The sequence below is a fragment of the Ptychodera flava genome, chromosome 4, assembly GCF_041260155.1.
Source record: "Ptychodera flava strain L36383 chromosome 4, AS_Pfla_20210202, whole genome shotgun sequence".
NCBI classification, from domain to species: domain Eukaryota; kingdom Metazoa; phylum Hemichordata; class Enteropneusta; family Ptychoderidae; genus Ptychodera; species Ptychodera flava.
In genome coordinates this window covers 21,490,068-21,778,425 of record NC_091931.1, presented here as the reverse complement: position 1 = coordinate 21,778,425, position 288,358 = coordinate 21,490,068, and the positions used below count along the sequence as shown (strand labels likewise).

The following is a 288,358-nucleotide window of genomic DNA, read 5'->3' as shown; positions in this document are numbered from 1 at the left end:
GAATTGGCTTCACTCAAAATGCTTAATGACATTCAATTATGTTAAGTCATAGTATCTTCAATATACATACCAAGTTTCGTCAATTTTTATCTAGTCAATTCAGATATATATCCCTAATTAGGATATTTCATTCAATATGCAAATTAGCAATTATCTTTCATGTCACCCCTTAATAAATTTCACAGCTGATATATCTTGATGTGATCAACATTTGTACCAAATCTCATCAAATTGTGTGCAGTCGTTCTCAATGTATATCCGTTTTTCTAAAATCATTAATTATGCAAATTAGCAAAAAGTTAGCAAGCCACACCCACCAAAAACTAATCAGTTCTTGCCACTTGCAAACTGAATTTATGTACCGGATTTGATTCTGATCTGATGAGCCGTTTTTGAGATATCGAGCACACAGACAGACAGACAGACACACAGACACACAGACAGATAGCCAGACATCGCTGCGACATATGCTCACGTGTGTGAACACGTGAGCAAAAAATCAGGGGTCATGGTGCAAATTTTGGTACTAGAGAACAAATTACCTAACATTTACCGATATTTGAAATTCAAATGGCCTTCATCCCTATGTTAACGCTATGGGGAAAAATAAAATTTTCGATTTTCGATTTTCGAAAAACTAAGATGGTGCAAATTTTTCTTAGTCTTCAAGTGGTAGATCAGAAAATGATTGTGAAAATTTGAGAGTCCGAATATCTGTCCCCGAGGCACATTCTACCTTGCTCTTGATTTAACAAAGGGTGAAGCGTTAATGACATTTAATAATGTTCTATCATAGTATATTTAATGTACATAGCAAGTTTCATCAATTTTGGTCATGTAAATTCAAATATATATCCTTAATTTCAAAAGGTCATTAAATATTCAAATTAGGATTAGGATGAAGTAAAAATGCTTATGACTTTCAGAAATATTAAATCATAGCATCCTCAATATGCATACCAAGTTTCGTCAATTTTGATCGAGTAAATTCAGATATATATGCCTAATAGGGCCGTTCACAGTTTACGTCACTGTTCTCTCATTAATATGCAAAAATAAATATTTGTCCGCATTTTCAGATAACGCTTTTGAAAATTACGCATGCAAGAACGACGAAAATACATCTCAGTGGGTGACTGCTAGTGTAACAATGAATATTAAAAAACATATTCACGACTCAGAGTACAAGCTTCAAAAACAGCCACGCATGCAACATTGATAAAATTTGTCCGCATTTCAAGCTGCGTGTCCGATGTCGCGCGCGTACAGCTATATTTAGTAACAAACCTGTAACCGTGAACAGCGCTATTAGTAGATTTCATTAAATATGCAAATTGGTAATTATCTTTCACGTCACCCCTAATAACTTGCACAGCTGATATATCTTGATGTGATCAACATTTGTAGCAAATCTCATCAAATTGTGTGCAGTCGTTCTCAATGTATAGCCGTTTTTTCTAAAATCATTAATTATGCAAATGAGCAAAAAGTAAGCAATCAGTTCTTGCCATTTGCAAACTGAATCTATGTACCAGATTTGATTCTGATCTGATGAGCCGTTTTTGAGATATTGAGCACACAGACAGACAGACAGACACACAGACAGACAGACAGACAGACACACAGACACACAGACACACAGACATCGCTGCGACATATTCTCACGTGTGTCAACACGTGAGCAAATCAGATGTAGAGTACGACGACGTCTGTACTTGCGCGGTATTCTCTTGCTGTAGTGAGAGGCGACAGCAAGAGAATACCGCGCTAGTTCAGACGTCATCGTACTCTGCATCTGATTTTAATCAGATTGCAACATATACCAGATTGAGAAAATGTAAGCATGCCATTGTATGTCAGTTTGTCAACTCTGATGAGATGCAGTCACGCATATTTTTGCGAGGTGATTTTCAAGCAGATGATCACCATTAGGTAGGGCGGTATATTGCGACTTTTAGACTGCTGTCATTATATACGCTTTGCATTTCAATACATCATCAGAACATCTGTTTAGACGATCCAAAGAGCCTCTCCTCGCTAATCATGTCAGATGGTCGACCAGATTTTTTCGGGGTAAATATCCGTTTTCAAAATTGTGTCCATCTTTCCGTCTGAATCTGTGTGCAGTGTATGGTGTCCAATCCATGCCAAAATTACTATTTTGATTTTACAACTTGACATGCAACTCCATTTTCTATTTCACTACTCAACATGCTATTCCACTGCTCCGTAGCCTATTCCACAACTGTGTATGCTATTCCATTTTCTATTTCACAATTCAACATGCTATTCTGAATTTCATTTCACAACAAGAACATGCCTTTCCGAATTCTATTTCCGAAAAGTAGATAATCTTTTATCGTATAATATCAACCTTTTTTATCATACGATAACTGCATAACGCACAAATCAAAGCTATCTATGCATCTAATTTTATGAGTAAAACTGCATGCAGCTGAAATAAAAGTGATAGTTTACTTTGATCGTTAAAATGTCAACCTGGGTGGAGGAATTCCGCACACATCACAGTTCATTTCACCGAAAACGCATTTTGCCGACTGTTAAATTTTCATTAATTCGCAATTTACACAAAACAGCATGCATTTACTCGTGAACCTTGGATGTGCCTGAGAGAACTAATATAACCACGGATTCCGACCTTTGCATTGAGGGCCTATGATCCGACTATATCAAAATATTCCATTACATAATCACTGTGTCGGTTCTCACGGTAACCGTTGCCAAATAATATATTTTTGAATGCGTGTCTCACTACTGCTCCGAGATGAAAATTTAACCTTCTGCGCATACTTTGTTCGGGTGCTCTCTTTCAATAATAAAGATTAAAAATAAGATGTCATCTTGCGAGGTTCAGGATAGAAGACAAGATCAGTCGAAATAAATCTTCATTTGCAAAGCCATTTATATTAATTGTACCTCTATGGAGAAAATCAATTTTCACAGAAACTAAAAACATTTTTCCCATTGGATTTCACTCACCAGGAAAGAAATTATACTATGTGAGAGTCAGAAAGATTTTCTGAAATGCACAATCTTTGGTTATGTTGCAGTATGTTCGTAGTTGTTGATCAACAGAAGTTCCCTCTCTTGCATAAGCCACTTACCTTTAAAGTTTATGGCCAAGCTCCACCCTACATCAGTCTCTTTTTAGGTACATGAATTTTAGTTTTTAGAGATACTATTGTTTGAAATTAAGAGCAAGCTTTGGTGTGATAATTAATAATTTTGATTCAAGAAAAAATTATTTTAGTATACTTAAATATTTAGGTAAAGTCATCTGATTGGTATGGCTACTTGTGGCTTTTTTCAAGTTCATATTGGCTTTATCACGTGGGTACTATCTTTGGAATGGATAGTGTTCATTTGTGTTGTGATGGCAGGATATATGACATTTGTTGAAATTTAATGTGGGTTATTTATACAGTGAATAAACAAAAGTATTGAAAAAAATTTTAAATTCTTACAAATTATTGTCTTTTTTGTGTAATCTGTGCATAAACTATACAAATAAAATCTTTAGGTCAATACATGCATCTTATATCATAATTTCACAACACAAACTTAAAAAAATATGCCACATCCATTCCAAAGATAATATCCACTCTGAAAAACCAAGTAAAATTGAAAATTCTTGAATTAGCCACGTTGATCACATATTCAGATTGAACTTGATTAAATATGGTGAAATCCCTTGTCTGAGAATCTTGATGCAACATTGTGTAATAAAAAGCAATATATCCTACCCAAATATCATTTCAGAATATGAAGACTTGATTGAAATAGTGTTTGCCACTTCTGTGTCAAATCAGGATCAGTTTATCCCCTATTACCTAGGCTGCTTTCTGTGATATGTTCAAAATGTAAAGAAACAAGGCACCAAAAATTTCCCCTCTGCAAATTTACAAAGTATTGTCGATGTTAAAACACCATTATTTCACACTATAGCATTCAATCCATGACCATACTTTGAATTGTTTGCTTAAATTATTGCTTGAATAAGCTTAGGCATAGCCTTTCTGTTGACCTTTTGCTCACAAACAGGGTAACATGACCAAAACTTCTCATTGTCTACTGGAACACAGTACATTTTGTAAAACTGGATTTGCTATGAGTGCAATGGGAACATGTACAGGTATTTTCAGTTCTCTGACTACACAGGTCTATCTGGAATACAATAAAATTCAGTGAATAATGGGGTCATGCACACACATGTAGTTCTCTAGCTGAACCAGGAACACATTGTAAACATACTTTGAAATTCCCATATTTCCTCCCCATGTAGAGATTGAACTGCTCAATACATTGTGCATGACCGTATAACATTGTTGTGGAGATCAGTGTCACATTGTGTTTCCAGTATTCTCTCATTTGTCAATGTGATACATTCCAAAATTATGAATTTCACTGATATTTTGATAAATGTTGAATTATAATTCCTAAGATACAATGGCAGGCACATGTGCATTAATATAAAAGAAAACATTTGAAGAGCATTATTTATTACAATCACTCTTTAATTGAGTATAAGTGTGCTCTAGTCTATCATGAGCCACTTTGGGCATTTATTATTGGAATTATTGGAAAGATTGTTGAATCATAAAATTCCACATGTGCAGTTCAAAGCCTTGGTGGATGGGCACATATTTACTGCCTACATGATATAAGCCATTGACTTGGTGTAGCAGTAGCCTTACGAGAATGGTAAGAGTATTCAGCTATTGGCTACTCTGATTGCCTCCAACAACGGCATACTCGTCACACACAGGTGCACCCGCTGTCGCTGCGCGAAGGCCCACTATGCACCCGGTGGAGAGAGCTCTTCCGGGTAAGTAGCCTTGGACATCGCGTAGCGCTAGTGTAGCCCTGAATGCGAAGCATTGTGCACTTAACCAACCATTCATTTGTTGACAAACAAATTCTAGTCCGGACAAGATGTTAACGATAGCACGAGATGTTAGGCCTACGCACACGCAGGCTGTGTTGATAGAATGGATACCGGGAAACTTAACACTCCTGAGATCCAAGAAAAGATGAATTTTTATTGTGTCACAGTCCGTCTGTCTATAGAGGGATTGTGATTGTGTGATTGTTATGAGAAGTCAAGGTGTAGAGGGACACGGAAGTTGCTCAGTACGTGCTGGATACCGTAAGCTGGTTCTCAACCTTTCGCTTGCCAACAGCGCCGCCAATAGTGCTTTTATATATCTACCAACAATCGAACCGTGCAGTATTTGTTGTACCGATTCCATTAGTTTTTAAACGTTTGTGTTCTTGCCCGTGATTGACGAGAATACTGACTACTTCTGTTGTGATCCATCGATGTTATAACGATAAAGCCAGTGGCGGCATCGTTTTATTTGTCCTGCCCTTTAAGATTGAAGTTCATGAAATATTTACGACCCCCGAACAAAAGAACGTCCTACAACACGCACACACCCTAAAATACATAGACGAAATTAGAATTCTACCAAATTAGAAAGAAAACAAACGCCGAAAATTCGGCGAGATTCCTGCGCAAACGAAACAAAAGTAAACGACAAATGAAGCTAGTGCTCCACAGCGTCTCTGACATGATGTAAATTGGAGACAAACACAAACACCGTAACATCGCATATTTGCACAGAATTTATTTTGTTCTTAAGGTCAATGCCGTGGATGTAAACATGTCTTCAGGAGAAGAAAAACACATTTACTTGTACGTTTCCTAAGACCCCAAAAATGATGAAAACAATGGTTAACGCTATCTCATAATATATTTGGAGAGTCGACTTTTCAAGTACCGTAACCGTCGGTTTCTTAAAAGTAAAAAAAAACACCTGGGTTTACAGAAACTAACACAAAACATTTCCCAGTGAAAAAAACGGTGTAAATGCCCACAGTAATGAAAAACTCATATAAAAATTGACCCTGCATAGTGACCGTGAACTTTTAATGACATTTCTCAGCGACAGAAGCACCCGTTGGCGGCGCTATATTAAAGTAGCACCGATCACGATCAGTGCTGCCCATGACCTTTCATGCCTGAGTGCTGCCAGAAAGTCAACGCTGCACAATGCCTGTCACAGCACAGGGATTTTACAGGGTTGGTCAACATCGCGAAAGATAGGATGGTTACATCACTATCTTTCCGATGTTGACCAACCTCTGATAAGTCCACGGATTAGCATAATTAGTTGTGTTGACTAATTAATTACAGCATGTGTGTATGAGAGATATACGTCCTTGTAATGGAGTGTAAATAAATAAAGAGTCACAGAGGCTAGGTTAGGTTATATAAACCATTTATTTTATTTATTCCGATCATTCAGAGCATGAAGAAAGAAGAGAAAATGATAGAGAAAACAGTGTGAAAAACTCAGAACCTATTGGGTCGCCTGTGGTCACAGCTGTGCCGATCATGACGTGATCAGCGGAATCAGGGGTGTTCCATCATGTAAAATATGGCCCTCCAAAAATACCCCTAATCTAAAATATGATCTGCTCCATTCTCCTATTGGTAGAACATTGTCCTCCCTAAACTACGGGTCTCTGTAAAACATTAAATTTATCGACAGTAGGTTATCTCGTGTAGTGTCTACTTCATCCTCAACCCGCCGGGGAAGATTGATCGTGAATGGGTGGAAGTGAAAATATAATAAATGGGATAGAACAGAGACAGAAGGCGGGAAAGCGGCAGGACTGCAGAGTAGCGTTTTCGGAGCCGGGCGGTGTGTAGCAATGTCGGGCGGAAGTGAAATAAAACCAAGGAAAATGGGTCGGCAGTAATGTCGGGGAAAAAACAGGCAAGGCGGCGAAGGGAACGGAGGAAAATAAATGCTTGAGAGGTGGAGAAAGTGGAAGAATATGGGTGGTATAGAGACGGCAAGGCAGGCCGGTGCGGGCGGTGTAGCAATGTCGGGCGGAATTGAAATAAAAGTAAGGAAAATGAGTCGGCAAGAATGTCGGGAAAAAACAGGCAAGGCGGCGAAGGGAACGGCGGAAAATAAATGCTTGAGAGGTGGAGAAAGTGGAAGAATTGGCAGCACGGGAAACGGAGGAGAATAAATACTTGAAAAGAGGAGAAAGTATAGGGTATTGGTGGTATGGAGACGGCAGGCGGGCCGGTGCAAAAATGTCGGGCGGAATTGAATATCTGACTGTTCGGAAAATGGGCCGCTAATATAGGCCAAAATTACGGGCAAGGTGGCGAAAGGAACGGTGAAAAATAAATAAAAGGGAAAAAGGAGGGAAAAGTGATAAGTAATGGTGGTATAGAGATTTCGGAGCCAGGCGGTGTAGCAATGTCGGGCGGAATTGAAATAAAAGTAGGGAAAACGGGTCGGCAATAATGTCGGGGAAAAAACAGGCAAGGCGGCGAAGGGAACGGAGGAAAATAAATGCTTGAGAGGAGGAGAACGTGTAGGAATATGGGTGGTAAAGAGATGGCAGGTTAGGCCGGTGCGCAAATGTTGGGCGGAATTGACATAAATGTCAGGAAAATGGACAATGGAAAAAGACAGGTAAGGCGACAAAGAGGACGATCGGAAAAAAACAGTGGTGGTTGTATGGAGATTTCAGGGCCGGGCGGTGTGCAAATGTCGGGCGGAGTTGCAATAAATGATGGGGGGGGGGAAGCCAGGCAATAATGTCGGACAAAACAGGCAAGGCGTCGAGGGGAACGGAGGAGAATAAATGCTTGAAAGGAGGAGAAGGTATAGGGTATTGGTGGTATACAGTCGGCAGGGCAAGCCGGTATGGAAAATGTCGGGTGGAATCGACTATGTGGACTGTTCGGAAAATGTGCCGGCAATACAGGCCAAAGACACAGGCAAGGCGGCGAAAGGAACGGTGGAAAATAAATAAATGAAAGAAAGAAAGGAGGGAAAGTGTTAAGTTTTGGTGGTATAGAGATTTTAGAGCCGGGCGGTGTAGCAATGTCGGGCGGAATTGAAATAACAGTAAGGAAAACGGGTCGGCAGTAATGTCGGGGAAAAGCAGGCAAGCCGTCGAAGGGAACGGCAGAAAATAAATGCTTGAGAGCTGGAGAAAGTGGGAGAATTGGTAGCTAGGGAAACGGAGGAGAATAAATGCTTGAAAGGAGGAGAAAGTGTAGGGTATTGGTGGTATAGAGACGACAGGGCAGGCCGGTGCATAAATGTAGGGCGGAATTAAATATCAGACTGTTCGGAAAATGGGCCGGCAATACAGGCCAAAAATACACGCAAGGCGGCGAAGGGAACGGAGGAAAATAAATAAAAGAAAGAGAGAAAGGAGGGAAAAGTGTTAAGTTATGGTGGTATAGAGTTCGGAGCCGGGCGGTGTAGCAATGTCGGGCGGAATTGAAATAAAAGTAAGGAAAATGGACAGTGGGAAAAGACAGGCGAGGCGGCGAAGAGGACGCTTGGAAAAAATAGAGTGGTGGGGTTAGGGTTAGGGTTAGGGTTGTGCAGTTTTAATAAACTATTTAGGTAGACGAAAGAAACATCGATATTACGGAGATCCTGGGCTCAAATCACGCCGTTGTTATTGTTTTTGATATTTTCTTAATGAATTGTATAATATCATTATTTTTCCTAGAAACTAAGCACATTAGTAACCCCTCCCTTAAGCATTTTGGAATGCACAATAACCACTATGCTTACGAATGAATTCTAGTCTGACCAAGAGCTTAGTTACATATCAACAGTAATATGATGTTACACATATGCAGACACACTGAAATTACTCACGAATTACGCTGATAAACTAGACCTGCTATATTAATAAGTTTATCTTGGTGTGCTAAACTCCTCAAAACAAGATAAATACAGAAAACTGTATCTTTCCTCGTCGGGCGTTGAGTCAACACGACGGATTCTAGCTCTTATATTTTATATTAGACAGCTGGTATGAGATGCTACCGTCGTTTGTGGTGTCATAAAATGAGCCAGCAGATCAAGATGTCGACATGGACATCAAAATAATTTACTGCATGATGATACTTTCGATTTAAATAGTGACACGAAAGCAAAGCGGGATCAGGCATCGCCCGGTGTTATAAAAGCACAGGATCAAACGAACATCGTCTCAGTGCTACTGTCGGCTGAAGCACATACCAAGACATAGGTACGATGGTTCTTTGCCAGTTTTATTTCATTTGCCTCTTCGGGTATAGATGTCTGTATGGCCGTTTCAAACACTCCAAGTGTACCTTATTTTTGGAGTCTTCCTTTCTACGTAATCGTTTAATTTTCTTTCAACTCCTGGCCTAGCAGAATTTACCTGGTTCTATTGATATCATTGCGTCTGCATTATACACATATTGACTGGCCATGAGGGCAACAGCATACGTCTGTACCCCGAGGGACTGTGAGTCACCCCCAAAAAACAGACTGTTTCCCGAGGCCGTAGGCCGAGGGAAACAGTCTGTTTTTGGGGGTGACTCACAGGCCCGAGGGGTTAAAGACGTATGCTGTTGCCCTAATGGCCAGTCAATATGTGTTTTGTAACACACCTCATCCGTAGTCATACATAAGAACGTACCATACACAAAAGTTGTCGCATGTAAGCTATATGATATGTTGTTGGAGTGGTTCAGCAAGAAAAAGTTTTTGCCGACAGGGTCGCAATACTTCTGCAAAACGTTCAATGCACCTTTGATTATCGTCTTCGTTCGTTTCGAGTCCTTGTTTGAAACCAGAGCATTCAGTTCTTCTTCAGAAAGTAGGATAAACCGAGAAATTTCTCGACTCAGTCTGTCGTTTCGCTCGTCCGCAGACGGCATTTTTTGTTTACATTCCAGTTCGCGCATGCGCCAATGTTTTTTTGACGTCAGCGGGCATCATTTTTCGGAACTGATGCCTGGCAGGCAACAGTTCCGACAAATGATGCCTGATGACGTCGTTTACGTGGATCAGCACAAAAAGAACGCATCCCACGTGACTGTCAATTGGCGAATTAGAACACAGACTGCGGATGAGGTGTGTCTGCATGCATTTCTGTTGCCCGCTGTTAGTCTGACTGTGACTCCTCTCTGAATCGTTCCAAAGTTTTGTCTTTCTGCATTAACCCCTGTCTGTCTGTCTGTCCGTCTATCTATCTCCTCTGTATGTCCTTATCACTTGACCTCTTCTCCAAAACCATATAAATCTACCTTCCACTGAGAACAAACTGCAGTGTATTAATGCCCATGCCAAAATGCTTAGGAAAAAAAATCATCAAAAAAATCATCTAACACGGTCAATCTTACAATATTAATATCGTTATCATCCATAGTTCAACACAGCAATGGGAACTCTGTACACTCTCACCCTGCTATTCGTCATGATGGCTACCGTTGAATCGTTCGGTGAGTAAATTTCTCTTTTCACAGTTTATAATCAGAACGAAAACGAAAATCGATATTTGTCTATTTGAAAAAAAAAAATTGTACCTTGTGGCTTTTTACAGTAAAGTGACATTTCATACCAGACAAGTTTCTAATTTGAAAGCTGTGTAAAGGTGGTCAGATACCCGGGATACCCACCGTTTGTTCAAGGTCATCACACAGTACAATTCAACAATTTGTGTGTGTAGAACACATCAGAAAATTACCATTGTTTTAAGGGACAATAGGCGTAATCTTCGGTGATATCTTCATTACTTTGCTCCATTTGCTCTGCAAGACAAGACGATGGTGTTGTTGTTTGTCTCCGTGTAGTATGTTTAAATGCAAAAGATTAGCCTTAGCAACAGAAAAGCTTTGTTTAAAATATTTAATGCTACAGTTCACAAATTAATATTTTCGTCCGGACTAAACTCCACAGTCAACAACAACATATCACACTTGCACATATGAAGGTTGTGTTGAGAGGCTAAAGGCCATTCAAACAATGTTTCGGGAGTTGTACAGAAAACCGAACTTCACGAAGAGAACAAAGAATATTTGAAAATATATTAGAAGTTTCATGTTTCGTTTAAAGCAACAGTGGCTGTGAGTTTTGATGATTTTTTTCAAGGTTTTTATTTTGTTTGTCCATCGCAATTTCTTCCTTGATTCCCAAAGCATGTTGAGATATATACACAGTGGTCAGCTTGTCAACTCGGCCTGTACGTGGGTTGACCATGCATTGTTACTGTTGACAAGTGAAGTGAAATCCTGAATAGAATTGAAGTGTAAGTGTGCACTTTAAACGTATGTACACAAACTGTGTTGGCAAATTGAATTGTGGGTGTTTTAACATGCTTTTTTTTTGGGGGGGGGGGGTAGAACAAGACTTTTCGATTGACGTGCAATGGTGAAAAAATCATCAACAGTGAAAGCTACCGGCCATTTACAGCTTACTATTTACACACACGGATCTAGGAAGACAAATAAACCGCAAACTAGTTGTAATAGAAATATCAAGCAACTCACCTGTTTTCTTATCAGAGGCAAAATCACAAACTGTACCAACAAACTGCACTTTCGTTCCTATAATTTGATATTCTGTTTAACTTGGCCGGTATCTTGAATTTTAGACTTTTTTCGATGAAAACGGGGGAAGGTGTAAAACTGCAAAATTCCTAACCTGACAATAATATTAATTTTTTATGATAATGCAAGCTGTAGGATTGATTAAATATTGTAATTTTAAAGTCATTATCTTTTCAAAGTATAAAGTTTGTTTGACAGTTGAGAGTCAGTGTGAATCCGCATTTAAAATACGCAACAAAAAATCATATACACAAAATAACAAACAAACATTACTCTTTTACTTTTCGTATTGGCGTGTTTGAAATTTCTGTGTTAAATTTTTTGTCGTCATGAAGCACAGGTTTCTTTAGTTTACATTCTTACGTATAATCGCGAAGTGGAAACACAGCTCTGGCTAGGCTTGCGGTGTTGAAAAAAACTCGACATTATTATTGATCAAAGTTGAGGAGCCATTTATCAAATCAATCGTTTGCTTCCAAGCCTCGTTTTCAAATCGATGCCCCCGCACCACCTTATACTGCTCAATCTACCAACCTTACGAGACCCAGTTTTTGAAAAGACAAAACTTAAACCATGCACCTTTTCGTCTTCTTTCTTCCCACCAGGCAATTTCCGTGACACTCCCGTGGGCATATCAATCGATTTAGAACCAAGGAGATCTGTCGAGCAGAAACTACTAAATGGTCTAATCAGTATCGAGTTCGGCGGGCAAGGCCCCGGAGATATTTTGTGCCCGTGTGATGATTTCTACTGTTGTGTTGTCCTTGGACCCGACATATGTCTAGACCCATGTCCAGCCGAACCTTAAAGATGACATATCGCCAGCCTTGAGATGCCAAATGGTAATGGTTTTGGTTTAAAAACTATATCAAAACAATGTCGAGTAAACCGAATGCAAATTATATGTGTGGTTATTTTCCTTTAAACTAAAAAAAAGGTAAACATGAAAATAATTTGAAAGTCGTCGAAATGTCATTGTCGCTGTTATTGTGTATCTGCATTGTGAAGCCTGAAGACTTTTTCTCGAAAACCTTTACTGGTTTCATTTTGCCGAGGTCGTTACAAGTAAGACGAAAACACCAAGAGCGAAGTGTGTGAACAGCCAAACAACAGACCTCACGTTCCGTATTAGAGAGGGAGGAATTGAAACAATGTCGTCGTCGCAGTTATTTACAGACTTAAAAAATCGAGTTTTAAAATATCGCTGCTGCTGTTATTTTTTCATTTCAAAGATAGTTTGCTTTTATGATTTTTCTTTTATTTGCATGCTTTGAAAAAACATCGATGATTTATTAGTCATTTTAGTGACCTACATATTCTTTCTGACGTGACACAGCACCCCAAAACATTTCTACTCGGCAGAGTTTTCGTGACTGCGAACCTGAACAACTCTGAGACAAATCAAGTTCGTTTCTATGCTTGTAGTGTTCCTGAAAAAATATTATGAGGGCGCCGTGCATGATAATCGTGATATGGACCGTGAAAAGCGGGAAGATGGATCCAATATTCAATTCTGACACACAGCTTTTATCTTTTCTTCTACAGATATCCCAGGATGAACAGAAAGACATAGCTGGAGGAAAGAAACGCTGACGTATAATTTCATTTCTCTTGAATTTTTGATGTTCTTTTTATTCCAACAAATCATATTATCCTGCATTTTCTGCAATAAATATGTGGCATTTCAGTGAAATCTGTGCACTTATTATCAAGACTTGTCGTCTGTCTCTGTGCGCCATATTATCGGAATTTGTCAGTCGACTAAAAAATAGCATTTATTTTTAGAGCAAAACATTTTATGCCAAATCTCTCCTGATTTTTCGGAAGAGCAAACAAATGGGAAGATTTAGGTTCGATGAACTGATCGTGGTTGCTACTTTCACGATTCGCAATAATTTTCATAATTAGTTACCTTATGAACGGGACAGTTTTGAAATAGAATTATCTTTTCATATTAAGGGACCGGGTCATTTTTAACTAGCGGGGGGGACGGTGTGTTCTTTGTCTGACGAAGTCTCTGAAAATGGCCCTATAGTCTTCAACACATTTGAAGCCGTGACCTCGCAACCCTGGCAATATTTCCCAAGACCACGCCCCCACTCATGCGTCCAAAGAGACAGTATTGCAGATCAGTCAACTTGTACAGTTATCAGTGGTATGATTGGCTATGTGAATACTTATTTGCAACCAGAATCACCATATCACAACACTGTTTCTATGCATATTTTGCGTGTCAACCACTTCATAAATGAAAACAACTTTGATTATCACCATGTCAACAATCACTGTCCCACTACTGCACAAGAGAAGATGAATCAAGGGAGAGTGTGTTGAGCAACTCTTCTCCGAAATTGATTGGATTTGCTGCTTTTTTCAGTCTGTGCCACTAGCCTTTGTGAAACATCGGACAGTCGACTCTCCCTCGCGCCATCTTTCCCCAAAACACCGACGTATAGACATTGTGGCTAATGCCACGGAATCTGCTTTTCTTCACAACCAAGAGACGAAGGCCCGTAGGCAAGTGCCGAATGAAACGTTCGAGCATACATACATACATACATACATACATACATACATACATACATACGTAGGTATGTGCGCACGCACGCACGCACGCACGCACACACACACGTTCGAGCTGAAACTGACCGGGCCGCGATACACAATGGTATAAGCAGCTGTCGACAGTCCATGAAACATGTGCCTCAATTTTTCAGCGACTTGTCCTCCTTGTCCATTTTTAATACAAGTGATACTTTATTTTTAAAAACTGCCAAATTCTTGTACGCACAAATCAATGTATGGTGACCAGAAGTACAATAAAGTAAACCAGTGCTGTAACCAAGTGATTTTTATCAACTAGTCACGTTAGGCAAGGGTGAGCGTGACATATCACCAACTTTATTCAACATACTTCTGAATGACCGACAGATGTTTGGCAATCGCGTCGAAGAACCTGTAGCGTTTGCTGGTACACATTGCATCCAGTTCACAAATGATCCGGTCTCGGCGGCGGTGACTCGTATACAGCCGAAAGTTTGCAAACTGAAATGAATAAATGAGAATGGTGGTATAGAACAGTGATATAAATTTAATCAGACTGTTCTTGGATCGGGAAAGTCACGTCAGAGTTTTAGTATATAAGAAGAATTTTGAAGACTGCTCTGGTATAAAGCAGAATTGCTCGAGTAAATACAATCGGTTCAAATGACGCAAACTGCTGGAAAATTACATCGTGGATGAAAGAACGAGTCAGTGAAAATACGGAGGGGGTGGAACATATTGAAGTAATGTCTTGCCAGTTTAATGTCTGTGGTGACACTAATGATAATGTTAACTAATGAGGACAATTTTGAAACTATTATATGCTGTGGTGTAGTACAGGAATTTCAAGTGAAGAGAGAAACGAGGAAACATCAAGTGTTTGAGACTTGCTTTGGACAAGAAAGGTATCTTATTAGCCGTACAATATTTCAATATAAAAAGGGTAAAAAAGATTGATTTCAAAATTCATCCATAGTGGTCGGTAACACGGAGATTGGATTAGGCATGAGACGAAAAAGAAGGATGATTTTGCAAAAGCGCCGAATCAGTGTTGTTGAGAACTATATGCACTCTACAACTGACTGTAAATGTTCTAATTAACTGTTAGAGAAAGAGTTCTTGTCAAGATTGTAAATTGCCAAACAATGATAAAACATCACAGAAGCTATGTTTGAAGCTATCTCCGAAAGTAATCTCACCAACACATACATACATACATACATACATACATACATACATACATACATACATACATACATACATACATACATACATACATACATACATACATACATACATACATACATACATACATACATACATACATACATACATACATACATACATACATACATACATACATACATACATACATACATACATACATACATACATACATACGTACGTAGGTACGTACGCACGCACGCACGCACGCACACACACACACAGACATATATACAAACATATATACATACACATATATACTGATGTCCTCGTCGGAAGTTACAATGCTCAGTCCTAAAACACAGAGCGTGTCAAAAAACTTAAGAAATAAGAGAAAAATTGCGATTTGTTTTGAAACGTTCATCCATACTTCATTCTCATCGTTTGAATGCTTCACTATTCGTAGGAATAGTACTTCGATCTGCAATTATGTTTCAAAATGTTATTCCGACCTTAGTTGTTAATATTAATGAATAGGGTTTCCATTATTCTGTATACTGGTTGTTGCATCTCTTAAAGATCCATTAGCTGTAACTTTGGTCATTTTTTAATTTTGTTTTGTTCTGGTTTGAATCCCTGAACCATGGAGAAATTCCTTATATTAAGCTCATAAATATACCCTATATGAGTATAATCTGCATTGTTATTGTTTAAATTTTGTATTCAGGTCCGGACTAGAATACATTTATCAACAATAACAATGGTCGTTTCACACATACGCTGTGTTGGCGAGCAGGACACCGGGAATTGGTCATGATGATCGGATTATAGTAAAATTCTGTAGTTGATACATTCAAACAGAGTAGTAAAATATTACTAAAAAGTTACAGATATAATGGTGGACCTGCAACTGCTGAAGCTCAAAATCTACAATGGGAACTACGAACATACTGCAACATAACCAAAGATTGTGCCTTTGAGAAACTCTTTGCGACTCTCGCAAAGTATAATTTCTTTTCTGGTGAGTGAAATCCAATGGGAAAAAACTGTTTTTAGTTTCTGTGAAAATTGATTTTCTCCATAGAGGTACAATTGATATAAATGACTTGCGTTTTGAATTCCAAATGAATATTTATTTCGACTGATCTTGTCTTCTATCCTGAACCTCGCAAGATGACATCTAATTTTTAGTCTTTATTATTGAAAGAGAGCACTCGAACAAAGTATGCGCAAAAGGTTAAATTTTCATCTCGGAGCAGTAGTGAGACACGCATTCAAAAATATCTTATTTGGCAACGGTTACCGTAAGAACCGACACAGTGATTATGTGATGGAATATTTTGATATAGTCAGATCATAGGCCCTCAATTCAAAGGTCGGAGTCCGTGATTATATCAGTTCTCTCAGGCACGTCCAAGGTTCACGAGTAAATATTTCGTGTAAATTGCGAATTAATGAAAATTTAAAGGTGGGCAAATGAGTTGTCGGTGACATTAACTTTGATGTGAGCGAAATTCCTCCACCCTGGTTAACATTTTTGATGATCAAAATAAACTATATTATCACTTTTATTTCAGCTGCGTGCAGTTTTACTCATAAAATTACACGCATAGGTGGCTTTGATTTATGCGTTATGCAGTTGTCGTACGATAAAAAAGGTTGACAGCATACGATAAAAGATTATCTACTTTTCTGGAGAAAAACATTTCCCTCTTGCTCTTAGATATCAAAGTCAAAACTTTCATTTTCACGTCCCCTGCTTTTTGTGCTCTTTATGAGATATAATGAGGGGGCGGATGACGAGTTTCAGTGCGTCTCGTTGGAGCGGAATTCAAAACCGCCTGTGCGGACAACTTCAGCTATAGATACCATGGTTCTCGCAATCCATAATGTTTGACAGTGTAATCTTTGGTGCCAAATAGAAGTCAGATCTCCAAAACAAAATAAGATCAGTGTCAACAGTAACAACAACAACACAATCACGCCTTTCTTTGTGCATACTGTAGCCCTAATAGAGGGCGGCAATAGAATGGGATTTTGTTCGAGGCTTGCCATCGGTTTTATTAGACAGACATTCCTATCTGTATGTGACAGGGAAAGGCGAAAATGTGTACACCAAGGACTACCACAGTCTAGCCCTGCCTCTTACGTCTCCGTTGAAGTCTCGTGGAGTTACTATTTGCCTTTTCGTCACTGCAACCAGATTATATTTGTCGTCTGCGCCCACTAGAAGTGTGGATGACCTAGGGTAGTCACCTATTGACAGAAACAATGACTATTAGCGCTTAGTTAAACTGTCTTAGGCGAGTGCCGCAAACAGGAAGATGATAGGATGATACACGTAATATGCTTATTTGCTCGGCTCTGGTATATCATGACACCCCAAATCTTGACCTGCAGGTGACGATTTGGGGTACTTAAGATATAAATGCTCTGCAGTACCTCAAAATTTCTTTGGTTTATCATTGAGGAATTTATAAAAACAACAACAACAACAACAACAACAACAACAACGATAACAACAACAACAACAACAACAACAACAACAACAACAACAACGATTTCTTGCACATTATACCTGTTGTCACATGGTGTTTCTTAAGGCCGATAACAACCCTTTTCATTTCTTGTGAGGAAAGACAACAATTTTGTGTCGGTTCGCAGAATCAGAATGCTGTAATCGCTACAATGGCGACTACTGCCATTTGAACTATCTTTCCTCAGCTCATCTGTAGCGTCTAAAGCCCCACAAGTTCATCAATTTTTGCCAAATGACCTGCAAGGAAACAGCTTACATTTATTCAATAACTGTAGCTGTAGAGATATAGACATAAAGGCAGCCTTGCATTGTATCGGTCAAAGTCGAATCTGTCGTATTCGTTGAGAGAAGTGGTTTAAATTGGTGCAGTTTTCATTAATCCAACATTTGTGATGATTGATTCAAATTTGATTTAACATGGGTCAGCTTTTCATGAGTGTTTTGGAGCAACATTTTTTGTGTTTGCTATTCTCTGAGAACAGAATGTTCCGTCCCCTGGTAATTAAACATACGTACGGGGCTCACATAAGCTTATCCGTGCTCAGCGGTTTGTCGCTACCGCTGGCGGTAAATGAGAAAGGTCACGCGGTAAGCAACGGAAATAATTTACACGATAAATGTCAGGATCTACACATTATGTAGAACGAATAAAAGTACGTATAAGCTCTGAAACCAATCAGAAAACCTGCTTGTCATCTATATGAAGCATCCAAAGATTTCTCTCCCCTGTATTTTGTCAGTAAAGTCGAACTGGTGTGCACTATAAAATGATAAGAATATTTAGATTTTTTCTCATTTGCGTTCTGTAATGATTATTGTCTGGTAACTTTGTCAAACCGGCAAAGTACGTTGTAATTACCGTGGCGCATGTCAATGTATCCACACTCTGACCCGTTCCGGTTTGATTTTAGTTTGTGCTTGCTGACAGCACATATTTTGCGAGGCTTCACAAGATATTATCAGACAAATGTCACGTAAAAATAGTTCAGCGGAACAATAAACAAGTAAAACTGACGCAGATCTCGAGAAGAAAGCCTCTAAAAGCTGTAACTTCTGACGATTTTTCCCCCCTTTTTTACTTTGTATGTCTATCGCAAGTCCTTTTTTCTATTCCTGAAGTATTTTGAAACAGTAACTATTTAGCTTGTCTATGCGGTTACATGTTAAATGGTCTTTTATTGTGTACATTTGAACGTCTGGAATTCACTTGTCAAACAAAAAAAGGAAGAAGTCTTCATATGGACAGATTGGGTTGACAAACTGACTACTGCGTATTTCAATATGCCCTGGGGAGTAGAACAAGAAATGGAGTTTACATCAAAAACTAGACTGTCGATAGTCCGTTGTGCCTTTTCTTTACTATTATTGATCTAGTCTCTTGCAAATATAAGGGTTGGGAATGCCACAAGCACAACCGCGAGCTGCGAGTGCCGAGGCACGCACCTTTGGTGTTATGCTTGTGTATCCCCCACCGTCGTATATGCGAGAGACTATACCAATAAGAGACAGAAAAGACACAAGGGACTGTCGACAGCCAATGAAGAACAAAAATAGTGAAAAGTTACTTGCCCTATAAGGATCAAAATTCCAACAAAGTTCTTAAATTATATCATCAGCCGTACGATCAGAAAACAGTGTGAAAGGTGTAAATAATGTCCGATGGTGTGTTTTTTTTACAATAAAAAAGGAAAGCATAAATCTTTATGATATTTTGTTGTTACTGCTGCCACACAAGAGGCATTTAAATGTTGACTTGATTAAAGCTGACACGCATATGGAGTCTATATAACGTCAGTATTGAAGTCATCAAGATGCCACTGGAAGCCGTCGACTTGCTGCAGACCAAGTGGAGTGGCACTGAACGACTGAATTGGTAAATATACTAAATTTATGTGTTTTGGTGTCTCATTTCATGTTTGGTTGTCCTATTTCACTCATGAAGTACAATGCACCTCCGGGACGGATATTCGGGTTCTCATATTTTTTAATACGTTGAAGAAGTTTCGTTTAGGAAAGTCTGAGCAAAACTCTTTAAGTCTTTCACTTACGAGGCGAACACTGCCGTAAAGCTCCAGTATATGTTGTTGTTGGTAAGTGAATTGTGGTCAGGACTAGAATTCAAACGTAGACAATAACGGTGCATTTGACACGTGTTGGCGATATGTTGACAAGCTAAATGGTAGGTATTTCAATATGCCTTGGAAGGTGAGTAGAGGAAGAACTTGCAATGGACATACAAAACAAAATCAGTGAATAAAACCGTCAACAGTAACATCTACGGCTTCTTTAAATCCCACTTAATGTCTTACCACGGGCTGTGATGTATTTCGGACCAAAAACATATCGGACAACAAATCGACAAATACAATCAGCAAGGATAAAACAAATGGTATCCCCCGTCTTAAGTTTGATAGAAAATCTATCGATAAATAGACAGAATTTGTTGAAGTTTTAGAATGAACGGAAAGTGTACAGTATTGCCGTCACACTTTGTTTTCCGGTACTCTTAATCTGTAGTGTAAAAACGCTTGTAAATATGAGGGCCAAAAGAAATTTTGCAATGCAAGAACATAAAAGTATCGCCAAAACACCCGTTTACTTTTTTTGTTTCCAGGTGATAGTAATATCCAAAACGCATCCAAACATTTCAGACCGGACCCTGTTTGAGCTGTTGTACAACCTATGTAAGTTAATTTTCTACATCTTTTCCTTTACAGCGTTCTTACATTATACTAATATAAAACCAGTTGTCTGTGCTAACAGTGTGATCTGCTCATATCACTATAATGAACTGTATTGAATGAGACAATGCGTTCTTGGCGGATTCCAAAACAAGGGATCAAAAATGAAGTATTGAAAAACGTTCATACGGGGGTGGGGGTCATTCATGATACTTTTAGTTTTGTTTTATCAGTCCATCATCCAACGGGCATTAGCGCAATAACCGGATGAGGTGCGCATAACCGATAAACCCCCAATGGAGTACTGAGCACTTGCTCGGGGACACAACACCGTGCAGAGTCTCGAACTCACCGTCTTCCGACAGTGAGTCCATTAACTCTGGACATAACGGGTCTTGAACCGGGTCTCGAAACTCACCATCCTCTGATATTGAGTCCGTTACCCTAACCACTGGTCCACGGTGTCTCAAAAATTGTCAGATATATGTTCTTCCATGAATATTTAATAACAATCAAATTTTGGAGGAATCTTAAAATATATAAGTACCTTTTAGGGCAAGATTAGTTACACTTAATTTAACTTCAGGTCATTAATTAGCGAATTATGGATCGGGATACAGATACTGATTCAAAACAGCTCAAAAATATGGCGATCAAAAAACGGATATGATCACTCCGCAACCCTTCCATCGCCAGACTATGCTTTCTTCCTTACCGGTAACATTCAGGTCCTGACACTGAACACATAGAAAAAAGGTCAAAATACTTTATATACGTCCAGTATATTTAAGCAATAAAGCCCACCCAGCGATGGTATACCACGAGATTTTGACCAGTTCACGACATATATGCACGAGCGATAGCGAGTGCATATATGAAGTGAAATGGTCAAATCGAGTGGTATACCGTCTCTGGGTGTGATTTATTGCTATTATATCATAACAGTATATTGAAATTCTGGCGTGGAACGTCATAAAAGGAATTTTTCTCAAGCTAATATCTCAAGCTATATCGCCAATATACCACGATTCTTTTCTCGTCTCGACCAATCAGATCGCTGTATTTGCACCATCAATATACTGGTATGATATAATTAAGTATATTGAACGTATTTATCAGAATATGTACGTGTATACGTAAAGTATTTGATTAGTGCACATAATCAGTATATATGTATACAGTATATTGTTTATATCAAGCATTTTGCCCAGAGGAAGTGGGCGGAGGCGAAGCTACTAAATTTTTGTCGGTTTTTTTTCTTGCAGTTTGCAACCATGCATGTCCTTTTGCAATTGGCGGTGATACTTACAGTCGCCTCAACGGCGCAATGTTTCGGTCAGTGCTGTATTATCTCCCTTTCATCAGCGTAACCAACTTTGTGTTACTTTATGCCAATGGCTTTCACAGCGAAATGCATCTACACACACCTTTTTGTGTTTGTTTTACAGGGAATTTTCGAGACACGCCAACCCACATAAAAATCCATTTGTGGCCCAGTAGGCAGTTCCAGTTGGAATTTCTAAGGGCTATCACGTCCATCGGGGAGAGCGGGGAGATTAGCAGCGAACTGTGTCCCTGTTGTGTAACTGGATGCTGCTCAGCACACGGACCATCCTGTCCGGCTTCTTGCGACGTCTGCATTTAGACCCTCCAGGTAACGATGTACGCCACCATGTGTTGCGAAATTTCTTAAAGGCAAAAAGTCGTCGGAACTGCGCCTGTGAGAGTTTCTTGTTTACAAACAATGTTTTTCGTGCACGATATCAAGATGCACCTCATCATTATAGCTGCAACATTAAAACTATACGATGTAGAGTATGAAAGACATGTTTTAACTTTCATCAATCACCATCGTACCTTGGATACAGTGTTTACATTGGTCGTATGGGTCCATTACGACCTTTGAGCTCAGTTCCGACTGAGTTTCCCTGTAAGATAGTAGGGAAAGGGAAAGACTTCAACTTTTCCTCAAACTTTCCTCGATGAAACGTCCAACCATTTTCTTAACAAATTGAGAATATAAATCAGGGGTCACCGTGCAAAGTTTTGTACTGGAGAAACGAAATACCTGGCATTAACCAACATTTGAAATTCAAAAATGGTCGCTATCCCTGTACTAAAACAGGGATAGCGAATCTAAGATGATATGAAAGTTTTTCTTACTTCAAGAGCTTTAAACTGAACCCCACAATATGGTAGACAGAAAAGAATTTTAAGGTCCGAATATCTGTCCCGAGACGCATTCTGTACCTTAATTTCGCTTTCACGGTTAAGAGAGCTCCTTCTAATGGCAGCTAACATTCTCTTGTTTTCATTTCTAAGGGTTGAGTAGGGCGAGAAGTTCAAAGGGACAATGGTAGCTGTAAATTTTGATATTGTCATTGTTTCTGTTCAGAGAAAACGTACATTTTCTTCTCGCGACAGTTCGTTGAGACAAAACTTTGTAAACATTATAAAACATTTGTAAAACATTTGTAAACACGTGGCATTGTGTACAGCCTGTAATTTTGTTGTTAGCAGATGAACTCTAGTCCGGGCTAAATTAAGTTGTCAACAAATAACATCGGATATACAAACCTACAAAATTTTGACATAATTTGGGGAGTACAACAAGAAAATGCATTTTGCAAACTGGAAATCATGCAAAATACACAGGAAAGTTACGGCCAACGGAGCTTCGAAATAACTTACGCTCTCTTTTTTCGAGTCGCTGTAGAATAACTTGCGTAACGCAATCATCACAGTATAGGCCCCTCATCACCGGGCTCTGTGATCAGAGACAGGTTATCCATTATGGTTTAGGAGAGCTACAGCTTATTTTTTCCCGGTACGCTATAATGTACGTAGTTGTAATTGAGTGTTTATTTTACATTGTAACGTCGCGTTCGGTAACCATCGACAAGTGCAGTTTTGACAGCTCATTATAGTCGAAACACTCTGTAAACATTTGTAAATACCAGGCCCTGTGCGTCATTATTGACAAGTTAGTTGCATCACAGTCCCTGTGGTTGCATTGACCAGGAGCATGCATGGCTAACAGCGTTGGTTTCTGTGCATGCCGGGGTTCTAATGGTAAGGCTTGCGTTCACGTGCTGGAGCATGCGTGGTAGCATGACTTTGCGTTTCGTGAGTTCACGTATATTATTGATTCCCACTGTTGGAATTGTACTGAGGACGTTGGTTGTCGTCTACTACCTTTCCCAGTTCTGCATAAAGGCATCAATGTGAACTCTCAAGATATTTGATTATATACACTACGTTGAAATGCTGTAGTATAATTTCGAGGAAGCCGTTACAAGACCATCAGAGTCACATTGTGCTTGTAGTGTACTTACCTGTGGACAAACCAATATCATGTTGTTTAATAATGATGCAATGACTTTAATACTTTTCATCAGATTATTCTGTATGGCTGACAAGTGACAACACAATCAGTAGGAAATTTATTGCAATGCTGTTTCCCGTTTGTCTATGAAACATACTTTTCCAAATCATTTAAGTGGAAAATGAGAAAAAATGATCTTTGACAGGTAATTTTCACTTTTAACAACTAGTCCAAGGATTGTCTACACATAGGATACATAGTGAATTTCCAGAGTGAGCTATGATGGTATAAATCAATTTTAATTAAATTACTAGTTCGCTTCTCTATCTAGCACACTTTTCAAAATCATTTTAAATGAGAATTGAGGTACGGTGAGCTTTTCGAGGTAATTTCAACATGTGTTAACAACTAGTCCAAAGATTTCTCTACACATGAGACACATGGAAGCTCAAAATTTGCACATTATATCATCAGTGCAAGTACTTTCAACCATGGCAACCGCTTGGGCCCCGCCAACGCTGCTTGCAGCTTTAATTGTAACTGCAATTCTCTTTCTTTGTCTTCAGAAATAAATGGTAGCACGATGACGGAATTTAAACTTGGACGTGAGAACATTCCACTTGGTGTTGTCTGGTTTTCTTTGACTTGTAATGTCTTCACGTTTTAGAGACTGTACAATGCACTCTGTAGTGAACGAGAAAAAATCACAGTCTCTAATGTGTAGCTCAGTTTAGAATAAAAAAGTACATCACAAATTCTGTCTCCTTTCTCTGGCTTTTCGCTTCATTTCTAATAGGTGTATTTATTTTACCCCAGTTCACTCCAGTTCCTTAAATAAACAGGTCCACAATTACCATTTGATAATACATACGGTGGCGGTAAAAGGGTTTACAATGTAATCGTTCAATACCAAACGAGCGTAACAATGCTAAAAGCTCCATCGTCGGCTCCATTTGCCGGAGAGTGTGAAAATGTGACAAAGAAAGTAACTGGATTGAACTTTTGCAAATTGGACGTACTCCTCCGCAGGGTACTCGTTATCCCTGGGCGATGGAGTATGAAACATGTTAGATTTACAGAATTCAAATGAAACTGAAACACGGGATAAACATGGTTTGAAATACATTGCTATGTTAAAATTGCAATATTGGAAGAAGTTGACTTTAGGGAAAGCAGCAATTATTTTGCTTATGCTATATTCAACACATTCTTAGGTCAGACCTTCGACAAATAATCCAGATCGGAATTAGGAGAGCGCGCAAAATACTGCGGGTTGAAGTGAAGCAGTGTCTGTATATCAATTGTCGTGTCAGTGTTTACCGAGACTCTCTCATGTGTCCCGGACACGGACTGAACGAGTTTAGGATAATTGCACGGCGATTAAAGGTAATGAAATGAATGTCTTTACTTTTGCCTTGTTCTTTATAGTATGGAGTCTTGTGAATGTGTATTTAAAAGACAAATTCGTAATAATTTGTAAACTTCTCGGCATTCTCGACAAACTCAACTAGCATTTCAATTTTACGCAACTTCCAAAAAAATGTCCCAGTCGTGCTTCCGTTGCCTCCACCAAAGATTTGCCCATTAAGTTCACGTTTTCCACAAAGATAGGTTTGAATCCTGCTTCCCCCTCCACACGAAACTGGGCACAAGGATTGAAAAGGAGGGTCACATGGATTACACTAAACACCACGTGACTACATTCATTGACCGTGAGGGTAGCGAGGGAGAAAGTAGCACAAAGCCTATAGTATGAAGATTGATAGCGCACTCTTGTCCTCGAAAGTTCGCCTCTCCTACGAAAATTACGTCATCGTCTTCCGCTATAGTGAGTTTCACACACTGGTCGACAATTTCACATGGCAAGAGTTCACCGCCCGACGAAAAACTATTCATCACGCTTCGTTTGTTTGGTTTTCTTTTCTTTTGTTTGTTTGTTTTTTCTTGTTTTTTTCTGAAGACTTGTATACGAGGAAGCATCGGCTTGCAGGGGGAAGAGGGGGGGGGGGCGCAATGAGCCAAACAAGGAAATGGAAGTAGAATGAAATGGGAAGAGGAAATTGTGACAAACTAGTTAATTTTAGCCAAACACATGAACTTCCAAATTTGACAAGTTTTTAGATTTGCAAGCTGATTTTGTATCCTGAAATACTCAGTCTAAGTGAAAATATTATCCTTGAATTCAGATCTTTCAAGTGAGAGAGCAGGGGGCGGGGGTGTCGCTAGATTGATGCATTTTTCTCCATCATAATCAGCAACATCACTTTTTAGCTGACTACAGGTTTTCCCGTGAATTTCTTCGTCGGGGCGATTGCGAAGAAAGATGTGATATATTCGCACCGCAGGCTTTGAATTTGGCATTTGGCATCAAAAACTCATCATAACATCTCCTTCAACTCACAAAAATGTATTAATAAATTTGAGCTGTTCCAAGTAATTCTTTCCTCGGTGACAGCGCAACGATGTCTACGCTCGTTATCATGGTGTACACTCACAAACAGGGATTGGTATCAGAGGGTGAATATATATTGGAAGCAAAATTGAAACAAAAGAGCTCGAGGTCCAACCTAGTTCCTATCTTCAAAAGATCTTTACCGCAAAGTAACGTTTGCAGCAGGAGACAAATGGCCTATTCATCTCCCTCAAACAATATTTGCCTTTTCTCCGTTGCTATGCTCTTATGTATCAGATGTATGTAAACGACGATGGCAGATACAGTACTGTAATTTGCGCATGTGCTCTTATTCACATTTCGATATCATATTTCAACCCAGGAAGTATCTCTTATTAAACTGTTGTTGATGCGCTTTTGTAATTGCGAGCGAGTGAGACGTCTGTCAAGACTGCTCCGGAGAAAAATTCAGAGTTAGTGCCAAATAGAGTGACTCTCGACACAGAACTCACGGAGAAGAAGCGGTGTTGCCTCGAGACTAGATTATTATTTCATTCCATTTAGCTTTCAGAAACAAGTCAAGTTATGTGATATCATTTCTGGGGTAAAGTCCGACCATGACGCCATTGTTATTACTATTGAAATATGTAAACAAAAACCAAGAGGACCTGGTTTTTTGAAATTTAATTGTAGTCTTTTGCATGACAAGTATACACTGACAAAATGAATTCTCTTATAAGAGATACTCTTAGTGACGCTGAACTCGCTACTCTCGATCACCAATCACAGTTTGAATTTTTAAAACATAAAATTAGAGATGCCACTGTTATTTATTCTAAATAGAAAACGAAAGAAAAAAAGATAAAGAAAAAAATTCGCCAAAATTTACATAGACTAGAAGAACAAATTGATGAGAATCCTGATGAAAATGTTTTAAATACTTATGAAACTCTGAAAAGAGAGCTTGATTTTATTACAGACGAGAAAGTGCGAGGATCAGCCATACGATCCAGAGCTCAATGGTATCAAGATGGTGAAAAAAGTACAAAATATTTCCTAAACCTGGAAAAAGGGAATTATACAAAGAAAAATATAAATTTGTTAAAAGATGGGAATGGTGAAACTACAGACCAGAGGAAAATTCTAATATTACACTCATCTTTACACGTCTGCACATCCAAATTTGGAGAAGGCTGACATCTATGGTTTCTTCCAGGAAGCAAATATAACTAAGGTTAAGCAAGATAAACGGGCCCTTTGTGAGGGGTTACTAACAAAGGAAGAAATTTATCAAGCGTTAAAAAAGCACCAAAAACAAAACCCCAGGGAGCGATGGTCTACCACCTGAGTTTTATTTGTTCTTTTGGGATGAATTGGAAGATACTTTAAAAAATTCTTTAAACGGTGGATATCAAGGTGGTGTTTTATCTAACACACAAAAACAAGCTGTTATTACATTATTGCCAAAACCAGAAAAAGACCACCAGTATTTAAAAAAATTGGAGACCAGTTTCACTACTTAACTCTGATTATAAAATTGCAAGTAGGTGTACTGCGAAAAGACTTGAAGGTATTCTTCCAGATATCATACATTCTGATCAGTCAGCTTTTATACCAGGGAGGAAAATAATTGATAACATTCGTTTGATTTTAGATATGGTGGATCTATGTGAAAATACTGGAAAACCAGGAGCAATGTTATTTGTTGATTTTACCAAAACTTTTAACACTCTTGAATGAAATTTTTTATTTAAAGCATTAGATTTATATAACTTTGGTAACTCCTTTAAGAAATGGATTGCAGTATTTTACAATGATATTGAAAGTTGTGTTTTGAACAACGGTTATTCAACAGGATGGTTTAAATTAGAAAGAGGGATCAGGCAAGGCTGTCCTTTGTCTACAGCTTTATTTGTTATGGCAATAGAACTTTTAGCCATTGCTATGAGAACAAATACTCAAATTGAAGGAATTTCTCTGCCAGATGGTCACGTGCAAACTATTTGTGGGTTTGCAGACGATACTACTCTAACGCTGAGCAATCAAGATTCTGTAACACGTGCTATTGCTTTGTTGGAAGACTTTCATAGTTTCTCAGGCTTAGATATTAATTTAGAAAAGACAGAACTGCTACTATTGGGCAGCTTAAAGCGCAATTGGATAGCTATGGATTGTATTACACCAACTAGTGGACCTATTAGATACTTGGGAATTTTTTTAGGTCACGATAAAAAGAAAAACCATCTGTTCAATGTATATACCAAGATAAGAAAAATGTGTCACAAACTAGATATTTGGAGATCACGTGACTTGACAATTAGAGGGAAAGTAATACTGGCAAGGGTTTTTGGAGCCTCAAATCTGCTGTACGTTATGAATCCGTGGCACAATTCGGCCAACCAATAAACCAATTTGCATTTTCAAAAGAGAAAATCGAAATGGAGCTAATTTTCAATTTTCAAATGGTTTTGTCATCTTGATTATTAACTTTTAGGCCTATTTTTAAATTTAAAATCTTTGGGCTGAGATTGAAATATAGGAAACAGGTGTATACTGCTGTGAGGATGGCACTTTACGGCCATTCAAATTTCCCTCTGACAAACTCTATTTCCCACAATTCGTATTTCCGTTTTCTCAATTTCCAATATACCAAATGTCCGATTTTCCCATTTCATTTGGGGCGTGGCCCAGTATCTTTTCATACTATGGCGGAAATAACTGTATCGAATTGGAATTAAGGTGTAACATTTATCTCAGTGTGACCAAATGTACTAGGGCGGGGCTTGGTTACGATGATTGGCACAAGATACTTTTAAAAATTAGCGGGGATGAGGGACTGGTCAGTTTCTTCGGCCTTGGAGGCCGGTGGGTTCATAGGGGTCACCCTGTTTTTCACTTTGGTGATGGGGTCACCTATTTTGAAATGCCCAATTGGGGTCAGTGTGTTTTTAAATTTCGACACGGGCTCATACTTGCCTAGTATGCATCGTGCTAGCCATGGATTTCATCATTCAGTTTCATTTTTCGGCGCGCCTTTCGGGCGCGTAACTTTACTAATAGGCCTATATGAGGTTATTACGAAAATACCGCAAAGGATTCACGAGGACATTGGCGCAGCGTATCGCTCGACGCGAAGCGGAGGGTGATGCACGGCGCCGATGTCATAGTGCATCCTTTGCGGTATTTTCGTGATAATCTTATTATTATACATCTTACATTCTTCACTGGGACATCAAATTGTCTAGCTGTGCAGCTATCTGTTGGCGGGGTAGGTGCGTGGCTATGCAGGTCATCAAAAGGTCATCAAAGGTCAACCCTGCCTTTTGATGACCCGCATAGCGGCGCACGCTATACCCCGCCAACAATAGCTGCGTTTCCACAGCTACAAATTGTCAGAGTAGTGACCGCTTTAGTGCAATGTCAACATTTTTTCTTCCGATTTATAGTGCAAATGTAGAACGCTATCTCAGACGGCTTCTGCAAACTCTGGAGTCTGTGTACTACTACTAGTACTACACACGTACGTACAGAGCGCGCGAGGCTGAATAAACTGGCCAATCCCTAACATCGTCTCACATACTGGAAGACAAGAAAAAAAGCTGTTCTTTGGTTGGTAGAGTGCACGTGCGGGTGCGCGTTCAGCCGCAGGAAATTCAAGAAATGGGTGATCGATAAAGGAAGAAGTCACCGCGAAATAGGTGTTCATCTCCAAAACGTTTTGCCCACGGCAAGTGGTATCTCTGAACGAACTGTTAGACGATGATGTCTCAAACATGATATCAAATTAAACGCCTTTAAGGTCAAGATTTGGATCGGGTTGTAACGGGTGCAATTTATAAAGTGAGCCGACATACGGATTAAAACTATGATATGAGGAGAACATCATTGCCACAGATTGACAGCTGAATAAATTGATCAGATAAAATTAAAGGTATACGGTCACCTGCTATCTAAATATGCCCATATATGGTCAAAGGGACGTTCCTTGGTATTCAAAATGCCCATGTGAGGGCGCTATTTTTAAAAAGCGGCCACCCGCTTAAAATCTGTGATTGGTTAGATTTTCTTTTTCCATGGCAACTGTGGTAAAATTGGAACAGGTGACAGTATACCTTTAAATGTGGATGCCGCGCTCTGATTGGGCTGATGACTGTCACAATTTTACACAATGTTCCAGTTTGCGACGTTGACGGGAAGCGCGCAAAACTTCAGCAGGTCAGGTCAAACTGATTATATCGAACTTTCCTTTCCGGCGGCCGCAACACTATTGTTCCTTGTATGTTCGTTACTCGATCCATTGAACGAGTTACCCGCGCAAATAACTGTCACAATTTGATGCATTCCTAGGCCAAGATAGATACTATCAGCTGCCACGCCCCAAATGAAATGGAAAAATCGGACATTTGGTATATTGGAAATTGAAAAAACGGAAATACGAATTGTGGGAAATAGAGTTTGTCAGAGGGAAATTTGAATGGCCGTAAAGTGCCATCCTCACAGCAGTATACACCTGTTTCCTATATTTCAATCTCAGCCCAAAGATTTTAAATTTACAAATAGGCCTAAAAGTTAATAATCAAGATGATAAGACCATTTGAAAATTGAATATTAGCTCCATTTCGATTTTTTTTTTGGAAATGCAAATTGGTTTATTGGTTGGCCGAATTGTGCCACGGATTGTTATGAATTCCATTTCTATTCCAGATGATTGTATTAAGAGAGCGAGAGCGTATTTATTTTACTATTTATGGAAATGGAAAGAACATTTCATTAAAAGTAGCACTCTGATAGGCAACCTCGATGAAGGCGGTTTGAGAATGATAGATTTGGAACTTCAGAACAAAGCCTTCAAATTAGCTTGGGCAGAAAGAATTATCAAAACAAACTTACCTTAGGAACTATTGGCAAAAGCTATTTTAGTAGATTTAGGGGGCGCTACAATTTTTGTTTAGTTGTAACGGTAGTATAGACAAAATGAACATTGTTATTCCTTCATTGTATAAAGATATTCTAAAATTTTGGAAAGAGTTGTACATTTATACTTTACAAACTAATTTTCGAGAAGGTATTTCAGAAATAGTATGGAATAAGGAAACATTTTGATTAGTGGTAAAAGTGTTTGCTATAATGACTGGCTCAACAAAGGATTCAAACACATTGCTGATTTATTAGATGACATGGGTGAATTTATTTCTTATGAACGCTTTATAGATAAATATCATATAAGTACAGATTTTGTTATATATTACGGTTGCATCAATGCTATACCAAATTCATGGAAACGCATCATGCGTGGGAACAATAGTGAATGTAGAGTACCTTTGATTGAGAGAATTAGAATTGATAAAGGGAAAGGTGATACAAGGGACTTCTACAGACTTTTTGTAAAAAATAGATTTGTGCGTGCTACTTCAGAATCCAAATTTTGTAACCTAAGTGACAACGATCAACATATAAATTGGAAACAAATATGGGGACTTCCATATAAATTAACAACAGAAGAAAAGCTCAGAGTCTTCCAATTTAAAATTCTTCATCGAATCTTGCCCACAAATCTATTTTTATTTCGTAATAAAATCAAACCAAATAGCAATTGTAAATATTGTAGTCAAGAGGAGACACTTGAGCACCTTTTCCGGTATTGTAAAAATGCGCAGAATTTTTGGAAAGGCTTTGAAGCTTTATGTAATTCAAGACTAAGTAATAAGCTTACACTAACATGTTTAGACTCGTACATTGTCTTTTTTCTTGTGTTTGTTCTTCTTTTTTTCCTTTGTGATGTGTTTTTCTCTGCTTCGTTTTTTTTCCTTAATTGTAACAAAAATTATAATAAAAACCAAATTAATTTTTAAAAAGGTCATTTCAGGTAACATGAGTCAACGATTTTTGTAGTTTACCTTTGTATTTGAGAAAAAAAGACAGTGTTGATAGTTTTAAGCAGGCTTCTGTTTTAATTATTGAAAAAAACTCATCTGAATGTTATCAGTTATGATTTTATTTCCTTTTGTTGTATTTTTTAGTCTTTTTTGTCAACTTAAAGAATGTTTGTGTCTTTTTAAGTGTCCTTGATACATGTTATGTGTCTCGACCATCATGAAAAGAGGTTTTCAAAAGCTGTGAAGTTCTCGGGATTACTTAATAAAGAGCAGTAATAAAATGCTTTGACGCCCTCAGTAATAATTATCCACAACAAAACTTAAACATATCTGTAAGCCATAATGAAAGCGCCAAGGCCTGAGCTAGAAAAAGAATTTTGCCGTTTAACAGTACTGTACCTTTGTCGTCTTCAAGTTCAAGTTCCCCATCGCTTGGGTCCATGATATACACGGCAGATACCGTCAGGGCAACACCGAGACATGCAAGCAATAGAGCCGGTGTCAGAGACATCGTTCATTCTCTGTGTGGGCTGGATCAGCAAAGATGAATTATAGATAATTGTGCTTGGGCGTTATACTATTTTCGAGTAGGCGTCTGGTGACTTAAAATGCATTCTTATTCTTGACGACCCCTAATTGTCAAAAGAGTGTTTGTGCTTTGTGACCTGTCTATATCCTACCTTTGCTTCTTCAATTATTATCCTTTATTCTTTAATTTACCATGCGCCCCTTTACTTTATCTCATGCCTGTGACTACAGCGTTTTCTTTATACGTTTAACGAATAACTGCAATCAACGCTTCTCGTCTAATGTGACAGTTTACGCCAATGTGTAGAACACGCAAGCTGTTGGAATGTTATTTTCTGACAAAAACTCGGTGTGTCTGTACAGAGCACAAATTCAAATTTCGAGACAAGTACACGGAAATACCAGTAATTTAAAATTTTTCACAATGACGATCGATTACATGTAAATAATCAGTAGCTGTAACTTTTGGTGTTTTCACTATTTTTTCACTGTTACATGTAACAACGGTCCCCGTAACCACACTACGTGTAGTGAAACTATTCACACTGTGATGACCCATGTTCTCAATATCTACATGTTGCACGCGAAAACACCATGGGAAATCATTTTGTTCGCTTTTTTTACACAGTTTGACGATGTGGGGCAAAGTATTTCACGGATGCGCTTGATTCCTTTGGTTGAAGTTTGTATCTTCCAAGAACCCCAAGGACTAAGTGGTATTTTAAATATCTGCGTCGTACCACGAACGTTTTGATCAGCTCGCCTTTACTCTGTTAAAAGAATCATGATCTACACGTACTTACTTTTCCTTTACCTTCTTACTTTCTTCTTAGAGACACACTTACAGTTTCTGTGTAGTCCGTGTGTTTCGGCCAGAATACAGCAACCTCACAATGTCAGAGTTGAAGAGAAATTTACAAGTACGCCGGTGAATGGCACATTTACATGCAAACTTCACCACCTAGCGTCCAATTACCTGTATGGTTGACGACAACTTATGCTTGCCTGCAAAGCGAATACCACCACATCAGCTGATGACAGAAGGTTGTGATGCGACAGAACGTTCATGAAATATATAATAACTACTCGTTTTGAAGAATGGGTCTGTCGCCAACAGCTAATGAGAAGTCTCAGACATAGCGTTTACCGGTTTGATTGTAATTAGTGATAGAGATGGCAACATTGTCTCATTTGCTTATTTTTTGCTGTTCTTGTCAACTGCGGGCTGTAGAGGACCTAGAATGCACGTCTGTCGCCATCTTTTTATATCTCATTTTAAGTCTAGATAAAAAAATCGTGTACCCGGCCCAGCCTACCCAATCAAAAATCCTCTGACTCTGAAATCACGAGTCATTTAGCCAAACTTTGCTGATTTCAATGTGTAACACCCAAACAGAAGTAAAACATGAAAAAAAATTTCGATCGACCTACCCTATTTCCCGAGGCCAAATTAACGAAACACATATTATATATGCCTAATATCATCGAGAGTCCAAATATTAAACCGCAGTATAATTCATCAGCGCGACAGATTGCATTTCCCGAGGCGAATATACTAAGAAAAAGGCCTGCAATGATAGCAGCAACTGCCTTATGAGTGAGTTTATAAGTTTGTTTTTCACTCGCGAATTCGGAAAAGAATCAGAAAAGGTCCTCCAGGAGGGATGTAAAGTATCATCAGTATCATACGCATCAATTTTCAGAATCACCTGTCACAGGGGTTATTGGAAGGATTGCATGACGCCAGGAAATAGTACATACTCAATGAAATAGACACTTTTGCTGCTGAGTTTTACAAAGAACCAAATAGTTCCAATCGATAGACAACACGTCCTTTTAGAATGTCAGTCAGACATTGTAGCCTACAAACAATACGTGTACCACGCCCATATATCGATAGCTACTACTAGTATATCGAAAACTACCACACAGCATCGTACGCAGGGCTAGCGAGAGAGTTGTCGACATCGACGGTTACTTACGAGAAGTGAATAAAAGATTGGCATTTTTTGAAGCGATCGAGTAGCTGAGTTAGGCAGGGATACGACTTGGGCCCAAGAACGCTGAATTTCGGCAGTAATTTGGCTTTTTACGTCAAGTCCCAAAATGGATTTGAAGTCACCGACCCTACGTACGGGTCTTTGCAGGGCTGTAGTGAGCGGGGCGATTAGCTGCTAGTGTTCATAAATTTCACGTACGGGTACCAAACAGTTTTTAGTACCACACAGCCTACACCGTTATGCTATTCATAATATGGCTATCTCCAACGGGACAAAGTGAAAAACGATCGGCAAGAGGTTGTAAAATATGAAAGTCAGTAAGGGACATTTTCTGTGAAAAAAAATAATTATTTTCCCTTGTGCAAGAGATACTATCTTGTGCGCACGTGAAATTATCTCGTGCGCACCAGATCTATTTCCTGCGCAGCAGATACTTTCTCGTGGCCACCAGATAGTATCTCGTTCGCACGTGATAGTATCATGTGCGCACCAGATAGTTATTGAACCTTCTAATCCTAGCTCAGGTGTCAAATTTCTGATTGGTCATTCGTCGGCCATATTGGTTTTCTTCTATGTTTCTTAAGCATTGGCAGCAAATTTTGAAGCAAATGTTGAACTTTATGCGACCTCTTGTTTATCATCTGACTGAGCAGTTTGCTCTGCCTTTATGCTAAACAAAGTAAAGACAGTAAATAATGGGGACTGTAGAGTTCGTATTAGTTTATTTTTGCCAGAGCAAATCGAATGTTGATAATTGCATCTCATCAAGCTTGCATCTCATTCACAGTTCAATTTATTCACCTGGTTACACTTTGCCGATTTGAAGGTTAAATCTCTTTCTTGTTCTTCATTTACAATTTGTTCAATGAGTAGAAATCACCCTTGGTGCTCACCAATGATTGTACTGAAAGAATATCATCTCCTCAATCATTTTTCAATGAAAATGTGGTTTTCAAACTCTTTTTATCCATGTATTTAATTCGAAACAAAGCTATTTCATTCACGTCTGGTTTCTGAAAAATTCATCGATGTGATACATGTTGTATTTCACGATGCAACTCTCCTTTCTCACTCAGTTGACATTGTTAGCAATCCCCCTTTAACGACACAGTTGCCGACGTCGCATTTTTAAATGAAAGTATAATTCCGTCCTTTATGGCAAGATACGTTATTCATATCGAATGGGGTTAACATTGAGAGAGAAATCACCAACGTCACATTTATCTCGAAAACTCACCTTTTGACCAATATTATACCGTAGGAAGATTTGCAAGTTGCAATAAGTCTTTTATGAGCTTTTGAATCTTTTGATAAGACAATGTCAGTCTGAGGAATCATCAGTAGACTTGACTACCTAAATTTGTTCTCAAAGGCATAGTATTCTGGATCTCATCACTTAATATTTTCTCACTGGTTTCATCAATTTGCCCGGCAACATGATCCCTAAGTTAACATGGCAAATTTTTGAGGATCAGTTCAAAAGCACGTATTTCAATCAAATGCATCTGATACATGTAAAGGAGACAGTTGTGACTGCTACTGTGGCAGTTCCTATACCGATGTCGGGAGCAATATGGTGGCCGATACTGATTGACACATACGAGATACTATTTAGAGGGCACAAGACATATCTGGTGCGCACCAAAAAGTATCAGGTGCTCACTAGAAAGTATCAGGTGTTACCTGATACCAGATAGTATCCGGTGCACATCTGATAATATCTGGTGCGCACTAGATAGTATCTGGTGCGCACCTGATAGTATCTGGTGCCCACCAGATAGTATCTCGTGCGAACAAGATAGTATCTGCTGCGCACCTGATACCAGATAGTATCAGGCGAGCACCAGATAGTATCTCATGCGCATCAGGTACCATCTGGTGCACACAAGATCTGATGCACACCAGAAAGTATCAGGTGCGCACCAGATCTTGTGCGCTCAAGATAGTATCTGGTGCGCACCAGATAGTATCTAGTGCACACGAGAAAGTATCTGGTGCGCGCCAGATAGTATCTGGTGCGCACCAGATACTATAATATAGTATAGTGTGCGCAGCTGATATTTTCTGCTGCGCACCTGGTAGTATCTTGTGCGCTTGAGAAACTATCTAGTGCACACAGACAGTATCTAGTGCGCACCAGATAGTATCTAGTGCGCACAAGATAGTATCTAGTGCGCACCAGATAGTATCTAGTGCGCATCAGATAGTATTTAGTTCGCACCAGATACTTTCTAGCACAATATGTAATCTTGTGCATGAGAAATTAGTTACTATCAAACTTCTGTGAATATATTGTTATAATTGTATCTTTTGCCGTCTGAATACTTTAATGTTGTTCAGCTGACATTTTGCGCTTACAAGAAATTTGTTGTATACAAAATATACTATCTTGTGACGGCAAGATATAACTAGAAGGTAAAAGTTACAAGAGAATGTGTATCATTACATCCTTCTATCTTATAACATACTCGAAAATATATATTGTCACGTTATAATGAGACAAACTAAGCATCACAGTAAATTGTACTGACAAGCACTGGGCAGTGTCAAGTTAATAAATAGCCCATATTTAATAAAGCTTTGTAATAAGTCATATAACTCCGATATAACTGAACAAAATTTGATGAAGTCTGCTGCAGATACTGATCCGACAGATATCTGACTGTGGTGTAAAGCATCTGGTAGTGTGAAGTTAACTGAGGGTTTGTTTGCATATTTAATGAACTTTGTAATTAGGTATATAACTCTGAAATTACGGCACCCAATTCGGTGAAACCTGATACGGATATTGATCTGATAAATATCTAATTGTACTGTGAGGAGCATCGTCCAGTGCGAAGTGAATAAATAGCTCATTTGCATATTATGAAGTTTGTAATTAGGGTATACAACTCTAAAATTACAGCACCAATTTGATGAAACCAGCTAAAGACATTGATCTGATAATTATCTAATTGTGATATGAAACATTGAACTTAAGGGTTCATTTACATATTCAATGTACTTTGTAATTAGTGATATTACTCTAAAATTACAGCATTAAATTTAATGAAACGTACTACAGATGTTGATCTGATAGATATCTAATTGTACTGAGAAGCATTGAGCAGTGTCAAGTTAATAAAAATGCTCTTTTGCATATTAAATAAAGTTTTGTAATTAGTGATTTAACTCTGAGAGTACTGTGCGAAGTTGATAAAACATGCTACATATGGTGATATAGCAGATATCTTATTGTTCTGGGAAGTTAAGCGTGAGCAAATTCAGTTCACGTCTGGTTTGTTTGTTTGCTTGTTTGTTTGCTTATGCGTGTTTCTTTATTTTTAACGTATGATTATTTCCACATACAATGAAGAACCAATAAAAGTTGTATTTGTGTTCATATTTGACGCCAACTGGGACCATAGAGGTAGAAAGGTCTTTCTTTCTACCTCCATGCTGGGACCGGTCCTGGAAGCCAACTGGGACAGGTCCCAGAGTGCATCTTGAGGAGTCCCAGTTGGCCGTCCAGATGGGTGTTTGACCTATCCTTACATACCGCTCTCAATTTACAGCATGTCAGAGAGACGTTTAGACGCCAACTTCATTTGTCGTTTAACTTTTTTACATAATGGTGCTTTGCGCAGGAATCTGTCGCAATTTTCGGGTTTTTTTTTTGTTTTTTGTTTTTATCTTTCTCATTTGATAGAATTCTAAATTCGTCTGTATCTTTTACGGTGTGTGCGTGTTGTAGGAAGTCTTTTGTTCGGGGATCGTAAATATTTCATGAACTTCAATCTTACAGGGCAGAACAAATAAAACGATGCCTCCACTGGCTGTTTCGTTATAACATCGATGGATCACGATAAAAGTAGGTCAGTATTCTCTTCAATTACGGCAAGCACACATATGTTTAAAAACTAATGGAATCAGTACAAATAGCGCTTCGACTGTGAGTTGTAGATGTACTTTATGGAAAAGAACTATTGGTGGCGCTGTTGGCAAGCGAAAGGTTGAGCTGCTGAGCAACATCCTGGTCCCTTGACACCTTGACTTTTCAAGGCAACACGTAATCAAAAATTCCCTCTGGAGCTCAGTAGTGAGCCTAGCGTCGTATATATCTCTTTCGTTTTTCCAATTAGCTGCAGAATATATAATTTTCATCGTTCTTTCTTGCATACGAGGTGCATTCGACCCAAATATGAAAAAATCGCTGGTTTTCTGTATGCTTGAGCTCTATCGTCCTGAGCAATTTCTGAGAAAAGTTCTTCGGTCGTCTTGAACAGAAACCGCATTAATTGCATCTTTTTGCATTTAAAAACAAAAAATATCATGTTTTTGATTCCTGTTATTAATCCACATTGGCTCTTTGAAATTGTCAGTAAGTTGGTACTGGATTCTTCGATCAGGTGGAAATCGCGTTAGAACATTCAAGATACAGAGTAATATATGTTTATATATATTGACAAGTATTTGTTTAGGAAAGCTGTTTCGATGGAAATAGGGGTGTCACATAGAAATATGAGCACGTAAAAGTTGAGTTAAATTGTGAAATTGAAAATAGACCAGTTAAATGAGAAGACCTAATTTATTAGTCAAAGATGTCGTACAGTATAAAAATTCATCCTTCATAGGGTGTTAAAGGAACAAAGTCGGCCATTTTTCATGAATTTTGTTTGATACGAGATACTATTTATATTGTTTGACATGTTGAAAGATACTGAATAAATGGGTGACCATGCATATATTCGATCCCGGTTTTAGACAAATTAAATGAAACCATCGCGAAAATGAATTAATGGTTATGACCATTAATTCATTTTCGCGATGGTTTCATGTTTTGTGACTTTGTTCCTTTAAGGTAAAATGTGTCTTGGAGACAGATATTCAGACTCTCAAATTTTAACAATTCCTTTCTGATCTTCCACTTGTTGCAGTTTATTTTAAAGCTCTTGAAGTGAGAAAACTTTACGATGCCATAGGTTTTCGAAACTCGAAAGCTTTATTATTACCCATACACTGAGTCAACACAGGGTGTCGGCCATTTTGAATTTCAAATATCAATATGCAATTTGTTTCTCAGGTGCTTTATAACCCCTAATTTCATTCTTGATTTGGTACGATACTGATTGAAAATTTTATTGAGGGAAGTTTGAGCAAAGTTTGAGTCTTTCATTTTCGAAGCGCGTAATACCTTATAAATGAACGAGGCGTTCGATAATTTAGAATCAAAAGATGCAACTTGCTCCTCAAAGCTAGGTACTCTCTGTTTGTGACGAAACTGAGACCCAATAGGGAGTGCTGACCTTCTCTGGAAAGTTTCTCATATCGCGTTATTCGACAAGGTGTTAAGGACAATCAACTAACCATTGTGTAAGATATATCGTGGTCTTCCAGTTTTGATGAACCGGTGTCCTCGTCTTGTACCTGAGAGCCAGTCCCTTCAGCTTTGCAGCATACTGACACTTCATGACGTAATCGGTAACCTCTTCTATATGACGAGCGTGAACAGTGTTTCTTTCCCAATGTCAGGTCGACATCGACTGTGACGATGCGAAGGTCTCGAGTTTACATCGCTACGGTGGCGCTATTGTGATATCCTTTGAGCGGGAAAAGACAGAGCGAGCCACCACATCGGGAGTACTATTTCGTAGTCTAAAAACTACATTTATACAAAATTTGCAAATATAACCCTATAAAGATCCTTTCTTGACACAGATGTTTTGGATTCCTGGTAGTAAGCAATATTGTCTTTGAAAATGTCAGTATTCCAATACTTTGTGCTGGATTTCGTCAAGTAAAGTCACGCGCTTACATGCATGCATATGCGGACGCCATCATTAAAATCGTTGGTTCATTTTGGGCCACATATGAAAATTATTTAGTTTTAGTTGTTGAACTGTAAGTTGTGCGTTCGTTGCTAATATTTGAATAAAAAAGTTCTTGTTAACTCTTCGGTAAGCATTTTACCTATTAAAGTTGCATTTGATTTCAAATAATCTTATCTTGGAAAAAAATGGAAAAAGATACAGACAATGGACCTTTAACACGTATATGAGTTGTTGCATATTTGGAAGGTATATTTCACTATTCTTTTGTTTCATTTGTAAAAAAAAAGTTTCTTATTCTACTCCCAAAACCATGTTACAGTTCCCGGTATCTAATCTGTCAACACAGCATTCGTGTCCGTAACATCTCATGCTATTGTTAAGGTTGAATACGCCTCGAGGACACATATTTTGACTCTAAAACTTTTTCAGTTCTTTTCTGATCTACCGCTTTTTGGGGTTCATTTTAAGCTCTCGGTGTAAGACAACTTTTCAGTACTTAGTTTTTCGAAAATTGAAAATTTCGATAATTCAATAATAAAAGTCGTAATTTGCACCTCAAAGCTAGGTACTCTCTGTTTGTGACGAAACTGAGACCCAACACGGAGTGCTGACCTTCTCTGGAAAGTTTCTTACATCGCGTTATTCGACAAGGTGTTAAGGACAATCTACACGAGCCATTGCGAAAGATATATAGTGGTGTCTCCTAGTTGTGATGAACCGGTGTCCTGGCCTCGTACCTGACAGCAATTCCCTTCATCCTTGCAGCATTCTAACACTTCATGACGTAATCGGTAACCTCTTTTCTAAATAACCAGTGTCAACACTATTTCTTTCATGACGTCAGGTGAGGTCGACAGGAACTCTAACAACTGACGAGGCGCCGGCGAAGGAATTTAGTATACATCGCGATGGTGGCGCTACTGCGGCTGTGATGTAAACTCGCTATAGTATTCTTTCAGCAGGAAAATGTTGAGCGAGCCAACACATCGAGAGCAATATTTCCAAGTTTAACAGGTCTCACCACTAGCTTTATATGAAATTTGCAAATGTCAGCTAACTAAAAACTGTCACATACCATTTTATAAACTGACCGTAGTCAACATATGGAATTTTCACAGGCGTTTGTGGACCGGGTAGTTTGTAAAAGTGTAGTTTAAGCTTATGCTGTGAGTTAATGCTACGTTTCGACGTTCTGATACGTAGACTTACGAAACAGAAAGCGAACGTCGGAACGTAGCAATAACTCAAAGCATAATAAACTACACCTTTACAAACTACCCGGTCCACATAACGCCTGTGATTTTTTTCGTATCTTTCGTGGCCAAATTTGCACAATAATTACAGAGCATCAATTTCCGATTATTGTAACATTACACTTTTATGTATTTGTAAAAATAATTCGAGATTGCTATTGCAAGATAGGAAACTATGTTCGAAAACGCCTGCTACTAATATAACCAATCTCAAATAATGGTAACCTATTGTCATATTTACCAAAATATATTATATATGATGCATAATTAGGGACTGGTCAGTTTCTTCGGCCTGGGGGCGTTGGATTATTTTTTGCCGAAGTTAAAAAGTGGCTGACCCCCCCCCTTTCCAAATTTCGAAAACTGGGTAAACCCTCCGCGCGACAACGGGAATATATATATATATATATATATATATATATATATATATATATATATATATATATATATATATATATATATATATATATATATATATATATAGTCATTCTGTGTTTTAATGACATTGTTGACATGTTTGTTGTTAGATAGGAATTTCAAAGTGTCTATTTTAAAGTTTGAATACAGTCTTTTGAATAAACTGTGAATGTATTTCACACTTTCTAGGTCCTGAACTATTGTACAGAAATGGATGTCAATCATTAATATCAAAGAGGAAAAAGCGGTAAATTAAAACGTTGATGGGTGTTAAGACTTGCCAGCCATCCAGTTAAACCTCCTGAGAAGCCATAGAGAGCTATTATAGCTAAATCTGATGAGTGCAGTGTCTGAAGGGATCTTTTCTTTTAACATTTAAACCATAAAAGCATATCTTGTCTGCCATGTATTTTTAACGCCAGAAGTTGTTCTTCAGAAAGTAAGAACTTAAAGACAAAAATTCAAAATAAAACAGAAATTATTGACACGGTCATGGACCAGTTGGTAGAGAATTATAAAAACACGAACCAGAAGAGGGAGAGAGGTGAGAACATGAACGAAATGAATTAGAAGAAGAAATTGCAAGCTTGATGAAGAAAATTGAAAAGAGAGAAGCGGCTGAGAGATGCAAGGAATGGATCACGGAAAGAAAAGCTTGCCAGGGCGAGGATTAGGTCATTGATCGTGAAATGGCCGCGCCGAGGGAAAGATCACTCAGATGAGGGCGCGCAGCGCAAAGAAAATGGAATAACGAGCTGCCCTTTCCAAGGATAGGTCTTAAGAAGACAATTTTCCAGAACTCACAACCAAAGTTGAAATGAGCGGGGGTGTTTACACAGTGTCAGCCACGTGCACTGCCGACAACTTACAACTCATTAAAATTCGCGAAGCAAGCTGAAAGAGGCACCTCAGCTATTCCCCTCTGACCAATAAGGTCTCTCTGCTGCACGTGTTTGGTACTTATGTGTTAAGTAAGTTCTGTGTCTGTGCATGTATCTTTTTATCTCTCTCCCTGTCCCTGTCTGCCTCTGTCTCTGTCTACACCACCCACCCTCATACACACATGTATATGTATATATATATATATATATATATATATATATATATATATATATATATATATATATATATATATATTATATATGTATGTATGTATGTATGTATGTATGTATGTATGTATGTATGTATGTATGTATGTATGTATGTAAGCTTATGTATGTATATATGTATGTATGTACTTATTATACATACATATGTATGTACGTATGTATTAATTTACTAGTATGTTTGTAATGTTTATAATTTACTGAATGGTAATTTTTAAAGTATCCTTTCCCCTCAAAACATTTCCATGTTTTTTTCAATATTCCCTTAATTCCCCGCCCCGATGTATGTATGTATGCATGTAAGCTTATGTATGTATATATGTATGTATATATGTACGTATATATGTATGTATGTACTTATTATACATACATATGTATGTACGTATGTATTAATTTATGTTTGTAATGTTTATAATTTACTGAATGGTAATTTTTAAAGTTTCCTTTCCCCTCAAAACATTTCCATGTTTTTTTCAATATTCCCTTAGTTCCCCGCCCCGATTCTCCTGCCGCTTCAAGCTTTCCACTAAAGGTATGTATTTCCTAACAACCCATTCATTCATAAACCCTAAACCAACACCTTAATTGCAACCGGGCATCTCTCGACCACACACACTGCTGTCAGTCCAAAAACACCAGGACCGTAGTCTGCGGGGTAGAGGGGGGGAACAGCTGCGCCCCCTCCCGGAATTTTCTACACTGTCAGTATGTAAATTTATGTAAATTACCGAAATCCTAGCTAAGCTAGGTTCTGCCCCCTTGGCAATTCGGTCAGGCTTCGGCTCTGAATACTGCCTAATGAGCTAAGGTGTTGGTAACAGGTAAATAAATCAGTCACTCAACATCTCGCGATCATTCATACACGTCGATCTTTTCACGTGTCTGACGATACCTATTGTATTTCAAATTTCAAATTTCGGTGATACATTTTCAAACAGACACAACCACAGTCAGTGTCTCACATTAATGCCAAACTGTCTCGCAATGTTCATAAATTTATCAAACAGCGTATTAGAAACACTTTTAAGATTATTGCTCTGACTGAAGTCTGGCAAACCCATCAAAAGGACATGTACAATTTGCAAGATTATAATTTAGAATTCAGATGCAGAGAACACGGTAGAAGGGTGGGATTGGGTTTTTCATGTCCATTCTTCGTTACAGTTTAATATTGTTAATAATATTACGATGCTCAATGTCGAGCCATTGTGGTTGACATTTACACAAGGTAGAGAACAATACATTCTTAGTGTCGCCCATAGATGGTGATGTAATTTTTTTCACAGAAGGTCTGGAAAAGATTTTGTCTCAATGCTAAGGTTGTGTTTTAGTCGATGATTTGTCGACATTGATTTACATCAATTCTCCAGTACTGCTAATAGGCTCTTAGGCACTCTTTCATGTTTAAACTATGAAAAATCTAACTCATGTTACTACAACTTCTGAAACAATAATTGTAAATACTTACACAAATATTTATGATAGACGTGTTGATGGTTGTGCGATCTTTGCTGACATTTCTGACCCTTTCCCAGTATTTTGATTTCTTCAAAACATGAATACACAGTCTTCTGAATCAAGTCATACCCCTACACGGGAGTTTTCACATTATAAAAACGATGACTTCAGAAGCGATCTTAAATTATAAAGACGGGAAGACGCTCTTAAGTGTCAGTCAAGTGGATGTCAAAAGTGCATATCAGATTTTCTGTATAGAGTTTCTTGGCATCATCTCAAAACATGAACCACTAAAAAGATTGCTTGTAAAAATAGGAAAATGAAAAATTAACCTTGGATTACGAGGGAAATTCGTGAATCAATACTTTTGAAATAGTTGTGATATGATACGGTGATTAAGAATCATTTTGTGGAACCATTTTTGAGTACTTATAAAACTTGTATATATGCCTTGACAAAAACTTTAAAGAGAGGCGAAAAGAGTTATTACGACCGTTTTACGACCAATAAGAGTAACACAAAAGAAATGTGGGGGTTATTAATGATATTTTAGGTAGACAGCTTGTAAGAAATTCAAAACACGGAATCAAATCACTGCTTTTTCTGAAGGTCATATGATAATGGTAACATTCATTCAGTTTCATGATATGGCTGAGCATTTCACCAATTTTGTTGTCCACAATTGTAAAAACCTAACTGAAGACATACATGTTACTTCTGACAAAAAAATTCTAAATTTACTTGCACAGGCCAGTCAAACATTATTTTCTACGCCCTGTATTAAAGGGAAACAGTCGTCTGAACTGTGCCTGTGCGAGTTTCTTTCTTACAAACAATGTATTTCGAGCACGATATCTAGATGCACCTCATCATCATAGCTGCAACATTTGAATCATACACTAAATTACACGATGTAGATTATGACAGACATGTTTTAACTTTCATCAATCACCGTCGTACCTTGGATACAGTGTTGCCATTGGTCGTATGGGTCCCATACGACCTTTGAGCGCAGTTCTGACGAATGCATCCCTTTTAACTGAAAGTGATGTCGTAAACACCATCGCATCTTAAGATACTGGTAAAAGAAACGGGTCATGACTATATCAAGATTTGTAAAAGACATCTAAGCCACTCTGTCATATTCTGAATTTAATATTTTCAATGGGGGAATTTCCTAAAGACTTAAATGTAGCAAGGACTATACCAATTTACAAAAAAAAGGGTGATGCAGATGATGTATCTACAGACCAGTTTCAATATTACCAGTGTTCAGCAAAATATTTGAAAAAAAAAATGTTATTTAAGCAAAGCACACCAGGCGATGGTATACCACGAGACGTTGACCAGTTCACGACATATTGCACGAGCGATAGCGAGTGCATAATCATATGAAGTGAATTGGTCAAAATCGAATGGTATACCTTCGCTGGGTGTGATTTATTGCTATTATATCATAAGAGTATATTGAAATTCTGGCGTGCAACGTCATAAACGGATTTTTGCTCAAGTTGAGAGCTCGCGCGTATGCCAGCCGTGGTATATCGCCAATATACCACGGTTCTTTTCGCGTCTCGACCAATCAGAATGCCGTATTTGCACCATCAATATACTGGTATGATATAATATTTATTATTGCACGAATTCGATGGTAATTAAACAGTACTTTTTGGAAGAAATACGATACGATAGGTTTATCTACAGACTTTTCCAAAGTCTCTGACTAAATCGCAATATTTTGTTAGAGTAGTTAGAGTGATATGGTGTCAGAGGCTTGCCTCGACGGTGGATATAAGACTACCTGTCTTCTAGAAGTCAGGTTGTCAGCGTCTATGGTGAAGAATCTCATAAGAAGCTCCTTTCTCAAGTTGTAGCGTTCCCAAGCGATCAGTTCTAGCGCCAACATTGTTTCTTGTTTATATCCATGATCTCTCTTGTTCCTCTGATGTGTTTGATTTCAGATTGTACACCGATGATTCAAATTTATTCCACTCTGCAACGTGTTGGCGATATTGCCCTGAATGCATGTAGTTTCAAGCTATTGATCAGATGTGATACCAACAAACTGACCACTGACAACTATGCAATCGTAAAAAGTAGCAGAAAAAAACGTGTATGTTACGGGTCGCTCCGAGTGAAGAAGGAAATACTGTACAAAGTACATTGTAGACTGCATGTCTATTGTTTGGGCGACCAGAGACTGTAATTTGCCCCAGAAACAAGTAATTAAAATAAGCAAGTTAACGAGTGTTTATTTTTTTTAATACGTCATGAAGTACCACCTTTCACACTTGTACTATAATACAATTCCTATGTCCTGTCCCACATAATGTGTGGCTTCTAAGTCTGGGGAAATACGTATCCTTCACATTTGAACGAAATTTTACTAATGATGTATCTACAGACCAGTTTCAAAATACCAGTGTTCAGCAAAATATTTGAAAACAAACGAATGTTATTTAAGCAATAAAGCACACCAGGCGATGGTATACCACGAGACGTTGACCAGTTCACGACATATTGCACACATATATGCACATAAGTGCACAATCATATGAAGTGAATTGGTCAAAATCGAATGGTATACCTTCGCTGGGTGTGATTTATTGCTATTATATCATAAGAGTATATTGAAATTCTGGCGTGCAACGTCATAAAAGGGATTTTTGCTCAAGGTGAGAGCTCGCGTGTATGCCAGCCGTAGTATATCGTCAATATAACACGGTTCTTTTCGCGTCTCGACCAATCAGAATGCCGTATTTGCACCATCAATATACTGGTATGATATAATATTTATTATTGCACGAATTCGATGGTAATTAAACAGTACTTTTTGGAAGAAATACGATACGATAGGTTTATCTACAGACTTTTCCAAAGTCTCTGACTAAATCGCAATATTTTGTTAGAGTAGTTAGAGTGATATGGTGTCAGAGGCTTGCCTCGACGGTGGATATAAGACTACCTGTCTTCTAGAAGTCAGGTTGTCAGCGTCTATGGTGAAGAATCTCATAAGAAGCTCCTTTCTCAAGTTGTAGCGTTCCCAAGCGATCAGTTCTAGCGCCAACATTGTTTCTTGTTTATATCCATGATCTCTCTTGTTCCTCTGATGTGTTTGATTTCAGATTGTACACCGATGATTCAAATTTAATCCACTGTACAACGTGTTGGCGATATTGCCCTGAATGTAGTTTCAAGCTATTGATCAGATGTGATACCAACAAACTGACCAACTATGCAATCGTAAAAAGTAGCAGAAAGAACCGTGTATGTTACGGGTCACTCCGAGTGAAGAGGGAAATACTGTACAAAGTACATTGTAGACTGTATGTCTGTTGTTTGGACGACCATAGACTGTAATTTGCCCCAGAAACAAGTTAAGAAATAAGCAAGTTAACGAGTGTTTATTTTTGTTAATATGTCATGAAGTACCACCTTTCACACTTGTACTATAATACAGTTCCTTTGTCCTGTCCCAATTAATGTGTGCCTTCGAAGTCTGGGGAAATACGTATCCTTCACATTTGAACGAAATTTTACTAATTCAAAACAAAGCTGGTTCGTACAATGACTTTCAGTGATTATAGGGCAAACTCGGCACCACTTGGTATTTCAGATATTTTGAAGTTACAGAAGTTACAACCTGCAGTATATGTGTACATGATACCCCGAATCGTAGACTACCAGCAACCGCTGTCGTACCTCTAGCATGTAAGTGTGATACAAGGAAAAGCGTTCGAAACGATTTACCAATACCGAAAACTAAACATGCAGCAGGTCAGTTTACACTAAAATGTGCTGCAACAAAGGTCTGGAATTATATTCCTACGCAGCAACATATTAACTTAATATATATAATTTAACGAGATATAACCACCAGATACCGCTTTGAAGGGACAAAGTCGGCCATTTTTCATGAATTTTGTTTGATGCAAGATACTAATATTGTTTGACAAGTTGAAAGATAGTGAATGAATGAATGACCAACAGGGTACTCAGGAAACAAACAAACAAACAAACAAACAAATAAACAAACAAACAAAATATTGACAATCAGTCCGATTTAGATAATTTTTTTTGTTTCTTATAAATTGTACATTCTCTTTTATTTCCAACATTTTTAGGGCATTTCCAATTGTACTTATTAATAAAACAGGCAGACAAGTCTGAATTTCAGGGTAAAACAATGGTACACACACACACTTCAACTTCCAATCAATACTGGTCTAATTTTGCAAGATGCTAACGTATATGGTGTGAAATATATAAATAAAATTGAAAGCAATCTCAGTATAACTAATACAGAATATGCATCCATTTGTTTTTGGTTGTTAATTTGCCAATGAACTATTCCCTATTTCACATTAAAAGCCACCGGCTGAACTTACGCATTGTTTAGAACATTCGTCATATAAAAAGTGGGCGGTTTATTCATATCAAACAAAGTTAACCTGTTTGAAGTCTAGTTATATCTAGTGTGGTTATATTGTGTTACCAGGGTACACTGTTGTCACCACAGTTGTGAAACTCAAAATGGGGTTCAATACTAGCTGGTAATTTTAAAATTACTAGCTTCCCAAGTGCTGATGATTTTACCCCAAATTGTAGATATACAGCCGCGCCTGAATTGACAGGGTGTGCCAGCGCGGGAGAGCCGAGCCAAGGAAGATGGGGTTTAAAGTCTCCTTGAAGGTGTACAGATCACACGGGAATTAAATAGTATTGGCAGTAAAGGGAAAGCAACTCCACACATCGTTCATATTTGGGTTGTTTGCGTTTTGTGTATGATATATGTGCATAATATAAGTGTATATCATGTTTGGCTGTTTTATGTAAAATGTTGCTTAGCTATGACGAGACGTACCCGTAATCTACGTGTCTTGTGTATATCCGCACTGGGGCGGAGAGATTGCTGTGACACTACGATCCTTAGGCGCTACATTTCGAAAACAGAGTTTTCTTCATCAGTCGCTTAAAATTCATTTTTGATTGGTGAGACGTGTTGAATGGTTGATTGTTTTTATTTGGTAATATGTTGTTCCACTTACGTTTGTTGTTCAAGTAGGGAAGCTAGAATGTCTACTGTTTGTCTCGTTGTGTTTGTGTAGGTTCGTGTGAACCTGACTTTGAGCTATTGTAGTTTTTGTGAAGTCTGGCGTTGGCGCTTATAAGTGTGTCGCCTTTATTTATGTTCCTTCTATATGCGATTATTGGTTGGTTTTGGAACAGTTTTTTTAGTGTTTCGTCTTTTTCAAGTTCACTCCAGTTTTCTGTCAGGGCTTGCTTGATTTTTGTCGTTTCTATGTACGGGCTATTGCTGTATGAAGACTATTGTATTGTTGGTGGCGTTATTTCTTTCTTTTTGTTGTTCAAGCAGTCTTTTTCTGCTTTTATGATCTGTCTCTCTGATAATGCGTTCTATTTAATTTTTTTGTATTGTCGGTCTTGTAATTTTTCACTAAATTGTGTGACTTTCTGTGTAAAATAGTTTCGTTGTTACAATGTTCTAATGTATCGTAATGTTCACCTTTGATCAGACCTTTGGATGTTGCTGCCGGATTGCATGAGTTTCTTTGTAAGAATTGGAATGTATCTGTTGGCTTTGTGTATGTCTTGATGTCGAGAATATTCTCTTTGTTGTATTGACGACCTTTGTAGTTAGTCCACATTACAATAAATTACCCACAATGCTGTTTATTTGTACCAACAACGTTAGTTTTCTTATAACTTTTTCAGTTCTTCATAAAATCAATAATGTGAAGTCTCAAGATAATATGTTTAATTATATTTATTAAAAGTACATTGAAATATTGTGGTATAAATTTCAAAGAAACCATTAAATAACCATAAAGGTCACATTCTGCATGTACTACAAATGTCAGAGTTTTGGGAAGTAAGTTATGACCACTGAAGGGGTCATTCTCTGAAAAAAAGTAGGCATGTAAATTTCTTTTGTCTTTCCTATTTGGGAAAAAATCAATATCCTTTTGTTTCATAAACAGGTGCAACTAGTCTCCCTACTTTTCATCACTTTATTCTGTATGGCTGAGGACACAACCAGTGGAAAATTAAAAAAATCCTTTCTCTTCTCTCAATTAAGCACAATTTTCTTAATCCTTTAAAATGGAAATTGAGAAGAAAGGTGTCCTTAAAGTACGTTTTCAGATTTTTACGACTAGTCCAGTAATTTTGTCTACACATGGAGACATGGTAGACTTCACAGTGGAATCTGTGTTGGTACAAATCATGATGTATCATGGGAAATCTCTGTACTGTGTAGTCGGGTCTAAATATGTGATTTCTTGAGAGGAGCTTTCGACGAAAATTGAACGTAGGTGCATTTTGTTGATGTTTAATATGAATTCATTGAGTTCGTGTTGTGTTCCAATGAAAATCAGAAAACATCGTCCCCGAGTCTCAGCCAGTCGATATTTGCTGTTTGTGTTTCTGTATTATTCTCGTTTCTGTCTCGTGCAAGGTAATATCTGCTATTTCTGGAGAAACAGGGGCCCATCGAGCATCCTCATATTTACCGGTAGAATTCATCGTTGAATTCAAATGTGTTGTTTTTTAAGATTATTTCTAGCAGAGCTATCATGTGTTTCGTTGGTGGTTGCTTGATTATGTAATTGTTTGATGATCTTTCCTGATTTAATGCTCTGCCGACTGATTCAATTGCCTCATCATGTGGTGTATTCGTGTACATGGAAATTACATCCAGTGTTACTAGTGTCGCTTTGGCCGGAACTTTGATTGTCTCAATTTTCCGTATAAAGTCTGTTGTCTTTGATGTATGTTGGTTGTTTCTTGACGATTTGTTTGAGAAAATGGTCAATGAATTCTGATATGTGAAATGTTGGACTGGAGCATCCACTTATGATTGGCCGTCCTACGAACATAGCTCCTGGTGGCGGCATTTTGTGTATTTTCGGTAGAAGGTACCAAAGTGGTGTTCTTATTTTTCTATTGACTGGATTCAAATATTCATATGTGTGATGGTCAATGTGTTTTTCATTGTACATTTCTGTTATGAGATTGTGTATGTCTTCTATTGTATTTTTTGTGTCATCTGTTGCCAATTTTGTGTAGTATTGTTGATCGTTAAGTTGACGTTGGCATTCTCTAATGTAATCATCAGTGTTTAAAATTGCTGTCCCCCGTCCTTTATCAAACGGTTTGATGGTTATCTTCTTGTTTTTTGATAGCGTTTTCAACGCTATTTGTTCTGCACGTGTCATGTTGTTTTTTGTGTTTCGAATAGGTGTGTTAACAATAGCCAATTTTGTCGCTTCCAAATAATTTTCTAGTTTTGTGTTCTCGGTTGTATGTGGGATCCATTTCGAGTTCATTTTGAATGGGTGTTGTACGGTCTGTTTGTGTCTCATGATATATCGGAGTCTCATTTTCCGAATGTATTTTTTATGTCCCCTAACAGGTGGATTCTGTTAGGACGATTTGGTGTGGGAATGAATTTTAAGCCTTTGCTAAGTACGTTGATTTCAATGTTGGTGAGTTCGTGTGTCGATAGGTTCTTAATGAATCTGAGATTGTTGTTTGATACAGTGCTCAATTTTGTTCTATTGCGACGTTTCGTTATTTTTGTCATACTATGATTCTTGTTTCTGTGTTTCCTTTTTTAGCTTTGAACTTGGTCATACTAAGACACAATACAAAGCTGTCTCCGGCCATTCTGTCTCTCTCTAACCCGAACCTATCTCCAAGTGTGTACCCCAGAAAACTCTGTTTTCGAAACGTAGCGCCAAAGTATCGTAGTGTCACAGCAATCTCTCCGCTCCAGTGCGGATTAACACAAGACACGTAGATTACGGGTACGTCTCGCCATGGCTAAGCAACATTTTACATAAAACAGCCAAACATGATATACACTTATATTATACACAATATCATACACAAAAGGCAAACAACCCAAATATGAACGATGTGTGGAGTTGCTTTCCCTTTACTACCAAAGACGAAGCAACAACTGATGAATAATTTTGTCTTTCTTGTCTTTCTTTCTTTCTTTTTTTCTTATTTATTTATTTATTTATTTATTTATTTATTTATTTATTTATTTATTTATTTATTTATTTATTTATTTCACATTACAGACATTTGTATCGTATAAAATGAAACAAGTATTGATTACAAGACATAGTGTGTGAGAATACCATTGTTTTACCTTAAAATTCAGACTTATGTTCCTGTTTTGTAAATAATAACAATGGAATTATCGTAAACATGTCTAAAATATGAAGGGAATGTACAAGGTATATGTACAAGGTACATGAAATAAATAAATTATCAAAATCGGACCAATATTGAGCAGTAAGTGGCCAAAAAACTTGGACCTATAATACCGGGGCGGCCATTTTGGATTCATGCAAACTAGGCGGTTTTCCACTCCTTAAATTTTGGAAGACTTTTGATATGTTTTTATATGGGCTTTTCTTAGATGAATGGTGAAAAAATAAATTTTGTTGCAATTTGTGGTTGGTTACCCCCTTTTTTGGCAAAAAATGACTGGACTATATTTTCTGCTGCGCACCTGGTAGTATCTATTGCGCACCAGATACTTTCTAGCACAAAATGTAATCTTGTGCATGGGAAATTACTGAGTTACTATCAAACTTCTGTGAAGATAATGTTATGATTGTATCTTTTGCCGTCTGAATAGTTTAATCTTGTTCAGCTAACATTTTGCGCTTACAAGAAATTTGTTGTATACAAAATATACTATCTTGTGACGGCAAGATATAACTAGAAAGTAAAAGTTACAAGAGAATGTGTATCATTACATAGCGTCTATCTTATAACATACTCGGAAATATATATTATCACTTTATAATGAGACACCTGCTACAGATATTGACCTGATAAATATCTAATTGTACTGAGAAGCACTGGGCAGTGTCAAGTTAATAAATAGCCCATTTGCATATTTAATAAAGTTTTGTAATTAGTCATATAACTCCGATATAACTGCACCAAATTTGATAAAGTCTGCTGCAGATACTGATTCGACAGATATCTTACTGTGGTGTAAAGCATTTAGTAGTGTGAAAGTTAACTAAGAGTTTATTTGCATATTTAATGAACTTTGTAATTAGGTATATAACTCTGAAATTACTGCAAACACGATTGGAACTAATTTGGGAAAATTGGATTTCCATAATCTTTACATTTCTCAAATGTTTTTGGTGCCAGATAGTTTGATGTTGCAATGATACAAATTACTCATAAAAACAACTGTGTCATGTAAAAAGAAAAGCAGATGAGATCACATTTGTAGATTAAATCGACATTACTTCACCATCAAATTATCCCAAATTAGTTCCAATCGTGTTGGCACAAAATTTGATGAAGTCTGCAGCAGATACTGATCGACAGATATCTAACTGTGGTGTAAAACATTTAGTAGTGTGAAGTTAATTAAGGGTTTACTTGCATATTTAATGAACTTTGTAATTAGGCATTTAACTCTGAAATTACGGCACCCAATTCGGTGAAACCTGATACAGATATTGATCTGATAAATATCTAATCGTACTGAGGAGCATTGTCCAGTGCCAAGTTAATAAGTAACTCATTTGCATATTCATGAAGTTTGTAATTAGGGTATACAACTCTGAAATTACTGCACAAAATTTGATGAAACCTTCTAAAGACATTGATCTGATAATTATCTAATTGTGCTTTGAAACATTGAACTTAAGGGTTCATTTACATATTTAATGTACTTTGTAATTAGTGATATTACTCTAAAATTATAGCATTATATTTAATGAAACGTACTACAGATGTTGATCTGATGGATATCTAATTGTACTGAGAAGCATTGAGCAGTGTCAAGTTAATAAAAAGCTCTTTTACATATTAAATAAAGTTTTGTAATTAGTGATTTAACTCTGAGAGTACTGTGCGAAAGTTGATGAAACCTGCTATATATAGTGATATAGCAGATATCTTATTGTTCTGTGAAGCGTACTTCTAATGAACCGGTTGTAAAACACGTGAGCAAATTCAGTTCACGTCTGGTTTGTTTGTTTGTTTGCTTGTTTGTTTATGCGTGTTTCTTTATTTTTAACGTATGAATATTTTCACATACAATGAAGAACCAATAAAAGTTGTGTTTGTGTTCATATTTGACGCCAACTGGGACCATGGAGGTAGAAAGGTCTTTCTCTCTACCTCCATGCTTGGACCGGTCCTGGAAGCCAACTGAGACCGGTCCCAGAGTGCATTTTGAAGCCGACTGAGACCGGTTCTGGAAGCCAACTGGGACAGGTCCCAGAGTGCATTTTGAGCCAACTGGGAGTCCGTCCCAGTTTGGGGTTTGACCTACCCTTATATACCGCTCTCAATTTACATCATGTCAAAGGATTTTGTCGTTTACCTTTTTTACATAATGATGGTTTGCGCAGGAATCTGGCGCAGTTTTCGTTTTTTTTATCCTTCTTATTTGATGGAATTCTAATTTCGTCTGTATCTTTTAAGGTGTGTGCGTGTTGTAGGAAGTCTTTTGTTCGGGGGTCGTAAATATTTCATGAACTTCAATCTTACAGGGTCGAACAATTAAAACGATGCCTCCACTGGCTGTTTCTTTATAACATCGATGGATCACAACAGAAGTAGGTCAGTATTCTCGTCAATGACGGCAAGAACACAAATGTTTAAAAACTAATGGAATCGGTACAAATAGCGCTTCGACTGTGAGTTGGTAGATGTACTTTATTGAAAAGAACTATTGGTGGCGCTGTTGGCAAGCGAAAGGTTGAGCTGCTGAGCAACATCCTGGTCCATTGACACCTTGACTTTTCATGGCAATCACATAATCAAAAATTCCTTCTGGAGCTCAGGAGTGAGCCTAACGTCATATATACCTCTTTCGTTTTTCCAATTAGCTGCAGAATATATAGTTTCTATCGTTCTTTCTTGCATACGAGGTGCATTCGACCCAAATATGAAAAAATCGCTGGTGTTGTGTATGCTTGAGCTCTATCGTCCTGAGCAATTTCTGAGAAAAGTTCTTCGGTCTTGAACAGAAACCGCATTGACTGCATCGTTTTGCATTACTTACAAAAAAATATCATGATTTTGATTCCTGTCTATTAAGCCACATTGGCTCTTTGAAATTGTCAGTAAGTTGGTACTGGATTCATCGATCAGGTGGAAATCGCGTTTGAACATTCAAGATACAGAGTGGCATATATTTATATATATTTTGGCAAGTAATTGTTTAGGAAAGCTGTTTCGATGGAAATAGGGGTGTCACATAGAATATGAACACGTAAAAGTTGAGTTTAAATTGTGAAATTGAAAATAGACCAGTTAAATGAGAAGAAGTAATTTATTAGTCAAAGATGCCGTACAGTATAAACAATTCATCCTTCATAGGGTGTTAAAGGAACAAAGTCGGCCATTTTTCATGAATTTTGTTTGATACGAGATACTATTTATATTGTTTGACATGTTGAAAGATACTGAATAAATGAGTGACCATGCATATATTCGACCCCGGTTTTAAACAAATTAAATGAAACCATCGCAAAAATGAATTAATGGTTATGACCATTAATTCATTTTCGCGATGGTTTCATGTATCATGTATTCATACCATCATTTGTTATCAAACAAAATTCATGAAAAATGGTTGACTTTGTCTCTTTAAGGTAAAATGAGTCTTGGAGACAGATATTCGGACTCTCAAATTTTAACAATTCCTTTCTGATCTTCCACTTGTTGGAGCTTATTTTAAAGCTCTTGGAGTGAGAAAACTTTACGATGCCTTGGGTTTTCGAAACTCGAAAATTTTATTTTTACCCATAGAGTCAACACAAGGTGTCGGCCATTTTGAATTTCAAATATCGGTATGCAATTTGTTTATCAGGTGCTAAACTTTATAACCCCTTATTTCTTTCTTGATTTGGTATGATACTAATTGAAAATTTGATTTAAGGAAGTTTGAGCAAAGTTTAAGTCTTTCATTTTCAAATCGCGTAGTACCTTATAAATGAACGAGGCGTTCGACAATTTAGAAATAAAAGATGCAACTTGCGCCTCAAGGTTCCGTACTCTCTGTTTGTGACGAAACTGAGACCCAACACAGAGTGCTGACCTTCTCTGGAAAGTTTCTCATATCGTGTTATTCGACAAGGTGTTAAGGACAATCAACTAGCCATTGTGTAAGATATATCGTGGTCTTCCAGTTTTGATGAACCGTTGTCCTCGCCTTGTACCTGAGAGCCAGTCCCTTCAGCTTTGCAGCATACTGACACTTCATGACGTAATCGGTAACCTCTTCTATATGACGAGCTTGAACAGTGTTTCTTTCCTAATGTCAGGTCGACATCAACTGTGACGATGCGAAGGTCTCGAGTTTACATCGCTATGGTGGCGCTATTGTGATATCCTTTGAGCGGGAAAAGACAGAGCGAGCCACCACATCGGGAGTACTATTTCTTAGTCTAAATACTACATTTATACAAAATTTGCAAATATAACCCCATAAAGATCCTTTCTTGACACAGATGTTTTGGATTCCTGGTAGTAAGCAATATTGTCTTTGAAAATGTCAGTATTCCAATACTTTGTGCTGGATTTCGTCAAGTAAAGTCACGCGCTTACATTCATGCATATGCGGACGCCATCATTAAAATCGTTGGTTCATTTTGGGCCACATATGAAAATTATTTAGTATTTAGTTGTTGAACTGTAAGTTGTGCGTTCGTTGCTAATATTTGAATAAAAAAGTTCTTGTTAACTCTTCAGTAAGCATTTTACCTATTAAAGTTGCATTTGATTTCAAATAATCTTATCTTGGCAAAAATGGAAAAAGATGTAGACCATGGACCTTTAACACGTATATGAGTTGTTGCATATTTGGAAGGTATATTTCACTATTCTTTTGTTTCATTTGTAAAAAAAGTTTCTTATTCTACTCCCAAAACCATGTTACTGTTCCCGGTATCTAATCTGTCAACACAGCATTCGTGTCCGTAACATAACATGCTATTAAAGGTTGAATACGCCTCGAGGACACATATTGTGACTCTAAAACTTTTCACTTCTTTCCTGATCTATCACTTTTTGGGCTTCATTTTAAAGCTGTCGGTGTAAGACAACTTTTCAGTACTTAGTTTTTCTAAAATGGAAAATTTAAAGTCTTTCACTTTCTAGGCGCGTAATACATTTAATGAACGAGGCGTTCGATAATTCAGTAATAAAAGTCATAATTTGCGCCTCAAAGCTAGGTACTCTCTGTTTGTGACGAAACTGAGACCCAACAGGGAGTGCTGACCTTCTCTGAAAAGTTTCTTACATCGCGTTATTCGACAAGGTGCTAAGGACAATCTACAAGAGCCATTGCGCACGATATATAGTGGTGTCTCCTAGTTGTGATGAACCAGTGTCCTGGCCTCGTACCTGACAGCAATTCCCTTCATCCTTGCAGCGTTCTAACACTTCATGACGTAATCGGTAACGTCTTTTCTAAATAAGGAGAGAATCATTTGATTTCTGGGAGGGTATGGAGGATTTTCAGATTTTGTCACCAGGTGAGATAGAAGAGAAAAAAAATTGATCCTGTCATGGCCTGAGAAAAAAAATTGTCATAACAGATAGAAGTGAAAAAAAAATTGTCACAATGCACCAGAAATTACCAAAATTTGGAAACCTTATTCTCATGTATTCTTTGCAGGTGCGCCGCTATAGGCGGCGAAAATGTTTTTACCATAAGCAATTCTTATGTTTTTTCCCCAGCGCTTATGATATAAGCATGCACTACATAGGTCGACTTTACACCTCAGTACACTAAATGTTTTACTTCCCTTTTCTAACCCAAGAAATCATATTTCAGGATTTCTGTCGCAATATCTCAATGGCATAGGCACTATCTAAAGGGGACTATTTGACTTCTATAAATTGTGAAAATTTAAAACACAAGACAGGAGTCAATAAACTAGTGTTAAAACCAATATATTATTCTGTCAACATGAATATCTTAGAAAAATGTACAAGTTGACAATTCTGACCTCAAAAGATAACATCTTCCCTGAGAACTTACTTCGATGCTTGGTCATGTCAATTATAATATGACACCAAACACCGGATCGCTCACTATAGAGTCCGTCAATAGTGGCGAACTCTCTCAAAACTAATCTGGCTTCTCCTCTTTGAGGACGAAGATGACTTAATAATCACACAATCAAGCGGAGTGGATACAAATCAAGAGAGCGACTGATGAAGGAACCCCATTTTTGGTTCTTAAACACCGTTAAGACGAATCACTCAATCAACAACCGGTTTACCGGGGACTGAGATCACATGACTAGGGTCAAAGCACTATCGAATCACCGGTGTCTCGCCATGTATTCGGAGGAATGTGAGGAGGGAGGGGTCACTAAAAAAATTGAAAACTTCAAAATGTAGAGAGGAAGAAGGGGGCGGGATTACTTAATTTTTTTATGCGAGATAAATTGAAACACATCTCAGATTGCACCATTGCACACATCCATTTCTCAAAATTTTCAATGCGAGAGGGGGGCACCCCTCTCGTGCTCTCCCCCTTGGGTCTTCTAACAGTTTTACTGGTAAAAGACAAATTGAAAATACCTCTCGGATTGCACTACACTGCACCGTGGCGCACATCAATTTCTCAAAATTTTCACAGGGTCTAGGACAAAACTGAACTGTTGTGAATTCATCCTTTATTATCACAGAAACATGTTTTAATTTACCTCAGTTCAATGACCATTTTGACAGTTAAACATACCATATTCATGCTTTTCATTAGAAGCTGGCAACTGGAGAAATGACACAAGGTCACAGATTTTCCGTTCCTGTATATTCATTTGTCTTCAGTCTCTTGCAAACAGAACTGTTTTTCACAAATTGTATCGTCATTGTTTGGTTAATTGTGACTCAAACACTGATCATGCAAAAAATGTAAAACATATCAGTGTCCAATGTCATTTTCAAACAGTTTTACCGAGTGCAAAATAAACTGAAACTCATCTCAGATTGCACCATTAAACACATCAATTTCTCAAAACTTTCAGTACCAGAGGGGAGCCCCCCTCTCGTGCTCTACCCCTTGTGTAATTCTAACAGTTTCACTTAGTAAAAAATTAAAAACACCTCTCAGATTGCACCAGACTGCCCATTGCACACATCAATATCTTAAAAATTTCCATGCAAGATAGGGGAAAGCCGCTGTGACACTTCCCCCTAAGCCTCTCGCGTGTACTCGCCCTGTACTTTAAAATTCTGCCCGGTCAGATATCCTAGTGAAAACCCTGTCATAATACCCATGGTTAGATACTGCGTGAGCTTTTATATCTTTATTTTATTGTGACTTTGAATTTCATTTTGATGGGTTCACCTTTTTTGAACCATCATGAGATAACTGATGATAGTCTAGCAGGGTACATCAGGATTTGAAAGGTCTTTACTGTTGCTGTATTTTGTAAATTTTACAATTAGGCCTACATGTATTGGTATTTAACATTTCTAAGTGGGGGATCAGTCAAATTTCAGACTTAGAGAGGGAGGTTACTCAAATTCATCATGGTTGGCGAGGGGGGGCTACTCGAAATTTCGGAGTTTCAGGCCGTAAATAATGACGACTCCCTTATGTACAACGCATTACAAACTTGATGACCAATAAAAAAATTTGCACTGCTACTCTATTTGCAGACTCTCCACAGTCGCCGTGCCTTGTTTTATGCGCGCCGCGATGGGCCTTCATTCGAAGGCTAGGCTGTGCAGCTGTGAGCACGCGCTGCCAGACACAGTGACTGTCGGTTCTTGCAAGTATATGAATATTCATAAAGGTAGTGACGTCAAAAAAAAAAAACTATCTAACTGGGCGGAGAGAATATATACTAGTAGCTGTAGACTTATATACGCGGTATGTTTTTATTTTTCATTTTTAATTTTATTTGGCTATGCTACCTGTCATTTTTGTTTTGAGTTCTATAAAGTACCCGGATCAGGCAGAAATCCGACCGGTTGCTTGCAAGAACGTCCAGACCCTGGGATTCGCGTTGGCTGGTCCCCGCCTCATGAGCTCAGTGACAAGCTGCGTCTAGACACGTGAGACGCAGTTATCAGCGAAGGATTCGCGTCGCGTCTCTGAAGGGCGCGCGCGTGTTCCAACAGGGAAGAACGCGAATCGCAGGGTCTCTGCCAGACTACTCTGTTTGGAAAATAAACTGGTGCAGGTCTGACAGTAGAAAAAAAAATTCTGTCACTCTGACAGGAAAAAAAATTTGCTCCCATACCCACTTCCTCCATACCCCCCCAGAAATCAAATGGTTTCCCCTAACCAGTGTGAACACCATTTCTTTCATGATGTAAGGCACAGTCCCTCTATCCACATAGAGGGACTGTGTGTAAGGTGAGGTCGACAGAATGAATCTGTAACAACTGACGAGGCGCGGGCGAAGGCATTTAGTATACATCGCGGGATGGCGATACTGTAGTAAGCTTGCTTGTATTAATTCTTTCAGCAGGAAAATGTTGAGCGAGCCAACACATCAAGAGCAATATTTCCAAGTTTAGCAGGTCTCACCACGACATTTATATGAAATTTGCAAATATCAACCAGCAAAAACTGTCACATCCCACTTTATAATGACCGTAGTCAACATATGGATTTTTTCATATCTATCGTGGCTAAATTTGCACTACAATTACAGAGCATTAATATCGGATTATTGTTACATTACACTTTTAAGTATTTGTAAAAATAATTCGGGATTGCTATTTTGCTATTGCAAGATAGGAAACTATGTTCGAAAACGCCTGCTACTAATATAAACAATATCAAATAACGGTAACCTATTGTCATATTGTCACAATATATTGTATATGATGCATATTAAATTATATTATGTTAAACTTTACTGAGCATCACACAAGAGAAATTAGCTGAGCGAAATTTCATTCGAGGCTGTTTGCTTAGCTGTTTTACAATCACGTGCTAGCGATTTTTTGTGAGTTTTTTTCCTCTGGAACTGTTGAGCAAAATATCCAACATCTTTGATATTTTTGCCTCGAGAGACAAATTCCTTACCGTGTGCGCAGGAGAAAGTGATTTTCATCACGTCTTATTGACTATAGCGCGCATGTGCAAATGACTGCCCGTTGCTGCCCTAGCATCGAAAACGTCGCTAGTGGTTCGAAACCCAGCGAAGGCCGCTGCACGCAATCTATCTTCAAGTTGTCAGTCTATCTTGTCTGCCATGTATCTTTAACGGCAGAAGCTGTTCTTCAGAAAGAAAGTAATTTAAAAACTTCAAAATAATACAGAAATTATTGACACGGTCATCGACCGGTTGGTAGAGAATGATAAAAACACGAATCAGGAGAAGAAGGAGAGAGATGAGAACATGAATGAAAGGAATGAGACGAAAAAATTGCAAGCTTGAAGAAGAAAATTAAATAGAGAGAAGCGGCTGAGAGATGCAAGGAATGGATCAAGGAAAGAAAAGCTTGTCAGGGAGAGGATGAGGTCATTGAACGTGAAATGGCCGCGCGGAGGGAAAGATCACTCAGATCAGGGGTGCACAGCGCAAAGAAAATGGAAGAACGAGCTGCCCTTTCAAAGGACAGGTCTTAAAGAGGACAGTTTTGCCGAACTCAAGACCAAAGCTAAAATGAGCGGGGTGTTTACACAGTGTCGCCCACGTGCACTGCCGACAGCTTACAACTCATTAAAACTGCTAAAACTCTGTTAAAACTTGCGAAGCAAGCTGAAAGAAGCATCTCAGCTATTCCCCCTCTGACCAATAAGGTCTCTCTGTTGCACGTGTTCTAATCGATAGTGTTAGGTACTCACGTGTTAAGCAAGTTCTGTGTCTCTGTGTGTATCTTTCTATCTAACTCCCTGTTCCTATCTCTGTCTATGTCTGTCTTTCTACACCTACACCCACCCACCCCCATACACACATGTATATGTATGTATGTGTATATATGTATATGTATATATATATTATATATATATATATATATTATATATATATATATATATATATATATATATATATATATATATGAAGTACTAGAAATGTTTTGTAATGTGACAGGTGTATATATATATATATATATATATATATATATATATATATATATATATATATATATAGATGTATCTATGTACTTATTATATACATACATACGTGTGTACATATGTATTAATTTATGTTTGTAATGTTTATAACTGGTGAATGGTAATTTTTAAAGTTTCCTTCCCCTCGAAACATTTCCATGTTTTTTTTTTTTTCAATATTCCCTTAATCCCCGTCCCCGATTCTCCTGGCGCTTCAAGCTTTCACTAAACGTTGCAAACGACCTCAAAAGAGGGATAAAACTGCAGCAAGTGAAAATGAATACAGTAAATATCGGCCGACCACCGGGAAATAAAATACTTGTTAAAAGACAGAGGTTAAACACTGCAGCAAGTTATAATAAAACAAATACATTAAAATACTTGAGAATTGCAAGTGTTTTATTTCCCGCTGGTCGGTCAGTATTTTACTGTATTTGTTTTAACTTGATGCAGTTTTTATCCTCTGCCTTTTAACAAGTATTATATCTCCCCCTGGTCGGCCAGTGTTTTACTCTTTCCACTATGAAAAGGCATGTATTTCTATCAACGGCCCGTTCATTCATAGACCCTAAACCAACACTTAATTGCAACTGGCATTGCAACCTAGGATCACTCGACCTCACACTGCTGTCAGTCCACAAACACCAGGACCGTAGTCTACGGGGTAGAGGGGGACAGCTGCCTCCCCCCCCCCACCTTCCCCAGAATTTTCCACAGTCAGTATGTAAATTTATGCAAATTACCAAAATCATAGCTATTAGCAAGGTTCTGCCCCCTTAGCGATTTGGTCAGGCTCAGGCTTCGGCCCTGAATACTGTCTAATGAGCTACCGTGTTGCTCTCAGGTAATTAAATCAGTCGCTCAACAACTCGCGATCATACACGTCGATCTTTTCACGTATCTGGCGATACCTATTGTATTTGAAACTTCAAATTTCGATGATACATTTTCAAGCAGACATAATCCACATTCAGCGTAACACATTAACGCCAAAATGTCTCGCAATGTTCACGAATATATCAAACGTATTTCAACAGCGTATTAGAAACACTTTTAAGATTATTGCTCTGACTGAAGTCTGGCAAACTCATCACAAGGACATGTACAATTTGCAAGATTATAATTTACAATTCAGATGCGGAGAACACGGTGGAGGGATGGGATTGGATTTTTTTGTCTATTCTTCGTTACAGTTTAATATTGTTAATGATATTACCGTGCTCAATGCAGAGCCATTGTGGTTGACATTTACACAAGGTGGAAACAATGGATTTCAGTGTTGTCCATAGATGGTGATGCAATTTTTTTTCACAGAAGGTTTTGAAAAGATTTTGTCTAAAATCAATCGAAAATGCCAAGGTTGTGTTTTAGTCGATGATTTTTCGACATTGATTTAAATCAATTCTCCTGTACTGCTCATAGGCTCTTAGGCACTCTTTAATGCTTAACCCTTTGAGCGCCAAAGTCAACTTTTGTCACCTTTAGAAAATATGCTCCGGTCAAATTTTTTTAGATTTTTGCCGAAATTTTGATGACAAACTGTAGCCAATGAAATGTGATATCTGTTTGGTCCAAAATTATCAAAAAATACAGAAAAATAAAAAAAATTAGTAAAATGTTTCATTAAAATTTTGTTGGGAACAATTGCGGCACTCAAAGGGTTAAACTATATACAAGTAATTAAAAATCCAACTGAGCCGTGTTACTACAACTTCTAAAACCATATTTGTAAATACACAAATATTAATGATAGACGTGTTGATGGTTGTGTGATCTTTGCCACTCTCGCGAGCCAGAGCAATAATTGCGTTCCGCTGACCTACGCAAAAATCAACCTCTTAACGGGTAACGATAAGATGTTGCCGTAAAGAGGCACGTGGTTTACGACGATGGATCTTTGCTGACATTTCCGACCCTTTCCCAGTATTTTGAATCCTTCAAAATATGAATGCTCAGTCTTCTGAATCAAGTCGTACCCCTACACGGGAATTTCACATAAAAACGATGACTTCAGAAGCGATCTTAAAATATAAACACGGGAAGACGCTCTTCAGTGTCAAGAGGATGTCAATAGCGCATATCAGATTTTCTGTGAAAAGTTTCTTGGCATCATCCGAAAACAGAAACCACTAGTAAAAAGATTGCTTGTGAAAATAGGAAAATGAAGAATTAAGCTTGGATTACGAGGGAAATTCGTAAGTCTATACTTATGAATTAGTTGTGATATGATAAGGTGATAAAGAATCATTTTATGGAACCATTTTTGAGTACTTATAAAACTTGTAGATATGTCTTGACAAATACTTTAAAAAGAGGCGAAAAGCGTCATTACGACCGTTTTACGACCATACGAGAAACACAGAAGAAATGTGTGGGTTATTAATGATATTTTACTTAGACAGACTTGTAAAAAATGCAAACACCGAATCAAAATCACTTAGGCGTACAAGACCAAGACAAATAGAAACAGAACGGGCAACGGGTATTGTTCAAGACATGAAGCCGGTTACGTAAGTCATCCATGTTCGCCTCGCCTCAGGTAGCTCTCGCCTCGTTTTTCCGAAGAGTGCCGACCATGCACCCTTCGGTAGTTTCCGGATTTTCGCCAATTTTTAAGCGAAAGTATGTTCGGCAAAGTTTGTGTTGTTGTTGTCATGTGGTGCTGAGTGGAATCGTCGTGCTGGCGATAACGGGAAAGTTTTGAGCTTCGGGAAAGTGAGTTTTACCATTTTAAAAATTCCTCTCACATTTTTATGAATATATAATGAGTGTGTTTCAACCAAATTTGAAAATCTTCTATCGATACTGTCTGGTTTCACTCAATGGTTTACGGTCAGTCATATCGTCTATTAAAAGTTGGTCATTGAAGGACGTGTTTATGAAACTGCGGGCGTGTTATGTTTTGATTGGCGTGAAGCAGTGTTTCTGCCCTGAGAGCTCACAAAGTAAGTATGGTTGCTACGCGACTGGCAGCACGATGCCATCTCGTCGTACTTTTGCATAATCTCGTGCAATTATCAACCACGAACAAAGGTCTCAAACAAATCTAACACCTGTGAAGCTCATTTTAATATGAAAAGGCCATAGTCTACCGAGACGACCATGGAACAAAAGCCATGCCGCGTTGCTAGTCTGTTTCTTCTATTTGTCTGTGCATAGTACAATGAACTTGAACTAAACAAGTGTATATATATATATATATATATATATATATATATATATATATATATATATATATATATATATATATATATATTTCTTTTTTTATGTGGAGGAGTTGGTATATACTGTCGAAGATTGCCGAAACTCAATTGATGGTCTCTGACATGCGCAGTCGAGTACATCTCAAATTCTTGTGATTTGTCGCATTTAAGGTAACTTTGACGTGTTCTAGATTTCAATCACTTAAGTTCGTTTCTGATTGCATTCTGAACATTTAAATTATTCTCGCTGTAAACTAAGCGCAAAAAGTCATCAAAACAGATTGTGTATAACATGTCGCAAATACAATATCGAACTAGTCTTTCGAACTGACTGTCGTACCATTGTTTTTAAGGTCTATGGTCTGTGACAAGACACAAGGGACTACGATTTGATGTGCGCATGCGTTCATTCAGTTTCAGATCACAACGATCTCGTGAAATTTCATAAATGTAACAAGCATTAAAAATAAGCACTATCGTGACTCTAGATGTCTATTGCAAAACCTTGATTTGTCTGTATTGATTTCTTGTCATCTTCTTGTGATCATGGTATGAATCGGTTTTTGTCAACGACCGTCACTGTGTTGCTCTCACTGGGGGATGTCCCCGCTCCTTGAAATATTGGGGATTTCGTTCTGATTGAGGTAGAACCGTCAAAATTATGCAAATTAAATAATACAACTTCATATTTATCAAGGTTGAAGAGTGGATCAAATATTATATAAAAAACAGTCTCGTACATCGCGGGCAATATAATCACGGTGCAGAATGCTACTATCAAATACTCTGTGTAATTTCAAGATTTCATTGATGAGATTACACTGCGATTTTGTGATTGTTTTAAGGCGGATTTAGATTCGATAAGTGGGGAATCGCACAAGAGCGAGTTCTGGGCGAAGACACTGCCATCATGGTCGTCAAAAGTGTTTTCGTGCATTAAAGAGAAAGTTCTTGAGAGAAGGAAGAGTCGCTCTCTAACACATTACACACAAGAAGGATTTTTATGAGTTGAACTCCAGACATTTCGACGTGATTGGGGTGATTAGAACAAGACACTGTAGTTTCTAAACAGATGAAAAAGGAATGGGTTGTACATAAAAAATTATAACCGATGTACCGATGAAGCTTGTACAGAGGTCGGCGATGGCGGAGTCTCTTTCTCAATAGGCGGGGGGGGGGGTACTCCCATAGAAAGGTGTATGGGTAGAGTATATGCCGCTTGAATTGGTAACTTTTTCACGAGAAAACATGGGTCGATGTTACATCCGAAAAAGAAACCTATAACAAAGAAAATATCCCATGCTTTGGGGAAATCTTCACATTCAAGGTAAAATTCCCCAAATTTGTCAAGCAAATTCCTAACAATGGGTCATATTTTTGGAATATACATGGATAGATGTTTTCAACTTGGGCGTCACAGTGTATGAAAATATCAGGAGTAGCCCCTCCCCCGGGCTCTATCTGTATATCACGCTTAGTTCATGATTAATCTGGTCAGACCAATGAAGGTGCTATGTAAGGTTTTAAAAAAATAGAATGTTGTAACGCATTTGCATCGTGCCTTCATAAATTTTAATTACACCGTCCCTTGTAATAACGTCTTTGGCAAGTTTTTTTTCCAAATTTATCTAATTTGAGATGTTTTAAGCTTCCTCAAATGTCACCTTCTACGTATTGCCCTATAAATTGAATTTAATTGAAGGACGAAGACGATGCAATGCGTTCTGAAATATTATTTCCACCACTGAGCAAACGTTAATTCAACGACTTTCAAAATGTTGATGTGGGCGTACACAATTGGTCTCAATGGACACAAGGCTGTGTACGCCTGCTCCTGGACTAGACTCTCGTGGTCGTCATTGACACTCCTCCAAAACATCAACACATTCTGTTAGCAACCGAAAGCATCTGTATACTGATAAATAAAGATCCTCCTTTGTCTGCCTGCCTGTCTGTCTGTCTGTCACTGTCTGTCTGTCTCTGTCTGTCTGTCCTCTCTCTCTCTCTCTCTCTCTCTCTCTCTCTCTCTCTCTCTCTCTCTCTCTCTCTCCTCTCTCTCTCGTAAAAGAGCATTTCTGCTATAGTTCATATGTCTTATTTTCAACGTGGTAGTCTAGTATGTCCTTGTTTGTTTGCTTAGTTGTTTATCTTGTTTAAGTCCATTCTTTTTGCTTCTCATTAGATTCCATATAGTCTTGTTCGTATACAAGCAGCTGTGGACACGTTATTCTGGACGAAAACGAGAAAAAAAATGATGACGTCTTTTTACGACCGCAGTTTGAAGCCGACTAACTGGAATGATTCCCAGTGAGCCTATTAGGCACGGTTTGAAATTCCCCAGTCACTGCTGAACGATGCCACCTCCAAGACGCGGCAAGATTTTGGTCACGCCGTGCACGCTGCAACTCACTGGCATCAGCGACATGTAAGCTATTCAAACTGCAGATTATAATATGAGCAGTTCTGTCCTCAATCTGTCAGGATGTACTTTAGCATGTCACAAAATTTGTTGTTTCAACCAATCGTGTCATTTGTACAACCCTTGGTAGAGTCGGTTTTGTCCTTGTACACGCAGAATTTCTGACTGCATCAAATGGGATTTATCAACACTCAGATGGCCAGAGGTATACATCATACCGCTCCACTGTTTGTGACAACATTTAATATATCGTTATCTTGTATTTTCATAAATGGGGAATTTTATGTACTATGAAAGTTTCAGCAAAATTAATACAAAAAAAGTCAAATACTGAACAGACAAACATTAAATTCGTCATCCAACGATCATATTTCGTTGACAAAAATGCAGGTATAGGAAAAATGTCGCTTATGTCAGCAAGGATGATACAAAAGCACTGGGTCCACTTCCCTGACACTGAAAATTTAGGTGTTGAACAAAACTGAAAAATGACACCATAGGCATGCATATATACTTAGGCGTAGGAACCGGGGGGCAGGCGGCCACACCCCCCCCCCCATGCTGAAGTTGGGGGAGGGGGGGGCAAAGGTATACTTTTGCGCCCCCCCCCCCAACTTTTACAAATACACATTGACTACGGCTAGCTGTCCCAACTATTGCTGAGTGCTATGTCGGGAGCTGGAGTTAAACAAACAACAGGTGCAGCCAACAGAGCTATTCATAGAAAAAGCTATTCCGGGAGCAGTTTTTGAGGGCAGGGTAAATTTTAATTTTGCTTGGGCAGGGGACATATCTTTAGGTGGCAGGGGAGCAAATTTTAGTTTTGTTTTTTTTTGTCGGGCAGGGCAGATATCGGTTGATTGTCCCGGGGACAGGGCTTAGCAAAAAATGAGGAGAGAGGGGAAGCTACTTTTAAAACGGGGACAGGGGAAGTTGAGCCATGGTGTTTCAGGTAGAAGGCCACTGCAGTATGTGTCTGCATGGGAATGTTAATATTCAGGGGATTTTTTTTCACAGGGCAAGGGAAAATCGACAGGTTTTTTCATCTCAGGGTAGGGTAGCTTCATGTCTGCAGGGGAAATGGAATGACAAATATTGAGGGGAATTATTCCAGGGCAGGGGAAATCGGCAAGTTTTTTTCGCAACAGGACAGGCGAGCTTCAAAATTCGACAGAGGGGAGGGTAAACAGGCAAAAATAAGAGGGGAGTGGGTAAAAATGAAGATTGAGTGTGGGAGGGTATAAGTCGAAAAATTTTCAGTGGGAGGGCACATTATGAACAGCTAATTAATTACCCTCATGACTTAAAATTAGTCAGTTCACATTACTTGTCATGCACAATATAACTTATCATAGTAAAAACCCCTTTAAAAGTGCATTGTTCGTTGGCTGCACCTGAAACAACTGGAGTTAACACGCCGTAAAATAAATTCCTTGTTTGCAGTCCGCGTGCGGGTAGGTTTTTGGACGAAATCTGAAAAACAAACACAGATCGTATGATCGAAAATACGGCGGGATGTGCTCTCCTTTGTTCGCGATGTCGCAGTAATTTACTTTAATGTCGCAAAAACGCAAATGTCGTACGATCGTTTCCATACAAATCAGATTACCTATTACCCTCAACCGCTGTACGTAAAGTGTACATGTGCACCTCCTGTTGTAGCGGACTGCAGTGTACCGTAAGTGAAGATCAATCGACCGTTTCACAAGTTGATTTCTCCCTCAAAGTTTTCAAATCGGCGGAAGTGCGTAAAATCTCTTTGGTCTCCGTACAAGACGGATCAAAAACAATTCTTGACTGGTTTAGCTTCGAATAAACATGGATGTAAAGGAACGGAACTGAATTTCCATCAGCTTTTTCACGATCCGCGATTGATCACGATGTTGGATCTGTACCGTGGCAAGCAGGTACCGCCGGTGAAATCACGGTCCCTCCACAAAAGGACCGTGGTGAAATGTTCCGAGTCGTTGTTGAATGCTCCAAATAGTTCGTACGCGGTGGAAGTTACCCTTACTTTGAACATTTTTTCTGCTAAAAAACGATTTGGACATTTCATAAGTCCGGATTAGAATTCAGTTTTCAAAATAACAATGGCCATTCGGCATTGCTGTCTTGACAAGCAGAATATTTAGCATTTTAGTATGCAATAGCGTCAGTTTTCTGTCATTAATATGAAAAAATAACTATTAGTCCGCATTTTCGGAAAGAACGATGATATCAAACCTGCTAGTGTATAATGAATACAAAAACTCACACTAATTCCTATAAATTTATGGCTCAGACCACAGTCGCTCGAGAGCTATTCAGCTCTGGGACTATTTCGCCCCATAGACGAGTATACAGAAGCGAGAATACTCGTCTATGGGGCGAATAGTCCTAGAGCTGAATAGCTCTCGAGCGACTGTGCTCAGACTACAACTGAGCTGCAACAACGACCGCGCATGAAAAGTGTTGTCCGAATTTCAGGCAGCGGTGTCTGATGTCGCGCGTGCAGCTATATTTAGTAACAAACCTGACATCGCGATTAGCACTATTGGAATTCGGTTAAAATTAGTTGATACACAAAATTCAGAATAAATAGCCTTTAAAGTTACAGCTAATGGAGCATTTAACTCAACAGAAACAGTGATCAGGACTAGTATTTATTTGACACTTAAAAAGGAGGATTTGTACTCGAGGCTGTTATGATTTGTTCAGCTACCCACTCTTCTTACTGTAAAAATTGTAATTTTATGGAAGAGATAGTAGTTTCACCTTTTACCAAGATGTTTAGCATTTGTTTCTGAGTGACAACTACATACTTTGTTATACTCAGTAACTTTTGCAGTTTTATATTTGGAATTTTCAGGTTTTGCAAGAACACCTTTTTGTTCTATTAAGCTTACCCCAACATGTTGAAATACATAGTGTACAGTTGTCAAAACAACTGGTACTCGTTTTCTCCTATTATCTCATTACCTCATCTTGGCCTGCTTTTACTCATGGACTCGTCTTAGCTTGCTGAGAGGTACTGGTAATCTTCGATTGACTACACGAGATGTTCAGAGTTCGTTGGTACTACATAGACTTTGTTTCTCGGTTGACAAGCTTGACAGCTGTCATCGCCCAAGATACGCTTCTCCAATTGTCTGTCCTCCTGCCCTGTCTGTTGTATTTTTCTCTCTTGTCCTTTGTATTCCCTTTCCCGTATTATTTTCGAATGGGATTTTAAACGTTATGTTTAAGGCTTGGTTTGGATCATATGATAGATATAATTAAAGATAGAAATATACGTCCAATCGTAAACATCAATACATATCTCGATCTTAAATGTACATGTCATAATTAATATACAAATGTCACTTGTTATTTAAGTTAAGAAACATTGTACCAAAACATATTTTACTTTTACTTTATAAGGCTTTTCTTCAACCAAACATAATGTATGGATTAGAAGTGTGGGGGAGTACATACTCGACATATTTGCAATCTATTTTGAAAACTCAGAAAATGTGTTTACGGTGTATAACCTACTCTGGATTCAGAGAGCCGTCTGCACCACTATTCAAAGAACTAGGTCTTCTTGATATCTTTAAACTTTATAAACTTGGTATAGGAAATTTCATCTTTGATCTGTACAATTATAATCTTCCCCATCATATTAGTGACTATTTCAATATGGTCGACCATGGCCGACATACAAGGTTTAAACTTCAGCAAAACTTAGCTATTCCGAAGATATACACAGATGCCGGTAAATTTGCGGTTAAATATTCAGGCGCTAAACTGTGGAATAGTTTACCCATTCACATGAAATCACTCACATCACAACATCTGTTTAGAAAAGCATTAAAACAACACCTCATCGATGAATCGTAAAGTACTCACTGTCATGTAAATTCTTACATTTTAAGCTCGTTGTATTTACTGGATTTTCTTTCTTTCTAGCCCTTTAACAGTGATGCACATGTAGTTTGAGGTGGGGCCAAACCAGATTAGCGAAAAGCTACTTTTTGGCTCCTAAATTGCCATTTCTTTCCTTTTTCAGTAATATGTAAAACGTTTATAGTAGTTGTTATTGTTATTTCTTTATGGCAATAAATAAATGAATGAATGAATGAATGAATGAAAGAATGAACTTAGACACATTGCAAAATTGAAGATATTGCGTAAACGGTGAAGTTCTTATGTTCCTTCATTAGGTGTTAATTCAAATATATTTTGTTTTCTTCAAACTTCGTAAACATCGTCGTAATACGTAATTGCATCTTTTACATTTGTCGCAAATATGCTTTTATTCATAATTGAGATCTTGTTATTTAATAGTTTTACTCTTGCCTGTGACTACCTAGTGCATAAACCTCCGTCAGAGACAAACTATAGATCTGCGTAACACAACCAGTTGATTACTATCACACTATACATGTGGTACACTAGGGCCTATGCACTGGTATAGTGTTTATTGCCATTGTTTATTATGGAATTTTGTTCAGACTCACAGTCACCTAACTCTAAGTATGCTTGTTGTACTTATACAAATATAACCTGTGTTTCCAAGCATTGCTTTCAAAGAGCATAAAAAACAATGCATTGTAAATGTAACAGATGATTTTCATACTTGTGACCCATACACCAATGGGAAAGTTAAAGTTTATGCGATTGATCTATGTTGTGTGTTTGTTTCGTTTGTTTTTTTTTTGCTAGCTGGCTGGTAGGTTTTTCAAAATCCAAGGACGGCAAACAAAGGGAATGGATTAAGGGTCTTTACAGAGGGTTTGTGTGAAAGTTGAGGACTGCACTTCTTTAAAAACACCCAAGTCCACTTTTGCTAAACTCCCACAAACTGAATGTACCAAAATCTGCTCAGATGAATGCCAAAAATTGATAAATGTGGTCCACTGAAAGCACAAACGGTGATCAAGTTTGACATATCAAAGCAATCGCATTCCATCCATACTAACTATAATGCTCTTACACTGCAGCCAATTACGGGATACAAATACACAACGCAAGAGGTCTTTTATTCCAACTTCATACGGGATTTTTTTTATTATTTTTTAACTTATATGACATATATATATATACATTACTTTGAAAAACAAGAGTAAATATCATAGTTCTGTGGGATTACAAATTTGACCACTGTTTTTGTTTACATTTGAACAGTGAAAAAAACAGATATTGACTCACAAGTTGACAGTGAACTTGAAAGGGAGACAAGTCAACATTAAAGTCATTTCTGGTTTTCAGATGTCAAAATGCTGAAAAAAATAAATGATGTAAGATTTCAGCACTCCTCAACTGATATTACTGCATGACAAAAGCACTGCAGTATTACATCTTTAAAGTAACACTCTCACGGATAAAAATAATGTCTGAAAAGTTCATGGGCGAAAAAGATCCATAAAATAAATATTGTATTTCTCGCTGTAGAAAATAAATATGTTATTAATTATGATTTCTTAAAATTCTTTGGTCTCTATATGTGAATATCAGCCAACCGGGGCCAACATTATGGATCACTCACTTAAAACATCTCAGAACATCTGATGAGTGTTCTATGCATCTACCATATTCTACCCCTACTGAATCTTTAAGCACAGGTGCGAGAAACTAAAAACACATTTTTTATACAGTCGGCAAGATACAGTCGTAGTACTCCTGCCACTATGCACACGGTGGTCAAAGTAAGAGAAGTCCCAAGATACTTGTGGAAAGTTCTTAGCAGAGACAGTGAAACATGGAGAGAAAAACAAAAATATATAAAACAATACAAAAAATGCAGGGGCACACTGCTTGTGTGAATGTCCTGAAGACGCAATGGAACGGACAGTGCGCCTGGAGTGATTGAGTCAATAAGGGTTACTGGTGATGTTACAGCAATAAGCAACAAGTTGGATTCGTACCTCCACCACAATCACCCTCAAAAAATAAAACCTACCCAAAACCCATCATGTTACAACCAACGTTAAATTTGTCAGTTTTGTCAATCAACTAACGCTCCTAACAACAACCCTTGCCCTGTGACTTGTGCAAACTAAATAAAGAAAAACTAAAAAACAGCGAAACTTGATAGTTTTTACACTGAATATACAACTGAAAAAATTGTCAAACTGCCCGTGTCGCTCACAGGAAATGCAACATTTTATGGTTCTCTCAAGCAGTTCCGTTCACTTGTCTGACTTCAGTAAAATTATCCCTGATATGTCAACTTAAATAAATATGATTATATTTTAACGAATGATAATGCTGTCCTGGGCCAAGTCTCGGCTAAAGCTGGCTACTTTCAAATAAACAACATGAAATTTAGCCCTGTCCCGAGCAAGCTATATAAATAAGAATATGGAGCCCTGTTCATAATACTTGTTAGGGGGTGTAACATAGGTATAGATACTGACTTCGATTTCTGAGCTTTTACTCCTTGGCAAAAGCAAATTACTTTCCTTGGTACAAAAATAGTCCAGATAACCTGGTTGTAAAAAGCTTCAATTTCTGCTCCCGTTTCGCTGATGTCTAAAGGGAGAGTTGTAAAACGACAAAATTACAAAATAGGTACAGTTCTTGGTTTGTTTTGTCATTGTTCACATGGGTAAAATGAACAAACACACAGTGTATGCACTGTACTGGTACTGGCTCTGTAAAGAACGTTGATTCTGATTGGCTTATCTGGCCTTCCAGCAGCTGCACAACCAATAAGCAGCTGGCTTCTTACCAAAATGCACCTCACGATGCAGAGTCACTGAGTGTGTAGCTTCTTTCGTTTTTTAATAAAAAAGGTCAAGAAAGTTGTAAATAAATGTTTTGGCTAGATGTTTGATTGAGTTCCTTTTCCACAGTGCCCTGGGTTGGTAGTTCATCTTACATTTCAGCAAGTACGTCTTCACTGTGAGGTGACAAACAGATGGAGACAACTCCATCGTGTAGGCACTTCACCCCATACTGAGCAAATACCATCCTGCCCGGCAGTTTCATCTCTGTACGAGTGACACAATGACCAGCACATATCACCAGTGACAAACCAGCCTTCCTCCCATCATAGGGATCTGACCTGGGATATTATTTTGATGGGGAAGAAAGCCTTGTTCACACCTTTGTTTCGGGTCCCTCAGCGCTGGAATGTTTAAACGAGTCTCGAAGTCTGCCGATCATGTTTGCCGACATCTGACCGAAGGCTTTATTGTACCACTCAACACTTCGGCCCCTGCAAAAATCAAACAGACAAAAAAGTGTGCAATTAATCAAAATGCACCGCTACATTTTCAACAGTTTGTAAAAGCATTTGTGAAATATGTAATTTATCTGAAACTGAGACCAGCATCAGTTCATAACTTCTTGCACAATTTCAACATGTGCTTAGGCCTTATGATTTTAGGCTAATATTTTCCATTCAAAATGTGCCACAAATATGTTTTGGGCAAGACTGAAGATTAATGGATTAATGGTGTGAATTGTTAGTAACCTAGGGAGTTCACTCTCATATCATCACTTATATTCAGAGCCCCTAAGACAATCCCTTTATGCAACCTCAGGTGTGTCTACTGATTGTCAGTCATCCCATGTTTGGCATACATAAATACATTTAATGGGAGTATCAGTGTGACTGCAAAATGTTTCACACTTTGCTCAATATCTACAGAAAAATCACTACTCCTATGAACTTGATGTGAAGAAATAAGAAAACTTGGTAGATGGCTCACCTTGAGTCAATACGGCAGATGTATGTCAGCCTTGATTTTCCAGCTCCACACGGCTCAATCAGATACCTGGATGCGAGGACTGTGCCCCTGATGCCGCCGATCAACGCTGCGTCGGGATGCTCCACAGACGTGGAAACTAACACACACGCTCCTCTCGGTAAGTCTGTTTTCCACTTCCGCACCACACAGTAATCCCTGCTAGGGTGGGGAGCCATGGAGTTACGCACATACTGGAACACTTCAGTCTCACTGTCCAATTTCTCAACTATTCTCCACTTGGCATAGTCCTCATCCCATGAATGCCTGCCACAGACAACATCAACAAAAAAAAAAATCTTCAATTATACACGCCATTTGTTGCTTCCATCTTAACCGCTTCACTACAATGGATCAGCCCTAAACTCAGAGTTTTCCAATGATGAAGTTGGACTTGTCCACAGGTGGGGACAGGATCGAGTTCATTTCTTTATGTACCCTTTCTGTAGGGCAGTCAATTATTACATTAAAATAGACTGGCATATTTTTGCTAAAGACACTTGGTCATACTTAAATGTTTGCAAGTTCAATTTCTACACAACAAATACACAGTCATGACTATGATAATAAATACTGAATTTCGGTTTCTTAAACTTTCTTAACGGTCACAGAGATGGATGTCAGTTTTGAAATGAGAAACAATTCAAAACATTTCTAGACTCTTGGTGACGACAGAAACAGTGTTATCAGACTCACCTATCACGCAAAAGCCGATTAAGCAACTCTGTTGGGGGTGCCTCAATTTCTGCTGAACATTTCCACAGTCTCAGTGGATGACCGTCTCCAACCTTTTTGTAGGCAAGCTCGGTTCCTTCCTCCGACGGACAAGAAACCCACCCTTTGAATTTGTCCCTGGCTTCCTGCAACGCAAAAGGAATGACACACGTTTCAGAACATGTAAAAACATGGTACTGCACAAAAAGGCTGTGAGGGAGCAATGACGGAAGCACAATGTTGGGTCTAACATTAGCCACAAAGGAATCACAGTCATTTCAGAATATGTCTTCAAAACATGTTGTCATAACAAAAAGGCTTTGGTGGAACATGGATAGAAGCAAAATGTTTGCCTAATATTAGCACTGATCTCCATTTAAAGCTTCTTCCTGGTTACTGATTGCAACCCCTATGACACAGGGCTTCCTCAACAACAGTCCTAATTACTTACTTTGAGAACTCCCTGTATGCACTCTTCTAGATAGTTCTGGTAGCCGGGATTGTCATCCCCGGAGTTGCGTCCCAGCTCATTCAGAGCGGCCGGCTCTCCAAGTTCCATGTAGGAGAAGTGACATTTCATCATGGTGTCTTCTGGTATCTGTGGCACGGGAAGAGAAAGGTTAGTTCAACCTTTTTGATAAAATAAACACGGATAAGTATGAACTCTTTTTTCCCAAGACTGAAACATGATTATGTTATACAGCCATGCACCCACTCATCACACAGCGTGAATTCTCACACATTTATTTACGATATAAGAGTATGTAATTTGGTAAATTCTAGTGGTATTGTGGGGGTATAACAGACTAACTTGGTAAATAGCACTGAAACACTATCCTGACAATTTTCTTTACTTTCGATTTGTCAAAGGATGAAAATACGATACTTTTAAAAACAAGCATTAAATAGTGGAATTCATGAAAGAAACAGAATGTGATCCAACACAACTCACCACAAACAGTTTTTTGACTTCTCTGATCATGAGAGCGAGGCATTCATGGGCAGCAATGTTGTCACTCAGCTCCTTCTGATCTGGCTTGCCGAGCTGAGCCCGTCGTCGCCTCTGCGGACTTGTCCCTCCGCGGGGCCCACTCATGTGAAAGAGTGAGGGGGCGAAGCACACAGCTAAATTATGGGCGGTCATCTGCCGGAGGAGAAAAAAATATCCGAGGAATAAGAAGAAATCGCTTAAAAATTATGAATTTCGGTGGAAGCAACTGGCATATTGTAAACTACGGTTCAAAGGTTTAAAATTTTTAAAACAGGATATTGCAGAATGATATGTCTGCTTTATGGCATGAAGGAGGCAAAACAACAAGCACAGATGGCGGAGGACTCTAAAATCAAGAAATAATTCTGCTAGATAGACCAGCTTTGTGAGTTTATTACCCTCCTATCTATCCAGATTTTTTTTCCAACTGGCAGCACTTAGTCGATAAAAGACAACACACAAAGAGAACATCAAGGCCTGTGAAGATCTGTCAACAAAATTTGCAAAAAAGCCAAACTTTCTCAAACAGGTTTACAGTCTCCGACTGACAAGGCCACTGTTGGCTGACGTTCAAATTAATTCTTTGATGAAGAAGCAACAGAAGGTAAGAAACAACAGACAGACACAGAGGCAGGCAGACACATCCTGAAGAATGACAAATGCCAAGGACAATTAAGATTTCTAGCCATCAAGTCACGTCTTACTGGCCATGAATTACCCAGAAAATGGAGAAAAAGTTGAAAGTTGACAACATCATGATGTAGCATTAGAGAAAATCTTCATGGGAGTTCAGCTTACAATTAAGTATAAGTCAAAGGGTAATACTGTAGCGTGGGGAAATTTTAAATGTTTCACAATTACATGTGGGGGGAGGTCTATGAATCATCATGTTAAAATACTTGAAATTATGTCCTGTCAGTTGTTTTCTTTCCTTGATGTCTTGATATCTCAAAGGAAAGTTTAAAATTTTGATTTTTTTTAGAAATGACAAGACAACACCAATACATAATTCAACTTTACTTGGCCCACTGAATTCATTGAAGAAAACATTCAAATATTCTGACCCACACAGAGAGAAAGCACGCTCCTCCAGACTTGCTCACGCAAAACGTACAATGACATTCTACACAGTTTTTTTGAGCACGCTCACCTGGTTGGTGTCTGAATGCTGGGCGATATCACTGAGAAACAGCAACAGCGACTGCAGCACCTCACGGTTTTCGTCCGGCATCAGCATTATGGTGGCCTGCAGTGCCTGAAGGCGTAGGTCTTTCGGCATGGCTGTGTTGAACAATCAAGAAAAGGACAGAACATTTGTGAGATACAGGTCACAGATATTTGATGAATGTTCTGAAAAGTGAACACCACAAACAGGCAAAAGTATGCTTTTTTTAAAAAGAAATATCAAATATCAAATTAATACCAGTATGAAATTGCCATGTCTATGCTTATAAATGAAAAGTTTTGATACTCTGACGGTTGTTGGGAAAATTTATAAAAAAACATCTACACACATAGGCACACAGCCATGGTGTATCTATGGCAACACTGATAGAGACCACTTATTGATGTTGGTGGTGATAGAACCTTGTTAACTAACACAGGCTTATCAAAGTCAAGAAGTAGAGATTTCTAGAGGAAGGAAAATGCCAAATTTTACTTACATGTGTGGATATTCAGGAATGTTTCTGACAGCTTGGTTGTCAGGAGAGGCTCGGGTAGTTCTCGGAAATACTGCTTCAGCATGTCAGCGACATCGTAGGCCATCATTCCCTCGTAATCAGCATGATCTGAAAGTGGGTGCACAAAAAAAACAAAGTTATTATGTGTGAAGTGAGTTGATGACAGCAGAAATGTAACGTAGGGTTGTTACAGAGGTCAAAAAATAATCCAAGCCAAGAAATGGAATTTTTTTGCTGTAGAGCTGCTGTGAGTGTGAATAACAAGGGGTGAATGTCTTACAGATGTGAATAACCTACGAAGAGTGACTCCCTCTGAGTGCAGAGTCTATCTACGCGTGATGAGAAATATTAAATACCAAATGTTACTTCAATGCGGTGGGAATCCGCTTTTAAATGTCAGAAGTTGACTTTTTTGCAAAATCACAGTAATAAATATCATTGACTTTTGAAAAGAGGGTTTCCTCCTCATACGTTGTCATAGCACAAACATACCACTTTGTAAACAGTATCTTACCTGGTTTCATCTCGCAGTTTTTCTTCAGCTGTTGGATCCTGGTCCTGACGCCCGGCTTGCGGAATATCCCCACCGCATCGGGGGCCGTGTTTCTGAGGTATCTCATCGCAAAGAGTATGGTCTGGGGCAGTGGCTGGCCGGTACGCTGGAGCGTGACATGCAGCGGCACACCGAATACGTTTTTGTCCTTATAATCGGGCATCTTTGGCCTGCGCATAAAACGGGGCATCACCCTGTGCACAAAACAAGAAAAAAGCAGAAGCTATGTGATTACAGTGTGAATTTAATTTGGTTCAGCACGTCGCATTCATCTCACTACAAATTTTGGAAACAGATCATTTCTTTTACTCTATTAGTGATGACACAGCTTCACAATTTCTGGATTAGCAAAAAATTCTTTTCACGTTGTTACAGGTTAAGTTATGTGTTGCAGAAATCATAAAAGATATCACAAAATCGTCCCTATTACTGTTACTGCTTTTCATAAACTCATCTGGTTCATGAAAACTAACTTATCCGGACGTAAGCACTTTTGCACAGCGCACCCAAGAGATTTGCACTTTGTCGCAGTTTGTTGCTGAGAGCAATATTTGTTTTCCATGAGTATATTTTCGTATCAACCCAACAAGACAAATTTAGATTCGTTACTTGATACTTCTCTGACCCAATTTGGCAAAGGGCCTTCACGAAACGTTCTATTTTTAGCGAACGCTTGTGTAATTTGACAGCAATTTGACATTGTGCCATTGTGGCATGTTGATTGTTCTCAGAATGCCTATAGGACTTTAAGGTGATTTGAATGATGGTACAAAGCATTACCATAGCCTAGCCTGAGGAGTTCTCTTTTTATCAAAAAAATGCATGCAAATACATATATGAATAGATATATGCAATGAGAGCAGAAAAATATTTAAAAAATTCCGTATGATTAGAACATATGTTGTTTTTTGTTTCAAATTTGTGATCACGACACATATTTGAATAATTTCACCATTTTCACTTCCTTGGTGAACTGCCTGCTGTAGTTGATGTTCAAAAATCCAAATTAATATGTATTAAAATTCAGAAAAAGAATCGTAAAACAAACTTTCTAGCCGTTTCCTTTTTTCATTGCTTTAAACTACCCTAAAAAATTTCAGAAAATTTTGAAAAAAGATATAATTGAAGAAACAGTGAATAAATGTTCATATTTCTGTGGCTCAACCACTCAATATGCTACAGCCCGGTGCTACCCTGCTTCATATGTTTGCCTCAAAAACACGCAGCAAGAAACAACTGATGACACCAGTTTTCCACAGCAAAACAGTGTCAGCTCCAGACGCCTAACTCATTCACAGTGTTAGCTTCAGACGCCTAACTCCTCAACAGTGTTACGATTCTGATGCCTAACTCCTTCACAGGTGATGCTTTCAATCTGAAAAATGTCCTATAAATCAAGCCTGCCTGTTTTGCTGCCATACACAAATCGGTAAATAGCCAGCGCGACATCAAAGATTTATGTAGAAGGGGAACCACCTGCCCTCCCCACCAGCCTAAACATCTCTCGCTAACACGATACTACTATCACCACAGGTCCTAAATATTAACGCTGTCATTAACAAATAAAGAATTCAGGTCTATGACCCGTAATGCTGTGATCAAAATCTTCTGGTTTGTGTCAATAGCCGAGAGTACTCGATGGTTGCCATGGCTATGCCGTTCTCATCCGCTCTGTTCTGATGTCAGCTACTAGGCTCTCAAGATGTTAAATATATGAGGCACACAGGGGTGATTAAAATCTTTCAGCAACCATCTGTCTGTCTTTCACATAATATTTAGAATATTGCTTTTCTTTGGCAGGGTAAATTTTTTTAAAAATTAATAAAAGGCTGAGTAAAAAAATTAGAAAAAAATTTTTTTAAAAATCTGGGTTTTTTGGCAATTTGTGCAAAAACGTATATATTTCATTTAGATACCTACAGGGTTAAGTCTTAAATATGATTATTTTTGATTTGATTAATTAATGGATAAAAGGTAATATCATAGAAAAGAGCTTGTTTGTTACATGCGAATGCTGGTTAGGAATTGTAAAATATAAAAGGTTGTTACTCACTTGATCCAGCCCGACCATGATCTGTTCGACACAGAGTGCCGTTCCATCATGGCTGTAAGCTTCAGCAGTGCTAGTTTGCGCAGAACCATGATCTGGCCAGCAGACAAATTATGAATTTGGAACGGCCTGTAATGTGTAGAAGAAATATGAAAAAAAAACACATCATGAGTGAACACGAGTGTGTCAACATCCCTAATTTTTTTTTCTTTTGCATACGCTGTGATCGGCATGATGAGAAAGAGCAACGTAACATAAGTCGACATTATTCCGATAATTTTGTCAGAGAAAACAATTCTGAAAATGCAATGTGGGAACAAAAATCGTACAAAATGTATCGAAAAGAAAACATGCTCTTGAATGGGGCGATAAGAAATAAAAAATTCTCTGAAATATCTTGTAAAATTTAAGACACACAAAGGACGCTGAAAAGTGGCTTGAATGTGAAATAAGATGTTTTTGTTTTGAAATGTACACAGAGGTAGTGGCTGCAATTTTGTACATCTCAAAGAGCTGAAAAGACAACCTGCCGAAGCTGGGGATGTAAAAACACATCCCTCCGATGGAGAGAACAAAGAGAAACAGACAGCTGAATTGCTGAGAGCATTAATACATACATGAGCACATTCACCGACTCTGATTTTGAAGGCACCATTGTAGATGAAGACAGGGAACAAGAAGCTACTGTCATGGTAATTCGAAGGAGTGAGCTGAGATGCGTGAGCTAGGATGATCACGCCGCAACTGATCTCACTCCGTGTGCACACTGATGATTTCAATTGCCAAATGAGGTTCTATTTTTAGCAACACCCTGCGTGGGAGGAAGTTGTGCGAGAGCAGCCACCATACAAGGAGAATGTTAAATTATGGTTGAATTAATCCACTCAGATGCACACTGTTCAAATCCCAAAATGGTTTTCCATTTTAAAAGAATAAAACAAAATAAAGCTTCTTGTGATGTAAAATTTGTTGAAAAATATGTGGTAAAAATTGAAGTGATTTCAGTATGAACAAAGAAAAATTTGCATACTCTGCCTGAAAGAGGCTGTTTTCGTTAAATTAAAATTTGTCGATCACTTCAAAGAGACCTTATTTTAGAAGAAAATAAAAATATTAAATTTTGATTGAAATCCTTTTTCTCATCTACCTCTGCGATGCTTTGCCATAGACACATCAGACATGTTGATAAAAAGCAGGATTTTTCTCTCCTTTTTTGCCTAAGAGCATACAAATATCCATATATGGAGGCAGGTGATCTGTGACGTAGCTCATTAGCATAAAATATGCAGGGAGTCCACTGGGGCTACAGAACACAGACTCGTGTATTGTATCGTGATGCTCATGTACTCTACCTCGAAAAAACCCAAATCCACTGCGTTCTTCCTTACCTTGAATTAAGACTTGGTCGGTGAGATTTGGAGAAGCTGTGCCATCTGATGCGTGGACGCCTGTGAAGTGAAATAAGAAAGCAATGGAAATTTGTTACGGCAAAACACCAAAACTGCAGCGGATTTAGATTCAAACAATGAACGCGGATTTTACCATCAGTAATTTACATAAATCAGAGCTTTCCTTTTGAGATAATGTCCGTCTGTCTTTTTTGTTTGCCAGTCTACAGATTGACTTTCACTGAAAGGAAAGGTTAGTTGCATTTCCATTGTTCTGTCACAGAAGTATATCATTGCACACTCACACACTGCCCGTGAGTATGTTCGCCCATACAGTAGTGGATTTAACAAGCTCTATCCAAGCCATTTTGGAGGACACAACTGTCGTCCTCATTGTAAAGAAACATACATTGCGTGAAATATTGCATAGCTACAATAAATTCTCCCTACATTTGCAGGTCTTAAAGGGATTATTTGAATGGTCAGAAATCACCTGACATAATGTAATTACACAGTAGTAAAATCTAACTTGAATTTCTTTGTATCAACCCTTTGAATGTCAAAGTCAATTTTTGTCACCTTCCTAAAATATACTGAAGTCAATTTTTTCTGAGTTTTTACAAAATTTTGATAAGAAACTTAAGCCAATGAAATGTGATATCCTTTTGGTCCAAAATAATCAAAATAATTAGAGAAAAACTCATAAAATTGGCAAAATGTTGCACTTAATTTTTGGAAGGACAAAATTACAGCACTCAAAGGGTTAAGACCCTAAACAATCATGAAACGTTTCATTGTTTTCAGCACACACCATCAGTCATTCTAGGAATCTTCATATCTTGGATCGAGCCTTGTATTTTTTAACCTCTATGATATTTCATCAAAAACCACTTATTTCAAGGCCAGCAGTTAGTTGGTTTCATACTCCAGAGCACGATGCGCCCACCCAAAACACTCGTAAGCGTGCGATGGAACCCCTAGCTAATCACGTTTTCTCGTAATGAACGGTAAAACCTCACGTTCCATTTAAAAAAAAAACTGCACTGGTTTTCAGGTACCAATTTTTGCTGATTTTCTGTCTGTACAGCACAAATGCCTTCACCTACTCACGCATTCTTCTGACATAAATAGCTGATGCAAAGCTTCAAATGTAACTGCCTACCCATAACAGCTAATTTCACGCTACAGTTTTAGTTTGACACTTCCCTCCCATTTCTCTGTAAATGGTTCCACCCGTCCCTTTGGAAGTAGAGGGCATGTACCAAAGTCTGCAGAAGGAAGGGTTTATCACCAGACTTCCATGATCTGGGTCACCCGGATTCAAACAATACTATTCCAGAATGAACAGAAAAATCAAGTCTGACTATGATAGACAGCAATGATGCATGCCCAGTGTCATGTACTTTTAATGTGGTTACTCGATTTCATTCCTTGTGGGCACTACACAGAGAAAATTATTGTGTAATGTTGGTATTAAAGGCTAAGATGCAATCCAAGATCCTTCCTTCATTGTGACTTATTCTTGCAGTCTGATGTTATCTGTAACATCTTGGTCACAATCACGGAGTCTCGGCAACAGCGCTCAAAGAGAGATCCCAGTTGGACATTCGTAATATTCAACTTTGCACACTGTTCACATAAATGCCTGTAATTGGCTGGCATTGTACATGATGATACTCATTTGGAAAATACTGGTCTATGTATGGAAGAAATATTTCGAGGCACACATTTCTGTTTAATCAAATTATCTTCCCTACCCCACATGGCTTACTTTATGCTGGGGGGTTTCCTTGTCCTTGTATTTCTTGATGGGGATCAAATCGGCTGCACGACCCCGTCGTGTGTTCCTATTAATATGCTGGATATTACAGGAATAGTCTACATCTTACGGCTTTGATGAGTAAGTAAGTACGCAACTAATTCATTGCTAGGTGAAGGTAAAATGTGTTTTGAAGAAAGGAAATCCCACCATTGGCACTCACAGGATGAAACTTTTTCCCAAGACATAAAGATGAAAACATACGACGTACAGCCCTGTGAATCAAATTCAAAACAACAACATACCTCATTGATCGTGACAGTGAGCTACCCACTCCAGAGTCCCGACGTTCTCTGATTTGCATGATTCCATGGATGTCTTCGGTAGAGCCGGCTGTGTCCACTTCACTGGTGTCCTGGCAGGAAGATGTGGCACTCAGTCCTCCATCCATATCGCTCACCACGTGACCCTTCTTGGGTTCCATTTCTGGGGTAGTGTGTGTTGGCGATGGTATCGGAGATGTCACTGACAAATCATCTGTACCTGCACATCCAACCCAAACAAACAGACAACCCGTAAGCTGTACGCTCAAGCGTTTTCTTCTCCACTTATTAAAACTTATTCATTATCTGCATTTTCAAAACAGAGCATTCATTCAATTTCCGCTAAGGATGTTATTTATCGACAAAGAATGGTATAGTTTGCAATGCATAATACACTTTATGAATACATACACAACATTCTCTTCGAATACATCCCTCATGCACGCTCATTTCTGAACATCCTTTTCTCTGAATGGTCAAATCCATGTATGTACAACATGCAAATCTATGGAAATTAATCTCAGGAACATGCCCTGTCCTTTTTTCCTTTCACTGTAATATTTTTTTTCATCAGAAGATTCATGTTAAGTCTACCAGGTTCACAAAATTGAAAAAAAAGAAAGAATATTTTGGAAGTACCGTTTTACTCAAACTTACCACTGTAGTTGTCATGGACACTATTTGACTCTTCAAGCTGATTAATTTGGTTCAGATTTTCATTAATTCCATTCAACAGTTTTTCAACTTCAGCACTGATTGCACTGATATCGTCCATGTCGATTTCAGAATCTTCCTCTTGCCAGGTGTCGTAGGATTTCTGCGACACAGAGTCGCTTTTCTCCTTGGTGGAGTCCTTAGCCTCAAAGACGATGTGTTCATCGTTGAAGTTGTCTGTCATCAGCAACTGGTTGATATTGTTAAGGATATCCTGTTTCTCGGATTCGATCTCAGCAGAAGACATGCTGGTGGAGCTCATATTCCTGTGTAACCTAAACGGATCCTCGGCCGATACGAATGATGATTCCAGTTCCGACATGGCAGGCACACTGCTGGACCTGCAGTGATCCAAGTTGGAAAGATTACAGATTTCTCGTCTCAACTGCTCTTCCAGGTCATCCAGGCTGCCATCTGTAAACGGCATGCGATCCAAGCTGGCGTGCAATGTTGCTGGCACATTGTCATAAATACTACCACGGTTATACGCACCCTTGTCATCGGAATTGCGTCGTCGTTTGTTAGGGCTTGCCCGAGGTACGTGAACATTGTCATGGCAAGAATCGCTACCGAAGTTGAAGCTACCCGTACGTGTGTTGATTCTGCCGCCGGTTCCTGTCTGGATGTAACCATTCGAAAGTAGTCGCGGGAATGTCTGACTTGAAAACACTTCGTCGTCTTCATCGCAGCTGCGTACTACAGAACGTGTACGGGTAACCTTCGTAGGACTCTGTTGAGGAGTTGTCAAAGGACTCTCCAGGTCAGAGGTTTCTGAAGAGTGAATGATGCCCTCTATTGACTGGTCCTGATTAAAAATCATTCCACCTCTCTTGCTTTTGTTGGACGAAAGGGATTCTGATTTCGCCCGCCTTGTAACAGAGGGTGACGTCAACTGCTTCTCCCTCTCATTTTCCTGTGCAGTATTCAAATCTACACAGTTGTAGAGTTCAATTTTCTCCTGCAAATTGCTGGAGCTGGTCACAATCGGACCGCTAATGCTGATACCATCTTTGGTGTTCAGGGAAGGCCTTTTCTTCAGACTGGAATATTTTTTCCCCTTCAAGCTGTCCAGTCGTTTCAGCAGACTCTTGGCCCCCTTCATGCGTTCGTGGGTATTTGTTGGAAATTCCTTGTGTGTAGTCTTTTCCACGAGAATGGGGGAGGAGATTTCAATGATTGCTTCCCGGGGGGCGGGGCCCCTGCTCTTTTGTGAAGGCATTTTGAGGCTGCCGGTTTTGACGTTGTTGCCCTTCACGGCGTTGTAATCGACGTCCGGGCCAGAAATCTGACACAGTTTCTGTTCCCTTGTCAAATTATGCAAACTACTCACAGTGGACACCGTTGGATCAATTTGCATGCTCTCGTTAAATTCCTTCTCCCTTCTCTCACCCGATCCGAAACTGTCGGACTTACTCTCCTGATTGTATGTTTCCAGCGGGTTCAGTCTCCGTGACCAGCGCCTACTACTCCGTTGGAACTTCCATTTGCGACTCAGGGCACACTGATCGTCTTCATCGGATTCTTCTCCCTGCGTGTGGAACAAAAATATTTCAATAACTACCAGCGACTCTCATAATTTTTCCCTCTCTCTTTCGTCATAAGTTAATCCTCTTCGGCATACAACCTATGCACAAATACATCCGTTTCCGGCACAGCGGGAAACACAAAACACATTCTAAAATCTACCATGTACACAGCTACTGGCACCAGCCTGTCATGGAATCAGTATTTACCATAATTTTTAAGTAGACAACAGATGGGCATGGTCACGACAAACATTGATTTAATTCACTGATGTTAAACCTGTTTCAATATTTCACATTTCAACATCCACTCTTGCATTCTATTTTTTTCTTTTGAAATCGAGTCATTGCCAATTAGAGGACCACCTCTTGGCTACTGCCCTCCTCACAACTACCCCTACAAAATTGACAGTGTTGTATTTTGCTATAATTCTCATTTGTACAGCGCTGCTCTCTCAGCTGTATTTGCTCACACACTCACTTTTACATTTTAAAATACTATATCTGATTCACCAACGGCATGGCCAAACAGAGCTAAAAATCAAATCTGTTTATTATTAGCAGCGTTCAGCCATTCAATACACCTACACTGTGTTACATCTCATTATGGGGATATGAAACTTCTATTTTCATGCAAAAACCAAAATTATCTGCGCAAGCTGTGCGATCGTGCTTCACGAGGTGTTGACTGCGTCTCATTGCCCGGGTTACAGGTAAACATCTTGTTAGAAGGTTAAAACTGTGGCTTTTGTAACCTAACAGTACTTGTAGCTGTTAACAGATGTTCAAATCAGCAGACCCTAATTCTTAACATTGAACAAAAGATTGCCTTCACTGAAAAATATTCTTTAGTTTGTCGTAAACATGTTTTCAAACTGTTTCACAATGGTTCACTGGTGATTAATTATAAGATGAACCTGAGTAAAATTTAGCATTTTCGTCAAATGCTAATGAGGGTATGGGATACATTACAATTACCGCTGTGATGAATCAACCTGACCTTAGGTAATCAACCAGACATGATATACGCAAGACACTAAAATTAGTCTTTGAATACACTGTCTTCTGGTGACATGAAACTTGTATAATCTCGTCTTTAAATGTTTGGCAACACAATTTCAGAAACTAACAGGTCCAGTCTGAGTTTGTTGGAACACATTTAGACCCTTGGACCACAAAACTTTGGTGGAGCTCTACTGTTTGAAATGGAGCGTGCTGATTAGGATACCTTGATAGAGGGGCATGGAACGGTTCATCCATTACATGCTTGACATTTGTCAGATGTTTGGCTGTATGTGTGAGTGTAGGAAAGTCACTGTCTACTTACTGTTCTTTTAGCAGTGGTCTCAATCTTCAAAGAAGCACATTTGTTGAGAATATTCAGTCGTCTGTAGGAGCGAAAAACAATAGAAACTCACATCAGAAGTTGATTAAAACTATCAAAGTGAATATAAACTGACCATTACTCTTAAAAAATCACAAATATTTGCATAGTAAAATCAATATGTAAACCACAAAACCTGCTTTCATTTTGTAGTCACATTACATGTAGTTGTTTTCAACAAACTATGCATGTCATTATTTTTACCATCTATGTGTGTAAGTTGCTTTTTTCACTGTCAGACGGGAAATCTAAATGGCTTGATCTTTCTACGAAGGTGTATACAAATGCCACAATTCTAACTAAGGACATTTCTCTGAATTGCAAGTTAATTGAAAGAAGGTCACTGCACGTTATACAATCAAGGCTGGCTGAGGTTGCTGAGTTCATCGTCGTCATACTGACTTACGTTTCTGTAATATTGTGGCTTCTATTTTGATCCTTATTAACCTGTAATTCCCCCCTACATGCCCTGTTAACAAGTCCACATTCACCATTGATAACAATGGGTTTGGGCTTAACCATTGAGGTGAAAGGTAAAATCATATAACATCATATTGTATAACTGCTTTCTTCTTGTCATTTTGTCATGTCATCTTCATGTTTGATTTTTCAGCATTGCCAACTTCAGGGTTACCAAACAGTTCCTCTGTGTCAGTTCCAACAGCAATATTTTGAAAGTGACAACAAAAACTCCCAAACTTTTCCCAGTGTCTCTAAACATTCCTTTGTCATCTGAGGAAATTTACAAAAACTTTTCCACAGCATCTGTTCTTATCTCTTTTGACCTTCTCACCCCCATTGCCCTTTCTAGAGGTCCAACTTTACAATAGAAAACAATAGGATCGGTTCAAACCACGGTGGTGATAGGGTTTAGCTGCAGCAGTTGTAGAATTACACATGGTAGATAAAAACACTGTCAAGAAATATATTTGCAGAGCTTCCTTCCTAACCCATATTGAGCCCTTCTGGTGCAAGACTCCAACCTAATACCAGTAACTAACACATAACATTGACTGTGGTCGAACCTGGCATGAAAATAGCGGTTTCAGGAGCAAAAGGTTTAGGACGAATGTTATACATGGAGGGAATAGATGAATTCAGTATCAGACTCCACTTCTCAGATGTGTACTTACCTGAAAAGTGATTGTATGGAATCCCTGTCTAAGAAATCATGATCCTTCGCCACAGAGTGTATGTCTATAGGGAACTGAAAATCTGAAATACAAACGGAAAAAGTTGTAAAAAAATAACACACACACAAGCATTCTTCTTCACTGGTTATTTACAGGTAGGGTTTTAAAATGGGAATTTCCGTATCTTTTATAGACACTCCCACCTACTGGGGTTAAATTTCAAGTCAGTTGGGGCCAACACCTACAGGTAAATCTATCCATGTAATGAGTGATGGCACAACAACCTACCTTCAAACATCTGAGCATACTGTGGAAATCCGGCCGCTCTCAACCATTCACAGGCCTCTGCGGCTTCTATTTCTGCAAGGAAACAGAAGAAAGAGATAAAACATTGTAAAACTTTATTATTTTATAAATTTTTTTAAACATATTTTTTCATTGCTTTAGTCGCACACATGGCTTACAGGTGCATAGAGGGGGGTATGCACATTTCATTTATCTCATTCCATGGCAGCCTGGCAATACTGATATTTAGAGGGTCAATGTCATTACTCTCTTATCATTCTCAACTCACTCTGCTTGTTTCACATGCCCAACATTGCCTCTTTTTTTCTCATCGTCTGTATCTGCTGTCAATCAAAATGAGACAAACAAAGTCCTTTCGTTTATCTGAATGTGCATGGATGAAAATTTAAAAGAGCCAGCCGCCATAACTTTGGATGATTTTTTTTTTTTCACTACTTTTGATTTGTGTGTGACTCAAGAGCAACTTCTTGTTTTACAAAAGGTTGTTCATAAGCCTCCTATTTAGCTTGTAAACACAATGCATACAGGTTTACAATGCACTGTTACAGTTTACACTTGAATTTTAGTCCAGACCAAATCACTTGTCATCAATGACAATGCAGTTTACATGTGCATACAGGCTGAGTTGATAAGCTGAACACTGTGTAGCTCACACAATGTGCTGTGGGAGTAAAACAAGAAATTGCAGATGGCATTAATGACAAAAATAGTGAAAAAGATCGCCAAAAATTATAGCCACTAGCCCTTTAAGTTCAAAGAAACCATTCAGTAATAAACACATTTTCTCCATCACTTTCCCAGTTTCCCCATGCAATCTCATTGACACTTACAGACACTTGGGATTATCATCTGAGTTTATCAGAGAAGCTAGAAGTACAGATCTGACTGAAAAAATTGCTCGTACTGGAGATTCCACCTCCAGAGAGGTCAAACAACAAGTCCATATTACACATTAAGCTGTGACCACAAAGACAAAGCACTAGGGGGTATACATACAGCTAGTCTTGTACAAGCAAACCATTTCCCCATACAGTGAAATGGCTTTTGAGGCAGTTGCCCTCAATTTCAGCAAATGACACCATTGACCGACCTTTAAAAAACTAAAATATTATCTACTTCAGTGGTATATATGTTCTGCCATTAAAAACCTTGTCTAAATGGGGCAAAATCTCATTTGCTTCACTGAATCCAATCTGTCTACGGCAGAAGCTATTCCCTGAGTATCGTCTAAATGCTGATATAATTGATGGCTGGGCTCCGTAATAGGCTGAAGGAGAAGTAATGGAGCACAGGCGGAGCATATACCTTTTCCCTGTGCTTCACCTGGATGCTTTACCAAAAACCTGGCAATACGGGACCTACTCTGAGTTGCTCAGGATAAAACCGTACTCTTCACGTATACCTACACACATGGAGAGATATCAGCTCCATCTAAACACTCACAAAAGTGTAGATTCTCATTTCCTTGTTATTTTCCAGCGTCATGGAAACGCGTAGAAACAATCCCTCCATGGGAAAAACAACACAAAATTGGCACGGAAGCCCCTAAGCTAACAAAACAACCTAATGCCAAAAATATACATCTCTGCCTAAAAAAAGGCAGTTAACATTAGCCAGGTAGGTTTTCTCTTTGTGTTCAAGATTACAGTGAGCTAAAACTATGTAGTAGAAAATCTAAACAGAACAAAAGTCAGTAAACAGGCTACAGGGAACTTATTTACCGACTGCGTTCACCCATTTGACAGACCTTGTTTTCTCATCTTTCAATGTTTGCCCTTAGAAGCTAACTATAGATAGAACTAATATTATGATGAACTGACACAGGTTCTTTCTCTCTCTTGCTGAAAGCTTTTTTTATTGGGAGGAAGGGAGGCTCAGGAGAAAATATTTCAGGGTATTCTTCTGTGAAAGGGCGAGTGAAATATCATGTATCTGGCAGACATGTGTAAAGGTCACTGATTACAGAAATAAATGGATACGGAGACTCAAGTGGAATGATTCTGTAACTTTCTGTGAACAAGTGGAAAATGTACACCGTGAAGAGAAGAAAATTTGATTGTGGTAAATCAGTGAGTTTTAGTTTCCTGCCCTGTATAAAAATAACACTTCCTGGAATTCTAATGAGTTTGGAGAATAATACTGAAGCTGAAAGAAAAGTTTGCTCAAGATCTGCATGACTTCATTAATGTCTAATTCACTGGCATGCCAATACCAAATGTATTGTATGTTCATGATAGAACTTTGAAAGTGACAGCTTAAATATTGTTTCTAATCGGATATACCAATACATACTGCAAAGTGTAGCATACACTGTAGCCGAAGGAAAATAACTGCTTATTGATGTCAGAATCTATCACTCATTCCCACTCGGTCCAATGCCTTTTAACGATCATGTCAAATGATCACAAAATGTCCTATTAAAAGTGAGAGAAGTCTTTTGGCGCCCAACAGGCATCAAAAGCATGGGTTACAATGACACCAATCGACGCTGCATTGTTTGCTTGTATGCTTTTCTGATTGCCTGCATTGTAACTTCCCCTCCCTGAAAGTCAATGCATAAGAATGGAACCTCAGTTTGGATAGTGCAGTTCCGAGGTCTAACACACATCCTTATAGAACCACACGGGGACAGAGCAGGGTCTGTTGGCAAACAAAGAATTCAGCAACATAGGTGGAAAAAGATTTTAAAAAATGTGATGCAAATGGAGACAATTTACCAGTGGTCTGAAACTGAAATTTACTTGAGAAATATTTTTCTTTTGTGTGAAGCTCAAATAAATGGAATGTACAATCTTCTCAGAATGAGCACAGATTGGGCACTCGACTTTTGACAGGAAAGGTCAATGAGTTTTGACTGATCACGGGACGAATGTTACCAACTGTCGGTGGCGTACGTGCTAGTCACATCGTACAAAAGCGGTGCGGGAATCCGGTTGGGTACTCCACATTACTCATAAACCAAGTCAGGTGGTTTGTTTTCTTTGGAGGGGGATTTGACACAGTGAAGTACATCAAATGGGAGCAAAGGTCACTCGGCCGTCCTCTCTCTGATTCATGAGTGAGAGACCTCTGTGTCTGCCTGCCTACCGATCTGATCAACGCTGGAATGGTGTGACGCAATGCAGACATCAGATGACGCTGGCACATGCTACACAGAAGTGAACAAAACTATAGGTAAGTACCCAGCAGTCACAGTGATAGCGGGCAACTTTAAAACAATGTCAACAATCAGAAGTACGAGTAAAAATACCTTAAAAAGGTTCTTTCAGAACTTCACCACAAAGAAAAGTTGTTCCCGCTGACCTTAAATGAGACAACTTTCAGTTTTCCACAGACTTGATATCTATACACACATACATGTAGGGATATCCAACAGGTGGGTTATGCTTTCACACATTTCCACGTGAGCACTTGCACATATCTTAGCAAAGTCACTTGGTACTGGCCCCTTCATCTGAAAGGTCACAACTGTGCATATCAACGGCCGTTCCACTTTCTCTCTGAAAGATCCCGCCTTCTATACTGGATTAGGCCCCCCTGCTCCAACTTGTATTGTCAATTATGTAAGACAACACCTTTCAATTAGCTGTCTATTGTTAGCTGCACTCACTGGTTCAAAACAATACACACAGCTGTACAGTCATGCTGGGCTTTTTCTCAACAACCCTGTCCTGTTATATTGAAAACAGCAGAGGGTAAAACAAAATTCAGCTAATGATTCCCCGTTTGTTATTTCAAACGCACCAGGAACTCACTATGTGACAAGACCTCCAATGTCGGAATTTTCATGCATTCTGATTCAAAATGACACAGCATATGGTTTGTTTGTTCCTTGTCCTGTGCACAGTCCGGACCGTGTCCTGTGCAATCATATACGCAATCCACCTCTTGTGTATACTCTCAGCTTCACCATTACTATAGGCATGCTGTAAATAAACTTACTGCCTTACCTGAATAATTAGACTTATTTGGAATTTCACTAGAACACTTTGCTGACTGACAACCTGAGATGAACAACCGTACATACATGCTCTAACGAACCTGATATGAAGCTTGTTAAAGTGAAGAACCAGCTTTTACCATCAGGTATTCAAAGAATCAGGTACATTATGTATATAGAAAGATTAAAAAAATATACAGAGACATTTTTTGTTGTTGTGGGATACCACAACAGCACAAGATGCCCGTGTGTCAAGTAATTTTTCACAAAACCTAAACGGACATTCCAACACAAATACCTCCCCTATTCAAAACCTGGTAAAATCACATACAACAGATACAAAAATGTTACAGCTTGTGAAAGTAGACACAATTCGCCTCATATTGTAGTTTTTATGAATATACAAACCATACAACGGTATATACAGACTTACTACAGAACACGCACTGGCAAAATTCTGATGACTAAAGTATTTCAGAGTTGAAAACAACAGAAATAAATCCATATCAAAGCTTTGACTTTTTCTGTTTCGTATTATCAAGTCTGCTGTGAATTCAGAATAATATTTCAGGGTATTCTTTTGATGCTGTGAGCAAGCCATATGTCGAAAAGCCACATGTTTTCTTGACAAACCATATGACATACCGTCATTGGTTAGTTTGAATGTAAACCAACACTCCCTAAGTAACCATTCCTCATTGTCCACTATGTTTCCAAAGGATTTCCTTAATGCGTTCTGACAAAATGTACCCTCGGAAAACTGTTAAATTTCCACTTCTACATAGATAGTTGGAAACTTTCATACCTTCTGAACCGTACAAACTGCCACCTCCCATCTTAATAACGCCTTCAGGTTTCCCTTGGAAATATCTCCACTCAAATCAACTATGTGCTCTCCAACCAGTGTCAATGACAGTCTAACGTGGCCTAACGTGGTGCAGTCATTCTGCTATGTTTATTGGCCCTCAGAGGACAAGCCCACCAACAGCCGGGTCACGTGGTGGGACTTCATTGCCCGGCGCACTGCCAGCAGATTGAACACTGAATCTATGTTCAGTACGCCTGATATGACGTCATCTGTTGTCCAATATTTACAAACGTTAAGATGTCATTGTATACGGTGTAAAGTTCCTTCTTTCGCTGAAGAGACAGTTCAGTTATTTTGATAAACTTTGGCATGAATGACGCGCACATGCATCCTACTTATTGGGAACTCATCCTAGTTTTTCGTAGCCCACAGAATCAGGTATGAGAGTAAACCAACACTTTTCAAGCTTGGCCCCCACTTACAAACAGGTAGAGGGAAAGAGAAATAACAGAGTTTAAATCGGCAAAGTACATACAACGACATTATGATTGAACCTTCGCTTTTCCACTTGTGACAGAGATATTTGATCACCTTTGTAAAAATACTCTATCTGGGGGGAAAATATGTGAGATCCCTGTAAGAATAGCCTAGAATCCTATTCCGTCCGCTTGGGTAGTGGGTCGGAGGTACGGAGGCAAGCGGACGGAATAGGATTCTAGGCTACTGTAAGAATGACTCCATCTTTTACACTAACATCTTATATAACACTGTGAACTGTACACCATGTTTTGTTCAGAAAGTTTGGCCTTGTAAACCGTCAGCTTCTTGGGTCTCACACTTCTGATAACAATACTGTCGAGACAAGACAAGGGCAATGAAATTCTTGCAACTTTTCATGAAGGTTAGAAATTTTCACCAATGGAAAACATAAATTTTGGCCATTTACCTGATGGCAAGTGCCAATATCTTGTAATTTGCCTCACAGCATTGGCTGGAAAGCTTATGAAATTTAACACATTTCCTTTACTTACGGACACATTTCATTAATAGTATCACACAAGAAGCTGAGAAACTCTGGAACCTTTGAAGTACAGTAAAGAGAAACACATTTTCTTTCTGGAAAGCTCTCCTGAACTGTCATATTTCTGAGACTGTCCGTTAAAACTTTGAAAAGAAAAGATTCATTTTGTGGTACGTGTCCTACATGTTGGTATGTTGAAACTGAGTATTATTTATAAAGCTTATCTACAATATCGGTGTATCAAGCATCTCTGCCAGTGTTACGTTCATGCAACGCTATCAGCTAAGAAGCAGAGACGCACTACCTGCAGACTTCCTGGCGCTCAAAGACACACAGGTGCGCTGATATGATCTTGTACGAGTGATTGCTGAGATAGTCAAGATCTACAGTTAATAACAAACTAGGGATTCTTGATTTGAACAGACGTACCTGTAACCAGATTTGATAATACTCCGCCCAAATCAGCAGCGTGATAAAAAACGTGAGGCACAATTATTTTCGACACATAGAATGGATAACGAGCTAGGGCTTTTGTGAAAACCTAAATGCACACTGCAGTCTCAGGTTTTACAGAACGATCTGTACTTGAATTTAACTGGTTATTAGCATGACATGTTCAAAGGTTGGCTTTCGGCATTATTGTTTAAAACTGCAAGCTTTTCAAACGCAGAAATCAGGCATGACAGCGACAACAACAGAAAGAGCAGCAAGTTAGCCCTGGTAGAGCTGTGCAAAGTTGCTTTCATTTTCACAGGCAAATTAGTTTGAGAGACAAGTATTGTGAGTGAAATACTGCCAGGGGGATGTTATGCATCGGCACTTCTTTGAAGGAGACTTGTCATTGTTATGGTGGAAACTGGCAAGAAAACGTGACAAGACAGGAAGCCCACCATGATCTGCAAATCAAAAAGCAGAACTTGGACTCACTTTTGTCTTTGCCTCAATTGAAACGAGAATCACCAAGCGTCTTCGAAAATGAGCAATCACGCACAGAAATAACATAAAAGGACCAAACTTGCCTGATCCATTTGCACTTGAAAACCAAAGGAAATGTCTTGATTCCACGCCACACAAATACTCAGCGTTGGTGGAAGTTACAAGGACACTTATACAATGATAAGATCAAAATCAATCAGCTTCAAGATCTGGCGAGATACGTTTGTAGTGGTGGTAATTCCAAGCTCTTCAAGCCCTTTGACAGGCATTCTTGTAATCCAAACCATATATTAGGCAAATGTCAATTGTGTGAAACGAGGGGAAAGGCATTGAGGAGGTAGCCCCCCCACAAGCTGCTCAGGTTTTCACTGAAATGTGAGTGACATCTTAGAGCCTTTACAACAACCTGATATGTCACAGTATAATACTTGAGAAGTTGGACTGACTGACCTGTGATGCCATGAGTGAAATGTCCTGGTCAGATAATATTTCGAAACTCTACCATCTTGTCAGCAATGCACAGGAATCAATTTACACAACAATCTTTATTAAAATTTTATACTTTCTCTGATCTCATCGTTTTTTTAATCATATTATTATTGTTATCAAAAGCAACACCAATGGATGATAAAATGTGAATGTACATGTATGTATATATGTATGTATGTATGTATGTATGTACGGATATATTTATCAGTGGGTATATAATATATACGTGTGTGTGTGTGTGTGTGTGTGTGTGTGTGTGCCTGTATGGTACAGTATGGTATGTATGTGTAGCGTTTCATGTTGACGTGTTCTACATAAAACACAGCAAGTCATTACGTTTGGGTGAATGAATTGATGGATGGGTAGGAAATAGTACACTTCTGTGTTTACATATATGAGAAACTCATGACAGGCACTTGAATATGCATGTTTGTCAACCTGTACAATCCAATGCATAAGTGATATACAGATGGCTGGGTTTATACTGCACGTCTACACTCTACACTTCAAATTTGTGACTGCTTACTATCGTGTATGATAATAGAATTTTCATATCATTTTTGTGTGATCCATTGTGACAAAAACACTTGTGCAGTGAATGCCGTGCACTGCGCAAGGAATTCAAAAATTCAGCCAGTTCGTACTTGCAAGGAATACAGCCTTGTGAATTACCATCGCAGTCTGTCAGTAAACAGTCACCACACTTGTTGATGGTACCGTCTGCTTGAAAAACATACCAACGTACAGCTTTAGAGTGACAAATACCATTGACACACTTGACAGACAGACTGAGTAATGCCTGTCTACCTCTGAAAGTCTGACTCCAAGGCATTGTTTTGATGGTCCCTTGCCAGGCAAAACTTAGTTTCAATCACAAACTCATGGTCACTGGCTGAGACAGCCTTAGTGTTCACGGGGGAATACTTCCTTTGTAGTTATCAACACAAACACCTAGTTTTTATATGCTTGTAAAGCGGTGAAATTCTCTAATCTTTATAGCCCTTTTTTGCATTTTTTTTGCAAAACCTATTCAATTGTTTCGATAAATCTCCTGGCTAATTACGTCACAAACTGTCAAGATTCAGTCTCGGACCGAAAAACACTTGCGCATCAAGCTCTATAGACATGGTTTTGCAATCGTGTTTTTCGTAGGAGAGATCCACAACAATCATATTATACCCCCTATAGTGTACAATATGAAAGCCTCTTTGTAATTGTGTCGGAACACCAAACTATTATTAACTGTCTCATAGTATGATATCAATCCATTAGGTTTAAATGCATGTTGTTAGCTACATATTATACATGTATCTGAATTTTCTTTGAGAACATTTTAAAGTTCAGAATGAACACAGGAAATTACGCAATGAAATTATCATGAACAAACGATGATGCAAAGTTCACGTTCAATGCCATGGCTACTTTATACTGACGTTGATACAAACTGAAGTTATTTCAATGCAAAGTTCACGTTCAATGCCATGGCTACTTTATACTGACGTTGATACAAACTGAAGTTATTTCATACAATGACAACCAAGTCAAGACGTGTTGCACTGGTCACATGACATCTATTTCTTCATGTTAAAAATATCTGTAAAGGCCCTATAATTCATTACTACGCATGTTTTTATAGATTTGATAGGATAATATGCCCACCTTGCTTGCCTGTGAAACTTCTCCTTGACCTGAGTGGCCTATTGGAGGCCATAGTAATACCAAGTCCTGGCCATGATCTACAATTACCCATGTGACTTCGAACTTGAAAGCCAGATTTCAAGCTGATATGGAATAACAGGAGTTTGACGGACTTGACCTTGGTATTTTGCTTTTGCATCAATTGTCTTTGTTGCACAACTGAAAACACCAGTGATCATAATTTCCAACATACAAAACTGAGTGTATACCCTTCCTGCCCTATGCGGCAATATTGAAGTCCAATTTTGCGGCTGACAACAATGGGACTGTTCTATGGTTTGGTGCTGAATGGGCTAAAACTGAAGTAAAAAGTCGATCTCAAGAATCTTAGCAAAGTATACTAACTACCAATCTTTATCTTGTCCATGTAGTCAATTCACATTTGTATAAACTTGAAAAATCTCATTTGGTTTATTTGAAATTGAAAAATGTATATATCAACGACTTTACATGCTGCAAACATTGACTTAACCAAGCAATACTTGCTTCATCCAGTCTCACCTGGCTTGTGTCACCTGGCTTTTGACCTTTGCCACCTCCCTCTTTTAACAGAAGCAGGTAGAAACTAAAGCAAACTTCCTGCCATAAAGACAGACAGGTTTCTTGGTAGCTGCCGGGTAGAGGAAAATTTCTGACACACACCACTGAACCATTGGCGGAACCTTACCCTTTCCTTTTCCTGGAAAGTCAAACACTTCAAAGTCAATGATGACAATTAGGGGGGCAACACGGGGTCAAAGCTTGGTTACTCTGGGAGGGAAGCCCACTGTGTCACAGGTCATTGACCGGGTAGTGATTCCACAAGTCGTCAAAACTGACCTTGTACTTCTGCATTTTTCGTCATGAGTTTAGGAAGCCCCATACATTTCCTGGCAGTTAACGGTGAACTTGGGCAAGAAATGACCTCTACTTGGCTTTCCAATCCCAGTCAGAGACCTTTCTGTGTCATACACACACATGCAGTATAGATATCCTAAGACTTGACAATGAAGAGTACGAAAGGTATCTAAATCGGCAAATGCAAGCCTATGCTAATTAACATGTACACCATACATCCAACTACTTGAGACTCCATCTCAAAACTGTATGCTTATGAACTGTATGTGGCATGTTAAGTTCATATTATGAGCTGGCATTCATCCTTGATCTAGTAATAACACGACATGAACAAAACACACTAGGCCCTGACCTTCACAGCCATCCACACCTACGGTATATCTCTATGCTCGGAATAACAAACCATGCAGAATTCACAGAAACAGCGCGCCCTTGACTCAAGGTTTTCTCAAGCAAAGTCATTCATCTTAGGAATGTCTACCTGTAACCTTATCCACCAAAAGGCCGTATACATCAGAGCAGAAAGCTGTAAAATGCGGCACTTTTTACATTTCATTGGCCGACCTTGGCTGCTTGGTATGACAGGACAATTTCTGTCCATGACAGAACAAGAATATGGCTACCAAATTCTCTTTACAAAAGCTCTGGTCAATCTATTCCAAAACGTTTGTGTTTTGTTGCTCAGTGTAACTTTGGTAACCTCAGTCTCCTTTCAATGCACATATGCCATTCAAACAATAAAATGCAATCTTTACTCACATATCTTGTCCTCAACCTTGAACGCGCTGAGTGTAAGTCTGACATAACTCCTAAGATATAATTCCAGCTACCTCACAACACCTGTACAGTTGAAGGCATCACTGAATCTGACATTGTACTGATTGCCATATTTGTACAGCCAGAATATCCAACAGAGTTTGACAAAGGCTCGCTGGAAATCCTGCAGTAAACCTTGTTCATGTACATACCAACGCCATGACAATTCTTAGTCGGTCACCTACGGACGAAATATCAATAGAATGCCGGAACAGTCTGTGAGTGAGTCCCGGTTCCTGTGGTTTCTATAAGTGCGACTGGACTAATCACAAACACTGCCGCGAATCACCAACAGGGTCTTCTATCCAGAATGAAAACACAGCACGTAACTTTAATCTTCGCATAGAGCCCTGATTTACAATGTTGTTCAATAAAGATTCAGGTATAAAAGCAAAGTAACTGCCCTATTACAGTGGCTCCTTTGTGGGTCACTACAGCTGACCTAGATTCATCTATCTGGATGGTGATTGAAAAACCACTAAAACCAACAATCCTTTTGTCAAACTGGGGATTTAATAAGATTTAACAACTGCCATCAGAAAGAAGATCCTTGGAAGCCCCATAAAATGTGCTCCAAGCTTTGTGTCCTCAATAATGTGCCCAACACCTCTGCTTACTTTGCCTTTTAATCGACGGCGTTTTTCTCAAGGCTGTAGGCACTGCATAGGCCAGTTCAATACTGGTAGTCCAACATCTTTGTAGAGATGCAACGCAGAAAACCTCTGACAGATCAAAACTTTCGCTTCCCAATCATATTTCAATGTCTCCATCTCAAGCTGAGCCAAAGTTTGCATTCCCTGCTGTGCTCATGGTGGGATATAAAACAAGATACACCATTTCATTGGCTTTTTACCGTTTCCATTTTAGCATGCATTTCAAATGGGTAACTGGCACCTGTACCGTCCGTTGCTAGATCTGTGCTCAGTGGGTTTCATTCACTGTTCTGAAACCCAATAGAAACTAGTCCATTAAAATTAATGGTGACAAATTTCAAAATGACAAAAAATACTTGCAGAGGTGAGAGCATTGTGTTTACGATTAATGTAACTGAGGCAAGCAAACTATGCATTGTGGACAAGTACAATCATGTTCCTTGAACAACACATTACCTGTACTCTTACACTTGGGGATTTTCAGACAACAGCATTCACTTCATGCTCACGTTGCTGGATACTTTCTTTGTGCAAACAACAAATTTAAGATTCTTTCCATGCACTGATAATCACATCGTCAGAGACTGGCGTTCCACGTTCATTTTTTTGTTCCATCTCTCTGAATATTGGGGCCACTTCGACCGATGTGGCCTGACCTGTCAATACTTTGGAGTTTTACGACCAACGCCCAATGCTAGGGATCTATTTTTATCACTGTAACGGCAGAGCATACAGAGCAGGGGTAACTTTCCTGAAGTAGGTCAACGGGCTCAGAGGGAAAAATTCCAGTTGTAATACCATCCATATCACAACATTATTTATTACCAATGCATACTCTGTTGTTTTCATTTCTCGGTCAAATTATAAGAATAGCCTCTGTGTTTTATGAGAGGGCAGTCAGCAGAGATTATACATGAGTTCTTATTCGCTGTCAATGGTCCACACCTGCTGGACGCAGTTACAAGTTGCCCAGTCAAAGTTCACCACTCTTGCAATACATTTTACACCGATCAAAGACCAATCATGTCGGAGTAAATAATACACACGCTCATAAAGCCACTCAGAGTGTAACACTGTAACAGCTGCTGTTCCATCAAAAAAAAAAATTCCATGAGTTCAGAGACCATCATTAGAAAGAAATATTATTGGCAAAGTATCACTACTCACATCAAGAAAATAGTGATGGAGAAACGATGAATCTGAAGGGATACCACAAATTGATTTAGCTTACACTCTAGATTTCGCATGTTGGATCTTTGATGTCAAATGCTGTATTCACACGCAGCTGCGAATGCCAAACTGACACTAGCTAGCAATACACCCGTTCTGACCAACTAACGTTACAGTACAGCGCACAGGATTACGTGAAAAATCACAGTAAAATTCATTTCAAGTGGAGTTTAAAAGGGAACTTGATATCATTCTCTGATCCAGTGTGATCGGTTTCAGTGTTATTCAATGCTTAACACCTACAGGATGTGGGCGATCCTTTCATTTTTTAAATATAAAGGACTTTGATTTGAATGGGAATACTATGATGTAACACCACTAATCATCTTTTATGCTATCATTCTTTGGATCAATTCTTTACTTCTTCTCTTTGGCTTTAATATTTCACATTGGCAGGGCATTCAATATACACTATAACGTAACATGAAGGCCAACGGCAAACTCTAAATTCAAGCACTCACGTTTCTTTTTTAATCTCCAGTAAATGAAAGCCACACACACACAGGTTTTTGTTCTATTTTGTGATGACTCATCACTTCTAAGGCTTTAACACTGCACCTTTCTACAAAACGCTCAGAATAGCAATTTCAGCCGGAAGGCAAGACGTGGATTATGGTGAAATAGGAAACTTTTTTGATATAATTGTCAACCACCTACGACTGAAACCCCTCACTCACGAAGTGAGGGGTAGATTTAGATTAATTTGTGACATTTTCTGACCGAAAGGTGAAATCACAGTTCCTGACAAAACAGAATAGCTGTTGAATGATTGGAGAATTGTCTCTCATCTTTTCCTCCCTTTGTTTAGAGCTTTTTACAGACAGGAATTCCTGTGGACACCACTCGTGTGTTTCAAAACGAAGTCTTGGTGCATGTCTGGAAAAAAAAATCTCTCGTAAAGAAATGCAGGTACCAATCAATGGAGCATTTGTACTCAACTTGTTCAAACAACTTCCTTGGGGATTTTCTCTCTTACTTTTGAAATCATAGACAGTAGTGGGAAGGGCCAGATTCCAGGATGAAGTATGTAAGACAGAAATATTTGAAACTACAGGCATTGGTTTCAAAATGAAATATTATAAATAATTATATAAATATAAATTTTATATAGCCTGTGTGGCATAATCCCAAAGTAACAATGTGTGATCTGAGCAAGAATACGTTGATTGATGTCGTGTAACTTTCATGAATGGAACGAGATCCGGCGAAGTTGTAAGGTGAACGCTGAAAACTTTGCGGGTGAGCTGCATCTGAGATGTTGTAGTTTGTGCAGTCGTTGGGGAACCAATGTGATTCATACCCATACCGCATCCTTTGTCTTACATTGAAAGCCAACAATATCAGTGTAATTAGCTGGCCAATGAACTCTCAAAGCTATCCTGATTACTTCCATGATGTGCAAGGTAATAAGTTCAAATTCAAAAACGTTTCACAAAGGGGGGTATGGAAACGCCAAGGAGGTGATTTATTGTTTCTCAGTGAAGCAAAAGAAAACCTGCCGCTGCCACTTCCTCAGGTGAGAAAATAAAGCACAGGAAACAGCCGTGGTCTGGTGTATCCCACTACCTGAGTACCACGGGGGATGTGAACTTAAATGCTACCTCTTTATCTGAAATCACGACAACTCTTGCTACATTTTTCTATAACACTACATCCTGGTCTAGTATCCACTTATTTGAGCCTCAGTGGTCCACTGAAGATATCCCCTGTACTGTGTTACTAGCTTTGGTGCCAATATTAAACGTTCCCACAGGAATGGGTTTCCTCACCGAGCATGAAACTTGGGATTTGATATCCGTAATAGTAAATGAAGCCGGGCCAATCTAAGAGGATGGAGAGTACCTCCTCTGGCCGGACACAATGTCACTTGTCTGAAAGACCCTGAGAAGCAATTTTCTGATTTCTCCTCCCGTGTAAGGTGACTTCATTCCCATACGAAATATTTCAATGTCGTCGTCTCAGTTTACGCATCAGGAAACCGTATAGATTACTAGACAAATCTCACTTTGCAAATCACAAAACAGTATACGTCACTGCATTGATCTCACTGTAAAACGACTCAGCGGTTATGGCAATATTGGAACATTGATTATACTACACCAATTTAAAATGACCAACGCGGCTTGCTGAAGACGATAATGAGGCCATTTATATTGTCACAATTCAACATGGTATCCTCAATGGTTCAGGCAACTGAGAGTACTTCTTTAGCTCCGTAATGAAGCAACTGGGGACTCTAGCAAACTTGCAGAACTGAGACAGATCTTGCATGTGCAATTATCAATGCATTCTGGATTTCCAAGTCATAAAATATTTTTTCCCTGAGCTGATATTTCGATGGAAATTTTGTCCTTTATGCAATCACATGCTAATAATCAAACGAGAAAAAATATTTGTGGCTGATTACTCAATGGTAAAAGAATGTCCCCTTGGATATCATTAAATATTCATGAGAATCCAGAAATAAAATTAATTCACATGGAGAATTAATTTTTCTGAAAATACTATTTAAATGAAACCTGTGAAGTTCCAATGACAATGTCACTGAAAATAAGTTTTTGCTTCTATCTATGAATATTCACACCAAATTCATACATTTCAATGAACAATCAACTCCTATTTCTACATCAGTAGGTACAACCATCTTGTTGAAAACAATGGGGTGTAACAAATCCTTGGGGGAGACAGTTCAACACACACAAAATGTATGTATCAGAAAGCCATAAATTTGACGAAGTGGATGTTTCTTGACTTCACATCTCATTTTTGTAGCACTGGCAAAGATCAAACCCCTCTAGTTACTCTGAATAGAAAAGTTCATCAACTTACTGAAAAGCAGTAACTTCCTGTGGACGTCTTCGGTGAATTCTGGCATGGTTGATACATGTGTGTACGAGTTGAAGGAACAGTCACACACTAAAGGGTCCATACCTTGCTAAACAAGTCTACATGCACGCCTTTCGGACAGCGTCAGAAAGTGAGCCACGCTTTACACAACGTAACTAGACAATGGAAAAGCAAACTGACACAGGACATAAAGCTAGACTTGTCAGCTGGATCAAGTTACACTTTTTTCCTGGAGCTGCAGCTCACTCCCACCACGTTTCAAATCTGGGTAACCCGTATGGCACACACTCCCTTACAGTATCCTGACTGGCGCCATACCATAGCCACAGCCCCAAATGCTGGTAGATACCATTTAAGATGCAACTCCGACCAAACAGGGGACAGTGTGTCATTCGGTCTCGGGTGATCTCATTCATACACTGGCCAAGCCATGCACAGACAACTGCCATAGGTGAAATATACCAACAGTCCCATTGAAGAAAAAAGGCCACGCCCCCTACCCAGTCATGCTTTGGGGAAAAGAAAGAGAAAGCATACGCGCGGTTGGTGTACACTTTGAGTAATTATTCCACATGACTTCCTTTGGGTACAAGTAGAGACCAATGCCTTCATTCACGGATCAAGCTGCTTTAGCCTATTTCCTTTCTAGTAAGAAGAACTGCAATCATGCAAACTTTTCATGAATGGTTTTGTCAAGTACTTGTCAAGTTTGTTTTATCCAAAATCTTGCATTTCCCCTTAAGACAAACATTTATTTTGTGCCATTTCTCAATAATTATCGTGTTCTTTTGTTTGTTGCAATGATACTTCTGAGAACAATTCATTTTTCAGCAGAGGGGTGATTTTGTGAGGAAGGACTGAGATACATAGATGTGAAGTACTGTGGACTCAACCAACAGTAATTACAATGACTGTCCTACATAGTAGGAAAGTTTGAAAATTTTCCCCAACAAAACTTAACGAAATTCTAAAATTTTCATAATTCTTTTTCTGGTCTACTGCTGTTGGGGGCTCATTTTGAAGCTCTTGAACTGATTAAGTATTCACTTTCTTAGTTTTGTGAAAAATTGAAAATATGGTTGAAACAATCGCCATACCATGCATGCACGCATACAACAGTATGGCTCTACTAGTACATGCAAGGTAGGTCAGGGGACAGCATCACCAACAGACGTACTGATTGACAACACACTTTGTTTACCAGACAAACCAACCCAAAAGTCCTGGCACTGAGCCTTTATGTGAGATAGAATTTGGACATCTTGAAAAGTTGTACTATCCCCCTGTGGTGATATAGATCCACCAAAGTACACGTGTATATTTTACAAGCACAGCAAATCACCTTCAGAGATGACTAACCATGCATCACAAAACTATTCATGATAAGAGTTAAAAGAGATTGTTTGCTGGACGTGCTTTCCTCCAATGTATTTTTAAAATCTACGGCAGGACCTGAGGCCTATAGGCTGACTCAGTTCTAAAAATTTACGTAAATGGCATATACCGTGGGAGAATCGAGCACATGGCCAAGTCCAAGGTATAAATACAAGAACACAGATAGGTCTTGAGATGTAAATGGGAATAATTTGAGTGTGTCATTATGGAGCGGCTTAGGTCAAGAAAACAGGGAAAGACACTGGAGGTTAACACTGCCCCATTTATCGCTGTAATCATGAGCAGAGTTCACAGAATGGGGAACATGACTGGGTATGACCAATGACTTCCACTATATCAACAGTTCTCCAAGGAATGAATTATTGCCATGGGTGAAATTAGCCCTAGTTTGAACCCTTAATTGTACAAAATTGTCACTCTGTACTGTCCTCTGTTGATTGAACACTTCCACTATGTGACCCATATGGTCAATATTTTTAGTGCCATACATAGGATTGCAATCACAGCGCTGAGTACCAAAAGCATTAAATGTCCTTTGATGGCTGGCAAAGGTAAAAGTAATTTTCTTCCAAGCGCACGTTTATAAGACCTACAGCATGGTACATGGCCTGCAGGCTGACTAATTTCTTACATTTTCAGTAAATGGCACTGTTGTGGGAGTATCGTGCACATGGCCAAGTCCAAGGTGCGTAAACCAAAAGGAGAATGATCTTGAGATATGAATGGAAATACAAAGAGCATACAATTATAGAGAAGCTTTGGTCACGAAATACGCACAACAACCATGAGAACAGTTCAAAGAAACGGGAACATGACGGAGAACGACCACGACTGACATTGTGCTCACTTTTCCCCAGGAATAAATCATCACAAAGAGGAGCAATTATCCCCTATTTTAGTTTCCTCACACAAAACTCATCTCCTTTGTGTTGTTTTTTCCCAGCTGAACACTGGAGAGATCTGACTTTAGACGTAAACAGTTAGGCAGGTCGGCATATCACAGCACAACTTATAAAAACCAAGGGAGAATCATCCTTGGATAGCGAAGCAAATGTTAAAATAGCGGCATTTAGCATTCCGATCCTATCCATAGGTAAAGTGAAGAAGTCGACTAATTGATGTCATGCTATGCATCGCAAAAAACATTCCATAAAACCTTTTGTCACGTACTCTGACAGTCACTTTGGTATCGGCTTTTTGGACATTTTATACTGTTATAATAATAGTACACCATTTTAAACTCTGATGTTGCTATAACATTTGAGATACCTACATCCGAGGTAGGTATTAGGAAACACCTTGGTGATAAACAGTCTCCTGTTCATCAGTGGTTTTTCCATGCTCCTAGGAAGATGTATCTTTACAACTATGTTAATGTTGTCTGTTTCAGGGACCTCTACAGATGCTGAACTGGAGACTTTGTTGTTTGTCTGAATGGAGCATCTTTCAGTCTTGATAAAACAGTACCTGACAGACTTCTGCTAGCATCCTGAATGTGGTATCTGTTACCAAGGTAGTTACTAGTGAGTGGCAACATGTCCATGGTTCTCCCATCCACACCATGTTCAACCTGATCGACCGTTTCTCTTGCGTACCACTGCTACCCTTCCAGAAGCAGCAAACCAACTGTGGACTATCTCAGTGGTACTCCCAGGGTGGTACTCTCGTACGTCCCACTGTGCTGTTCTATAAAATCTTTCAACCCCGTTTCCTTTCCTGACTTACGCAGAAACTTCTCAAGGACATACAGTCAAAAAAACAAACTAATCAGAGCCAAATGCACATGCCCGTGACTTTGGCTTCTACGAAAGAGGCCATTAACAAGTTACGTAAGCGATGATAGGAAATGAGCAGATCCACTGATCATGCTGCATTGAAGTTGAATTCTTTGCCGGTTGATTATATATCAAGCTCATTCTCATTTGCTCAATTCAATTCTTTTTTCAATCCTTGACAATTCACACCTAGGTGCTGATGGTTTTCTTCCGGTCAAAATCACATGTGTACCTCGGCCATGCAGCATTCACACATAAGCTGATCAAGTTTACTCAGACTCGCCCATCTAAATTTCTGTACTACATGCAACCTTTGTACAGACAACTGGGTTGCACACCCCTACATATTTCCCAGTAGTGGAATGATCCAGTACTGCCGTGCTTATCTGTTCAGAACATCCCATGCAGGAAACGGAGGTGAACAACACACATCTGCATTACAAACAGCATCAAGTTACTTTGCGGTTTGCTGGGGTAGGAAGAGCATTTTTTTTCTGAGCCACAAAGGACGTTTTCCTCTGATTCTGTTTTCTAAAATGAAGTCATAAAATACTTTGCACTACACTACTTGCTTCCAATAACACATAACGAAGTACTTGACAGTATTTTCTAGAGGTTTTCTTGCTCAAGAATAGAGAAAACGTCAGTAACATAATCTGGCTGAATAAAATATGCCTATTAAAGGGTCTTGGATAGAGAACGCCCAAATTTGCGGCTTTCGCTTGTGCTGGTTTTTTTTTTTTTCAAACCTTTTCAAATTCAATACTGACAAGTCTTGTAGGTTATGCAAATACAATGAGATGTGAATATTAGTGACTGGCAACCTTCCAAAGCCAGTATCATGAGTGGAGTCACACTATGTCTATGTACAGTACATAGACACGGAGATGTTTGCACTTCTTACATACTGGGGGACCTTCCAAAGAAAGTAAAAACACACTTACTTTTTCACTTTTACAGTTGTAGTAATCCAAAGAAATTAATTTGGTTCAACCGGTGCCTGCAACTTGTCCCTGTAATGTCTAGCACTACAAGCTTGATGGCAAGCACACTGACTAGAGATCCTATTCTTCAGCACACTAAACGTTTATGCGGCGGCAACGAGGTTGTCTTCAATAGCAATCCACACTGAGCAGACTTTTTGTAAACTTGTAATAGTGCCAAGTTGGTCCATGCGCAGGCCTGAATGCCACTAATCTGAATATCAAATCTTGAAACACAATGAGCGGTATATATCTGTTGCTATTTCTGTGTATCTCCGTTGTCCTGATCACAGAGGACCATTTTACCCTGGAGGGGGGGATAGCTCTTTGCTTGGCACTGGAGCTGAAGTACCAGCAACCGAGGCAGCAGCACCCACAGACAATGCTAAACTGCCACATGAGAAACACATCTGCTCAACAGGACTGTGGTATCAGTAGCTAAGATTAGATTTGACAAAGTTCAAAGGGTGTTTATTTCTATCACACCCTTTGCTCTGTCTTTAATCTCCCTTTGCCATGTTTGCAGTCTTTCCCTTATCATAATTTCATTGACATAAACCATTTGGCAAACAGCTACCTGCTTGTATGAGTATGCATGGCTTGGATTGCTCACACAAATGCATGGCTTCAGCGAATGCTCAGGCCAGCCTTGCTTGTGCTCCTTTTGAAAATTTGCTTTTGAGAATGAAAACACAGCAACAGTGAACAAAATGAAATACTGGTAGTTCCATTGATACCAACCATTTAAGTCTTTTGTGCAAAGCACAACACCGGATTTCTACATTACGTAACAGACTGTTTACGTAAAATTATGAGAGAAAAGAGCATGGTCTTGCAAGCTGAAGACCGATAAGCATAAGAAAACAAGAAAACGGTAGCTAATGCACACTTATCAGCCTTCTGATACCTAGACAACCATGAACTAGCAAAAGTATCACCACGGTGATGCCGCCTGATTGCGCTATTATTTTACAACTTTAGGATCAGGGTCACACAACAAATGAATAGTCATCAGTCATTGGTTGAATATTATATACATATCTGTCACATGACCAATTCTGAATTATCACCAACATTCCAACACATCATTTTCATCTCATTAATAAGTAATACCCTGACACTACATCAATTGGAACAAATCTTATTTACAATCAGTAACAAGGTCCTTTCAAAGAATGATCATTCATCTCTGAAAGATGAGGACTCAAACAAGACGTGATGGAGAGTTTATACTTTCAAGAACCAAACGTCAACAATACGCTCACTGTTGATCCCAGTGAGTCAAATATTTGCATTGAAATTTTAAATACATCAGCTGAATGTTTCCTTTAGATAGTTGAATACCCATGCATCCACTTTATGATGGATGTAAAAAGTGCAAAGGCCTGGTTAAAATGCATACAGGCAGTCCTTTTTTTCACATCTATGAAATTTCAGAATCAAAACACTGACATTTCATCCAATATTATCACCTTTCAAGTTTGCAAGCTTTTTGATGCAATTGTTCAGCACATGATACTTATATTCCTTATTTAAATTCAGGCTATAGGATTTTTACTTTTAAAAAACTTGCGGAAGAACCAACGCCTTATATAAGAGAGCTGAGGAAAAACATTCAGAGAATAAGCAACACGCAAATAAGTTTATATCAAGATCAAACTATTTTAAGATAGTTTTACAACAAAAGTGATGTGACACTTTTTAATACAGACAGCATGAATTTCTTTCAAGTTTTGTACTTCGACATAAATCCCAGATCCCCCTTTTTATGCAGAAATAAATGAAACATTGCTAATTATTTGTCTATTAAATCCAGAGAGAGGCATTGACAGGTAACATAATAATTTTTTTTTGAAATCTAGGGTGTCATATCTTGGGGAAAGACTAATGTGTTGAGGTTGAGAAGTTGACTGTTCCTGATCTGATACACTGAAATTTGCCCAAGTGTTGGCTTTATTTGCTCTGTCCAAAATGTTGTCACGAACATCTGCAGTTCGGGTTGAGACTTACTTGTCAGATCCAGATTTCAGGGAAACATGGATATACAGGCTGGGGGTGGAGATGAGATAATATTCTTACAGATAAATTTGGTAAAGTTATGTTGGGCAATTGCACAGTTTGTGTGAGAATTTCATTTGTTACCATGGTCCTGCCGGAGACAGTGGAAAGGTGGAAAGGTGGGCGTGAAGTAATACTTTCGACCGGTGAATTACAATTTACACTTTCATGATCTGGCTACCTCACTCACGCTATGGCCTCTAGACATGAATTTGTCTCACTGCACTGGCATAAAGCTATACAATACCGCATACCCAGGGGACAGGATTGTCAGCAAATCTTATCCTTTGTTGCCTCTCTTTTTTTCTCTCCCTTTCAGATATGGCGGACAATACCCTCCCACAGAAACACTGCTTAAATTAACAAGTAACTGTCCAAGTCCCGAGAGCACTGCACCACACACAAAGACGGTGCAGAATTCAGTTTTGTGCAACTACTGTACTTTTCTAAGAGTGGTGTCTATGTCAGTGCCATATAGTGACCCACATCAACGGCACAGGATGGAAATCGAGCCTCGGACGCACCATTGGAGGCTTAATTGGAGCAATTCTATTAATTATTAAAGCGTCTGAAAGACCAGGCAAAATAAATCGGGGTGTAATTGTCAGATAATTGCTATGAAAGGCAAGCAACGTCACGTGAAAAGACCCCGGACCTATTATCCGGTTATACAGCCATTGAATCATGCACAAAGCTCAATCCAAGCTTTCAAATCTTATGACACCCTGTGATTAAAACTTCCGAGGCCTGTCTGTGGAAGCTGCAGATTGAAAGAAGCTATTCAGCTTTGACAATATCTATTGTATCTTCAAGCAGCCATTGCACATAGACAGACAGACAGACAGACACACACACACACACAAAGTTTGCCTTTTAAAAATACATCACCATATCAATATACACAAGGGGAGAGGGTATGAAATTTTTGCAGCTCTAGCAAAGTCTGATATGTTCGTCATCGGAAACTGACATGAAGCACCTGTGACTATATAACCATGTCCTGATGAGAGAACAAACTTCCCAGAAGTGAAATCTGTTGACTGCTTTTTTCCACTAACACAACACAGCTATCTACTCCATGGCCACTGCAAAGTAATAAGACTTCTTTTCATTGCCAAGAGGCAAAGTGCCTTTTCACGGTGCAATGGTGATGGATCTCACCCCCACGTTGAATGCCACAAAAGGGGGGAGACACAGAGGAAAAGAAAGAAAAGCCTCTTCAAATGAGGTGATCCTGGAGATGCCAGCCATGGTCCGGTGACTCTGTCAGGACTTGATAAGTATCACAAACACCACACACCAACACAGGCATGTATGCGTAGTGCGCATGCATACACATCAATGTCAACTTTGAGTCCCTGTGCCTTCTACCCTGGGCAAGCCACTACCTTTTGATGAATATGGGCAAAAACAGATATCATAGTTTTCTCAGTGGGCCAACAGTACATGCACATGCAGGGCACACATGTACACAAATGCACACATACATCTTCATGACATTTGTTATCACACTCCCAATACCTTGGATCTACCGCTATGTTCACTTACAGTAGCACAAAGTCAGATATAAAGACGGCCCTTCTAGGCAAACAACATCATCTGAAACAAAATGAAAACAGAAAAAACCTCTGCCACCGGCAATTTTGGAAATGACCTTGTTAATCCTGACTGACTGACTGACAGGATATCAGACTTGGTACTTAGTTGCATCTCCCTCCCTCTCTAGATCTGTCTTCTGTTTTATATGCGCAGATTCTCTGACATAAACACTGAGGCCTAAACTCTGTTTTCTTGTCAAAAGTGAAGGAAATGAGTCACAGAAAAGTGGGAAGATCTGTTAAGAGATTAAACGACAATAAGTGCTTGTTTTCAAAGCGATCTGTTTGGAGATTAACCGTGAAGGGGGTAGGTTGCAAAAATCTGGGTTTTTTTTTATTTTTTTGATGATAAACAAAATCATGACCTAGTTATTGTCACATGCCTGGAGGGAACGCCATTGAACATTTGATGCAATTCATTGCAACTTCATTGTACTAAAATAGCAGAGTGGCTGTGATTGATGGGCTAAGCTGCCTAAATCCAACATGATGGGCTTTCATGGCTGACATAAAGGGGAAAAGAAAGCAGGCCAGGGGCCAATTGGCAATTTGAAGAGGGCAAATACTGATTGCTATTATTGTCATAAGTTTCTGCTTTGTCAATTGAATGACGAGTTGTGACATCACCTTCGCTTAATCAGGCTGTAGACAAAGAGGTGCTAGCAGTAGCCCCCTCGTCACACTCAACAGTAACCCCCTACTCACACTCAACAGTAGCCCCCTCATCATACTATCTGGGACTACCATGCAAGTATGGCTGAAACACTTCAATGGTCAAGCTACCACCAACATGCCATCTGCCTGAATAATATTGAACGCTACTGCAAAAAGGTTGATTTCATGAAGGTATACATTCCATAGGCTACTACCAGTCTCACTTTTTTTCTTGACTGGACTCGTCTTTTTAAATGTGACCCTATCCTTGAATTGGGCCACAGTGGTAGATCCCGCTGCACAGAACCAGAGCTGACTACTTAAATTAAACGACAGAACTGAATTATTTCACAAAAATTCACTTTCTACTTCATCCCAGAGATAGGGCCTTGAATTCAAAACTGGTCTAAGTATCAACATGCTTAGCATGAAATCTGATTTATCGACGGCCTATCAAACCTTTTCAAATAACAACATATTGCTTTGTGACTGCTGGTGACAATTAACCCTTAGATAAGTGGAAGGGGGTGGGGGTGGCAACATTACTGGTCGAGAATCAGGAACCACACGGTCTGTGACCTAAAGGTGATGACCCCCACAGGGAGTCAAGATCTGCAGAGGTTCCAGCTGGTTGCCAAGAGTGTGGGATATGGGACAGGAAATGGCTTCAGTGAGTTAAATGACCCAATATACATGTATGTATATACTGGTAGATTTCTCCATTAGCTGTAATGTTCCAATGCATCTTCTACTGTATCTTTGTATGATTCGGTTTCTTCTCCTGGTGCTGAAATGCCTTGCATACACTTTGTCAACAAGGTTTGTATGTGCGTGTGATTGTCAAAGTCAGTGTGGACTTATGAGTATTTGGTCTACCAGATTGGACTAGAATTTGCACACACTGAAAGTAGAATTGCATCTTGCGAGCAACGTGTTGGCACAGTTTACCCTCTGTGTTTCAATGTGCTTTACAGAGGACGGAAAGGAGAAAAACGCATTTTACAGAACAAAAGCTATAAAATGGAAATATCATCAATAGTTATGACAATTGTTCCACTAACAGTGTCACCCCATTTCTATGTACATAAAGTCAACAAATCTTGCTTGAATTGAAACAATGGAGCAGTCTCAATCTCGAGGTGAACCAGTTCAGTAGATCTAGGCGTGCAAACAGTTGACAGCTTTGACACAAGATTCTGAGAAAGATGGGGTGCAGGGGTCCAACGATGCAAAGGCTCTGGTGTATGTTAACCTTTTAATGAAATGTCACACCTAATCACGTCAGATCACTCTTGAGATATGGCCCATATTCATTTGACAGTATGTGACATTTAAATACGGCAATTTACAATTAAGATGACATACTGTAAATGCCTTTGTCATTATGATATTTACACTGAAAAAAATTCTGCATCAGTATAAATTGGCGTGATAGAATGGAAAATCCATGATGAGAGATTGCTTGACCATCGTAAAGACATGTTAAAAGATGAAACGATGGGCAAAATGAAGTTGTACCCCTTCTTTCCGCTCAATCCAACAGACAAATGCTTTTCTGAAACTGACCATAGGTGGCGCTCTCTCTGAAGGACACTGGTTTGGCTTCAAGATGTTCTCATTGATTCAATACTCTCAACACCTACATCTCATTTGTTTTCTTTTCGAAGTATCATCTGGCAGCGAGGTCAAGACAAAAATAAACCATATCTTTTCATGTGAGAGAACAATTAGTCTGTTTGGCTAGTTTCGTTACACATGTCCCCCAACCTGGAGGAACAGTGAAGCCATATCTTTCGCATCAAATGGCTACATGATATTGATATGCTAACCATGTTGAACAGAAGGATGATGATGTTACAGGAATTTTCAACCTGCAAAAGATTTGATTTCTGGGTCAAGCCTGTAACTTGACTGTTAAAGCTGAGGTTAAGTACATCAATGGTACGGACTCTGCGTATCTGCATTTTTTAACAGTACGGTTACTGCCTCTGATATTATCTTTATACGAAGGTCGCTAGAGGGCGTTCGAATTGAACCTGGCTGCAATTTCGTGTCCCGATTTCTTGGTGTTTTTTCATGATAGACGGACGTTTGGTCATAGTGTATCATACTGTTGAATAGCTAAAGTGTTACTGGTCAGCCTGGAAGTTCAGTTCTGGAAATGGGAGTCTCTATAGAACAGTGGAGAATGAGAATTGGTACGTTCGAGCATCCACCGAGTGGTACAGGTGTTCGCGGCCATTTTGATGTCAATGGTAATACCGTTTGTTTGGCTATTCGTCTTGCGTTGATATCTTTGTTGCTGTTGTCTGGAGATATTGAAAGTAACCCTGGTCCTAACCAAAGTAGCCAACAATCCTCCGAGAAACGACGTACAAGGCAAACTACGCTTTTTTCATCAAATCCTGCTGCAAACAACGAAAGTGTTGAACTCGGAGATGTTATGCAGGAGTTACGTAACATGAAACTTGACCTGGGTAGGAAAATGGATAGAATGGCCAATGAATTGAACAAAAAGATTGACAGGTCTGGTGAAGACATCCAAGACGTAAAACAGGAGCTTCTCGAAGCTCGAGAAGAAACAGCGCGATTGACCGAAGAAAACAAGAATCTGAACGACCAAGTCAACGATTTGACAAACGATCTAGATTCCCTTAGAGGCCAAATGAAACGGGATAATTTATTATTCAAAGGCATTATTCAGGACGATGATGAAACGTGGGATCAGTCCGAGTCAAAGGTGAAATCATCATAACGGGACAAATTAGGCATAAATGGTGACAATATCGAGTTCGACAGAGTCCATCGGCTTTCAAGTTCTCGAGTTCGGCCACAACCAATAATAGCGAAATTCGCCCGCTATCAACAACGAAAGCAGGTATACGAGGCAGCTAAAAGAGTTAGAGATAAAAGAAGAAAACTTGGTCACCATCTAGCATCAGCAAGAGCACAAGGAAAAAGGGCATTTTTATCGTACGATAAATTGAAAATAGACGGTGTTACATACGTCTACGATAGCGTTCGCGACGACATACGTCCGTTGTCGGATAGAAGATAGGGTAAAGGCCAAGGCCAAGATAACCTTCCATAAATACCACAACTTTAAGAAAACTAGGAAACTACATTTTTTCTGCCACTCAGCTTCGTGATGATGTTTTAAATAATCAAAGATTCAACTTGTAAACCTGTTTGCTTATCATATGGACTGTAAAACTACTTTGTCAATTGCTAGCGATCCGTATCTTATGTACTGCTCTTGTTTTTGTACTTTTTGGCGAGGCCGGTAGTACTGAAATAAATCTATCTATCTATTATCTTTATACCTCTGATATTATCTTATGCACAAGTGTTATTTCATACAAAGGTTATTCAATCAAAGAGAGATATCAATGACACCCTCTAAACTACAAAGTACACTGATGAGTGAGGCAAGTGTCAAGAGTCAGGAAGTAGTGCAAAAAGCCAGTTCTGGAAAGGAATTTGCATGATTATGAATTTATCAATGTTCTCCATGGCCGTGAAAAACAGTACGGCAGGCAATTTATATACCGATGGACAATTACCATATTCTATTGTTGTGAAAATTTTTTTGTATTCTTTTGTATTGTTATTAACATATGAATAAATTGCTTCAGAAGCAGGGGGTTGGCCACCCCTCAAAATCCCCTTGTGGAGAACTTGTGCAGGCTTAAAAACGGGTGGCAGTTTTACTCAATCTTATCTCATTTTGAAAGCATTGAGATGTGTAGTGGACTAATCTACTAAAAGGTTACGTGCAATTTCTTGGTTCCTAGGATGAGTACATGCAAGGATGTTTTCTGTTGATGTTTTGATATGACGTCAATGGATATCACGTAGACAGTGGTGTCATACACTGCAAATAAACGCTGAAACGTGAATGACGTTGAAGCTGACAGGGATGACGGGAAAAGAATATACAGCCGAGTGCCTGACCTAGCGTACTTTGGGCCTAATCACAGACAGCCAGACTCTATAATGATGCTCTCTGTGTACATGTTTGTAAAATTATACTAAAACAATTTGTGTGTGGTATATCCATTGAACGTTGGAAAAGCTCAATATCTGCCACGACCTGTTTTCACACCACCATCTGATTGACTATGGAAAACTGCTACCAGTGACAACACCTATGCTATACGGCAAAACACAGTTCTTGAAGGAAATTCCTAGATGTACAAAGGGCTGGGCCTGGGCTGGGGCCTCAATCAGCATGAAGAACTCTGGCACAGTGACCTTTTGGAGCAAACTTGACAAACGCACACAAAATGCACAACACAGGAAATTTATGCTCGATTAAGTTCAATGTAAATTCGACTTACTTTCGGTAAACACAGAAAGAAACTCTATGAATATAGAGACAATAGCGGTGGGCCATATTCATTCATATATTATTATGGAAGTGAAATTGTCATCAGCTGTTATTAAAGCTACAGTTTCAATGTACATTATCCACGCTTTCTGAACATCCTCACAGTTCGGCAGTCTTCTAATCTCACAAAGGAAAGGAAAAAACAAATCTTTGTTTTTCTGGTCACAGGTAATTTACTTGTCGAAATGGCTCAGAAACAAAGAAAGGGATACTTTTTGTATAACCACTCTGTTTATATAGGTCTGGTATAACCACTCTGTTTATATAGGTCTGTAATATGTCTGCCATGTTCAATAGTATGCATAGTTATGGATAGAACACTGTGTTCTTTGACGTCACTAGCATTGATATAGTATCTATACAACACTTTGTAATATAAACAATTTATCAGCTTCACAAGCAAAATTCACAGACATTCCATTTTCACATTTTATGACTATCTCTATCTGGTGGGATAAAACAATTTACCTAGACAATTCTTATCTCAGAAGCACAGCAGCTTCTGCAAGTGCAATGAACTGTGAACTTGACCTTTGAACTAAAGCCACATGACAATGGACGTTACCAGTGGGCGGAGGGAAGTCCAAGTGATCTAAATTCCATGAGCCCACTAAAGCTGCAAGAACACAAAGCGCACCACAAAACCAAGCAGAATGCCTTTGCGTTTTCCTGACATACTCTCGGCACAATTTCCAAGAGCTGTATTAAACTTTTGGTGATATCTTTTCACCATTTTTGTTTTCAATGTAAAGTTCTACTCCTACAAACATGTTGTTGAAATACAGAGTATTCAGCTTGTAAACGCAGCCTTTTAATGTGTGAAGTGTATAGTTATTGTCAACATGTGAATTCTGGTCCGGACTAGACTTCAAATGTGTACAATAACAGGGCATCCAACATTGAATAGATGCAATGTTGACAAGCTACATAGTTGTTGTTTGAACAAGTTTTAGGGAGTAGAACATGAACTTACAATTGACATATAAGATAAAAATAGCGAAAAAATCATAAAAAGGTACAGCTTGGCAAAATGCATATCTGCTTGTTAAAAATGTTGCAGAGCTCATGCATGATGACTGATAACTGTATTGGCTCCATATAGCATTTATCGGACCAGTGTTCAAACTTCAAACATTTCAGCTCTATAATAAAAGTTACCAAAATCCACACAGTACACAGAGTAACCACTGTTCCTGGTCTCGTTATAATAACTCCGCAGCCAATGCACAATTACAATTTCTGTTTTTGAGCCTATCAGCAACATCAACGACATGTACTTGAAATTGACTGTATCTGTTACATGTCAGTTTCCTCTACCTGTCTTTAGGACACTGTGACAATCAGTAACATCCTGTTGTTAGTGACTCTCTCATTATCATGCTATCAGTACAGACAATACCAGGATCTGGTGGTGGAAGTTTATCTAAGGTCTCATTATTTTCCTGCCTGGCACATGATTTGGTAATTATTTTTGTTTGGCCAGTCATAGTGATGAGCACCTGTTGTTTTTTCTGGCACACACAAAAATTGCCCTTTTCAGTGAAAATGGCAGAGGTCGATGCATTTTGTAGACTGCACAGACTCTCTCAACTATTATTCAATGATATCCTGCTTGAGAGAGAGATGCCTAGTTAGGTCTGATCTGGCAGTGAAATCACCACGATAATACTAGTACACAATACTATGCAACCAAACTTCCATACATTTGTTTATCATTCTTATATAATTATGCTCAACGTTGATCTGAAGTTCGCTTAGCTCCAAAAATTGACTTATCAGCGAAAAAGAACAATTCACGGCAAGCTACATTGTACACTCATTATCACAACACATTTGAGCTGTATAACAGGAGACAACCTCTCCAGACAGAACAGTTCATAAATTTCCCAGAGGGCACCTTTCACACGAAGCAATATTTGACTTTATCATGAAAACACTGGTGGTTACTCAGGGTAAGAATTAAGTAATTCACAACAATGCCAGATTCAATCGATGTGCCATCTCCCTATTTCACAAGTTGCCATGGTTACAGCGGTACAGAAACCAGGGGGAAAATGTTCTGAGATACACGCTGATGACCCCATTTAACAGTTGTATTGTTAAGAGCAAGATGTGTTAGAGACCAGCACACAATGGTGTTTTGACAATACGTCTTAGAAATCCAGTACCCAGTCATCAAATGCACTTCACAGGTCAATTTATTGCTCACCACCATCAAAAAAAGAAAGAGCGAGAAAGAAAGAAAGCAAGTAAAGAGAGTAGAAAAGGAAAGTCACACAATTGTTGTATTGTGAAAGCATGAGCTGAATCTGAATTCAGTTGGATGACCAGTGAGAAGTCAAACACTACTGTGGAGTACCCAGGTAACTGGCAATAAGGTTGCATACATACACTATAATAGCAGAATGCAACATTTGCTCAGTATGTGTATGTGCGTGTGTGTGTTCAGGGTGAGGGGAGCAGAGGGGTAGTGATAGACAGTTTGTACAACACCAACAGGCCATGTTATGAATGCAGGCACTGAAATGGTTAATATGTACATGACCAATATTATAGATTGTTGAACAAGGTCTTGAGCAGTTTGGTTTGTTTTTTTTGGGGGGGGGGGGGGCAAGATTGGAGATGTCGCAATTTTGGATAAAATGAGGCCAACTAACTTGTTTAACCACTTCTTGATTAATGCTCACAGCAGAAATTCATTTTTCTCACTGTTGTTACTCATTTCTTGAGCAGAATGTAAAGCATTTGGGTCACCTTTAATACATTACCTTTACAGATACCGAAGTCTCTAATGCCATTAGGCGTTCAAATTATCATCTATTTTTTGTCAATCTTTCCTAGCTTATCGGTCACTGAACAGCCTTTTAACAAAGATTCCAATCACCGATTGACAGCTTCGGTATACTTGATTGAGTCTATTAGGACCCAATTTTTGACCACTTAGAGCAGTCGGTATCACATAAATTGTTTTGTGAAGCCTGTACAACTTCTGAATTCTGACCAAGCAAAAATTCCTATGTGACTAACTGACCCTACAAATGACGTTTCCAGGGTACAAATAACTGCGTGTCCAAAACCTATATACCCTTGAAATGCAAAGGTACCAATCAGTGATAGTGGTTGCTAGCTATGTACAAAATGCTCTCCTTGGCTTGTGTTGACTTACTCTGGCTACTTGACCATAGCGGCACAAGCTGTTCAGGCAGAAGGTGATGAAACATGGGCATTGATACTGATGACTTGGCATTACAAAAGACAGACACGGAGACATCCCTACTTGACAAAAAGGGGCCCGGGCCTGTCAGTAGCTACCGTGGAATACACTGAAGTCATTAGCCAAGCTCTGCTTATTTTGAAAAATTGCTTGGTATACTCCCCTTTTAACCTGTTTGGGAGATGGACACAATACACATCCCGGCACTTGCTGATACCCCTGGGTGAGTGAATACAAAACAAACTCTAAATGGGCTGTCAGACTTTCCAGAAATTTGCCACTTTGTGTATACTGACTACCCGTATCACTTGTAGAAGGGAGGCAGCAAATGGGGATGTTGAATGTTGGATCTGAGAGAGCGGCTGTAGATGTGATAGGGGAGATGGCCGGGACTCAAAATTCTGATCAGAATCATTGCCAACCAAAACCTGTTGACGGCATTATTCCAATGTAAAAAGTTCAGAATATCACAAATTTATACTATAATGGGACACATTTAATGTATTATTGTAGAACTGTGGTGCAGTTCCTAGCATAGGTATCGACAGTGGAATACCGATAACACACTCTTTCCTCTTCACGCCGAGAACGCCAAGAACAAATAGAAACTTTGTTCTCAGCTAACACACCCAATATTCTCATTAAAGGTCATGTGAAATTGCCCTGAAATCACAACTTTCAGACTGCCTCTTCCCATCCAGCTTTATTTTAACACAAAAAACACCACCACTCGAAAAGTGCTGCTGGCTTGGCAGGACTCAATACAATATTTTCACATTTGCAGATAACGATAATACAGCCGCTTGTCAAAATATTTTCATTCCATTAGGGCTGTTGACACTAATTTATGAAGTTTGGACACAACACCAACACCAATACGTGATTCCCACGATTCTTGATTCCAAGCAACATGTAGAGTAGCACTCCGCTACATGTACTTGGTTACCTAGCTGACATTGATTGTATTCCATATGGAGAAATTACAGCTTCAAACTTTCAAAGACTGGCTGGTGCATTGAAATGGACATTGAAAAAAAGGCATGCCAGTAGGGCCATTGAAATCAAATTCAAGGATGCTTAAGTATGTGAAGAAAATTGGACTAGGCAAACGTTTACCATCCCACCTTTTTTGGAACACTTAAATTAATTAAAAGTTAAGGTTCTTTAAAATTGTTCCTTTTCATGTCAATAAATGATAATGTCCGGCATTAGGCAACGCCAAGGTTAAAATGTCTGGCCTTCGATGATCTCACAGATAAATAGAATGTCCCACCAAGGACGGAATTCAACAGACTGCAGCGACGTCAGAACAAATCTAGTCTACAGCACTGCACAAAGTACACCAGTACTTTGTTATTGGCGCACTTCATCAGTGATCACCCCTAATTTTCCGAGCATTTCGCGAGGACGCGCTGCCGAAATGGTATCATTTTCAGCAAAGCCACAGATTAAGCTTTGTGTATTGGTAAGCTGCAAAGTATCTCAAAACAATCCATGCAACACAACTTACAGCTAAGCTGATTGAATATGTATGGACATGACTTTTTTTTGTGTAAATCAATTGACTGTGAGCACTGAACTGATGCAAAGAACCATAAGTATGATGACCCGTGGTTTTTTAATCTGCCCTCTGGCGGAATGTCTACGTGTGGTTCTGTAGAATACGGAAAAAAATGTTATATCTTTTCACTGACCCAGAAACCCACCAGCAGAGACAAGCTGCTTTGATAGTTGCCTCCAGTTTCAAAACTAATAGAATATTCAATACCCACAATTTTGTGTATATAACCATATCAATTTTCAATGTATATATAGAAGTGTTATCTAGTACATGAATATTAAACTACCTAAGATTTCCCACAATGCAACATTCAAGCAACAAAGGGCCTTGACAAGTACAACCTACTATGGGTCCGTGTAGGCTATCATATTTTCTTCAGTAATTTAAGCTTTTTTTATGAGGTTCGTTTCCACTTCTCCATGGTTGTTGATCAAACACGGAACGTTCAAACCTACATACAATGTACACTTCAGAACACTTATTCGTACTGCTTTTTCAGTCGGATGCTTTACATTTACAGAGAAATAATCAAGAGTTGAGCTACTGGTGTTCCACGGCATTGTCACATACAGGTGTGTATTGTTGTGGCAAGTCTACAAGTGTGGACATTCAATTGCGGTTGTACTACCTCTGATGACAAACTGCAATAACCAATCACAGTTCTGCCTGTTTTGATGTTCGCCTAAACATTGTATCATTATCTTTACACAAATTAACAAATTAAATTTAATTTTCTTATCATATCTGTTTTCCCATGTCATTTTCAAAGGAAAACCAGTGTCACTGCAACCCTGCTCTGACTGTAAAACTCAAACACAGGATTGAAAATAAAAAGACTTTCAAGCAGTATATATATTCTTATAATAAAATTCAACTCAGTAAACAATTTCAAGAAATGTTCTTGAAACATAACAAAAACGAAAGAATTCGGGGAGTGCAATAGGTAGGTTCAACTCGAGGATCAACAGGTACATGGTTCTGTAAAACTCTTCAATCAAAAAATTGTGCTTGATTGTACATGAGCACATTAAAACGGACAAAGTAAAATTAAGCCTTAGCTTGTAGTCCAATCGGACCAATAATAGAAAACTGAGGAACCAATCTGCGATGGCCTACCTTTAGGGCTTCAAGACTTTCCTATTTAGACGAAAGTGATGCTTCTTGTTCTAAAAGAATTTCAAAGTGCCACAAACATTACCGATATCGTGGTGGTCCTGTTTACAGCAGGCGCCTTCTGCTCTGATCACATCACGGACTGGTGTGTGGTATTTGTACGTAATTGCCAATGTTCAGGTTTTTGTACTTTTCTGTAATTTGCAAATCTCATTTCCCCCAGATCCTAACGTTAGTGATGGGTCTTAGTCTCACAGGAATGCACCGTGCAGACGCCTGATTAGCAAAGTGACAACATCTGAGACAAGACAAGGACATGAACATGATTTCTAAGGGTGCCGTCACTTACCCAGAATAATGGAACTTGAACTGGCGGTATTGCACACAATCTTTCCCTCTAACGCATCAGTGCCAGTTCTCACTTCCGATGACACTGCTTAAATGATATTTGCCAGAGACAATTATTTCCTAACAGCCTCGATTTTTTCTTCTAATTTGTTCAGATTCAAGGAGTGGCCCAACAGACCTACACTTTCTCAAGGTGGAACAGGACTTACACACACCAGACCAGTTTAAAGGCTTTATTCCTCGGGCCTGAAACATGAGCCGTATGCAAACTAGAGGTAAAAGAAAACAACAACAGGCCGGGCCTATCAACACTCTCAGACGGTTGTTTGAGTATCAACTTAGCAAGGGAATGGTGTGGAGGTGTCCGATGTCCACAAGTACAAAGGAGAAAGGCATACCTGGGATTCCTGGGGCTTTACAGATGTCACTGCTGTTTGTTGGTAGGACAATGCCTGAAACGCAAGGTGCTATGTGCCCAAAGACTTCAACCATTGGAAACCTGCATCGGCGGTTGTACTTGGAGACTGCTCGCAAGGTACACAGATGACTTGTGAAAAGACTCTCTCATTCATTGAGAAGTACTTTCCCTAATATACAGGGCAGGGAAATTTGCACTCTGAGACATGAATGGACAGGGAGCTTGCATTTTCAACTCTGCAAATACAGAATCCAATACCTTTCAAAAAAGTCTACTTTGACAATGACAAAATTCCTGACACAGGTTAAAGCCATCACTACCCGCATCCCCTATAAAATGTACAGTGCAACAGGGTCATCGAGGTTTAACCTACCAGCTCATCAAATTCTCAAACTTGAAATCTCTCACTGTCAATGCACATTACCAGTCCGTTGCATGCAACTTGGACAATTTTCAAGAAATTAGCTACCTGGAATGCATTGTTTAAAAGCACTTTTGACTTTTTGCCATGGTCAAATGACTTCAATAAAGGCATTGAGAGCTCACACACTCAGACTCTAATGAGCGACAGAGAGATTCCACTAGAAGTTGTACTTTCGCGATTCTTTCCTTTTTAATACCGGAAGGGGAACCCTCTTGTCAAAGATCAAGCGGTGATTACACCTTGGTGCAACTTTCACTTGATGAATACACATCTCAGTTCTGGTAGACAGTATTACAGTTTTGAAAGGCTGGTCTGATTTTAAAAAGGTTTGGAGTTGTTTTGATTTGCTGGGTCTATATATAGGGTGAACCTGACACCCATTCAGGTAATGGTAGTTCATGTTGCCACCTTCCCATGGGTGTTATGGAGCTGTTTGGATTTTAAATTTCAACAAAGGATAAAAAACACTTTTTATGCCCATCTTCTGACAAAGTACAATGACAAAGTACAAGTATTCCTGATATTCTGATAAATGTAATATCTGAATGGCTGGTTTGGAATATTAGGAGGCAAAGACACGTAGTACTCAGCCATGTGAATTTCAAACTCGCTTAGCACACTAATATTGAAATTGTAAAATGATAATACATTGGACTCTGAGTAAGTAGTAAATTTCAAACAAACTTACAATGATTACAATCAAAGTATTGCAGATGATTTTTGTATCGGGCTCTAAATTTGATGCCACAACAGTCTGTAGTTTCGACCTCGAAACGTGGGCTATGCAAGAGATTCCTGACCTGGGAAGTAAAGGTGGCTGGTCTGAGATGTGTTCACGCTCTAAATGACACAGATGATATTGGTCCTGTAGAATTATACCACTCAGTGAAATCAAGGGCCAACTTCCTCTTAATAATTCAAATGGTTCAATTAGCCCATTTGTACTACTAGAACAATATCACTTGCTACTGCACATATATTGAGCCTTCTGGCAACTTCAGGTCATTCAAACTATCTACTACTTTGAGTTATTCAGGATTCGGACCTGAAAACACTACGGGAGCTAGATATCCGAGACATTTTTGAGGCTTAAACAGTTCAAGTGCATCAGACCTGGTTTTTTTAAATGGTCAAAACAGTCATTATGAACTAGCAAGAGTTGAATTCTTGAAACACTAAATTTTGACTATCGTGCTAAATATCTACCGAAAGAAGATCAAATGCAATTCAGACGGGAATGACCTGAGCATTTCAAGTTCATATCAGAAACAAATCAAGCCGATAACCGAAATGACAGCGGAATTCTAATTTCATCTCTTTTCCCAGTAACAAAACACTGTTTATGCACAACTTTTGAACAATGCTGCCAATTGACATAGGCCGTATTGAATGATTTTGCGGAATTTCTCAATGTGTAGGAAATTTGTTTGTGCAGTCACTGCTTAAATGCCTCTTTTGTGCGATCCAAACTGGATACATTCTACACCTAACACCGGCAATCTTCCGTGATCTCTTTGTTCTGTTTGTTCTGGAAACTGATGCAGTCCAGTCCACAGTTCAACATCCGCGGTACGCAAACCACAGACTGGCAAGTCAAACTGGAGGACCAATCATGTCAGAATATTCCACGGAATTTGCACCGCCACGAAAATATCTATTTTTTCTGTACAACACAAAAAGCAAAATAGTGAGAGATGGCAAGACCTATCTGTTGACTGTCTCACATCATACAGAATTTGTGATCTTTTTTGAGCCTGGTAATAAACATCCCAAGATACACTTCCAAATTGACTTTGAAATAGTTTTGTGTATCATCTGGTGAACATTCAACTCAAAGACTTCTTTCAGCGCTGAAAATGCCTTGAAAATTGATTTACCCCTTTCCTGCCAAGTTGGTTTTTCACCACAAGGTCAAGTTCGTTAAACTAGTGAAGCACAATATGTCCCTTTGGTGCATTTTATCAAAAAACAAGTCATCGTTGATGACACAGTCCCCACTTGTTAATAATGGGTACTTTGATTACATGTCCTCAGAGAGGATAGAGTCCTCTTCATTAATTAGGTCTGTGATAAAAATACTTTGATACAGATGGCGCTCAATGGCCAAGAATGAGTTCCATGGTGATGAAAACATAAAACCAATGTAGGCCACCATCGTAAAGTTCATAAAATGAGTCAACTAGGAATTAATCAACAGGATGTTGCAAAACATTTTTGCATACAATTCTAACACTTAACAGATTATCACTGGTACCATATTTCATAAAGTTTGATGCAGTATTTACAACACTATGAGATCAACATCTGTATCAAGTTTCATCACATTTGACGTTGTATTAATTTGTGGCTATATCACCCTAATTAGGAAAGTTCATTACTTATGCAATTACAAATTAATTAAAATGACACTGATAAATGTCTTTTTCAATGTTAAAGCAATGTGAGCTTAACATCGGTTAACATCTGTATAAAGTTTCATGAATTTGATGCAGTACATATTTCTTGACATATCAGCCTACTTACGAAACTTCATAATTGACATGTTACTGCTACATGACGTGAAACAAATTGACGAGCATATGTATGAAATAGGTCAATGTCAACTTTGAATGATACTTTGGAAATATGTCTGAGTTATGGCTCTGTACATGAAAACATCGTAATAAAATGGCTGCCTACAACCATATTGGATCGTATCACATAAAAAATCGTGTACATATGTATGACATAGGTCAATGTCCTTGTACCAACTTTGAATAAAATCAGTTGAGATATGCCTGAGTTATGCCTCTGTATATGAAAAAATCGTAACAAAATGACCACACAGCAGCCATATTGGATCGTATCACAAACAAATTGACGTGCATATCTATGACATTGGTCAATGTCCTTGTACCAACTTTGAATAAAATCGGTTGAGATATGCCTGAGTTATGCCTCTGTATATGAAAAAATTGTAAAAATGGCCGCCTAGCGGCCATATTGGATTGTATCACAAAACAAATCGACGTGCATATCTATGAAATTGGTCAATGTCCTTGTAGCAATGTTGAATAAAATCGGTTGAAACATGTCTGAGTTGTGGCTCTGTACATGAAAAAATCATAATAAAATGGCCGCCTGGCAGCCATATTGGATCGTATCACAAAAAAAATTGACGTGCATATCTATGACATTGGTCAATGTCCTTGTACCACTTTGAAAAAAATTGGTTGAAACATGTCTGAGTTATGACTCTGTACATGAAAAAATCGTAATAAAATGGCCGCCTGGCAGCCATATTGGATCGTATCCCAAAACAAATCGACGTGCATCTGTATGACATATGAAGTAATCCTTGTACCAAGTTTGAATGAAATCGCTTCTTGCATCTCTGAGATATCTGTGTGAACGGACGACGACGGACGCACGCACGCACGCACGCACGCACGGACATGACCAACCTATAAGTCCCCCCCCCCCCCCCCCCCCGACGGTGTCCGTGGGACTAATTGAACATTCGAAGGCCCCTGAAATCACAGATCCTGTAAACATGATTTTTCTGGGCTAAAGCTGTTGGAACAGACCAAGCCAAATGGATGGAAATACATATGGTTTTGGCTCAATGCCACTTTTCACTGAGTTGGCTGATGGGGAAATGATGCTGTGTGGCAGGGAATGGGATAACAATGATCAGGTGGAAATTAATCTACAAAATTTCTTGTTAAAGGATTAAATACTGTATTTTGTGTCCATCATTGATAACCGTTTTCACATTTATATGAACAGGCCTTTTATTTACAGCTTTGCAACTTCCCTAAGATCAATGAAGTAGGATAGTCCAGTGTTCTCCATGGATTTCAATCCTGAGCCTGCATGTTTCCAATCAAGTAGTGTCAAGGAACATTTCCTCTGGATGATTATTACAAGAGGAAATCGGAAAAATTCCGATGCCACTCGAAAGCTGTCGCGGGGCCTATTGAGAGTAACACCTCACCTCAGTGTGTCCACTCACTACATACTATAAACATTTTGAGCAAAAACACTTCCACGAATCAGACAAAGACACATCTGTTGAATTTTGTACAAAACCACATGCAAACACACCTACACACTCACGTACAGAGAACCTCAAACCCAAATGTCAGGGTGAAACATTGGACAGATTACCCATAATCCACTGTTTACAGTAGGCATTTTGGACGAGATTACACTTGATCAGTTCAAGTCAGTCTGGCGCCATTTGTTTGTTCATATACTGTAATACCAAACACACATGATTCTCTGCTATTATTCTGCTGCTACACCAGACAAATCTTAGTATTTCTAACCCCTCTTGTAGCGTGTATGTGCTGCAGTTTTTGCATTTTCCTAGCCACAAAGGCTTCATCTCTCCTAATACGGATAGAGATTTTTAGCTACAGAAATAGCTGTACAGTCAGCATCTGTGATTTTTAGCCAAATTTATACACATGTAGTTCCACTACGAAGTAATAGACTATCCAGTACTTTATTGAACTTTCCAATTTTGCTACCACTTGAAAGGTATTGAAACCAGCCATTTGGGGGAAATGTAAAGAATGGCATATGACTTTTAACTGTTACACATACCCATTGAATTTAAGTTTAGGGCAAAAATCTGCACGTGTTGATCAACGGGATGAAAATGTACCTATATAAGAGGAACTTGTAAGATTATATAATGTCAGGCAGGGTGGATGTGGCAACTTTATGTACAAGTATATATCATTATATGCATTGTGTTTGTGCATCTGATCATTAGTTGTTCTATAACAATGGTGGACAATTTGACATGTCTGTACAAATCTCACCAAACACTGTTATAAAACAAATAGCTTCAATTAGATGACATCATCCCTTACTCATCACTAATTATCTCACATTATGTTAAACGGAAATGTGATCTCCGGTCCATCTTGTACTATTGTTGGTTTGTCTATTTCCTATGACAAAACATAACTGGATTTGTTGTGCAATCACTAGCAATGCCTCCTGAATACGCTGTAGCTGAATCCTCATATTCACAAGTACATGTATTCTCAAATGTCAAATTTCGCAACTGCACAATATTATTAATTAATCTCTCTCGGTACATCTGTAAATTCAGTATCATAGTCACTACGCTGGACTCTGAGTGGACAAGAAATTATCAGTCAGCACAAGAAATGCAAGTTGAGGTTCTACACCGACACTGAGGAACTTTTTGCTCTGTTTATATGTCCACATTCATTTAGTGATGGATGCAAGCTCCTTGTGGATAAGTGTGAATGCAGTCTAAACAGGAAGCAATGCAGGCTCCTATGATGGAATAGCGGTCTCAGTAGCACGGACTGTGAACACAGGTCCACTGACTGAAGCTGAAGCCCTAATGGGTTGAGACAGACCCACTCCCGGAACGTTCCTTTTCTACTCTATACAGCCAGGATTGGCAGTCTGCCACTTTTGCGATAGTCACAACAAAGGATGAACAGGACTCCATGCAAATTGCAATTATGTAGCGTACACTGGCGTATACCACAGATGTAGCAAATGGCACCCAAATGATTATAATATACATACTGGTACACTATACGCTAAGTGAGTCACAGGTACATTTTTCACCCCGGATTACTCTACTCGGTGTGGCCTTCATTTACTTCATTATAGCTTTTTAGCTGCCTGCAGGCAGATTCTTATGATATCCCCAAAAGCCGTACAAAACCCATGTGTTTGAAATGCAATCCACACAACACGATCGGAGATTAAATCGAAGCCCACTCTTCGCCTTTCAAATCAGGTTAGACCTTTATAATAAGCTTTCTTTTATCAACCTCAGAGAGGAAATGGATCCAGCCACCATTATTTTTTGAGCATGTACCAATTGATTTTTAGCACCACCTACTGTACAGCCATAAATTCCTCACATTGCTGGTTATTGGGAAGACAATATGAACAAAGTTCTGCCTTGTTGCTCACTATTGTTATTGTAATTCGCATGAGAGGAGAAGTGGGCATTGTTGTTAGAGAGCATGCAGTAGCATGTAGGAGTCCTAAAATATCTAATACACTCTGCTTCATTTCATTCAAGGGATCAACCATTACATCTCAGGTGGGGTGGTAACATAAGGGATCAACCATTATATTTAGGGGGGTAAGATCTGACAGACTGTAAGTTTTTGTTTTCTTGTTCAACATTTACATCGTGGGATAGTAGAAACTCTGTTCCTGGTTATGCAGTGTAATATGAATGTGTTCACCGACAGAGTTGTATTGGGAATACAAAATTTTCCTGCACGATTTTTGCCTATTACAAGGATTTTGCTGGTGTATCACTAACATTGAAATCAGTTCAACCTGTGTATCAGCACTGCATGTGTCAGATTATAACCTTTAAAATGTAAAATGTCGCGATGGTTAATGCCTGAGTAAAAATTTTATCTGGTATCGAACATAAAAAGCCCTACCTGTCTCACCCAGTCATTCTTTTCGAGTCCATTTAAGCCTGCTGAAAAATTCTATAATGGGCTTTACTGAAAATTAATAACAGTTCACAAAATGTTCATATCATGGCACTGAATATGATTATAGGTATGTTACTAAGATATGACATCATGTACACAACATTGGCATCTGCCAACAGAACTTTGGACAGAGATGGCAGTCTTTAATCTTAGGCTGATAGTGATACTGGATAGAAGGCTGTTGGCTTCCAAATTCAGATTTGCGTACGTGCTGTACATGATTTCGGGTGGCAGAAAAGTATTAACAGTTGTAACAGGGGTACAATCAACCCTGGACAGACACTTTTTTGATAAACACATCTATGCAGTTTATGTGACTCATCCATCTTGCTGTGTGGGTGTAGTTATCAGAGGATACATATGATGGTCATTTCTGATATACATGACCACAGCCAACTGAAGTGTTCCCTCTACAACTTGTCTAGACTTAACAATAATAGCAATGGCATTTCTGGTGCCAACAGGTTCCATTTTGGTGATTTTATTAACAAACGCAGAGTACTTAAAATCTTTGTGTGTGTATATATTTTGTTTTCTTGATCATTTCCAAGGGCAGTTACTTGTAACAGTTGGAGGAGACTCACTGGCAGGCTGGGCTCACAATGCTTGGCATTGATACAAGCCATATGGCATTGTGTTGTTTTAGGGTATATGTACTCCAAATATACTTACCAATTTCACCATTATGAACAGCGTTCTACCAATGTCCATGTATAAGTCGGCTATCACACAAACACATTCACGCTCAGTAAAGTCAGCTTTATCACTAATGCATACATATATACATGTATATATATATACAAGTCAACTGTCACACAAATATGCACATTTGCTAGTCGCTTATCACTAATACGTATCCAGTATGCTGAGTGCCACAAAATAATTGGCATAAAAGACTGTGCCAGACGATATGTCCAATGCATGAAGAAAGTCCAGCAGGGCAACCCACTGAGATCTTGACAGGTTTACAAAACTGAGTCATGATTGACATTGACAGTGCCCCTGACGTGCTGTTCACAACTTATGACTGATTCACGAGCATCTCTGTGAACCAGTACCAATACACCATCTGACTAGGGAACTACAGTACGTTCTAAGCTAAAGATTTCATATACAGTAGCACTCATAGTGTATGACTATTTGTCTGCTTTCTCTCTCTAGGGCAAACTTCCATACCTCCGTAAACCTGTGACATAAATGCTACATTGGAAACCAACTTCCAGGCTGTTACATGCAGTACATTTTAAAATATCGATGGCTGCATTTTCAATATTCCATTTTCAAAGGAATCTCTTGCGGTATCAGCCACACCCAAACTGATAAGGTGAACAAACCATCCCCTCACGCAGTGTAGCGTTCCCTCACGCAATTTAGTGCTCTCACATCATGAGTCCACGTGGCAGTCAAGCCATGCCTGTTCTATCTACGTGTTTGTATGTCCTCTCTCCAAGGAACGTACATATCTATAGTTTGGCTGGGCAATATATAACTATGTCAGGTCAACTGGTTTTATGAGAGCCGAGTCTAGTATGCCTAAAATTTGAAACTTAATCCAAATCAAGCTACACAGCAGTATGCATGACTGTGGCATGTGAGAAGTAGGTCATAATATCTCCGAGTCGGTACAACTGGGACTACAGATTTATAATATTTTTTTTAATCTGAAGAATTGTCCACAGTACGATATGTCAGCATCATCAGATAAAATGCAACACCTTACAAAATTATCTTTAGGATGCTCTCCTCCAATTTCAGACCTGTAGAGGCATATGCCAATCTGGAAATCTGACTAAAATGAATCCCAGATCTGTTTCTGAGATAAGATCGTCAAATCGTCTTTCCCATGCAATGGCCTTTCAGTGGAATATGTTTCAGATCTAGAATTACCTTGATGAAAAGACCTAGCTTAAAACCACTTGGAGAAATTATTCCAAATTTCTTGAGTCCACTTCAATTATTGTTAGATGACAAGGTCATTATTTTTAGGAATGCACCCCCAAAGTGGTTTAACCGTACACAGGTGACGGCTCTTGAAACAAATTACCGCCAGTGAAAATTCCGCTATCATACTGACACAACTGCTTACAGGGCTGAATGTACTGTAATCAGTTGCTGGCTGCAGATATTGTGCTATTTCCTTTGTACAAAGGCCATCACACCATGAGTTTGTCAATTACAAAAAGCAAAACTGCATCGTGGTGAATATAATTTGCTGACTTGAGCAAAAACAAAAGCACTACTTCGACATGATACCCGCAAATTTCTTAATCAAAAACTCTGCAACTGGGACCTTGTTCCAATGCAAAAACCTTAACTGACCATATTTTCTATGGTAACTTCCCAGCCAGCCACTCCTGTAATGTATAGTAGATAAGAACATTATCAGAACGATAGAGGCCTGGTTTCAACTGTGAAAGATACACAAGCAAACATAGCTGACTTGAACATCAACAAATCAACTTGAAAACACTATGTATTTAATTGTTATCTTCCTGGACAGAATGCATATTAAGAACTTACCAAACTCCGCCTCTGAACGTTAACGCTTATAATATGATATCCAGCACAGTAAGCTCATAAATGCCTTGCTCAACTTGCACGATTATCTAGGTTCAAAATCATAAGTATGCTCCTGACCATAATAAATTACCCATGTTCAAACATCCTAGCGACACGTTGGCATTTTGAACATGTTATATTTTACTGAGCAGTATTGGACGGGAAATGCTGGAAAAGACGGCGACATATAAATTGTCTAACTCGTATAAGGTAGTCAGTCAAGGATTTTTGCACTAAATTACACAACGAAAATAAAGTACGTCTTTATTTTAAGTTTGGGGCAAAATAGTTTTCTGCGTAATTAACCTTTCAGCACTAGAATGTCTAAATTTAGTTCTTAATCTCCGCTTCACAATCAATCAAGCGTACAAGAACAAACACCGTATGTGTTATTTACATCAACAAGTTATGTTAATTGGTACTGGAGAGCACGGGAGCAAGGCCAGATTACAGCCCGTTTTCAATTTAACAGTATTCTTCATGAGATTGGAAAGTATAAGATTCCTTGTTAGCAACGCAGAAAACATGATCAAACAGACAGTGCGAGATTTGACATCGCCCTCATGGCTTCACTTAAATAGCAGGTCCCGTTTATAGAAGCCGTATACACTGCAACCTTAACAAAGTGCATGACATTGTCGAAGATAGTTTCCTAGTTTGGGTGGTATTCAGTGACAATATGGGTGTTTATAATGAACAGATAATATGTGTAGCTACTTGTATGGTGAGGCTACTGGGTTCGTGTTCAATACACACATGGTGAAAACCAAGGCCTTGTTTTCTACTGGCTCCTGGGCAACTCTATCAAAATCCAGTCACAGTCATAACCAGCGAGGGTCCTTCGATCTCTTTCATTCTCTCACAAAACTATTCTAACATGGCTTCATATAACTTTCAATCAATGATCGAAACTTGTGTTCTTTACAAGTGAAAATTCTCATACAACAAGTGGATAAGTCTCTGATGAGAAAGTAACAACTTATGTAAATGATAAATGAACATTTGTATTGCTTTACTGTAAAAGGAGGATCTAACTGTAAATATCATGCTTTGTGGCCTCATTTTGGAGCTTGAGGAATAAAGTCATTGTTTTCACTATTGGTCTACACTGTAGGTGAGAATTAAAACCTCATTGTTTCCCCATAGAGTTAACACAGGAACTTTGAATTCATTTATCAGTAAAATTCATGTATTATGTTCTCTAATCCTAATATTTTCAGTATTATTGATTTCTGAAGTGGACAGTGAATCTGTTGGACGAACGTTTGTGCAAAAGATATAAACTTTCTGTTTTGAAGCACACAAATGCCGTAAGTTCGGCTTTAGACAACACGTGAGGTTCTCAACCCTGTTGTTACACACCATAGAAACAAATCCTTGATCAAAGTTTGTCACCTAATAAATTTCCCTGCGCCTGTCACATGATTGGACAAACTGATGCATTCTCCCTACCGCAACATTTATCTTGTCAGAAAGCTGGTGCGTGGGGTCTGACCAACACATTGGAATCTTTTACCAGCAAGCAGACCATCCCTTCAAACGGAAATGCTCTAACCTAACTTCTTTGTAAGTCTGAGGACACACTTCCTGGCGAATTACACCAACTTATGAATGGCTTACAATAATACTACACTAGGGACTCACAATTACAGTAAAGATACCTTGATTTTCTACAGTAAACATCACTGATGTCCTCAACCACAGACTGTGTGGCTGTGATGGACATCTTTTATGAACTTGAAATAGCACAATTCACTACAGGCTGAAGACCTATCCAATTTCGTAACTTGACATTGACCGCAAAATGAAAGCATCAGTGGAGTAGAGAAATACTCCACTTCTGTGACAAGACTATGTATGTCATGAGCACTTTTTTCAAGCCTAACCTAATATACTTGCCAATATTATAATATCGCACTGTTACAAGAACTCTGTAAACACAGGCAACATGAATTGGCTGTTCCACAAACAGGGCAGTATTAAGTATTATTTGACAGGAAACTTGCCAGCGGGTAAAGTAAAGATGGTAAAGCCGGTCAAGTGGCTTGGGTTATCAGTAACACTGACAACCACAAATCAAAGAGACCTTTTTTTTCCATGCAAGATAGACATTATGCCGATCGTTTCGCTCGCATACCAATAGGTAGCCCACCACTTGCTTTGGCTTCCTATCTGGCTTCTGCTTCATGTACAAGTAGGGGCTGAGGTTTAAAAAACAAAGTTGGCTTTGGAAAGTCCAGGCTGTACTGACTGATACGAGTATACATCAATATTTCCATCGCATTACATAAATGCACTCTTTTTTTACCGGCATGATTTTTCTGTACTATGAAAAGTGTTAAGAAATGTTTTGGAGTCTGTATTATAGTGGCATATCAGAAATCAAACTACACCCTGTACTTCTCACCATCTTTTTTTACATTCATCATCATGTTCTCACTAAGGTTTCGGTCCTGGGGCCACTTCGCTGATGAGGAGACGGGCGTATATTTTCACAAGTATACACTACTTTTATGTCCCAGGGTTCTACTGCAGAAGAAAGGCTACCGCTCCGCCAACAACGACAATCGTAAACGGTTGTGAGTACAATCGAGTGAACAATGAAAAACCATAAGTCGATTAATGCGTCCGTAACACTCCGATTGTCATCTGGTACAAGGCACGTGTGAGATGCTTTTGTGTTCTCATCACCGCCACAGAATATACAACCAAAACTCCCCGACCGCCCATTGTTTGCATTCCACTGCGGGGCGAGTACACTAGTTCCCCAACCGTGGCTTTTCAATGTTGTTAGTGATTGACCCAATTTTACTTGTTGCAGGCTCACGGAAATTTGACTGAAAAATTAACAATTTTGGTCACGCAAAGACACCTTATCAGGTCTGTCCAACATTTGACTGCAAATTGTGCTGGTCTGATACTGAAAAAAATACCAAAACAAATCACGACTCAATTTTCAGGTGGACCATGTGTCCGACTTCTCTGAAACTCGCGGCGAAAGCGCTCGGCGCAAAAGTACAAAGTTGCGAATTTTAGCTTCACATTAGTGAACTGCCATACCTGCTAGTTTCCTTCGTCTACTTTTGTAAACAAAGCGGTCCCAGGCCCGTTGCTTGGTGGATCTATCCCTTGCACTCAGCGACCGTATCAGTTTCGCCATTATCAGGAATTTCTCCGACGATAGATAATCAAGCGCATGTATAAAGGTCTAGGCGGACTCTTCAACGATCACGACGACCCCGTTCACTCTTGGCGAACAGCAGGAGAAAGAGAGTATTCCGAAACCTTTCTTGGCACACCAAACTTCCTCTCATGCATTTGCTATGCACTCCACTGGCATGTTCTGCAGAAATATCACGAAAGGCTGTCAACGGAGACGTTTATGTCAACTTCTCCGTCCGGTGCACGGTGCAGAATTCTCGCCCCGGACCTACACTGCCAATTTTGAACTTGGGGCAATGTGGGCGGAACGCCCATCACGGAGACTTCAATGATTGGTCAGCGAAGTACAGTTTAGGTCGTGTCACTTTTTTAGGGGAGGGCAGGATCCACTTGAGCGTTACGCGGTTTCCTCTCTCAGTGCAAGCCGAACCGTCACACAACTTTTTTTTACGACCGAACATGGTGTAAATAAACAAATTAAGACGATCTAGCACGCAATTGCCCCGCCAGTACAAATTTTTACTGTCTTTCAAAGCCCTTTCGAGTAGAAAAATGCTAACTTCGAAAATGGCCGGCATTCTTCAGCTTCATGCATGGTTAACTTCCCTGAACGATACCGATGAAAACATGATGAGGCATACCTGACGGATGTAGGACACATGCACATAAGATAATTTGCCCTACATGTAAAACAACAGATATTCACTTCCATACGTAACTTGTAGATCTCAATATCGTTCGAACAATATGTAATTTTTACATGTCATTGAACTGTACGTATTTTGTTTTTTTGGAGAATCTACCTTGTCCAAATAAAGAACGTCCAAAGATGAGAAACCGCCAGCGTGAACAAACACGCGCGGTTTACTTTTGCCCTTCTGTTGATGCTGGACTTCTGTGTGTCGACACTACTGTACAGTGTATTGTGCATGGAAACATTATATGCAGTAATCGGGTTATATAAGACTCCTTTCTATCTCGATGAAAGAACCGACAACAGACAGCTTCCTGTATCGGACCGTTGAGAGGAGGGGGGGGGGGCTTCTACTGTCTATGATCAGACACCACCTCGGGCAGGTGAATATAAATACCGGGTGACAATAATTGAAGTCAACATGACAACAAGCACCAAACAGACAGTGATAGTGAATTCAGACCGCTTTGTGGGTCTGAGAATAGATACACTAGTATAGTAGAAAGTCATCGAAGACCAGTCCCTCAATCACCATGACGTGATAGCACGACCACGATACTAGTATCATTGGGGAGATATTGCACGGAGGTGGGGGCTACAACCCCATTTTGCCGCATTCTGGGAAAAACAGTTGATAACGACTAAACTAAAAGGGGATTCTTTATATAAAGGAGAAATCGTGGTAATTTAATTAATAAACACAGCACCCAAGAAAACTATGGACGGGCGTGCGCACTCGACTCTTACATGTATGTTGATCGAAAAAAATCATCTCCCCGTGTTTCAACCAAACATCAAAAGTCGCAATATCGTCTCTCAATTTGCCAACGGGATCACGCTACTTTTGACTTCAATAAGAGTTTTCCGAGTAGCCTGGAGCGTTTCCTGTCGGTTATATGTCGGTCAAATGATAAAAACCGCAACTACCGCAAACAAATTTTATTTTCTCGTGTGCACAGTAGATTAGTACTACGTTCGAATCTTTTCAATTTCTTTGCAGAGACTTGGAATTTGAAAAACTTCGGAAGTATAGAAAACCATGTAATTTTTCAAGCTTCACTGTGTATTACGACAAGTTTGTGCAAAAGCGAGTTGCTCTGATCAGAATCGCCAGCCCTGCGTCAACGTGACCGTGCGTTTACATGCGATTTTCCTCTTTTCATCGGACCATTGTCGTGTCGCAGTGTTACGTGAACACAACGATTTTGCCGCCGGGACAAGACTCTGTCTTTCGCTTTATTTGACAAGCGCCTTGACAAGGTCATTTTAGTTGCAAGAAGTATCTTCCTGGCTCAAGACAATTTTATTGTTTACAGTAGATATGATCATGCAATGTCAACTTTTACGAAAACTGGTCACCTTTCCAACGACTAAAATGTTAGCGCTTCTACTTGTGAGCTCAGTTTTGTTTATTTATCATTTATCGACAAAGATTTAGTTTAGTATTTCGAAATTATAAATATGTCGTCGATGTACATTTTATTTTATGTCTGTAGCTTCCAAGGCCAGTGCCACTGATGACGTAATACAGTCCTTTTGCTGCCTGATTGGGGGATGGGACATGAATGAAAAGGTGGAGTGAGAGCGCTCAGTAATAAAACACAATAGGGATGACGCATGCCATGTTTATGGACTCACGTGCGGTCTATTATGACAAACAAAATATGAAAGCAGACTGTCCCTGAATAATAAACCAGTCAAGCTATACAATAGATCGAATGTGGACATTTTTATGAAACACGACTCTCATCTGACTTTTCAGTGAAAATAGGGGGGATAAAACAAAGGAAGTTATTTCTACGTAAGTACGCACAAAACTTTGTATTTACATAATTTTTACAGGATACAAGGTGCACTTCGGGAAATACCGTCATGGCTACACTTTGAGAACAAATGTAACAACTACTTGAGAAAGTTGGGTTTGACCTACTCTGAGAGGTCACTAGCTTTTGTTATGCAGATTTCATTAAGAAAACGGCAAGTGATGACATCATTTCTGTAGAGGCTGGCTGAAGTCTTAGGCTGCGTGAAGTTCAGTGATTTCCTCTCATCTGTAAAAGGATTTCCTTTACGTGGTTTAATTGTCCCCGGTTTTCCTCCATTATCACTTGAACAGGTTTTTGGTGTTAAGAGTACCATTAAACAAGGCAAAGCCAGCCATGATGAGTCAACGTAAAAGCTCACCCACAAATTTTGCAAAAGCACTCTCTCTCACACGTTTCGGTTTGTAACTATGTCACCGAATGAAAGCGATATACCATACCATGGCCTCGTTTGTTGTCGTCATTAAATTTGCACTTTATATCTTTTGTAACTCGACCATCCTACACCCATTCTCCCCTCTTTTTTGAGTACGCATTTCCCCACTCTACGATGAACATGTTGGGATATTAAAACCAATAGAGCAAAAAGAAGGGACGGGGAGTTAGCAGGTATTTTCTTCTCCTGCATCTTCATTTGCTTGGCAAGAACTCACACCTGTACCTCATTACAGGTATAGCATACATAATGTGCCCATAAAAGCCACTCATTTTTAATCACACATTGGATGCCCACTCCTGAATCTTTTTCCTGATTAGGGTCATTTCCTCAATATTCCTGTGGAACATCCCCCCCCCCCCCCCCCCCCCATCTTATGCAGCTTGTCTGAGCTCTGACCTTACACAGACTGAGCAATAAAATAAGACGGGCACCTAACATACCACATGTTTACCATCAGCAGTATGTGTTCTGCACACAACACAAGAGAACATGAAGCACAACATGTCTTGTATTACTTTTGGATGTAATTCAGTATTTCTTCACAGGTAACACATTTCCTGAAGCACATTATTTTAATGAAAGGACAAGTGTAGAAAATGACGACCAAATAAAACGAAAATACAAACAAATTTTTTAAACCATGATTATATCAGACACTTCAATGTTCACTACTGAATATGAACACCGCTATCATTCATAGTGTCTCTATTCCACTATCATCGCCAGCCTGCCTACGCACATGCAGGTATCTCTTAATGATACGATGTGGTTAAGGCATTACAGCCATGACTCAATTTTTTGGTTACATTCCAAGTGCAATTGAGACAAACAAATGCTGGCTTCAATTTGATTAATGGGCACCATAGCTTTACTTGGGAAATTTTTGTCGAAAAAAACAAAAAGAAATTGACAGGATATTTTGGAGACATGTGCTTGTAGCGAGACAGTCTACTTTGATAAAAAAAACCTGAGCAGTAAATTTTTGTAATCTCTGTGGGACAGAAATGTCTCATATCTTTTAACTGAAGCAAGAACTGAAAAGCTATGGTGGGGCGAAGCACTTTCAATAGTGAAAACAACTTTTCCGGCATGTGTAAAAGCAATCGGAGGGGTGATAGATAAAATCAGTCAGGAAAGGATGCCAAACAGCCTCTCTGGACATAACGGACAGGAAACGACCGGAATTTTGCAAATCAGACCGTTGCTGAAAGAAAAAGGAAAGAAAAAAGTTTGCCGTCCTGCATCCCCTCAAAAGAAATTACATTCTTCGTGTGTACAGTAACAGAGAGATTTATTGCCGTCTTCGGTATGTAAAGTGTGTAGAAAATACTGAGTTTCCTCGGTGGGAACGGTGCCTGTATGCGAATCCTCCCGTGTGTACAGCATACCAGATGTGTTTTGAGAATACTAGGATATTGTGGCATGGAGAAAACATTCCACTCTGTCTACCATGTCAAGAATGTAGCATTAAATATCTGACGACTTCAGTTAGAAAATAAAGGACTTTTGATATTTTGTTATTGAAAGGGAAAGAGAACGTAGGAAATTTTTCATCAACACTTTCATCCCCCCATTCCTATGTATATGGGTTGTCCCTTTCTGTTGAAAACAATAGGACTTTACCAAGGTGAAGTGGTAAATGGGTTAATCAAGTTAGAGCAAATAACTGTTTGTTGAGCCTGGTAGTCTTCCAAAGCACAGGGACGCGTAATATCTTGTGTTGTGTCATGCACACCCTGCAACCTCTGGCGAATTTGGGTACTATGAATAGTTACACACACACTCTTACTCATTAAAAAGTTTTATAAAAGAACAGCGGCCAATACACTTAATCTTGAAAATACTATTTTTACAATCAGATGGAAATATGAATACTTATTAATAATTAATATGTTGTTATGAACAAGCAAACGCGGAAAACAACAGCTGCAAAAGATCGAGTCATAGTTTTTGAAAATGGGTACTCATAGTACTAACACATCATAATTCATGTAGCGCAAAATCCAGGGGGGGGGTTCATCATAATTTTGGAATCCAAGAAGGGGGGGGGGTTCATCACTTTTTCAATGGTAGGAAAGGGGGGGTCATTACATTTTCAAAAACATAATACCTACAATAAAGTCCACTTTATGCCATGGCCATGATTGACCCTCTTTACTGGCGGCCGCCTTCGGCGGCCAATACAATAGATATACTTTATGTATTACCCATGACCCTCTTAACGGCAGACGCCTTTGGCGGCCCACTCCAATTAGGTTTACTTCATGCAATGGCCATGATCGACCCTCTTTACCGGCGGGCCGCCTGCGGCGGCCCACTACAATAAATTGACTTTATTGTAATACCCCATGACCATCTTAACGGCCGGACGCCTTCAGCGGCCCTGTTCAGTAAAGTTTACTTCATGCAATGGCCATGATCGACCCTCTTTTTACCAGTGGGCCACCTTTGGTTGCCCACTAGAATAAAGTTGACTTTACGTAATGGCCCATGACCCTCTTAACCAGAGGGCTGCCTTTGGCAAACCACTCCAATAAAGTTTACTTTATACAATGTCCATGGACATAAGTTGTCTATGGAAATGAAGTTAAAATTGCCCTACAGTCGTCCTAATTAACAGACGTTTGCATGGATGTGGCTGAGAAGTTTGTACACTGGCATCTCTGCTACACGAATAAAGTGCGCCGCTTACCGGAGTTCAAATCCAAACCGTGCGGGTAAATTTGACATATGGGTTTTGGTTATTTTTCAGGGGGGGGGGGGGCCATCAAATTTTTTCGTCTGCCAAAGGGGGGGTCTTCTTTTTTCGCGAAAAATGCAGGGGGGGGGGGTTCATCATTTTTTTGAACACCGGCGACAAGATTTTGCCGCCCCCCCCCCCCCCCCCGGCCGTAAAAACTGGACGGTCCCTAACTGGCGTCGTCTGTAAGGTTTATAGACAAAACACATGCCCCAGTGAACCACAAAATGAAATATGATGATGCTGTACACTCTACGAGGATACAGCCATCTTGCAAGGATGGTTGGGATGTGGGACTCACCGCTGTCACTCCAAAGTTGGTCAAGGTTAAAGAGTTCGCTAGATGCTTCAATAGCGGATATCTGAGGATACCGGTAGGTGTGAGGCAGACTACAGAAAAGGGTTTTATTGGGGGAGGGAGGAGTGGGTACTCTGTGCAGTCATATCCATTGGGAGTATAATTATTGTACAATGTTAGAAAACATCAATAGAAACGACTCAAATTGCATGGAAAGAATAACAAACTTGTTCACTTTCACCCTTTGAGTGCAAAATGTCAATTTTTGTCGCCCTTATAAAATATACTTGTCAATTTTTGCCAGATTTTTGCTAAAATTTTGATAAAAAACTGTGGCCAATGAAATGTTGTGTCCATTTGATCTAAAATTATCAGAAAAATTATTATAATTGATAAAATTTTGCACTATAATTTTGGTGGGAAAAAACACAGTACTCAAAGGGTTAAGATGAAAAGCCTCTTTTCTATGAGCAGATGGAACTTTCACGTACAAAGCACTTTGAAAACCCACACGATTTGAAGTGGATTGCAAACTGGCCTAATACAAATGTCACACCGGTTTTATGGCTGCGATAGTCATGATAATAAGACACATTCCATTCACTTTATTTTTAGCACTTTAATAGTTAAGGTAAAATGTGTTTGGGGAGAGAGATCATTCCAACTCAAATTTTTACAAGACTTTGCTGTAAGGCTTGCATAGACTCACTGTGAAGCTTGGGTAGTTTCTCATCAGCTTGTTTTTAATATATGAAAATCAAAAATTTCAATTTTTCCCAACGGACTTAACACAGGGATAGTGGTGTATTTGAATTTTGAAAATCAATACATTTTAGATGATACATGTATATTTCCCACCAAAGTTTGTAGCCTGAACAAATTTTAATTCCTGTTTTTGTAATGGTTTAAAGATTCTCAGGCAAAAAGTTTGAAACTTTGTTCTGAAATGTATACTATCTTAATGCTGTTCTCCTTGAACAGCATCATTGTTACATGGAAATTCCCTCATCTTCTTCCTTTCATTATTTTGCTCATCCGACTTAACTTTCCAACCGACATAAACTCCACTGACGCAGACCCCACTTCAACACCCCACGGGAGTAACTATCTTCACAGTCCATGTGACACAATCAAATCTCATTCTATCCCACATTGGAACTCACGCCCACATTTGCAGTTCAACAAGGAGCCTACTTTTCATAGTACATTCATAACGCTGAGTTCTAAAACGAGGACAAGAATACAACTAGACGATAGCATAGGAATTTTAAAGTATTTACAGAGCACTTCAAATCATCTTACAGCTCAGTTACCTGTGTCTTTTTATGTCTTTCCCAGTATTTTTGACCTGCTTGTAAAATACAGTTTTTGTTTCTACTCTTAAAAATCATGCCATATGTTTAACTTTTCAGTGTAGCTTGTATGCGTGTGATGTGCAGTATAATTGTGGACAGCAGAATTTCTGTCCTGACCCAATTTCAGCTGTTATACATTGTACATTATACATAATACATCACGTTTGTGAGGATAATACTCATATTTCAACAAGCACAAAAGAAAATGAACATATTGTCCATAACAGCAGTCATGAAAACATAATCAAAGATATAGTTTCTTTAATGGTTGTGATAAAATTATTCCATCTTCCTAGGACTTTTCACAATTTTTTCTAATGCTTTCTCTCTCAGTTTTGAGGAAAGTACACACAAATCATTGATGAGAGCCTGTTCATGTCGGTCAACACAAAGTAATTACACTAAATCTTCGATGACTGTTGCATTGGGTGTGTTACTTTATCTCAAAACACGGTCACCCAATGATTAAATGGGGGCAACTTTCATCCTGTCATGGATATGTGAACACAAACTACATTTGTATGTCATCAACACCAGATGGAAAAAGTTTAGAGTAACCAAGTCTAGGTCTGTGTAAACGGGGTTCGTATCCAAGCCTACTCCGTGGCACGACTCCTGATAAGCTGGCCAAATCTTGTGTAATCAAATCTTGAGGAAATATTTCTCATTTTGCTATTTGATCTTAATTCCAGTTGTTGTTGTGCCGTAAATTCCAGTTGCAACATGAATGTCACAGAATCTCCTCATCCCAATATTTATGTTGCTTTCAGCCTTTTTTAAACATTCACGTGTGCGAACTGGAATCAGTTGACGGGGAAAAACAGCAAGGATTTGTCCGTGGTGGTCACACCTATACTTCATAATATGATTTTAACTGCATTTTTAGGTTAGAACCTGCAGCAATTAAATTCAAAGTTATTTCATGTATTTGGACCTTCAGTTATCCGGTATACCAACATATTGTAAGCTTAAAGGGGCAGGTTGTTTATCGGCTATATATCTGAGCAAATCAACTAACTGCAAAAATTTACAAGCGACCTAGCGGCCGATATAGCTCCGCTGTGTTTATGTAGAGAATAACTATTTTTGATACATGTTGATGAAGAAGGTGGAAATCTTTGATAGCTCAATGCAGTGGCCAGAAAAAAGTGGCTAAAATAGCTGCAAAAATACACAATTGAAGATTTCATCATACTTTGAATATATCACATCAGATCATCCCTAAGAACATTTCAACCAAAGCTATCTGATGAGTGGTTTTTTGAGAGTAAAACTTTTTGACCAAAAATGGCAACAATTGCCCCCCAAAACAAAAATTGCAGATTTCATCATAATTTCAAAAGATTAAATTTGGTTCATCTATAGAAACCTGTATACCATATTTCAAAGCTGTTAGACCAGTACTTTTTGAGAAACACATTTTTTGACCAAAAATGGAAAAAATTGCCCCAAAAATTCAAAATTGCAGGTTTCATCATAATTTCAATAAATACTTTTAAGTTCATCTATAGAAACCTGTATACCAAATTTTAAAGCTATCAGATGAGTAGTTTTGGAAATACACATTTTTTGACCAAAAATGGCAAAAATTGCCCCAAAATTACAAAATTGCAGATTTCATCATAATTTCAATAAATATTATTAAGGTGATCTGTAGGAACCTGTATACCGAATTGCAGTGCTATCAGATGACAAGTTTTGGAAATACACATTTTTTGACCAAAAATGGCAAAAATTGCCCCAAAAATACAAAATTGCAGATTTCATCATAATTTCAATAAATATCATTCAGTTTATCTGCAGGAATCTGTATACCAAATTTCAAAGCTATCAGATGAGTAGTTTTGAAAATACACATTTTTTGACCAAAAATGGCAAAAATTGCCCCAAAATTACAAATTACAGATTTCATCAGAGATTCAATATATTACTTAGTTCATCTGTAGAAACCTGTATACCAATTTCAAAACTATCAGACCAGTACTTTTGAGAAATACATTTTTTGACTAAAATGGCAAAAATTGCCTTAAAAATGCAAATTTGCATATTTCTCCACAATTTGAACAAATCTGAAAAAGATCATCCCTAGGGACACATGTACCAAATATCAAAGCTATCTGACTGGTAGTTTTGAAGAAGAAGATTTTTAAAGATCTTTTTACCAAAATGACAAAAATTGCCTTAATCATACAAATATGCAAATTTCACCACGATTTGAACAAATCTGACTGAAGTCACCCTAAGTCAACTGCATATCAAATTTCAAAGCAATTAGACAAGCGGTTTCAGAGAAGAAGATTTTTTTACCAAATACACCAAAAAATGCCCCAAAAATACAAATATGCAAATTTCACCACGATTTGAACAAACTCAAGTGAGGTCACCCCAAGTGAACTGCACATAAAATTTCAAAGCAATCGGACTTGCGGTTTTAGAGGAGAAGGCAATTGTTGACGGACGACGACGGACGACGACGACGGACGACGACGGAAAATCAACCTATTTGATAAGCTCCGCGTCGCTGACAGCGGAGCTAATAAAATGAGAACAAAGGATTAAAATCACATAAACAGTCAATGTCGATAGCCATGGTGCGAGAGAACTGCGGATTGAAGACATGCCCCTTTAAACAAAATCGTTACTATGTACCAAGACTAAATTTTGAGTATACTTAGATTACAGAAAGCGCAGCCAATCCACCAGATTGAAGCCTATACAAAGTTTTGTATCCACTTTTGGGCACACATTCTAAAAATTAGCCCCAACTTGAGAAACTTACCTGATGTAACCACTTCTGTTCATCTCCTATACCGGTTACATGTAAATGTACACCACTTGTCTATTTACAACATCGATTCTGTTCTTATTGACAACCAGTCTTACTATCACTGATGACGAAGCCTATGCTAGCCGTAAAATTTATGTATTGTAATAAATTTAACAGAACACGTTGGCTGATGCAATCAGAGAGAGGCTACTACGATGTTGTGATAAACATTAGCATATAACTGTATGATGAAATAAAAATGTCAACAAACCTGGTCTGTATGTATGTATTTTGTGGGTAGGAATATGGACGTACATGAATCTCAAACCATTACACCCAGTACGACTTGTAAGGTTATCTTCTTTTAAATTGACACTCATAATGTCATGTCTTATGTTCACTGTAGGGTTCAATCACACAAGCGTTATATTACACACCCTCATACCACATGCTTGGTTCGCCTTCAATTACAGACATGAAAATGGCATACAGACAGAAAAGACGACTATCGCCATGTTTTTCAACTGAGTTTTTCACACAAAATAATGAGATTTGTTTTGTGTTTTTTTTATGTAATTTTATATTGAGTCTGACAGGTCTAACAACAGACACCAAAATAACAACAACAGGAACATTGTCATGTAGAGGTCATTCCTACATAGAGAAAGCTGACCACTAGAAATTCACTGTTCAGGGTGTACAGCACATATACACAACTCTACAAATATCAACATTTTCTGTCGTTCTTAGTGCAGTTTCATCATTATACTTTTTTCAGTCAACCTGAAGAAAATAACTGCTGGTCTTGATTCTTGATTCACAAAGGCTAGGATGAGACACAAAAAAATGTTTATTTTTTTTTTTGGGGGGGGGGGGGGGGCAGGGCTGAATTTGCTTTCAGTTCTGAAATCTTTAACACTGGAGCAAACTGCATAACCTTTTGATTATTATTGCTAGTGATACAAAGAGACCGGGTACAAGTTATTCAGTCTCCTTTATTTTCAATTGTATTTGGACATTAATGGTTGCGGCTATTCCGGCAAGATACATTGATGCCGTTCACAACATAAGATGGACTCTGGTTCTCCTCCAAGTAATAGCCAACAACTTATCATGAAATGGTTAGTTGATCACTTACTTTAACATGTAGTTTTGTATCGGATGATAATTTTGCTCACCCAAAAGAAAACTCCAACAAGATTCTATGAAGAATTAATTTTTTTTGTCCTTCCCGAAAATCTACAGTCATATAAAATAGTGTTGATTGCGATTTCAGGTTTAAATATAGTTACTCGCATGCAATATTGGAAATACTGCTGAAATTCGGCTGTTCTTGCACCTTGTAGTCTGAGCCATAATTCATACGAATTAGTGTGACTTTCAGTAGCCACTGTAACAGTAGCAGGTTTTATTTTCATTGTTAAGTCGGAAAATACAGACAAATATTTATTTATGAATATTAATGAGAGAAAAAATGGCGTCATTTGCGATCAGCACTATAATTGCCTTTACAAAATCATGCATCCAGCTTTCAATTTAATCATCTCTCTCATATTGGCAGTATGGTACACTGTGTAAATCACCATACAGAAAGCAAAGGACATGAAACCATGCTGTTTTGGTGAAATGTGCACACACCATTTGAAAAAATTTCTTCATTTTTAACATTTGACAACTTGGAAGAAACTCACCTGCATGTTCCCTGGATGATCTGATTTGATCAAAAGCCTGAAATTTGAACAAACAATAATACCATAAATTTCACTTCAAAAAAATTGTACTTGCAACTTGTAATCTAGACTTGGTTCAAGTCTGTGATTTGTGAATGTTTGAGTGGAGTGAACGAAATGATGTGTATTTTGCTTTCATGTGAAACGCGCGCGTGAGTGGAGTGGACGCGATGAGTCGGGTGAACGCTATACAGGGGAGTTTCACCCGGAATCACAGACTTGGCTTTCTTGCAGGGTTTGCGTTGCTATAAATTATTCATGAATGACATTTTTATTTACTTATATATTATTCATAAGATGACATCTCTGTATTGGGAGGAGTTACCTCTTGACCCCAAGCGAGACGTGCATAAAACTCACATGGCGTTGTTGACAAAATGTCGAGTGCGATCACTCCCACAAACATCAGCACGACCTTTGTTGTATCACCGAAAACGCCTGAAAATATCTGTGTTGTTTGTGGGGCCCATGTTCCAAAATGCGATAATCGTCGCCGGTTATTCAAGGATGGAAAGAAGAAGTTGTCAAGCGGCTTGTTCCGTGCGAAAATCAAAGGGTCCTATTAGACGCCACTAACACTAAGTTCATGCGTTCTCCTTATTGGCCAGAATAATGGCTGGAGCTGTCAATCATTTTGTATTTGCTTGACGTCACTGTGTACACAGTCCGTCTGGCCGCCGGTACTTTACAAGAAGTCCAAGTCGGTGAATCCGGCAGAAACTAACTCACTATACTGCGCAGACTCAAAGGTAACGCATTAAATCGCTGGGAAAACCTGGTCAGGGCTACCAAATTCGGAATAGATTTGTACGAAAAAGGAGAGACACAAGAGAAACTATTATAAATGATTTTATTTTTTAAAAATTCACCGACTTGAACCAAGGCTACTTGTAATCACTTGGCTTTTTACAAGAATGTTCGTTAAACAACTGGTGTTTGTACGACACCGGGACATCTGACAACTGGTGAGGAATGACAATCCGGGCAAAACCAATGATGGCTACGGAAAGTGAAGGAGTCATCACCGAGTACCGCCTAATTACCAACACAACCTCTGGAGATAAAACTTTTGTTGAGTTTGTAAATGAAACGTGGAGCTCAAGCATCCCATGAAAGCTGGGAGCTGAGAATTTAGAATAGGTCGAAGGACCTGATTCATTTATGATGTATACGCAAGAACATAGGCTTGCTTACCTGTGTGGTTTCTCAGGTTACAATCAACACACAGTCTAACACAGGGAATGTCTATTTAAAATATCTCCCACACACATATTGATTTGTGAAGTGATGCTATACTGCTCTGCTGCATCAGATGGTTTCTATGGTTACCACCACCCTGCAGTCTCCCCTGGTTACAATCAGTTGCATCATGCTGGTTTTTTTTGGCTTTAATGGCATTAGCGCCTGGAGTATTGAGAAGACCACTTCTTTTAATTGCATGGCAGTATATCAATAAGGCCCTTGGGGACAAAATGTCAAACTTGCTAATCATCTTTGATTTACGACTGACGCAAGCAACAGACGTCCGTCAGCCAGGCAAATCTGGACATGACGAACTGTTGCACTCTGGAATTGAGACACGACTTCTGAGCATGCACCAAGGACATACTGAACGGCATGGGTAAAAATATGTCCCATTGCTATAATCGATTGGACAAGAGTTGACTTCTTTTCATACATCAACGTCCCCTAGCAGTTGCGGTTGATTCTGCTGGCAAAACGCAGCTGTTGCCAACCAATCTCCAAAAGTGAACTTTTCATCACTCATGCTGACAGTAAGGCATAAGTGAATATTTCATCGCTCATGTTGACTTTATAAAAGCACAGATTACGTGCGGTTTCCCATGTATTTTGCTACTGACAGAAATCTGAACCAGGTGCCTTCACAAGATGTATCCCAATGATCAACTTGAAAACAAACAACCCACATTTCAGAGAATTTTTTCAGCAATGCCACGTCATGTCATTTTCCAATGAGTGAATACATTTGATCACTGCATGAGCAGTTAGACATAACAATGACATGGAGGTTGCCAGAGACACTATAGTTCATCTGCAGCGATCGATGCACAAAGTGAAGTGAATAGAAACAAGTGGTTGGACAATGCATGCAGTAACTTGCAAAACCACACGGTTCACTTTAGGATACATGCCACAATATTCACTCTTTGAACTCAACTGAAAGAGAAAATTACCCACACTATTTCAATTGCTCCAGTTTATTTCTTGTTCCATTCTTCAATTACACATTGTCAATGGGCACTGATCTAAGGGTTCTTGGTTGTTGCTACTGGATGGTTTAAACTTACTTCAAAATTGGTATTTGAGTGTTGAGTACAAAAGCACGTACTAGTTTGGGATAAAGTCGAGAACCCTCCTCCAGAGCTACAGAACAAGGAAATTTTTACCTGTTTTCTAGTACATGTCAACACTCAACTAGATGTTTTTGATTTTTTTTTCCAGTAATTTCATTCTGTATACAATTAATTTTTCTTGTTGTACTCTACATCATACAGAAATGTGTAGCGTTCACTTTACAAGCTATGCATTCAGCTTCTACTAGCTGTTATTGGTGGCAGCTGAATTTTTGTCAAAATTCATTTGTCAATGATAAGCATCGCATACAATACGTCAACAAGGCTAATATTGTATACAGTATTTCGACATATTTAAGGGAGAATGATTCAAAAATCCGTTTGTTCTACAGAACAAAAGTTATGAAATACATTTATTCATCAAGGTACAGCCATTTGTCCTTGAAAACCAGATGTGAACTGAAGATGCTCCGGGTGTTTCATTGCATTGCAGTTTTGTCAGTTCAATTTTTTGCTGCAGGTTTGGAACTTTACCAAAACTGTTATGATCAACATCATGAACAATATTCACCATAGATTAATTATTAACTAAACATCTACTACAGCTCATTAAATATGCAAATGTAGACTAAGCGATGTAAAAATGCAAAGTGTCTTTCGCTACTGGTGTATAGCTTTATCATCAAGTTACATAGCATGTTCATCAATTTTGGTCAAGTCCCTCAAGTTATTATTTTGAAAAGTACACACTATCAATTAGCTGACATGGCAACTTTCGCCAGCGTTGGTCAAGTCCTTCCAGTTCAATGTGCCCAGTGTGGTTCATTTAAAGTACAAATTATCAAGTTACCTAACATGAAAATGCAAAATGTCTTTCACTAATACAATATCATTGTCTTGTCAATGTACATTGTAAGTCTCATATACTTTGGAAAAGTTCTTCTAAGACCTATGTCCCTCCTTGACGGAGTTCATTAAATATGGAAATTTATAACAAGGTGATGCAAAAATGCGAAACAGTTTTATCATGATAGTATCTTCATTATTCATTGCAAGGTTCGTAGACTTTGATCAAGTCCATCCAACTATATGTCCCTACTTTCAAAAGTTTATTAAATATGCACATTAGGAATTAGCAGAAGTAAAAATGCTAATTTAAAATCACCTTCAAGAATGTTACATCATAGGTAGTATCTGCGATGTGCAGAGTGATTTATTTTATCAACTTTGATTCAGTCAATTCAGCTATATTTCCCTATTAAATCAGGGAAGTTCATCAAATATGCAAATTAGTAATTATCTTTCATGTCATTCTTTTATATCTTCATGACTAATATATCTTGGAGTGAACAACAGGTGTAGCAAACTTCATCAAATTTTGTACAGCCAATTTCTGATTGTATATGTATATCTATTTTTCAAAAATGATTAATTATGCAAAAGAGCATAAAATATGCAAACCAAGCCCACCAAACTCCAATAAGTTTTTCCAATTTTCAAACCGAAATCTATGTACTGGATTTGATTCTGATCTGATCACCAATTCTTGAGATATCGCGCCAACAGACAGATAAACATTGGTGTGACACTCACACATGAGCTGATATCATAGAATCACAATATGATGATAGTCACATGGACAGCACACGTGTTATTGTGATGATATTTCAGTGTGAAAAAATAGCGTCAATGACACTGTAGCTCCAGTCCTGGACTATTTAGTGTTTGTTCTCTGGTCAGATATTTGAACATGTGTGAAAGGGATAAAGTGCATGAAGTGAAAATACTTAAATGAAATGTACTGGAGACAGTGAAATATGTTTAATGTAATTATTCAGAATATAAAATGGAAAAAATACAGAATTAGATATATCGAATACTGTGATACAACCATTAACTCAACAAGTCATTTAAATGACATAGTCCCCACTTGTAATAGGAGTATTAGTCTTGATGGGGCAGGAAAATGTGGTCATTAAGAAGTATCACTTGAGTGTATATGTTGAGATCTATGGGCACATAGGTCTATGTCGTTGTTCCCAATTTGAAACACATGAGGCATGTCTAAGTTATGGTTCTAAATCGGGAAAAAGATCAGACCTCTAGCAGTATTGGCCAGCCAAGAAATACATATGCGCATAATAAATGAGGTACAAGATGTGACATCTCAAGGTCTAATATCCTATCAGAATTGGAGGGTATAGAACTTGTGGTTACTGAATATGCATATATATGTATAATCAAGGTCAAAGGTCATCGAGGTCACATGACATTTTGAAAAAAAAAATTATATTGCTAATTAATCCCTATATGCCAAAAAATCAGATCTCTAGCTCTATTCGCTTGCCCAGAATTAGATGTGTACATAATTAATGAGGTAAAGCGTGTGTTGTCATAAGGTCTCCCATCCTACTAAATACAAAGGACATAGCACTTGTGGTTACTTATTTATTGACATAAACATATATTTTAGGTAAAGGTCATCAAGTCACATGACATTTGGTCAAAAAATTTCTCTCCTATAGTTATCCCTATATACCAAAAATCAGACATCCAGCTCTATTGGCTCGCTCAGAATGAGATATGTGCATAATTAATGAGGTACAATATGTGGCGTCATAAGGTGTCCCATCATACCATACATGAAGGCTGTAGCACTTGTGGTTACTGAGTTATGGACAAATATGTATATTTGAGGTCAAAGGTCACCGAGGTCACGAGACATTTTGTCAAAAAAATTGTATTGCTAAGTTATCCCTATATACCAAAAATCAGACCTCTAGCTCTATTGGCTCGCTCAAAATTAGATATGTGCATAATTAATGAGGTACAATATGTGGCGTCATAAGGGGTGACGTCAAAAGATCGATGTTTGAAAAAAAACTTAATTGCTTAAGTTTGGGGGTGGGGGGCTTTTGGCCAAATTAATTTCTGTGCAGTCAAAAACGATTTAACGTTTTTAACGTAATTTTGGCAAATTTTACGATTTCAAGGCTGTTTTTTGTACGCTAAAACCGATCCAGTCACCCGTATTTTTGTTACTTTATAATGGTTTTCAATTTTTATTCAATTCAACGGTACATTGGTACGTCGTTTGAAAGAATTAGTACAGGGTATGAGTCCGCAATGTTTTTCAATTTTAGGTCAGTTAAGTTAGAAGGGGGTGGGGGGGGTCTGAGGCCAAACTTAAGCAATTAAGTTAGATTTATTATATTGAACTTTTGATGTTGCCCCTAAGGTGTCCCATCATACCATACATGAAGGCTGTAGCACTTGTGGTTACTGAGTTATGGACAAATATGTATATTTGAGGTCAAAGGTCACCGAGGTCACGTGACATTTTGTCAAAAAAATTGTTTTGCTAAGTTATCCCTATATACCAAAAATCAGACCTCTAGCTCTATTGGCTCGCTCAAAATTAGATATGTGCATAATTAATGAGGTACAATATGTGGCGTCATAAGCTGTCCCATCATACCATATATGAAGGGTGGTAGCACTTGTGGTTACTGAGTTATGGACAAATATGTATATTTGAGATCAAAGGTCATCAAGGTCACATGACATTTTGTCAAAATATCCGAGATATCTGCGTGAACGGATGGGCTCACGGATGGACAAACAGACGGACATGACCCAATCTATAAGCTCACTGGACTTCATCCGTGGGGACTAAAAATTGTGTCACTGCATCCTTTTTGCAATATGAATACGATGAGAAACTAAATTTTTATTTTTTGTGGCCTTATACATGGGAGTCTATGGAAATCTGCCTTATACATGGGAGTCTATGGACGTGTAAACTAAAAATATGCAATTTCACCATGATTTGCCCAAAGTTGGGAAAGGTCACTCCTATGCACTTCCATACCAAGTTTCAAATCAATCGGACTTGTGGTTTCAGAGCAGGAGATTTTTTGACCAAAAATGGGAGAAAATTACAAAAAAATTCGTGAAAAATAGCAAGTCCAAGATACTGACCCAACATGCGCACAATCATTTCATGTCAGCCCAAAGTACTTACATGCTAATTTTTCATGTAATCTGCTCAGTGGTTATTGAGTTTTTTTCAATTTTGACTGTTTTTACATTTTTTCACTTAATTTGCATATTTTTGGCAATGACAACTTCATTTGAACAAAATCTCATCTACAGCCCATCATCCATGTACACACCAAATATCAAGATGAAATGTGCAGCGGTTTTGGAGTTTTTGATGTTGACGGACAGACATACAGACATACAGACATACAGACATACAGACATACATACATACAGACATTTTCCTAGCCTATAAGAATAGCTTCCATTGCCATATATACATATGGCTATGGGAGCTAAAAAACATTTTCCTAAAGGAAGGAAACTATTTTGACACACTGACGTGGAAAAGAGTTGGAGAAGTCAATAGGGAACTCATTACATACAACCTTGACAAGGCTATGTAACATAAACGCCTTCTGAATTTGTACACATCTCAATTATTCCATCTTACCTTGTTGGTGAGTATAATTGAATCTCTAACATACTCTTTACAACGATAACATAACGTTAAATGTGAAAGGGAAAAGAAAGAAGGTGCTTATATTGATTCTGAATAGAATATTTTGGTATATGGGTCTGCTTTAACGCTGGCAACATTTACACCCACAGCTTGGTTCTAGTGTGTCTTAAAATACACAATGGATGTCTCCCTTGGTAAAATGCATAAACAAAATGCATTGATTTTACATCTTATGTATATGGCTATATGGCTCTCTGTCTATCTACCTGTAAATATACATACATACATACATATATATATATATATATATATATATATATATATATATATATATAATATATATATATATATATATATATATATATATATATATATCATATGCATATATATGATATCTCATATATATATATATATATATATATATATATATATATATATATATATATATATATATATATATATATATCAAAGTATACAGATGTCCTCGTGGGAAATTACAGTGCTTGATGCTAAAGCAGAGCGTTTTATATATATATATATATATATATATATATATATATATATAAATATACAGATAAGCTGATATACCTGCAGATTGATAAAACTGCATGTCTAATATTGCTTGTTTTGACATTGAACAAAGATATACTTTCTCTACTCAGTTTATAAAAAGACACTATGTATAGTTTGCACAGACACTAAGCATTGATTCTTGAGAACTTTTTTCTTTGCTGATCTCATACTGACTGTGGTAGAGTGTGCAATATTTGCATAGCAGCTGTCAGATCCACAAACAGTGAACTATTTCATGCTTTCTTTATCCATCTGGACAACTTCTGTATTAGCCAAGCAAATACAGAGAACAGGCAGCTTTTTGGGGTTTTTTTAAACAAACATTTTCTAACGCTGCTGCTGATTGGCTTAAACTTGAAGAATAATCTCCAACTGGCTAGCTTAGAACCAATCAGTGTCATTAAATTTGGTCAATATTGGTTCCAATTACTCTCAAAGTCTTTTCAGCAAGTTAAAATATTAAGGCAACCGATAGCCATGAGAAATATCTATATTACCAGGAAGTGGGAAGTAAAAGAGAATTTGAGATGTACATCTCTCCGCAGTCCATTGTTGAGCACTGTGTTTGGATATGCACTGATCCAATCAATGTAATAGGACATTAGTGACTGGGCAAATTGTCCAGAACAGAGTCAGATATCAACAAGCATGACAAGAGTCTTGCATGCAGGAGTTCAGTGACCAACTGCACAGTGACTTTCAAAATATGTACTCTGAAATACGCTATATACAAAGATAACACATTTTTCTTTTCATGAACTGAAAGAAGAGTATAAACACATAAATACTGAACTGTGTCCACAGGGAATTCAGGCTGCTAGTTATTGGTTTAATAAAAAATATTAAATTATTATTATAATTATTATTATTATTATTAATTTGACAACTATATGAAAATAATTATTATTATCATCGTCATTATCATTATCATCATCATCATCATTATGCAGCAAAAATTTAAACCAAGGTTCGCCAACCATTACGTACAGTACTCCAAGTACTCGTTCCTATATACACACTGTGCCCATGCCCAGCGTGTACAGTATATAGGGAAGTGTACTTTATGTAAGGGTGGGGAACCTTGGTTTGAATTTTTGCTGCTTGATGATGATGATGATAATAATGATGATGATGGTGATAATAATAATTTTCATATATTTTATCAAAATCAACAACTGAAAGCTTGGGTTCCTTGTGCTGTGTCTGCTGCTTTTCCCAGTAATTCAACAGAAATTACCAAGGACACAGATGAGTGCTCCCTTTTCAACATTTCATTTTTTGCAACTTGTGGGAAAGTTCTAGTCACCTATGTACATGTAATGATTGACAGTTCTTCGTCTTGTGTCTGGTTGAAGAAAAAAAATCAATATACATCACTTATCACTAGATCTGGAGGTTTTACATTTGCACAAGGGCCTCAAAGTGTATTTTTCCACAGGATGTAGGACTTTGTCCGCAGACCGACCATGTCCATTTCTCGACATGACGTGTTATTTCTACAGATTTCACTAACACCCTAGATAATGTTCACCGAAATCTCGGTTTAATGGTGTGCCAGAGTTCAGATAGGTGTGAAGTTTTTGTACAAACAACTTTGATCATTTGTGCGGAAACCCGGCAGAAATTTCAAAGGAAAGACCGCACAGTCATTTGATATCAACGCAGAAGCGGCGAGGCACTTGGGATTCTGGGCTGAGCTGGTGTAAATCCGCAAGGACAGGTTTCCTGTGTTCTCACCTGCTTTTGGTAAAATAACAACAACAGGAAATCTTCATCAACATTTTCACCCGAAGATAGCACTTATCGGTGACCCATGTCAGCTATTGCACCTGTGAACTGCTTCTTGAATGTGTAACACTACACTTCAAGTGTCCAGTGGTTTGTTCCTGACTGTACTTTTTCTTCTGAAATAACGCGTTCAATGATTAAAACCAAACCGCAAACAGCCTCCTTTTGAAAACAGTCAATTGCCGTCATATGACTGTTTAAACACCCGCTTTCTCGGTGTTTGCTATTGTGTTGACAGATTGACTTCCAAGGTTTACCGACTCCTTTTAATGGGTTCTGATGAAAAGTGTTGAAAGAATTTACGCAACAGCTACACTATTAAAGATTTTACATTAAGTTTAGTCATAATACTAGGTTTGTTTTCCAACTAAATACATTCTTAAAAACACAATTTGGAGAGAGAGAGAGAGAGAGAGAGAGAGAGAGAGAGAGAGAGAGAGAGAGAGATATGGGGGGGGGGCAGAGAGAAAACATAATCTTTGCTAACGGTGTATATTTTTCACAAGCTTTGATCACACGGGTCGACCAGTCGCACTTTTGTGATGATTCAGCATATATTAAACGTTCACTGTATGTTCCAATACGATGATAACGTACACTGATATTTTCTTCAAAAACTTGGAAAAAATTTTGGTTTTGCCGTTTACTCTGAAATAATTTCAGAACTACAGCCTGTTTTGCCCCCTTAAAACGGAGCACACTTTACATAGTAATGGTAGTTACAAACACATGTACATAAATTTCCCTGTAAATAAAACACCACCAATACACGCAAAATTGCTCAATTTCAATCATTTTGTAAAATTTAACATCGTGCATCAGCTCAATTTTATTGCAGTGATTTACATAAGGTTAAATAAAGACTTTTATTTGGTGTAAAGGTCAAAACTCTATTTGTTTATGTACAAAGGTCAGGATGATTTTGTTACATTTCCGTATGGAGGTTAATTTGGCGATATTTATATTTGGCAACATGATTTTTTAAGTCATACATGGTTAAACCATAGTGGAAACATCTCTTTCATCAATGAATTCTCTAAGATTTTATGCTTGTTGACTCAGGGAATGCGGCAAAGTTTATTGAAAGAATTTTAGTGTCGCAGAATCAGACTGACTAATGGTACACTGAGAGCGCTTGCTTAGAATTCCATCTTGATGCTTCATCTATAGATATTGTAGAGTAACTGTATCTGTTTTTAAATCAAAACAACCGACAGAGGCCCAAATAACTGTAACCGTACAACAACTAGACCACTAGACTGGTATCTTGGCTGGCGTTCCAGTTTCACAAGTAGTAACGAGAACCTTGGACAAGAATACTGCAGGTAGTAACGGCATTTTAATGGTCCTCTGATTGATAATGGCAATTTGTAACCCGGTCAAGTAGAACCCGTGATTGCAGTATGACATGCTACTAAAACTGCTCTGTCACGTTCTTTTGCTTATGGCTGCCTTGACTACCCTCTCAATTCTGTCACAGTCCCTTGGAATCAGGTGATTCTGTCTAGCCTACTTCTGCCAAATCCTAAAGTTTATGTCAGTCAATGCACTTCAAATTTAAAGAGGAAGATCTCAAGCCAGGAGATTAAACGTAACCCTGTACATACTTGTCTTCTGTTGTCCAACACTGACAAAAGACAGTGAAATAAATTCCTTTTGTTTTTTTCATCATGTAGTTAGATGTTGACAGTACTTCAAATAATTCTCGAGAGATCGTTATCAGCAAGACCTTAGGCTATATGTGATATCTACTACCACAACCATGATTTATTTGAACGTGGACAGACATCAAATTTTCAAATTTTCCCGAAAAATAGACATTTGGCCATACACATTCAAGATATTATCATCGGTGAGATATGCCTTACCGAAAATTATTTCTACTGCAAATTTGCCGTAAGTTTGCTGCAAATATGCAGCAAGCATATAGCTTGCAGGAAGGAGTTGCAGAAGTTTGCAGGTAGATGTGACCCTCCTGCAAACCCTTAAGTCAGTTTGCAGCAAATTTGCGGTAAACGACTAAGTTGCTGCAAATTTGCGGCAAACCAGATTATTGCTGCAAATATGCAGCAACACATGATTGACATATTTCCCACTATTTCATTACCAGGGAGTACACACTACACACTGAGTACTGTTGCACTTCGTGACCAGTCATGTGTAAGCAACATAAAATTGATCTTTCATTTATATTTTATGTTCCTTTATTTCATAACAGACAATCCACTTTTTAAATTATAATAACTGGTAATGCTAGATAATGAACAGCTTCAGTTATGCTGGTGAAGCATCGCATGGATATAGAGTGCATCTATAGTATATACTGTAGTGACATGATGTAATAAAAGTGCCCTTTGACAATCTGGTTGGGTAAATTATGGTTGGATCGAAAACTGAATTTTTAGGGAAACAAATTTTTGAAACAGGGATTTGTCTGTCTTGCAAGTTACACCCTGTATTTTCTGCGAATGATACCAAAATGCAAACAGTTTCGAACGAAATGTGCGTTTGATGATGGTCTGTAAGGACACGTCGTAGACTTTTGTTACTGCAAATCTGTACAGTAATGTTTCCGCTACTACCTCCAAGCAGAGTAGTGGCTGTGCTCCAAGCTATTCATCCCATCAATATAGTACACGGTACGTACAATGCACTGCAGCTTACAGTCTGTCCCATCGATGCCGCTGATAAAATCTCGCCTTCTGATAACATGGGTCGAGGTAAAAGGCTTTTGTCCATGTTTTCAGCGTTAGAGTTGTATTGCCGAGCACAAATTTGAGATTTAGGATTACACTCCATCCCGAGTCGCTGTACGAAAATTCAAAGCGCCGCTTCACCAACGTCCAACACGTCCTGTGTATCAGCTGCGAGCAGCCGACATGTTTACACTCTCCGGTCACGGTTCATCAAGGTCAGTTCGCGCATTGATATTGATTCTTCGTGCTGAAAGAATTTTTACTCTCTTTTTAGTCTTTCTATGATAAAAATAACCATTTTCATTAAACTAATAAATTAGATACTATATTAAGTATGACATATAACGGATTGGTGCAGATGTAGAGTCTATTCCAGCGTTTAAAAACGGGACTACATTATCAATCGCGTAATGATTTATAGATCGCACTTCCGTTATCGTCATGAGGCTTGATCGGCGCGAAGTTAGATTTTAGTACCATCGGCCAGTGTCGGCTGCGTACTTGTGAGCAGGGAGTTTTCTAGTGGACAATTTCGTGATCTTTCTATGGAATCGCCAGCCAAATGATATCACATAGTTGCAAAAACGTGTATACAGTACCAGGGACAGGCGGAGTTCTAAATTTGTGAACGCGAGCGGCAGTAAAGATGCCGACTATATTTTCTGAGTACGGTATTTACACACAGCACGGTGAGACCTGCAACCGGACCGGGAATCTTCCAGCGTCTGCGAGCCGTTCAGAAATGTAAGTCAATGTACCGTTCGTCTGTACATCGATCGCTATAATTATGTTCTGTAACCGTTGTATTGCAATCTTTACCTAAAGATAAATTTTCGTTGAGTACTGATTCATACTGAATTCACTTTCGTTTCACAACAGTTACTTTAAGTACAGTAAGTGCTGAGATTTTTGCAGATTGTCGCCGTCGTGTATGTAAACAACATACGGCGAGTTGTCCGCTGTCGGACATTTTAATCATTATTAATTTAATTTCGATCATGAATATTTATGCATTTTCTGCTTCAATTTTTCAACTTGATTTTGTCTCATTTTCAAATAATTATGGATTTCTTTCATGAAATTTACAATGTTTGGTCAAACGGTAAAGACTTACACTCTTCCCTGAACGATTTATATTTTTCAGAATCCATTGCTGGTACACTAAGGGACAAGAAATTCAGAGAACAGAAAGCCAAATCGCAGCCTTTGACAGTAATGTAAATGTTACATGAAACTTCTAAGGTCAAAAGAAAATCTTGACATGATCATGACACTTATGTGGCATGAAATGAACATGGCATATAAAATAAATTGTACCACAATTGAATTTAACCTTTTTTTCTCTGTCATCTTTTTGTTTATAATAACTTTATTTGCGCTGACCATTGTTTCTCGTGAAACTGGTATTTCAGAGTTAAGTTGGATAAATAATATTTATATATTGGCCGACTGTGGACAGCACAAGATGTGTTTTATCCAACTAAACTCTGAAATACCACTTTCACGAGAAACAATGGTCAGCGCAAATAAAATAATTTGCTGTATGGAGTTTGCGGCAAATTTTCAGTAACATTCAAATTAATTTGCCGCAAGTTTGCTGCAAGGATTATGCCGCAAATTTGCTGCAAAGAGTTTGCAGCAACGTTGCGCAGGGAGTTTGCTGCATATTTGCAGCAAGTTCACAAGAAACCTAATTTGCATCTGAAAAATGAACCACCCGCATATTTGCGGCAAATAGTTTGCTGCAAATTTACTGCAAAGCTTGCGGCAAATTTGCAGTAACAGTTTGCGGGAGGCCTAAAATTTTATCATCGGTAAGATATGCCAGACTGTGATAACTTGAAGTCCATTGTAACACTATACAAAACTGAAAATTTCACAGGTCTGCCAAGCATAGCTCCACTTGTGAAATGCTGATGCCATGATGTCTTCTTGCTAGTGAATGTGATAAGTGGAAAACGGACATTCTGGATACTGTGTCGGAGATCACTGACAGCGACAACTCTGAAGGACATAACATCAAAGATGATGTTCAACCTTTGTGCCACTCAAGTGCACAGGGGCATCATGGGTATTATTATGTGGGTCATGTCTAGTTTGTTTGTTTTGACTTGTCATCACTTGAACCAGAAGCCTTTTATTACACCAGATAGGCCATTTCAGCGGATTACCTGACTGTGGTATGCAATACAATGAAACTGGCACAATTGCGACTCTTAAAAAGTACAATGATTAAAATAAAATCATTTCAAGATGATTCCCCAAGGCAATGCGTGAAAAAATGTCTGGAATTTTCCTTTCATGTTCCAATGGTCTTTGAAAAATATAAAAAAGCATTCTTATTAAAACCTTTTTTTTTATCAAAATGGAAACTTTTCTGAAGAGATGAATTGCAAAGCACGTCAAAAACTAGGCATTTGAGAAAATATTTATTCCTTTTTTCCACACAGTAGTGCCTGATCTGGAACGACAATCACATAAATCAACTCTTGTCCACACCTGAGAGGACGGAAAGCGATACAACTTGATTGACTTTTTCATCATGTGCTTCAGTAGAATACCTTGCCGAATAGTGCAATGCATAATTTATAAATTCATGATGATCACCATTCAAATATGAATCCAAAACTTGCCAGTCTAATCATAGACAAGTACACAGGTGCTGCCAGTTTTCAAATCACAATGATCAAATTATAGTTCAGAATAACTGGTAAGGCTGCCTTTCCCTCATGAAATAATAATTTATAAATTCATGATGATCACCATTCAAATATGAATCCAAAACTTGCCAGTCTAATCATAGACAAGTACACAGGTGCTGCCAGTTTTCAAATCACAATGATCAAATTATAGTTCAGAATAACTGGTAAGGCTGCCTTTCCCTCATGAAACATTATAATGGTTGAAATATGGAAGGTTTCACAGCCCTTTGCAACTCAGTAACATACATTTTGAAGCATTATTCTGGTAATTCATGAAGTGCGTGTGGGAGTGGATAGCAACGCCCACACATAATGACCTATAGGTACCTATAGTATGTAACACACAAGACAAATCGATAAACATGTTTGTTATGAAACACATAATTTAGAATTTGCGGCTAATGAGTCATTTTGCACGAGTGAAAGTACACTCTTTGTGTCAAAGCTGCGTGTGTTGGCACATATGCAGAAGAGTTTTTGAAATTCTCCGCGCTCTGGAGGTGGTTATCTTTTTTACTTTCGGTTGCCCGACATTCATTCATCCATCCATCCATCCATCCATTTACTAACTCATCATCCATAATAGATGGAGAAAAAACAACAACATAAATAAATATTCATATACCCTGGGTGACAACGAATTTAATGCAGCTCTTTTGAACTCGGCACTATGTCTGGCTCTGCTGTTGAAATTTGCATATATGTTTTTTTCTTTTGAAAGACAAGTCAAACCAAAGACCCTCGTTCCCGAGGGTCTATGGTCAAAAGTGTTTTCAACAGTCAAGGTTCAGTACGTTTTTAAACATGTCTCTCTGTACATGACTGAACAAATCAAAACTTCGCCTGATCTACCTGAATTTTGAATATTGTCAAGTCGTCAAAACTTGTATGATGAAAGCCACCACACCATGCATCATTTCACATAGACTAATAATGCAAGGACTGTGAAAATCACGATAGATTCTGAACTTTGAAAAATATTTGACTCCCTAGGTTCTTAATCATCAAATACCCTCAATCTTGATGAAACAAACACTACCTGTCCTTGAGATATGATGAAATGTGCTACCCTGGAAATGAAAAACAAAGAAGTTCCCCCGGGGAGTAATGACAACCAAGTAAACAAGCACTTCAAATCTTCTCTTCAGTACGATTCAGTTGAGGGGATCATGTACGGCGTCCACTGTCCTGAATAAAATGAATTTCTTTAAAGGGAGGGGGTCATCCCGTCTGCAGCTGTGTGTGTATGGGACCCATACAATAGGTCTGTTGCTATGCATAACATATCCACAATTTATAAAATGGTGGCTGTACCGAAACTGGTGATCGTGGCCATGCAAAGCATCTTCATAAAAGTTCAGTTGACAAAGTCTTGCAGGGATAGAAAAACTATGAAACCGGTGAACTGTGAACACACATCAAATGCTGAATTTGCTTTGCATTTGTTCAACATTCATCGCAAGTTACTGGGAAGAGGCAATGTATATCATCAAAAAAGTTGTGCAGCCACAGACTGAAGGAGCTCCATTGGATGTAACTACATTTTTCTTTTCAGCATGAGATACCATTTATCATTCTGATACCCAATCATGTCAATATGTCCATTTATGAAAGTGTCTAATTGCCTTGAACACAGCATTTTTTCAAAACATGAATTCTTTACTTGATAAGAATTCGTTTGCCAACAATGATATCTCAAAGTATAAACTATGTGTTAGATTGGCAAGGCTAGTATTTTGTATTTAGGAATACTTCTGGGAGAAGAATAACAAATATATTTATTTTATATGAAAATATAATGAAATATACAGCCTTTGTCCCTTTAAAGTAGAATGCGTCTAGGGACTGATATGCACACTCATATTTTAATATTCCCCATACACCTACCACAAGGATGGCGGCCATTTTGAATTTGAAATAAAATGTTAGCAATTTGGTTCTGTAATGCCAACTTTGCATGGTGACCCCCTGATTTTTATTCTCGATATAATAAGAGAAAGGTTGAAAATTTAATTGAGGAAAGTTTGAGCAAAAATTTAAGTCTTTCACTGTTGATGCACAAACTACCTTAATAAGGAGTTGACTTTGGTTCTGATGGTGATGGCATGCACAGATCATTACTATAACCCCTGTCCTACCTCATCTCAGTTTAGGCTAACCCTATTGTTTGTTTAATGATGTGTGTGGACATGTAGATGTGTGGTGGGAGGTATGGTAGGGCTTCAGGAGGTGTAGACGTTAAAAGATGCACAGCTGAACAGACAGTTGGATGATTACTCTCATAGTGACAGCCACAACACAGGCAACATTTTGTTGTGGAAGGCAAAAATCGAGAGAGATCACGGTCTGGTAATTCTTTTCATTCTAAAGAAGCGCCGGTATTTTTCTTTTATCTCTGAGCAAACAAGGTACAAATTTCCTTACATTGTGAGGAGATGCCCCCTAGGACTAGATGGCACTGCACCGGATATGGTTATGAACGTGCGGCCAGTGAACTGCTTGCTTCTAATGCGTCAAGTAGTGTGTGGTGTAACAGCAACCTTACATTGCCAGGGGCAGCAACACTGTCTCAAGGTCCATTTTTTTATCTAATGCTGTCTTAAAAATGCTTTTCTTTATTTCCCTGTCTCGTATTTTCTTTCAAAGCAATTAATCCTGTGTTCTGTTTATTGTGACTTCAGCCGAGCCCCCTGGCGGACTAGCGTGTCTCTTGTCACCTCCGCATGACGAGAACGTCATTGGACGTTGGACCAGAACAAGGCCAGTGGATCAACATCCAGGGTCCAGTGTACATGGTGGCCCGTGCACAGATACACGTTCAACTTGACAGATAACCAAGTCATGTGAGCTCAACTCTGAGGACGCACACCTAATAAAGCGGTGTCTTCATGTTATCCGCCATATGTCATGTGAGTTGCAAAGTCACGGCAACTTTTCCACTTGGTTCAGACCAAATGACCAGCCTCTACCAACTTTGTGAGGGGATGGCATATTAATAACACTGTCACTGACGGGCTGTTGTTATCTATTACTGTCATGTTTGATAGCATTTGTTTTAATATATCTTATTAATCAGACTGAAAACTTGGTAATACTGCTTGCCAAAGAATGATTGATAACCTGGTCTGTAATCGCTGAATAACAATCACATGGATACGTATGGATCAGTACATTGTCAAAAAAATTCAAAATCTATTAAAGTTTGTTTGTTGACGTTAAAAAACCTACACACAGGCACTGTTGGTAAACAGCACCATATAGTCACCAAGGAGTCTTGTAGTTGATACTGACAACATCATGTAGCCCCCCCCCCCCCCCCCCCCCCCCCCCCCCCCCCCCCCCTATGATAAAGCATTGATGTCTTATGTTTTAGATTTGGCATTTACAGCCTACCGGATTACAGATACCAGACCTTCGATCAAGGAAAAGATAGAGTGTGGAATGATAGCAATATCACTATCAAAGCAAAAGGGATTGATGATGGTGATAATGGTGAGAGACTGCCATGCTGTGTATGCTACGCTCAAAACAATACAATGATTTTTGAAATCTATAATGAAGTATTAGGTTATTATTAAGAAAGCCATAGCTCTAGGATTATGTAATCTAATACAAGCACAACACGGAAAGTTCTGCACTGGCTGTTTTCTAATCTAAATCACTCATGGTTACTGCTTCCTGTAACTATGCTGTGCTGTGCCCACAAAATTGCTTGGAATGTTGCTTTAAAGTAGTTTTACCTGATTTGTGATGATTTCATTATCTTTTCGGATGTCCCATAATCTCACATTCATTCAAATGTAAATAAAACACATGTAAACCATGTCTTCCAATTACATTGTATCAACTCTGAAAATTGATTTCTTCAGATTTGGTGACTGACGAGCAAGAAAAGTGAATATCTGAGAACTCATAACTTTCTCTTCCAATATTTGTTGAAATCAGCCAGTGGACTGGTTATATATGCTATTCCCAGTGAACTGCTGAACGTGTGCAGTTATCTACAATCATATGGAATCTGAAGAATTCCACACTTCAATTTTATCCAGATCCCATAGTGTCACTTTAAGAGTCTGCCTTTTAGCTTTAAGACATTGACTAACATATTTGGTATCACACTTTCCCCTGTCTGGAAGTGAAATGTTGAATTTGGAAAATTATCTGTGCGGAATATGAACATCTGAAAGATAGTGGATTTTATGCAACGACATCAGTTGGCAAGAATGGGTGGGTTCCATGGCTTTTGCTTTTTGGTATTTCATTATTCACCCTACGTGATACGTAAATGAGTTATATTTTGCTACAGTATGTCTTACGTTATACAAGTATTTGCTGGAAAAAAGTGTATAAAAATGCACAGTGGCTGTAAAAGTTATGAAATAAAGAACACAACGGCACAAAAGACATTTAGTTTTCACGGTTTTCCATGGCATAAATTTGATTCAGATGTTTTCCTGCTTGCAATTTAGACACTAGCATACGACATCTCCCTCTGTGCTAGCCAGAGTCTTGATATGAAATGACATTAATAGCTCTAAATGACCTGACACTCTGACTGCATAGATGATTGATGTAGGTCAGTGCTGGCTTGCCTTTAAAATTCCATACAAATCAGAGCAGCTGGACGGCTGATTTCAGTTAAAAGTTGGTTGAATCTTAATTTATGGCCTCAGAAAAGAGAACGGCTGGCTTGTAACTTTCTAATATTTTAAACTTAATTTCAAAAATGTGGTTTATACCGTACAGCTGTTAGCGAGATATCTGCTGGTGTAAACTGTCTTTGTTTCAGACGCATGTTGTAGTCAACGTTTTCATGAGATACTCATGGACAATCAATGGGCCACAACAGAGCCGAAAACTTTCTCGCAAATCAGACAGGCAGAGGCAAGGAAGGAGAAAGTAGAAAATGGTCCATCACAAGCTGCCTTTTTTGAGTGGTAGATATAAACCAATAACTCAATTGGATGCATGGACTCCGAAGGTCTGGGCTAAAATAAAATTGATACTGCAGTGGCTTACAATGTTAAGTCACTTACATACCTAGCAACTTACCACTGCAAATCAAAATAGAACATGCTGGAACAAACGTATCATTACGCTGAGCCTCCCGACATGTCAAATATGAGAGGCCGAATCTAGAAATGAAAACATTAACTTACTTACGTGAGTGTTGTATGTCCCTTGGTAAAGTGAGACTTTCCCTGCAAAACTGATCAAATGGTAAAACAAGAGTCCCACTGTACAGTTCTAGCTGGGAGACATTACTATCAACTCAGAAGAGACATAAAGCAGACCAAATGCCAGTTTTAAGAGGCCATTAAAATCTACATAGATATTGAGGCCTAGCCTTCTCAATAATCTCTGAAAGGGGATAAAAAGAGAGAAATCTTGCAGGGGACTGCACTTGACCTATTTGCCTATCTCGGATTATTTCATTAAATCTAAGGGGGTGTAGGGTAGACCTTTGGGGAGGTTTATATAGACCTCCCCCAAGGGTAAGCTTCAACATGGATAAGCCTAACATCCCATCCAAGGATTGTCTCTGATATCAAGAGGTTCCTGCTCAACATTGAAAACTGATTCTTTTGCCAGGCGTTTTCAATTCACCTTGATAAAATGATACAAACAACTTTTATAAACTCTAAAACATTTTTTTTTTGCATTCCCATGGCCGGTCTCCCTCCTGTCCACAGATTTCCAAGCTCTGCTTATCTTTCCAGCTGTGTGTTTATGTTTATCAAACATGTACACGAGACCAGCAGCTCCATCGCCAGCAAATTGACATACCCCTCCAAACCTACACATTCCTGGCACTTCAAAAATTTTTACACCAGCAAAGCACACCGCAAAGTTTATTTGTACATTGCGGGAGATTACATGAAAGTATTAAACAGTTAATGATCTTGTCCAGAAATGTAAGCCTGTCTTCTGTTAACCTTCATACGACAAACCCACAAGTCCAAGAAAAGTTTGATATTGATAATCTTGTGCTCAGAAACTTTCCCGTTTACAGTAGCACCAAGTCTCATGAAGCTTTGACCATGCAAGTTTTCAAGGTCACATTTTTTTCAAGTATTACATCATGTAAGTTCATCTTAAGTCAGTGGACTTGTGATGACATTGAATGAAGTCTTGAACTTTGACAAAATGTGGATTAATCATCGTGTTCAGATTTCAGTGTTTTCAAGAATACACCCAGCTGTCCCTGTCATGTGCAAGTAAGTTTTCACGTCAAACACTAAAAGAACAGGATAGGAATGCTGATAGTACGACAGCTGCATTCACATTTGTACCTTATATATTGTTGATTTCCTGATCTATTGTTTATTACTTTTACCTCTGAGAATGCTGATACAGATTTCATATTTGGAACAGTCCTCGCAGAGTAAAACTGGGACGCTAGCCGTCCTTCCTTGTTACATGTAAAATAGCTATAGATGATGAAAGTAGGCTTAAATTTGCCTGCATTACCCAAACATCACGCTACACACCACCTGTATATTCTGTAGGTGCAGTTATCATGTGCGTATAATGGCCAATGGTGTGTACACGATGCATGTTGGAAAATACCACTGAACAGCTTGCAAATATGCTTTGGCAAAAAAAAAAAATGACAGGAGATGATCTGTGACAGAGCGATGAATACTGTCAAAAACTATTAAACTTTATGACTGGCTCCAGCCATCTAGATGGATTGAACAACTGGGAAATGGCCCAACTGCCCAGTTCAACGCTTTGAGGTCCACAACCATCTGGAGTGAAACTGATTTGAAGTTGCAATTCATATGCAAATCTTTGAACAGTGATTCCGCTCTGTGATTTTGCCTGATAACTCCTCATCCAGAGCAAGAACTATCAACACACCCAGAAAATGTTTTTTTTTCCTTTGGTAGGAAACAAGAATTTTATCAATTCGACAGTATGTAACAACTAGACTTTGATTCTCATGACCATCTAACATTTGTACATTTACATTATACGTTTGTTTAATGTCTGAGTTGGACGTAGTTTGCAAATATATTGTGTCGTCAGTAACAACTCACATGAGTATCAGAGAAAGGAGCTGTGCTACCATCAACCTGAAAGATTCATATCTCTTTTTTTGGGTGATTTTGAGATTTTTCACATTGAATTCTCATAACTGATACACAACCTGAGAATCCTTGAATTGTGAATTGACAATATGTATGAAAGACACAACTTAGCTCACTGGGAAAATCCAAATGCCAGCTTACCAATTTTGTTTTGAAAAGTTAATCACAGTATAAGTAGCTTAAACAGTAATTTTTCTTTTAAAGAAATATGAGTTTCACCATATCATTGGCAAAACAGCAGGATGTATGAAATAATAGGGTAGCGACATTTCCGCCACCATTGTAAATATTTGGATACAGTGCATAAGTTGCACCTTGGGATGAGCAGGCGAAGATGACAGTCAAAGGTATCCTTGGATGTTTGATAAGATATGTCACCAAGTGGAAAGGGAACGACATATATACTAACATTATCAAAAAGAATGCCAGATACCTTAGTTGGTAGGCAAAGACAAGGGCTCGTGATTTATTTACACATGAGCTGTGGCCATTGACCCTACAGCGCAGATCACACCTTGAAAATGTTCTTCCCTCCCCAAGGAATTTGAATAATCCTTAGTGAGGTAATGTTGATCAGAGACAAGGTTTCCTCCATCTATCACCCACCGTACCAAAGCTGATCTGCCTCCTCCTCTTCAGGCAATTGCCCCCCCCCCCCCAATGAAAATCCATTGAAGATTTAGCAGCAGCAGGTGTTCTCGTTTAGCCAAAATTCCTAAAAGAGTTCACCATTCAGGGTGGTAAAATGTTGACATTAATTTTCAAGGATGTTTTGCCACCGCAACACAGTGACCTGGAAGCTGATAACTAATTACGAAGGAATTCAGCAAGTACAAGATCAAGTCCATCCTGGGGTTGGAGTTTTGTTTTTGACTTCCTTGGGGGGTGGGTGACCTCCCTTGAAAGAGCCGGTCGGTCATTGACCTCTGAGAAATACGAGACTTCCTGACGTTGTGGTATTCATCACCAGGTACTCACTGTTCAAATGTCAAATAAAGCTGAATGGCAAATTCTTTGTAAATCAAGAAGGATGAGTTTCTTGCTATTAGAATTGGAATAATTACGTAGAATTTCCTCTTATGCTACATTATCTATTTTCACTGAACCTTTTCACATTTCTTAAAATTGATACACAAATTATAATATAAATTTACCTATATCTCCTTCATATTGAATTACATAGTGTGGTCAAAATTTGAAGAATTTTTCCTGTTGAAATGGATGTGTTTTCTTAAGACTAAGAGCACGTAGTACCATAGGTGGAAAGAAACCCAAAAGGTATATTGATTCTCATTTGGGAGTATTGTTTAAAGGGCCACTGTCCAGTACTGTAACTTTTGATTTTTTTTCACTGTTTTTGTTTGTTTTATATGTCAATTGCAAATTCTTGTTCTACTCCAGGAGAATGTTGACTGTACAGGTAAAATGCATGGCTACTGTTTACATATTAATTCGAGTCCAGAATGGAATTCACTTGTCCAACAATGACAACACAGTCTACATTGTACAGACTGAGTTGACGAGCTGAGTACTGTGTATCTCAACATGCTATGGGGAGTAGAACGAGACACATTAGTTGACATTAAAAACAAAAATCGTGAAAAAAATCAACAAAAGTTACATCACTAGGCCAGTCTACTATTTATTTTGTTTATTTGGAGCTCTTGCAAACACTGCAGGTTTTTGAGATCAAAACTGACATAACAGCTACTGGTTTGCCCTGCTGTATGGTGCATGATCCTGGCCTGGTACACAGATGAGCACCATTGAAAACGAGATATCATCATCAGATATACATACATAGGGTAGATCAGCCCTCAGTGGACAGACAATTGACTCTCAAATTTTTAATATCATGCATTTCTGGTCTACTTCTTATTTGAAGCTCATGGAATGAATGCAGTTGTCTTATTTTTGTGCAAGTCAAAAATTTAATTTTTCTCTGTAGAGTTAAAACGGGCTACGATGAACTTAAAATATTGGTAAGTGTAATATTATCTGTTTCTCTGATATCAAACTTTGCATGGTAAACCCGGACTTTAAATTTTAGTTTGCAAGAATAGTACAAAAAATAGTAAAAAGCTTCCTTGAAGAAAGTGTGAGCATAGACTCTCGTTTTCCTTGAGGGTCTATGGTGTGAGCAAGAATTTCAATCTTTCAGTTTTGAAGGCTACACACTACCACCTTAAAAGCAACACTCACCAGCACACCAATTTGCATAAACGGATAAAAAAAATGTTGTGCTCCAGGCACTGAATGCACTGGGCTGTCTACACTGAGGGACCAGGTCGAGCATACTTGGTACATTCGCCACTGACAACCAAACTGGCATCGCCTCAGAAAACCTTATGCTTCATGATAGCTGTGCCTTCCAGTTTGGTCTGTATTTTTTGTTTTGTACTGTGTGTAGATTTATCGTGTCTTGTTCCAATCTCCAAATCATGTCAAATGCCTGCTTTTCAAACTTGTCGACACAACCTGTGTGTGCATGTTGTGTCAAGTATTATTGTTGACAACCGAATTCAAGCCAGTATTAGAATTACTGTGTCAACAACAAGCTAACTTATTATCATATACTGCCAACACATTGAGTTTGCCTTGTTGATATTTTGTATGTCTACATATACTTTGAGAAGGCCTTATTGTGTGAAGACAGTAAATGTATTATGTAAGCTCCCTTCTATTACAAACGTTAAACCTGAATTTGCACAATTCAGCTCCTTTGCCTCTGTAGAGGGCGCTATCCGTCCAATCTTTGGACTAAGTTGTATGGCATATTTGTGAATAAATTTTACTTTCTATTCAAAAATAAAAGTTGTATGGTATAGGGTGTTTGCATGTGAAAGTTCCATATTATGATACCACAGAAAATTATCAAAGGATGAGGAAAACATTACCTTTCTAACGTTCTGGTAAATTACTTTCTGTGGTCAACTCGACATGAACTTTTATCTATTTATGGTGAATCTTGTGACAGAAAACAGTTTCCTGAAACTCTATACCGTAGAGTATACAGGTTGAAATGTTCTCACTCAATTTTTGTGTTTCTTACCAGATTCAAGAACAAAATTACACGCTGTTTTTTTGACATGAGACCTGAGGTACTTTTGTACAGTGTAGGAAATTTTTGCAAAACATTGTCCAGGAATCTGGACAAGTTTGGAAAGTTGCCCACATGAGACAAGAAAGAATATTATTGTGCTTCACACACTTTATTTTAAGCTTAGTAAGCCTCACCTCTGATCTTAGCAAACAAATAATCAGCTACATATGGGGCAGGTAATTGCAAAACTCCACCTGGAATTTATAAAATGTGACTTATATAGTATAAGAGTAATTCACCTTATTTTTTTATCTGTTACGTACTTTTATAAATTTTTAGTGCATCAATGAAAAACTGTCACTACACCAGCTCCATAGCAAGGTTGATGGGATTCCAATAAAGAATAAGTGGTTTCAACCTCCATCAGGCAGTGGAACCCCATAACATTTCTGCTGTCCCGTTAATCTGATTGCATTGATGTACCAAGGGAAACCCTGGTAACATTTACCTATTTACAGCCCATAACAACAACACTGAATGAATATCAGAATACTGGCAGCCTAAAATTTAGTTGCCCAAGGCCATTGGTTATCTCCTACTCTGCCTAAACAACAGAAGTGACAACATTCTCACCTTTTCTTTTGGTCGAGCTCCGCTGTCTTGGGGGACTTCAAGGAGAGCTGTACTTGGTAGTGTTCTTGACAATGTACCCATCATAGGAGATGAACTTGGGGACACTCCCGGAGACAAGTTTGGTGAATATCTGGCTGTTGTGTTTTTCATGGGCCCTGATATCCCGACTGGAGGTGTTTCTCTCGGAGAGGCAACTTTCCTCCTCAGAATCACGGATGAGGGGCTATTATCTCCTGAGTGAACGGATGAATAGATGGTTCCTGCATTGGTGATCAGCGTGTCAGGACCCTGGGAGCTTGGCAGTACGTTAGGTGAGGCAGCTCTCTGGGGCGTGACATGTGGTGGGGTACGACTCATGCTGTGACTTGGCAAGTGTGACCTGTTGGGCATTGAAGGTATCTCGGACATGCATTGTGGGAGGGTTGATGACCCTGAGGGGACTCTTCTAGCAATCACTGGTGATGCAGTACAGGTCGGCGAAGAGGACATCACACCTGGGGAGGTTGATCTAGGACTTGCTAAAGGTGATGTCTCCGAGGTTGAAGAGAAGGAATCGAGGGGCTGTCTTCTGAGCAGAGATGGGGAATTGGTGTGATTTATGAGGTGAATATCTGTTAGTTTTCTGGATGCTAGTGGTGAATACATGCAATTTCCAACACTTGCTTGGTTAATTTGCCTCCTTGAGGTCGCTGGTGAAGCTAAACTGTAATAATGTTCAATAAGTGACCCTTCAGGGTGTCTCTTCAAGTGTCTTGGTTGGGATGTACCATTGACAATATCTGTTTCATCAACTTTGCTTTTTGGTGTCCCCTGCGTAGATGCACATGCCACGTTGTCCCAAACGTGAGCCGTGGCTGTTTTTGAACTCCTGGAAGGGCACAAGGGGTCAGTGTATTCCTGACGCAAATCCTGACCAGACCGTTCGGGGAATCTTGGCGACCACACAGGCGCCTTTGTTTGAGAAGGACTACATCTCCCCGGTGACATCTGGGGATATGGTATGGTATTTTCAACGGTCTTCTCCAGCCCAGACTGGACAATGGAGGCTGTTGATCTTCGGGTCTGGGGTGACAGACTTGGCGATAAAGATGATCCATTTGAACTTGGCCAATTATAGCTCTGTTGAGAGGTTTTACCGTGGTATGGACTCACGTGCGATTTATCACCGACAGCGTCCCTGTAATGATCTGCAAACTGAAAACAAAGAAGTCTGCTTAGACATAAAAAATACCAAATATAGTCTCTTCACTAAAATAGGCATCAGACCCAGATTTTGTGTATAATTTCTTGTCTCAGAGCAGAATAGATCAGATGTACTCTCTCCTATAGAGGTATGAGGTGTAAAAGTCTGTGTTCTACCATAGAGTGAGGGCTTTACTCCTGACTTTCTACATGTGGAACTTGTGATCAACAATGTGAAAACAGAGCTCTGTATGTGGGTGTACAATTAAATCACCCTCAGACTTACAGAAAACTAAGATCATGGATACTGAGTGAGTGGTTTTGTATGAAAAATTTTTAATCACAAAAGATTTAAATCTGAAGAAACATTTAACAACTGCAATTATTTTCTGTCATTGTAAGGATTCGCTACCCTTCTATAAATCACCCCTATAATGTTTCAACTCAAAATGCATTGTACTTGCTTGCTTATGCAGACCAAACAACCACCAAATTGACCTTGGAATTGGGAATTGTTCTGAACAGAGTACTATTTTTGGTTTACTATAAGATGGAGCTTTAAAATTTTTTTATGCTGTGGCCAGCACATTCTTTTACATCTTATGATGGACATCTACCCAGAAGTTGAGAGAATAGAAGTGGTGCATGTGTGGGAGGGAAGGGGGTGGGGGGTGCAATGGATGAGGGGAGAAGGTAAGTTGCAATGCATATTAATTACATTTACATCATATGTATTACTATACGTATGATTTGCTAAATATGGCACTCAATGTGATGAGCAGTATCAATCTCGAAACTTCTTTCTCGTCAAATTAGCTTAGTCGCTTTCCGAAGAATTTTCAGAACAGTTACTAGTAACTTATGTGCAGTGTCCCTGAACTAAATAAATTTCCTCTTGTGGCTATTGACTAAAAATACTTGACGGAAGAAATACCACTGCTGAAAGTTATATGACTCAAGATTGCAAAAGAGGAGCCATTACGGTGCAAATAAATGCAATGTCAAGAGCTACCAGCTGTCAGATGCCAACAATAAATTCCACATTTCTCTACTTCAAGAGTTTGACTGCTTTCAGACCTGTTTATTTATAGGAAAACAATCCAAGATATTTTCATGTTAACTGGGGTAACCCGACCTTGGTGTGGTCTATCCATTTCAATCACTACTGACTTGTGCACTACAAGAAAGTGACACTTTTCACTTGTTCAATGCACCTCTGTGCGAATTCCCACGTACTGGGCAGCTACTGTCACTGGAAATGATCATGAACAACAAAAAATGATACATTTGAGATATAGTATTTGCCACTAGAGGGCGCCAGCACACAAATAATACCTTTATTCTCCATTTGATTGACTTGAATAAAGATCTTTTGCAGAAACCACATCCTGCTGAAGTCTAGGAGTGGTGACATACCTTCAGGACAAGAAGGGAAGTTCTGTCAAAGTAGGTCAGTATGGGTCATGCCTGTGGTATTGTAACCTTCAGATCAATTCTGATGTAGACACACAGATACTGATTTATGGAGAACACTTTAAGCACTCCTCACAGAACAAGCCAATACACAAAGAAGAGTCATAAACTTTTATTTGAACAAGTTTCTGGACAAAAGATATGATTGCTGTGTCTTTCTTAATGTTGCACACAAACTACTGACATACAATATTTACACTGGAGTGCCACAGCTTTTGATAGGATGATAGTCTGTCCTACTGAATGTCATTTGACCCACACACAAATTTAAGGACTGCTATTAAATATTGAACTGCCTGAGAGCCTGCCTGGGGCAGGTAAATTTTTGGCAGGCCTGGTGAAATTTTACAGTTTTTGTCTGATGGACAAGTGGAAATAATTGTTGATTTTTGGTTTTTGAAATCACAGCTGAGATACATGAGATTTAATTATAATGTATACAACACCTAAGGCAGGTGTTTGCTAAGGTAGACTGCTCAAATTTGTACCTGCCTCCACAATGATGCCTTGAGTAATTTTTTCAAATTTTCCTTTATGGCCACATCACTACTGTTAATGCCACAAATATACCTTACTGACTCCATGAGGTTGGAAGATTATCGAAATTCATAATATTGCAGTGTTTCCTCACATTTTATGCCAATCTGATTAAAATCAGATGTAGAGTGCGGCAACGTCTCTGTACTTGCGCGGTTTTCCCTTGCTGTTGCCTCAGCAAGAGAAAACAGCAAGAGAAAACCGCGCAAGTACAGAGACGTCGCCGTACTCTACATCTGATCTTAATCAGATTGATTTTATGCAGTCTTGTTTAACCCTTTCACCATCGTGGCCTGAAATACTGTCCCCGGGACCATTCTTCCTTAACAGTTGGACATCTCCAGAAATATCAAGGCAATCTTCTGCTCCACTGTCACCCCATCTGACTGTGATTTCTACCGCTTTCAAATTTTCAAAAATTTCTGATGATTTTTAAGATTTATTTTTGCTTGAATATTATTGGCATTGGCGTGTTCATTTGAATTAAAACTGTACCTTCAGTGTCACTGTCTGACTGTACAAACGACATTACTAATCTGTAAAAGCTTTTTTTTTATCCCTTGAAGGAGATAAGTTACAAAGAGATTAGTGGAACTGGCTTTGTGTACCTTACATACCATAAAAAGTAAAAACTAATCCCTGTTGGTCAGTTCACTATCATATTCTTGGGCTTGGCAGGATGTGAAAAACGTAAATACAAGTTGAAGAGACAATCAATGCTTGTATGTAGGTGAGGTAATTTAATCAACCAAACCCCATTCTTTCCCAGTGGGATTGCCCCCTTTACCTATACCTACTTGACAAGACATTAAACACCCCTTTCACCTCAAGAGGTATTTAAATGATTTTTTTTTTCCTTTTTCTTTCTCCTCTCAATGAGGAGCTGAGGGCAGCTTGAACCACATATTCACTTTCTCATGACTCTGCGTGTGCATGCCACGGCGCAGCAGAAAGACGTTTGTATGTGAGTGGACCTGTTTAAAATTGCCAGGAATTTGTCAACAAGACTGATGTTCCATCAAATTTCTGTAATCTATTATAAATATATGACTACAAATATAGCATAGCAAACACACTTTGACCAAAATACATCATGCCATTTAAAGTCCATCAGTGTTATTTAACCATGCATGAAAAAAATAAAAAATACTTTTATTTTTTGCCAATAGGGCACTGTGCCTGTCATGTCTACCGGTATATGATACATTGCTGTAATAATGCACTCACAATTTTTTTTAAATCAGGTAGTTTTTTCACATTACATGCATTGACAAAAAGTTGATGAACAGATGTAAAAATTTTACATTTAAGGGAAAGGTTTGTTAACAGCATTATCTTTAAACTGGCTGCAATTTCAAAGGACAGCTAAGGACTACTAACATCTACGTCAACAAGAGCAAATGCAAGAACCAAGGATTGAGGACTGCCCCTTTAATACTGACTGAGATACAATACTGGTATGTGGTTTCCTGAGTACTGGTGCCAATGTTCTTGAAGTCATAAATTATCATTACAATCATCATGTAATTATCCTTTTTAATACTGTGTGCTATGATAATGAAGCATTGTGTGATCAAATTCTTCACGTGCTTGGATATTCTGATCATCAAGACTGGCACCAGAAACATAAATTATCTTTGACATAATTTTTATCAAGAAAATCAATTTTGCCCAATTAATCATGAGTGTTACATTTAGATACAGGCGCAGGGTTTTTATCAGCTTTGTCTTAAAAAGATTGAATGACCTGACAAGCTAGCTTTTCAACAGGGAAAACAAAGGACCGTAATAAATTGAAATACTTGTAGTTGATGTAAACAGGAACCAATTTGAGAACCTAAATTGGGTTGAGGGTTGTAACTTTCAATGTTTTTGTTGATACTGCTAATAACTGCAATTCAGATGTAAACCAGTATACAATATGTGTACATCTTTGTGCATTAAGGTAGTATGCACCTCGAAAGTGAAAGACTTAAACTTTTGCTCTAACTGTCCTCAAGGAATCTTTTAATCATTCTCTTTCACCAGGAGCTTTAAAATGAACCCCACATGTGGTATATCAGAAGAGAATTATAAAAGTTGAGAGTCCGAATGTCTGTCCTCGAGGTGCGTTCTACCTTAAATCACACTGTGATTCAATGGTCCATAATATCCAAGAGTACTGGTATTTACTGGCAGCCTCTCATGATAAAACATCACTTCCTGGTACAACTCTCACTTTTTGTAAAGTTCACATTTCACAAGTTCATCACACTTTCATACATCCCGGTACAGAATTTGATTCTGAAGCAATACTTACAATTTTCATATCCCGTCTTGTTGAATAAGGTGACATAGTTAAAGCTGAGGTAGACAATGCTGATGTATCACTGTGTGTTCCGTGATTTCTCCTACCATAGTCTTGCCACGTAGTTTGATTATTGTGCAGTTCCTCATACTGGTCCATTGCGCGGCCCTGGAAGGAGATTGCACAAACAATCAAACACAGATGATTCATAAACATTTTTTTTTCCATTCTATCACAGGCTAATTCAATTTTCTTCAAACACTTTTGCTCAATTTATTAATTTGATTAACAACGTGCACATTGTTTAGGTAACAGCTCAGGTTCACATCCAGTTATTAAAATGAATATGACTAAGCTACTATGTTTTTTGATATTGCAATAATAATTCCTGTCAAGACTTGCTTGTCACCTGTGAGGGTAAAGTACGTGTAGACCAGGATTTCAGAATGACAGAGATCTCAATAGAGAGAATTTCAAGTGATTGTAGAGATGCCGACATAAGTTGATAAAAGCTAAAGGGTACTTGGGCAGTTGTCCAAAAAAAAGCCAGACTGAGCATACTCAGATAACATACACAAATATAGAACCCGTGTGTTATAAGAGTTATTTTTGATAACATTTTAAAAGATGAATTTCTTTGTAATTACTCTTTTGCTAAAGAGTGTTGAAATAAAAGTATTATAATATACATCTACCATTTAGAACGTTAAAATTTTGCTTGCACCAAAAATCACATTGGATGCACCTGTTCCATAATGTTTTCAATTTCCAGGTGCCAAAGGGCACGCTGCCATTTGTGGGTGCCTCTGTGTATTCATTTTTGTACCTGTTGGACAATTGTCTTACACTCTGTGCATATAGTAGTTGCAAAAGGATGTCAGAAGGCCATTCTGGATAGCAAATTCCATATTGGCAGTGGAAATCTGGTGAAAAATTGTTACAACATCGCATGAAAAAGGTTGCTAGGGTCCATACACTCAAAGTCACTTCATTCAAAGACTTTCGAGGACTTTTCAGGAGCATACAGACTCTGGGTTTATGTTAATTTAGCCCATACCATGCTCTAGTCACAAATGTAAGATGTCAAATGTTAGGGTTAATATGAAAATACCTGTATTAATATCCAATTTCATACTGTACTACAAAATGCAATCAGATATATGCCATGCCACTCCCCCCTTAGCATCAGGCCAAGTGCTGCACCAATTACAGTAAAAGAGCACACACTGCAGTTTTCTCCTCTTAAGGTAGAACGCACCTTGGGGACAGATATTCAGACTCAAAACATTCACAATTCTTTTCTGATCTACCACTTTTGGGGGCTCATTTTAAAGCTCTCAGTTCACCTTCTTAGTTTTTTGAAAATCAAAAATTTTATTTTTCCCCATAGATTTAACAAACAGATGGCAGCCATTTTAACTTCAAATATAAGTAAATATCAGGTAATTTGTTTCTCCAGTACCAAACTTTGCACGGTGACCTCCCCCCCCTCTCCCCCCTCCCCCAATTTTTATTCTTGATTTGGTAAGAAAATAGTTGAAAGTTTCATTTAGGAAAGTTTGAGCAAAACTTTAATTCATTCACTTTCAAGGTACACACTACCTTAACTTCAATAGTAGCCTACTGAACTCAGCACATTGTGAACTTTATGTAATATTTAGTGTTGACTAATGAATTCTGAATTCTAGATTTCAATTTTCAAAGACAGTACTTCACATCACACCCACATTCAGATAGTGTTGACAAGCTAAACACCTGTAGGCATTTTGACACGATTCTGGGAGAAGAAAAGACAGTGTATTTTGACAGACAGAACAAAAAATACCAGAACATACATTACATACAGTTACTGGAGTTAATCCTTTGAGTGCTGTAATTTTTCCCACCAAAATTCCAGTGCAACATTTTACCGTTTTTATGAATTTTTCTGTAATTTTTTGGATAATTTTGGATCAAATGGACATCACATACAGTTTTTGACCAGAATTTTGGCAAAATTCTGAAAAAAAATTTGACTTGGGCACATTTTATAAAGGTGAAAAAAATTGACTTTGGCGCTCAAAGGTTAATTAAATATCCTGTTGCTCATTGCTTCACAGAGGATCACTCGTAGTTTGGAGATAAATGCTCACATTTTTTATAACGAGAGCTCACACAGCTGACAAACAGGTGATAGGTTTTAACTTTCCGCCCTTTCACTAACAATAAATGGTTTTTATACCAGCATTAAAAACAAAGACGATTATTTAAACCAAGCTGGTTGACCGACTGGGAGGTTTTTTCTACATTTAAGGTCACAAGGTACGGGCAAAGGGCAATTACGCTTTTGACCTGACTGAATGGCAAAAACCCACACAGTTTTATGCCCCACTAAATTCAACTCCCACAGTGGTTTTTATTCTTCTTCTCCGGTGAATTCATTTATGAAGAATGTGGATTGTGTGCTTCAACATTGGCTTTATGGCGTTTCAGGTACATGGAAGAATGCACCGATTAAACTATTATGACAACACACCTGTGTATGTGTGTGTGAAGAACATGTGGTCACCTTCAGTTAAACTATCTTATGTCTTTTGTTGTAAAACATGATGCCAACATGATATGGTAAAATATCCCTTGCAACAGTGCTCTGTCTTATATATCTATGGAAAATAATAGATAGTGATGAACAACCTATTATATTGCTAATTTTCCTATCATAAGTCCTTATTTAAGGTAGAATGCACCTCAGGGACAGATATCAGAACTCTGAAAGTTTTACGATACGTTTTTGATTTACCACTCGTGGGCTCTTATTTGAAAGCTCTTAGAGTAAGAAAAATTTTTCAATGTCTTAGTTTTTCGAGAATCAAAAATTTAATATTTTCCCATAGAAGTAACACAGGGATGGCAGCCATTTTGAATTTCAAGTGTAGGGAAATGCTGGGTAAGTTGTGTCTCTGTGGTCAAATTTTGCATGACGAACATGAATTTTTATTCTTGATTTTGAAAGGGAATGGTTTTAAAAGTTTCTTCACGAAAAGTTTGAGTAAAATTTTAAGTTTTACAATTTTGAGGCATGTATCACCTTTACACCACTATTACACTGAAACACCTGTAGCAAACTTAGCAGGAACAGCGATTACAATTGTCACAAAACTGAAAAAAGGTTTGGAGAAAGAATATATTATTTGCAACAGGATTTCCTTTGAGGAATTGTGATTGAAAGAGCAATGAGCTCATTGCCTTGATAACTAAATGGACAACACAATGGCTGCAAGGGAAGTTTGAAACTAATATAGCCAGGCCACACCCTGACCACCGTATTATGCAGAGCACGGCCCCTCCTCGAGAGACCCGCCATGGGCAGAGCTATGGACATGTACGAATTACATGTATATCCATGGTGACAGTTTTGATCACAAAATATGCACATTATGTCTTCCACGTGTTCATTAAAATTTTTTCCTCCATTTCCAAAGTCAACAACAGTCCAAGCCAAGTCCCACCACAAAACTGGACAACACTGGGTCTGACCATACCTGTATCCACGTGTATAAAGGTGTGACAAAAATTTGCCTATGAAACACTGGTTAGCTATGGCTACCACATTGCACTACAGGTTTCACATGTGATTCTTTCAGTGAACTCATGGTTCTAAAGGTGTACATGCCACAATTGAAATATAGTTATGGTGCATATCGGCTTTCTTTAACAAATATAAGCAATTTTTGGTATGTAAGTACAAGTTATCAGAGGTGTAAAGACAAAAACAGAGATTTCACCTCCACACAACACTCATCAGGCATGTGTGTAATTGGTAATCAATGACCTTAACTGACACACTAAACCATAATGTCAATGTCACTGGCATGCTGTTTGTGAAACTGACAATATCACATCTATTCTTGTACGGAAAAATTAAAATTTGCTGTAAAAGACACAGAAATACAGATTTGTCACTCACTTTATGAATGATATAAAAAGGACTTTGCCACTATAGTTGAGTAGGTATTGTATCGTTTGCTTGATGAAATATTGTTTTTGTATCGCACTTTACAACTCACAGAAAGTTCCGACATGTCGTCAGAGATGAGATAACTTTCTTGTCAGCGACATAACATGACATGAAGTCGCACACTTACCCCGATAAGCGCACACATCACCTGTCAACCAGGGCCTCCTCACAGGTTACAAGTGTGAGTTCTAAGTGCTTAATCCTACGTAAGTTTATTGAACTCTGCCGCCTCATGCGTCAAACAGATAACATTCGTGTGCATGAGAGACACGACATAAAGAGAAATATTGCTGTGGACCGCCAAAGCAAATATATTATTCCTGTAGCATACCGCCTGAAAGTGTACGGTACACGGTAACCTTGTCATCGCGTCAGGTGAAGGGTTCTCATTGCTGGTTGTGCATTTCATTATATAAATAGAGAGGCAGAGGGCTTGAAAATTTGAACAGCCCACTCTGAGTGAAAAATGTTTCATCTGTACTTTGTTCCGAAAATGCTTTGACGTCTAAGCAGCCCAAACCTGCTTGAAAGTATATATGACAAAAACTTTTACTCTCGTTAGAAATGGTTGAATGGTTCAAATCTTACGACTGCAATTCATAACCATGTGGGCTGATCTCCATGTCAGATTCTTTAGTGGATCAAGCTAAATGTGTATGGGAACTTCATTAAAGTTATCAAGTTCAGATATTTCATTTTTGCTTGTTTGAACACAAGGATACCATGTTGATTTTAGCAATCAATCGTATTCCAGAAAGAGTTTTACTCATTTAAGGTAGTATGCACCACGAAAATGAAAGTCTTAAACTTTTGCTCAAACTTTCCTTAATGAAGCTTCGACAATTTCCTTACCAAATTAAAAATAAAAATCAGGGGTCGACATGCAAAATTTAGTACCAGAGAGACAAATAACTTGAGATTTCTTGATATTTGAAATTCAAAATGGCGCCATTCCTGTGTTAACTATATGGGGTAAAATATAAAAAAATTTTGATTTTTGAAAAACTAAGATGTTAAAAAGTTTTCTCACACCAAGAGCTTTAAAATGAACCCTCACAAATGGTATATCAGAAAAGAATTGTAAAAGTTTGAGAGTCTGAATATCTGTCCCCAAAGCGTGTTCTACCTAAATGTTGTTTATGGTATCATGAACACATGGCACAGATCAATACAAAGTACAGATGTAAAAACAAAGGTAGGAATCCACTATAATACAAAGTGGACTGGCGCTGAACATAGTTCTGACTAAAGAGATGGGTTCCTGTTGGCTTTTTTATTGTTCTGCCACTGAGGAAAAGATATCGTAATTATTCAAAATTCTTTGAAGATTGGGAAAAAGTACTCAACATTGACACACATGATCTCGATGAACTTTGCGTTACATCATCCCACTCACATAAATGCACTGACAAATATTGCAACTGCAATCTGAGCTTCTAATATAGTCAGTTACCATGAACTTGACACCTGCAGGGCACTCTATACTACTTAGCAGGGTGCAGACCATGGAGTCTTGTGATAAGACATGCAAGGGATATGGCCATTTCCAGAGTCTACGGCTTGTATTTCATTTTATCTACTATCCCAGCATTCAACAGGTGTGAGATCTATGCTCTACGCTCTATGTAATGTAGCTGCTTTATGAAGTAAAATACACATCATTTACAACAGATTTTGGTCGTAACAAGTTGGGTGATATATTATTACTTCACACACCATGAAAATATTGCCACTTGTAAAACTGATTTTGTGAACAGATATAGGATTAATCTGGCGTCTTTTTTTAATAGCTGAAAAGACGCCGCATGCATTGTGCACAATTATCTGATAGGCCTCCAAGATAAGTATAAAAGGCGCCATTGAAATACCGCTAATCTGAGAAAAATCATCCGGTAGGTGTAAACATGCCACCAATGACGTGTCAACAACCACCAATTGCTGTCAAGCTTTTTCAAAAATCATTAAATGCAAAAACATTTCAATAGGTTTAAGTAAACATGCCAAGATTGACAATGTACGCTCACAATCAAACACAGGGTATGTATTTTTCAAAATGGCCCCAGCTTTTGCACTTCCAGTTTTGCAGCAACAGCAATTGAGATATGCAATGAAATCTCATTGACAGCTTGTACTGTTAGCAGCAGACAAACCGGCGCTTTGTCCAAAGATTGTTCTTAAGTTAATTTTCGCTGAATTGAAAAATTTTTGAAAAAATGTTTGTGATGACTATGCCTATAGGTATTACGCAGACAATAGGGAATGAACCGTGTATTGTACAGAGATGACTATGACAATGATGATGATAATAGGACCATAATTATAAATTACGTATGTAAAAATATCATTGAATATCTGTTGCTAGAGTATGCATGGAATTACGAGAATGCCAACCTCAGTGGAGAGGACAAATGAAATTACAGATTCAAACCTAATAGGATTCTACTCATACCGGTAGCTACTATTTACTTCTAAAGGCACATTCCCTCCCTTGCAGTGAAGCATTTATCAAAACATCCGTGTACATTTTCCTGCTTTCTATCTGTGTATACAGCTAGCTATATTGATAGTTTTATTCCATTTCAGCCGAAATTGAATGTTACAATGTAGTTACCAGTTTCTTTCTGCACAAAATATTTGATGAGTTTGATGAGGGCCGGTTGCTATAACTTTTGAAGATCACTATTTTTGTTTCTAATGTCAACGATAGTTTCTTATTCTACATCCCAACGCGTGTTGATATACACAGTATTCAGCTTAGTTGTCAGCTTAGCCTGTACATGTGTAGAGTTCTTCATTACTGTTTGACGAGTGAATTCTGGTCCGGACTAGATTCAAATGTAATCAATAACAGTGCATTTTACAGGCGTCGACAAGTTAGTAGGTGATAGTAGTTGATTCAACATTCTTGTGGGATTGGAACATATAAAACAAGAACTTAAAATTGACAGAAAACAACAAAAGTGCAAAAAATCATCAAAAGTTCCAGCTACTGGCCCTGACAGTATAATTATCAAGAAACTTATCGCGGAGTTTGAAAAGCGATCTACAGTGTACAAATTCAAAACTCACCAAGATCAAGTACTGAGATAAGATAACAAGTAACCATCACAGGAAGACATATTTTTGCAACTTTTTGAGAAAGGACAGTACCGATACATGCCTTTTACCCAGTTATACAATTGGTTGATGGATACATTGCTCATTATTACTATGATTTTTTGTTTATGTGCCTTTGGTTTGGGTTTCGTTCACTCCTCTGAATTCTTCTTTGTGCCATAAGTTCACTATTTCTGAGATAATCTCAATACTAAATTAATATACGATACCAAGATATGATATATGCCTAATACGGCCAAAAAATTAAAACTTGCCTTACATACATACAAGTAGTTGGGTAACTTTTTTTGAATAAAATTATTATGAAGACATTTACAATCTGATAAAGGGCACTTGACTTCATCACTATGGCAGATTAATATCGGCGGAAAATTTCCAACGATGTAAACAAGCAATGACCTTTAACATCTGTCTGGCCTTTATAATCCACGACACAATTAAAATCAATAGTTTTTCTATGATTGTCTAGGTTTTACTGCAGTGAGGGGGTGGTATGGATTTAAGGTAGCCGACTACCACGGGTGGCCAGAGCAATCATGTCAGCTAATGCTCCATCACAGAGGGACTGTGGCTCCATTGACTTGTATGGAGAAATAAATGTAAGAAAAGGCAGCTGGAATGCTGTCATGGTTTCAGAATTACCTCGAAAGACTTTTCTAAAAAATCTATTTTAAAACCGATCGATAATTGAAGTGTTTTCAAAACTGCTCAAATGGCAAAATAGAGATTGGCAATAACAATGCTGTCAGCTGAATTTTTCTGAATTCATACTTACACAGTCTTTCCTGTCTCTACTGTCATTCACGAACTAACCAAATTTTGTTTTGGCATATGACATCTTGCCACAAATGACAGCTTTGACGGTGTATTAAAGGGCTAGTACCTGTAGTTTTTGATTATTGTTTTGCTGTTTTTGTTTTGATTGTCAAAATGATTTCTTGCAGTGCTCCCAAAAAATTGTTGAAGTACCCAGTATTCAGCTTGTCAACACATTGTCTATACCGTAAAAATCCTATCAATTCAATCAGAAAAAAATTAAATTTTTTAAAATGATTAAATTATTATTAGCAAATTAACGAAGTCAAAATAATTTTAGTGGTTGACTTATTAGGGATTTCGACTTGTTTGACAGTTCATAAGTGATATGTTTACCATCTTGGATGCTTGAAACATGTAAGTCCTAAAGTCCCGACTTAGACATTCTGTGCTGTACATTGTATTGTTCTGTGTATTTTTTCAAAAATAAAACGTTCAAAATAGCTTGATCATCATTGGTTGGTCAAATTATTCAAGATTGAGAAAGTCCTAATTTCAATCGGTGGTCAAACTGATAAAGGTAAAGTAAAATTATGTTTTGAGAAAAAATAGCGTGGTCGAATTAATAGAGTGGTAGAATAAATAGGGTTTTACGGTATATGTAAAATGTGAAATTTATTGCTAACATTTGAATTTTAGCCCGGACCAGAATTCACTCATTGATTGTAACAAATTGAGTCTACACATGTACAGACTGAACTGCAAAGCATGTACCTCAACATGCTTTGGGAAACAGAACAAGAAACTTGTAATTTCCCTTAAAAATAGTGGAAAAAATGAGAAGTAGAAACAGCTACAGGCCCCTTTAAAGTGGCATATTTCTCAACGTGGGTGTACTGGTACACTGAGTGCTCTTTGTCTGTACCAATGTCTAATTAACACTTTTTGCTTGTGTTTTTCATTAAATTTTCGATTAGTACAAATAATCATTTTGCTTTTTCTTGAGCAGCAAGTATCTTTTTAAAGTATCTTCTGTATTCTATAAAACGGCTATGACAGACTCCACACACATGGATAATGAGCTTTTAATGTAGATGGCCGGAGATATTGATTTTTGAATCGATCACAGTTCACATCAAAGCTAACACAAAGCGGTGTGGATTGTCAATATTTGGTTAATCCACAGTCCCTCTATCACTACACCTATAGAAGGGACCGGCAGTTAACCCCAGATGGTAAGACACGACCTTTCCCCGCTGAGGTCAATAAACATCAACTTGACAATTGAAAAATATTCTCCAAAGAGCTACAGACTGAGGCAGTAAACCAACCCACTACTTGTTATGAGTTGGTCTAAAATTTAGCAAGCTTTCCTTCTATATCTTGCTCAGGTGTACTGTACATACAATGGGTCCATGTGCTAGTTCCATGTAGTCAAACTTAAGCATATTCTGTAACTGTCCGGCATAATTTTTCATTCTCATTAGAGATAATTTACTTTGAAGTATCAGTCTAATAACGAATATCACTGACATCAGAATTTAGCGGTAAGAGATATGTCTCACAGATGACCTACAATGGACCGAGTACCATGGACTCATTTTGAAGATATGCAGAACTCACAGACTACATGAATAATAGGGTTAATTACCTTCAGCAATGCCATACCAGAATTCACCATTGCACTGTACTGTTCTTCACTGAACCAACGCAACAGTTTATATTTTACATGATTCATGCACTATGAGTTCATATTTCTCACTTCACTTAGATCCTCCTAACATTATCCTAAACTGGATAATTTGTAGAAATATTATGTTGGTCTATTAATGTAGTTGGCATATATACAGGAAGCAGTGTACACTGTATATACAATGTAATTAATATCTAAACCTCTACTTAGCTAGTTTATATTTCCTGGTCACTGTTCGAAAACAACTTTATTCAGGAAATGACCATTTTTAACTATCACAGGTGATAGTGTGTATATATATATATATATATATATATATATATATATATATATATATATATATATATATATTATATATATATATATATATATATATATATATATATATATATATATATTATATATATATATATATATGATAATAATAATAAAACGTAATTTAAACAAAATGCCTTGCACATAACAGAACATCTCACGGCACTGGACAATACCGGCACAAATTTATGATAAAATAGCACTATGTGTTTTCTGGTATGTTCAAACTATTTGCCTTTGAACTTCCACATATTGTTCGTCTCATTTCATCTAACCAGTAACCAAAGTGATCTTCCATCAATAATTGAGTTACTGATGACATTGTGAATCACAGGCAAACTTTGGAACTAGGCGCTGGAAGTACGGATACCAGAATGTGCTCAAAGATTTTTACAAATATGTGATGAATGGTGATGGATATGCAGTCGGTCAGCACATAGGGTTTGTTTTTACAGGTGTATCCCTATCTTCATGAATGAAAAGAAAAAAAGTTTTGTTGCAAAACTGCTTGCCGAAATCAGTGAATTGCCTGTACATTTGTCCATGGATCTAAAAAAAATACATCCATGATTTGTCCAGGGAATGGCTAAAAGACAAGTTAACTGTGACAGTGCTGCAGTAGTAAAATTCAGTCTGAGTAAGTGAGTGGATAATTGGATAAAGTGTAGCTATATCATCTGCCTGCACTTTCAGAAGACACCAATTCAATGTAAAACTATTATTAAACCTGAACAAACCTGAACAAGGGTGTAAATTTCACAGGTTTTCTTCACAGATGGCCATCCAAGAGACCTTGTAACAATCACAGCAACGTTTTACAGGGCAGTCTGGCTGGCTTTAACAAGGCAATTCTGTTTGCCTAGCCTATATTGTTAGGCTACACAACCTGAGTCTAATCCCTGTAAAGTGGTTTTTGGTTGACAGACCTTGTAAGAGTCTGTGCGCTCGGAATTCAAGGCAGGTGTGTGACGGTTTTGTTTGCTGAAATATGGTCAGGTAAAGCCGCCAATTTAACCTGGCTGGGTGTCAACCATACATGTAGGCCACTGGAGGCCTTTAATAGCTACGAAACCTCAAACAGAGGCCATTCAGCGCTAAAAATTTATCTGTCTGAATGGAGATAATATGACTGTACAAGGTTCTATATCATGACACTGGTGATTTTGCTCCAATAGTGTTCTTGCCACCCAATGCATGAATACTGGAAAACTGTATGAATGATCAGGTTCAATTGTCTATGCTTCAAGAAAAAATAAACTCTAGCTCTCTAGCTATTTACAGTCTTCTTGACTCTTAGCTAGTACCGGTATTATTGACTTTAGAGTATAGTCAATGATATTAAACTTGTTGTAAACCTCGTGACAATGGAGATGTTTCAGAGGCCAATTTCTCTCCCAGTATATATTGAACCAATAGCAACCAAAGCGCTATTCACCACAATGGTCAATAGTGCAATTTAATTTGCAACTTTGAAAGCAGATATACTTGAAATGATATAATAGCTGAACACATTGTTGAACATGCATCGTTGCTAACCTCAACTTGGTAATATAATTTAGGAAGTTAATGGTGAAACTTGCAGTAGGGATAAACAGAGTGATGCTATACATGGCTGTGGATGCACACTTCCATGAACCAATCATTTCAGTTGCGCCATACAAGTTTGGGGATGCTTTGACATGAAAAATGCTTACTATGAGGGAAAACATTTGCAGTATTATGCAGAATAAAAAGAGCAAAATTCAATGCTTTGAGTAAGCAACAGTGGTCAATTCCGTAACACAATGCAACTCGCATCAACACATCACGTATATGTGGTTATATCCATAGACAATAGAATTATGCTACATCCGTGTCAAACTAGCAACATGGTTTTGTGTAATTGCAACTTCTTCGATAATACAAAAGTGATTCAAAAATAGAGAAATTTATGCTTATTTGAAATGATAAAATTACAGTCTCTATGAAAATAGTACTCGATGAATGAGACCAGCCTAAAATTACCTTTCTGTGCCGACGGGGTGACCTGTGACAACAGTAGTTATTCATGTCCCTGAGAATTCAGTTTTGTCCGTATACCTTGGCGTGTTCCCTGCGTTACTGTGTTGACATAACATCAACTCTTGGTCAGCTGGGTTAGGTCAGGCAGTGTGATCAATTCACACTGTAGGTACAGGACCTCCACTGGCCACTATTCCACACTTGTGGTCAATTTCAACTCATCAAACTATTCCCTCCTATTCAGAATGTATCTTTGAGAAAAAATGCCAGCATTCTTCCGTGGCCGAGTTCTCAGCACCAAGCCTATCTGAACGATGCCATGCTAAAAACATAATCCTCCCAAAGAAAAAATGTGGGTGTTACGATGTATATTTAAGATTTGCATACATTTCATATTGAATCAAAATTTTTTTCAAAGGACAGGGCCAATCATAACCTTTGAATTTCTCACATGATCAAAACTGACCAATTATATAAATGAACTCAAATACATCCATAGGCTGCAAATTACAAATGACTAGATTAGATTTTTCTGTCAAATATAACTTTTGTCCTCATGGCTTTGTTTCTATTTGTTTGCCTGATGTCTTATACAAATGCAGTATCTAAGCCCTATTTGTTATGCTAATACCGTGATTACATAATCATTTGGGGTAAAAACAAAAGAATTCTTGTCTAGGCCACGCAATAATCAAATAATCAGTTCAACAAGCAATGTCTGTTTGCTTATTGCTAGTACTTGCTTATCTTTAGATATCTTATTCGAATATTGAACTCTGATAGGAACATAAGTACAGTTAGTGACTAGGAATCTACCACTGCATGTCATATGCAAAATCTTTTATTCCATACATTTTATTCCTTATTATGGGAAAATTACAAAATTCTAGCAATTCAAGTACGACAATCAACTTTAAGTATTGTTATCAAGGAAGTTTGGGTTTTTTTGGCAGTGTTACACATTTTCCCATGATACAGTTCTCCAGATTACATATTTTACTTTACATATACGCATTAAGTGATCAGCGTATCTGCCCAATAAAATATGCAAGTGTATTTCAACTACGAGCTTGCATTTTTCTTGATATTGAACTTGATGATGTTTAAATATGCATACATTTGTTGCCTGTCATAATTTTATCAAATGTTTCAAATGAGTGATTGACATGAAATGAGACAATTTATTTCATATATTGAAAAATCCAACACAGTCTCAAAATCCAACCTGTAACAACTTTAGTCTACATAAGTAGCAAAATTTTTACCAGTATATTGAGGGCATGAATACAGTGATCTGATTGATCGAGACGTGAAAAGAACCATGGTATATTCACAATATACCACAGCAGGTACACGCGCGAGCTCTTGGCTTGAGCAAAAATCCTTTTTGACGTTCCATACCAGAATTTTAATATACTGTTATGGTATAATAGCAATAAATCACACCCAGCGATGGTATACCACTTGATTTTGACCAGTTCACTTCATATATGCACTCGCTATGGCTCGTGCATATATGTCATGAACTGGTCAAAATCTTGTAGTATACTATTGCTGGGTGTCGTTTATTGCTTAAATATTGCATAAACAGCATGAATTATTAACTTTTTCAGACTTAAGGTTACATATTCATGTACTTTGGAAACATTTGACAGCAAAATCACAGAATTTGAAGAGAAGTGCAAGGTCACGGTGAAATATGGCTGTTCAAATCAGCAACCACACCTGTTTCAGATTGAAAATTACTTTGTATGTACAGATTTTCAACTTGTGACAGGTTTAGTTTACTCATGCACAGATGTTAAGGAGCAGCTACAAAGATTTTTCTGTGATTACTTTTTCATGAAGGATGGACTGAACCATGTACAAATATTGTATCTCTCATTTTACTCAAAACTGAACTCCTCTGTTAGAATCCATGGTTACAGTGTAACACCAAAGTTTCCAACAGGTGCCATAAAGACCAACGCAGTCTGGATGAAATTACACTCTTTGTAACCATGGAGAATAGAGGGGACCCCTCTACTGTCTGTTTGAACTAATAAAAATATGACATGTCCAAGTAACTTTCATAGAGTATCAATGATATCAAACTACTGAATAAGTGACCGAAGTGGTTCACAATCTTCTAAACTAATTTGAACAAAGTGAGATGGTTGACTAAAATAGATACTGATTAGAGTACAGTGTCCTTACCTTCTTCATAATCTGTACAGGTAGATACTAGATAGATGTCCTGCATTACAATATACCACTCTACAGACTAGAGTGGACCTGACCCTTGACCTCCAAAGTTATTTGTCAACATCTCATTAAGAATGTACTGTCTACTTATCATGTTGACTCACAGCCACCATAAAACTCTACAGGTGTACACTTCACACCAGGTTGCAGTCTTGTTTTTCTTAACACCTTTCTATTATCAGATTTATCTAATATCAATATTAGTTACTTGATGAAATATTCAATGGAAAACAAAAGAATGACAAACTGTTAATGGGCTATTGACACATTTGCTAATGCGAGAACCTGGGATTGAGAAGGGCGCCTTTAACACCTTTGTATTTTCATAGTCGCTCTGACACCTTTGCAGTTTTTATTCAAATTTATACATCACTCAAGCTTTTGTAACCACTTGTCACTTATAATTGTCCTTTATGAGCCAGGTGTTGAGTTTTTTTATTTCAAGAAAGAAAGCTTGCCACAAATGTATATGGTATAAATGTATATTTATGCAGTGATTTCAGACATCTGTCTGGACTGTTCTATTTTGAAAACGGGGACAAGAGCATCATCAATGTTGCATGTCTAATGAGCTGAATACAACAAGTGTTACCATGTCACTCCACAAAACTCACTTTTTAAACTGAGAGTTCTAGTCAGAGGTTGAAGGACATCAAGAATTCTGTCCACACCTTTTTATTCTGAGACAAAAAACAATTTCCCATTCTTCCCTACAGCTGTGATGTTTTAGGTCAGTGTCTACTGAAAAAAGGCCCAGTTTGCGCATCACTGAAATTTCCATAAAGCCATGTTACTTGTAGGACAACATGTGCCAAACTTTGTTAGAGCTGGCATATTTTGAAAACTAGCTCTGCCCTTTCAAGAATCAGGTGACAGACCACTGAGACCCTATCAGCTGACAGTCACAGATACAGCGTTCACGTAGCTATATTGGAAAGCATTCACTTGGGGATATTACAGAAAAATGCAAGCTCTTCAAAACCCAGTTTCCAGGTTTATTAGTCGGAGCACACTTCCTTCAACCTTTGCTTTTCAAGGAGGAACGTTTGACATTTAAATTGCTGAAACTGAAAGACTTTGAAAGGAAGATTCAAAGTATTACTCTGAAAGAAGTCTAGCCGAAACTAGACAGGGAAAAAAAAGAAAGTTGTTTTTCGTTACCAAGAGGACAACAGAGGTAAAAATTAACAGTGATATTCCACCACTACTATTGAAGCAATTATTCTGGAAGTTGAAAAAGTAAAGTCACTGATCAAGTTCTAGAACCATAAAAATATCAGGTGGCCCTCTATAATATTTTCCTACAACAGAAAATATTTTGATAACTTGATATCAATGAGCAAACAACGTATTTTACATCACAGATGCACTTCAGGCATCATTTTAAAAGTGCTGCAAGTAAACAACATTAAAACCCTTTGAGTGCCATAGTCTATTTTTGTCACCTTTATAAAATATACCACAGTCAATTTTTTTCTGAATTTTGTCAAATTTTTTGATAAAAAACTGAAGGTGATGAAATGTAATATCCATTTGGTCCAAAATATTAAAAAATATTACAGAAAAGTTCACAAAAATTGGTAAATATTACATGAAAATTTTGGTGTGAAAAATTACAGCAGTCAGAGGGTTAACCACACACCTGGTATTTTAATGTGAATCTATATAGGAATGCCTTCTTGATTTACTTAGTGTTATAATAAGGTGTGGCATTATTTCAAAAACCTAAAAATGTTGAATAACTTCACTCATACACTCACCTTTTCTTCTACTTCTTCGTCCATCAGGAACAATCCCGCATCTTCACCGGCAGAACTGGTGTCATCAGCTGATGTCATGGTGACTTTAGCTGTTCTCCTCGAATGACTGTGATTTCAACGTGATATTCAACCTTGGAACTTCATTAGGTCATTATCTGCCAAAAACAAATGAGAACTCAAAGAGTTGGTATGATTACTGTTGAGTATTTCTCCTACTGTTGAGTATTTCCCCTAAGTCCAAAAATTGAGGAGTGGCACAAAAACGTGTCGAATTTATTTTCAGCTGGTGACCATAGAGGGCGCCACCATATGTAAAGTTGGTTGGTACATTCCCCACAATCCATAACCACGCAAATTTTCAGGTCGAATGTTAGGAGCAGAGAATTCAAATTTTTCTGACACCATATGTGTAATTTTACAATCAAATGATGCTACCCACAGCTTCAACCATTTCACATATGCGATCATGTAATTTTTGGTGGTGCTCATTCACCGTCCTTTTAAACTTTCATCATTAGCCATATCATGATGATGGTATTACTCCCTATTACAAGTTCAACTATGCATGGAATTTTAACAATTTTCTCGGGGAAAAGCAAGTACACTGACCGTGAAATTACTTTACAAGATAACAGGCAAATCTTTAACATGCTGGTCTTGGGTCGTGTGATTCAGGTTTTACTTTCAGGAGGTAAAGAGCCATGTAGTTGGAGAGAGAGAAAATTTCCCTTAAAAAATTTTTAATTTTGGATAATTTTTTGTGTTTATGTACACGTTCTTGTTCCTCTGTGACAATAGTGGTATGTCCAACACATGTTCGTGGGTTAGAATAACAACTCAAATCAAACTCCAGGAACCAATAGATATGCACTACACCATGGCAATGAAATTCTGTACAATACATTCAAAAATTGGCTGACATGTCAAGTTATTATAGTGATTTAACTATGCCATTGGAATCCAGTGCTTTTGAATGTCAAGGCTTTTTCATCCGCACAAAACAATTGTCAATTAAATTTTATATTTTACAACAGCAAAGTTTCAAGTTCAAGATCACCAGTATGTTTTTTAGTGATGTATAGTGGTATGTGAAGGACATTGCCAGCAAAAGTTTGTAAAAGCGTCGGGTGGGGGTGACAAAGATCCCACAGCATAGAATTGCTGGACAAAAACTGCACACATTTATCTATATTTTGAGTTTATTGGTGACAAAATTGCCGATTGACAATTGAAATTGAAGACTATTTTCCACTTGTCTGCTTTGTCTTTCTGGAGCTAGTTGACTAAATTATGAAAGAACAAATTGCCCTTTTTCAAGAGATATGAACAAAATGTGTCCTTTGAAACAATTTTCATTTTTAGCAACAATCTAATCCTCAAGAATGTCCTTGAAAACATAAAACATACATCTTGGTGATATAAAAACTGATAAATTCCAAAAGAATTTCAAGAATTCAGTTTGTAAGGGTTTGGCTTTACCTTTATTTTCACTATAAAAAATTTCAAACCCTTTGCCGTGGTTTATGAACCACACATGTCTGACGTGTGACACTAAAAACCATACGACATCCTGCACCCAGCTTTGAAGTCATGTTATGGTTTCTGATCTGGGTAAACAAACTCTGCCAGTTGATGTTTGATAGCTTTGTGGCTTTATCTTTGAATTTCTTTCACCCACTGTTCAAGATGAGGTCATGGTCATGGTTTATTGGTTAGACTTTTGCTCTGACAGGGAACACCGAACAGTGGACAGTCAATTTGACACTCTATTGCAACCAGGATATGCTCCAGTCAGTGTAATTTACCAGAAACACATGTTGTATTCAAGTTCATTTTCTGGACCTGTGCTTTTTAACAATAATGTACTGACTCAAAAGATACATCTATCTTAGAAATACATTTAACCTTTCACCCCCATATCATTTCCCTCTCTAAAGATCCAAATTTATCATAGAAAACAGTGGGATTGACTTAAACTACAGTAATGAAAGGGTTAAAATAGCTTAATCTTTACCCCTTTGCTCAATTTCACTGATTACATGTCCTATTTTTAGCACCGACAGCAACATGATTGCACCAAACTGTTGTTGAGTAAGTGGGGAACTCAGGATATCTTTGTAATTGCTATATTGACAGTGCTCATTTCATACACTTATTGGATATTACAAACGGATAATTTGACCATTGATTGAAAACATGATCACTTCCGCCCAGAGGTACGTACTTTGCTTTGCCCTGTATGAACTTGGTCCTTCAAAGTGAAATACAACTCTGTTCATGACATTGTCACCTTTAAAGAATTTCTTGTCAAACATCGTTGACTTTACCAAAGTAATCATTTTCTTTACCCATTATATTGCCATCATGGGAAAAAGATAGATATACACACACTTGTACCTTTCTATCACAAATTAATCTCCCTTTACAAACTTTTCAAATATAAGGAAGTCTGTTGAAGGGAACCCATATGCTGCAAAAACATCCGTGCAGCACCGTTTTTTTGGATTTACTAATACTGCTGCCAGCAGCTAGTGACTAAGTATGATGGAAATCCATCAGGTTCAAACACACAGATTTGATAATATAACAGGTGGAAAACTTTTGATGTTTAAACCAAGGCTTCTGAAATCCCATTCAGAAGACAAATAATTAAATTTGCATATTTCTGTTGAAGAAGCAAAAAGTTTGCACCATCCATAATCCGATAAAACTTGGTCAAAATTTGTAATACATTATCAATTGTTATGAACATAGACACAAAACAGCACAGAACAGATAGTAAAGCACCGTTACACACAACAAAGTCAAATTCATGAAAGAAGATATATGGACTTTTGGTCAAAAGACTGAGAAGTGATGTCAGATGTTTCGAAAATAGTAAGCGCATCCTGCCCCACATGTGGCACCTGCCATATATCAATCTGTAAGTCAAATCGTTGAACTGTTCCTAGGAAGAGTATTTGGAAATTTCACAGAAACGAGCAATACATCCACACATAGCGTACGTGGACAAATATTCAATTCAGCATTCCATTGTCTGGTATCAATTTGGATGCCAGCTTTAAAGTTCTGACACTTTCCGTCTTTCTTAGAATCAGTGATGCATTGTCAACGCGTCTATCATTACACTAAAATTTTCTTCTGACTTTACTCATAAATCAAAAAACACTGTCAGTGCCCACACATCTCACACATGTGGGATGACTCTCTACGGTATATACACTCAGTAAGAAAGTTATATATTTCCTCAGTTTGTTTATTGACATATTTCAGTAAAGTTTACTGTTTTTAACGTTTGTGTATTCAGTCTGATTTATTTACTTTCCCAAAACGGAACCCTACTGACGTACAAAGATAGTTCACTGTCACTGTCTAGCCTCTTATCCTGACAAATGCTGTAAGAATTAGAATAGCCGTATTGTTTACATGTAAACGTTCTACCACATGTATTTGCATTGATATTGAGGGGAAAAAGAGTCAAAACTGTATTAATGTCCCTGGTTTTTTGTATCTAATGTACGACTTTTTCTATGAGAGTTAAACACAAAACCTACAATCTGAAAAACATGTTAACTGTAATCTTCTTTTGACCACAATCAAATTCATAGGCCCCCAAAAAATTGATTTGTTTCTGGTCACCGCCCGCATCACTTCAGAGTGTGCGCGTCAACTCTTTTTTTCCCTGTTTTTCATTTGCCCCTACGGAAAAAAGGGAAAATGTATCAAATTCCACCAAAAAAAATAAAATTGAAAAAAAATTGTGTCGCCGCATCATTTTTGCAACATGTCAATGACCAGAAACAAAACTATTATTTTTTTGGGCCTTAAGAAAGACTCATCAAGGCATGCTAGGTCATATGATAGTCTATGACTATCTATATTTTTCATTTGGGAATCAGTAGTTGTGGGTTTTAAACTGATTGATAATTATCACACCAGTCCGATGATTTCAGTAGCTGCAGTTTGTAGCCAACAGCTCCCCCAACCCCCCAAAATTATTTTGTATAGAGCCTACAGCCCTTCTCTTCACCACCCCTCCCCTAGCCTAGAATCCTATTCCGTCCGCTTGCCTCCGTAACTCCGACCCACTACCAGGTCGGAGGTACGGAGGCAAGCGGACGGAATAGGATTCTAGGCTACCCCTCCCCCCCTCTCAAAACAGATGGGAGACAGCCGAGCACCCATACATGACTGGATCTTTCAGGCTATTACAGTAAACATACATATATGTACCATGCCTTGAGCACCTCTTCTTCTTTCAGTGTTCTGTGATGTTTCAGCTGCAGGGTGCCTATGTTGCTACACCATATTGCATGTATTGGAGATCTCACACGGGACTGTAATTCCGATCCTTTTGCCCAAACATAGTGTAATTGGTTTCATAAACGTGAACAAAGCCAATTACATGGGCACAGAAAAATGCACCATGTGCTTGAGATAGGGTTAAAATATCAAGGACAGCTGTTTCTGCTTTCACAGAGAGATTGGACACAGGATGCACGCTCCTGATTGTGCAAAAGTTGACAAATTACAGACATGAAGTATTCTAACAAGTCAGTTTAAGGATATAGTTGCATGATTGAAGCTTCCTAACATTGGGTTGAACCTGACAATGAAATGGCAATATTGTACACTGTGGAAGACGAGCTCTACTCTCGGAATATGATCTCATGACTTGTGGTTAAAAAAGCTGCATGAACTCAGCATGAGATAACTTGGTTGCTTAAAGGATTGTGTCATATTGCATGAGGGCTTGGCCCTATCTAGCCTGTGTAGAAATGAGACAATTACACAGGGGCTGAAAAATACTGACTCCCTCCTGCAGATTTTAATACACTAAACTGAGCTTGGCTCGGTCGGTATGGTGCAATCATCACAACCAAGCCATGTGTGATAACCCTTCAGTTTCATGTACAACATTTTGCCTTCGAAATCAAAATTGTGCAAACCAATCAGGAATGGTGATAACATGTAAATTATTTTCACTGTCTTCATGGGTTCGGTAAAGTGAAGGGATTGCCATTTCCAGTTCTGCTTGATAATATCAAGGCATTGCTGCAGTTGAAAATAAAGTTTTAGACTGCTTGCCTTTGAATGTCAGTCACACTCTTGATGGAAAAGGTTCACGAAACATTCCTTGAGTTGCCTGATGGAGCTTATCAACCAATCAATTTAAGGGCCTATCCTACCATGGGCTATTTACAGAGAGCGTCCCTGCCTGAAGAACCAACTCTTGACTAGCAAATTAAGATAATCTTCGAATTTTAAACAGGCGAGGATGTTCAGAAACACAATCATTTTCAAAGCATCAGTTTGTTGAGATGGTCCCTAAATATGTCTTGTTCAACCTACTCAATGTGTTGAGATATTCCTAAATAGGTCTTGCTCAACCTGCTCAATGTGTTGAGATGGTCCCTAAATAGGTCTTGCTCAACCTACTCAATGTGTTGAGATGGTCCCTAAATAGGTCTTGCTCAACCTGCTCAATGTGTTGAGATGGTCCCTGAATGGATCTCACTCAACCTATCAGTGTTAGCCCACAGCCTGCCTGCATTCTATTCTAGGTATAATTGTTTTACAATGAAGATCAACTGACAGCCACTCACAGTATGACATGAACTATTTCCAGTAACACCGACATTCCAGAACAAATGTGAAAATTCCACCCTCTGTTCTGTGTACATTCCAGGACATCATCACGTAAATGCAAAACTGGAAAATATGTAGGAAGTTTTAAACCCACTATGGAAAATGAAGGGTATTTTTTTTTCTACGAAACAGGTGCATCACCACTGTTGCTGACTAGGAGCAAATGACTGAAGACAAATACTGAGGAATTTTTTCCACAAACTGGAGACTGGAGGCCAATGTGAGCTAAGAAAAATAAACAACCATTGATAATTAATATGGTTGGTTTGTTTACAAAAACTGCCAACTCTGAATTGCTTGGTAGGGTAGAGGGAAGGAAATATTTTCGATATCATTATGAATTCAAATCTTTAACTCAAATTCAGTCAAGCCAGCTCACAATGATATTCCACAAAAGTAGAACACAAGAAAGCGCAGCAAAAGCCACTTTCAAACAATTTTTCTCCTGTGATCAGCGAAAAAAATATAGCCAATAAGAGAAGTAGAGGTCAAAACATCAATCTGAAAGGAGCAAAGAAGCATTTTTTTTGGTAAAAATTATCATATCTAAAATTATCCTATCATTACCTTAAACAAGACTTATCACCACTGAAGGACAGAAATGAATGATGACATAGTGCTGAAGTACAGTAACCGACACATCTGAGGAATTTACAACAAACACGTAGTCCTACTGGTGTGTAGAAAAATCTGCCGATTAAAGCTGTCTTTTCAATCGGTTTAAAATTAATAAGAAACTTTTTAAAATTTGAATGTGGATACTAGCTGTCATAAAAAAAACAATTCAGTATTAAAAAATTATTCAATTAGGAAAGACGGTGGCCTAAAAAGGAACTGGCGAGTCTAACAGTACTGACTGAAGACCATTTACAGTATTTGGTAATGAATACCTCACAGTAGTGGCTTGGGAAAGCACATGTGCCATGTGTGTACATTGCTGTACACTGGGGAATCACATGTGTTGACTGAAGTCTAAATCCACTACCAACACGAACCATGTGACGGATATTTACACTATTTAACAAGCCGATTGATGGATGAGTTTACGGACTGGTGAGGCACAAGAACTAATTTACCAATTTCACACTTTGCTGCAGTTTAATTGCAGTTCTGTTCAGTTGAATACAGCACATTTAGTATCTTGCTGGAGCGTTTCAAATCCAAGTTTGTTAGATGTGATCATAGGCTTTTCATCTACAACATACTCTTAATATCCAATCTTCATCCATTACTTCGATACAATTAAAAATATCATCAGATGTAGAAACACACTTTGGAACAGATTTCATAGTATTCTAGTTTTTCAATTCTTTTGAAGACAAAAAAAATTCCATGATATTAGCATTTGTGTAATTATATGAATAGTTTAACTTCACATTCAATGACAAAAGTAAATGCAGGTTTATGTTTGTCATCGTATTTCCAATTTTGAAAGCAGGAATTTATCTTGGGAATTCAAAAGAATCTCTGAAAAACACAATTCAAGGAATTTCACTTCGTAATTCATGATCTAGGTCTTCCTCTGACCAGATGGTATCTCCACAATGCCACATACTACAAAACAGAAAGTAAACTATTTTCTAACATACAGTGTCACTCCAAAAGCACATCCTCAATATGTCATAAAAATTTCTCTGTGGTGAAACTGAACTCTTCTTTTAACTCGGGACGGAAGTTTGATATACTTGTAAAATCACTGACTATCTGGTCATCAACCCTTCCCGACAATATATCAAGTTTTTCATCAGTATTCATAAAACCAAGTATGTTCTATATAACTGTTCCTTTTCTGAATTAAGTCTGACTGGAGACCAGTTAGATATGTTATTAACATCTGACCCCTACTGGGCTGACAGTACGGACTGGAAGTCAGCAAAAGATTACTAGCCAATAAAATACTTTTCCATTAAAAATAAAAGAATATTAACTTCTAGGTAGTCTTGAAACAGCAGTTTATCTGTTTTTCTAATTTGATAGTTTTTTGTTGACATGGTGGGAGAGAACACAAGAAACCACTGTTCTTTGTGCCCTAAGGGTGTAATCTTCACTGAAACTATGTGAGATAGAGCCAAGACTTGTATCCTAAAAAGTTTGATGCAGTTCACATGACTTTGCGAATTCCAACCTACCTGGGTATAAGATGTTGAAATCACGTAGAACTCTCGTTGTACGGTAGAGTGACAGATAACTTGAAAAATTACACTCTTCTCAATCCAAAAATAATTGAGAGAGGATTAGTTCTGTAACAGATGCCTGACTTGACTGATAGCATGTGAGAAATGTCTCCACCTTCTTCAAATGGCAACTCTTGATGAGGTGTGCAAAACACAGGGTTAAAAACACAAGCCTTTTGAGAAGCTGTACTGACAAGCTTCCCTTGTACAAACTTGAACTGGAGTGAATCACCCTCTTCAATCACGACCAGTCCACTTTTCTTATAGGGAGGTACTGCATTCTGAAACCTTTGTCCATATTTGTAACCACTGCACTTAAGCAAGTTGATGCTATTATAAATTCACGCTCTTCCAAAGTGAAAATTGTGATGCAACTGCCCTTCCAATTTTGTACCGATGAGAAAAAACAAACTCAAGGTCCCATTGAAGAGACCAGTGTATGCTCTCCCCTGCCACCCCATTTTAATAAATGGAATGACCCCCATCCTGAATAACCATATTATTGACTCTGTTCTATTGGTTTATTGATATTTTATCACCTATTAGAGGTTTTCATGCCTAGAATTGACACAAGATTGCTCCAATCAGATTGATAACATGTGTAATTATTTTTTGGACCATTGTCAGTTAGTTTAACCTTGACTTGGACCCATGATACACACAGGTTCTGTTGACATACTTTTGGTATCTGTCCTTTGGTTACAGAATGTACACACCGTACTGGCGCTACCATTGAATATAAGTGTGTGTTTTGAAGTCTATTGCAAAGTAATTAGCTCTATAATTTCCTCCAATGATGTGTAAAATTGCGATTTAACACATCCAAATTTTTCAATAACGTGTACTTTACGTCTGTATTCCATTGTTGGGCCAGTGTGACAAAGTTGCCAATTTTCAATACTACAGCATTTTATTTCACATAAGATTAATAATTCTGTTTTGCTAAGTAAAATATACAATGTGACAAACAATTGTAAACACTTTCAAATTGTTACATGTAATTCCTGAGTATGAATATTATTAATTTTACCATATACTCTGATAACAAAATTCCTTGCTGATGTGCAGCTGGCTCGAAAGGTTATATAGGCTTGGTCGATTGTCACTATTCACAGAAACTTAGGGAGTCTATTGTGTATAATTTAATGATAACAGTAAGATTCAACCAACCAGTTGGATTACAGCTTCTGAGATGCTGCACATTTGCCCAAAAACGCCTGGTGGATTCTCAATACCCAAACAGAGTGTTCAAATGTGATGCTGATAAGAAGGGCTGGTATAAGATATGTTTGACAAATCCTAGTGAATAGAATATAAAGAAAGACTTGGCAAGACTGAAGAAAACTGGGCCCACAAAATTTCAAAATCAACGTAATTCCAGGGGGTCCCATATTGACTGATTATGAGAAGACTCCCTAAGTGAAAGCTGATTATTTTCTTAGGAAGATGAGCTCTTGTATTATTATGGTGCAAACAAAGTTTTGCACCATGAAAAATAAATGTCAAAAATATCATCAAAGGGAGAGTCTTCTCATTGACCACAAAAATTTGACCTTCAGTGGATCAAAAACAATCTTTTCTTATGACATTGAACGCTCTCTCACAGCTACGCTTGTTCAATCACAGGGAATACAGTAATCTTGTTGTTGTTGTTGTTGTTGTTGTTATTGTTGTTGTTGATGGTGATGATGATGATGATGATGATGATGACGATAATACAAAATATTAAAAAACAATGTGTCATTCCTTGCTGCCGTTGTCGATGTTGTAGAAAATTGTAAAAGAAAACTGTAATTGTGACAAAAAAACGACGTAGGTCGCCCAACGTCACTCCCGTCCTATTATACAACCATAGGACGGGAGTGACGTTGGGCGACCTACATCGTTTTTTTGTCACGATTACAGTTTTCTTTTACAATTTTCTACAACATCGACAAACAACAGCAAGGAATGACACATTGTTTTTAATATTTTGTATTATCGTCATCATGATCATCATCATCACTGTCAACAACAACAATAACAACAACAACAACAGCAACAACAACATTACTCTATTCCCTCTGGTTCAATCCAATGCTGTGTGTGTTCCATATACACTGCTAGACTTACACTGGGTAGAATAGAAGAGCAGGCGTAGCGGCAACACCTGGCCATGTCTGTGCCCACTTTTTAAGAACTGAGCTATGTTTATGGCTCTGTCATTGAGGGTGCATGTGAATGTCAGACACAGACAGGTTTCCTCAATGTATCTGTTACTTCAGTCAACTGGAATTCTTACATGTACTTTCATCTTCAATTTTGCCATCATTTACACCAGTTGCCTGCTATGAAATGGTTTGAATTCCCCCTGTGACCTTTGCAAACATTCCATTTCTTTTTTTTTTAATGTTGCCACTTCTGATTGATGACATTGAGCATGGGCTTTCATATCAGCTTTTGAATGGAAAGTTTCAATGATGACCTTTGATTTGTGGTTTCAAGAAATCATCCAGCCCTAAATTCCACAGTTCCCCGAGGGGCAAACAATTTTGATTATAAAATACCGGAACTTCAGAATTTTGATTTCCTAAATTTTCATAAAAAATCCACTGAAAATTTTGATGACAACTGGTGCATTCAAGGTGCAACTCCTCAAGTATTTCAATTAGCAAGGCCAATGTATCTATAATACTCAATACCTCCAAGATCTCGATGAAATATGCGCAAGCTTTATCAGGGCTCCCATAGAGAGCTAAGCCGAGCATGTGAACACCCTACATGAGCAAAAAAAACATTAGGCTGAGCGTGAAAACGCCCTACATGAGAGAAAAAAACATTGGGCTGAGCATGAAAACACCCTACATGAGTAAAAAACATGATGCATTGTGGGTATTTTCAAGATGGCAGCCGCCATGACAGCCTGCACTGAAAGCTCTGGTGAGTACATATTTTGGTCGATTTTACCGTTGAGAAGCATTATTTGGGAAAAATGAAAACATCAGAGTATGCAGCAGTGTTTCAAGTGTCTATGCACATAGTTCATTACATAGCAGAAGCTCAAACTACAAAGATTACTTCAACACAAAATCACTTAGTGGGTTAGGATAACACATGCATTGCCTTAGCTCTGCATGGCAGGGCTGTGTTACCGGCGATATACGGTATATGGTGGGAGGCCGTATAACGCTGGTAACACACAGCCCTGCCATGCAGAGCTAGCATTGCCTCTGAACATAGAGCTACCAATGCTCTGAAGCACTGCAAGAACTTTCTTACCCTGCACAGCCGACAAGCGATGCATGTAGTCTCTTGTACACTGTACAGCTCAAATGTTCATTCACCTACTTCGAGTTTTAGTGCTGAAGTAATCATTACAGTTTGAGCATCTGAGATGTAATGAACTGTGCATAGACACTTGAATGCATAATCCTGAGTCAGATTGTGTCCTACATATACATTAATATGATTTAAAATATGTCACTTTTCATTCAAGATAAGGATTATTGAAAAAAGTCTCCAAAATATCGATGTGCTTGCTATTTGTCGTGCATCATGTGCATGTTTGTGTGAGCTTTACTATTTAGCAGAGAATTAGAGAGCCATTAAAAGGCAGTGAACACTATATTAGAGAAAATACATGTATCATTGTGCTAATGATGGTAACCTTCACCCACCAATGTTAAGAATAGCTACAGGTCAGAGAGATCATCAGCTTTATTAATGCTGTGAATATTTGGAATTCCATTGCCCATCTATTCGAAACAGTCAAACTTGTCGACTTTTAAATCAAAATTAAATGAATATCTTTTCATGATGTACTGTATGAAGGTTCAGATCTGGAAGAGCCTGTCATAGTCTTTGACATTTTCTTTTTTACTCTCTCTGCTCCTGTATTTTTCTAGAGGTCCACATTTTAAATTAAAGTACAGGTAACCATAGCTAGCTGTTGTGATGTAACTGTCTTGTTAGCAGAAACTAATCAAATTTGTACTCAGTAACTTCACAGCAATCTACAGCTGAACTTGACATATATCATCAAAATTAAAATATTTTATAACTCATGACAGCTTCTCGTTTGTTTTCCAGAACTACTTGTTTGAGAGAAAAAAACAGAAGATGAGCAAGACACAAACCAGTTGGGATGTCTCACTTAGATGAGGCAGCAAAAAAGGGGGGGGGGGAGTTTTGACACAGGGTGTTTTACATTACCACAATCTCAATGGGAAATTTAATTTGTTGATTAGAATTGGAAAAAGTTTGAAAAAATTAAGGTCAGAGGATAATTTCACCATCAGAACAGCCAGTATGGCCCAGTTTTGCTAGCTTTCAGCACATGCATTTTACATGTAAGAAGATACAGTGCTTGACTCGTCACATTCATTTATTATTTTGGAATAATTGATGAATCAATACAGTTTTTGTTTTCTAGTAATTGCATGTATGCTATATTAGTAGTTGAAGACCCTGGGTTATTGGCACAGATAGTTTTTGGCACTGATCAAAATGGCAAAACTTGTAAAACTTGATAATAAAATCATATTTGTGGACAGTGTGTAACACATTAATCAAGTATGTCCTCAGTCTTTTTTATGTTGTCAAACACAGATTCTAGCATTTTGTGTAATTCCAAACCTAATGCCAGAGCAAGCATGCTGAGGAGAATGTAAGAGGACTTGCCATGGAAGTCAACAAAAGTTAATGTGTTTCTACTCATTGTAACCAGTAATGATTTGATCACTGAGGTGTAACTCTGATAAACATAATTAGTTATTGGTAACCCCTGCCTGCACTATCATCGTAAATCCAATCAACAGAGGGTCATATTCTCTGATTGACTTCCAGGGTAAGCCAGTTGCATATTGTCTACGGTTGGTTATCTAGTACCAGGTTGGAAGCAATAGTGCAAAACTAAACTTGGGTAACGTTAAGAAATCCAAAGATGATACTAGACTAGGTACCAGTACTATATATATGATGAAATGAAAGTAAAGTAAAAAATAGTGACTTTCCCTTCAATTCATCAGCACTCTCACATTTTATGAAATACCAGAAACTAATAATATTTTATGGAAAAGATTTATTTTTCACTTATTTATTCAAATATATTTACTTCTTGCAAAGTAAATGAAATCATGTTATTGAAACTAAATAATATGAAATAAACAGAATATAATAATATAGAACTGTATGAAACAGCAAGTGTAGCCCTTTTCTTGAAAGAACACATCTCCATAAATATGCCAATAAAACTCACTGACCGAAGCAGACTTTGGTGCTGCAGAATACAAAACAAGACCATGTTGGCTTTTACTCTACTGGGATAAATACAGCTGACAGAAAAGCTAACAGATTCCTTTTCTGCCTATTATTCTGCTTTTCTATTTATAGAAAACAGATGATCTACATGCCTTATCGAGCGAAAAACTTGTAGAACAATATACAAAACTGTCTTTTGTTAAATAATTTAGAGATATTATAGTGTTTACTGAAATGTTAGAATCCCTTCGTTGTCATCAGTACCATTCACTTCATCAGCTGTTACAGTTTCATTGTTATTGTTTAGTTTTGCTTCCACAGTATCACAATTCCCATTCATTCTGGTGTATCATTTCTGAAAAATACACTCATCAAAAAATAATACCATCAAACAATTTTAGGATCCAATTTTCTGGCTTGATCATATTTACAGAGGTATGTAAATATGAATGGTAAAGCTGAGCACACTTGTTTCTTCTGCAGTATTTTGGACATGTCCCTGAGGCAACAGATTTTCTGACTAAAGAGGGCGCTATACAATGTCACTTCTTCTGACAGTTTTTCATGATCAATGAGTGAATGCTCTTACTTTAAAATTTGTTGCATGTTAATGAATCTCCAAGGATTGCTTATACAGAATAGTATCTGAATCGTTTGAAGTTAAAAAATTCATTTAGGACACAGTAATGTAAATATTTCACACTTGATTACAGATCTCACCATCTGTACTCAGTACCCCTCTCCCCTCTCCAACTGACAAGGATATATATCAATGCAATGCTAATTTGTTTACTTGTAGCACATCTTGGACAAAATCAAGTCACAGATCCTCTCATAGGCATGTTTTTCTCTCGCAATATATTCTTAAACGGCTAGTAGCTGTAACTTTATTCACTACTTTTGTTTTCTGTTTCAACTTCAGTTTCTTGTTCTACTCCCTAAAACATGATGAAATACACAGTATTCATCTTGTCAACTCAGCCTGTACAATGTACATGTGTAAACTACTGTTGAAAAGTGAATTCTGATCTCGACCATATTTCAAACATAAACAATTGTAATTTACAATTATAAATGTACAGCTACTGTGTCAATTGACAAACTAGACACTCGGTGTTTATCACATGCTGGAGTCGAGAGCAGAACAGGGAACTGTTGCTTACATTTTACGAGAAAATAGTGAGGAAAAAATTATCAACATCATTCTGTTTGCATCATGTTACTTTCTGGTGATTTAATTTTACTTGCCAACTTTCCATGACTGAACTTATCTTAGAATGCTTGAACAGTTAGACAGAAACAGACATCTATATATAGTCTAGGATTAGACACAAGCATAACAAGTGGGTTTGTTTGAGACCTTTTCTTGGACACTGTGAGCCATATACATATTTAATATGCCTCATTGATGTTCAACAAACAGCAACTCTGACTTTATGACTTGCTTACGTCACAGTAAGGTACACCTCTTCCGTCCATTCACACTGTGGCAACCCTGATATTTGTTGGTCCCCGAAAACTACAAATAGTGGTAATTTAAGAGATTTTCACGCGTAGCCTGAGTTCTACACATACTTTCATACCATTCAAAATCATTCAATGGCTGCGGTATTTAACTACATCCCTGTGAGTGTTGAATGGCAATTGCTGGCAGAAGCAAAGGTAATAAATATCCCCTGATGCGTGACTTCTGGAAAAACACTCCCCTGAAAAAAGTAGCAGGCAGAATTTCAACCTTCTTTTTGGTCTGCTGCACATTAGCATATGACCACTGCATAAATTACACCTGTGTTGTCCCAGCTAGCACCTGGTATAGCTGCTTCAGGCTGTCACATCCACAACGGAGGGGACAATTTATTCGACACCAAACCAGCCTCCAGGATAATGCCTACCACATCGTTTCTGGTGATTTTTTTCTTCTCTCTGGTCAGTCTATTTGCTCTCAAAATGTTCCTGAACACTCTACCGTATAACGAAGACCACTATGAGATTGTGATCGGCAACTACTGGGCAGTGGTAGTTCCACAGTTGGTTTCTGTGCAGGAGGTGAATACTGTTCTACCACAGGTGAGCTTTTCCCCCCAAGTACTGCTCCAGAGAGCTTAGTCTAAAAATCAGTGGAGCCCATAAAAGCTTATCTGACCCTTTTTCTAATCAGGCTAAGCCATTCCAATCCGGTAGAGTTAATTGGTAACAAAAACTGGAAGGGCATATCAAATATATCAGATATGTGAAAAGATTTTATTAATATTCGACAATACCAAAAAAACTTACATGCACGTTTTTTGACTTGCTTGTTCTCCCAAGACATGTACTTTCCACAACTTGACCTAGAAAGCATAGCACATTAATCTTCTGCCCTAAAAAGATTTTTACGCTTATTTTGGAGGACTAAGTATTCTGAATGGGTTCAAAGGTCAGCAACTGTAACTTTCACTCTTTTCTCGGTACTGGTGTTTTGTTATGGATATTAATTTTCAGTTTGTCTGTCTACTCCAAACAGGACCAATTCACTTGTCAAAAGTGACAATTAATGCATGCTCCTCTGTTAATATGCTATCTGTGTTGATATGCTAAAACATGCCAAGGTATTTCATTATGCTATACGGTATGTAGTGAGTACAAATGTTGTCGGTACACATAACCAACCCACAAGCAATATGGTCAGTGACTGACGCTATAAAAGTACATTATTATACCACTACCATTGAGAATGATGGATTTTTTGCATGCGCTAAAATGGTCGTATGGCACGGGCGTTCATAACGTTGACCGTTTCCACGTGCCAAAACGCAGCGCATTCTGTGGGTGCCTCTGCGCATTCACTTTTGGATGGTTTCAAAGGACCCTTTTGAGTGACAGTCCCACATACCTGCGCTGTGAACCCGGAAGAAAAAACTGCGGCCATTTCATGAAAACTGGTCACTACCTGGCCAATTTGCCGTCCCATTAGTGAATGTAAGATGAAAAATAGTAAGGTTCAATACAAAAATACCATAACAGATGCACTTAGACATTATCTCCACGCATCACCCACTGCTTTGCGTTGGGGATATGCTGCACGAATGCACTTGTGCATTGTTTCCAGTATTTTGGCAATAAACCTCATGCTCTGCAATCTACACTTGTTACTTCTCAATTGTTTCATGTAAGGGACCGTCTAAGATTGTAACATAAGTTCAAAAAGCAAAATTTATTCATTTACAGGGGAGGGGGTTTGACTACCATTCACTTTTAGTGAACTTCACTTTCGCACTTTTTTTTTTTGACTACAAGTTCTCTTTACAGCGTGTAAAAATTAACAAAAACTGCACACTCGTACGAGCAAATTATTTTGCTGTAACTATTTCCAACTCATTTGTGTCATACTGATGGCAGTCAGTACTCACATTTGATCGATTACTTAATGATATAATGTCATATTCTTCAGTACCTATAGCAAAATGCTACTTTGTACTCTCAGGCAGACATCAAGTTCTTTTGCACTTTTGAACTTTCATTTAGGGGAGGGGGAGGGGTTTTGATGTAAACGAAAGAATTTCGTTTCATGAACTTATGTGACAATCTGAGATGAGGCCATTTATTGACTTAACCATTGACAACTCTGATACCACTGGATACACTGAAAGAGTTGTAACAAAATTGTTGTGAAAGGTCCACTGACTGTTTTGAAATCAGCACTTTTGAAAGAGCAAGGTTATTTGGACACAAAATCTGAGACTGAACGCACATACAACACATTGACAGCCCACTGTTATTTTTTGAGGCTGTACATACCAGTTCTACATCATTGACATAATTGCCAGAACCTGGCTGATCCAAGCGGCGAAGACACTGTGCATTGCATTTGATAGCGATTCAGTTCACGTTTGCAGATGAACCATTAGATGATGTTGCCTTGGGTGATTACACTAGCCCCTGCTGGCTCATTTGCTTCTGAATGATTTCACCAATTATCTCAAATACGAGTCGTTTTTTTTCAGCAACTTGGGTGGTTACAACTTACAAGCAGGACCAATTATTACATTTTGGTAATTCTTGAAGTGAACTCAATTTCAGAAAAAATTTAGTCGTACATTTCACACACAATAAAAGAATAACTTTACATGTGTTGGCCAGAATTACTTGACTCTTTCAAAGTATTTATATAACAATTAAACCGTAGTTCATTCTATGAAACAAATTTGGATACTATTGGCTATAAGAAGCAAGAACTATCAACTTTCAAAAGTATACACTGATAGAAGTTTCCAAACTGCATCTATTAGAACTCTAACTTTTAATTGAATGTTTTTGCTGCTGATTAGCTGACCCTGGCATGCACTCCAAATTTTCAAAACACCCAAAGAACTGGTGTAGCGCAGAGTTGGAGTAGACACAGTGGCGTCATGAATCTTGGATAAAAAATTGACAATACAGTCTGTTTTTGATCCAATTAATTATGATACACTCTGTCTTTTCTGTGGTTATAAAAACCACTATTCATTGGCAATTATATGTCCTGTTTTTGATGTTTTCAGCTACTATTTATTTGTTACCTGCACCGTACAACTCATGTGACAGAGGAAGCCGGTTATGTTACAATTGGTCTTTTAGCCTCTTTTTTGTCCCTCTGTTTTCTATTTGTTTTTCCACTGTTTCTGTCCACTGTTACGGCAGCGAGCAAGTCTCCACAGAGTCTACACTGTCCATTGGGATGAAGTTTGACTAAAGCAATGTACACATTGGAAGCAACAATAATGAATGAGTCGTGCACAATGTATTCTCAGAAAAAATAACACCTCACTGTCGACAAACCGGGGTTGATTTTTCCATTGGCATCGCAGCATTCAGAGTATGTTTTCCTTGCACCAACGTTGGGCTGTTTGATCCCAGTGACTGTGAGAGTCGCTGTTTAGACCAAACTGAGTTGGATAACATGATGCATGGCACATCATTTCTGGCGATTTTTTTCTTTTCTCTGGTCAGTCTATTTGCTCTCAAAATATTCCTGGACACACTACCGTATAATGAAGACCACTATGAGATTGTAATCGGCAACTACCGGGCGGTGGTAGTCCCACAGTTGGTTTCTGTGCAGGAGGTGAAATCTGTTCTACCACAGGTGGGTTTTTCCCCCGAGCACTAGCTGTTCCATGGAGCCTGAACAAGAATAATTAAGCCAATGGGTGCATGCACAATCACGGAACACTTAGAGTGATGCTGCATCTCATAATCAAAGATCTTGTCCAAAGTGTTTCATTTTTCACAATCTATTTCTTTATTAGTCAGCAATTAAAATCTCTGACCATGATGAAGATTCTTACATTCCTAATCACTGAACAGAAAAACCCCAACTTGTTGATCTTTACATGGTCCCTCCACCCTGTGATCTTTAATATAAAGGTACAATAAGCCTTGGAGACGCATTTTCGAACTCTCAAATTTTTATAACATTCTTTTCGCCTCTCCCTTTTGGCAACTTTTAGTCTTCCAGTTGTGGGGGCTCATTTATGGCTTAAATAAAGTTATTACCATCTTTGTTTTGTCAAAATCTGTAATTACTGGTATATTTCCCCATAGAGATAACACAGGGATGGCGGCCATTTTGAATTTCAAATATCGGTAAATATTAGGTTATCTGCTTCTCTCGTACCAAAGTTTGCATGGTGACACTTATGACTTTTATTCTTGACTTTAAAGATAGTGGTTAAAAGTTTGCTTGAAGAAAGTCGGAGCAAAAGTTAAAGTCTTTCATTTTCAAGGCGCCAACTGCCATAAGTTTGCAAACAGTACCGGTATATGTAACCAAGAACATTGGTAAAAGCCAGTGTTCATTACAAGTGTCCAGCATTTCTAAAAACTGTTCATTTCCCTCTTCAAGGTACTGAGGTAGCTTAATCTTGGATGTCTCTGTCATTTTTGTACCAAAAACTACACTTTTATTGTTTCAGGATTATTAGTGTAATATTTAGACCTGTACTGTATAACAGTGCAGAGATGTGATCTGGCCGCTAAATTAAAACAAACTAAATCATTTTGTGGTTCTTGGGAGCTTATTTGTCCCAATGTTTACTGGAACGTATGTTGGTTGTGGGCTGTTTTTCATTTATACATGTATGTGTAACTATAAATTTTTGACATCTATATATACTATCCACATGGAAAGTGTGTACTTGTTCATAAGTAATGAGAACACCAAGGTTTAATTTCAAAACAAAATATAGCTGATGAATGCCATTTATATAATTCATGGGTTACGGCTGGAAACTTGAGAGCATCACTGGGCTGTCCATGGTCAGGATTTACAAATGACTTATTTGCTATGCATAATGATCTACACACAGCCCTGAATAGCCATGTGGCTCAAAAGATGACAGAGACAATATTCAAACTATTTATAGTATCCTGTCAAGATCATACGTCACCATGTAAGGTCAAGTTGGTCAAAACAAGCAACCTAGCGGCCGATATAGCTCCGCTGTGTTTATGTAGAGAATAACTATTTTTGACACATGTTAATGAAGAAGGGTGGAAATCTTTGATAGCTCAATGCAGTGGCCAGAAAAAAAGTGGCTAAAATAAGCTGCAAAAATACGCAATTGAAGATTTCATCATACTTTGAATGTATCACATAGGATCATCCCTAAGAAATGTCAACCAAAGCTATCTGATGAAGAGTTTTTGAGAATAAATTTTTGACCAAAATGGCAACAATTGCCCCCAAAAGTAAAAATTGCAGATTTCATCATAATTTCAAAAGATCAAAATTAGTTCATCTATAGAAACCTGTATACCAAATTTCAAAGCTGTTAGACAAGTACTTTTTGAGAAACGCATTTTTTGACCAAAAATAGGAAAAATTGCCCCAAAAATTCAAAATTGCAGATTTCATCATAATTTCAATAAATATCATTTAGTTCATCTATGGAAACCTGTATACCAAATTTCAAAGCTATCAGATGAGTAGTTTTGAATATACACATTTTTTGACCAAAAATGGCAAAAATTGCCCCAAAAATACAAAATTACAGATTTCATCAGATATTCAATATATATTACTTAGCTCATCTGTAGAAACCTGCATACCAAATTTCAAAGCTATCAGACCAGTACTTTTTGAGAAACACATGCTTTGACCAAAAATGGCAAAAATTGCCCCAAAATTACAAAATTGCAGATTTCATCATAATTTCAATAATTATCATTTAGTTCATCTGTAGGAACCTGTACACCAATTTCAAAGCTATCGAATGAGTAGTTTTGGAAATACACATTTTTTGACCAAAACTGGTAAAAATTGCCCTAAAATTACAAAATTGTAGGTTTCATCATAATTTCAATAACTATCATTTAGTTAATCTGTAGGAACCTGTATACCAAATTTCAAAGCTATCGGATGAGTAGTTTTGGAAATACACATTTTTTGACCAAAAATGGCAAAAATTGCCCCAAAAATACAAAATTACAGATTTCATCAGAAATTCAATACATATTACTTAGTTCATCAATAGAAAGCTGTATACCAAATTTCAAAACTATCAGACTAGTACTTTTTGAGAAATAAATTTTTTGACCAAAAATGGCAAAAATTACCTTAAAAATGCAAATTTGCATAATTTTGCACAATTTGAACAAATCTGAAATAGATCATCCCTAGAGACCTATGTACCAAATATCAAAGCTATCTGACTGACAGTTTTGAAGAAGAAGATTTTTAAAGATTTTTTTACCAAAAATGAAAAAATTGCCTTAAAAATACAAATATGCAAATTTCGCCACAATTTGAACAAATCTGACTGAAGTCACCCTAAGCAAACTGCATATCAAATTTCAAAGCAATCGGACAAGCGGTTTTAGAGAAGAAGATTTTTTTACCAAAAACACCAAAAAATGCCCCAAAAATACAAATATGCAAATTTCACCATGATTTGAACAAACTGAAGTGAGGTCACCTTAAGTCAACTGCATATAAAATTTCAAAGCAATTGGACTTGCGGTTTCAGAGGAGAAGGCAATTGTTGACGGACGACGACGGACGACGGACGACGGACGACGACGACGACGGACGACGACGGACGACGACGGAAAATCAACCTATTTGATAAGCTCCGCGTCGCTGACAGCGGAGCTAAAAAGTGAGGCGTAAAATATTAATTGTCTCACATGTTGCATTTTAACAAAGACTTGAACATGTGAAGGCCCCCTGAAAACATAGATGCTGTTAACATGAATTTGACTGACTAAACCTACAATAATACACCATGCCAAGTGGGTCAAAAATACTATGGGTTTAATTGTGGCGCAGTACTGTGTTTGATTGACTCAGCAGATGGCGAAGTGAAAGGCCTGGCACAATAGGGACTAATTTACCATATTTTATCATACTGATAATCAGATACATGAGTTAAATTTTCTTCAAACCTTCAGCAGAAAAATTGTCCAATTCGTATTGATAGCACACTTGCCACCTCTGAATCCAAATAATAAGACGTGTTGGATAGATACGGTATGTTCATCCCTATACCTGATATCTTGTGAGTAATAGAAGTCTATCACTTTCACACAAGTGAACAAAATCACGACAACCCATGGAAAGAAAGTTAAATGCTCAACGCAAAATTTACTTCAAACTTAAGTTTCACACTTGTATGATACTTATACATATATTACTTATAGTTTTATTCTCCTGAAAATATTTCAGGACTTAGAATTGATTGAGGACAGAATACAGAATGGCAGCTACATGGTTCTGTACACCTTTGGTTACCAAAACAAAGTTCAACCCGTCTTTGGAGGAATCAGTCTGCATTATTTGGAGTCTATTGTCGCTGGTAAGTTCAACCTTTTTGCTGTATTTAAGTTTACGGACTTTCCCTGATATTGTCGTCATTTGCAGTCAACTGTGGCAATGTACATCTAGATGTTGTAGATGAAGATATTGGTAGCTGTTCATAGCAAAGACATGAGCAAAAGTCAATAAAAATACATGTACATACATGTGTAATCATCATCATCCAAATATAACCGATACAAAATTTAACTGAACAATGGGAGGAAAAGTGTAATAGGTAACAACACGGACAACACGGAAAAGAAGCTGGCATCCATTTAGATTCTGGAACACACATTTTTTTGCCTAACTGAGCCAGCATACGCATGTGCAAAACAATTACTTTTTTTACCTAACTTTGCCAAAAATTCACTAATTATGGATAAAAAAATCGTTTAAAAATATCACAGGACATTCATTGCCAAAAAATGAACAGTTCAACCTCAACTTCAAGTCAAGGAACACACGTGCCAAACTCAAAGCGATAAAACGGTGGTTTTGAGGAAAAGTTGATGGTATCAATTTTCACCCAAATCCTTTAAAAGTGATTTTTAAACCAAAAAAATGAAAACACCATCTGGAGATATTGGCCCAAAGGACCATCATACTAATTTAAGAAAAAATAACTGAATGGTTTTGAGATATCTCTGTCTAATGGCATATACAGCTTATGGAAAGCCATGGCAATAGTCCATTGAACTATGGTCTAAAGGACTAAAAATTTTCTGTATGGTTGACATTGAATGACTTTTGTCTGATCTCAATCATTTCAGTACCATATGTCAAATTCACACCTGAACTTGAAGAGAAGTATGGAGTCAACGCATCATTCACATTTTTACCAAGACTTTATCTCAATGACACCTGGGGTATATGGCTAGGCAGAATGTATGGCATGGCTAAGGTCAAAGGTCACATGGTCAGGTATGTCCATTGAAATTTTCTGTGAGAAGACTTACAAAAATGTTTCTCCATGGTTAGTGCATGCAATGTGGGTTTCTCTAGTTCAAACAATTTTCAAGACGTGACAATATGAGCAACATTGAGCCCAATATGACAAAAATGAAAAAGCATAATTTTCAAAGGACTTTCTGAAAAAATCAGAAGGGAAAAAATCAACCATAAACCTTTCTGGTCAAGAATTTCTGTTAAACATGTCATACCCACTAGTTCTGGAGCAGTTCATTAATTAATATAAATCTTGAGTATATGGCAATTCTCATTGGGAAGGAAAAATACTCTGATATCTCTGGAATAAAATCCAAAACTATATGTTGGAATTTTGCTTTGGTTATTAACAACATTAAAATGTACAAACATGCTTTTGTAGTGATGAAAATGCTGGCTCCTACAAGGTATCTGAGTACGACAGTCACGATGATATTGTGCAGCTTTCTTGGAAACCGTCCACAACATGGAAAGCCTCAGAGAATTTCCCTTACTCCCGCCAGTACATAGAGGGCAGTATTGTCCTGCCACTTGTTGCTGAGACCAGGCTTGGAGTCTACCTGTCCTGCATATTTGATTGGAAATTTCCACAGTCTTCTGTTCGAGGTGAACATATCACTTTTGTACATGCGTTGAGAAAGTTATAAATTCTGCTCATTTCATAAAAAATCCCTTTGGAATTTTTGAAAGTGAAAAAAGTGCATTGTCAAAATTAAATCATGGATAAAGAAAGCAAGTTGTTGGAATAAATGTAGTCTCTTTCAGAAAAAACCCACAACTTTTGAAATTATAAGTTTCTCCTTAAGGGAAAAAGTGCAATCAAACGTTTCCACACTTCCACCCGTCCTATACTGTTCAGCAAATTTTTACCTTTCTGGACTACTTATTTATTATATATATATATATATATATATATATATATATATATATATATATATATATATATATATATATATATATATATATATATATATATATATATATATATATATATATAATATATATATATATATATATATATATATATATATATATGAGAGGCTGTTTATATTTATCGAATTTATTAACTTGTTTATTCATTTTTCATTTTTCATGCATTAATTTACTTATCTTCATAACAGTTTCATCAAAATTTTATGTATGGCACTATTTATAGGGAGGGGTTGTAGGAATATAAACGCCTGTGCAATCTACTTGTTTACAAGCAGGTACTTTCATGCACAATATCTAGATACACCACATCAACATAAGTTGGAGCATTTAAATTTCACAAGATGCATTTTGATACGCACGTACCTTGGGTTTAATGTTTACATTGGTCATATGGGTCCCATACAACCTTTGTGCACAGTTCCGAAGACCCCCTCCCTTTAATGTTTTTGTTACTCTGGAAATAACCTCTCCATGCATGGGTTACATAAAAATATGACCTGAACAATAAGAAAGATCACCAGAGCTTCTGTACGACTTTCTTTCTAAGAATGTCAACATATTTCACATGAACCAATTTCATTGTATGACAGCTCTACTATCAATGTGAGCTTTTTAATCTTTCAGTGTGTTACCACAGCATAGAGACATGAGAAATTTGGCGACTGATGCTCTAATTTTTTTTTCTACCACAGGTGTTCAAGGGAAGATGGAATTTCACAAGGGCTTCATGGAGGGACTTCCATCCGGAAGTTTTTCATTTACTGGACTTGAAAAGGGACCACTTGGGGCTTATGAAATCAACACAAACTGGACACTGTCTTTTCCTTTTCTCAGCTTACATACTTGGTACAAATAGTTTATTGAAATCTTAGGATTAGATATTTTTCCCTTTGAATAACATTAATGAATGGTACAGTACTGATGCATAGAAAGTAATCTGGGATACATATGCCTGGAAGCTGTTACATGGAGACATCCATTCTCAACCATCAAGAGGATTACCTGGATAAATATCTGGTATTATCCATATTACAAATCTAACATCAAGTGAATCCATCACAGCTGGTCATTCCATCGGCTTGCAGTGTCTTTCTTTGAAACTTCAATCTGTACAGTTGCAGTTCATTTGAATATCACCTGTTAGTTTTGATGCGACCTTTTTTTTTGCTGTGTGGAAAAGATGGGCCTTTAAGTTGTTCACCCCAAATTTCCGGTGAACAGGTCCCTTGAGTCACCATTGAACATGATAGGTTTAGGCCAAACATTAAGTGAGGCTACCCACAATTCTCCATGATCTGTACACACGGAGATCCACTCACTGAGATGAAGCAAATTTCTTCTGTACACCGAACAACTCGGTCCATTTTTCAAATTCTGGCAACATAGTTCTGATAATCATAATTTTCTGATTTCACACTGTGAATAATGAGAAGATCAGTCCCTTTTCCCGCGAGGAGATAGCAATTTTGTAATTTTGTCGACATAGATTTTTGACAGCCATACACAATATTTTCAAGGAAACTAAGGGAATAAGTTGCATCTGTGTTGGCAAAAAAAAGGGTATTGATTTTTTTTAATGTTTGTAACAAAGGATATTTGCATGTCTGACAGGTGGTACGATGAGACCATCTTAGTTGCTGATAACTTTATCTTGACAAGTGTGCAATTTTTAGCATATCCAAACATCGACTTCTCATTCAATTTACTATTGAATTTTAAACATAATCAATAATTTTGGAACATAGTTTTGACAAATAATCCTGAACTTAAATTATAAGTTAAAGATTGTTAGGAAACTTATAAAATTGAAAAAGCCTTTAGCGAAAAATGCCAGAGTGAACAAATCAAGGGGAATTGTGGGTAGCCTCACTTACTGTGGGCCAAACCATTGTTGTGAAAGGGTTACAGGCATTCCAAATGTAGTCATTCTAAAGTGGATGTGTTGAGATATTGCAAATACAAAAAATTTGATTTAGCCCATTGCTCTTTAGTTTGGAAGTTTATCTTCATTCAAGGCTTATATTTGAATTGGTTCACAGTGACTTTTCCTTCTGTTTTTTTCACCCTGGGACTCCAAAAAACAAAATCACATACCACACTGTGAATTAAATTGCCAACTTTTAAAGTTTGCTGACATCAAGACTATGATCTGGTTTATTTTGCAGTATCGAAGAGTGAAACATTAATGGTCAATCTGCAAACTGATATAAAACAAACTTTCATTGTCTGCCTTGTTATGGTTGGTTGAATACAAGTCACATAATTTGTAATTGTTGATCACTACAAAATACCATGTATTTCAATTCATAACTTTTTAAATCTTCACATAATTGTCATTATCTTAAGTGTTGAACACAATTTTATTCACATACTGTCAAATTTTACTGAACATCTTACCAGTAAAAACTTGTCAAACCAAATTTTCTCATCCAGAACTCTTACATCACTGACATTTGTATATATTGCTTGTATTGTGCATGACAAATTCATGTATACTGTCCATATTCAGAACAAATTTATGAAAAGTATACGTGTAATAAAACCGGATGCAACTCATTATATTCAAGTTTTTGAAGTTCTACTTTACATAAAACTGTAATGAGCATTTCCTTAGAAATGCTCTTCAAGATGATGCTTGCGAAAAAAATGAGAATAGAAAACACACCAGTAGCTGGTAACTTGCTTTTGTTATGTGATGATAAAATAATACAGAGGAAAATTAGGCTAATAGGTAGACCCTGGTAAACTTCATAAACTACATTTGTACAGACAACAATATTAAACACACCACACCTTTGTTGGGTACTGAGACTGGCAATTAAATTGTCTCAGTGCTTAGGCTATGTTCTCTTCTTGAATGAGCCAAAGTAAAAGTAAATTACATTCACTGTAAGCACAATATTAATGCGTCAAAAGTTGTAAGGCAGAGGATGTCATTTCCTGAGCTGATCTTATGAAACTCACAAAAGTGATTCTCTTTAAGATGATTCCCGTATCTGGAAAGGAGATCCTTTGGGATACTGTCGTCATCATGGAAAATTCTTTCAGGAATTAATTGCCACGTTGCTCTTGATGTCAAATTCACGGTACAGATTCACCAGTTATGGTGTCTGCTGATATTTGTAACTCTTTGTATATAAGTCTCTGTGTTTTAAATATGATATCAGAAACTGTTACAGAATGGCTGGCACAAGTGACATCAAAAGCAGTATATGTCAGCCTCCAGAGGAAGAGCTATAACCAATGCGCCTCAGGGACAGGTACTGGGACTCTCAAACATTTATAAAATACTTTGTCATTCTACCATTTGTCAGGAGTTCATTTTGAAGCTCATGGAGTGAATCAAGTTTTTAACCAGCTTATTTTTGTGAAAAATCGAAAATATAATTTTTGCTCATGGATGTTCACACAGATGCAGTGGCCATTTCGAATTTCAAAAGTCAGTAAATATTGGGCAATGTTTCTCTAGTACCAAATTTGTAAAGTGGCCCCTGATTTTTATTCTTTATTTCAAAAGAGGATGGTTTAAAGCTTGGATCCTTGAGGAAAGTTTGATGAAAATTTTTAAGTTTTTCAGGTGCAAACTTCTTTAGGATATTTTACTCTGACAATTTTTCAGCTTGGCGAAACATCTGCGGAAAAGGAAGCCCTTATACTATAGTACTGCAGTTCAACGAAAAGAAGAAAGGTGAGAGGGTGAGAGGGTGAGAGGAGGGCTGTTACGGAGACCAATATTACAATTATCATGAGATCCTGGTGGCATGAAAGTATACATTTTTTTGTAGGATTATGAATAAAATTATGAGTAAATGTTGACAAATTCATACATGGATTAGTTTATAAAGTACCTGTGATTTCAAAGTCTCGGCAGTATGAAAATTGATGCATTTTGAGTTGCTGGCATCCAGCTGACAGCCTCTTCAGATGAGATCTGTCTGACATTTAGAAAAGATCATAAAGATATTATGAACTGTCTGAAGTCTGGCTATAAACCAATCCTCATGACAATGTTGACATTTTGCCATACTTGATGCGGGCACTCCACAAAAAACAAACTTCCCTCAAGTGGTTACTTCACGGTTGTGATTTGATTGACAGCCCATTCTGATGATTGATTGACATCCACAAAGTGCACTGAAGTCAGCCAACATGACCTTTTGTTTGTCAATAAATTGAAATCTGTTGAGTTATAGTACCCGTATAACAATACACTTCAATGAAGGCGCATTGACCAATCATCAGATATGGACAAAAACTGACCAACATTAAGACCTAGATAACTGATATATACATTTATATATATATATATATATATATATATATATATATATATATATATATATATATATATATATATATATATATATATATATATATATATATATATATATATATATATATATATATATATATATATAAAACACACTAATTGGAATAATTGGATCTTCATATTTTTCAAATTTTTTAAAAGTGTTAGGTGCCATATAGCTGAATGCTGCAATATTACAAATTTCTCATAAAGACAAGTGTTGAACTTAAAAAGAAAAGCAGATGAGCTTACATTTGCAGATTAAAATGACCTTACTTCACCATCCAATTATCCCAAATTAGTTAAAATGGTGTTTTATAAATATATATATATATATATATATATATATATATATATATATATATATATATATATATATATTGACAGACATATAATTATATTTAAAAAGGTTTGACTAAAATTTCTGTACAGTTACAGCATTTAGAAAGCAGCTATGTTTTCTTTTGAAACTTTTTTATGGAAGATTTTTCATGAACCTGTGCAACATGCTCTCATCAAGTGATTAATTTTATTGTAACATAAAAAAAATTGTCTTTGAAAGCTTAGGAGGGAAAACCAAATTTAAGGAAGTTTGATAATATTTTGAAGTGTTTGTAGTGTCCTGTTTGTTCGTCTTTCATAATCAGTCAGAAATAGACAACATGGACACCTTTTCTGTATTAATTTCCTGTTCATAGAAACTGTGGTAGCATTATGTTAATAAGACGGATTCTAGTTTATGGCTACGCTGTGTGGGTTGTGTGTCTTTTGCTCTGATCAAAAGTGCACTAAAACACAACAACTGTCTGTTCCATGGACTTTACCGGTTTTCCCTGGAAACTGCAGCTTTACATCGATGATACTTTCACCAACACTGATGATCAACCTCCATTAAACCTTGACACAGAAATCACCTGTTCAATGATCACTTCAGATCCTTTTAATCTTCCGAAGAGCAACAACAAAAAACAGCAAAAACCGCAGCCATATACAGACTTGTGGTTAACTGCTTAGAAATAAGACTGTGAATCAACCGGCCTTGACCAAGATTCACAGATAGTATACAAACATGTTTACAGATGGGCAAAAACAGCCGGAAAGAATTGCCCACTGAATACACTTGCATGTTCAAAAGATGGAGGGATTATCTACAGCAACAAAGTTTAGTTTCATCATGTTGAAAAAATTCACAATACCCATTCCTAACTCAAACAACAGGATTAAGCAATTTCTCATCATCAAATGCTTTTTCAAACATTTAAACTTCTGTACTGTTGGGCAATTACTCTCATTTGCTTCATAGAAACTTCATTAGGTGTTAACAATTTTGCTCGAAGGCAGACCCAGGTTTGTTTGAACACGAACGCTCTTTTCTGAACTGCCTGATAATATAACAGTGTTGGGAATTACAGTTAAAAATCTAAAATGGAATTACATTGACTACTCTATACTTGTTTCATAAAAGACGAGGAATCTCTCTTAAAGAGGAAAATCGCTAACACAGTAAAGACAAAATGGACCAATAGGCAGCCTTAGAGTCTAGCCATTCAGTTGTACATGAAATTCAAATGACATTGTGGTGAGGCGTTTACATTGTCGGAGGGCAAAGTACAGAAATAACACCATGACAATTCAGACATCTCCTGTGCGAGGAAAGTTGAATTGCTTCAGGGAACAGGACATCTTGAATCCTTGATAAGCACTGAAATTATCAGTTAAAAGCACGTGGGTAAAAAATCAGTAGGTGACAGGTATAATTTTCCTTTCATGACAATACAGAGTCTCAATTTTTTTTATAAATTTGCTGGGGAGGAAGATGCAAATTCAGGAAGTTGCTATGGCTACCATTTTATCTACAAATTGACCATTTGATCGACACACTCACCTGTTTTGATGTCACCTTCATTTGGGATACCAAGAAAAAGATCATGGAACTTGAACTTGGAGATTCTGAAATTTTGATGTCCGGATAGGAAGCCTTCGAGGTGAGTCTTCAAAGGAGAGAGTACGGGATGGGCAATCGATGCCTTGTACACATGTACACCGTCAAGTGGGCTCTACCAGTGTCTATTGAGGAGAGGATCAGAAAAGGAGAGATAATTAGTCATTAGCATGTTTAAAGATTACAACAATGGCACTTTGGCTAAAGGAAGTGCCATGTCCTCAAAGGAGTTTTGCTCTCTACAATGAAAAGAGACTCAACCGGTCCTTAATGAAGCCGTCACTTGCCATCATTAGCTGACTTAAAAGCTAATAAAGCTGTAAGCCTTAGGGCAGGGAAGATTGCCTGAAGTGATCAGTATCCAGTGTGGCTATTGTGCTAAATCAGGATTCAGTCTGGATGATTATTCACTCACATCCGCGATGCATTGATTTTTTTCCTTTATTTTGGTCAGGAATAATTCACTTCTTTGTGGCTATTGCGGAATGTTGAGAGAAAACAAATTATTGATTCGACATCAGAGTTAATTAGGATGTATGGGGATTATACTTTAGGGATCACTTTGCCCACCAGCTAACGACCCTTTGCATGCTTTGTGTTTTGTGTTGTCAAGGTCAAAGGTTATCATTAAGAAAGTGATTTGCAGGACAAGCTGAATGCATTTAATTTTTTGTGGTTTTGAAGTTTTTGTTGTACAAGGTCAAAGGCTGCAGGAACTGGAATGGTTTCAACAACTATACCGAGATGCTTCTATAGCGATCTGACAGCCAACTTACAGCATTATTCATTCCATCCCATTGCAGGGCTCCACACAAGTAGCATGCTGATCCTAGGACAACCAAATCTTGCCTTAGGACTACTAATTTGTGGAAATGGTTGTCTAATGGGACTACAAGTTATTCATATGTAATGAAATGAAACTATAGTGTATAGCTGAATGGAGTTTACTACCATCTTTAGCCATTTAGGATGATCCAAATAGATATTGAGAATGGTGTACCTTTTCGTCTTGTATCTATTTGTTTTACTCTGTTTGATTAGCTTATAAAGAGAAAATTAATAATTTTGTGGGATAGGTTTCTACAACATTTTAGTTTCAAAGAGCTTTTTATTATTTATGGTCACTGTGCTGCCAGGCTGACATGAATTAAACTACATGAGAGATGATGTAAGGGTATGATATTCACGTGTTCATTTTGGAACTTCTCAACTCTCGTTTTTAAGTTTTCACATCAGTAAATATTTTACAAATGACGAAAGAAGGAAAACCTCCATTTTTGCATGGATACAGGTTGCTGGTAAAATGATACGATAGCCACAAGTAATCAAAAAGATAATTATACGGTATGTAGCAATCAGTTCCACATAAAATGATGATTCGACATCTACATGTAAAATACTCATTTCTGTTCCATAAATGCTTTTGTTCTCTTAATTGAAAATTCGGTAGATGTGAAATCTATGAATGTGTTTGATATAAACCTTTAAAGATATCAATTCAGACATAAAAAATTTTGACAATTTCCAGCAGCTCACAGAAGATTCCCATTAGCTCTATTGAAAATCTTTGACACCACATATAATTATTCCTTTGTCATCGATAGTATGACAAATTAAAACCACATCATGATAGTTGACAGCAAATTGGCAAACTGGTGTTTACCAGGAGGCTTTGCATAATTATTATTACATAGACAGTGTTCTGCATACCATGAGGAAGATTTTTTGCTGTGTGTTTACGTTACACATGTGTTGGCTTCATCCTCACCAGAATGATGATGTATCCAAGGTTACTATTGCAACGTGAGGTCATAAATGATGAGAATAAATTTACAAGTAGCTCAAAGGGTGTCTGGCATTAAGCTGAGCAATGTGATATATACTGCTTGATTTTTATCAAAAATTATGTAATTTGGTAATCACTAAATTTACAAATCAACAGTGAATATGACTGAACTCGAAGTAGATAATGTGTTTTTTTAATTTCTGATTCTCAATCTGGCATTTCTGAACTTCTGAGATGGCATTCTGTTCAATTTCTTCGGGGAAATCAATTTTGAATACCGAGGTCCCTGGTACATGAACCACATAAAAATATAGTGGTCTGTCAGCTTCAATTTACTTGATGATTAAAATTCCATTCTGTACTGGTCAATCCAACCATAGAAATAAGAGAGATCCGGAAAATTCTCAAATCAAAACAAAAAGATTTTGCAGTCATATGTATTAAAGACCAACCGCAATCCCTCCACCCATACAGGTACCCATATGATATTCTCAAGTCAAAAACACAAAGATTTTGCAGTCCCATAGCTAATACTAGCCACAATCCCTCCGTCCCTGTAGGTAGAGGGACTGTGGACCAACAGATTTGCCTAAACCACTGGTAACACATTATTTTATGCAGAGGAAAATTCATATTTCAATTTGGAAGAACATTAACCCTTTGAGTGCTGTAATTTTTTCCCTCCAAAATTTTAGTGCAACATTTTACCAATTTTTATGATTTTTTTCTGTACTTTTTTTATAATTTTTGATTCAATGGACATCAATTTTCATTGGCTACAGTTTTTGATCAAAATTTTTGGGAAAACTTTGAAAAAAATTCACTGGGTTATATTTTATAAAGGCTTCAAAAATTGACTTTGGCGCTCAAAGGGTTAACTTTAGCATTCAGTTGGTTACAAATTCTAGAAATTTACAATCCAGGGATCGTTTGAGAACAAAAGAAACCTATTCCAGTTCCCTAAGGTTATTTTGTACATTAAAGTATACCCTTTCAACAACTTTGTGACACAATGACATGATGGATAACATAATTCTACTTCAACTCATTACTCATGTCATGATATTCATTCCAGCTGAACTTTTGTAATATCTGGCTGACCCCAAAATACTTAATTATGCAGTCGGGTCACAATGTCTCCACATTTCACCGAACACACTGATTTGAATGTAAACTCGGCAAAGTTTATGGATCTGAGTCGGTGATTTACGTATGCCACATATTTGGTTTATTGCTCTGTGCTAGCGATTTCGGAAACGCCGAAATATTTAAAAATTTGGTGGCAACTCCAAAATGAGTGCAATTGCACTTATATAACCTTGGAAGATATACAAAGCATGTCGAAATAATAATTTCATTCTTGCACATCGCAGTTCAGACGAGCTTACATCTTTTAAGTGTTCCACTTACACATTAATCATATTTCACACTGTCAGAGCGATTGACGAGCCTTTGTTCTAAAAGTCTGAAGGGGACCGGAAAGTCTACTGATGCAAAGATGGCGCTGTGAACTCGTCTGTGATTGGAATGCTGCTGAGATGTGATCCACATATCATTGAGTGTCATCTCAACCTGTGCACTCCAAATTCCCTGTAAACAAGTCCACAATCATCCTCAATAACAATGGTTTTGGACTGAACCATTGTGGTCAAAGGGTCAAAAATGTCCTAGCTGGGTTACATTTCAGAGGCAGTCCGGCTGCGTGATGGTCATGCAAGATACCTCTAAACTATGCTAAGTGGTATGACACATGAATTCTTCGAAATGTGTAAACAACTATTAGCCACGTACAAGTTTACGTGTGTGTATGTATTTAAATGTCTGATATACAATTAAATAAACACATGCGGTAATATAAGCAGTATCAAGCTGATAAAGGAATATGTATGATTTTTCTATACTGAAAACTATTTCATTGTTGACAATTTAAATTATGGTAGAATATTCTACAAATACTGTTCAACATCCTCTTTTGTTGTCATACCAGTTTAGAAGCAGCGTGCAGTCAATGACCAATAAAAACACATTTTCTGGATTCACTCTGTGCCCGACACTGAAGACCGACATTCTCTGGCCACAGTCAAGTAAAATTCCCTGCCTGAGAGTGTCGCTTGCACTTTGTTGAAAAAACTGACAATTTAAAAAAATAGGGTCAATGACACTTTGCTCACATTTGGTTACATGTGGCAAGCCGGAATGAGTGTATACACGATATTTAATAGCTTCTATGCACCTTAGCTTGTGATAATCATAGTCAAATTTTGATGCACTGTCCATGAAATGGTTGGCAAAATGCAACTGTTGATCACACACACTTACACAATACCATTCAACCTAGTACATCATAACTAGTGATAAAATCAGCCATACCAAACTAAAGGTGTCCCTTATAAGATTGTAATGCATAAAATTAATGTAGACAATATTTGGTCTCTCTACGGTCTATTGTTGCACAAATCGAAGACTAATGTAAGATGTAATAATGGGCATTCTTCAGAGCTTCCACTGTTAATGCTGCTGCCATACCTACATTATAATTGTATGTCCCAAACTGCAACCAAGTTAAACAAGCATTGCAGTGACATAGACAAATAGAGAAATTTCCAAACACAAACACACACACACACACACACACACACACACACACACACACACACACACACACACACACACACACACACACACACATATATATATATGTGTGTGTGTGTGTGTTTGCTTTTGGAAATTTCCCTATTTGTCCATTATCTAACACATATTCCGAACTAATTTCGGAAAATTCGACCAAATTTCGGAATTTCCTTTTAATTTCAAATTTTCTTACTAGATATTAATGTTACTATAATACTGAATATAATTGTACCATAACTTTCCACATAAGATATTTCGTATCCAAAAAAATGCCTTTTTAAAATTCATATTCGCTAAAAAATTCAGCTGAATTTTTGGATGAACAGGTTGTTCAGTAAAAAATTCAGCTGAATTTTTTGGATGAACACCTTGTTCAGTAAAAAATTCAGCAGAATTTTCAGACCGGCACATTGTTCAGTAAAAAAATCAGCTGAATTTTTAAAAATCGGCTGAAATTTTCAGCTGAATGGAATTTTCTAACAATTTCTAAAAAATCAGCTAATTTTTTGTCTAAAAATAAGATATGCAGCTGATTTTTCAGATAATGTCTAAAAATCCACCTGATTATTTTGTTAACAAAGAAATATTCACCAGAATTTTTCAGCTGTGGAAAATCAGCTGAAAAATTCAGCTGAATTTTTGACAGATTAATGTGATCCCAGAAAATTCAGCTGAATTTTTCGCTGATCACATACTTTAGGAACGGTGTGGTACAAATTCCAGTGTTACAAATTTAAATCTAAGTAGTAGTTTTTGAGTAATACATTTTTTAACCAAAATTGACAAAAATTGCCTGAAAATACAAAATTGAAAATTTCACAAGAATTTTAATACATCACATTTTGATCAACCTTATGAACCTGAATACAAAATATCAAAGCCACAAGATGAGTAGTTTTTGGAGAAAATATATTTTGACAAATAATTGGGAAAATTGTCCCAAAATTACAAATACAAAAATTTCACAACAATTTTTACAAACTTGACTGAGGTCATCCCGAGGAACATGGATACCAACTTTTAAAGCAATCAGAGAAGCCATTTCAGAGAAGGAGATTTTTTGACTAAAAACTGAAAAAATTACCCCAAACATACAAACATGCAAAATTTATCCAAAATTGTACACACCTAATTTAGAATACCTAAAGGAACCTACATACCAAGTTTCAACCAAATCTGATCAATGGTTACTGAGTTTTAGCAATTTGCAGGATTTTCCTTTTTTTCCCTCATTTGCATATTTTTGACACTGACATGTTAATTTGAACAAATTCACATCTCCACCCCTGGGTGCACCTGTCCACCAAATACTAAGATGGTAGCTGTTGCGGTTTTGGAGTTTTGAATCTGGACGGACTACATACATACTTACACACATACACGCAGATAACATGTAAATGAGATGCAAATGAATGATTCCAAATGAGAGCTGAAAATCAAATTTGATGATATTAATACTTTTTAGACCATAAAAATATAATAAATTGTTTACCTACGATGAAAGTTGATGTTTAATGCATAATATGCTGGTTCTTTCAGACTAAATGTACTTTTCAAAGGCAGTTAAATCTTAATTTGTAATAAGTGTCCCATAGTAGGGGGCTATATAGTTTCTGATATGTAATTTGGGGTAGACTGTATAGCCCCTATTCAGCTACGTGACATATTTGGTGGCAGCTGTGGGATCTGAATCAAAACCATCAAAATGGTTGGTGCAACTGGGCATCATTTATGAAAATTCAAAAGCAACTCTGAAACTCTTCTGATTTTCAAGGTTCAACACAAAATTCAGGTCATAAAACCAATTATCACTCAGTAAAATGGTTTAGATTTTGCTCTGAAAAAACTTGTACCAATTTCATTGACTGACCCGATTTCAATAATTCATTCAACTGCTTTGAAGACTGGCAGACATACTGATGTAGCTGATATTTGATAACACGGTATGTCCAAATCAAGCGCATGCACAGACTTGAAAACAAATAAGTAAACAAACAAACAAATAGAAAACCAACAACATATCAAAAATAAACAACTAATCTAATAAAACACAAAAAACACCAAACATTTTACAAATGACAAACATTTTACTCACTGATAAAATATATGCAACAAATGTAATCACCTTGCCAGGGAGTGGCATTTGTAATTTTTTTTAATCTACCATTTTTGTTTTACATTACGAGAAAGCTCCATTAACTTAGGAATACCCTACTTCCCTACTTAGTTATCAGAGGATCAATTTCACAGACCTGCCTTTCCTACAATGGCACTACAATGGCACCAGCTGGATTAGATAAACATAACAATGGAACATTCACACCTTGGGGATTAAAAGTCTTCTGTTTGTCACCCGAGTTGGTCAGGCAAGGACCCGGGTTTCAGGTACCATGCAAGTTAATGCAGTCTTTCCCTAATGATTTGTTTTTGTTTCTTTCATATGTTGTCCTTTTGCCTTGTTTTGTTTTTCCTTTTGTCTGCATGTTGTTTGTTTGTTTCTTACTTGTTTGTTCCAGTACTGTTACTGCACTGACAAGGCTAATGTCCAGTGTCTCAGAAGCTTTTAACGATTTGGTCGGCCGAAACTCATTGTCAATAGCCAATCAGGAAGGGAATAGCCATAGTTGCAGACTCCTTAAGTCGCTGTAAATAATGACAATCTATAACAAATCAGATATAACCTTGTCAGCTGCAGCATATTGCCAGTACTCACATTTGACTGTAGGTATTATTTTGCCAGGTGCAACATCCATAGAGTGCCCTCTACCAAGACCGCAGTGAACTCTGGAAAAATTACTGTGCCTTAAAGGAACTGTGTTGAAGAGGTCGCTGAACCTACGTCTCGTTACGTTCTCACGTACTTGTTGCAAAAAAAGATACTGCCATTTGCATAATGAAGGCATGACCATTTGTTTGTTTAATGCAAGCCTGCGCATTTTATGTTGCCATGTGAATATGTACACAAAGAAGATGTTTGCCCTTGTTGATCATACTTTGCTTCCTGGAGACACATTTGAAACGCTTATTAACCTTTAACAATCTTTCACACTCTCACCTCTGCCACAAAGCAACACCTTCAAAAATAAAGTGACAAATTCTTAACTTTCGAAAATAATAAAATAAGTAAATTTGTAGTCTCCTCAAAATATACATCCCAGAATAGATTTTCCAAAGTTATCTGCAAAGGACACGATAATTGGTTGCCTGTTTTGACCAGACAGGAATCCATGAAAACACATTTAGCACTGTGGTTGCTATTCTGTTGAAACGTAACTACAACAAAACAACAAACCAGCCCTGGGAGAGTTATATAGCTTTCAAAAATCTTTACTATAATAGTAACATTGTGCAACTTATCACCTCAAAACACTCTCCTTTTAGATACATTAATTACTTGAAGGTTCCCAGACAAGTGTTGGACACTTCCAATTAATGAACTCTCAGCAGAAAACTGAGCTCGTAACCCAATTATGAAGCTATATATATATATCGATTGTAGGCAGAGAGTATGTGTTGCCTTATTTCATTGGTCAAGCTATTTACAGAAGACCTGTCTGTTTTTTTATAAGCTGGTTTGACAATCCTACTTGTTTTCGTTGAGAAGAAAAGTGACGAAAACAGCTTACGGCTTTCTAAATGAAAATATTACACTTTTTATTTTTAGTGATGCTGAAATTTATAGTGCATGCTATGTGTTGCCTTAATTCATTGGCCAAGCTATTTGCAGAAGCCATGTCTGTATTAATGAGCTAGTTTGACAATCATACTTGTTTTCGTCGAGAAGAAAAGCGACAAAAACCACTTGTTTCTAAATGGAAATATTACACTTTTTATTTTTAGTGATACTGAAATTTATAGTGCATGCTATGGATATACTCACAACCAAAATGAATCTTTCTTTAATAGTATTTGCAAAGTTTGAAACCCCATCGATCAATACATTTTACACATAAAATGAATACTCTGCTAATAGTATTTTTGCATAGGTTTGGGTGTATGTATTATACATTGTGAAGGAACCCTGGTACGTATAATTTCTATTGTTCCTAGTACAAATACTATGATTTAATGAGGGGATTGGGGGTGGAGGCAACATCATTGGATTTCCTCAAAGCGTACGACCTGTCACGAAATTACGCTGACCATCTCATCATGCTCCAAGCACTGGTTTGATATATAGAAGACTTTGCACAAGTCAATGGTATTTATTCATCAACGGAGGTACTCTAAATATGGAATTAATGCTTCTACACGGTGTTTAAAAAGGCAGGGCATTTTATATCAGCTTTCACTCAAAACAAAGTGATTAACTTGATAAAACTTCCGAAGAAATAAAATACTGAATAATAATAATAATAATAAAGAAGATTTCATAATTTGCTCAGAGGTGCTGCTCAAATGAACTTACAACAACATGAAAAGTACTAGTGGTAAATGATCACACAGAATGCAAATCTAAACAAAACGTAATAAAAAATAAGGATAAACAGACCGATGAAATACTCAAAACTTTAAAAAAGAATAATTATCACGACGACATAAATCAACTGATAAAAATATCAAAACCAAAATTGTGCACATGCCTTCTCAAAAAGGTGTATCTTGAACATGGTTGAACACTAACTTTCAGCATTTGATGAGAATGAAAACAGCTCACACATGTAATATCAAATGAAAATATTCAATTCATAATAAAATCAGCTCAATATAGTACAAAATGAAAATATTAAACTGATTACTTTCACAATTGATGTGGCAGTGAGAATACTCGGCTGGGTGCCATGAGGTACTTTAAAATCATTGACTTTTTCACGGAGAGGTGAGAGATATTTGAACTCTGAATCATGGATTTATGTGCGCATTAATTCTCATCATGAAATAAATCATGGCAAATACTCATATATATCATGTCAAACCATTGGCCATACAATATCAGCTATTGTTCACTGTACAATTAAACCTACTTTATGAAGTCCATATAAAACAATAAACAATTTGAAAAATTAAATAAAAAAATGTTGTCACACCAAAAGACTTCAATCAGAAAAAGCGACAGATCCTGTGCATTGAAATGAGCAAGGCCCGTTCGGCAGAAAGTTGCCCTTTTTTGCAGCTTTGTCAGACAGTACACCCACATCTCCTTCAGTTTCAATTGAGTTATCTTGAAATGCTATGAAAGCTTACAAGAGAATAATTGCAACCTGTTACAACGATAATTAACTCAGAAATGCAATTATACATCTGTAATTATCCAGAATTACTCACCTGTCAAATAAACAAAGGCGACTGATGTGATTGAATGACATTGCTGATGACAAGATTAGACGCGACGTACGCCGAGTAACAAATGTTATAATTATCTCATGGACACTTACATCTATTTGCTACAAAGTACTCTCTGTCAGGTATAATACAGTACCTTGGTTGTTTGCTTGGAAGAGAGGGAGATGTTTGATCGTAATGAGCAGATTTTATTTCCTCTTAAACTTGTGTAATATTTTGAGATGGTCCCTTACCATTAGTATGTCGTTCACACAAAAACATGCACAGTATATTTCTGGTTGTATGTACTTATTCCAGAACAATTTATCATATACCTACCACAATATATCTCCTCCCAACCCAAGAAACGTGACATCGTTGCCATATATGAGGTTCGCGTTTACAAACAGGCAAATTTAATCCTAAACCCAGTGCTATTCTAGGTCCTTCCTAAATTGGTATCAGGGGCAGCTGCCAAAGCTGTTTGCGTGAAAAGGTTGCATTTGCAGGTGTGGTTTCTTGACGGGCAGGTGGGCATCTTTTCTCCATATCAGCTGGCAGCACAAGGGAAAGCAGCTAATTTTTTTACTATCAGCAAGAGCAAAAGTGTTATTCTTTTGCTTAAGCATAGCAGCCAGCTTGAAGGAGCCCAGCATGCAGACAGGGAAGCAGGATACAGTTGTTTGCGGTAGGTTTGTCCTGGGGGATAGAGCAAAATCATATGGTAGGGCAGGGTGGATGGGGCAAGGGGAGTTTCCGTAATAGAAAGCGTACCAGCAAGGAGTACTTTTGCTTGAGAATAGTTGAAAGAGCAAATATTTGCCGACTTTAAGGGAAAATCTGCAAAATTTGAGAGTGCTGGAAAATGTTTCGGAAACAGTTTCAAAATATCTTATCCCTGTGGTATATTTCATGTACCACATCAGTTATGTACAGGTCAAGTTACTCAGAACAAAATATGCTGTATATCATATTGATACTAATCTAGAATAGATACATATAAAATAGTTAAAATAGTTGTGACTAAGCATAATTTGGAAATATGCATAAAACAAATCACTACACTTACAAGTTAATTATTACAGCCAACCATAGGTAACTCAGGTACTATGCAATACAATTTGCACTGACTGAACTATTACTAAAGCATCAAATAAAGACAAATACTTGGATGCATTGCTGTTAACAATTTTGCACAAAATATGCCTCTCAGTTTCTCAAATGATGAAACCCTCACCATTTTTTAACCTGTTCACCCCTAATTTTTTGTAAACAGGTCCACAGCAACCATTGATGACAGTGAGTTTTGGTCGAACCATGATGGTGAAAGGGTACGCATCATTTCAGATTACATGACACACATAGATAGAATACCAGAATATATCATATTGTACAGAATATTAATATGTGACTGAAGCTCAAGAATTAATATGCAGTTTAACCCTTTGAGCACCAAAATCTATTTTTGTCCCCTTTATAAAATAAACCCCAGCCACTTATTTCCCAGATTTTTGCCAAAATTTTGAGAAAAAACTGTAGTGAATGAAATAAAATCTCCATTTGGTCCAAAATTATCAAAAAATTACAGAAAACTTCATAAAAATAGGTAAAATGTTGCACTAAAATTTTGGCGGGAAAAAATTACAGCTCTCAAAGGGTTCATCTTGTGGTGGACAGGGAAGATCTCCCACCATATTCTCTAATGAAGTCAGATGCTTCAGTTTTAGGTGCATTAAAGAAAATGAATTGTTTTGAAGGATGAACTACATATAGTGCAGCTGAAAATCTTTCACAAGAAAGCTTTTTAGAGGCATTCTGGCTACTTCAAAATGCTCGCGTTTCCTGATGTTACACTATATTAATTATTATTTTCAAAGTTAATATTCTTTACATGTTATCTCAAAATCTTCACTTGCTCTGTTTGCTCAGACAATGCTGCAACCTCATTCATTTCAAAAGCCCAGACGATAATTTGCCTGTCTCATACATTTTCTCATCACAAGTACACTGCATTGTAGGCATAGATCGGAAATGGCAGCTGAATTCACAGTCAGCTAGACAAATGAATAAATTGTGAAACCACTGCAGTCACCGTACATGGACCTCAACCCATCAAGTCACGCGCAAATCATGTATTTAAGTGAAAATCAAGATAAACATGGTTACAGTCTTTACCTGATCGTTCCCACTGTGGTTTCTTTCACTCAAGAAGCGAAAAAAATTTAATGACTTACTTCGCACATGCAGCGAGTTATATACCGATACATACCTCTTGTTAATATATATATAAGATGGCAGTAATTTATGGAAAACCCTGAACCCAAACAATTCCAGATTTTCTCTCCGGTTTTCCAACAGCGCATGCATGCATATTTATCAAACATTACTTCCGTAGTAATGAAATCCCCCGGTCAAAGATTCAATGATACTCACTTCTGATTGAGACAAAGCAATCTGACTTTCTCACCTCAAACAAATGTCATAGACAGCCAGCCTTGTTTGGACTTCCTTGTATGGGCGCAGATTCATGAACTAAAAGGTGTGTATATTAAGTCACAACTTTGCTCAAACATACATGTAGCGTGTGTGTCAAATTTAACATGCAGCTGTTGAGACAGAGCCAGGCAGAGCAACGCTAGCCTAATTCGATGATGTAATGATGCGTCTCAAAATGTCAACATAATCAAGTAGACTAGGGGCGTGATGTTGCCATGGAGATCAAGCACAGTTTGAGCGATACCTGATAGCCGGAACCAGATAATGCCAGGTTTTCAAATATTCAATTTTCAGCAAAGAGGGATGACCGGTAATTTTTCCATTGCACTTTTTGAAATTACCAATGACGTGGAGTGCATTGTTTCAGTGAATCAGCAGATATCCACGTTCAGTCCTTTTGACACAGGGGCCAATTGTAATTATCCTTTGACATCTATCTCAAGCTGGTTCGCACAACATTCAGAAATTCCCTGAAGGAAAACATTAAGCGCTGTTGGGAATGTCATGCATGCTAGTTTTTTTTTAGTGTCATAAATCTTTAGTCTAAGATTAAAATTTCAATGTTTGCAGACCAGATCTTTAATGAAACAGAGATGGGCTGCGATGACTTGACAAGTTTTCAACAGATGACAGTTTGAGAGTTGCTGGTTATCACGTACAGCAGCAGCTGCTGAACGTGATCATCACTTGACAATTTTGACACTTTGATTTCAGATGAAATTAAGAGACATGGATTTAAACATTGAGATCTTCCTTTCACATCAAGTTGGAAAGGTGCAGACTAAACAACGTCATTTTATGATTTCACATGAAATTAAACAGCATGACTTTTAATATTTTTGATTTCATGTGAAATTTAAAGATGATTTCAACAGTGCAGTCTTCACCAACTTCTCTTACCGTAGACAACTCAAAAATTAATTGCAGAGATGTGATATTTTGGTACTACTGTTTGTGTGACGTTTGCTTTATGAGAAAGTTGATCACTTATCATTTCAAAAGTTATTCTGATATGAACACTGATATGCTGTCTTGGAATGTTGGTTACCACAGACCTACTTTTGCCTGCTTGATGACATAAAAGATATGATATGACGCTTCTGGAGCCCCTATAAATTTGCCCTTAATTAAAATTAAATTAAAATTTTTGATCAGTATTTTGATAAACAGCATCGATTAAGATCAGTTTCATGACTATATTCTCACATGGCCTCAATAAAAACCAGACCATATCTATACAAAGCTGAATAAGCTGACTATTTACACATTTGTAGCTTCTTCATAATTTATAAACATGTCTTTGTTAAAAGAATGATAAGTTACACATACTGGACTCACTGGAAAGATTATAGATCTGGATTTATGTAAAAACTCTCACTTTGGTATGCTGTATACGGGGTATATTGAGAGTCTCAGTTCTTTGATCGTTAGTGTACATGATAAAAATAAACTGACCTGAAAAAAGCTGGAATTACCAGTGTTTGGGTGGTACCTTAGGATATGACACAAGATTCAATTAATAAATATTCCAGTTTTATGTGTCTGCTGTATAGAATTCCACATCACGTACCTTGCTAGGCTGTTCTGTAGATTCTGCCATAGTAAACTGATCAATGCTGTAAGTAATACACCGACAGTGATCACTTATTGGGCTTCTCAAGAGGGCCTTGTGTATAAATAATTCAGACCAAATTCCTAAGGAAAATGTTTGAGTATATATAAGGATGTTGCCCTGTGAAGCATGCAATGCCCAGCACAGAGCTAATCAAGCCAAGCTATTCACTGCCTGTCTGATTGCATTTAACTATAAGCCATGCATTCACTTTTTCCACTCAGGTCTGGGATTCAAGGACAATAAAAACTGCAGTACATGAAGTCGCATATTTGTGTCTGGATGGATATATATATATATATATATATATATATATATATATATATATATATATATATATATATATATATATATATATATATATATATATATATATATATATATATATATATATATATATATATATATCCACAATTTTATTGAGTTAACCAAACGGGGAAGTCGATGACTACTTTTTTACCAACTACACAAATAAAATTTAGATTTTCAGATTTTCTTTTCTTATTAATGCGCCCACGTGGCACGATTTTCCACGCGAGTTAATTCATCATTCTATTAAAATAAAACACATTTTTTTAATCCTGTTGCACTGCACTGGGAGAGGTGGCTAATCTTCTTCCACTTTAAGAAATTATTTGGGTTTGTTTCAATCATGTTATCCCTGATAAACTCCCAAATCCAGTATCAAAACAAGGGGTTGTCTCTTCGGACAGATTTATCACCTAACACAGACTATTTATAGGCATAAGTGACAGTACACATGATTATTCATTACTGTTTAAATAGGATCCCACAGTCATCTTTGACTTCATTCTAAAAAAAAAACACAACCAGCTGTGCACTAGGGGGCCCTATCACTGCAGTTGCCATGGCAACATCTAATTTGGCTATAATGTATATCATACTACTCAAGAGATATGTGGTTGCTATGAAAACACAAGTAAAATAAATCATGCTTCAATTCAAAATGATTACATCTAAATTTTGTGGAGAAGTGTGTAAATATCATAGATTCATAAACCTTTTCATAAATCTTTTCAGTGTTATTCTGATGTTTGACACAATCATGCAAATAAAAACAAGCTGTTATAAAAAACAGGTTTTGAAAGCAAATTCATCTTGACTTTCTATCAATAGTACCATGTACAGACACATTTCAAAATTTTTAACTAAACTATCGCTGATAAAACTTCACAGAGTTCTGTATATATTTTATTAACGACAAAATGATTGCATAGATCAGATAAGCTACATAAGTAAATATCTCACAACAGAGGAGAATGCAATTTCGTTTATTTACCCGATTTAATTACCCTTGACAACAACAAAAGGTTTGTGCCATCCGGAAATCCTGATTTTTAAACACTTGACTCGATATTTTTTTAATTCAACAATTGAAAATAAACTGATTTTTTCTTCCTTCAAATGTGACAATTAGGTCTTCTTTGATAAGGATGACAGAGGTCCACCAAGACAGGATTGACTTTAAGTTTGATAAATCTTATAAGGTCATGTTCTGCTTATGCTCAAGATAGAATGCGCCTTGGGGGACAAATATTCGGACCCTCACACTTCTACAATTCTTTTCTAATATACCACTTTTGGGTGTTCATTTTAAAGCTCTTGGTGTAGGAAAACTTTTCAGTGGCTAAGTTTTCCGAAATTCGAAAATTTCATTTTTCTCCGTAGAGTTAACACAGGGATGGCAGCCATTTTGAATTTTAAATATTGGTAAATCTTTGGTTATTTGTTTCTCTAGTTTCAAAATTTGCACGGTGACCCCTGATTTTTATTCTTGATTTTGAAAGAGAATGGTTAAAAGATTCCTTATGGGAAGTTTTAGCAAAAGTTTAAGTCCTCCACTTTCAAGTCGCATATTACCTTAAACAGACATGAATGTATTATTCAAAACATGTATCAGTTTTTTATATCGAAAAATGTTTCACAATCTAAAACTTAATTGGTCGCACAGGTGCACTTCTAAGAAACTCTAATGTAGCTGACAAATAAAACTGTGGTATTGCTGAAAAATGATGGCACCACCGTAAAGCCACGGATCATCACATCCCTCTTCCTGCAGACTCCACAACTCGACAGAGAAGTGATCCATTAGGAATCACTTTAGTCAGACCTTAACAATCTTGTGTGCTATTTGGATCTAAATTTGCACTAAACTTACCCGACAGTTACTGATTTCCTTCCATTTGCGCAGAGCCGTCTTGTGTGTCATTATGGTTCTAAATTTACATGCACCCGGTATTTTCCGATTTCCTTCCATTTGCACAAAGCAGACATCAGGAAGACCAACCATTAAAGTAAACTAAAAGGTTCATTTCCTTCTTGCAAACACATTAAAGACCTAGCCATCCATATACATTGATAAACTAATTCACCTCTAATATACACCTATCTATACATTTCATATTATAAGAAAACAACCATTTATATATACACTGATCTATGTATTTCACATTGTTTACTATAAAATAAATATTTGCAGGTACACTTATCTTTACCTTTCACATTGTTTCTTTAAAAGCTTGGTGTGATTTATTGCTATTATCATAAAAGTATATTGAAATTATGGTATGGAACGTCACAAAAGGATTTTTGCTCCAGCCAAGAGCTTGCGCGTGTACCAGCTGTGGTATATCGCGAATATACCACGGTTCTTTTCACGTCTTGACACATCAGATCACTGTATTTTTGTGCCATCAATATATTGGTATGATATGATAGAAAATAACCATTTGGTAATCACTAAATATCGTGCTCAATTTTGGGCCAATGGATATTCTCCTTTGATATAGCCACTCATTGTAAGTCGATTTGCATTCTCAAACAATACTCCTTAACACAACCTTGTAATTCTCCACACCAGGCAACATTACAGAATTAAAACTCAAAGACCAATGGCTGTCCACCATCAGCAGTAAGTCATTATCATATTGAATATGCAATAATAATCAGTCACGATCAAAGATTTGCATACTAAACCAATTAACATATCGCTTAGCATATTTTCACCCTGTCAAGTCAAGTTTCCGGTACTATTGACAGGCAACATAGCTTAAGTTAAACTGAAGTAAAATTGTGCAAATCTGAATATGAAAACAAATCATGCAAGAGACACTGAGCAGCTTTAATGCCACTTTGATATCATCTAATAATATGCAAGGCACCAAAGCAATTCATCTGTGATCACACGACACAACCTGGAAGGTCAAATTCAAGATTAGTGATCTTCTGAATTTCAATCCAACCCTGAGGCAGGATGGAAGAGCCGTATCAGCATCAGGGGAGCCCGTTTCCAGGACAACATAATTTGCGGCAATCAGCTTATCCAAATGGCCTCCAGCCGGATTTCTGTAGCATGTACTCAACTAATCATGGCATTACATGCTTCTGTTGACAGCGAATATCCATCACATATGCTCTAGCGAAATTGGAACAGAATCCACTGCCGACACTTTTAATGTTCTAATTCCCGTTCACTTTTGATGATGATGTAAATTACACAAGAGTCATAAAATATTATTCCATTTTCACAAAGGTCATATCATAAATTAATTCAACTGATTCAGCATTGGAAACATAGCACTTATCAAGAAATTTGGCAAGTAGCTTAAATATTATTCCATTTTCACAAAGGTCATATCATAAATTAATTCAACTGATTTAGCATTGGAAACATAGCACTTATCAAGAAATTTGGCAAGTAGCTTAAAGTGTTTCAAACAGCTCATTCGACAAACCTCTTCAAATCATATTGTCTGTAAACCATGCAGGATTTGACTTATGATAAACTACATACATACGCTGATTAAACGCACAATGCTGTAGAATTCAATTCAGTTCAAGACAAAATCTTGACAGTTCCCAGTCTCCATTTGCAATTATGCTGTTTATTCGTCTAATATCGGTAAATCAAATACTTTACGGTCCATTGAAAAGTATTGTCAATAATTACACATTGAATAATTGAATGAAATTACGCATGAGCAAAGATCAGCATAGATCGTGTATGATTTTAGGCTGGTGAATATTGTCTATCGTAATGGAGATACAAATGTACGTGGTCCTGAGTACTGAACAAGGGATCGATACTACTGAACAAGGCTAGACAAACGTTAAATAGTTATAACATAGCATTTCTGGCTTTTTTGAGAGAAAAAAATACAACATAAAGTGACTTTATCCTTTACAACCTAGAAACTTTTTTAATTTAAGAAAGCTAGAAGAGGGAAATTCTAGCATCTCATGGCTAAAAGATCCTTTGAAGGGAATTACTGTTTGGTGCGTAAATACCATGCATTTTTCTCCAGAACGCAAGATTGCCGAGATTGCGTGATTCCCCCCTTATCTAATCTAAATCGCTGAACATGCACAATATGTCATCCCAAACCATTAGATCTTGAGATATGAATCCCACAGAGTATTGATGGTGGCATTCTGCACCGTGACTAGTGTCCACCATGTAACATCACAGACTTTGCCTCCAGATTACAAAACTGTGTCAGAACTTAAATATGAATAATGTGTGAATGATCGGTGTGAGCTTCTAATATATTGCTGTATAGCTATGTGAACATTTCCTACACAGACAAGAAGAAATAACAGGAGTGAGACTGTTTTTAGTTTAATATTTGACCCACACTTTAACCTTACTGTGTCAATACCTTGATAAACCTTAATTTGCATAATTTAATTTGCATAATTTATGGTCTCCCCCCCTCAATCAGAAGAAAATCTCCCCTCCAAATTTTTCAAGGAGAGGGGGCATTCCCCACCTTGTGTAAGAAACCTGGAGAAAACACTACAACAGATAGACACATTTAATGTCATACTAGTCTTTATTGTTTAACAGTATCACCTTTTCAATCATGGAATCCCAATTGCCAGATTCATGCTGTACAGCAGACTTGGTTGAATAATTGTCTTCATCGTTTGATAGTGCCTGCCCCGTAGATCCTTGTATTTCATTTAAAAAAATATTCGAGTTTCATGAGCGCAAATATTGCAATTAGTCTCAGGTGAACTGATCAGGGCAAGGAGCTATACCCAGTAAGGCTGAACATTATGTAACTAGCTAGTCACGACTTCACGTGAGTGTAAGTACCCTGTACTGCGTTCGACTTCCTCAGACATTTTCACCCCAATTGTTACACAATACAAATGCAAGCACATTATGAAACATTACTGAAGGGTTGTGTGTGACTTGAAATTGAAAAACTTTTTTGCTCAAATCTTCCATGAGAGAAACTCTAAATTCTTCCCTTTCAAAATCAAGAATAAAAATCAGAGGTCACCCCACAAAATTTTATACTTTAGAAACAAATTACGCAATATTTACCGATGGTTGAAATTCAAAACTGCCATCATCATTCCAGTGTCTACTCTAATAGAAAAGAAAATTAAAATTTTGGATTTTCACAAAAAAAAAATTATGGTGGAAACTTCACTTCAACAAGCTTCAAAATGAGCCCCCACAAATAGTATGACTCAATGGGAATTTTAAAAGTTTATTTAGAGAGTCTGTCTAACTGTCCTGGAAGCACACTCTCCTGAATAACAGACAATGAGCCAAGTCTAGCCTAACACCTTCATGCAGCCTTTATAGGTAATTTGAATCAAAAGGTAATAACCGGTATCACTGGAATGTTCAGTTTTTACAGCATAAAAATATAAACCATACAAGCTTAAGCAAGGTGTACTACTTTAATTCAGGCGTAAGGTTACAAGTTCATTGGAAATGTGAAGTAAATTTACCAAAGTGGAAATTGGCTTTATAGGCGATCACGGCATGCCTCTGTGGTGGAGCATTCACTGACTCCCTAATATTGTTAAAATGATGGATGCAACAATTTGCATGAAAATCAAATAAAAAATTCCTCTGCTAGAGACAGGGAACTAAGAGAAGAGAGATGATCAAAATTAGATTATGGTAAGATGATTTTCTGTCGTGTCAATTATGAACAATACAAGATACCTTTGTAGCTGATAATTGACTAATTACTGGCTCATTTTTTTTTTAAATGCTCATTTAATGAGATCTATAAGCCCTTTTATCAGAGAAATTTCTTCCAGCCCTAATGTTTTCAATGACAAAAACTGACTATGTGCTGTTTCAAAGCAGCACTGTCAAGCCCTAACAAAGTAAAACTTAAAAGTATTTCAGACTTGCCACGCAAGCACAAAACTCTTTTGACTTTATAATTTCATTAAAACAGCGCCCTCATATCATACAGAAGGGAGAATGAACAGGAATTCAGTGAAACATTTATCAATGCATCAGACATGATTTTTGAGACATGGTGAGATGGAATGTGATAGGCTTCCAAGAGTCCTATCCGTATTGTCTACATTATAGTCAGGCAGATTGAGATTCTCATTGATCTCATTTTATATAATAAGGTAGTATGCACCTCGAAAGTGAAAGATTAAAACTTTCGCTCAAACTTTCCTCAATGAAACTTTGAACCACTCTGTTTCCAAATCACAAATAAAAATCAGTGGTCACTGTACAAAGTTTGGAAACACAGACACAAATTACCTGACGTTTACTGCCATTTGAAATTCAAATTGGCCACCATCCCTATCTTATCTGTATGGAGAAAATACAAATTTCAAAACATTCACCACCATTCGAAATTCAAAATGGCTACCATCCCTGTCTTTAATATATGTATGGAGAATTTTCAATATTCAAAAAAAAAATAAGACGACAAAATGTTTTCTTATTCCAAAGAACTTCAAAATGAGCCCCTACAAGTAGTAGATCAGAAAATTATTTTGAAAATTTTGGATTCCAAATATCTGTCCCTAAGGTCACAATTCTACCTTAACAAATTACACAGTCAATACGTGGATTAAAGGTATACAGTCACCTGTAATCTATATATGCCCATATATGGCCAAAGGGGCGTTCCTTGGTATTCAAAATGGCTGTATTAGGGTGCTGTTTTTAAAAAGCGGCCACCCGCTTAAAACCTGTGATTGGTTAGATTTTCTCTTTCCATGATAACTGTGGCAAAATTGGAACAGGTGACTGTATACCTTTAAATGAACCTTACCAGGTGGAACTCATAACCTGAAGCAAATCTGCAGTACATCTGTTAACGTTGGTTTAATGTGTGCTATTTAACCGAGAGGAGCAGGCACGCAAAACCCACTCACAGGGGAAGTGAATGCAAAAGCTTCCTCACAACTGTTGACAGACAATATCACTCTCTTTGAACAAATTTGAGGTGAGATTTCAACCACGCATCCCACACTTGTGGCAAACAGCACAAAGTGGAAAGCTGGCAGGCAGCAAATCTGAAGCACTCATCTCAATAAGCCTCAGAAAAGACGTAAAAATTGTCACGTTGACAGAACTGTCAAAGCTTCACGATGTATCAACTTTACACAACGCCCAGCATAAAAAACAGGAATATGACGAAACATGGGCAGAGGTTCTTGAAAGATATTTCATGCAGATTTTCAGTTTCAATCAACACAGGGCAGGAGCTACCAACATGCCTTAAAAACGTTATAATTACATTGTACATACCTCACTCAGATGATGCATGTTTCAATGTAGACAGGATGAAAAAGTAGAGCAAATAGATTAAAATAGTTTTCCAGAACCAGACATGACTGTAATGAGTACAATTCTAGGTGTACTGTAAAATGAAATGATACGCCAAGTAACTAACCCTGGAATCAGTGTTGGTGCGTGTCTACACTTTTATATTTCATAATTGACATCCCAGTGACTGGCCATGCATAATTAAGTGAAGTATCAGTTGCCATTGGTTGTCTCCAGGCAACAGGGAGCACTTACTGCTCAACTTTACCCGGGCTCTCATATGCCAACGTAATGGATTTCTGATGGCCCAGGAAATTGGAAAAATCCATCTAAAACAAACAGACCATATGCGTGAGGAAATACATCATCCCCGGAATACATTGTTATGTCTGGGTAAATATCAGCCTCAATCGGAAGAAACACCACTCAAAAGTTTGACCTTGACACATGGCAAAATCAATTTGTCATTGTGACCCTGTTTTTCTTTCACACGAGTAATAACTTAGAGATGACAAAATGCACATACAGTATTGCACTGAAGAACCAGATGTCATTCCCAGATTTGTTTCCCATGGCTGAAGTTAAAGGAACGGAATTCACTGCAGCTATGGATACTCCACATCAGTCGATTATTAATTGATTTCCATGAATTAAAACGTGAATAGTTTGACATCTCTATTTCACATATTAGTGTCACCAAATGTAAAGCTACCTCAATCAGACTGTGAACACTGACCACTGCATCCCGCTGCAGAAAGTTCCAAAAGCATTAGGCTTTGACTTCCAGATAATGACGATTTCTCAGAATTTAAATATATGTTATAACATTTTGGCCCTGTATCATTACGGAATCCACAACATTTGGATTGAATTGTTTTCACTGTTTTTTTTCTACGTTAAACACACCTGACATAATATGCACCCCACTTCTTATAACACTCTCTCCCTTCGAAGAATTTTCATAGTTAAAGCTTAACCTTTTGACCTCTGACCCAAAACTTTTGATTGATAACCCATGCTTGACCTCCTCTCTTATCTGAACTGTTTATAGAAGCATCTCCACCTTTTTTGCAAGTCAAAGTAATCATGACAGGCAGTGCACAAACAATTACCCAGCAACCTGTGAAATGTGCCCGGAAAGTGGATCAGGCAGTCTTTACATTTCCAAATTAGTGTCCTAAACATGACAGTACCTACTATAAAAATTATTGGGCAGAAATTTGAAATATGAAACTGGAATTTGAAATATGAAACTGGAACAAAATCAGTTCCTTCCAAAAATTTTCAGGCAAACAACATATCCCGTATATGTAAATTCAACAGAAATTTCATAGGCAATCAACAGTAAATATTTCTGTAAATGCATGATAAGTGACTGCTAGATTGACAACACAGTTCACATTGCTACAATATGACAAACACACAAATAGGTATAATATGGTATAATATGTGGCAAGCGCATTGAATATTCATAATAATAATAATAATATTTTTATTGCTTGCTTGTAAATATAGGATTTACATCACATTTGTGGCAATAAAAGTGTGATACAAAAATAAGTTAAAATTTTCTTCAATAAATATATTAGAGTATAATAATAGTAGCTAATAATAAATATAACTAGGTATTTCTTTGTTTATATAAAGTAAAAATATAATCAGCAAGTTGTTCATTAAAAGATAACTCTTGTTTTGTTAGTAGAGAAATAAGCTGATTTTCAGTATCGTCGTTTGGGAAATTGATTTTACTGAAAAAGTACTTTCTTTGGACTTTGTATTTCTGACAGACTAATAATCAAAGTGAGACTTGAGTGGACACCGTGGGTCATCAGTATGTATTAAGGAGATGGTGCAGTGGCAAAGAATGTGAAATTTTCAGAAGAGTTACTTTCAGAATGTGCTTAGGAATACAATTCAGAATAACATTCAGACACTCACTATGTGAGATAATATTCTGTATATTCCAGAAGAGTCCTTTCAGAATGTGCTTTGGAATACAATTCAGAATAATATTCAGACACTCACTATGTGAGATAATATTCTGTATATTCTAGAAGTAACAAGTCATTGACATTGACATAGTCCCCACTTGTAATAGGAGTATTAGTCTTGATGGGGCAGGGAAATGAGGTCATTAAGAAGTATCACTGGAGTGTATATGTTCAGATCTATGGACACATAGGTCTATGTCATTGTTCCCATTTTGAAACAAGAGGCATGTCTAAGTTATGGTTCTAAATCGGGAAAAAAGATCAGACCTCTACCTGTATTGGCCTGCCAAGAAATACATATGTGCATAATAAATGAGGTACAAGATGTGACATCTTAAGGTCTACTATCCTATCTAAATTGAAGCGTAAAGAACTTGTGGTTACTGAGTTATGCATATATATGCATATTCAAGGTCAAAGGTCATCAAGGTCACGTGACATTTTGAAAAAAAAAAACCCATTGTATTGCTAATTAATCCATATATGCCAAAATTCAGACCTCTAGCTCTATTGGCTTGCCCACAATTATATATGGGCATAATTAACGAGGTAAAGCATGTGTTGTCATAAGGTCTCCCATCCTACTAAATATAAAGGACATAGCACTTGTGGTTACTTATTTATTGACATAATCGTGTATTTTAGGTAAAAGGTTATCGAGGTCACATGACATTTTGTCAAAAAATTTCTATCCTATAGTCTGTCCCTATATACTAAAAATCATACATTTACCTCTATTGGCTTGCTCAAAATTAGATATGCACATAATTAATGAGGTACAATATGTGGCGTCATAAGGTGTCCCATCATACCAAATATGAAGGGTGTAGCACTTGTGGTTCCTGAGTTATGGACAAATATGTATATTTGAGGTCAAAGGTCATTGAGGTCACGTGACATTTTGTCAAAATAATTGTATTGCTAAGTTATCCCTATATACCAAAAATCAGACCTCTAGCTCTATTGGCTCGCTCAAAATTAGATATGTGCATAATTAATGAGGAACAATATGTGGCGTCATAAGGTGTCCCAACATACCAAATATGAAGGGTGTAGCACTTGTGGTTACTGAGTTATGGACAAATATGTATATTTGAGGTCAAAGGTCACCGAGGTCACGTGACATTTTGTCAAAAAAATTGTATTGCTAAGTTATCCCTATATACCCAAAATCAGACCTCTAGCTCTATTGGCTCGCTCAAAATTAGATATGTGCATAATTAATGAGGTACAATATGTGGCGTCATAAGGTGTCCCATCATACCAAATATGAAGGGTGTAGCACTTGTGGTTACTGAGTTTTGGACAAATATGTATATTTGAGGTCAAAGGTCACCGAGGTCACGTGACATTTTGTCAAAATAATTGTATTGCTAAGTTATCCCTATATACCAAAAATCAGACCTCTAGCTCTATTGGCTCGCTCAAAATTAGATATGCACATAATTAATGAGGTACAATATGTGGCGTCATAAGGTGTCCCATCAGACCAAATATGAAGGGTGTAGCACTTGTGGTTACTGAGTTATGGCCAAATATGTATATTTGAGGTCAAAGGTCACCGAGGTCACATGACATTTTGTCAAAAAAATTGTATTGCTAAGTTATCCCTATATACCAAAAATCAGACCTCTAGCTCTATTGGCTCGCTCAAAATTAGATATGTGCATAATTAATGAGGTACAATATGTGGCGTCATAAGGTGTCCCATCATACCAAATATGAAGAGTGTAGCACTTGTGGTTACTGAGTTATGCACAAATATGTATATTTGAGGTCAAAGGTAATTGAGGTCACGTGACATTTTGTCAAAAAAATAGCATTGCTAAGTTATCTGTACATACCAAAAATCAGACCTCTGGCTCTATTGGCTCGCTCAAAATTAGATATGCACATAATTAATGAGGTACAAGGTAATATGTGGCGTCATAAGGTGTCCCATCATACCAAATATGAAGGGTGTAGCATTAGTGATTACTGAGTTATGGACAAATATGTATATTTGAGGTCAAAGGTCACCAAGGTCACATGACATTTTGTCAAAAAAATTGTATTGCTAAGTTATCCCTATATACCAAAAATCAGACCTCTAGCTCTATTGGCTTGCTCAAAATTAGATATGCACATAATTAATGAGGTACAATATGTGGCATCATAGGGTGTCCCATCATACCATATATGAAAGGTTTAGCACTTGTGGTTACCGAGTTATGGACAAATATGTATATTTGAGGTCAAAGGTCACGTGACATATTTTGTCAAAGCGTCTGAGATATCTGCGTGAACGGATGGACTCACATGGATGGACTAACGGACTGACATGACCCAATCTATGAGCCCCCTGGACTTTATCTGTGGGGACTAAAAACTGTGTCACTGCATCCTTTTTGCAATATGAATACGATGAGAAACTAAATTTTTATTTTTCTTGGCCTTATACATGGGAGTCTATGGACTGCCTTATACATGGTAGTCTATGGACTGCCTTATACATGGGAGTCTATGGACTGCCTTATACATGGGAGTCTATGGACTGCCTTATACATGGGAGTCTATGGACTTCCTTATACAGTCTGAAAGGAGCCTATGAAATTTGCATAAAAGTTCGTGTTGTAGAGCCTCGTTTTCGTTACGCTGACCGCCACTGCAGTGAGGGATAAAATACGGCGAAAGGGCGGGCTTTAAATATCGACGTGCAGCAAAACGTACAATAGCTAGAACTATAATTTTTGCTTTCAGTTGTAGCATACATACTAATGATCTGTTTTCCTCGGGTAAACTCACAAAAGTTGAGAAGATTTTATTTAAATCGCTACAAAGTGGGTGGCGAGGTCGACCCGCCAAATGCGGAAGTAAACTTCACCTTTTTCGTAAAACAGCTCGATAATGACCTTAGAGGTCTTAAGCCAAGCCGAAAATTTCAGAAAATATTCATTTAACTATTATCAACATTTGGTGAAATTTTCATGACCGTGCGACCATGGACATGTATTTGCGGCAGTGTTGAATGTTGGCATGCAGTTACCGTATCGCTGTATATCTCGAGGGTCTATGAGTATACGAACGCCCGTTACGCTACGTACACTCCACGCTGTTTATTTACTTGTGGTTCTCACGGCGCGGGCGTTACACGATTAATCTTTCATTTTTTTTAAAGTTTACTCCTATAATCGGGTCACTGATGTTATATATAAATAAAGTATTTAATTAATGTCACATTATGACCATCAATACTTTAAAAAAAACCGAAATTTTTGCTAGTTAGGGCCTACATTAGTTATAAAATGTACCATCTAATTCGAGCACGCACGACAATGCTAGGACGGTCGCAGCGCGCAGCTGTTTACCAGCTATCATTCTAGCCGCATCTTTATATTCAGGTACTCGTGTGCGGGATACAGGGTAGCCGTATTTATCCACGGAGATTTTTGCGGTCGATGTTATTTCCTACAGTTTTTGTATGCTTGCTAGCTACTAGAATGCGAAAACGGAAAAAATCACTCATAAACGAAACAGCACTGCTAAGTCAGTACGACGGGTGTCTACCACTATACTAAGTGTACGGCCGCAGACACACGTAGCCCTTCTGTCACCGTAGTGTTTTTTTCCATTTGCGCTGTCCACGACTTTACCGAGAAGCCAGCCAGGCAGATTGTGTTGGCCAGTGAGGTAACACAAGCTTGCAGTCTGGCTTCCTCATCACAATCATTGAAAACATAAATAGAACCGAAAAAATCTACCAAGTTAGCCGGTGAGGACCGAGAAAGAGCTGAAAGAGTCTACGTGTACACTCACGCTGCGCTGTACGCTGGTCGCCATGTTAGATTTAACACATGAACGGCGCTGCATAGTCAACTTCAACGAGACGTGTTTCAAAAACGGAGGCTTAAGCCACTGAGATTTTTTCAGATCGTATGGACCTACTCAAGGTACGTCCCCTCCCTACTTCTCATGGAAATTTGACTTTGGATATGCTTTTGCGGCAGTGTTTTATGAACGGCATTTTCGGTCGCTCGAAAACCATGAAAATAAGGCTAACGCAAAAACGAATCCATAAAACCCCCAAAAAAATCATCGGCGAACACTAACTAAGAGTACAATTCAGCCGCTAACTGGAAACAGGACGGATGCTAAACGAAGGCTGAGATATCTGCGGATAAAATTCTGGCGAAAAATGCCATAACCGTCACTCACTGGCTAGAGGGCGCTGTTCGAATTTGAACTAAATCCCTAATTATGCATGCAAATGAAGTACCCTCCTTTCAGACTGTATACATGGGAGTCTATGGACTGCCTTAAACATGGGAGTCTATGGAGGTGAAAACTAAAAAGTCCTCTAACACGGCCAAATTTGATCGCATTGTGAAACAAATCAACATGCATCTGTATGAGGTAGAGTACTATCCTTTTACCAAGTTTGAACGAAATCGCTCCAGGCGTCTCTGAGATATCTGCGTGAACGAAAAAAGTCATAAAATATGCAAATGAGCAATTAATTAATAAGCCACACCCACCAAAATCTAATCAGATCTAAGTCTCATCATGATAATACCAAATACCAAATTGCATGACATTGGACCTAAGGGTTCTTAAGTTATGAGTGGAACAAAATCTGTCTACGGACGGACGGACAGACGGACAGACGGACGGACAGACGGACACACACACAGACATTGTGGCGACATAGGACACCTTTGGTGCTTCGCACCACGGTGTCCAAAAAGTGTGTTTCATCTTCAATACTGTTGGTGTTACACTGATTGCAGTATCTTTCAGTAATTGGGGTTTTTGGAACAGTGTATCTCCCTTTTTCAATTGCTAGATCATGATTGCTAATGCGCAGTTTGGTGAGCAATTTTCTTTTCTCACCTTGCAACTGTGTTAAGTAGGGTTCTAATCTAAAATTACGTTTTATTTTGGCATACATTCTCAGTTTACTATTTTCATCAGTGATCAACTTTTTCCAAAAGACTTCATAATTGTTTGTTAAATTTGTTTTCATTAAACCAGTTATAACTTTGTGGTGTTTAAGTGATGGAGCTTTATCAAGGAGAAAGTCCATTCCATTTTCTTTAATTAAAGCACTTAAACAGTTAAACCAGGATCTATTGTTAGTGTTGTTTACCATTTGCTCCAGAAAAGCTTCTTTAGCAAGATTACAATGTGGCAGTTGTACAATATGAAGCCAGTGTTTAACAATATTAAGTTTGATCTCAAGTAGAAGTGGGAATTGTCCTAGTTCACCCCTCACAGCGGCATTACAAGCTTGTCTATTACACTGTAAAATGTTCTTACAAAATTTGAGGTGAGTTTTTTCAATTGCTGATTTATCCCACTTCTTGTAATCCATGAAATCTTGTCCCCAAATCTCTGAGCCATACAGTAAAACAGGTTTAATGAAAACATTGAATAGATGTAGGGAAAATTTTATCTTTTTGTTGTGCAATAAAACCCTTTTTAAACTATACAAAGATTTTGCTGCGGACATATGTTTCATTGGCAGAGAAGTCATACATTGAATATTTGTAATTTGGTAATTCTGACAATGTTGTTACCATACATGTAAGACATGCAAGGTGTACAACAGGGTGATATTTATTTATTTCAGAGCAATATTTTCCACTTTTCTGTTGTGACATACTTAACAGAACTATGCAAAACTTACGACTGTGGCAGGTGAAAGCTGCAGCTTTCACTGTGATGAGTCGGTGATCACACATGGTTCCTCATCATATAAACTATGGTCTCATTTTTCTTTGCAAGGAATGTTGACTGCAACTTTGCAAACTCCGAAAGTCCTTTGTCTAAAAATTAATTCACAGAATACTTTATTTCACAATAAACCATAGTGACTGACTAATAGGGGGTCATAACGTGTACCACGTCCATGCTCTGCCATGGGTAATATGATATGATGATGTACGTTCTGCATTGAAGGAATTCTAGCCACATCAGTTGTGATCTACTGACACTGAACATGTCAACAAGGTTTGTCCGGCAGTATTTGACTTTATGTTGAAATCATGTGCACAAGTGAACACAGGGATAGATACACTGCCTACCAATAGAGCCACAACTTTCATCAATTAATGTGTCAATGGTTTGATAATCACGTCAACCCCCACCTTCGGCATTTAAACCTCCAATAATATTTATCTTTGAATGTTGGTCAAATTCAAGTCATCGTTGATGACACAGTCCCCACTTGTTAATGGGTATTTTGATTACAGGTCCTCAGAGAGGATAGAGTCCTCTTCATTAGGTCTGTGATAAAAAATACTTTTGAATGAATTCGCTTGATACCTGTCTGAGTTATGGTTCAGGACATGAAAAAAATTGTCAAAATGGTCGCACAGTGGCCATATTGGATCGCATCACAAAACAAATTGATTGCATAGCTATGACATTGGTCGATGTCCTTGTACCAACTTTGAATAAAATTGGTCGAAACATGCGGATATGCCTGAGAAATGGCTCTGTACATGAAAAAATCGTAATAAAATGGCCGCCTGGCGGCCATTTTGGATCGTATCACAAAACAAATTGCCGTGCACAGCTATGACATTTGTCAATAAGCTTGTACCAACTTTGAATAAAATCGGTTGAAACGTGCCTGAGTAATAGCTCTGTACATGAAAAAATCGTAAATAAAATGGCCGCCTGGCGGCCATATTGGATCGTATCACAAAACAAATTGACGTGCATATCTATGACATTGATCAATGTCCTTGTACCAACTCTGAATAAAATCGGTCAAAACATGCCTGAGTAATGGCTCTGTACATGAAAAAATCGTAATAAAATGGCCGCCTGGCGGCCATATTGGATCGTATCACAAAACAAATTGACGTGCATATGTATGACATTGATCAATGTCCTTGTACCAACTCTGAATAAAATCGGTCAAAACATGCCTGAGTAATGGCTCTGTACATGAAAAAATCGTAATAAAATGGCCGCCTGGCGGCCATATTGGATCGTATCACAAAACAGATTGACGTGCATATGTATGACATTGGTCAATGTCCTTGTACCAACTCTGAATAAAATCGGTCAAAACATGCCTGAGTTATGGCTCTGTACATGAAAAAATCGTAATAATTGGCCGCCTGGCGGCCATATTGGATCGTATCACAAAACAAATTGACGTGCATATCTATGACATTGATCAATGTCCTTGTACCAACTCTGAATAAAATCGGTCAAAACATGCCTGAGTAATGGCTCTGTACATGAAAAAAATCGTAATAAATGGCCGCCTGGCGGCCATATTGGATCGTATCACAAAACAAATTGATGTGCATATCTATGACATTGGTCAATGTCCTTGTACCAACTCTGAATAAAATCGGTCGAAACATGCCTGAGTTAGGCTCTGTACATGAAAAATCGTAATAAAATGGCCGCCTGGCGGCCATATTGGATCGTATCACAAAACAAATTGACGTGCATATCTATGACATTGGTCAATGTCCTTGTACCAACTTTGAATAAAATCGGTTGGAACATGCCTGAGTTATGGCTCTGTACATGAAAAAATCGTAATAAAATGGCCGCCTGGCGGCCATATTGGATCGTATCACAAAACAAATTGACGTGCATCTGTATGACATATGAAGTAATCCTTGTACCAAGTTTGAATGAAATCGCTCCAGGCATCTCAGAGATATCTGCGTGAACGGACGGACGCACGGACGGACGCACGCACGCACGGACATGACCAAACCTATAAGTCCCCCCGGACGGTGTCCGTGGGGACTAATTCATTGCAGTCATTTTGAATAGATTAGACTGCCCAATGTTATAATTGTGACTTTTTGCTATTTATTCAAATTAGTTAATAATTAGCATATCATCTTCAGTGTAGGCAAACATTTATTATACCATTGACCCTTTTATTTGTGATGTCATCATGTATGTTACAAGTTAGCACAGTAAATTCAAATGACAATGCAAGGCAAAATTACTTTACCCGTACGAATGATAATCAATTAGCATACTACATCCACCAAACCTTCAGCATAACAAACTCCACTTGAGATTAACATATCTCTTTGTTCTGATCAAATTCAGTGTGGTCAGTTTTGATGTTTGGCTTAATTGCAATAATTTGCTACAGATGCAAACGAGTTAATCATTAGCATGTCACACATACCAAACATTCGGCAATTACAATTTAAATAGCCTGATAGAAATGCAATGTCTCATAACAGTTGGTTGTCAGTAGATAATTATTGAGATATTTCAAATCCACCAAAAGCACTAATTATGCAAATGAATCATGATTATGCAAGCCACACCTAAAAGATTTAAAACTTGATATAGATTTTCTCATGAAAATATGGTGTACAAAATAAGAAAATAACATGACATTGTCCTTCCACTTTTTCTTGTGGAAGAAATTTGTATTTGGATATCAGCCCAAGGATGCACAGATGGCTGTTTTATAGGATACAGTTTGTGCCTCCAGCCAGCACAATTTTAAGGTGTCCAAAAATTGTGAGAACTTAACAACATGAGACAGACTTACTACCGCTGTAGCAGCAAGGATGTAAGTATGAAAGGGTAATGCTTGGATAGCCCATGACATAATTCATGATTCCTGTATTGTTATCTGCTCCCTTGGCACAGTTTCAGTGATCATTTAATTGTTGAGATTTCAATAATTTTTTGAGAAGAAACAGTCCAAAATTTTCATTGCAGTACTATATCCAGAGTCAATGACACACGTTTCTCAAATTTCCTGACATTCATACCAATAAAACTCACTGTTCATCCCAATGAGATTCTGACTTACAAAAACAGCAACAACAACAAATAATATTTTTGGTGCCACTCAATACGGAGATTTATTTCTCATATGACCCATTGCCATAGCCCTGAGCAATATTTGTTGCTTTAATACATGTATCAGTCTCATGATCTTATCCGAGCCAGAACTGACTAAATTCAAAATGAAACATCGTGTGAACCATGGAAAGATTATTCCACGGATGAAGAATCTCAAAGGGAAGATGGAATCAGAAAGGTTTGACTTAGTCCCTTGATGTCATTTCCATCAACACAGCAGAAACATGATTCCAGCTGTGAAAGAGGATTACTTAGCTATGAAGCAACATCAGAACCGGCTAAGCTGAAACTGACAGACAGGCAACACTGATCCAGAAAGCAACCTACAAATAACCGAAAAGGTTTTCAAAGGGAAGAGAATGGAAAAATATGAGACTCTTTCAAGTTTATGCAGGCTGCTCTCTACGCATCGGAGTGCATTTCTCCCAGTTCCTGAAAACCCCTCTGGGGCAGTATGAGTTTTTTAAGCGTGAAATTCTGATAGATCTCACAGATGATCCATTCATTGTCACTTGGCTATATTGCACTGAGTAAGGGAACAGATTCATTTCAGTTTGCACATGAACAGTTCTGAGAATGACTACAGCAAACGAACATGCAGCAGCACTCACCTAAAGCATGTGAAATCTTCAAAATCCGCTCTCTCCTCGCTGTCACAGACTCTCGCGAAAGAAAGCAGCTGCAGCACTCACACCGGATTTCCTCAAAATCCCCCGAAACAGCTCTCACTTAATAACTTAACAATGCAACTTGTCATATTTCATTTGGAGCTGTCCGTTACCATAATTAATGTTTTTATATTCCCTCCATGCATTCAGAAAGAGTTTATTCTCCTGGCTACTGGATGAATAATTACATTATGTTTGATTCCGTATGGCCTTGGATAAAAAGTAAAACAATGAATGTGGAATGAGAGAGGTGGCCCATCAGGGAATAGAGGGTGGAATAAGTGATAGTGCGTGAGCAGAGTTTAGAGATTACTGAACTGATTTTATGGTGTGCTCTAAACCCGAAACCAATATTGTATCATATGATGAAGGACACCCCTCCTCCAGAAAATGCTACGGTCCACATCTCACCATCACCAATCTGTAGCCCACTTCAAAGTTGGAACAATCAATTTACAACCTAGTCTCAGTTACCCAGACTGCTCTACAGGCTTTCATCCAGCGGTGTGTAGGGGTGGCTGGATGAGAACCCTGCAAAGCGGTCTTGGTAACCAAGACAACTTGACCATGCACAGATATATAAAACCATAAACAACACACCATGAATGAAGTACTTTATATATACTTTTGCATTCAGTCATTTCATATACCCTAGGGTCTGGGTCTATGGTAATTTAAGCAGCAACTGAAGGGAGCTTCTGAATATGTAATTCACATTTTATCCAAAAGATCCCATTCATCCAAACATTTTTTCCTCATTACTTCAATCTGAGACACAAAGAATCACATTAATTCAATCATGCGATAGGATTGTGCCGTTAATGTAGCAGATGACTATTTTAAGTTAAACAGACTTCATTTTATTCTCTTGGGGATAAAAATACAAAAGCTGGTTCAGATTTTAAGTAGATCCATTATCCAAACGTACAATGAAAATCTAACATTTACGATACACTCTCAAACAAGATCTCATGTTCGTGAGAGTTGGATAAAAACAAGCCAGGCAAATATGTACAGAGAAGAGGTTTCCGATTCTTGACTCGCACTCACGATTGTTATTCTCGGCTTTCTCAAATTCCAATGAACTGATAGCCACTTTGCCAACACACACTAAGGGGTGGACCATTTGATATCCTGGGGGTGGGGAAGATTGATGAAGTAGCATTATTTGTTTTACCTAATCCACTGTACATTTTTTCCATTCTCCCAACTTTTTTCTTGCCTGGCAGATTTTATTTTTCATAAACATTTGCTGGGAATCTTTTTTTCCCCAAAATCTTCCCGACCCCCCCCCCTCACAATATCATTGTTTGGCCCAGCCCTAAGTGTGAATTTTGTTTGTTTTTTCTCATAACATGATTCACGGCAAGGTATTCATATGATCAAGAGGCAGCAAACAACATTTTAGACAGAATAAAAGAAAAGACTTTAAGTTATCTTTGCATCAATGAATGAAACTTTAATGACTAAAGTTCTATCGTCAGAGATTATAAACACAGACAACCAATTTTTAAAAATGCTATAAATAATGAATAAGTTTGTGGTGAAAAAATCTCCACCTGTTTAATCTGCCTGACTTGATCAATTTGGTTGGATATTGATTACAACTCAATCTAGAACATTGTATACCCCAAGGATGAATTTTCAGACGGCAGACAATTATGCAGAAAGGTCACAGAAAGGTCACAACAAAGTGGGATGAATGACCTGTGCAAATATTAATCACTGCTTTCTATCAAGCGAAAAAATTCAGTGTGGGGGAGCAGGGCAGCTCTTCATAGGCTCTTTGCAGTCAAAGGGATGTGTGGTCAAATTTGCTCAATCTAATCGCAAGATTAGACTGAAATGTACAGGTAGATGACAGGAGCGCATGCGTTATCCCTGCCAATCTTTGATACCGGTACTATTTCAATGTAGGAATTCAACATAAAATCAATATGTTTTCAGAGCAATATAGAACACAGAATATGCAAGCATCAAGTCCTGCTGTAGGAGGGCTAACTTTTCATTCATTGTGTTTTACAACATTCATCTCAAGTCAGGCACAAAGCTGGGTCCAGTAAATCCATACAATAGAAAACAAGTTCAAGTGCTTGCAACAGTGATAAGGTTAAATCATACATGTTACGAGTTGAAGAGATCAAGGGACCGTTATTGAAAGGAGGGACACGTCTATCCTTTGTTGCTGCTCCAGTGACCAGACCTAGCATTAATCTTCATGACCAAGGCTGCAATACTGCATTTAAGATTCGAATATCGAAAGATTGTTGTGCATATGAACGAGTTTCCCTGGCCTGTCACTTATCCTCAAGGTCACACTGTCCTTTGTCTATCATTCAATCTAAGGTGGGTAGTCAAAATGCCAGGACCGGATGAAAAATTCAACACCGTGTTATGAAATTTCACATATTGCACAATGCATTATTTTTGGTAACCTGTTTTGTTTTGTTGGTGTTCTTTTCGTTCGTATCTGCACAGTTGAGATGTACAGCTGAAAGTGAATTTTTTCAACAATATGTCAAGTCGGAAACAACGGGAACCGATAGAACATGTCACTTCTGATGACAATACTCAATCTTCCAACACTGCAGATGTTAAATGTTTGAACTCTTACCGAGCACAGCGATGAAAATTCTCAAAGGTTTCAAACCGTTTTCATTCATTTGCAGGAATGATACAAAAAAGGAACGGTGAACGAATTGTCAATTTGTCGTTATCTCTGTTGTAGCAGGTGACACAAGCAAAAACCACTCATGCAAGCACACATCAATCTCTCCAAACCATCTCTCCCAACAGATGACAACGACTCCATTTCTTCTGATGGAATGACATACAAGCAAAATATGTCACCATTTTCAGTTTTTCCTCCTCAGCAACGCAACATCTGATTAACTTGGCATTCACAATGATATGGAAATCACTTAAGAGAATTTACCGTACGACTGATTAGGTTAAATCAGTCTTAAAAAGAATGAAAATTGTTACATGGTATTCTCTTTAATAAATCATTTGATAAGGAAAATCTGGCATTGAAGTACAATTGCTGCATATTAAAGAAATTGATCTATAAAGAAAATGTTAGTTTGTAATTGAACAGCACCTCACGTCAAGTGATACAGGCATATATTGATTCACAGACCAATTCCCAGAGGATGAAAGGGCAACGACCTGCTGATGACTGGCATTCAAATTAATTTTATGTCTCTGGAGATGCTTTGAGATGAAAAAAAATGGAAAAGTAGACACTCATTCCAAATTCAATATCAGAAAAGAAACAAACGCCAACAGTAATTAACCTTGAGTCAGGTATGACATATTATATACACATTTAAATTACTTCTGAGTGAATGGATATCATTTGGGATGTGAAAAAATGGAAAAGTGGGATGTGAAAAAATGGAAAAGGAGGCACTTATATTCAATATCGGAATACATAACAAATGTCCACAGTATGTAACCGTGAGTCAGGTATGACCTATCGTATGCATTGATACCATGGCAACTATAACACGTATTCCTTTCTATCAAGCCTAGTTTTTGCCACTTTATCATTATTTCTTGACACAACTTAAAATCGCCCCAAATTCTCCCTTTCGCTTATCAAGAAATTCATCCCCCCACACTGTGACCAACATAGTACAATGACCAATGGGGTTAAAATGTCATGCTTTGCCCATCTTTGCAAAGGGCAAAGGTCAAGAGAAGTCACTTTACTACTACCGGAGTAACTTGGACATTCTGCATGTCATTAAATTCTGCACATTAAAGTAGAATGCGCCTCAGGGACAGTTCTTCAGATTCTGAAATTCTCACAATACTTTTCTGGTCTACTGCTTGTATAGACTCATTTTGAAGATGGTGGAGTAAACCAAAGTTTTCAAGCTCTTGTTCTTGTCTAAATCAAAAACTGGAATTTTTTTAGGTCATACATGCCTCGAAAGTGAAACACTTAAACTTTGGTCAAATTGTGCTGAAGAATCTTTCAACCATTCTCTTTCAAAATCAAAAAAAAAAATTGGGGACAGTCACTTTGCACGTTTTGGTACTTGAGAAACAAATTTCTAAAGATTTACTCATATTTAAAATTCAAAATGGCGGCCATCCCTGTGTTAACTCTATGGAGAAAGATAAGATTTTCAATTTTCAAAAAACCAAGACGAAAAATTTGCAAGTACTGCTTTACTTAAAGGGACAAAGTCGCCATCTTTTCAAATCATTTCTGCTAGTTTTGTTTCATGTGAACAACTGTCCATGTTGTTCCGCTCACTGGAACATGCTAAACTGTCAGTCATTTGACCTCTCCTCCTCCCTTGCTAGTAGATACATGTACAACAAAAAATGATTCAATGACATAATTTATAGTAAATACCGGAAATTATGTCATCAGCATATTTACATGTTATGTGTATGTGCAAAGGTGTGCGTAGAGCTCCGATGATTGATAATTCAACATGTGTCAGTAAGCAGAACAACATAAATAATTCACACAAACAAAATTAAGCAAAGTAATTAGAAGAGATAGCAACTGTGTCTCTTTAAGTTTTAATAAGTTTCTGGAAAAAAGTTCCTCAACAAATGTATGTACACTTTTCATTGAACAACTTCTCAAGTTTCCATAAATTGTCCACTGACAATAAGTGTTCATAAATCATCACTGATGCTAGAAGGTAGCATTCTTGGTTTTCCATGTCCTGTGGTTTGTCTGCTTGTTTGTTTGTTTGTTTCAAGAAAAATAATCTACATAAAGAATCTTCCACACTTTAATTAATGATATCATTAAAGAGACCTATTGTTTTCAACAGTTGGGTTAAAACCTAAATATTGAGAAAAAGGAAGACCACCTCACTATGAGCAAGTATATTACCTGACAAGTACAAGTTAATTATCACCACAACATTTGTTGAAGAAAAGTATGTGGTAAAGCGCACATGTCATAAATACCTTAATTCCTGGGTTGACAGACTTTATCTTCAAGCAATGTACTGACTTTATCTCCAAGCGATGTACACTCCCTACATGGAGGAATAGCACATCAGAACACAAAATCAACACCCATCCACAGTTTCTCTCGAACAAGCTGTCTAAGACTCTTCTCGGCTGAAAAAGACAAAGTCATGAAATATTTCATCACACTCTTCCGAGAGTTTCTTTGCGGAAAGCTTTTAAAATTCCTTCTCAGCAATGCCTGATACACTCCATCCTGCCAAGAGGGAGAACTATGCCGCGCACAGCTCAAGCGTGGAGAGCCCTTTTTGTGATGGTAATGAAATCCAGCTACGGCTGAGGTGTTATGACTACCTGAGGGGTTGTTGAAAACTTGACTTGTCTTACAAATAGCCAAACACTCCCGGGTTATTGGACACTGCATAGCTTAATACACATCCTGTTTATTGAAAATTCACTTATCCATGACTCGTTCACCAAACTGTAATTCTCCGTGGTACAGCTTCCAAATCAATGCCCATGCTGCCTCTATAATCACATCCATGCAGCATGCACTGACCTGAGTACCCCAGCTATATCAACATCTATTAACCTTTGAATTGATTACTTAAACTTGCTATTGTACCTAAACTCCTCTAAAATCCCTGCCTATGATATCTGGTTGACCTTTAACCTTCCCCTCCTCTTCCCCCCGCCCACACTGAGTGCACACCATCCCCAATTGAGAACAACGAGGGTGAACTGATATCAGGTGATGAAAGGATAATGGAAGCTGAAACCACTTAATGACTGGCAGGAAATATGATGGTAGATTCAATTGAATGTGTGGTTTTTGTCAGACAATAAAATGAAAATCAGACTCTTGTGTATTGACAAGGGACTGATTAAATGGAGCATCAATTGTGAAAAGTTAGACATAGAGGGGACAAAGATTATATGCATTACACAGTAAAAACAGAAAAAGTTATCATATCACCTCTCAAACTTTTATTGACCAAGTCACTAAATATTCCCTTCAATATTTTTCATATCTGACCTGTTTATCAATTTTCAAAAGAAAATTCCAATACACATAAAATACCACCATTGCTCCTTTGCTCTCAACGGTCGGTAGTATAGTGTATTCTATACAACTCCATTTTTCTCATCAAACACAGAGTTACACAATTTTGACATATACTACAGCAACTTTCTCTGGACTCATACATTATATGCCCGGTTATATGACAAACATCAACTATATATGACCATGTAAAAATCTGTAATTCTGTTTATCATGGCATTTTACAGCATCACTTCAGCAAGCATTCCGGAAATTTTGGAAATTTTTGACATGATAGAAGACACAAACTACTGCCCATCAACATTGAACAATCGGTAAAATTTCAGCAATTTGCCAACAAATCAATTGGCCCGTGATATGCCCCTAGCCCTGAAAGGATTTAAAAATATAAACATGTAGGGGAAAATGGAGACGTATGGGCCACAAACTTAGTTTATAAGAAGTTGTGCGGATGTTAGCCCTGCGTACCGTGATGTGTGTTCCCGGCGTTATACGGCCTCCCTCTGGTGGGAGGCCGAATATAACGCCGGGAACACACAGCACGGTACGCAGGGCTATGCGGATGTCTGTTGGCAATAGTAGCACAGTAGTCAGCAGATTGTTGGCTGGATCACAGTCCGGCCATCAGAGTGTGACTGTGGCTGGATAGTCTACCCTATCGACCTTCTCTGCACTAATACTTTGTTCGTGTAGTGCAGGCAGGGTCCCTCATTGATATGGCGCTGGGCACTGAGTACGCAAGCCGTTGTCGGGCCCGGCCAGGCCGAGGCCCGACGATCGCCGCCGCCAAGGCAGGCTGTGGTTCGTAGTCTGTAGGGTCGGGCATAAATTGACATCATTGAACTCTTCTTCAAATGTCGTCCTACTTTTTAAATATAGTGGCATTACCGTGAGACCTTTACTCAGTATGAGCTACTTAGTTTTCACAATAGGCAATCCTACAGTTGTTTGAGCAAGAGCTGTTCTCCTTGGAATTCAACGAACTTGAAGTGCAAATGAGTCCTCCACTTACCGCCATCTTTACGCAGGCAAACAACAACATCTCTGATTGGTTCAACTTTTTGACTTTCAGAACGAACAATTTCATTGGATAATAGTTTCAAAACTTTTCAAACTTTGACGGCAGGCCTGGCCGCTGCCTGCTTTGCCTGTGACCACAGACGGCATAAAGTGTCTTGCTCCTACTGCCTGTGCGATGACGCTGTTCTTATATGAGCACGTATTATGTACCAAACAGAAACGTCTTGGCTCAAACCATGGAGGTATGTATCTCCACGCTCAAACACACCATTTCAGCTGTTTTAAGGTAATACGCGCCTCTAAAGTGAAACACTTAATTTTTAAGTTTTGCTCAAACTTTCCTCTGTTAAACTTTTACCGATTTTCTTACAAAATCAAGAATAAAAATCAGGGGTCACCTTCTGAAGCTTGGGCCATGAGAAACAAATTACCTCGCCTTTACCAATATTTGAAATTCAAAATGGCGGCCATCCTCGTGTTAACTCAACGGGATTTGTGATTTTTGATAAAAACTAAGACGATGAAATCATTCTTGCTCCAAGAGCTCTAAAATAAGCCCCCACAGTTAGATTAGAAAGAAACTGTAAAACGTGGAGAGTCCGAATATCTGTCCCCGAGACGCATTCTACCATAACTGCAAAATTTCAGCATGCTGTTGCCATTAAAGAGGCTCATGGGGTACATGTATGGTCATTACAAAACGATTTGTTGTGCTCGTCTGGGTAGAATACTACTCGCTTGAGCTCAGATGTGGCATGTACGAGAGTAAATTATACTCATGTACAATTTGAGTGAAGTTCAAAGCGTTGATAGATTTGAAAACATGAAAATGAAGAGTGTCGAAAACGTAATTGAAAGTTCAGTCACCAAAACAATAAGTAAATAAATGTAACGCTTACACTGCGTCAAAATAAATCTACTCAGATATTTTTGAAAAAAGAGAGGTTAAGCACACAGTTACTCGTCACAAACAAATCTAGGCGTAGGCCCTCTTCACTCATGAACCGTCAGCAAGGCAGTAAACAAAAATGAACGGGACAATATCTGTGACTTCTTTATAATATTTTCATTTTTCTAGTTCTGGTAGGAAACGAGTATATTGTCATCCCTTTCTTCCTTGATTATGTTGAGATACAGAGTATTAGCCTTGCAAGCATGATGCCTTGTTTATAATATGCGATATCATTGCTGAAAAACGTCTTCTAGTCCGAAATAAAGTTATTAAGTTGTCAACAACAACATTGAACATTATGCATATATGGACTGAGTTGACAAGTTGAACACGAGTGTCTTACGACACTGGGGTCATAGCAAGAAAATTTATTGACCAACAAACATTCTGCAAAATGCATAAAAGTTACATCTAACAAAGATTTACAAGATTTTTATACCTAGTATAAATATAGTTGCGGCCTAGGCGTAGACCATGGAGGTGAAAGGAGTTTTGCCTTCCTTACCTCCGCGCGTAGACTTTTAGCCCAATAGCTATTTCGGGTCGATTGTTTCTCTTTTGATCAACATGAAATATCATCCGGCGACGATTTATGCAACGATGACTTTAATCTGTTCACACAAACGTTTCTTTCCACATTTTCGTTGATGAGAGTGGCGCAAGTGGAGATGGAAATGGTGAGCCTTCGGAGGACTTGGGAGTCTTCAGACTCGAAAGGTGTAACTCTGGACACAAGGCAATATGGCAAAATAGTCGGTTTACGTATCCCAGTACTTTGTAAACACAGGTATTGCCATTGTGATCCTTACATATGGCATTGGAACTTGACAATTTTTTCGATGTTGATTGGCTGACTAAACTTTAAGATAACTATACTTGAATCATACGTATTTAGTTACTAAGCTTTTCTGCCGAATGTGCACTTGACTCGAATAACAAATATTTGAGAATGCTTAGCTATTGTGAAACAATGCGAATAGTCTTCATCATTTTAATTTGCAAGAGGAAAAATGGCTGGACGACTGAGTTTTTCTTCAATTACGATGCTTTGGGGAGTACACCTTGGAGAGAATGTTATACGCGGGACGATTAACATGGAGTCTCGTGTGCGCCCTCAGAGTTTAACATGTCGATTTCGCAAGTTGAAAAGTTTAGTCTTGTTCTCACACAAGTATCGGTAACAAACCCCTTCCCCATACACAGAGCAGCCTTTACAAAGCAATATGTTTGCATCACATGTCCTGGGACTTCCTGATTGCAAGGGTATATTAAAGAAATTAGGGGTCATGGCTACTCGTAGATCTCCATAAGTGGCACACAATCATCATGATCATTACGACGCGAAAAGTAGGGGACATTTTGAGCGTGCATACAAGTGTCCAAAGGCGCAGGCGCATTGGGTGTTCATTGTAGAGTGCCGTAAAAAAAAGATGCTCTCAACGTATAACATATTGGCAATTCCCAGTGCCTGTGCAAGAGTACGGTTGAGTTTCAAGCCACTCCAAAAAGTGTGAAGACAGATCGGCTGCTTCACCATTGGTTGGAATTTATAGCCACTGTGTTGTACTTTCTTGTCGTCTTCCCCTGTGTCGGTCTGCATTCAATTTTACAACTCAACCTTTCCTTCGACTTTCTATATTACTATTCTGTATTAATTTTTTTTTCAACTCCACTTTTTATGTCTCTTTCTCTCTCTATGTTCTATTCTGAATTCAATTTTACAATTCAGCATTTCTTTCGACTTTCTGTATATTCTTTATTCAACTTTAAAACTTGACTCCCTATGTCCCCTTCTACATTTTATTTTACATTCTACTACTCGACCTGTTACTTCAACGTTTAAGTTTCACAATTCAACGTTATATTTCACGGTACAACATTATTACTCTCCTCTTTATTCTTCTAAATTCCATTTCACAATTTAACATAACAAAGTCCCATTTTGCTTTTCGAAGTGCCATCATGTGTTACACTTGCGATGAAGGTTGAATCTGACAACGTTGCATATTCGCCCAAGAAGACTTTAATCTTGGAGAATAATGATTGGCAAACGTCCTTTCATTCCGTATAATTATGTCGAACACACGAAGGCTCCTGTGGCCTAGAGTCACAGGGGCTGTCCGTTCTGTACCCAAACACATACAAGCGATAATAGTATCATTGGACAGGACGTCTAGGTAAATACTGTTACTCCAAACAGGTACCCATCATGTTCTTTACTTAACGGACTCGTCATCTCATGGAATACACTTTTTGAATTGGTTTTTTTTTTTTGGGGGGGGGGGCGGTGCGCAGATTTTTCAATCATTGTCCCGATCGAAATAATCGTGAACACGTCAAAATGTCTTGCAGTCAAAGGGTTAACTATACATAAATTCTCGAAATCGGCAGAGTAATGAAACGAACTGAAAATAGCTGGTATCTGGTGTGGCTTGATAAGTCAGAAATTGTCCGCCGTATTTCCCAATGGTTGGGCTGTACGGACAATATTGATAACTCCTACTTCGTCGACAAGGCAACAAAGGCTACCATAATTCTGCCTTTTCGACAGGTGACTATGTGGTCACAATAACCAACTGTCTTCTGTACATATTACTACGGTAATGGAAGTGAATATTCCTTGTTTTGCTTTTCTTTTTCTTTTGCAAGCAATTTCTTCACCTCTCGGTACACTTTCTTTGCTTTTGGTCGTTTTGCTGGGTCCATGTCACAGCAGCGCTGACAGAGATTTTTAAACTGTCCATCCTCCAGCATGGTAATGTTCAGAGGAATAACCGCCTCGCCATTTTCGACCTTGGCAATGACTTCCTCCATGATTTCACCGTCGACACTCTGTTCATCGTAGGCCGTCTTCAAGGTTACGAGCTGAGCCATGCAACAGCCGAGTGCCCACATATCCTTGGCTTTGTTGCATGGCGGAACTTCAAACTTGAACAGTTCCGGTGCAGCGTACATGAGTGATCCTGCACCGTTGAACTTGGGAGACTTGGCGTAGCAACTGAACGTAAAAGTCGGTCAGTTTGACTTTCATTTCTGGTCGTTGTAACTGCAAAAGCAAATATGAGATACAATCGAGAGTTAATATAGCCCTCTACTCTATCAGTATGTGCTATCCTGTGAATAGAGGACTAAATGCAGGTAAAATGTGTTGTGCAGCATGGCAGTGATACAGTGAAGAATTTATCATACTTACCAGGATATTAGATAACTTCAAATCATTATGGATGATGCCGAATCCGTGGAGGGCGTTCAGCGAGTTGGCGATCTTCAACATGATGTCGTACTTTCCGACTAGAGGCAACTACAAAATGAAGACAAAGTCATATATGAAGGGATTTAATACATTGTTTTCCGACCAAATGTCCACAGGGTGAAAACTCAACTACAGGATAAGAGGTATGACTATGAGGAGTAAAATGATTTGCTCTTGGGTATGACATCGTTTTCTATTTTGGAACGCAGCCTTCTTTTCAGGGTAGGTCTGATGCCCTGGCTATGGCAGGATTTCGAATTGATCATCTTGCTGTTCTGAGTCTGCTGCATTACAAACATTACCATGATGCTTCCCCTGTGTACACACACGTCCAATTACAAATCAAACCATTGAAGTAATTTTTCGTAAGATTCATTCCTAGAAATTTTGTCCAGCAATTGTGTCGCCCACTTACCAATTTAGATATAGTAGTATACCAATCTCGGCTTGCTATTGGACGTAGGTTTGAAAGCAGTAGAAATACCGGTAGAAACATGACCCAGGACTGGGACACTATATCACACTACTTGTGTTAGTTGTCTGATATTCTGCGAGAAACTCACCGTTTCCCCGTATCTGTATAGGATAAGGGACTGGACGTAAATTAGCAGGGGGGAGGGCCGGGGGGATTTCGCAAGGGAGTGGCCAAAAAATCATGACCCTCCCCCAAAATTTGGTCCAAAAATTTATGACCCTCCTCCAAATCCCCCGGTCCTCCCCCCTGCTAATTTACGTCCAGTCCCTAAGGAAGGGCAAACTGATGAACAGAGGGGTGGTAGGCCTACAATTCCTTAAACGCTGCTGCAAAAGCAACAGAATGTATCTTAAAGGGGGTTTTAAAAGGAGGCAGTCGACGTCGTCGACGGAACTGCGCGTGTGCGACTTTTCTTGTTTACAAACAAAGTATTTCATGCATGATATCTAGATGCATCAAGTCAACATAGCTGTAACATTTGAATTTTACGATATTCATTGTTCACAAACATGTTTTAACTTTCATCACTCGCCAACGTATCCTAGTGTTTACACCGGCCGTAGGGGTCCCTGGCAACCTTTGAGCAGAGTTCCGACGACTGCCTCCCTTCAGTTATTCCGTAACTATTTTCGTACGCTGACGAAATGAATAATAAAATAAACTCCCGCGGTGTTTTTTTTAAGTGCGAAATCTTGGCATTTTTATTTTGTAAAGTTGCACTATTTTCTCTAAAAAAAGGTCACGTGATTGTTTCTTGAACAAAACTTCCAAAGGCATTTCAGGGGTATTGACTACACACATTAAACTATACTAACTCATGTTCATGCTGACACTGTAACAGAATATTCAGAATATTGAAGTTTAATGGGAAATCATGCATTATTCATCATTATGAGGCGATGATATGCCTTAAGCTTCGATCCTTTAAAGTTTTGTCTGTAGAAATGGCAGATAAAAATTCCAACCGATTTATTCGTATGAAAAAACTTATTTCATTTCAAAAACCTTATGAGTTGCTTCATTTCAAATAAACATTTAGGCCTACTTTACAAATGTATTTCGTATACATAAAGAAACAAACAAAAAGAAAACAGAGCCCCCTCTATGGGTATACAACTATTATGTGAGAAGTTAGGATATATTGTTCGAGTAAATAATCAAGGATCATGAATTACTTGTAATCGATCTTGCTTACTCCTCGATGTATTCGTACATGGATGGTGGCCAAGGAGAGCTGGCAACCGCATCACCTATGATATTGTTCCGCAGTGGGGACCATTCCACTTGGTAGGAGGGGTTGTGATTAAATTTCAAAGCGGACAATCTAAATATGAAATTGCAAACATAAGTTTTCACAATTTAAATGGCTTTTCAATTTTGGATTAGTATCAGGATATGTTAAAACATAGGCAAGAGGTGTAATATTGGTGCGTTTTTTCGTGTTATGAAAAGAACATCAGCCCTTCGCGAAAGTTATGTGGTCCGTCGAAATATTGGGTCAAACTCCGATTCGCGCGTTCTCAGCCCCCATGTGGACATGTCGTCCTCTCGCAAGGGCCCGTTACTTCCCACTCACTAACAGTTTTCGGGAGCATCCAGCAACTCAGAGAAGAGACCTTGGCAAGCGAAGACGACACGTGGAAGAATGACCGAGCTACCTCGCAGTGCGAGTGACCAACTCTCCACGATCTGTGAATATGGAATCTGGATATAGTAGCTATACCAATCAGCTTTAATATCTTCAAGAATAAGATATATGCCGAATTTATGTAAGATGGAAATATTCGTGAGTTGATCAGGGAAAACTTGATGACACGTCCATCCATACATGGTACGTGGAAATTTCTTGTATATGTTGTAGCAACGAGCATAAAACATTTGACAGGTATGTACACCGACTCGTTTATTTTCAATTTTTCGTGTCTGCCTTGCGCATGGGTAAATTTGTGTACACAACCTACACTAGAGTGTCTTTCTGCGGAGTGTCTTATTGACCGATATTGTATCCGGATTCTGTATCACTGAATTTTGTGAACGGAACACCATAATATATTAATGAATCGAGAACATACGAAATGTGCGCAATCTCCGTCGAGTAGTTTTCGGTAGTGTAGTCGAGTTTGATTTTTCTGCATAGACGACTGTGAAAGACGCCCAACTTAATTGTGAAGGGTGGAAAGGTGTCAGTCGCAGTACTGAATATTACGTTTGTTTGTTTGTTTGTTTGTTTTCGGTAAAACTGTACTTGTGTACTTAGGTGCAAAATAAAAAAGCAGCAAATGGAGAAAAACAGAAAGCAAATAACACGGACAACGAATATATATATAAGGTGTTTCGGTTTTATAAGCTCTGTTCGCTCAGCTGTTTTACTACTTTTATGTACTATATGAATACCAACGCGTACGCTTTGTTCTGCTGGTCAATTAAAAATGTTTAAGCTTATATTTTAACAAGTAAAAATACGACAAGTCACAACAGGAAAATAATAGCTGTGTATTGTGAACGACTGCGCCTCCAAATGGCAAATGGTAACAACATGCAACATGCAGCCGAGCCACGCAGAGCTTAAGTTCAAACTTTCCGCGCCAGTTTCATTTTCAAAAATGTCATTGTTGTTGATCCTGATTTCCTCATTTTCAGGAACTCCATTATTCCTGCAGTTCATGTTTGTTCAATGCAGAACCTGGTGTTTGTAAAACATGGTCATTCGGCGGGATAGTAAATTGCCAATATCATGCACAGTACCAATCTTAAAGACTGGTGTGGAGTGTGGACCCTGGTATTTGTGTAGTGTTGTGGTGAAGCTGAAGTAGATAATTCATGTGTTATATATTTTAAATTGATTGGAAAGAAGAACTGAGGTAGCAGTTAGAAAGACAGGATTGAGTGGAAACCTACACATCTTGTCACAACCATTCAAGTGACTTCCTTGTGGATTTGCATGTTGTAAATTGATAAATTGAAGGTGCTGGAAACTTATGTTAAGAGATTGATGTATTCAGTTTCATGTCAAAAGTTTTGTCAAAGTAATGAAGTTCAATATTAACATGTAGATTTCCTAGCTCAAACCAAAATTTGTCATTACTACTACAGATAGATGCCCACCAGGATGATGAGTATTCATCTTCATACAACGCTACATTACAGAGTTGTCAACTTTGCCACAATTAAGAAAAGAGGAGCTGTAAGAAGGAAGCCATCACAGAGAAGAGAAAAATTGTAGCGACACTGATGGGACAGAATGCATTGACAGAGGAGAGAACTGAAAAAATTATTGATTTCTTCCTTGCCCTTTCTTATCACCCACCCGGCCGTCCCGACTGTCCCACTGGATGTGAGAAACGCTGTTGCCACTCATACAAAAGATTATTGTTCTCTGATACTTTGACAGTAATGGTGAACAGGTTAGAAATATCTTACCCTGAAAAGATTGATTGAACTCATACAGAAATTCTTGAAAATGGTAGAGAAATAAGGCCAAAGAAAAAAATTGTGCTGTTCCGATAACCAGACCTACCCTAAACTTTTTAGAGCTATGTAAACACCGAAGCAAAAAAAAAAAGGAAAATCCCTAAAATTATGTGTTCATTACCTGGCATTTGATTTTTGCTTGAACGAGGACATCTTTTATGTTTTTATGCCTTTTATATGTATGGTACATTTTTCTGGAAATGTTGCAGCCAGTGTTTGATTGCCCTGAACCCCTGAAAAGTGCATATTTAAAAATAAAAATATTTTGGGAAAAAAAGTCCCTGCTGACCTACCTACCCTATTTTTGAAAACCATAGTTATGGGAACAGCACCATTTACTTTTTCTTGGCCTAAAAGAGTGACCAATGAGCGAATTTGGATCCACTCAGTCACCGTTGTGGCTCGATTGGTCAGAAATTGTCAATCCCGTTTGCCAATGGTGGGAGCTATATGGTTAACAACCTGATGGCAATGGAAGAGTTCAGTAGTGGACTTAAATTGATTCTGAATTCTTGACTGATGTGAGGTATGAATAACAAACAGACTCCGATATGAGTGTACATGACAATGGAAGTGAATATTCGTCAGTTGGATGGTCTTTCTTTTTGCAAGCAATTTCTTCAGATCTTGATAGACTTTCTTGGCGCTGGGTCAATTAGATGGTTCCATATCACAGCAACGTTGACACAGTTCCTTGAAGTCTCCTTCTTCCAACATAGCAACGTTGAGAGGTACAAGTAGCTCACCATTTTCTACTTTGGCAATGACTTCTTCCATGATGTTGATACGCAATTTGTTCTGAGCCATCTTCAAAGTACTAACTAGCTGAGCCATGCAACCACCATCGTAAGTATCTAGCAGCATACCTGCGCCCTCAGACAGCTCCAATCTCAGACCAAAGCAATGTGTGTATGTTCATAGCGATTGATGTAATAGGTTGGGCCCTATTTGTCACACGTTTATTAGAAGGGTTAGCTAATAATAATAATAATAATGGTATAATAATAATAATAATAATAATAATAATGGTTAGGGTTAACATACGCAAGGCAGATTGGACAGTGGTGTAAATGATTCTTTTTTCTGTCGGTACAACAGTCCTCACATGGTTTTAATGATCTCATCAATAAAATCTCCAAGACATCTATCTATGATGGAGATTGGTCGCACTTGGTTGATTGCCATATTGCTAATGTCTACTTTGCATGCGGAGTTGCTCTGCCGGTGGTTGGAGATAATGTGTAAGCTAGAAGGTATGCTACTAGACCCTGCTCCATGCAACAGCTGAGTGCCCAGATGTCCTTTGCTTTGTTGCATGCTTGGATTTCAAACTTATAAAACTCAAACTTATAATCCGACGGCAACAAAGAACTCAATGTGGACTTCGTTGACAAGGCAACAAGGTCTGACATAATTTTGCATTCTTGACCAGGCAATGTTGAGAGGTACTGGCTTGCCATTTTCGACCTTGGCGATGACTTCTTCCATGATGTCACCATTGATACACACTTCATCATGGGCTGTCCTCAAGGTGACGAGCTGAGCCATGCAACAGTGGAGTGCCCAGATGTCTTTGGCTTTGTTACATGCTGGGACTTACATCAAACTTATAAAGTTCCGGTGGAGCATACTTCAGCGGCCTTGTACATCAACTGAATGTAAAGTTGATGAGTTTTGTTGTCAGTTTTGGCCTCTGCAAAAGCAAAAATGATATAAAATCACGTCTTAATGTTTCCCGAAAATCCATTAATATAAATGTTTTTCTGTAAATAGGGGACTAAAATAAGGTACAGTATGTGGTCAGACAACATTAATTATGATACATCCAAGGATTTATCATAATTATTACTCACAAAAATATTAGATAACTTGAAATCATAATGGATAATGCTGAATCTGTTGGGAGTCTTCAGTAAGTTGGTGATCTTAATAATAATAATAATAATAATAATATAATAATAACAATGGTTTAATAATACTCAAAATTGTGACCAAAGAAATTAAAATAGGTTTGCATTACCGAAAAATTAACTAAAACAGGATTGATAAACATTTAGTGAAACTGCTCTGTTGAACTTTGGAGACTTTGCATAACAACTGAATGTAAAGTCAGTGAGTTTTGTCGTCAGTTCTGCCGGCTGCAAATGCAAATATGGCCAAAACTCCATCAATATAAATGTTTTGCTGTAAATTTAGGACTAAATAAAGGTACAATATGTGGTCTGGCAACATTAACTGTGATACACCTAAAGATTTATCATACATACTACTCACAACAATTTTAGATAACTTCAAATCATTATGGATAATGCTAAATGCATGGAGTGCCTTCAGTAAGTTGTGATCTTGATAATAATAATGATAATGGATTAATAATATTCCAAATTGTGACCAAAGAAATTAAAGTAGGTTTACATTACCAAGACATTGAGGGCCCTCCAAAAGTAACAATAAGGCACAGAACTATAAACGGGGCGTATAAACACAGAGTGAAACTGAAAATGAATGATAAAACCAACCTTAAACAGTAAAACACCACCTAACAGAAGAGAACAGCCATGAATGCCTCAAGCATTTGGGAGTAACTATAAACAATATACCACAGCACTGAATTCTTTGCATTTTGTGCGAATTTTAAAATTCCTGTTTACAATTTCTTGTGGCATATTTGTGACGGGCAAGTGGAGGAATATGATGAGTAAGTTTAAGCTTGGGATTCAAAACGTCTTCAGCAAATTTCCTAAATAATTTTATGCGTTACAGCGTTTCGAAAGTGTCAGGTTCAGTATAGAAAGCGATTTACTGTATGACAACAATGAATGTATGATTCTAAGAGCTCTTTCCTGCACAGACTCAATTGTTGCTCTGTTTTTCTGAGTAAGACTACCTTGCGTCACAATACAAATATTCTAATACTGCTTGGACTCTTATAATAATATCATAGCTTTGTCAAAACCTGTGAATTTTGTGACGTCGTACTGCCTGATTATTACTGATAATGTATACGATTATCCAGCATGAATAGGAATATCCCTGTTGTGCATAATATTTATCTATCGATGGTATTGGGGACATGTAATATGGCGATGAATTGATGCTCGCAAACCAGATAAGGAGGATTTGCTGTACAATTCACCATCTCGTTTTCAAGCAGACGCATAGAATTCTTGAAGTAACTCGGCTAGTAAAATTCAACAGGTAGTGCTCGTAATCAAGCCATTCTACAGCAAAAGGAATAATAAAAAAACCCAAAGATCACCCTAAATTGCACATTTTTGTTTCGTTTGCTTTAGTGTAGGCATTACACGTGTTTCAGCTTGTTTAATGACATGATATTGGAAGTTGATGTTTCAAGGGATGCAATTACTTTTCATTTCCTTCCAAAATACATAGTTTGTTTATTTCCAAATCAAACCTTGAATATACTGCTGTGTGTGCATATAGTATACAGATTCAGGGCCGATCATGCCGGACGATATTCACTAGCTTCAAACTCAGTTTACACTTTCTTTCATATTTGTTTTCTGCATCTATAAAAAATGGGCAACCCGTTTAACAATATTGCTATTAACGCCCCTATTGAGTAGTACATGTAAGATAGCCTATGCCAGATTCTACGTAGCGGATGAAAGTTTGTGGTTTCGGCTGGCACTTCACATTCAATAGATTAAAATATGTAATTTGCGTAAAAAGGAAGCGTACGACTTACCTGTTCATATTGATTTCATTTTCCATGAAGTCCTTGAAAGTACGTTCGTCCAGGTGTTGTTTTCGACAGATATTTCATTACATTGTGGTCACGGATGCTTCCAAGAGTTAATTTTGAGTACGATCCAGCGGCCTTGATCTCCATCACATTTGAAATGTCGCGCTCGTCCACTTCTGTCAGAATCAATCAAAGTCGGATGTTGCCCTTCCGATCGTGACTTTAAAATGCTCTAGTGTATCACGTTTTAATTTTCATTAAGGACACTTCATATCTGGTGATCATTCACTCCATTGTAACCTGTGAAAAAGTATCACTCAATGGTCTCTGTCTCCCCAGTTCCTTCGAAGATCCTCAACAACTGTAAGTGTAATGTGTAGAATTGATGTTTGATACCTGTAAACTGATAAATATGAAATAAATTGAGATTTCAGCAATACCCGGTCGTTGACGTGGTAAAGTAATTCTGATTTTATTGACTTGGAGACATAACTGTATTTTTCCCTTTCGACGTTTTCACTTCGTCCTTTGTTCCAGTCGAATTACTCGAGCAAATGGAAAAATAAATAAATAATAAATATAAATAACAAAGAGAAAATAAAAACATAATACCATGTTTTTGTGTAATTTTGATTGAGACTGTTCAAATAACAAAACCAATCTGCCTGTTCAGACGTTGATATTTTGGCTACATGCAAGCCTGTACGCCATTGCTTCAACTCCGTGGTCCCAGTCTGGCTTGCAAATTGCATAGTTATCAGTCAAATCCTTGTATTTGGCTAATTGCGTATTCATGTCTGTCTAACTACAGCCAGTGCTGTTCTAGTTGTCAAACTCTATTTACCTCATCACTTTACTGAATATGGCCGAACACACGACTCATCCGTTTCCTAACTAGGTGGAAGAAACGCCAGACAACATTCTGACTTCTGTTCCTCCTTGGTCTGTCTTCATCAGACACACAATTATTCGATCTATGCAAAAATAATATCCAAAGAAAAGGTTAATAAGGCGCAAATATTACGTGTTGGTAAATGTGGTCGTACCATGGACATGGATCGTGTGATATTGTATATCAAGGTCATTTGCAATGTTGTTTTTTTCACTTTAAATTGTATATTTTACGTCACCTTTTCCATTTGCTTGTTCTGTAGTGTGTTATGGGGGACTGACGTTGTATAGATGATTTGCAACTGTTTTGGTCATCCATGGCTAGTAGACAAGAATTCTGCACGTTTCACATTTTTTACATTTATTCATGCACGAAATACATTCTTTACATTTAATACATTTTTTCAATGAATGTCCGTTCGAAATACACCGAACTATCAGACCTTCATCCAGAGGTCCGATCTGTACGCGAAAAAAAAAATTAAATCGGCAACTATTGGCCATAGCTTGTTTTGGTCATCCTATGTAGACCTTTTTTACCATTTACTTTGGATAAATCTAAATAAATAAATATATAAATAAACGTGTAAATTGTATGCCCACTAATCGTTGGTATCAACAACAGCTTACAGATACTTACAAATGATCATCAGATTCCTTGATTGTAGCTGTCTCCTTCTCAGCTTGAATCAAATCATTCATTCCGTTAACCTCTTCATTGCTAGCATTGCCAACACCAGAGTCTGTTTTATAAAATAAAAAGTAGTTATGAGTTCAACATGATTTCAACATTTAGAAATAACTGGTTTTCTGAGTAGGATATGTTGCATTTATTTCTGACGTAAATTACAATAATTTTTTGTAACTCAGACTACCCTCTTGAAATAAAGTAACAATTGGAATTAACTGGTATTAGTAATAAACTGGTATTAGTAATAACTGGTATTCTGAGTAGGATATGTTGCATTTATTTCTGATGTAAATTACAATTATTTTTTGTAACTCAGACTACCCTCTTGAAATAAAGTAACAACTGGTATTAACTGGTATTAGTAATAAATGGTATTAGTAATAACTGGTATTCTGAGTAGGATATGTTGCATTTATTTCTGATGTAAATTACAATTATTTTTTGTAACTCGGACTACCCTCTTGAAATAAAGTAAAATGATAAGATAGCGTCCTTGTAGCATTTCTTATGACATCTACGTTACGTTTGAACCAACAGCAACACAACAGTTATCTTCGTTGAATTTTATTGGTCAACAAAAAACTTGACTAATAAGCATAAACAACAATATAAACAACAACCAGATGTCTGGGTACCCTGTGCACAAACCAGGCAAGTCTGAGAGTCCGAATATCTGTCCCCGCGAGGCACATTCTGATGTTAGAGACAACTTCAACAAATCATTGACAGAGTCGCATTTCACCGCGGATTTCTGAGAAGTACTATACATTTACTTTACGGCAATACTTTGACATTAATTTTGAATAATCTTGACATGGCATAGGAATTTAATGAACATTTTATATTTGTTTGGCCAAACCTCGCTGCAATGGTGAGTGGACTATAGTAAACTTCATCGATACATAAACAGAGCGAAAATCGCGAGTCTCTTATGTTGTAATCGGAGACGATGTGCTCAGTCAAATAAGGGAGCGCCACTCCAAATATAGCGAGATGTAAGACTTCCAGTGCGGCTGGCAACCATTCACTGACGCGACGCAAACAATTTGTTCAAACTACATGTACACAAAAAGTTATATCCGTCCGTAGAAAGTTCTGATATGATTTTAGCAACTATCATGGATCATTTCTTTGGATAAGTTGTAAAATACTAGTAATGGAATCAACCCGTCAATCACGTAGAGATGAACACGATTCCGATCCACGCAAAAAAATCATACAAGGTAAGTTTCAGAAAACCTAGTAAAACAAATTTTTCTGGTTTATATTTTGAAAAAAGGGTGCATGACTTGACAGATAAGTATGTGGTATACGTTAAACGATGAAGTCATGATTGTAAATAACAACCCTATAATGAAAGGGGATTATCTTTTCCCTTATTTGCAATGTTCTTTCCTCATATGGCTAAAACCATAACAGCGTTCCAAATTTGTCTATTCTTAGCCCTATTGAAGTTTGAAATAAATTCACTGTTTACACGTAATAAACAGCAACGGCAGTTCTGTGACCGTGCATCGCGATACACATATTGCATGCGATACTGCAACTACACTTGTTTCGTAAATACTATTATTCAGGATTCGTAACAGTTCACCTGTAAATTTTTGCATAATCAATTTATGGCTTATGATCCTGGCGACCATAAACAAACACGCGAACGACGAAGGAAAGTCAGTGCGTTTGAGGTGAAACTCCCCTAAATTAAGCGAAAGTGTAGGAGCGAAAATCTAGCGATTAAAGTAGGCCTTGAACGTCTCCCAAACCAGTCCGGGTCAGCTCCAAAATTGGAGACTCATTATGATAATGTATTCCGGTGATCTGCGACCTACCCTACCTGCGATCTACTCTTCCACTCATGAATAATTAATTAGGTTCATGCAAAAATGTACAGTTTTATGCAAATTTCCTGTGCGCCCGTGAAATATGGTGAATAGATCGCAGGTATATACTGCGATCTATGCTGACTTGCGAGCTATGCTGCCTTGCGATCTACGCTCCACGATTGCAGATTTTCAACCAAATGTAGCCGTACATTCGGTCCGTTTACGGTGCATGATGTAATGGAGGCCCCCGGTGGAGGCCTTCAGCTGATTTATATTTCATTTTCATTTTGTACTTCAGATCCTTATAGCTTGCGCGAGCGCCGTTAGAAGCAAACTGCAAATTCGGCAAACTTTGCGTGCTTTTCGCTAATCACCGTTTTCGCTGTAATCTGTTTGCAGCCAGTAGGCCTAATTTTGTTATGACGACTGCAAATCTTCAAAATGGGATATTTAAAAATTTCATCTAGCCATCACTTCCTTGCATTGTGTCATAAACTCTATACTAATGTATGAGTAAAATAGAGGAAGTTTGCTCCACAATTCTCATTAGTTAGTGTATTTTAATGTTTCGTACATGTGGTATGGTCTGATTGTGTATTATTTCGGTATTATTAATATACATGTTTTATCATGTGTATTGTTTACTATTTGGTGTAAGAAATTAGCCATGGTGAGATGGTTGTAATTAATTGCGATGTGAACGTAAGAAACTCATGATGGAATAAATAATGTTCTGACAAAGTTGAAGATGTAAGCATAATCGACACATCCATCCTTTAATAAATCAAATAAATAAAATATTCATCCAATCGGTAGGCCTACAAGTATAGATCAAATTACTACAAGATAGAGATGGGTAGATCGCATGGTTTTCTGTCAAACACACCTGCGATCAATACTTCCCTTCTACGCTACTCCAACAAATTACTCTACAGCACGCATATCTGTTCTTTCGGTTCAAAGAAGAAATGCCAAAAGCTAACCGCCACACCTCGATACGTACCGCGAATGTCGCAACATCTAACTTCAATAAATGAAGTCGGCCTATGTAAAGGCAGTGTCGGTCTGATCGCGGAACAATGATCATAATCTTAGACGCAGGTGACTGGGATCTATTCTTCCCTCTGCGAGCTACGCTTTTCAAATATATTTCATTATTACCGTTCACTTGATAAATTTGATGTAATATTAAATATATTAAAAATATTAAAAATACAATTATCCAGGACCGATTATCGATGTCACACGCTTCGCAAGATACGATTCACTGGCATCACCACAATGGCAGCCGGTGGTGATCGCAGAGAGTATAGCTCAACTCTGCGATCTATACTTCCCTTGCGACCCCCCCCCCCCCATCTGTACTTCTCTCTGCCACCTACGCTTCTCAAACGTACCGGTACTATATTATTACAGTTCAATTTATAAACTCAAGTTAATATTAAATCATACTAAAACAATTATCCGGGATCGATGTCGATGGCACAAACCTCGCAAAATACGATTCACTAGCATCACCACAGCCAGTGTTGATCGCAGGAAGTATAGCTCGCAGATAACTCTGCGATCTATCCTTCCGTTTGCTAGCTATGCTTCTCCAACGTATTTTATTATTACTATTCAGTTGATAACGATGTAATATTAAATCAGACCTAAACAATTATCCGGGATCGATTGCCTATGCAACAAGCCTCGCAACATACGATTCGTTGGCATCACCACAATGGCATGCACATGGCAGCCAGTGTTGATCGCAGGAAGTGTAGCTCGCAGTTGACTCTGCAATCTATACTTCCCTAGCGATCTATACTTCCCTTTACCTCTAGGCTTCTCAAACGTATTTCAGTATTACTAATCAGTTGATAAATTCGATGTAATACTAAGTCATGCCAAAACAATTATCTGGGACCGATTATCGATGTTGATGGCACAAACCTCGCAAAATACGATTCACTGTCATCATCACAATAGCAGCCAGTGTTGATCGCAGGAAGTATAGCTCGCAGGTGACTCTGCTCTGCGATCTCTACCTCCCTTGCGATCTATACTTCCCTCCGCTAGCTATGCTTCTCCAACCTATCTTATTATTACTATTCAGTTGATAAATTCGATGTAATATCAAGGGATACCAAAACAATTATCCGGGATCCATTGTAGTGGAAGGAAGTTTAGCTCGCAGGTATCTCTGCGATCTATACTTCCCTCTGCTATGTACGCTTCTCCAACGTGTTTTATTATTACCGTTCAGTTGATAAATTAGATAGAATATTAAATCGAGAGAATTTTCAGGGATCGATTATCGATGTCACAAGCCTCGCAATATACGATTCACTAGCATCACCACAACGGCAGCCAGTGTTGATCGCAGGAAGTATAGCTCGCAGGTAACTCTGCGATCTATCCTTCCCTTGCGATCTATACTTCCCTTTATCTCTAGGCTTCTCTAACATATTTTATTATTACCGTTCAGTTTATATATTCGATTAACAATTATCCGAGATCGTTGATTGACCTCGATGCCACAAGCCTCGCAACATACGATTCGTTGGCATCACCACAATGGCATGCACATGGCAGCCAGTGTTGATCGCAGGAAGTATGTAACTCGCAGGTAACTCTGTGATCTATACTTCCCTAGCGATCTATACTTTCCTTTGCGATCAACGCTCCCCAGATGCATTTTATTGTTTCGTTCGATTGATAATTGAAACTTAATACTAAACGTTCGAAAACAATTATACAGGATCAAATAATTTTCGATACCACAAACCCTGCAAGATAAAATTCACATCCATCGCCACGGGGAAGCCATGCAGTGTTGGTCGCAGGAAGTTTACCTCGCCGATACCTCTGCGATCTATACTTCCCTTGTAATCTACGCTTCCCAAATACATTTTGCTGATTTCGTTCAATTTATAGACAGCGCTTCCCAAATACATTTTGCTGATTTCGTTCAATTTATAGACTTCAGTCAATACTAAGCCATTCTAAAACAATAATTAGGGGTTGGTTATCGATGCCAAAAACCTCACGACATAATAGTCACAGGCGTCACAGCTCTTCAGTGCAGCCAGTGTAGCTTGAGCCTGGTAACCATAACACTTCCCTTCGAGACCACGTCAAAAGATAAAAATCCGAATTCTTTAAGTTTGGGGTGGGGAGGGTTTTGTGGTGATGGGGGGGGGGGGGGGTTAACCCAAAAAAGTTTCATCCTGCAAAAACGATGTTCTTGTTTGATTTGTCTGAGAGACATTTATATATTGACCTGCTTATATTACAGGGACTTATCTTACTGATGAGCTTTTTTAACAGAAATAAATGGGGTTTTTTTCTCATTAGAACATTGTCGTTATTTGCAACTTTCTGTCCTGGTAATGTTTTAAGTATGATTGGGATTATCACAGTGAAGATTAAATGGGAACCTCTGATTATTGATATTCATCATAAGGTTCAGTGGAGGTGGGCGTTTGGGTGTTGGGTCAGAAATTTTGAACTTTTGACGTCGTCTCTTATGCAGGTCATCTATTTTCCCATTGTCATCTATACTCCCATTGCCATCTACACTCCCATTGCCATCTATACTCATTGCCAACTATGTATGTTTCGATAAAAAATCCATTAAAATTTGGACAGCGAGTCCCGCATGTCAATAGCCTATTGACAGGCGCGGCGTTGCAAGGTGTAATCGTACGCGGTAAACTTCTACAATTACTCAAAATTACGACTTTATTCATAATTGAGTGTACAAAGGCTTTATCAAGCATTCTAACAAGCATTGGACAGTTTATTAGGCTTAAATATGGTGTATTTTGGCGAAAAACCTCCCGCGTGTCAATAGCCACATCCTGGCTATTGACCGGCGCGGCGTTGGTGCAACATATCGTACACGGTAAAGTCTACAATTACTCAAGATTGCAGCGACTTTGTCCATAATTGAGTGTACGAAGGCTTTATCAAGCATTCTTTCAAGCATTGGACACTTTATTAGGCTTAAATATGGTGAATTTTGACGAAAAACCTCACGGTGTCAATAGCCAACTTTTGTCTATAGCCGGATTTTGTCTATTGACAGGCGCCACGGCCTAAAATAATATTCTTCTCCTTTCTAACATTGGAAAGGTTACTAAACATGGACAAGAAGTTCATCACATCCGTAAGCATAACCTCTCTGTGATTGAGTGATCGTAAAAACCACCTTTCTCCCATTACATTTTCGTATTTTACAGACTTCGTTTTGAATAGGCAGTGTAGTCTGAATAGAACTTGCTGTCATGCATAAGTAGCAATATTTGCATAAATCAAATTAATTATTCATGAGTGGAAGAGTAGATCGCAGGTAGGGTAGGTCGCAGATCACCGGCATTCAGCCAATCATCGACCAGATTACATCATTAATAACGTACAGGTCACGTTGGGTCACAAATTACCCACCAAGTGTGATCGGCAGTTTTGGGACGCTTGTTAAGCCCCTGTCTTGTGAATTTCGACGAATTTCGACAGTCAACATAATCCACGTGTTCTGCAGAAGGTCATGTCCAACAAGGAGTCCGATTAGTGAACAAATATTCGAAATATTGACGATTTATTTCTACCCCCAGTTTATCGATTTCGCTCAAGTACCGAGAATCATTTTGTGGATGTTCGTAATCTCTATTAGAAATACTGTTATAAAGGTTATTTGTGTAGGTACGCGTATAACATTTTGCAAGAAAGAATAGCAATGTCAGAGCTTTAGAACGATACCTGTTTTGTAGTTGTCAAACGCAGACTAAAAATGGTACGCGATTTTGAAAATGTGTTGACAGAGTGGCCACACAACTGTTCCCCATACGGTAGAATTTGTATCGCTGCCATCTCCGATACAAATGGGTATTCTGAACGATCTGTGTAGGTACACGATTTATATTTCGCAGGACTTCAAGCCAGAGTCTAGGAATCACAGCGATATATGGGGTTTGGTTGTCTTAGCCAGAATAAAACTGGTACGCGATTTTGAAATTGTGTTTTGACAGAGTGGCCACACAACTGTTCGACATTATGACAGAATATGGCGCGGGAGTTCGACACAGTATGGCGTCCGTAACGAAGGACGCATGTGGAGGTTGCCAGGAAATACAATTTTTACTGATGGCGCGCTGGCCGCTGATTGGCTAATGAGAGGGGGAAAATATTATGGTATAGCGTCTCCAATTTTGGAGCTGACCCGGACTGCAAACGTGACAAATTACTGATTGCTGGAAGTTGAAAACGCCAACAAGTATTTAAACAACGACTATTTCAAAACAAATTTGAACTCCATTATTGAATATAACTCCTACACGCGGTTGCCATGTCGTATACGTAAATCCCGGCATAAGCTTGTAATGTGCGTCTTTGCGAACACTTCAAGACCCAACCCTCCCGTGAACACGGCGGGCGCTGTTTGTCGTGGGCAGGTTCCGATTATACAGGGCTTCATTCCACTGTCGTTTTGATCAACTGTTCCGCAGGCAGAAGAGGATCTAAAAAAATCGTCACTTGTCTTTTGTTCATCCTTACATCTATATGCCTACCTGAAAACACCATGTACAACGGAACATCTAATGGAAGATCATAGATACACTAGCAGTACATTCCATGACTCAACACCAACTTGACGTAAATCAGAACCGATCGGTCTCGAAAACAATCCAACAGAAACACCACTCGTACACGACAAGAAAGAGATACGCATAGTAACAACAATATTAGCGCACTTTCAAATTACTTTTTACACGATTCAAATGAGCACGCCCTGTCTAGTAAAGTTTTACACAAAGTTTGTGTCGTCTTCTATTTAAAAACGATATGATGACGCTGTCGAACGGCAGTCTGGTCCAAACTACACAACTCCCCCTCCCCCTTTTTTTCGAAGGTTGAAAACATGACCCGCACTCCCCCTCATTATATGGATGTGATGAATTGATCAACAGCTAGCGTGGAACCTTACTGAATATTTCTGTGCAGGTCTTCATTACTTCCAGAACGTGTGCTTACCGTGTAATATGGCCTTCATTATTCTCTCAAGCTACAGGTCACCTACAAGGTGAAAAGCAAGGTATGGATATTAGGAGAAATCGATATCAATTTTGAGAACAATTGGATAATAGAGCAAGACAGAGAAAGGGTTTACCTCATAAAATACACCAGAATACCACTCGTAAAACAGGATACAGTCCCTACATGAGCGCCCTCATGCTCTAAACATCCACTGAACTCTATCCCCAATGATCCCCAAGGTTTGAGATAATCGTCAGATGCCGATGCGCAAAACGTTCGTTTGTCGCCCTACACGGAACTAGCTATTACAATAGTATTTTGCTGAACGGCATGAAAGTATAAAACTCACGAAAAATCTCCCGCACATGAGGGTAAAACAGCTGAGCGAACCAGCCTCGAATGCAGATTTGCTCAGCTAATTTCTCCCGTGTGCCATGTGCTGTAGGCTTTAGTGAGGAAAATGGTGTCGGCGCGTATACTCGCGTTTTAAAATGATGAACTTGCATTCTAGAAACAAAGACTTTTATTTATTCATTCTTTTATCATTTATTTCTCATCGTGTAGATCATGTACTCATAAAATGACATATGCCATATATGGTTTCAATGTCGAGTGCGATTAACTGTACATGTGAACGTAAAATCGGATCGCTACCTCTCTACAATGTGTGGAGTGAGACGACAAACTGACAGTTATATAAATCA

The 288,358-nt window shown here is 38.0% G+C and overlaps 2 protein-coding genes and 5 long non-coding RNA genes across 14 annotated transcripts; 5 read left to right on the top strand and 2 right to left on the bottom strand.

Moving 5' to 3' along the window:
* The first annotated feature begins 19,477 nt into the window (after positions 1-19,477).
* Positions 19,478-22,010, top strand: LOC139130447 (uncharacterized). Its single transcript, XR_011551857.1, has 4 exons — positions 19,478-19,554; positions 20,296-20,365; positions 21,628-21,697; positions 21,811-22,010. It is a non-coding gene; the product is annotated as an uncharacterized lncRNA (long non-coding RNA).
* Positions 22,011-73,256: 51,246 nt separating this feature from the next.
* On the bottom strand, positions 73,257-196,625 carry LOC139131182 (rho GTPase-activating protein 7-like). 5 transcript variants are annotated; one of them, XM_070697152.1, is made up of 19 exons: positions 196,477-196,625; positions 180,606-180,761; positions 175,115-176,308; positions 149,728-149,764; positions 90,476-90,547; positions 90,188-90,269; positions 88,998-89,058; positions 86,091-87,675; positions 85,416-85,653; positions 83,352-83,411; positions 81,967-82,092; positions 79,875-80,107; positions 79,343-79,468; positions 78,829-78,959; positions 77,640-77,831; positions 77,139-77,285; positions 76,670-76,833; positions 75,938-76,240; positions 73,257-75,441 (listed from the first exon to the last, which is right to left on the bottom strand). In XM_070697152.1, the coding sequence occupies exons 1-19, from the start codon at positions 196,552-196,554 to the stop codon at positions 75,324-75,326; spliced, it is 5,103 nt and encodes a 1,700-aa protein (XP_070553253.1). In that variant the 5' UTR covers positions 196,555-196,625; the 3' UTR covers positions 73,257-75,323. The 5 variants fall into 5 exon arrangements, with proteins under 5 accessions (XP_070553253.1, XP_070553254.1, XP_070553256.1 ...); XM_070697153.1 differs by lacking the exons at positions 149,728-149,764; positions 175,115-176,308; positions 180,606-180,761; positions 196,477-196,625 and adding an exon at positions 137,819-138,190; XM_070697155.1 differs by lacking the exons at positions 149,728-149,764; positions 175,115-176,308; positions 180,606-180,761; positions 196,477-196,625 and adding an exon at positions 108,631-108,755.
* Positions 93,333-127,486, top strand: LOC139131184 (uncharacterized). Of its 3 annotated transcripts, XR_011552071.1 has the most exons (5): positions 93,340-93,667; positions 107,803-107,848; positions 108,107-108,256; positions 108,554-108,829; positions 125,013-127,486. It is a non-coding gene; the product is annotated as an uncharacterized lncRNA (long non-coding RNA). The 3 variants fall into 3 exon arrangements; XR_011552070.1 differs by lacking the exons at positions 93,340-93,667; positions 125,013-127,486 and adding an exon at positions 106,960-107,305 and having other exon boundaries at positions 108,554-108,676; XR_011552072.1 differs by lacking the exons at positions 107,803-107,848; positions 108,107-108,256; positions 108,554-108,829 and having other exon boundaries at positions 93,333-93,667.
* Positions 166,511-168,702, top strand: LOC139131173 (uncharacterized). Its single transcript, XR_011552066.1, has 3 exons — positions 166,511-166,918; positions 167,026-167,253; positions 167,718-168,702. It is a non-coding gene; the product is annotated as an uncharacterized lncRNA (long non-coding RNA).
* Positions 196,626-207,014: 10,389 nt separating the features above from the next.
* LOC139131172 (uncharacterized) lies at positions 207,015-208,846 on the top strand. Its single transcript, XR_011552065.1, has 2 exons — positions 207,015-207,218; positions 208,368-208,846. It is a non-coding gene; the product is annotated as an uncharacterized lncRNA (long non-coding RNA).
* A 2,248-nt stretch (positions 208,847-211,094) lies between these two features.
* Positions 211,095-222,786, top strand: LOC139131183 (uncharacterized). 2 transcript variants are annotated; one of them, XR_011552069.1, is made up of 6 exons: positions 211,095-211,604; positions 218,221-218,350; positions 219,123-219,273; positions 219,680-219,903; positions 220,923-221,486; positions 222,095-222,786. XR_011552069.1 is itself a non-coding variant. In XM_070697157.1 (5 exons), the coding sequence occupies exons 1-5, from the start codon at positions 211,422-211,424 to the stop codon at positions 221,084-221,086; spliced, it is 852 nt and encodes a 283-aa protein (XP_070553258.1). In that variant the 5' UTR covers positions 211,095-211,421; the 3' UTR covers positions 221,087-222,786. The 2 variants fall into 2 exon arrangements, 1 of the variants encoding a protein (XP_070553258.1); XM_070697157.1 differs by having other exon boundaries at positions 220,923-222,786.
* Positions 222,787-276,085: 53,299 nt separating this feature from the next.
* LOC139131181 (uncharacterized) lies at positions 276,086-280,849 on the bottom strand. Its single transcript, XR_011552068.1, has 5 exons — positions 280,673-280,849; positions 279,763-279,865; positions 279,076-279,205; positions 278,235-278,634; positions 276,086-276,218 (listed from the first exon to the last, which is right to left on the bottom strand). It is a non-coding gene; the product is annotated as an uncharacterized lncRNA (long non-coding RNA).
* Positions 280,850-288,358: the final 7,509 nt, after the last annotated feature.

What these genes read in the sequence shown, in the direction of transcription:
- LOC139131182 (XM_070697152.1), bottom strand. Translation starts at nt 196,554, where the DNA reads ATGACATCAGCTGATGACACCAGTTCTGCCGGTGAAGATGCGGGATTG. An exon ending in TCACTGTCACGATCAATGAG is followed by an intron (nt 83,412 to 85,415) that starts GTATGTTGTTGT and finishes TTCACTTCACAG; the next exon opens with GCGTCCACGCATCAGATGGC. An exon ending in ATCTGCCGTATTGACTCAAG is followed by an intron (nt 75,442 to 75,937) that starts GTGAGCCATCTA and finishes TGATTTTTGCAG; the next exon opens with GGGCCGAAGTGTTGAGTGGT.
- LOC139131183 (XM_070697157.1), top strand. Translation starts at nt 211,422, where the DNA reads ATGCCTACCACATCGTTTCTGGTGATTTTTTTCTTCTCTCTGGTCAGT. An exon ending in GTCAAAGGTCACATGGTCAG is followed by an intron (nt 219,274 to 219,679) that starts GTATGTCCATTG and finishes ATGCTTTTGTAG; the next exon opens with TGATGAAAATGCTGGCTCCT. An exon ending in TCCACAGTCTTCTGTTCGAG is followed by an intron (nt 219,904 to 220,922) that starts GTGAACATATCA and finishes TTTCTACCACAG; the next exon opens with GTGTTCAAGGGAAGATGGAA.